The sequence below is a fragment of the Bombina bombina genome, chromosome 1, assembly GCF_027579735.1.
Source record: "Bombina bombina isolate aBomBom1 chromosome 1, aBomBom1.pri, whole genome shotgun sequence".
In the NCBI taxonomy this organism is placed as follows: Eukaryota; Metazoa; Chordata; class Amphibia; order Anura; family Bombinatoridae; genus Bombina; species Bombina bombina.
This window is the reverse complement of record NC_069499.1, coordinates 327,742,049-328,020,125: the sequence shown is the minus strand read 5'-3', so window position 1 is coordinate 328,020,125 and position 278,077 is coordinate 327,742,049. Positions and strand designations below refer to the sequence as shown.

Here is a 278,077-nt window from a genome sequence, read left to right as displayed (position 1 = left end):
GTTGGGGCTTATTACTTAATCATTGATCAGGGACCCCCCCTTGATATGTGCAATTTTTGACCAAGTGACTAAAACGTATATGCACTTTATACTTTAGTGTAATTAAACTTGGAAATGTTGTAAAGGTAGTAACACACAAACACACAGACACACTCATACACTGAAACACACACTCACACATAAGGATTCACATATAGACACTCTAGCAGACACGCAAAGAAACACACAAACACACACAGACACTCACACACACAGACACTCAGCACTTGTTTACATTGACCTGACAAGTAAAGAGGTAGACTACAGTTTTGTAAAAAAAGGAGATTTACAAGACAAAATATAGAGTTCTGATTATCTTTTTGTCAAGGAAGATGTCAACTATATGATGACAACAGCATGCAGAGGCTGAAAGAAAGGGCCCTGAACTGCCTAAGCAATAATTTAAAGGTTAAGTGGTGGATTGGTGGCTTCAGGAAAGGTCTCATTAGTCTCAAAATCTGTAGAAAGAAAATGGACATGCAAAAACACAAACTTGCACATACACCCAAGGAAACACCCACAGAGACAGCCTCAGAAAAGACACAAAGACATACACACTCACAGACACCCACAGAAAACACACAAAGACATACACACACAGAGAAACACCCACAGAAAACACACAACATACATACACACACACACACCCTCACTGAGACATCCACGGACAACACACAGACATACACACACACACACACACTCACAGAGACACCCACAGAAAACCCACAGACATATGCACACACATATACTCACCCTCACAGAGACACCCACAGAAAATGCACAAAGACATACACACACACATCCTCACAGAGACACCCACAGAAAACCCACAGACATATGCACACACACTCACAGAGATACCCACATAAAATACACATATGCACATACCTTTACAGAGACACCCACAGAAAATGCACAAAGACATATGCACATACCCTCACAGAGACATCCACAGAAAACACAGACATACATACACACACACCCTCACAGAGACATCCACAGAAAACACACAAGACATACACACCCACCCTTACAAAGGCATCCACAGAAAATACACAAAGACATACATACACACCCTCACAGAAACACCCACAGAAAATGCACAAAGAAATACGCACAAACCCTCACAGAGAAGACATACACACACACCCTCACAGAGACCCCCACAGGAAATGCACAAAGACATAAGCACACATCCTCACAGAGACATCCACAGAAAACACACAAAGGCATATGCACACACACACACAGAGACACCCACAGAAAATGTGCAAAGATGTACGCACACACCCTCACAGAGACATTCACATAAAACACATATATACATACACACACACACACCCCCTCACAGAGACATCCACAGAAAACACACAAAGACATACACACACACACACCCTCACAGAGACAACCACAGAAAATACACAAAGGCATACATACACACACACCCTCACAGAGACACCCACAAAAAATGCACAAAGACATACACACCCACCCTCACAAAGACACCCCCACACACCCTCACAGAGAGACTCACAGAAAAAATACATACACACTAGATACAACAACAAAAACACAAAGACATAAACACAGACACACACAGAAACACTCACAGGAGGTAAAATGTCTGCGCATTGCCATACATTGCAATCAACAATGTGTGACATGCATAATAAAAAAAATAACAGAAATTAAGAGATCACTTTTTAAAGAATCATATTTGTAAATGTGCAAAAAAAATACTTATGTGAATTCAAAATTGCACATTAATGATATATCAGAATGGGTAGAAGAAGAAAAGCACTTTAGAAAGGTTGACATATGTTTGGGGTTTTACCCCCCCCCCCATTTTCAACAACCAAGAACACCACTTCAAATCTGGTGTACAAATGTTCCCATCTGTCAGCTGTACTTATGGATGAAATGCCTCATGGAATCTGGAAAGTCCTTGCATAAAGGGGCAGTAAACTGGAATGTAATATATATATACATATATATATATATATATATATGTACACATATACATATATACATATATACATATATATATGTGGGAAAAAAATCATATCTGCCAAAAGGGCACCTACCATTTGTGTATTGAGGAGGAAACATTTCTGCATGGTTTTAAATATAGAATTTCTACAGCATTGTCAATTAATCATAAATACATTGCTGCATTTTGCTAAAAAAAAATTTGTTGTTATGGACCCCTGGCCCCACCATACAACTACCACACTGATCAGAAATTGCAGAAAGAAAAAAACATTTACTAAGTAAGCCCTACCTCCTCTGCAAATAAAAGTGATCTGCCGTCTGACTCAGGCACACACTGTACAAACTGAAGTGCCAAGTCTGTCTCACACTGTGCATAGTGGTTTAGTGCACACTCAGAAATCCTTTTAAATGCTAATGCTTTACTCCTTGTAATTACATTTCTGACTCAATAGCACTCTGCTGTAGTGCTCCCTGGTGGCTGCCAAAATAAAAAAAAAAGATGCATAATAGTTGTGCTTGCCTCATGGGGCCCCCTGGCCCAGTGGGCCCCTGACAGGAGTCACCCCTTTCAACCCTTGATGGCAGCCCTGCAGGTATATAATAGATACTAAATGGTGTTCTAGGCAGTCTTGCATTGAGGAAACTACATGTACTCTGAGGGTGGCAGAAATCCATCTTGGGACAATTTCTGCAATTTATTTTCAAGGAGGATGTGTTTTTGAAATGTCTCAGAAATGGTGGATACCAAAAAAAATTATCTGATGGCAACAAGGGAAATTGCCAAGTTCTGCATCAAAAGCAACTTTCATTTCTTTATTGCAATGGTAATTATTTCAGATCACAGTAGTTTGTTATCCAGTAACTATTTTGCTTCTGCTTGTATGACAATAGATCAGGCACGACAAATAGAAGTCTCATGGTGTCTGCCTGACTCATAAGAAACCTGGGGCGCGATCCGATATAGATCGCAGTTTGCGGCGCAAGCGAGGGAACCGGCGTCGCCCGCAGTTTCAGCTCGCAACTCGAGCTATCCCATATGCGGCGCCGTCAGATGCTAACGTGCCGTAAGTCTGACAAACCAGCGATGTCCAGAAATCTGCGTAAGTACAAATTTCTGGCGTTGCCAGTGACTTGCGGCACGTTAGAAACTGCCGGCGCCTATAAAACCTGACTAAAGTCTAAAACACCCGCACTGTCTAACACGCCTCCCTAACATAGCCCGACAAGTCTAACACGCCTCCCTAACATAGCCCGCACTGTCTAACCCTCTATCCGCTATCCCCCCTCACTATCCTAACAATAAAAAAGCTATTAACCCCTAAACCGCCGCTCCCGTACCCCGCCGCAAACTAATAAAGTTATTAACCCCTAAACCGCCGCTCTCGGACCCCGCCGCCAGCTATATTATATCTATAACCCCCTAAAGTGAGCCCCTAACACCGCCGCCATCTATATTAAAATTATTAACCCCCAATGTAAGCCCCTTACACCGCTGCCATCTCTATTAAAATGATTAACCCCTAATTTAATCTACCTACCCCGCCGCCAGCTATATTATCTATGTTAACCCTAAGTATATTATAGTTAATATAGGTATTACATTATATATATTAACTATATTAACCCTAATTATATTAGGGTTAATATAGTTAATATAGTTACTATAGTATTTATATTAACTATATTAACTCTATCTAACCCTAACACCCCTAACTAAATTTATATTAAATTAATCTAATTAATTTATAAACTAAAATATTCCTATTTAAATCTAAATACTTACCTATAAAATAAACCCTAAGATAGCTACAATATAATTAATAATTACATTGTAGCTATGTTAGGGTTAATATTTATTTTACAGGTAAATTGTTAATTATTTTAACTAGGTATAATAGCTATTAAATAGTTATTAACTATTTAATATCTACCTAGTTAAAATAATTACCCAATTACCTGTAAAATAAATCCTAACCTAAGTTACAAATACACCTACACTATCAATAAATTAAATAAACTACAAACATCTATCTAAAAATACAATTAAATTAACTAAACTAAATTACAAAAAAAAACAAACACTAAATTACAAAAAATAAAAAAATATTACAAGATTTTTAAGCTAATTACACCTATTCTAAGCCCCCTAATAAAATAATAAACCCCCAAAATAAAAAGAAATTCCCTGCCCTATTCTAAATTAAACAAATTTCAAAGCTCTTTACCTTACCAGCCCTTAAAAGGGCCTTTTGTGGGGCATGCCCCAAAGAATTCAGCTCTTTTGCATACAAATACAATACCCCCCCCCCCCATTACAACCCACCACCCACATACCCCTATTCTAAAACCACCCAAACCCCCCTTAAAAAAGCCTAACACTACCCCCCTGAAGATCTCCCTACCTTGTCTTCACCACACCGGGCCGAACTCCTGATCCGATCCGGGCGATGTCTTCCTCCAAGCGGCAAAGAAGAATTCTTCCTCCGGCGATGTCTTCCTCCAAGCGGCAAAGAAGAATTCTTCCTCCGGTGACGTCTTCCTCCAAGCTGCAGCAAAGTCTTCATTCTTCCGGCGGCATCTTCAATCTTCTTTCTTCGCTCCGCCGCTGCGGAGCATCCATCCCGGCCGACTACTGAACTTGGAATGAGGTACCTTTAAATGACGTCATCCAAGATGGCGTCCGCCGAATTCCGATTGGCTGATAGGATTCTATCAGCCAATCGGAATTAAGTTAAAAAAATCTGATTGGCTGATTGAATCAGCCAATCAGATTCAAGTTCAATCCGATTGGCTGATCCAATCAGCCAATCAGATTGAGCTCGCATTCTATTGGCTGATCGGAACAGCCAATAGAATGCGAGCTCAATCTGATTGGCTGATTGGATCAGCCAATCGGATTGAACTTGAATCTGATTGGCTGATTCAATCAGCCAATCAGATTTTTTTAACTTAATTCCGATTGGCTGATAGAATCCTATCAGCCAATCGGAATTCGGCGGACGCCATCTTGGATGACGTCATTTAAAGGTACCTCATTCCAAGTTCAGTAGTCGGCCGGGATGGATGCTCCGCAGCGGCGGAGCGAAGAAAGAAGATTGAAGATGCCGCCGGAAGAATGAAGACTTTGCTGCCGCTTGGAGGAAGACGTCGCCGGAGGAAGAATTCTTCTTTGCCGCTTGGAGGAAGACATCGCCGGAGGAAGAATTCTTCTTTGCCGCTTGGAGGAAGACATCGCCCGGATCGGATCAGGAGTTCGGCCCGGTGTGGTGAAGACAAGGTAGGGAGATCTTCAGGGGGGTAGTGTTAGGCTTTTTTAAGGGGGGTTTGGGTGGTTTTAGAATAGGGGTATGTGGGTGGTGGGTTGTAATGGGGGGGGGGTATTGTATTTGTATGCAAAAGAGCTGAATTCTTTGGGGCATGCCCCACAAAAGGCCCTTTTAAGGGCTGGTAAGGTAAAGAGCTTTGAAATTTGTTTAATTTAGAATAGGGCAGGGAATTTTTTTTATTTTGGGGGTTTATTATTTTATTAGGGGACTTAGAATAGGTGTAATTAGCTTAAAAATCTTGTAATCTTTTTTTATTTTTTGTAATTTAGTGTTTTTTTTTTTGTAATTTAGTTTAGTTAATTTAATTGTATTTTTAGATAGATGTTTGTAGTTTATTTAATTTATTGATAGTGTAGGTGTATTTGTAACTTAGGTTAGGATTTATTTTACAGGTAATTGGGTAATTATTTTAACTAGGTAGATATTAAATAGTTAATAACTATTTAATAGCTATTATACCTAGTTAAAATAATTAACAATTTACCTGTAAAATAAATATTAACCCTAACATAGCTACAATGTAATTATTAATTATATTGTAGCTATCTTAGGGTTTATTTTATAGGTAAGTATTTAGATTTAAATAGGAATATTTTAGTTTATAAATTAATTAGATTAATTTAATATAAATTTAGTTAGGGGTGTTAGGGTTAGATAGAGTTAATATAGTTAATATAAATACTATAGTAACTATATTAACTATATTAACCCTAATATAATTAGGGTTAATATAGTTAATATATATATAATGTAATACCTATATTAACTATAATATACTTAGGTTTAACATAAATAATATAGCTGGCGGCGGGGTAGGTAGATTAAATTAGGGGTTAATAATTTTAATAGAGATGGCGGCGGTGTAAGGGGCTTACATTAGGGGTTAATAATATTAATATAGCTGGCAGCGGTATAGGGGGATTAGATTAGGGGTTAATAATTTTTATATAGGTGGCGGCGGTGTAAGGGGTCAGATTAGGGGATAGATAAGGTAGATGACAGCGGTGTAAGGGGTTCTAATTAGGGGATAGATAAGGTAGATGGCGGCGGTTTTAGGGGCTCACAGTAGGGGGTTAGTTTATGTAGATGGCGGCGGGGTCCGGGAGCGGCGGTTTAGGGGTTAATAACTTTATTAGGGATTTCGGGGGGGGGGGATCGCGGTTGACAGGTAGATAGACATTGCGCATGCGTTAGGTGTTAGGTTTATTTTAGCAGATCGCGGTTGACAGGGAGATAGACATTGCGCATGCGTTAGGTGTTAGGTTTATTTTAGAAGATCGCGGTTGACAGGGAGATAGACATTGCACATGTGTTAGGTGTTAGGTTTATTTTAGCTGCCAGTTTAGGGAGTTACGGGGCTCCAATAGTCAGCGTAAGGCTTCTTACGGCTGCTTTTTGTGGCGAGGTGAAAATGGAGTAAGTTTTCTCCATTTTCGCCACGTAAGTCCTTACGCTGCATATTGGATACCAAACTGCGCGGGTTTGGTATACCTGCCTATAGCCCAAAAAACTACGGGCGACGGCAGAAATATACGCGCGTAACTTCTAGGTTACGCCGTATATAGGATACCAAACCCGCGCAAATATTGGCGTCGCCGGCTTTTGCGGGCGACGATTTTTATCGGATCGACCCCCTGGTTCTCATATCCTGTTCTACTGGAAGGAATTATTGGCTTCTTCCTCAGATTCTCAATTTTCTGGCTAAGGGGCCTTTACCAATGTCTAGAAGTTTATGTTCAACTGAATCATTATTTCTTAAAGGGACAGTCTACACCAGATTTTTTGTTGTTTAAAAATATAGATAATACCTTTATTATCCATTCCCCAGTTTTGCATAACCAACACAGTTATTTTAATATATGTTTTACCTCTTTGATTACCTTATATCTACGCCTCTGCAGACTGCCCCCTTATCTCAGTGCTTTTGACAGGCATGCAGTTTAGCCAATCAGTACAGACTCCTAAATAACTCCACGGGAGTAAGCACAATGTTATCTATATGATACACATGAACTAGTACTGTCTAACTGTGAAAAACTTTCAAAATGCTCTGAACTAAGAGGCGGTTTTCAATGGTTTAGAATGTAGTTTGAGCCTACATAAGTTTAGCTTTTTAAAAAATACCACCAAGGGAACAAAGCAAATTTGATGATTAAAGTAAATTGGAAAGTTGTTTAAAATTGCATGATCTATCTGAATTGTGAAAGTTTAATTTTGACTTGACTGTCCCTTTAAGGGTAAACATTTCTCAGATAAAGGACCTTTTCTTTTGTAAACAGTAATACACCGGTAACATCTAAAGCTTATAAGAATGTTTTTTTTTAATATTTGATACTATACAAAATAGTGATGTTTTTTTTTTGTTTCTTATGGGGGGGCAGGGGGTGTTCCCATGAAAGTTAGGTTTTCATCACTTTTAGTTCATCCTGGCATTGTGACATTCTTTTAAGACCTGTTAAAAAGTATCTTCTTCAAAATGTTTGGTATTTAGTTTTATTCTATGGGTTTACCTTATGGAACAATTGCATAAAAGGGTGACTTTTTCAATAGGTTGTCATATTATGGTCTTTTTTGGGTTCCCTTCAATTTTCTTTCAGTCTAAACATATTACTCTTCACAGCCGAAGAACACTGAGCTAGCTTCATAAAGAAAAAGTGGAACAGTTATACGAGGGAGCCACGTGATGTTATTTGCATACTTTCACTTTATTCTACCATTTCAACGTTGTATAATAATTTGGGACTATAGAATGACCGAATTGTTTGAGTTTGAATGTTCACAGAGTAAGTTTTTAACAGCATCAATATGTTGCAGCAATGAGGCATAAGATTTTACATATTTTTTTATTTTTATATTTATTTTTAGTTTATGTTTAAATATTCTTTATTGAGTTTTACATAAAAATGTAACATTGTACACAATGCAGATTAAAACATAGGGCTCCCTAGGGCAAAAACCCTGTACAAAATACAGGGAGGAATATTTAAATATTGTACTTCCAATCTTAAACTCTTCTGGAATTTCAAACCATATACATCATCAGCTAGTGTTTCCCTCTATAGGAGATCCCCAACCCCTCAAAACCAAGAGGCTGTCTTTTTGGAACTGCAAAGTGTTCACTGTTGCATAGAAATATTAAACATCAACATATATCAAACAATATCATCAAACCGTAATGGGGAGAGAACGGGTGGGGGAGAACGGGATAGGGGTCAGTGACACCAACTTTGAAATCAAATATGTTGCTGTGGATACCTATAGCACGATGCCTCCTTTTACTTAAGAGCAAAGTCGTATTTACGGTTTCTTCCTCTCACTGTTCAACCAGTAGTACCATATATTGTTGACTAAGTCCCTGTTTTTCAATATTCCTGTTGCTGTTTCATATATGTTATATATGTATTGTAAATTATTATATATTTCTAAACAGGAAGGAGCACCAATCTTCCAATACTTTGCTATGCAAGTTCTAGTAGTTGTACACGCTATTCTAATGAAGGCGTTTATGTGTCTGTGGAATTCTTCTAAGGGTTTGTGCAGCAGGCCCTGTTGTATAGTGAGTATAACCTCTTCACCAATAAGGTGGCTAATAAAAGATGATAGCCGTCTCCAGATCTCTTGTATTTCTCCGCATTCCCACCACATGTGTTTGTAGGTACCCATCATCCCACACCCCCTATAACATTGATTAGTACCTTGAGGACTCATGGTTTTCATAGTATTCTCTTTCAAGTCAGTGCTAAGTAGCCCTTTGTCTGCTTCCTGAAATAATGACTCCCAGTCCTGCACCTCCTTGATTATTTCTAAGTCTCTTTCCCACGCTAGCATTATATGTGTCTTAGTTTTGTTGTGAGGGGATTGAAAGGCTACGTATAGTCTGGAAATGGAATATTTGGCCCTGTGGGGTCCAGTGCCACACATCTCCAAGACAGTGGATACCCTGTTTGGTGCGTTTTTTAAAAAGGTTTGAAGGGAAGATCGTAATTGGAGGTAGACATACCAATGAAGCCTAATAGGGTCGATTCTTGCCTGCAGTTGGGTAAAATACATAATTTTCCTATTTTCTAGGATATCCGCCACCCTGTACAACCCTTTGTTTTCCCATTTCCCCATCTGCGTCTGCGCATCTCCCTGTAATAAGTATCTAAGTGGTGTCAACAAGGAATGGTCTGGTAATAGGTCTCCCCTCTTCCTCATTTTCGTCCATAAGTCTAGTGTCAGTTCTACAGTATTAGGTTTAGGTAGAGTGGCCTCTATCAGTGTAGTGCGTGAGTCCCGAAGAACCGAGTCCGGATATACTCGGCCCCCAATCGCTGCCTCAAGAGAGAGCCAAACTGCTTCTCCTGTCTATTTAAGCAGCATAGAATCCTGCGCTGCTCTGGCTGCTCTATAGTAATCCATTAGATTTGGTGCACCAACCACTCCCAATGATTTGTGTCTATTAACTAATGTTTTAGTGATACTAGCAGTCTTAGATCCTCTAATAAAGGACAACAGTTCCGATTGCATCTTTTCTAAATCTGCTTTAACGATTTTGATAGGTAAAGCTCTGAACAGGTACAATATACGTGGTAGGACATTCATTTTAATTACTGCCAATATTCCCAGCCAGGAAAAGTTATAGTTTCTCCATTTCACCAGGTCCTTTTTGACTTGACGGAATAATGGAGTGTAGTTATGCTTATATAAGAGTTGAGGCTGAGTGGGCAAATTAATCCCTAAGTATCTAAGGGTATGTTTCACCCACCTGAAGTCAAAGTTTATTTCCAATAATTTCTGAGTTTGATGTGGGATAGCTATGGGGAGGGCTTCGAATTTATCTCCATTTATCTTATACCTTGAGACTCTAGAGAACTTGTCCAGAATCCCATAAAGACTAGGGAGAGATATAAGTGGCTTTGTTATTGTTATTAAAATGTCGTCCACCAAGAAGACTAATTTATATTCCTTGTTTGCTATTCTAACTCCTGCAATGTCCGGGTGCACCCTAATTGTTGCTGCTAATGGCTTGATACATAGAGTGAATAATAATGGTGACAAGGGGCATCCCTGCCTGGTACCATTAAGGATGGGAAAGACGCCAGATTTGTATCCCCCGCGGACACCTGAGCCTGGGGTTCAGAGTAAATTGCCTGTATTGCTGTCATGAAAGAGCCATCGAAACCCATCTTTTGCAAATCTTTTGCAAAACTAAGACCATGTATCCCCAATCTATTCTATCGAACGCCTTCTCCGCATCCAGCGCCAACAGCAGAGAAGGCGTTCGGGATTCCCCTAAGTAGTGGATGAGATCAATAGTCCTTCGGATATTATCTGGGACCTCCCTGTCCCTGATAAACCCCACTTGATCAGGATGCACCAAGTCCGGCAAGATCACCTTTAGGCGATTGGCCAGAATCTTGGTAAAAATTTTCAAATCCTGGTTAATCAATGAGATTGGTCGGTAATTCTGACACTTTTTATGATCCTTATCACGTTTTAGAATAACCACTATCTTTGCCAACAATAATTCCCTTGGGATGGGGTTTCCTTCTAGAATGTTATTACAAAATTGGGTCAAATGGGGGAGCAACACCCCACGAAACAATTTGTAGTATTCCCCTGTGAACCCATCCGGACCAGCTGACTTGCCCAGTTTGAGGTCTTTGACAGCTCTAAGTATCTCCATATTGGATATCGGTGCATTAAGGCTTTCCCTTTGGTCGGTAGATATGGATTTTAGTGGGCAATCTCTAAGAAAGACTTTAGTGAGAGTATCTGTTTCTGTGTCGTGATTAACTTTCTTCCCGTCGTATAGTGTACTATAAAAGGTCGCAAAGGTATCCACAATTGCCTGAGGGTGGGAGGTTATAGAACCCCGTACAGTTTCCATTTATGGGATAGCAGAGGCTCTACATCGCTCCCTGATCCTATGGGCCATATATCTATCAGGCTTGTTAGCATAGATAAAGTATTGTGCTTTAAGTTTGTGTACTGCCCTAGCAGCTTGTGAGTTAAGGATTGAAGCTAAAGTGGTCCTCTTGGCCTGAGGGTTGTCCGTGTCAGTTTGTGCTGTCTTTCTAATACCTCCGCCTCCTCATGTAGTTGCCTCATCTGATTTTTGCATCTCTTATTTAGCCTAGCTTTCTCTTGGATGAGAAGTCCTCTTACTACCACCCTGTGTGCTGCCCAAGTATGAATCAGGTTTACTGTAGTGTCAATATTAATTCCCCAATATTCTACCAGTGCGCAAAGGATGTTGTTGTGTATCTGAGGGTCTTTCAGAAGTAGTGGGTCAAATGTCCATGTCCTACTGCGTTCAGTGTTTTGCAACCCTCCAATAGTTAGAAATATTATAGAGTGGTCTGACCATACACAAGCATGTATGTTAGAACTTTGCAACATTGGTTGTAAAATCTGACTAGTATAGATATAATCTAACCTTATATATGACCCATGAGCTGCAGAATAGAATGTGGTGTCACTAGTTTTGCCATATAGCGTATACCAGGTATCAATCAAGGAATGTGGGGCTAATGAGTCTCGGATTGCTTTGACAAGGCGATTGTGCCGGAGGTTTTTATTAGTTAAAGGGGCATTATTGATGGATCGTATCGGGGCAATATTAATATTAAAGTCCCCTGCTAGCATAATTTTAGTCCGAGACCATAGAGTTAAGAGCTGGGTGATATGTTTAAAAAAATTGTGCTGATTCTTGTTGGGGCATATAAATTACATAGGGTTATCTCTGTATTTAGCATCTGTCCCCTAACTATTAAATACCACCCCTCTGGGTCCGCTATAGTGCTTTCATGGGTGAAACCCATGGCATTGTGTATCAATATCGATACCCCTCTTTTCTTAATAGTGGCAGTTGCGTGGTAATAGGTAGAGAAATGTTTTGCGAAAAAATCTGGGAAAAAATCTGAGGAAATGTGTTTCCTGTAAGAATAAAATGTTTGCATTGAGGGATGTGTATTGTGTCATTGCTACTCTGCGTTTGGTACCTGTATTCAACCCTCTGACATTATGAGATATTGCTACTACGCTAGAAGACATCATAACTATTGAACTCCTGTAATAGTGCTATGTGTATATGGAGAATATAGTGCTTTACCTGTAAGTAGACATTTTCGTCTCTGGTCTTATATTTCCGCCTATAAATCTGGTTTAAGCAAGGAGGCATCGTGAGGGTGTCACTGAGAGGGAAATAGAAAGTTGTGGTAACATAAGTTAAACATAAATAAACATGAACCTCGTCCCAAACAATGGGACAACTATTTTGTGTTAAAGAACATTTCAAGTGTTGAATATTCGTTCTTCACCCTCTCACTAGAGGGGGGGGGACACAGGGGGGGGCGGGGGGGGGGGTATCCGCCTCAACATGCAAATTACAGATTAGACATTTTTAGATAAATTACAGTAGAGACGTAATAAGGCATAGTCGCTGATCTCAAAGACAGTCGCTAATCTCAGAAACACTGAGGTTTATGCGACCCAACAGTCCCATGATTTATTTTTAGTTTAAACAAATAAATGGTAGATTCCAATCTTCTAATCCCATCCAAAAGCTAATTTTCCTACTCATCAGAAACTTTAAAATACTTAAAATACTTAAAGGGACAGTCAAGTCAAAATTAAATGTTCATGATTCAGATAGAGCATTCAATTTTAAACAACTTTCCAATTTACTTTTATCATCAAATTTGCTTTGTTCTCTAAGTATTATTTGTTGGAAGCTAAACCTAGGTAGGCTCATATGCAAATTTCTAAGCTGCTGAAGGCCACCATCCATGACAGTAAAATATTGTAACTGGAACAAATTGTTTTCCACTTGGGCAAGTATTAAAGGTGATATGAAACACAAAGGGCCAGATTACAAGTGGAGCACAAATTAACACTCCCACTTAAGCATAAATTGTGCTAGAAGTAAGCTTTTTGAGCTTGTTGGGTTCGTATTATAGTTGAAAGTAAACTGTTTTTGCTCTAGAGGTAACCCGACAGGCACAAACATCCTAAGTTAGAATATCACGTGTGCTTTCTATCATTCCCCCATAAAAGTCAAAGAATAGAAAAAAGAGGAAAAAACCTAACACCACACTCTCGCGTGATCACGTTCTCATTTGCGCTAACCTAACATGAAAATATGAATATTTCACATTCCAATGTTCTGCACATAACAGAACATGTTCTAATTATTCATTAATAAATATTTCTACATATAGCTGATGTTTTTTTGGTACAATATATATCTATACATATATATATATATATATATATATATATATATATATATATATATATATATATATATATATTCATTAAAATTATGGTGGAGATAAAAAATCTGAGATTAAAATCCTCCATGTCTCAAAAGTAAATCAATACAAGATTTTGCATAGGAAATTATCACATCTAGGCAAGTTTCCCTCTTGCGTTTCCCCAGTAAAACTTCACATACATTGTTACCAATGCACAAGAGGATTCTGGGTAAGAAATGCAAATTAGATATTGCTTCAAATACTGTTTTAACACAGCGATCCCTTAACAGGATTATTGCAGCAATGCAGAAACCACTAGACAGCCTGTTTCGTTCTTTTTAGAACTCTTTCCTGTTTAAACTGACGAGTTCTAAAAAGATTGAAACAGGCTGTCTAGTGAGTGGTTTCTATATTGCTGCAATAATACTGTTAAGGGATCGCTGTGTTAAAACAGTATTTGAAGCAAAAAACTGAGATTCTGCATATCTAATTTGCATATCTTACCCAGAATCCTCTTGTGCATTGGTAACAATGAATGTGGAGTTTTACTGGGGAAACGCAAGCGGGGAACTTGCCTAGATGTGATAATTTCCTATGCAAAAATTTGTGTATATATATATATATATACAGTATATGAATATCTAATTACAAATACATAGAGAATATTGCCCAATGTACAGAACATTTGATTGTGAAATATTTACAGTAAATACATAGATAAAATTTTATTAAATTTGAATATTGCATAAATATGCTTTAACTTGTTTTCTACTTAATGGCAAAGGGCACCAATGCACTTAAATTTATAAACAAAAATAGGGAGAAACCAATGACACTACTTTATATTTTAATTAACCCTTTATGAACCCTTTGTATATAGTTTACAATAAAAGATCTATAATAGGGATGAAGGTGTTATGCAGTGATTACAATTTGCAAACATATAAAGAAAGGTGGAGAGACCCACTCTTTAAGACAGACTACATATATAGCACTCATTAACCCCTTGAGTGCTATATATGTAGTCTGTCTTAAAGAGTGGGTCTCTCCACCTCTCTTTATATTTTTGCACTTATATTTATGTCTATATATGTATCCATATGTATTTATGTGTTTATATGTGTATGTACACTCACCAACCACTTTATTAGGTACACCTTGCTAGTACAGGGTTGGTCCCCCTTTTGCCTTCAGACATGCCTTAATTCTTCGTGGCATATATTCAAAAAGGTGTTGGAAACATTACTCAGAAATTTTTGTCCATTTTGATATTATAGCATCACGCAGTTGCTGCAGATCTGTCGGCTGCACATCCATTATGCGAATCTCCCGTTCCACCACATCCCGTCTGGCACCAACAACCATGCCACTTTTTAAAGTCACTTAAATCCCCTTTCTTCCCCATTGTGATGCTCGGTTTGAAGTTCAGCATGTCGTCTTCACCACATCTAGATGCCTAAATGCGTTGAATTGCTGCCATGTGATTGGCTGATTAGCAATTTGTGTTACCAAGCAATTGAACAGGTGTACCTAATAAAGTGGCCAGTGAGTGTATGTCTGTAAATACATATATACACATATAAATACATAAATACATATGTACACATATATACACAAATATATATAAATACATATACATATTTAGACATGTATATGTATGTATGTCTATGTTAAAGCTCTTTGCCTGCCTTTTGTTTTCTAACACCTGAGATCTCATATCTTTGAGACCTTATAACTTTTGTGTGTAATTTTGAAAAAATATTTTTTTATTAGATGGTGTTTTTTTGAGTGTAACTGTACTTTGTAATGTATTTTGTATTTAATTTGTGCAACTTTTGTTGTGCTCACACTATCGCGTTTACTTTCAACTCATAATACGAGCGGCAAGCCCTATTGTTAGGATCCTTTCAGATATAGTCTTGTTATCCCGGCGTCAAGTGGAGTGATAACGAAAAATCTATTAGGATAGTAGCGATAGGACCCAGGAGGAAGATGACTATTGTATAGGAGAATAATAAGGAGCTGAATACCAGGAGTCGACAAATCCAAGGTCAGAACCAATCGGGCAACAAACAAGGTGAAATCAGCAGGCAGAAGAATAGTCAAAGGAGCTCCAGGTCACAAGCCAAAGTTCGATATCCAAATATATAGCACAAAACACACACAGAGATAAACTTAATACAAGGGCAATGAAATAGAGAAACTGAATGGCATTTAAAGGAAAAAGTGCGCCAAATGTGACGCGATGCGTCACAGGCGACATGATGCGTCACCGGCGAATCAGTGGGTCTCAGGTGACACAAGACGGATCAACCTGGCATCAAAATAGTGTCATGGCAACCTGGAGTCATAACACCTATGAGCGCAAACCTTTGTGATAGACCCCTTATTGCTCGGGCGCAAACATTTGAGCTCCACTCATAACCTAGCCCAAAATATTTCATTTGTGATACAGAAAGCATACACATTTTAAAAAGTTTCCAATTCAATTAGAATTTGCTTCATTCCCATGGTATCCTTTGTTGAAGATATACCTAGGTAGATGTCTGGAGTAATACATGGCAGGAAATAGTGCTGCAATCTAGTGCTCTTGCAAATGGATAACATTCTTAAAAAAACAGCTGTCATATAGTACTCCAGACACGTGCATTACTGTGCTTTTCAAATTGGTTATCAAGAGTTTAAAAAGGTCTTGATAAAAAGGAGACATGGGAAATAAGTTAATAAGGCAGGTTAATGTTAAAGGGACATTACACATTAAATTATACATGCTAGACATAATGATTTATTCAATGCAAAGAATATCCCAAGAATATGTTTTGATTTTTTTTTTATTAGTTGTTTACATATTAAAGAAATAGGTTTTAGGCAGCTTATATACAAGACAATCCGGACACTTTTCGGAATATATGGTTTTATTGGATCAGGTATGAGACGCAACATTAACACATTCTCATAGGTATTTCTGAAGATAGGAGGAGAGTAACCAAGGGCTACTTCCACTTTTAGTCCCTTTATTGGAGGAACCCTTTGTCCGACGGGAGAACTTCAAAAGAGGCAAGCATCTTCTCTTTCTTTCCCGCTACTCTCTTCTATTCTACTAGTTCATCGTTTTCTTACTATCTTCTTGGAGTCAACTCCATGTCAACAGTATTGGATTAAGTAGCTCATTATATATTTTAAACTATGGGTTATATCACATTGTTAGATCATCCTATACACGATGTATGTTCTAACAGTTTTTCTTTTTAATTTACAGGATTATATTGTATACAATCCAGAATACTGATACTGAGCTACTATATATTTATCAAATATTTTTTCTTGTAACTATGTATCTTCAATAATCACATATACCTATGGTTTGTCACCTGTTGTATTTAACCTAAATATTAATACAAATGATTTCAACATAAAGAAGTAAGTTTTAGCCTCCATAAAATAACAGTCACTGACATGTTGTGACCTTGCCTGTTATCTCATCTGTTGAGACCAATTAGGGAAACATTTTAAATATGTTTCTTGAGTGCTTTGTTCTCTTGGTATAATTTGTTGAGAAGTATGCCTAGATAGGCTGAGGTGTAGCAGTGCACTACTGGGAGCTAGCTGGTGATTGGTGGCTGCACATATATGCCTCTTGTGATTAGCTCACCCAATGTTTTCTGCTAGTTCCCAGTAGCGCACTGCTGCTCCTAGGTTTACTCTTCAACAAAGAATACCAAGGCCTCTAGTTATGAAGGTCTGTCGGACCTGATCCGACAGTGCGGATCAGGTCCGACAGACCTCGTTGAATACGGCGAGCAATACGCTCGCCGTATTCAACATTGCACCAGCAGCTCACAAGAGCTGCTGGTGCAACGCCACCCCCTGCAGACTCGCGGCCAATAGGCCGCCAGCAGGGGGGTGTCAATCAACCCGATCGTACTCGATCGGGTTGATTTCCGGCGATGTCTGTCCGCCTGCTCAGAGCAGGTGGACAGGTTATGGAGCAGCAGTCTTTGTGACCGCTGCTTCATAACTGCTGTTTCTGGCGAGCCTGCAGGCTCGCCAGAAACACGGGGCATCAAGCTCCATTCAGAGCTTGATACATATGCCCCCAAGAGTGGAAAGTAATTTTGACAATATAAGTAAATTGGAAAGTTGTTTAAATTTGCATGCCCTGTCTGAATCATGAAAGTTTAATTTTGACTTTACCGTCAAAATTAAATTTATTATGTGATATGTTAATTATCTGTAAAGTCATCCATTAAATACTAAACAAAAAGCTTACATATAAATTGTGATGTCTATAAACAGGTCTGTAGTACTGGGTTAAATTAATCAGAGAGATGAAAATAAACCCCATTCATAAATGTCTTCATATATAGAAAAATGATGTTTGTGGTTGTAGTAGACTACATCATGCAAAAATAAATTCTTTATTCTTGTATTGAGTATCTAGACTGAAGCCAGGTAATATCTTAGCAGTTCAATTGCAATTTTTATTTGTTGCAGACTGCACACCTAGCTTGTGATTACTGTAACTTAATCGTTCTGACAGTAAGCAACAATGACCTACTTTAGTTTCCTAGAGATTTAACCCTCAGGAGCAGATGTTGCATTCAGCACTACCAACATGATGAATATCACATTCTGGGAACCATGCAACTTAATCTATTCCTAAAATGTAATATTATTCCCTGTTAATAAAGCATAAAAATATAAACAAAAATATGTTTAATTCTTCATTGTGTTGACATGTATGTAAAGAATGTATTTCATCCTTATGTGACCGTAGAGAGGTTATAAATATGTCTGCTTCATTTTTCCCACAAGCATATCATTTAAAACATTTTAAAAGATTTAGGATAGTAAATCCTGCAGGCTATAACAAGCTCTCTACGTTTTTGTTTGTTAGTTTTTTTATGGTAGGGTTTTTTTTTTTTTTTTGTTTTTTTTTAAGTGTGCCATTCTGCACCAATGAGATGAAAACATCAGTATTTTGTTTTTTTGTTCAAAAAAGCAGTTCCACAATTCTCATTAGGTAATTAAAGTGACAGTAAAATTGCAATACCGGTAGTTTTTGCAGTCTTACAATAAATTAACAAATGCTCCTCCAAACCATAGAATGAATGATATCAGCCATGCTGTAATAGGAAGTTAAAACTATACACAGCATGATAAAATTGATCAGGGGGATATGTAGTCACCCTCAAATGATCAAACAGGAAAGCAACTTGTTTCCCAGCTACATAGGACATTTCATCAGGTGTATACTGCTTGTTAATATCCACCTGTTGATATAGATCTTCAGTAGCCAGTCATCAAAGAGGTAACTTTCACACCTTTGTTTTAACCTATCACAACCTGAATACTGGCTACTTACTTTATTATATTTGCCAGACTGTTCCATTTGATGTGTACATAACATATTCCTGCTCCGAATGAGTTACATACAAAAAAAAAATATTCTCCTATTTGTGTGAAAATCCAACAAACAATAGCTTGAAAAAAAATCTAGGTATTAAACTAAACTTCTTAGGGCAATGTAAACACACACTGGACAATCCGGGTCACATGACTCCCTGACATTACTTAGGGAAATTTTCAAAAGTTAATTACATCTATGAATCCCTTGAATGGACACTTAGAGGATGATTTATCAAGCCCTGTATGGCCCCTAATGCCAGTGGCGTCACTACGGTTGGTGTCAAGCCGGTGCGGTATGTTATGGTGTCACCCCTCCTCCCCCCAGAAAGCAGACACACACAAACACAAAAACACAGGCACACACACATACAAACACTCAGATACACTCAGACACACTTAAAAACACACTCCGATGCACACACAAACACTCGGAAACACACTCAGACACACACACAAAAACACACACACAAAAACACTCAGGCACACACACAAACACTTAGACACACACACACACAAACACTCAGACACACACACACACAAAAACACTCAGACACACACACAGAAACACTCAGGCACACACACAGAAACACTCAGGCCCACACACACAAAAACACTCAGACACACACACACAAAAACACTCAGGCACACACACACACAAAAACACTAAGGCACACACACACAAAAACACTAAGGCACACACACACCAAAACACTCAGAGACACACACACAAAAACACTCAGACAAACACACCCAAAAACACTCAGACACACACACACCAAAACACTCACACACACACACACACACACACACAAAAACTCAGACACACACACATACAAAATATGTAAACTGCACTGCATTAATTATAAAGCTCATGCATAGTGTTACTCCCTGGCTCAGCAGAGCATCAAATGTAAGATAAACAGAGCACTCTAAAAATAAATCACTAAAGAAAAGGTTTAGGCGCGCAAACTATGAAAATTCTGCTCTCTGACCCTGTTCCAAGTCTGTCAGTGCACAGCCCCGGGCCGTGTGCCTACCGCTTCTTATGGCTAATCACCTCTGCACTCTGACCACCCCCAGACCTCCGCCCACCCTCCCCTTCTACCTCTTCAGTGTGCACTTAGTGTACCGTAACCGTACTGGTCTGGTGGGCATCATACGTGGCTCCTTTACTTTAGAGACAGCGTCAGACAGTCATGCGGTCAGGTGTCAGGCATCCCCCTCACGATTTCCCGGTTCCCGTTTAGAGAGACAGCACAGCAGTGAGTGACTCCACTGCTCCACATGTCACTGAGCAGTGAGCACAGATAGGCAGGCATTAAGTGTCTACAACTTCCTCAGTCCCCCTAATGTTCACAAATGCTGCCCCCTCTAATAAAAAAATCTATGCATATCTACATTGCATTTCTTTGAATTTCAATAAAATTTAAAAAAAAAAAACATTGCTGGTGGTGTCATTCCCTGGAGGGTGTCACCCGGGTGCGGCCCGCACTGCCCTAGTGACGCCACACTGCCTAATGCATCTGTTTCCTCGCAAGCCTTCAGGATCACTGGAAACAGGAGTTAAGAAGCAACGGTCTTAAGACTGCTGCTCCTTAACTCGTCTGCCACCTCTGAGGCGGCAAATAGCAATCCGCTATAGGATCGGGTTGATTGACACCCCCTGCTAGTAGAATTGGCCGTGAATGTGCAGGGGTCGGTATTGCACAAGCATTTCACGAGAAATGCTTGTGCAATGATAAATGCCAACAGCGTATGCTGTCGGTATTTAACGATGTGCGGCGGACATGATCCGCTACAGCCGATCATGTCCGTCCGCACAATAATAAATCGGCTCCTTAGGGTCAAATGATCTCCTAAACGTAGTCAGGTGAATTTCCAAAAAGACTAATGCTCGCCCAACAAAGTGAACAATGTAGCTGAACTATTATAAATCATTGCATAGTCTTTACAGTCGAGAAACACGTTGCGGCCTGCTTGATCATTTGTACTTGCTACATTTTTTTGATTGCAATAAATTAACCTACTATGTGAGTGTGAATACATTTTAAATGCATTAAATGGATAGTCTGGTCAAAATTAAACTTTCATTATACAGATAGTGCATGTAATTTTAAACAACTTTCCAATTTACTTTTATCATCAAATTTGCTTTGCTCTCTTGGTATTCTTTGTTAAAAGCTAACATGCAATGTAATGCTACTAGTTTAAAATATTTATTAAAGGGACATTAATCCCAAATGTTTTCTTTCATGATTTAGAAAGAGAATGCAATTTTAAACAATTTTGTAATTTACTTCTATTATCTGTTGCTTCATTCTCTTGAAATCCTTTGCTAAAAAGCATATCTGGATAGGCTTATTAGTTGCAGATTGGTGGCTGCACATAGATGCCCCTTGTTATTGGCTCACCCATGTGCATTGTTATTTCTTCAACAAAGGATATCTAAAGAATGAAGCAAATTAGATAATAGAAGTAAATTGGAATGTTGTTTAAAATTGTATTCTCTAGCTGAATCATGAAAGATTTTTTGGGGGTTTAGTGTCCCTTTAAGTACAATTAAAACAGTAGTATTAGTTAAAGGAGCCCACAACATGCGTCTCCCCTTAGATATGCAATGCGATTCTCGGCTTACATAAATCCTCAGGCATATATGACTGTTACAACTCGGTCTTTAAAAATACAGCAATGTCCAATCAGAAAGTGTACACTGGCTACATAGGTATGCTCCTCAACAAAGAATACCATCAGAATAAGGCAAATTCTATAATAGAAGTTAAGTGGATTTTATTTTAAATTGTATGCTCTGTCTGAATCACAAAAGAAAAAAAAAATTAGGTTTAACATCCCTTTAATGCTGAAGAAAAAACATTTAAGCATCCAAGAAATGCAGCTTGAAACAGGCCAACACAGGTTTTTAATAGGTTCTTGAACTAGATAAATTAAAAAAAAAAAATCACATGAAAAGCTGCTCAAAAATATTTTCAGATGGATTGGAATACTGCTGTCACATTCTGTTAGTGCCAAGTATTAATGTATTTAAGTCAGTGTGAAACAACCAAATACATGCAATAACTATGGTTTGTAATGGACTAAAATGCATCATTCTTAAATACGCTGCAAAAAGCCTCACATGACTCTTGGTACAACCCCACTGTAAGGTGAACATTATTTTTGCTCTAACCAAGCCATGAATAGATTTGCATGCTATATGTAGAGACCCAGACTCAGTTCCCACAAACAAATAATAATGATGGATTTTAAACAGCTGCTGAGGTCTTTTGCTCACATAGATCACAAGTCACCAAACCAAAATTTAAAACCTGCTTGCTTATGCTATAGTTTCAAACTTGTTTTCAGAATAGTTCCTTGAAATGTTAAATTTGAATAAGACATTATTCCCAGGGTCTCAAGTATTCTGTCTGTTTTATACATCCCATGTAATTTCAGATATTCATATCAGATTGTAAGTTCCTTCCTGAATAGGGCCCTCAGTTCCTCGAGTATTTGCTAAATTTTGTCTTGTGTCTTAAATATATTGTTTAAATATATTGTATCATCATGTACTTTTATCTTTCGAACCCATGGACAGGGCTGCGGAATTAGTTTGCGCTTTATAAATAAAGAATAATAAAAACTCCATTGCTGACCATATTTCTTACCATCTTCTGTAATAAGAAATCTAACAAATTGAAATATCAGATCCAGTACAATTTTTATAAAAAATATGTTCTTAATCACATTAAAGCAGGGCTCCCCAAACTATGGCTCAATGGCAATACATTAGAGAGGTATACACAGTTTCCTAAGTAATTTTAATTAAAGAATGTTACCAAAGTATTGTCTTTGGCATAAGTATAATATAATGTGTAACGTACATTTAATTTTTATACTCTGCAGCTGGTATATATATATATATATATATATATATATATATATATATATATATATATATATATATATATATATATAAATCACTCTGAGTTAGAGCACTGTATTCAGGCAACAAAGATTTGTGTTAACTGAGACTCAAGCTGTGACCAGACTTGCCAACCTCCTAACCACTTCTCACAAAATGTGCAGTTAAAAATGGGAGCTAAAAAATCTTACAAAGATTGGAGGTGGCGTCTAAGGCCGTCTGGCAATTAATAGATAATTGTTAATATAATCTAAAAATATATAAACTCAAATTATAAAATCGATAAAAAATGACACTAATGCAAATTGCTATGGGTGTAACAAATAATAAAAAGTTTATTAAAACCAAAAAATGTGTTAATAAACTTTTAATTATTTGTTACAACCATAGCAATTTGCATTAGTGTCATTTTTTATCAATTTTATAATTTGAGTTTATATATTTTTAGATTATATTAACAATTATCTATTAATTGCCAGACGGCCTTAGACGCCACCTCCAATCTTTGTAAGTTTTTAGAGCACTGTATTACTACTTGTATATCTCTGATACCTTTAGCTTTCTTAGCGCCCTTACTCTCTCCTCACTTGTACACTGCTGTCAAGTTATCTCTGTTACTGCCAGTCAGGTTACTATGACATTGGACAGTGTTCATTAGTTTAAAGAAGATGAACTGAACATCAAAACAACAGTTGTTTCCCAGTGCATAACCACATTAGATTTAAATTAGATGGCATTTCTTGTAGTGTGGCTCAGAATTTAAAAGTCCAGATTTTAAAATAAAGAAAAAAAGCTGATTCAATTTAATGTGACACTTAGAGGAAATGCAACTGATAACTAGGTATATAATCCTGCAGAAAAAAGCAAACAAAAGGGGCACCTTTGGTGTGTATCAGTAGTTCCAAAAGGTACTCCTACCACAGTATATGCGTACAGGGTACTAACATTTGGTAGCAGCACTCAACTTTGCTTAAAGGGGCAGGCTGAAGGATTACAGGGCTTCAGCTCACTATTCGTCAACAAACTCGAATTCCTGTGTGTGATACAATGAAGGTAGCCAAACAGGAACCAAACGGTTTGTATAAAAGCACATGGAGATTTAATCAACAAAAGATAAAAAGGTCATATAGACCCAAAAAGTGCAGGGTTATAACAAATTGGTTATCCTCTAATGCAACACGTTTCTCTGCTTACACGCCGTTTCTTCACGTTTCTCTGCTTACACGCCGTTTGCTGGCGAATAGTGAGCTGAAGCCCTGTAATCCTTCAGCCTGTCCCCGTTAAGCACAATAGAGTGCTGCTACCAAATGTGAGTACCCTGTATGCATATACTGTGATAGGAGTACCTTTTGGAACTACTGATACACACATGAGGCACACTTTTGTTTGCTTTTTTATGCAGGATCGTATGAACATTGCGTTACCTTCTACACCCCCGCCAGACAACTTTGATCGTCTGACCAAGCCCTCGCAGTCATCCCCCGCATCAGGAAAACCACAGTGGGAGGCAGATCCTTCTCTTACCTGGCAGCCAAGACTTGGAACACCCTCCCGCTGCACTTCAGACAAGCTACCGCCCTAACTAAGTTCAGAAAGGACCTCTAGACCTGGCTCTTCGACTGCAACCCTCAGCGCCTTGAGACCCTTACGGGTGAATAGCCGCGCTTTACAAGAACCCAATAGAACATCAACTTATGGGGTTAAGAAGAGGGGCAGCCATACCTTGTGTCACGTTTAATTGAGACTGTTTTTTTTTTCTTTTGATTTTTCTTTTTGCCCAATGCTGGACTTTTTTCTTTGGTTTTTTTTTTGGACTGTTTTGTATTTACTTTATTTTATGCATGTTTTTTTTTGTCTTATATTTGGATTTTTAATCCTTTGTACATACAGGTTTTTGTTTTAAATGTGCACTCTCATAGGGCCACCTTGTGCTCCAAGAGAGCATATTTTGTGAGTTGATAACTAGGTATATATTGTTCATTGGAAAACAGAGACAGCTTCCACAGACAATGTTGGTTTATACAGCACAGAAATATATCCCCCCCCCCCCAAAAAAAAAAAACAAAAAAAAAAAAACAACAAAGCATTGTACATACTGAAATCTCTTTTAGATAGAACAATTTTTTTTTTTAGTAAGTCACTTTAAATGGGAGTAAGATTTTCCTAGAGACAACTTTTAGGAATACTGCAATAGTTGCATTTACACAGGGAAAGAGGGAAGCATTATTAATCATGTGCAATTGCCACAGGGATAAGTGCACATATTGATACAGGCTTTATTCCACAGAACTAGCAGAGGAATCCAGCATCTGCATACAGTAGCAACTGATAGCTTTCACTGTCTTGGAGAACTTCTTTATTTGTATAATTGTTGTACACTATAGGGCCTATGAGCGGACATGATCCGATATAGCGGATCATGTCCGCTGCACATTGATAAATGCCGACAGCAGACGCTCTCTGCATTTATCATTGCACAAGCATTTCTTGTGTCAATCAGCCCGATCAGATAGGATCAGGTGGATTGATGTCCGCAGCCTCAGAGCAGGCGGACAAGTTATGGAGCAGCGGTCTTTAGACACCTATTTATTCAATTCATTTAAAAATACAGAGTTCCATAACCTGACTGCTATGGACCAGAACTAGGTCTTCCAAATTTGGATCTAAGATGATTTAAAAATAAAAAATAAGACTTCATAAACCTTAAAATGCCATTTTATTTATGACTAAAGCATTCAATCTTACAGAGTAAACATTTTCTTAACAGCGTGCATTTATATTCCTCATAAAGTATATATTGTGTTCATATTGCATATACCCATTAAAAAGTGCATTTCTTTTATTTTTTTTTTCATTCCTAGGCTGGAACCCAAAACTAAGGGCCAGATTCTCTAAAGTTCTCCATTCAAGCTAGATGATCAAACATATTCACTCCCGAGATTCTTGAAAGGCAAATTTTGGATTCCCTGCATTTCTGAATGTGAAGGAAAGACACAGTACACTACGACAATACATGAGATGAGAGTTTTGTTGCAATTACACTTTGTGCTTTGTACCTTAATATACTTGACACATCAGATTGAAGTTACTAGGTTTCACTAAATTTAAACTATGTGCTTTCTATTTTGTGTTTAAATGCATTTAAATTTTGTATTCAGCAATACATTATTTGTGCTAATTCTGATTGTATATTAATGTTTATCTCTTAGAAATTACATTACATTTTGTATTGGTTCTATGTGAAATAAATCAGAGAGTGAGCTGAACAGGGGAGTTCATTGAGCTAAGCAGATAAGCAGAGGGATTCCCTGAGTGCAATCTCTCCTTCATTGTGAGGTTGATCACAATATATTGGTGATTTGCTCCCGAAATGGCTTTTGATTTTCCAACTAAGGACTAGTTTCTATTGAGATGGTAAAGTGTGGAAACTGGTGATACAATTGTTTACCTCTATTAGAATCTATATAGAGTTTTTATGTTACCACCAGTTTCCAAACATTACCACCTCAATAGAAAATACGCCTGTGTGATCACAATACAATATTGTTTTGTTTGTTAAAAGCCTGCAGCTGCAAATTATATTTTCGTGTGTTAAATACCTTTTCTCAAAATAGAAACTGTGAGATTACCTTAAACTGACTGATACAATAATCTATTCACACCTCTTAAGGTTACAGTAAAGGTCTGTTCATGTAACCCCTATATTTGCTGTGCAAGGAAAATGCTAATTTACATGTGTGACATTATTCTATTGCAAGCTGACTCTATCCTCAACATTCATTGAATGCAATCTTGGCATAATGGGCATACTTATATAGTCTCTTCAAGACTCCAACACCTACAAATGGCATGTTTTCATTTTAATAAATGATTGTAAGTCACACTCACACTGTTGTGATTGTCACTAACAGAACTGGTGTCTTTAAAATTGGGTTTTAAAAGAGGATCGCACAATCACTACTTTCATAGGAAACTATTGTAATCCGTTTCCACTGCTAAACCATCTGAATGCAAATTTTGTCATGACAGGCATACTGTATACCATTATTATATTGCTATATGGTCTCTTCGAAACTTTGACAAGCATTGTTTTTGACAATACATTTTTTTCTATTATTTGTTAAAAAAAAAAAAAAAACTTTTCCATTTTGGCATGATCTAAAAACAAGATGGGACCTTATTCTACTTAAATTACTATGTCTTTTATAGTTGATTTTAACATGACTTAAAACTGTAAACCTTGAATCTGTAGCCTTACAACATTGTATCTACCAAGAAGACCCTTAAATGAGATTGCACTTTTGTGACCAGATTTTTACAGAGAACTCGCATCCATGCACTCTACAAACACATTGTGAACTCGTGTTCACAAGACCCTAGTGTGGGTGAAACGCATTGATGGGCTCTAGCCAATTTAATTATTCATGATTAGGAGGCCATTGTGAGTCATTTTGCAGATCCAAAGGGGAGGAGGAACATACGGACCAGAGACCAAATAAGCAACAGGTAAATTAAAAACAGCCAAAAGATCCACCAAGAAGGAGCGAGGCTCTACTTTTCACGCTGCTCCTCCGCTCTGCTGTGGCCTTTGCCACGGACACAGGCAGTCCTCCTGTTGCTAGGGATGCAGCAGTGTAACTGCAGCACGGTGATGACATCATCACTGCCCGCCCTGTCTTCCCTATGTAAGTGCCTCAGTTTCTCTCACCTGTGCCCAAGTATAGGTGTTAATTTGTGTTCTCCTGGGTGCTGTATTTCTGTTTACTGGATTTGCTATATTGATACTCTGTTGATGAGCTCTGCCTGTTTGACTACTCTGCTTGCCTTAACCCCTGAACTACTGGATTGCTATACTGATACTGAACTCTGCCTGTTTGACTACTCTACTTGCCTTAACCCCTGAACTACTGGATTGTTATACTGATACTGAACTCTGCTTGTTTGACTACTCTACTTGCCTTAACCCCTGAACTACTGGATTGCTATACTGATACTGAACTCTGTTTGACTACTTTGCTTGCTTAATCCCTGAACTACTGGATTGCTACTTTGCTGCTGAACTCTGCATTCTAACTATCTTACATAATGCCAGCTGGCCCATACGGTTATTGGCTAAAATCACCTCAGTGATAAAAAGCGTTCTGATGTGGGCAGCCTGAGGCGCTCAGCACGGCGAACACTACAGACAAATAAAGGAACTTTCAGCATGAAGTATTTTATACTTCATGACTGAAAGTCCCCTTTATTTGTTGCACTGGTAAATCCTAGCATTTTAGAAACGCTAGGATTTACTATCACTTTAAAGCCCCTTTAAGTATTCTTTGAAAATCAGTATCTCCATTACATTACATGCACATAAATTACAGAAACAGGAAATATTAGAAGAACATGAACGCTTTATGGGATCAATTTTGCGTTTTTAAAGCACATTTAGTTTTAATTAAAAAAAAAAAAAAAAAAAAGGCTTTTTTTATTAATAGTACATTTTTAATACGTGTGTACGGCAAAAATGCCTCTATCCAAAATCAAAATGTATTTACATTTTTAATTTTTATGTCCTTTTAAATGATCTCTCAGATAGAGAAAAGCAGTTTGTGAACAGGTTGTCAGCCTTGATAAAAATGTACGAGCCTATAAGCTGTAAAAGTTAGTATCCACATTTGTTCTGGGGTAGGGAGATAACCTGTTTTGTCAAGAATTTAAAAATTAAGGGATATACTTGTAAAAAGTAAAGTGTTCTAGCAACATAGACAAGTTTATTTCTTTGAATAAAAAGAGAGAAGTGCTCAACCTGGGAACGAACAATAGCATAATAGCTTGTTCTATGGCTAATTACCACTCAAGAAGCAGCCTCTTTTTGCTCAACATGTGCCTTTCACAGAGAAACAGCAAAATCCGTTGCTCAGTGTGCCTAGAGGGATATGGCTGCACCTCACAGATGAGGCCCACACTAGGCCGAAACGTACGTCTGGGGTTTTACTGTTCTCTCGTTCAGAGAGGGATTTCCTGGTATTTCGGGGCTGGACTGTACTGTACTGTTAAGTCAGGATCAGACTGATATGCTTCAGGAAAGCTCTTCGCTGTGAAAGGCACATGTTGAGCAAAAAGAGGCTGCTTTTTTGGGTGGTAACTATCCATAGAACAAACTATTATGCTATTGTTCATTCCCAGGTTGAGCGCTTCTCTCTTTTTATTGCAAAATATGACACTTAGGGAAGTCTCCCTAAGTGTGATGCGGGAATCCAGACGTGGACTCGTTGCTCTGTGTGCCTAGAGGGATATGGCTGCACCTCACTGACTAGGCCCACACTACGCCAAAACGTACATATGGGGTTATGCTGTTTCTCTCGTTCAGCCTGGTATTTCGGGGGTTTGAACTGCATTGTTAAGTCAGGATCCAACTGATATGCTTCAGGAAAGTTCTTCTCTGTGAAAGGCACATGTTGAGCAAAAAGAGTCTGTTTCTTGGGTGGTAACTAGCCATAGAACAAGCTATTATGCTATTGTCTGTTCCCAGGTTGAGAGCTTCTCTCTTTTTATTTATGCAATGTCATAACTGTATGAATCTGTTAAAATCACTGTGTTGGAGCTAAATCTGGCCAGTTCTTCTATAATATAACTAATGTGGGCAAGTCTTCAGTCCTGTATTAGAAACAAGTTCTTAGAGATAATATGCACTGCATTCAAAGACCACTTCCCTTGAAACTACAAGAATGTCTAGTGCCATCATTAAATATTAATTAGCAGCATGTTTGAACATCATTCAGTTAGGTCTTGTCTGATGCTTTCTGTTATTTAAGCTGCTGTAAATCAAAATTATGGCCACTTTAGTGCACTGTAATGATAGTATACTCTAATGGTTTCTTCTGCTCTTGCCATGTGTCTAGAGTGGACAAAGAATTATAAAACCTAAGCAAAGGGTGAGAAAGCATATTGTGTATTATCTATGGGGTAGCACAGGTATACAACCTTATCCCACCAACCCTAAGAAGTTATCGGTTGCCAAGAGGGTGTAATGGTAACAAGAGGTTTGTGAGAGATATAGACCAGGAATTATGATTTAAGGCCTTAAAACTGCATCCAATATTAAAAGTATTAGTTTGTCACATTAGGGGAACCAGAACAATGAATTAAGGTTACCCCAATGCTTTATTATTTGCCAGGGAAGAGATGTCAAATAAGAAGTTTGAATATAACTAACCCCTCTGATAGGCAATTGGTGTAAGGCCAAGATACAGGTAATAATAGGAACTACAAATGAACAGTTAAGCAACAGTCATATGAGGAGCCTTGTTAAATAGACAAAGTACAAGGGCTTATAATAGCAGACAACAGTTCCACATTAATATGCAAAGAGACCTGACCTGTTCTGTGGTTGTTGTTGGTCCGGTGCGGTCTGTGAGCTGGGACGCTGTAACCGCTACAGGCAGGGAGAGGTGCACAGGGCTGCAGCTGATGACGTGGTCACAGCGCAGACAGCAGGGAAACAGCTGATTCAGTGAGGAAGTGTCGGAGAGACCCAGCTGATCTGCCGACAGAGGATTGCAGGGGTTTCCGTGAAGCGGAGGCACTTACTAAGAAGAGAGTTGCAGCCAAAGTAAGTTTGGAGACTGACACCAATCTGTCAGTGTAGTTAGGACCGGAATGTTGAGAGGGACTTCAGTAAGAATATTCTCAATTAACCAGCAATGAGTGTCGGTAGGAGGTGCCTTAAATAGGCAGGAAATTAAAGAGACAGTAACAATGTCAAAATGTATGGCAATCCTTACATAGTCCCCCCCATAAGGAACCACAGCGAGGTTCACGGCCTTGGACGGTCCGGGTTACGTCTATGAAAGAAGGAAACCAGCCGAGGAGCTCATACATTAGAAGCTGGTTCCCACGAATCATCCTCATGACCAAAACCCTTCCAATGTATGAGATAGAAGAGGACATGTAGTTTCCGAAAATCCAGGATACTATGAACTTCCTACTGAAGATCAGGTGTAAAGGCAAGGGTAGGATCATCCGTCACGGAACTAGCCGTAGGTGAATCACAGGGCTTGATCAGAGAGACATGGAATGTCTGATGGATCTTGAGGGTGGACGGGAGTTGCAAGGTGACGGCAGAAGGATTAATGATCTGAAGTATGGGGTAGGGACCTATGTACAGCTTGCCTAATTTCCTGCAAGGATAGGAAATCCTGAGCTTTTTCATAGATAGCCAAACGTATTGACCCACTTTGTAAGAAGGACTAGGCCGATGGCGTAGATTGTAGTATTTACGCTGAGAAGCCTGAGCTTGCAGTATATTCTCACGAACGGAGGCGAATGATACAGAAATATCATTGACAAAGTCATTAACTTGAGGGCAAGGGGTATCAATCCTTGGGAGTAAGGTAAAACGTGGATGTAATCCATAATTGATGAAGAAAGGAGATGTACCAGTAGTGGAGCTTTTATTGTTATTGTATGCAAATTCTGCAAGAGGTAGGTTGCCCAGGAATCCTGCTGATGGGAACAGAAACAGCGTAAATACTGCTCAAGTCACTGATTGACCCTCTCAGTCTGCCCATTCGTCTGGGGATGGTAAGCAGTGGAGAGCTTCTGTTCAATATGTAGAGCTTTGCATAGAAATCGCCAAAACTTAGACGTGAATTGAGTCCCACGGTCACTGAGAACGGTTTTGGGTATGCCATGCAACCGTATGACGTGTTGGAGGAAGCGATCACAGGTAATTTTAGAAGTGGGCAAAGAAGCAACAGGAACGAAGTGAGCCATCTTTGAGAACAGATCTGTAACAACCAATATGGTGGTGTAGTTATTGGAAATGGGGAGATCTAGGATGAAATCCATAGAAACTGCTTCCCATGGACAATGAAGCACTGGAAGAGGTTGTAGAAGTCCCATAGGAAGCTGTCTTGAAGGTTTGGAGGTGGCACATACCGTACATTTAGAGAGGAAGTTCTTGAGATCTTGATGTAAGGAGGGCCACCAATATGAACGTCTAAGTATTTCAGTAGTTTTATCTCTACCCATGTGTCCTGCGAGAGGTGAGTTGTGGACTGCTCTTAGAACTGAGGGTCTCAGTGAAAGAGGTATGTATAGTTTCCCATCTTTATGAAACAGACCTTCTGAGTTTTAAACAACATCTTGAAGTGGAACTGATAAATCGGCGGCTGTTGCTTGTTTAAGCATAGGTACTAGATTGGTGAGAACACCAACTATACAGTCTTTAGGGATAATAGTGGAAGGTTCGCTGACGTTATCGGGTTTATGCCATTGTCTAGAGAGAGCATCGGCCTTACCATTCCTGGTACCAGGCCAGTAAGTGATGATGTAATGAAAAACGGGAGAAGTAAAGACTCAATCTTAATTGTCTAGATGATAAGGTCCGATTAGATTGCAAATATTGAAGATTTTTGTGGTCAGTATAAATAACCGTGGGTTGTGAAGCTCCTTCCAACAAATGCCTCCAGTGGTCAAAAGAACACTTTATAGCGAGCAATTCTTTTTCTCCCACCGGGTAATTCAATTCTGCTGGTTGCATAAGCCTAGAAAAGAAGGCTACAGGATGTAGTGGTTCCTTAAAGGATTTCCTCTGCGAAAGGCTTGCCCCAATGGCGAAATCCGAAGCATCAACTTCCAATATGAATTGTTTATCCATATCCGGATACTGAAGTATAGGTGCTGAAGTAAATCGTGATTTTAGAGTGTCAAAAACTGACTGGGTCTGACTCGTCCACTTGAAGCTATGGTTTAGTTTCAGGAGCTCTGTTAAGGGTTTTGTGATGGCAGCAAAACCTGGTACGAATTTTCTATAAAAGTTAGAAAAACCCAGAAAACGTTGTACATCTTTTCTTGATTGAGGAACTGGCCAATCTAGAATTGCTTGGACTTTATCATTTTGCATCTTAATTCCTAAAGGAGAGATGTCATACCCCAGGAAGGATATCTCACTAGACTCAAATATGCATTTCTCAAGTTTTGCGTACAAGTTATTCTTTCTTAATCTAGTAAGCACCTCTCTTACATGAACTTTATGCTGATCAAGATTTTGAGAAAAGATTAAAATATTATCTAAATAGACAACTATATATATATATATCCAAAATATCCCTAAAAAGGTCATTAATTAGACATTGAAATGTTGCTGGAGCATTACATAATCCGAATGGCATCACTGTATATTCGAAGAGACCATACCTCGTTCGAAAAGCAGTGAGCCATTCGTCACCAGCTCTCATTCGTATAAGATTATAGGCACCCAGAGATCCAATTTTGTGAAAACTGAGGCACCCCTTAATCTTTCTATCAACTCTGGTATAAGCGGGAGGGGGTACCTGTTCTTTTTTGTACGTTTGTTAAGCTCCCTATAGTTGATAATAGGTCTTAAAGTACCATCTTTATTTGTTAGAAAAAATATCCCAGCTCCAGCAGGGGAGGTACTGGGTCTGATAAAACCCCTTCCTGAGATTTTCATCAATATAATTCTTTAAGTGTTCTAATTCTGGTTTAGAGAGGGGGTATATGTGACCATAATGGATTTAGACCCCAGGAAGTAGATTAATTGGGCAATCGTAAGCCCTATGGGGCGGTAAACTTTCTGTGTCCTTTTTGTTAAAGACATCTGAGAAGTCTGCGTAGTGTGTGGGTATGTTACAGTCGTTCTTTTGTAAGAGAACGGAGGTCATAGTATGATGACTAGTGTTAATGGATGGAGGGAAAGTAAGGCTAAGATCTTTCCAATTGATGTTAGGTTTATGTGTACATAACCAGTTGATACCGAGTATAACATCAAACATGGGGGAAGATATTACATCAAAAGAGAGTGTTTCAGTTAGATTACATATAGTTATCTGGAGGGATGTGGTCTGATGTGTAACTGGACCAGAAGAGAGCAATGAGCCATCAATGACTTTCACAGAGACAGGAGATTGTTTACATACTACAGGAATTTTATTTCTTCTCACAAAATTATGATCAACAAAATTCCTACATGAACCAGTGTCCACAATTGCCTCAGTAGTTATCTTGAGGTGTTCCCACTATAAGAGAATAGGAATGGTTATGTATGAGGTTTTAATTGTTTTCATCAAAAAGGTTTCAGTTGAACACAGTGACCTACCCTTCTTAGTTTTGGAGAGGACTGGACATTCCTTAACTTCATGAGTGGGGCAGGCACAATACATGCACAGACTGTGCCACTTCCTCCTACATTTTTCTTGAGGGGTGAGAGGGCCCTTCGTAAACCCAATATCCATAGGTTGAAGGGTTTCTTTCGTTTGATAAGTAGGTGTAAATAAATAATTCCTAGAACCACTAGCCTTTTCTGAGCTACGTTCTCTGAGGCGTCTGTCGATGTTTATGGTGAGCGTGAAAAAGTCTTCTAAGGAGTCAGGGATCCCTGTGCGAGAGAGTTCGTCCTTTATCTCTTCTGACAACCCTAGGCGGAATTGTGTTTTAAGAGATACCTCATTCCACTCACAAGCAGAGATTTTAAATTGTGTGATGTAATTCTCCACAGGATTCTTTCTCTGTTTTAATGACCTCAGGGTATTTTCAGCAGAGACCTGCTTAAAGGGGTCGTCATATAAAGCCGACATTTGATTTGAATCCTGACTTTCATAAAATGAGTCTGCCCAGGCCCTAGGCTCCCCCCTAAGATATGTAAGTAAGCACTCTAATCCTCTCAGAGGGGTAGGTGCGTGGCTTCATTTAAAAAAGGAGCATAAAGGAATTCCTGAATTCCCTAAAACGTGACCGGTCTCCAGAGAACTTCTCTGGGGGGGGGGGAGACCAAGGGTTCTGGGTGGATTCTGCTGTAGTAGGCTTGGGGGCTAGTACATCCCGTAAACAGGCTTTTAGGGCCTGATTTTCCACTTGTAACTCGTGGAAAGAACTGGATAGAGCATCCAATCTGTCTGAAAGTACTTGTACTCTTTCACTCAGGGGCTCTTGTTCCATTTTGATTTGTTATGGAAAATAAGTACAGGAAATAACTGTGTTAATTAAACACTATTCCTTATGAAGGCTGGTTAATTATGTAATGGTAACAAGAGGTTTGTGAGAGATATAGACCAGGAATTATGATTTCAGACCTTAAAACTGCATCCAATATTAAAAGTATTAGTTTGTCACATTAGGGGAACCAGAACAGTGAATTAAGGTTACCCCAATGCTTTATTATTTGCCAGGGAAGAGATGTCGGATAAGTTTGAATATAACTAACCCCTCTGATAGGCAATTGGTGTAACGCCAAGATACAGGTAGTAATAGGAACTACAAATGAACAGTTAAGCAACATTCATATGAGGAGCCTTGTTAAATAGACAAAGTACAAGGGCTTATAATAGCAGACAACAGTTCCACATTAATATGCAAAGAGACCTGACCTGTTCCGTAGTTGTTGTTGGTCCGGTGCGGTCTGTGAGCTGGAACGCTGTAACCGCTACAGGCAGGGAGAGGTGCACAGGGCTGCAGCTGAGGACGTGGTCACAGCGCAGACAGCAGGGAAACAGCTGATTCAGTGAGGAAGTGTCGGAGAGACCCAGCTGATCTGCCGACAGAGGATTGCAGGGATTTCCGTGAAGCGGAGGCACTTACTAAAAAGAAGAGAGTTGCAGCCAAAGTAAGTTTGGAGACTGACACCAATCTGTCAGTGTAGTTAGGACTGGAATGTTGAGAGGGACTAAAGTAAGAATATTCTCAATTAACCAGCAATGAGTGTCGGTAGGAGGTGCCTTAAATAGGCAGGAAATTAAAGAGACAGTAACAAGGTCAAAATGTATGGCAATCCTTACAGAGGGCTTATCTCTACAGAGAGGGACTAGCAACAAGTAAACTTGCCCTTTATGCCAGTAACAGGCAAGAACACATATCCCTTTATCAAGCTGTGCTGGGAGTTTATGTGGGTCTTTTGGAGGGAGTCAATGCAAGGTCAAATGCATCTCATATTAGTATTGCAAATATATTCAGACAGCAACCCCCTCCTATGCCAGAAACGGATCCATGTTCCCGGATAGCATATGGACATAAAAAAAATGTCAGTTTAGATTTTCTTCCCTTTTGTTTGATACCTGTAACTATGTTCCCTGTAATTTTGCTATTCCTATTAACCTTAATGTAATAACTGCCCATAATTGATTGCAGGCTCATGTGGTTGACAAGACTATATAGTATTTATCTTATAAGCACATAGCCCTAGTTTTCATTGAGGCGATAAATTGTGGAAACTTGTGCTAAAAACATTTATTTTCATTAAAGTCTATGGAACTGTTTTTATGTTACTACCAGTTTCCAAACTTTACCACCTCAATGGAAACTAGGCATAAATTAGGTTTGATTTTTAATCTGTAAAATTGGGTTAATCTAGGGTGGTAACTACCAGGTGAGTTTCAGTGTTCGGGTGCTTGAACCCATTAATTTCTGTGCCTCCCTGAGTATTATTGAGAGATATATATTTATTAATATTAGACAGAACGTTCCATCACAAGATTAAAATCCTTTCATAGTGAATGTGATGAAGAGGAAGATACTACATAAAATTGACAAATGAATCCAGCTAACTATCTTAGCTTCTTCCTAGCACAATTTCTCTTTTCCCCCCTCCAACAAAACTCTATTTCACTCCATGCACCAGCAAGGAAGTCCCAAAAAAACCCAAAAGTTTCTATATGTCTAAGACGTTTTATGAAATCCATTTGTAGTTATAGCACACATTTTTCATTATTAGGATAAGTGCTGCACTTATTCTTAAACCGTGCAGCACAATATTTGCAGACCTTCAGCTAAATGAATTGTGACTTTAAAAGCATAAAATAAATAATACATTCTGTTGTGTATTTTTTCCAATACTATTCTCTAGGAGATATAAAAATTTGATGAAAACACAGAAAGGCAAAATGTAATATACCAAGGAACAAACAACAGCGTAGATTTTAGATTCTGGAAAATAAAAGATACTAAAGATAAAAGACAATCACACACATTAAAAATGGTTTGCAATGGTTGACTGTTATTTTTGCTCTTTGTAATCCCTGTATTAAGAAAACTCAAACTAAGGCTCCATTACAACGTGTTTGAATTCATACAGAAAAAAAAAAAAAATGTATAGCAGCTCAGGTGCTTACTTTTTTTTATTATTTCAAAGCTATTCTAATCAATTAATGAAACTGCGAAATCAATCTGAAGAAATACCAGACTTGGGTACATGATCGTCCTGGGTTTGCAAGCAATTTTCATGACTTTGGAGATGCACAAAAATAAACAAATGCAAGGCTATTAGACAAAGGCACATTGTTGGCTTCTTAAAGGGACAGTAATATTATTGGAGCTACACAACTACAGAATTTCATAATTCTGGCCTTTTTTTTTTAGTAAGCAGCATATAATTTATAAGTCAGTTTAAGGATTTTCAGAGACTTCCATTGAAGTAAAAGTTTCACAACCAAACCAAAAGTAAATCATGACAGATAATTAATTAAATATAGATAATGACTGTTCACTTTACCAATAATATCAATTCCTGACGTGTAAGCAATTAAAAATAAATCATATAATTGAGTAATTTTATAATTAAAGTTTTAATCCTCTAAATAATTTGTTGTACCCATACATGAGCATTTAGATGATAACGTTTCATTTGTGCACATAAACAAAAGGATTAAATATTTACATATTTGCATATTTATTGGCACATTGCTGTAACATTGTCTGCATGCCAGGTGTAGACCATTTGATAAACATTAAATAAATGTGTTATTGTAATATATTTATTTTGCCCCTTTGTATGTAATTAAGCTCTAAAAATTGAGGATTTTCTAATTCTTAGAACTGCACCCTGTTGATTTATCAAGAATAACCCTGCTACATATATCCTTAATTGGTTTTAAATGGTAGCAACTGTTAAACAATTCACTTTATACTAACATTATGACCATAGCTAGCATTGTGGCTTGTCCAAATAAGGCAAATGGTGGGTAGAAATGCTAATTTGTTGTAACAATATTTAGCTCTGGCAGAAATGTCTTGTAATTACAAGCTGTTTATAGTCACTTTAATGTCACAGTTCTCCTTTAAAACCAATAAATAAAGTTTCTGTGCATTTTTATATACACAGATTGTTGACAGTGTTAAAGTTTGGGCCAATGAAAATAGTGAAAGTCTCTTTATTAGAGAATAAGACAAGCACTTCTCTTCACTAAACCTCCCCTGATGTATTTATTCTACAGGTAGGGCAAAACTCAAAGGGACATGAAATGGGATAATAAACTCCTCAAACCATATGTCACAACAAAGTACTCACCTGAAATGGTGTGTACTTGTTTAAATGTTTTTTTTGTTTGTTTGTTTAACATATCCTGCTTGTTGGAGCTCTATGTATTTAAAAAAGTAACACAAAACCCAAATGTTTTCTTTCATGATTCAGATAGAACATATTTTTTATTTTTTTCTGAGCATACATTTTTAAGCAACTTCCAACAAGAAGGACCTCTTTAAAAAAACAAACAAACAAAAAAAAAACAATTAAAGAAGTACACACCATGGTCTAGTTTCTATTGAGGTGGTAAAGTTTGAAAACTGGTGGTAACAAACATTCTCCATAGACTTTAATAGAGATAAATGTTTTTACCACCAGTTTCCAAACTTTACCACCTCTAGGGAAACTAGGCCTATGTTGTGACATATGGTTTGATGAGTTTATTAATAAAGTACTTTTACATTAAATTGCCATTAAACATGTTGAGATTTGTGCATATACTAAAAAAGCTAATTAAGTAAAAAAATAGTATGCATAAAAAAATTGTTAAAAAATTGCTGGCAAGTATTTTAAAATAATTTTCAAAATTAAGCAAAAATACTTAAATAGCTATGCTGTCTGGAGCAGTCTGCTCCACCCCCCTTATCAGTGTTTAGACAGAAGCATTGTATTTCAACTGACTTCACAGCTTCTAGGCATGCTCCAGCAGATAATCACTGTGCACGTTTGGATTCTACCAAAGCAACAATAGATGTTTGGATTCTACCAAAGCAACAATAGATATAGGGGCCTATTTATTAATGGCCTGTCGGACATGATCCGACATTGCAGTTCATGTCCTACAGACCTCGTTGAATTCATTCAGCATTGCACCACCAGCTCTTGTGAACTTCTGGTGCAACCCCGCCCCGTGCAGATTTGCGGCCAATTGGCTGCTAGCAGGGGGTGCCAATCAACCCAATCGTATTCAATCGGGTTGAATTGCGGCAATGTCTTTCCGCCTCCTCAAAGCAGGCAGACAGGTTATGGCGCAGCAGTCTTTAGACCACTGCTTCATAACTGCACAGACAAATGTTACAGTAGTACAGTTGCAGAGAGTTTGTGAGCTTGTCACACCTCAGACATTTTGGTCTATATATAGTCAAATTGTATATATCAATCCACTAAACAGGGCAATATTTGTAACAGGGCAATCCGGCCTGATATTAATTGATTTCCTACCATATTTTGTGTTATTTTTCTATAAACCCTACAAATACCCGGACAATATAAACCTTTTTATCAAAAATGTGAATTTCTTTTAATTAACATTTTTTTTTTTTTATTAAGGAGGGTACTGTATACAGCATAAGGGGACACATTATTAAAGTTCCAAATTTTCAATAAGATGCTAATTCACTGAATTAAATATATTGTTTTAATTATGCTGCCATTTTAATGTAAAGTGCAGTAGGTCCAGCATCCACAATAAGCAAATAAATATGTGCATAATACTATCAAAGACCTCACGTCTGCAAAATTCACTGGGATAAGCACAAGGCTATCCTATAAATGAATTATAGGGACAGTAAACACCAGAATTTTTGTTGTTCTAAAAGTTAGATAATCCCTTAATTCCCATTCCCCAGTTTTGCATAACCAACACAGTTATAATAATACACGTTTTACCTCTGTAATTATAAGCCTCTGCAGACTGCCCCCTTATTTCAGTTCTTTTGACAGACTTGCATTTTAGCCAATCAGTGCTCACTCAGTAAATTCACATGCATGAGCTAAATGTTATCTATATGAAACACATGAACTAAAGCCCTCTAGTAAGGAAAAACTGTCAAAATGCATTTAGATAGAGGCGGTCTTCAAGGTCTAAGAAATTAGCATATTAACCTCCTAGGTTTAGCTTTTAACTAAGAATACCAAGAGAACAAAGCGAAATTGGTGATAAAAGTAAATTGGAAAGTTGTTTAATATTACATGCCCTATTTGAATCATGAAAGTGTTTATTTTGGACTTGACTGTCCCTTTAAGCATACAATTTATAGGAAGTATGTGTAGGCTTGATGGGCCTATTGTTTTTATCAAAAAATCTAAATGTCTTTGTCTGATTCCCTCAAACATCCATACTAAGCCTATAGCTCAAGGCAAATTTTTACAATGTGGGGCAGAATCCTAAAGCAATTATAGCAGGAGGCAGAAGTCCAAAAATCAGGACTGTCCCTGACTCTGATTGCAATTACATATTTAGCAGTCTTAATAACAGGAGTTCCTCTGATCGTATGTGTCTCTCTGAGCACTCAAACTCTATATCAGGCTTTGATATACAAAAAAATTATTGTAAGATGGACACAGCACATTGCCCTTGAAGGAGGCTTACATAAATAGTAAACTGCAGATCCATTGTTTTGTGTATTTAACATTAAACTTTATTTTTATCATAACCTATTTAAAAAATAAAATAGTCAATAGGAGTAATGAAGACTATGGTCTTAAGAAAGGTTCTTTATTCAGCATCTCATCTTTTAGAGATATGAAACCCGATTTTTTTTTATTTTTATCTTTTACAATTCAGATAGAGCATACAATTTTAGGCAACTTTCTTATTTCCTCCTATTATCAATTTTTCTTCGTTCTCTTGGTATCTTTATTCCAAAAGGCAGGAAGGTAAGCTTAGGAGCCACCAATCAGCAAGCGCTACCCAGGTGCTGAACCAAAAATGGGATGGCTCCTAAGTTTACATTCCTGCTGTTTCGAATAAAGGTACCAAGAGAACGAAGAAAAATTGATAATAGCAGTCAACTAGAAAGTTGCTTAAAATTGCATGCTCTATCTGAATCATGAACGAAAAAAAAATTGGGCTTCATATCCCTTTAACAACCAGTCTGCAAGTAAAACTAAAAGAATCAATTATGGTTTAATCGGGAAATGCTTCAGTGGATGAAATATATGGCAGTAACTCTATTAGGTTTGTTTTGTACCTCACCCGAACTGAATAAAAAGATAAGATCTTTCTTATGATAAACGTTGTTTTTAGTTAAATTGCAGAGGCAGCTGCAGAGTAACAACTACATGTATTTTCATTCTTAAAATAAAGTTCACAGATTTCTTTTGTAATTGCATGAACGACTTATGACCAGCACCTCAAACCCATCACTACAAGGCTTTCTTTGCTATATCATTACATTTTCACAAAATAATAAAGCTTTATAGTTTTTTGTTGTTGTTGTTAGGTATTTGTTAAAGAAAACCAGTTTTCTCTCTATAAATTTCTTCTCAGTAGTATAACTCACACTTGTAAACCATTAAACTATTTTTTAAGACATTGTGAAACATGGAAGGTATCTAGTGTCCTTATATACTCATCATGCAACTAGGGATCCGATACAGAGATCAGATGATTATCATAGGAAACCAACTCTTATTCACTCACAACTTAGTAATTACATAACAATGGGGCCCTTTATACAAGTAATGATAAAATCACAGTTGAATAATGACAGTCTTATTTATAATCCTGCAAACCATTAGGATATTCCTGAACCCTGTGATAACCAAACACAAATTCATTATAGCAAGTAATGATTACTAGTTTTCCAGGCATATACCATTATGGCACAAGGCAGAAGAGCTCAGTAGTAACAATAAAAAAATGATACACCAACTGTCCAATACTTCTCCTTAATTCACCTGACCATGTGATATAAATTAAAAATAATTTCTCATACTGCTGAAGTTTCCACTGCCTGTGTAGATCCTTTTGCAGACAGGCTGCCAGAAACAGTATCTGAATCCAGAAGCTCAACAATACTGTATGGAGAACAGTCCTCCATACCCAATTTGCTACAGAGCCAGCCACAGAAACCTTTCTCCATGTCCCTCACAGCACGCCACCACTCCCCAAATGACCAGGATATTTGGGTGATGGCTGTATAAAGACCCAGGGACAGAGACAGCGCAACAATGATAATAGGATAGAAAATAATTAGGAAAGGACAAAATGTGATTTTGTGCCAGAAAGTTCTTTCTTCATTATAGACTAAGAAAATATTGTACCAGGTAATGGTCCCATGATAAAAAGAGAGCACAAAAGACAGAACAAACACTATAGGTAAGCAGAGAATAGTCCAAATAAGAATATGTGGACCTCGGTCCAGACTGACTGAACAAGTCTTCTTTCCTTCCGTTGTTTCTTCTTGTAAAGGTTCCCTGGATCTAGCCAGCTCCTGAAGCTCCTTCTCGGTTAAGGTCACATGGATATCCACCATCTGGCCTTTCTTTTTCCCACGAGTGATGGTACCAGTTAATGTAACATAGCGACTGTCATGGGCCATATTCCACCCTCCTGTAAAACAGACATATCATCAGTTATTTCCGTTATCTGGTAGATATGTGCAAGAGAAAAAGTAGGAATGTATTATATTAACAAAATCCATAGCATGTAACCTGCTCACATATCACAAAGCCCTCTGTCTCTGTTGCTAGTGCCTAAGCTATTACAAAAAATGCTGTCTTTGTGAAGAAGTAAATTATGGAAACAAACATGAAAAATAGCTTAAAAGGACACGAAAATCAATAATTTTAAGACTTTCTTTTTTAACTCACATGCACTTTTCAATTTCCATTAACAAAATGCGAAAAAAATTTTAATATGCCCACTTTAAGACAACAGCTCCTACTGAGCATGTGCAAGAGTGCACAGTATATACTTTACATGTTTTGTGATTGGCGGATGGCTGTCATTGATACAGGGGGAGGAAAAATGGAGGAAGCCTTGAACTATAAGAAAAATGTTACTGAATTGTGTATTTATTATGCATTTGTTTCTTATATAATTCTACTATATTTAATTGTCCTTAAAGGGATACTAAACCACAATTTTATCTAAACCTACTAACTATACACCTGCACAATGCTTTCCATGTATTTTCTGCTATCTCTGTCTGCCCTTTCCCTAAAAATCACTGCACTTCCCTGTAGCAACAATAACCCACACACTATCCTTATCTCACCCTCCCTTCTCTCATCCCCTATGCTGTCCTCTCATGAACTACTTTGTCTCCTTAGAAATACTTCCCCATCTAACTCTCCTGTGTCTAATCATACTCGCTCCTACAAGTCCCCCTCTCACCTTCTGTCATTCACACTCCTCCTACTGCTGGTGACATCTCTCCTAACCCTGGCCCTGCAGCAATAACCACACTTTTACACTCTCACTCAGTCCCCCACTGCAAAAACTCTAGGTCACGCAATCCTAACAATCTCATCTCTATTAACACACAGCGCTTATCCCCTCTCTTTTCTTGTGCTCTTTGGAATGCACGCTCTGTCTGTAACAAACTCACAACTGTTCATGGCCTTTTTATTTCTATTGCTTTCAATCTTCTAGCAATTACTGAAACCTAGTTATCATCTCCTGACACTGCTTCCATTGCTGCTCTCACGCACGGTGGTCTCCACTTTAGCCACACACCTAGGCCAGGTTATAGACATGGTGGCGGTGTTGGAATCTTACTCTCCCCCTCCTGCTCCTTTCAGCACCTGCAGCCTCATCCATCTCTCTCCTTTTCCTCCTTTGAAGTTCACTGCATCAGACTATTCTCCCCCCTCTCCCTCAGGGTGGCAGTTATCTATCGCCCCCCTGGACCAACCTCCCAATTCCTTGATAACTTCGCTGCCTGGCTTTCTCACTTTCTCTCTACAAATACTCCTGCTTTAATCCTGGGGGACTTCAACATCCCCATTGATAACCCATCTGCCCCTGCTGCCTCTAAACTTCTCTCACTCACAAACTCCTTTGGTCTCTCACAATCCACCATATTCCCTACTCACCGCGATGGACACTCTATTGATCTAGTATTCTCCTACCTCTGCTCTCCCTCTGACACCACCTGTCTCCCATTTCCCATCTCAGACCACCATCTGCTCACCTTTAAGCTTAATATACAGGCTAAACCTACTTCTCCCCCTCACCCCCGCACCTGTAGAAATCTGCACACTGTGGATCCTCTACAACTCTCCAACCTTATTCAAAAACACCTCCCCCACACTTCCACAATATCCTGCCCTGACCTTGCTACAACCCACTATAACAATACTCTCTCCTCGGCACTGGACATTTTCGCTCCTCCCCAAATACGCAAAACCCCACGTCGTCAGCTCCAACCCTGGCACTCTAACTAAACACGCTACCTGCAAAAATGCTCCCGTGCTGCTAAACGTGCCTGGAGGAAATCCCGCTCTGAATCAGATTTCCTTCACTATAAGTTTATTCTTTATTCTTACTCCTCTGCCCTTCACTTAGCCAAGCAAACCTACTTCTCTTCTCTTATATCTACTCACTCCACAAACCCTAAACGTCTCTTCTCCATTTTCAACTCTCTCCTTTACCCACCTTCACCACCCCCTTCATCTGCCTTTAGTGCTCAAAACAATTACCATCCGAAGTAATATCCCAACACAAGTCTGCAACCTTCCATCTCCGCCCCCGGCAACCCCCTCCACCACTCTCAGCACCTTCCCCCCTACCTCTGAGAATGAAGTGAGTTCCCTATCGTCTTCCTCACACCTCACTACCTGCCCACTTGACCCTATCCCTTCACATCTAATACCATCTCTGTCTTCTACCCTCACTCCAGCTCTTACTCACATATTTAACCTATCCCTTACTACCGGTTCATTCCCATCTTCCTTCAAACATGCAAAGGTCACCCCCATCCTCAAAAAACCCTCCCTCGACCCCAATTCTCCTGCAAACTACCGCCCCATATCACTGCTTCCGCTAGCCTCAAAAGTCCTGGAAAAACTAGTCTTCGATCGCTTAACCCACTTCTTGTCCTCCAACTCACTGCTTGACCCCTTACAATCTGGCTTCGTTCCCAACACTCAACTGAGACTGCCCTCACCAAAGTTACTAATGATCTTCTTTCTGCTAAAAAAAAAAATGGCCACTACTCAATACTTAGCTTACTTGATCTGTCTGCTGCCTTTGACACAGTTGACCATCCCCTTCTCCTACGGACTCTCAGCTCCTTTGGGCTCTCTGACACTGCCCTTTCCTGGATCCACTCTTATCTCTCTAATAGGTCCTTTTCTGTCTCCTTTGCTGGTGGCGACTCCTCTCCATTGCCTCTGTCTGTTGGAGTACCTCAAGGCTCTGTTCTGGGTCCCCTACTCTTCTCTATGTATACATCCTCACTGGGAAAACTTATCAGTAGCTATGGCTTCAACTACCACCTCTATGCTGATGATACCCAGATCTACCTATCCGCCCCTTCACTCTCTCCTTCTGTCCTTGCTCACATCAGTGTCTACTTATCTGGCATTTCTTCTTGGATGGCCTCTCACCACCTAAAAATCAATATGTCCAAGACTGAGCTCCTTCTAATCCCCCCCTCTAATTCTACCCCGGTTCCTAACTTTTCAATCACTGTTGGTGATACCACTATTTCCCCATCACCCCAAGTCCGTGTCCTAGGAGTTACACTTGACTACATTCTGTCCTTCATTCCCCACATCCAATTGCTCTCTTCCTCCTGTCGCAACCATCTACGTAATATCTCCAAAATCCGTCCATTTCTGAGTGCTGAAACTACTAAACAGCTAATCCACTCCCTGGTAATCTCCCGACTTGACTACTGTAATAACCTACTAACTGGCCTCTCTCTCTCCCGCCTCTACCCTCTTCAATCCATCCTAAATGCCTCTGCTAGGCTAATCCACCTCTCCCGACGCTCTGTATCTGCTGCACCTCTCTACGAGTCCATTCACTGGCTACCCATCCACAGCAGAATTAAATTCAAAATTCTCATCCTGACCTACAAAGCCCTTACCAACGTAGCCCCCCCTACCTGTCCTCACTCATCAAGAAATATACTCCAGCCCACCCCCTAAGATCCAACAATGACCTGCTCCTTGCATCTTCTACCATCACCTCCTCCCATGCCAGGCTACAGGACTTCTCTCGTGCAGCACCAACCATCTGGAATGCACTTTCCAGAGCTGTTAGACTTTCCCCTAACCTTTCCTCCTTTAAATGCTCCCTAAAGACCTTTCTGTTCATGGAAGCCTATCTCTAAATCAGTAAAAAATTAATTCTACCTGCCTAACTGCTGCCCCATCTAACTCCACACTAACATCATTCTCACCTTTGCAGTCCCCACCTCCTGTTTCTCACCCTCCTACCATCTAGATTGTAAGTTCCCACGGGAACAGGGCCCTCAATTCCCCCTGTATTTGTTTTGTTAAACTTTGGTGCCTTCTATATTGTATTGTACTGTACTTTTATCTTTGTACCCATGGACAGCACTGCGGAATCTGTTGGCGCTTTATAAATAAAGAATAATAATAATAATAATAATAATAATAATAATAATAATAGTTCAGATAGAGCATGCAATTTTAAGCAACTTTCTAATTAACTCCTTATTTATTCAAAAAGCAGGAATGTAAAGCTTAGGAGCTGGCCCATTTTAGGTTCAGCACCCTGGATAGTGCTTGCTTATTGGTTGCGAAATTTAGCTACCAATAAGCAAGCATAACCCAGGTTCTGAACCAAAAATGGTCAGGCTCCAAAGATTTACATTCGTGCTTTTTAAATGAAGATAGCAAGATAACGAATAAAAACTGATAATAGGAGTAAATTAGAAAGTTGATTAAAATTGCATTCTCTTTCTGAATCATTAAAGAAAACATTTGAGTTTAAGATCCAAATATTTTCTAATCAATAAAATCATCAGTATTCTATATAATCAGCCATGATCTATTACAAATGAGAGGCACTGAGTTTACTATCCTCATCAAGATTTGGGTGCATAATATTCATTGATGTGTAAATGCACCCTGTTTGCTCTTTATAGTTTTAAGAGTGGTTCTAGTTAGATGTTCTGGTATGCCCTGTGCTTCCTAAGACAGAGGAGTATCTATTTAAGGCATCAAGTGATATCCATAGGAATTCTGTTCATTTACTAGCATCTGTTATAACCTGTTCTATGTTTAGCCCTGAACATGACATTAAACCTGTTAATTATAATAATAATGGCTAAAGTAATATGTCTGACCTTTCAAAATTGAAATTGAAAAGTTGTTTAAAACTGCATGCCCTATCTAAATCATGAAAGTATAATTTTGGCTAGACAGTCCCTTTACATTTTTAAACTGTTTATTGATATAATTATAAAAGGTAAAAAAAAGTAACAAAGGTGCATTGCTCAGAAGATCATTCAGGAACCATAGTTTTGCAGACCAGTAAAAACTATGGGACGGGGTTAAAAAATTTCTGAGAGTCAGTCACGGTAATAGACTGTATTATTTTCAAACTGTGCTTTGCTCTGGCTGTACTGTGTTAAAGAAAACATACACAGTGCAGCCAGAGCACAGCGCTGTAAAATAAACAGCCTAATGTGGAGAAAGCAAAAACACTAACAGTTCCTGCGTGCGTTCTGTTCTTTCTGCAGACATGCTGCATTTTCTGCAAGGACATCTCAAATCACTCAATGTTCTGTCTTGCAGTTAGTATGTAAAAAAAAAAAGTTAGGACATTTTAATGGTTTAATACAGTTACATTAGCTTTTGTGGTAAGCCTTACTATTAGGTTTAATAACGATGCATTGTTTCAGTTGAAATAACAATAAAAAGATAAACTATAACTAAAGAAGCATAAAAATGCTTATGTGTTGTAAAACCACTTGGCAAATACTTTTTTTTATTTTACCCTGTTTTCCAATTCTGAGAACTAAAGAACATGATAATCTTCATGTCCCCTTTCCTGTCATTTTGTCAACTCTGAAAACTGTGGATTTTAACAATTCTGATAACTGAAAATGCTAGCTGCAACTTCACACAGCTAACCCTGCTACATATCTCACTAATAAGCCTCAGCAGAGATGATAAGATTAAAACAATAAAAGTAGAAGGTGTCTCATTAAAAGTAGAAGGTGCCTCATAGGGTAGACCAGCAAATAAGGGGTGGTGAACGGACAAGGTGAATCAGTCCTACTCACATGAAAGAAGGCACTAGTCAGTGCAAAACAGGCAAGCCAGATCCTCAAAGTCTTCCAGCAGACTCACTTCCGACAGCAAGAAAGGATACGCCTAGAAGGGCAGCAGAGCTTCCGAAAAAACTTCCCAAAGTGTGGGCATTCAGACCGCTGTGGGGGAAGTGAAACTAGTGCAACCAGGCACCAAATACTCATAATGACTGTAAGCAGCAGATGTTTAAAACTATTTATTAAAAAGTTAAAAACATATAAAGCATATAGCTACGTGTTTCTCTGCGACACAGCACCATTTTCATCAGGATAGCTTATCCTCATTATACCATTTGAGTATTTGGTGTCTGGTTGCACTCGTTCCACTTCCCCCACATCCAGGGGCGTATTATGGTCTAGGCCAACAAGGAAGGTGCCTAGGACAGCAGATTTGGGAGGGGCAGCACATCTGCCCTATCCTCTCTCTAAAAGCAAGCACACAGTACAGTGAGCGATAAAGTGCAGGCTTTTACAGAGAAGACTAGGTACATGCGCTGATTAAGGTCGCTCTTCACAGGCAGTGCTCCTTTAAACCGTTTCTTCATTTAGAGCCACCGGAATTTTTGCAGTGGAAGCGTTCTTGGTGAGAAACTTGCCCAGGGATATGCTTACAAGGTGAGGCTGGAGGAGAAGACCTTGTGCCGATATGATGCCTCCCCTTGTAAGCTGTGGTAGGTCTGCGAGTGCAGTGCTTAATGCGGGTCTTAGTAACTAACAGACTGGATGCGTCTGTGCACTGCTTAGATCAGCTTGTGATATCTAATCATAAACTCTCAGTGCTAATGTATGTTAGCTACTAACAGCTAGCTTTCTCTGCATTCATGAATCCACGGAGTAAATGGACACTTAAAAAGTTTATTTACTTAAATTATGGTAATTACTGTATATTGTTGCATGTAAAGGGCAGTGATTGTTTCAAAGTGTATTCTTCTTTCCCTCCCTTCCTCTCTCCCTTTCTCCTTCAACTCACTCCCTGCCTCAACTCCCTTCTTTCTATCCCTCCCTTCTTTCACTCCTTTCTTTCCCTCCGTTCTTTACCTCCCCCCTTTTCTCCTCTCCCTTCTTTCCTTTCTCTCCCCTCACCTTATTTTCTCTCCCTTCTCTCAGGGAGAAAATGGTATGAGATGCATCCAATTCAACCCACCTGTATGCAAGTGTTTTGCTAGCCCATTTTCTTTTGAATTGTTATGAAAAAAACAAAACATTTTTTACACACTGACCCAAAAAAATATTAAGTGGGAAAAAAGGCCTAAAACCTTTGGGTTGTGTGTGTGTGTGTGTGTGGGGGGAGCAGAATTTTGAGTGCCTAGGGCAGCACAAAACCGAAATACTGCCCACAGCGGTTTGAATACCCCAACTTTGGAAGATTATCAGGAAGTTCTGCTGCCCTCCTAGGCGTATCCTGTCTTGCTGTCGGAAGTGAGTCTCTCGGACGACGTTGAGGATCTGGCTTGCTTGCTTTGCACTGACTAGTGCCTTATTTCATGTGAGTAGGACTGATTCACCTTGTCCGTTCACCACCCCTTATTTGATGGTCTACCCTATGAGGCGCCTTCTACTTTTATCGCTTTAGTGTACCCAAGTGTCTGGCTGGACATCATAGAAGAGCTGCCCTGACTCCCCCTGAGCGTATATGGGACAGTTGCGTATATTGGACAGTTCTGGTTTTATACACCACTATAATATTGCTACATTATTTCTGTTGTTTTCACTTTTATCCTTGTGTTTTATCTTCACTTATTATTGTTGAATTTTACACTATATTATTATAGATCTCTTGCATTTTCTGTGGCGCCTCTTATAGACACCTGATTCAGAAACGGATCAACATACTGATTGCTGTGTGAATAGGTACCTATATTTTAGAGATAAGATACTACAAACCAATGCATGTTTTGCTAACAAAATCACAGTGGTTAGCCTTGACTACTCCAGTGACAACTCCGAATTGGCTCTTTCATATAAGAGAAGTGGTGTGGATAGTTTGGCCACTGAAAATCAACTGCAGCAAACAAGGTGTTAATCTGCTTTAAAAAGTGTTTACATAATGCGGACATAACTTTTCTGTAGTCTTCAACTAAATTATGTGATTACACAATGATTAATACCCCTTTAATATAGTAGCCCAAGATATAAAGAATGTTCTTTTAGAGTGAGTAAAATTACTGTGCTTCATATTTTTCTCTTGGCTGAGAAACAATATATAGTTTAGAATATGGTTCTTCAAGCCACAGGCTTGACCTATTACTGGTGGGTCACAACATCATGTTTACTGGGTAGCAACTTGTGTTTGTTATGTAGGAGAGTTTGTGTGTTGTGTGTGTGTTGTATGAGAGGGTGTGTGTGTGTGTGTGTGTTGTATGAGAGGGTGTGTGTGTGTTGTATGAGAGGGTGTGTGTGTGTGTTGTATGAGAGGGTGTGTGTGTGTGTTGTATGAGAGGGTGTGTGTGTGTGTGTTGTATGAGAGGGTGTGTGTGTATTGTATGAGAGGGTGTGTGTGTGTTGTATGAGAGGGTGTGTGTGTGTTGTATGAGAGGGTGTGTGTGTGTTGTATGAGAGGGTGTGTGTGTGTTGTATGAGAGGGTGTGTGTGTGTTGTATGAGAGGGTGTGTGTGTGTTGTATGAGAGGGTGTGTGTTTGTGTTATTACCTTTTACAAGACTTCAAGTTTGACTACAATCAGGAATAAAGTGTGCGCACATTTTAGACACTTTACCAAAAATTTCAGATTTCTTGTTGTATATTACTTCAGAAGTTTTCAGACCAAGCATAAAAATAGGGTTGCAAAGGTATGTGGTATTATGTCACTGGGTCTTTGAAAAAAATAACTGAAGAACCCTGGTTTAGAAAGCAAAGCTGAAATAATATGAGGGATAATCATGTACATAGAACCACTATTTAGTCATCAATCAACATTTAGTGTGGTAATATTTCTAGAAGATAAATAAAAATAGGTTGCACTGAAGTGGTAATGCATTGCACTGGGATACGCGATTTTGACTATGTGTGTAGTCTCTTAGCAGTGATTACATGTATAGTGAGAAAAAGGGAACTTGCTTAAGATTAAAATGATCTATAAATGGTTTTATTTTGCACAAAATGTTATTATGTCACTAACTACTGTTCCATACTATTAGCTGTCACACATACCATCAGACACTGGAGTTCCAAGAAATCTGGAGCCTTCTTCTGCACTTTTCTCTCCACTTTCTGGATCTGCTTGTTCATCCTCTAATACCTTGTCATTATCTGACCGATACACAATAATGGATTCTGGACGAGGCTCTTTCTTCTTTCTTTTCTTCCTCTCTATGGTGGCTTCCCCAGTTTTGCCTTCAAAAGACACTGCAGCTGCAGCTCTACGGAGTGTATCCCTGAGGGGACTCTGTGGGGCACTTCTGTTTCCCTTAGGGATGATTTCCTCATTACCAGCATCATTGCGAAGTGCCTCACCCTGCATTTCTTCTTTCATAAGGAAATCAGTAATTCATGGTTATAAATCTACCAGTTTTATAGTATCATAGACAAAGTCAACATTCCATTTTGACCTATAGGAAATACACAAACATTAAAAATTAAAACAAGAAATACATATATATTGGCAGTTTTTCTAGAAGCAGTTCTTCTTAAAGGGATACTGAACCCAAATTTGTTCTTTCATGATTCAGATAGAGCATGCAATTTTAAGCAGCTTTATAATAAACTTCTATTATCAATTTTTCTTCATTCTCTTGCTATCTTTATTTGAAAAAGAAGGCATCTAAGCTAAGGAGCCAACAAATGTTTCGTTCAGAACCATGGACAGCACTTGTTTATCCATGGACAGCACTTGTTTATTGGTGCTGTCCAATCCGCAAGGACAACCCAGGTTGTTCACCAAAAATGGGCAGGCATCTAAACTTACATTCTTGTTTTTCAAATAAACATACAAAGAGAATGAAGAGAATTTGATAATAGGAGTAAATTAGAAAGTTGCTTAAAATAGCATGCTGTATCTGAATCACGAAAGAAAAACATTGGGTTCAGTGTCCCTTTAACTTCCATTTTTTGATGGCTATAAGCACAAAACGAGAGGTTCCAAGGATTAAAGGATTAAAGAGACAGTAAATTTACAAGACATTTCTGTTGTCTTGCTAAAGAACATATCAGCCAAGTCTAATATTTAAGTTTATATGAAAAGGAGGCAAAATAAATAACATTTATTTATGTGTAGTAAAATAACTTTGCAATATACTATTTTATATTAAAATCTTAAGGTGTGTACTGTCTCCAATAGACTTGCATCAAGGCCTAAATCAATTTAGACAATTAAAGTTCTGAGATCTCACAAAGAAATCCCTAGTGAATCAACTGAAAGGGTGCCAAAACTTTTTCACATGCCTCATTTAAAGGGACACTTAAAACAAAATTCAACTTTCATTATTCAGATAGAGAATGCAATTTTAAACAACTTTCCAATTTACTTCCATTAAAAAAAAAAGCACAGTCTTTTTATATGTAAACTTTGAGCCACCAGCTCCTACTGAGCATGTGCTAGAATTCACAGAATAAGTCTGTATACATTTGTGATTGGCTGATAGCTGTCACACGGTACGTGTATGCATTTGTGATTGGCTGATGGCTGTCACATGGTACAGGGGGAGTGGAAAAAGACCAATTTTTTTTTTTTGAGGTTTACAGGATATAGCAGGCAAATTATACAGTAACACATGTAAAGAATAGTTAACCAGATGCTTAGAAACTTGTACAATTAGAAATAACAGAAAAAATATATATACATGCTTTAGATATCGTTTAACCTGTCTTAAAGGGACATAATACTCATATGCTAAATCACTTGAAACTGATGCAGTATAACTGTAAAAAGCTGACAGAAAAATATCACCTGAGCATCTCTATGTAAAAAAGGAAGATATTTTACCTTACAATTTCCTCAGCTCAGCAGAGTAAGTTCTGTGTAAAATGTTATACTCAGCTGCTCCCAGCTGCAGGTAAAAAAATTAAAAAAAATGAAGAAATGAACAGCAGCCAATCAGCATCAGCAGTGCTGAGGTCATGAACTCTTACTGTGATCTCATGAGATTTGACTTAACTCTCATGAGATTTCATAGTAAGCTTCCTTTACCTGATTGGTGAAATAATATGAGAGTGCACGATGCTAGTCCCTTCAGATGTCCCAGGACAAACACACTAAAATGCTGCTTAGAAATCCTTTACAATGGGAGGTGGCTACTGAGGAACTTTTGAGGTAAAATATCTTTCTTTTTTACATAGAGATGTTCAAGTGATATTTTCTAATCAGCTTTTTACAGCTATGCTGCATCACTTTCAAGTGTTTAAACATTTGGGTATTATGGCCCTTTAAGGCCTTCCATATTATATAGGGTTGTCACTCTTGTACCCCAATGTACCTATAACAGAAAATGAGAAGCAAGGAAGACGTGAAAATCAGGGACCACTTTTGGATCCCAATTCAAGTAAACCTCTGTTTTTTATTAAACATAATATGGTATAAACAACTATAAAATGAACATATTAACAGAAGATTAATATAATTTGAGAATTTCAATAAGTACTTATAACAAAGTGTATTTACAACAGAGAATACAATTGTTTAGAATGTCAGGCTATCTGTAAATGTGTTATTAAATAATTTATATATATATATATTGAAATAGATATCATATATGAAGCTATTTGTATCAGTTATCACTGTAACATTACAATTCTGTCTATCAAATGGTCTGAGTTTGTAAGCCAAGCCCCCTTTCTTGTTGTCAACAGGGTCGTTTTTAATATTCACTGGACCCTGGGCAAACATTTTCTTGCCCCCCCCCATGCAATTTCACTCTCCACCCCAACATCCCAAAAAAACAACTACATTTACGTATTTATTATTTTTTATCCACTGCTGGGCTAATCATTTAAAAAAAAAGAAAAAAAAAAAGAAATTGCAATATGTGAAACTGGACCTAAGCAGTACTAATAAGTAAATAATATATATATATATATATATTCCTCCACTGTGGATTAATTTAATATGCTTTTGAATGTGATTCTGGTGTGTGGCTAGCTGATTAAAGAGATTTAGGGCAGTCAACAGGAGAAAAGCAAGGTAAAGACAGACTTTTTCAGGGGGTCCAAATATTTATTAATATCTGTACAAGATTAAAAACAAAGTCCTTGGTTTTATAAAACCAAATGTGGCAATCAGATTGATTGAGTATCGCATCAGTACAGGCATAAAGGATCAGATGGTGGAACAAGTGGGCATCCTCTGACGAAGTAGGGAGAACCCCTACGAAACGCGTAAGGCCACGCCCACCATCCAAACGCTACCGCAAACAGCTGATGCAAGCTGCCAGCTTTTTTGCTTGCACACAGCTGTTCTCTTTAGTGGCGTGTTTTCTAACTCGATCAATTCCAAGTGTTTGTGCCTCACGAATTTGAAGGTTGTATGGTTATCCTGATAACAGTAAACACATGTGAACTGTGTGTGTGATATTTGGACGCATAATCACAAGACATTGTCTGCGGCTGGATCTAACATCTGAGGGATATCGTTTGAGAGACCTGGATGTTTCTCAAGTGCCCATATCATACCTCATTTACGTTGAGGTTTTCTTTGTGAGTTTTTAATCGTGAGATTGTTAATAAATGTTGTATTTTAACTGACATATTGCACTTAGAGGTGTTGCGTCTGTTTTTTTTGTTTCTTTTTATGTAGAGAGAAAAAAAAAAACTATAAAAATGAACCTTACCTTAATGTGTGAAGTATCAGCATGACATTATACATTAGCCACAGCAGCATGTATGTATGTATTTGGTACTTGTAAAGCGTGGCTAATCACCTGTAAGTGTGCCAAGGCGCAGCTTATTTTATCGACCTTAGAAGGATGAAAGGCTGAGTGGACCTCGCCGGGGATCAAACCGGCAAACCTCGTGTTGCTACAGAGCTCAGTTACAGTGAATTAGCAGCACATGTCACTTATTTGCTAGGAACAAGTTCCCTCTCACCCTGCACTAGACAATGCTGCATGGGGAAGGGGCGTGTGTGCACTCACTTATTCTTCCCACTGACCCCTTTCTACAAATCACTGTTCCCCAAACAAACTTCAGTTAGTTGATCTTAGGGCCACAGCAGAAAGAGCAGGGCTAAGGGGACCAGCAGACTGGATGATGTCTGCCCAAGGCTACATGAATACAGTGTGAGACGAGTCACACAGCCTCAAGACTGAAGAGAGCAGTGTGTGCAGCTGCACAGATGCTCAAATCCTCACGTGCCTGCCACTCCAGCTTTCTGGTGCATGCACCCATAGTCAGCCCTACCCAGAAACAATCCCCACCACCAGAGAAGTTACCTGGTAAAAGTGGTAATCCCAGCAGGACCTTTTCTGATGCAGTGGGATTGGCTGGATACCGAGTTAGGGCTTAGCATTTAGTGCTGCACAGTGCACATCTAAAAAAGCACATGGCACTAGCTTGGCATGTCACATGACACCGGCACAGTGCACAGTTTCTCACTAATAAATATAAGCAGAGAACTTTTGACTGTGACCGTATTAGGACTGAATTTTTATTTTTTTTAGGACTTTTGGGCCCCTCAACAGACCCTGGGCAGCTGCCCCTTTTGCCCTGTGTTAAAGACGGTCCTGGTTGTCAAGGACACATTACAAACCTTTGTCCCAATTCATCAAAGGATTTACTTTAAAAGTAATCAGCATATAACACACTCAAGTTTGAATGCCCTTAAATGGAGCTTCCTGCCCAAGATGGGTAATAAAATTACAGACTCCCTGTAGACAACAGTCGCTTAGTCCGCAAGGATAATGAAATATACAAACATCCTCAGAGGAAAGGTAACCACTTTGCATGCAAACGTTAATTACCCCACGTTGAGTTGAATACACGTAAGCCTCGTCTGAGTTTAAGGATCTAAGAAAACCTTTTAAAACATGTGTTCTCTGAAAGCATATCAGAACTTAAATCTAGATTTAAAAGGGGAAAATTAGAACTTCATATAAAATGAATTGTGTAATTTTCAAATATTTCCTTGTTGACTGTATAAATGATATATATTATAGATAGATATAGATATATATATATAAAAAAATTTTTTAAAAAAAAGGATTGTCCAAAGAGAGCACTCGCCGTGTTTTAACAAAGTGATTTAATCAGAGTTAACGTTTTAGGGGTACAACCCCCGTCCTCAGACTCCTGTGAAGAAAAACAAACAGTGTACATTTACACTTACCACGCAGTGGCTAAATAGCCCAATAGTTCCAACGCCACCGGCCCCCACACTGATGCACAGGATGCAAACCGGAAGTGCTGCCGAGGCGTCACTGCGTCATCACGTTGGCGCCAGTACTGCCCCTGTGAAGTTAAGCATGTGAACAATGTAAAACAACGTGAAACAGTGCATAGGAGATATTTTACATATCAATATGGATTACACTTAATAGTGTACTGTTCATAGTATCCAATGTGCATATACTATAATAAAGTAATAAATGTGGGATAAATGTTTATACTATTAGTGTAAAAAACTAAAAGATTAAAAATGTTTAGGGAAAAGGCTACTACTTAGGCAATATACTGAAACAGGGAGAAATACATTATGGGCTGAATTAGATGGGGTGAACTATGGGACAGAAATTGATCTATTGATAAGATTTTTTTGAATTATCCAAATGTAGGTTATGAGGAGGACCCAACGGTCCCCAGGGAAATGAGGGTAAAATTACTTAATTGATCTTTAGTAGGAGAACTGAATATTAAGACCATGGGTTAGATGATCAAAAGTATTAGGAGTCAATTAGGAAAAGGGGCAAATGAATTACTAAGTTTAATGCTACTGGATAACATCTGTTGCTCTCATGATACAACAGTAACTCCCTTAATTCATAAATAGCAGCGCCAGTCAAGTTGGGTATTTAGTCCCTGTGGGGTCAAAGTCCCCAATTCGTAAGTCCAACTTGCCTCCAACTGAAGGAGTATTTGTCCCTATCTCCCCCGCTGGTGATGGGTGGGACATGATCAATTAAGGTGTACTTGAAGTCCTTGACTGTGTGGCCTGCTTGGACAAAGTGGCAGGCAACTGGCTGTTCAGAGGTTCCCTTATCCAAGGCTGTTCGTATTGATGATCTATGGTTCGCCATCCTTGTGAGGAGGTCATTGGTGGTTTTCCCCACACAGAACAGATACAGGCTCTTACTTTACACATCCATACAAGAAGAATATACCCACAGACATCGGATGACGTGTACGACTACACATGTAGTATACCTTCTACATTGTATCTGCGGATTGCTCTATGTGGGGAAAACCACTGATGACCTCCGCACAAGGATGGCAAAGCATAGATCATCAATCCGTACAGCCTTGGATAAGGGAATCTCTAAACAGTCAGTTGCCCGCCACTTTCTCCAAGCAGGACAGATAGTCAAGGACTTAAAATACACCTTAATTGATTATGTCCCACCCATCACCAAAGGGGGAGATAGGGGACAAAGACTCATTCAGTTGGAGGCAAGGTGGACTTCCGAATTGAGGACTTTGGCCCCACAGGGACTAAATACTAACATTGACTGGCACTGCTATTTATGAATAAAGGGAGTTACCGTTGTATCATGAGAGCTACAAATGTTATCCAGTAGCATTACACTTTGTAATTAATTTGCCCCTTTTCCTAATTGACTCCCAATACTTTGATCATGTAACGCATGGTCTTAATATTCAGTTCTCCTACTAAAGATCAATTAAGTAATGTTACCCTCATTTCCCTGGGGACCGTTGGGTCCTCCTCGTAACCTACATTTGGATAATTCCAAATAGTCTTATCAATAGATCAATTTCTGTCCCATAGTTCACCTCATCGAATTCAGCCCATAATGTATTTCTCCCTGTTTCAGTATATTGCCTAAGTAGTAGCCTTTTCCCTAAGCATTTTTAATCTTTAGATTTTTACACTAATAGGGGCCTATTTATCAAGCCGTCAACCACAAATATGCTGGAATTCTGCAGCGTAATTGTGGAGAGCTTGATTCACCTTATTTATCAAAGATGTTCCGAATGCAAATTCGGCACTATCTGACTACTTTTGCTACTTAACAAATAACTAGCAGGTATGCTCGCCACTATTCCAGCCCAGCGTACCTGGTTTTCAATCCGCTGCCCTGGAGGTCGCGTATGCCATAGGAATCAATGGGAGTCTGAAAGGGGCAAAAGCTTATGTTCGCTGCTGCCCGATATCCCATTGATTCCTATGGGAGAATAAAAATTACGTTTACACCTAACACCCTAACATGTTCCCCGAGTCTAAACACCCCTAATCTGACGCCCCCTACACCGCCGCCACCTACATTATACTTATTAACCTCTAATCTGACGCCCCTACACCGCCGCCACCTAAATAAAAGTATTAACCCCTATCCCGCCGCTCCCAGACCCCACCGCAACTAAATAAATGTATTAACCCCTAAACCGCCAGCCCCCCACATCGCCATAAACTAAATTAACCTATTAACCCCTAAACCTAACAACCCGCTAACGTTATATTAACTAATTCCTATCTTATAATAAATGTAAACTTACTTTTAGATTTAAATTAAACTATATTAAACTACTAATTAACCTATTCTAACTATTATACTACAATTACATTAAACTATATTAAATTAATAATTAATCTAACCTAACTTTTAAACTAAAATTACATTAAACTACAAATTAAATTAACTATATTATATATTTAAACACCTAACCCTACTCAAATAATTAAAATCTACATGAAAAAATTACAAAAGTTACAAAAAACTAACAACTACGTTACAAAAAATAACAAACACTAACTTACACAAAATAAGTAAGAAATTATCAAAGCTTTAAACTAATTATACCTAATCTAAGGGCCCTATGAAAATAAAAAGCCCCCCAAAATAAAAAAAACCCTATCCTACAATAAACTACAAATAGCCCTTAAAAGGGCCTTTTGTGGGGCATTGCCCCAAAGTAATCAGCTCTTTTACCTGTAAAAAAAAATACAAATACCCCCCCCACAGTAAAACTCACCACCCACACAAACAACCACCTAAATAAAAAGCTAACTAAAAAAACATAAGCTCCCCATTGCCCTGAAAATGGCATTTGGATGGGCATTGCCCTTAAAAGGGCATTTAGCTCTATTGCAGGCCCAAGTCCTAATCTAAAACTAAAACCCACCCAATAAACCCTTACAAAAATCCTAACACTAACCACAGAAGATTTACTTACAGTTTTGAAGATCCGACATCCATCCTCCAAGAAGCCGGGAGAAGTCCTCAACGAAGCGGCCGAAGTCTTCATCCAAGCCCGCAGAAGTCTTCACCCAGACGGCATCTTCTATCTTCATCCATCCGGCGTTGGTCCATCTTCAAGACATCCGACGCGGAGCATCCTCTTCCTTCCGACGAATGAAGGTTCCTTTAAATGACATCATCCAAGATGGCGTCCCTTAGATTCAGATCGGCTGATAGAATTCTATCAGCCAATCAGAATTAAGGTTGAAAAAATCTTATTGGCTGTTGCAATCAGCCAATAGGATTGAGCTTTCATCCTATTGGCTGATCCAACCAGCCAATAGGATTGAGCTTGCATCTATTGGCTGATTGGATCAGCCAATAGGATGAAAGCTCAATCCTATTGGCTGATTGCAACAGCCAATAGGATTTTTTCAACCTTAATTCCAATTGGCTGATAGATTCCGATTGGCTGATAGAATTCTAAGGGACGCCATCTTGGATGACGTCATTTAAAAGGAACCTTCATTCGTCGGTAGTCGTCGGAAGGAAGAGGATGCTCCGCGTCGGATGTCTTGATGATGGACCCGCTCCGCGCCGGATGGATGAAGATAGAAGATGCCGTCTGGATGAAGACTTCTGCGGGCTTGGATGAAGACTTCGGCCGCTTCGTCGAGGACTTCTCCCGACTTGGAGGATGGATGTTGGATCTTCAAAACTGTAAGTAAATCTTCTGGGGTTAGTGTTAGGATTTTTTAAGGGTTTATTGGGTGGGTTTTAGTTTTAGATTAGGACTTGGGCCTGCAATAGAGCTAAATGCCCTTTTAAGGGCAATGCCCATCCAAATGCCCTTTTCAGGGCAATGGGTAGCTTAGGGTTTTTTAGATAGTATTTTATTTGGGGGGTTGTTTGTGTGGGTGGTGGGTTTTACTGTTGGGGGTATTTGTATTTTTTTTTTTTTTTTACAGGTAAAAGAGCTGATTACTTTGGGGCAATGCCCCGCAAAAGGCCCTTTTAAAGGCTATTTGTAGTTTATTGTAGGCTAGGTTTTTTTATTTTATTTTGGGGGGGCTTTTTTATTTTCATAGGACCCTTAGATTAGGTGTAATTAGTTTAAAGCTTTGATAATTTCTTTTTTGTAACTTAGTGTTTATTTTTTGGTGTAACTTAGTGTTTGTTATTTTTTGTAACTTAGTTGTTAGTTTTTTGTAACTTTGTAATTTTTTAGTGTGGATTTAAATTATTTGAGTAGGTTTAGGTGTTTAAATACATAATATAGTTAATTTAATTTGTAGTTTAATGTAATTTTTGTATAAAAGTTAGGTTAGATTAATTATTTTAATATAGTTTTAATATAGTTTAATGTAATTTTAGTATAAAAGTTAGGGTAGATTATTAATTTAATATAGTTTAATGTAATTTTATTATAATAGTTAGAATAGGTTAATTATTAGTTTAATTTAAATCTAAAGGTAAGTTTAAATGTATTATAAGATGGGGATGAGTTAATATTTAATGTACAGTTAGCGGGTTGTTAGGTTAAGGGATTAATAGGTTAATTTAGTTTATGGTGATGTTGGGGGCTGGCGCTTTAGGGGTTAACACATTTATTTAGTTGCGGTGGGCTCCGGGAGCGGCAGGATAGGGGTTAATAACTTTATGTAGGTGGCGGCGGTATAGGAGGTGGCAGATTAGGGGTTAATAAGTATAATGTAGGTGGCGGCGGAGTAGGGAAGGCAGATTAGGGGTTAATAAGTATAATGTAGCTGGCGGTGGGCTCAGGGAGCGGCGGTTTAGGAGTTAATAACTTTATTTAGTTGCGGCGGGGTCCGGGAGTGGCGGGATAGGGGTTAAACAGTTTAGTATAGTGTGGGTGTTTAGTGACAGTATACAAATAAAGCTGGGAAAAAGCCGAATAGCAGCGAGATCAATGACTGTTAGTTATCAACAGTCTGCTGCTCATCGCGCGTACTTGGTGCCCGGCTTTTTGACAGCTTTTTTGTTAAATATGGAGAACGTATTCAGGTCTGCGGCATTGATGTTAGGCGAGCGTATTGGTGCCGGCGAATGCAGCACAGTTGATGGCTTGATAAATAGGCCCCATAGTATACACATTTATTACTTTATTATAGTATATGCACATTGGATACTATGAACAGTACTCTATTAATTGCAATCCATATTGATATGTAAAATATCTCCTATGCACGGTTTCACGTTGTTTCACATTGTTTACATTGTTCACATGGTTACTACACAGGGGCAGTACTAGCGCTACTGGTGCCAATGTGATGACTTGGCAGCACTTCTGGGTTCCATCTGGTGCGACAGTGTGGGGGCCGGTGGCATTGGAACAGCTCGCTGGCTATTTAGCCACTGCGTGGTAAGTGTAAATGTACACTGTTTGTTTTTCTTTAAATCACTTTGTTAAAACACGGCGAGTGCTCTCTTTGGACAATCTTTTTTACATATTACTGGGAGTGCTGGTATTTCACCATTTTATATATATATATATATATATATATATATATATATATATATATATATATATATATATATATATATATATATATATATATACACACAACTGTATAGTCTTATTTTAAAGACGTATGAAACAAATAACATCTTCTTGAATTCTTTCCAGGAATATAGTGAACCACTCAGAGGAGATAGATACTGACCAGATAAGTTTATTGAACTGGAACATATAAATATATCAAATATAGACAGAAGAATATCAATGCAGGAAGACCTTGCCCCATAAATTGTACCTAAATTGTTTTCATGCATTCAGAGACACACTGTAAAGAGATGCAATATTTATATTAATATGGGATAATAATCCAATATAGGTATTAGGGCTGGGCGGAAAAATATAAAATCGCGATTTTGGACCAAAAAAAACGTGATCACGATTTTTTTTAATAACTGTTAAACATACATTTATCACTAAAAAATGCATTAAATGTTAATTAATTGTGTAGGAGATGCTTTAAATACCTGTGTTAGGGTATGTTTGTCAGAAATAATTTAGAACAAAACAAACTGACATTTTCAAATTCCCAAGATTCCACTTTAACTGAAGAAAGGCAAATGACATAGCCTATCCCCAGGATACTCTGACAGGAGTGTACATAAGTGTGAGATATTCCTTATTAATACCGAGGTAAAACCGATTATAAATGCATGCAGAGTGCAGACTCAGCAAATCCTCCTGCTTTGTATGCAAGTGGGAACAGGGGAGAGCACTAAAGGAAGCAAATGCTGTGCAAGGATGGGGTTAAATCTGATTCATAATTACTGAGATTATAGAGTGCTCCACAAGGTTCTAGTTCTGATGTCAGGGTTACGCTTTCCCTCGTTAGCTCAGCCTGCACATGCACCCAGTGATCATGCAGAACGTTGTCCAGGAGTCCAGACTTACAAGCTCTAGTCCAGACAGGCATAGTGAGAGGGGAGAGAAGGTTCTTGCACAGACCCAGTTTACTTGGCAGTGGAGAGCTAGCGGCAGCCTATACGAGCCCCCTCCTGTACGGCATAGGGGGCTGGGCTAAAAATTGCATACTCTTGCAGTTTTAAAACCGCGGCGATTAATTGCGGTTTAAAACCGCATCCGCGATTAATTGTGCAGCCCTAATAGGTATATGAAATTACATCTGACTTCTATTCACAAAGTATGTATATGATATTAAGATGATGACTGAGAAAGTAATTGGGTCCATGCTGAAGGTATTATAATCCTTTTAAATCCTTTCATAGAAAATGTGACTTTAAAACACATCTTTTAAAATATAAATAGTATATCATGTTTGGTATGAAAATGCTCAGGGTAAATAGTATAAAGTGATCCCATATATATTGGACACATGGTTTGCTGATACTGGAAATTAAAGTGCATTTAATAACACTTTAAAAGTTCGATATTAAACTGTTAGCAGTATTGAAGGTTAGACTGCATTTCTGGTTGTCCGCTGCCATCTAATAGTTTATGCGAAAACTGTAACCAAAGGAGAAGGTAGTGTCGGATAACCACATACATTTCCAGTAGCCAATCAGAGACAAGCTTCTGTAAGGGCATATCCTAATATTCACCAATTATTACAAAACAGAGGAGGGCTTATCACTTGATAAAAGCTCATGCATAGGAGAAAAAAAGGGTCTTTGCTGCTGAATTTTGGACTGAGCTAACCTTGCTGCCTTTGGAACATAGTCACTATAAGCGAAACTGGGCTAACCTTTCTTTTTCCATAAATGCAAATACCTCTCTTATTTAGGAGGTGAACTGGATTTATCTGAAAAAGCTGAAACTTTTAAATTGGTTTAACTAGTGATGTATACGGTTGATCTATATATTTTATATTTAATCAATGTTAACAAAGGTAATCTAAAAGCTATAGTTAGATTGCAGCTGGTAATTTAAAAAGCATATTTGGTATTTTAAGTTTATATCCATAGTCCTGCGTAAATTAGAACCAGTCATAGTAATTTATTTGCTAGACAGGATTTTGCACTCCAGATTTATAGGTCAGTTATTACTGTGAACTCTTTCAGAACTGTACATAAATTGGTTATTGTGGTTAAATCTCTGGTAGTTATTAATTAAAGGGACAGCCTAGTCCAAAATAAACTTACATGATTCAGATAGGGCATGTAATTTTAAACAATTTTCCAATTTACTTTTATCACCAATTTTGCTTTGTTCTCTTGGTATTCTTAGTTGAAAGCTTAACCTAGGAGGTTCATATGCTAATTTCTTAGACCTTGAAGGCCGCCTCTTAAGAATGCATTTTAACAGGTTTTTAACCACTAGAAGGTGTTAGTTCATGAATTTTATATAGATAACACTGTGCTTGTGCACGTGAAGTTACCTGGGAGCTATCACTGATTGGCTAAACTGCAAGTCTGTCAAAAGAACTGAAAAAAGGGGCAGTTTGCAGAGGCTCAGATACAAGATAATCACAGAGGTAAAAAATATAAATATAACTGTTGGTTATGCAAAACTGGGGAATGGGTAATAAAGGGATTATCTATCTTTTAAAACAATAACAATTCTGCTGTAGACTGTCCCTTTAAGCATTGTTAAGCTAATAGTCCAATTTCTAATATTGGAGTGAACTAAGCTGGATAGTTATAGATTGTGCTGGGATTCTCAATTGTGGTATGTATTGTGAGTAAGGTTATTAATTTTTAAAGATATATATTTTATTATGATATGTTGTATAGAATATTGTAACAGAATAAGCGTGTATAATTGATTTATAATCTAGTTTCTACATAAATATAATTCAATGTGTCTATAAAGCTAACTAATCAATGAACTAAGGAATAAATATTAATTTTAATAAATATATTGTTACGTATATACATTTTATTGGTTGGCAACTGTGAAGATATTAATAAATGATATTGTAAACCAAGTATATACCAACAAGAAGGTTGCACTAATTCCAATATTGGTTTGTAGAGATGTACCAGAATCAAGAGCTAAGTAACTGTTTTTTGTTCTAAACCTGCTAATATTTTTATTCAATAGAAGAAGCTACTGTAGGGCTCAAAACAATCAACCCTAAAATTGGGATCTGTATCATACAATATATGTTAAACAAATGGGCTGTGTAGGAGGCATTTCACACTACTATAGACTGGTATGCTTGCTTATGGGGGCAGAAAATAAAATGTTCTAGATTGGGCTATAAATATGTACCAAAGACATAGATATCAAAGGTAACATCCAAGAATAAAATGTCTTGCGTTAAAGTTAATAATAATAAGCTGTATCTCCTAACTATTAAGATTTATATTAGAGTACATCCATGCATCATATATATGCTTGTCTAGTTTGCCATTGCAATCAGTCTAACTAGATGGCAAATCATGATTTTGGAGAAGTTGGAAAGGGTGGATATTAAGACCTGGATCATTGTTCACCACTGGTGCTAAAGAGTTCTCAAATTGTTGTTATATTTTGAAATAAATAATCAGGCTAAATCTCAGGAAATTTTAACAAGGAGGGGTTAGTCTGATGAGTTTGCTTTACTTCCAGCTAGAAAGATAAGTGGTTAGCGAACATTTGTCATATATAGCACATCACAGTGGTATTCTGATGTAACTATAGCCTTCCCGCTATCTCGGCCGCAAATAGCAGGCCAGGCACTGTACTACAGCAAATATAAATTAAAATGAGACCTATGTAAATATAAGGTGGTAAGCTCTCAATATGGAAGGCCAAAGATAAGCTACACCCAAGTACTTTTACTGTAGTGTATTGCATTCAAAGGAGAATGTCTGTCAGTTATTGTATAAATATGGAGAATCAAACAGCAGTATGAAATGACAAGATAACTCACATTATAGAAAAGTAACTCTTATGATGATATCACCCTTTGTGAGTGTAACAAACTACGTCAATATAGTGGATTACATGTTGTAAACCCAAAATTAAAAAGCATTCAGGAACAGCGACAAACAGCATAATATCTATACATGAAGTCCCGCCTGAACAATGTGTCGTCAGAAACCAGTTCAATGGTTTTAAGTTTGAAGTAGAATGAAGCCATATATAGGACACCAGGATCTTGTCTGCGCTGTACCAGATCTGTGTGAAATAGAACGGTAGGTTGTGGGGAGCTTAATATAAAAGGTGTGATAGTTACAGTCGTGAATTTTGGCAATCTAGAACAGAGTCTCCAACTGGGTCTCCTGTAATTATGGACCTCAGAAACTCTTGGAACATCATAGAGGTTGGTTGGCTCGCAGGGACAGTGCCGCATAACTTTTTTCAAAGCTTTCCAGTTGTTCGACTTTAGCCTGCATTGCAAAGTCTGCAGTTGTAGATTACTCATCAATCTGAGATTGACCAGGACAGGTAAGTGGACGCTGGGGCCCCAGAGCGCCACTGCTCCCACTCATCTATTGCAGGCTCAGGTTGGATGGATTGCTGAGAAGGGTATCCTCCATTAGTATGCAGTGTCCTAGAAAGAGATTTCTCAAATGCAATGTGGTAATCCGCAAGCATGTAGCGCAGCTCCTCCAGAAGATATTTAGCAGCTTCCATGGTATAGTCCTATAGCAGGTATTAGATTGGTAGTTGTAAAAGTGAAAAATTCAGCAGTCCGTTTGTGACTGCTAGGAGGGGGGGTCTGAGACTGCATATTTGGCTGCCACCAAAGGCCTCAGTAATCCAGATCAGGTTTCTGCACACCGGGATTTGGAGCTATAGTATCCTTGAAATATATGGTGATCATATTCACAGCTCTTGCTACAAAATGATCTGATGTATCAGTATTAATTGGAGGATTAGCTGAATCTGTTCAGGAGCTCCTGATATTGCGACAGATCATGGCTGCTGCCCGGATACGCCCCTAGACATTATTTTTAAAATTGTCAGAAAATAAATCTACTATTCATTTAAAGTTCAGACTAAGTGCTATTGCATTGTCTTGTTATCTTGCATTTGTTGATTATGCAAATCTACTGTGTTGACTGGTCATTAAAGTTTTTTTGTTTTTCTTATTTTAAATTAGTTAAAAGCTATAATTAATATATTAAGTCCCCTAGGAGGGGGTTAGTAATGGCATTGTCAAGCCTTGGAGTATGAAGGGACCATTTCTAAAGCCCCTAGCCCACAAGGGTTTACTATGCTTTTTTCCCCCTCACAATTTCACATTGAAACCAGGTGGGGTTCCTCCTATAAAGGCAGGGTTTTGATAATACATTAGACAATTAGGGACTTTTCTGTCTCGCAAGATTGGATAAAAGATGATAACTATGAAACTCCTTTAAAAGTAATGCAAGCTCCCTTTTCACCTCAACAGGATACAGAGATGTCCTGGCTAGTTTGAGTGGCAGCTGTTAAAATGATGATTCTTCTGAAATGGCTTATCTATCAATTTCCCTACCTCCATTATTGATAAATTACCAATAAATAAAATAGTAAACTCCCTAAGGTAGTGGCGCTTCTCTAGCAAAACCCGTTGGATGTGAGAAGTAATGGTTTATACAATATTAAATTATACCATGATGCAGTGAGGCACTCACATCTTCAAATCTTAAACCAGGTGGGGAAAATTGGAACAAGCCTCGCTTCCAGCCAACACAGAGTTAGAGGACTTATTGTGGTTGCCTTCACATCATTCTTCATCCTTATCTGTTCCAAATATTCTAATTAAAGGATGTCAGAAATAATGGCTCAAAACTTAGACACCTCCCTTTGTTGGCTCCTCAACCCTCTCTGGCCTATAAGGAATGACTTTGTACAGGGCAGACATGTATATTTTTCCAGGTTTGATCATTTTTACAGCATCATTGAATCTGTCTTGTCATTTTATAGATTTTTTGTGCTTGGTTCTTAAATGCACTACCTTTTTTGCCAATGCCTTAAAACCTGCAGTCACGCCGCATCCCTCTGGCTGTTGTCAGGGACGCTCCGTTGCCAGGGATGCGGCGGTTCTTCTAAGCTCCTCCTTTCTGATGCCGGATCTGGAGCTGTGGCGCGAATCCAGTGCCTATGCAAGTCTCTCTTTTTCTAACTACCTCTGCCCAAGTATAGGTGTTACTTAGTGGGCTCCTGGTGTTATTGTTACTGTATGCTGGCTTGATATACTGTTACTAAACTCAGCTTGTCTGGCCACTCTGCCTGCTTAACCCCTAAAATGCTGGATTGATATACTGTTGCTGAACTCCTGCCTGTTCCTGGTCCATCTGTTGGTTTTCCCCTGAACTGCTATACTGACGGATTTCCTTCCTGTTTCTTTTTCTGTTTCTACCGGATTTCCTTCCTATTGCCACTAAGGACTGCCCTGCCTACTGTGAGTACCGCTTACCTCATTATACAAACTTTCTCTGCTCTGGAATATTTCCTATCACGCCACTTGACGCCGGGATAAGAAGACAACTGGCCAAGTTTGGTTTGATAGAGGAATATCCCACCAGCACTACACCTGCATGGCAGATAATAGCTCTAAGTACATACTTTTGGAAATCACTTTGGATGGAAATAGGTTAATTTTTTTTTGGCATTTAACTAGAATCTATTATAAAAAAAAAAATGTGTTAAAATGTCCTTTCATATGATAAAACAATAAAACTATCACTATAAGTGAAAGCTCAAGACTTTCACAAAGGTGCAGCAAGACAAAACAATCCTCATGTTGAAGCACTTCTTGTTCACTCTCTCCCTCTAACAGTTACTTATAACTCCCTATGTAACAACAATGTATCCCCTAGCAATCTGCAAACACTTGCCTACACCTTCTAGTTCCGATTCCGACATATACAACCTGTTCTAAATTCTCAAAGGGACATAAAACCCAAATATTTTCTTTCATGATACAGATAGAGCATGTGATCTTAAATAACTTTCTAATTTACTTCTATTATCCAATTAGATTTGTTCTCTTGGTATCCTTTGTTAAAAAGGATACTCTAGGGAGACTCAGGAGCTGCTGATTGGTGGCAAAATAAATATGCCTCATTTTATTGGCTCACCCAGTGCGTTAACTAGCTCCAAAAGTGCATTGCTGCTTCTTCAACAATGGATACCAAGAAAATAAATCAAATTAGATTATAGAAGTAAATCAGAAAGTTTTTTAAAATTGCATTATCTATCTGAATCACGAAAAACAAAATGTTGGGTTTCATGTCCCTTTAACCACAAAATATCTCTTACAGCATTTGTCATGTTGCAACTCTCAAGTGGAATGCTTTTTATAAGTCAGGATATCCTCCAATTTTAATGTTTTCAACATATACTTCTTCATTGAAGCCTACCACTTCAAGTGCCCTCACATGCACACATTCATGAAGTCTGAGTCAACACACTTAAAGGGACACTAAACCCAAATTTTTTCTTTCATGATTCAGATAGAGAATACAATTTTAAACAACATTCCAATTTACTTCTATTATCTCATTTGCTTCATTATTTAGATATCCTTTGTTGAAGAAATAGCAATGCACATGGGTGAGCCAATCACACGAGGCATCTATGTACAGCCACCAATCAGCAGCTACTAAGCCTATCTAGATATGCTTTTCCGCAAAGAATATCAAGAGAATTAAGCAAATTGGATAATATAAGTAAATCTGAAAGTTGTTTAAAATGACAATCTTTCTAAATCATGAAAGAAAAAATGTGGGTTTCATGTCCTTTTAAATACCTCTGCCTGAAAACCCATTCACCATTCGAGCAGCTATCTCACACTTTCTTTACCATCAATTAGAATTTAAATAGTAGGTTCACTTGGAGGGGCCCTCATTTCCCTTTATTTCAGCTTGTATAGATCTGTGTCTTAAAGGGATAGGAAAGTCAACTTGCCTGTTTCAGAGAAAAGATGCCATTTTAAGACACTTTTAAATTAACGTCTAATTTTTAAATGTGCTTTTTTTCCTCTTAATATCCCTTGTTGAAAAAGAATATGCACATATCCTACAGTAGTGGGAGCTAGCTGCTGATTGGTGTCTGCACACATTTGTCTCTTGTGATTGGCTAATTATGCGTGTTCAGCTAGCTGCCAGTAGTGTAAATGATGTTCATTCAGCAAAGGATAACAAGAGAATGAAGCAAATTTGATAATAGGAGTAAACTGAAAAGTTGATTAAGAATGTATGTTCTATCCAAATGATGAAAGAAAATGTTGGGGTTTCCTGACCCTTTAATTTGTTGAAGATTGACTGGATGGTTATATTATTACTATTATCTTTATTATTAAAGGAAGGTCTTTTGTGCAGTTCTTTGGAATATGCAAAATCTCAGGTTGTTTTCTCTTTTCTATGGCTTTTATGCCAACTTCAGTATCCAAAGGAGGAACAAACTGTGGTTCAAAAATTCCCTGGTTTAAATAGTGATCGTTCAATTTATGACAAGGAACTTAAAGGGACACTGTACTAAAAAAATGTATTTCGTGATTCACATAGAGCATGCCTTTTTAAGCAACTTTCTAATTTACTTCTATTATCAAATTTTCTTCATTCTCTTGGTATGTTTATTTGAAAAGCAAGAATGTAAGTTTAGATGCCGGCCCATTTTTGGTGAACAACCTGGGTTGTCCTTGCTGATTGGTCAGCACCAATAAACAAGTGATGTCCATGGTACTTAAGCAAACATTTGCTGGCTCCTTAGCCGAGATGCCTTCTTTTTCAAATAAAGATAGCAAGAGAACGTATTAAAATTGATAATAGAAGTAAATTAGAAAGTTGCTTAAAATTGCATGCTCTATCTGAATCATGAAAGAAAAAAATTGGATTCAGTGTCCCTTTAAGGATGCATAACTTCAAATCCATCCAGATCAAGTTCATTAGGTTTGCTGTGGAACGTTATTAACTTCCACTTTGCCTCATTTCCCTTTGGTCTGGCTACAACTCAATAGGTCTTCATAAAGGTCCCTGCTGCAAGCGTCTGCTGATAAAGAAACCTCACATATTTTGGTGACCCAGTTTCTACATGTACTGGGCATTGGGCTACACCCTGTTTCATAAATCCAATATACTGTAAATTACAAATACATTCTTGAAGGCACACTACAAATAATAGCACAGGCAATGCATAATTTAACCACCTACATTCTGAAAATGCTTCCTTGCACATAAAGCAATTCCTAAGCCTGAATGGATATATATATATATATATATAGATATATATATATATATATATATATATATATATATATATATATATATATATATATATATATATATATATATATATATATATATATATATATATTTAATATTGCACTCATGCATAGAGCTATTAACAAACCACACACTGACAGAGTCTATTGTTTGTAAGTACATCTATTGCTGCCTAGCCTTACTGGCTATGTTTTATCAATACATGCTAACCTACAAGCAGAAACTTCTTCTTTAGCCTCTTCAGAGGTGGAGAGATAAATCAGCTTGACACTCGCTTGTTCAGGATGACTAGCATGCCCTGCTCTTGCACAATTGGTTAAGAGAGAGAGCAGGGGGCAGCATTGCACAAGAGAGCTCTTGTGCAATGGCAAATTTTGCCATGCAATACTGCATTGCGAGTGGTGAATGTAGGCGGACAGATTCTCTACTTGAGGACTTGTCCCTCTGCAATCTTGCCATGTTATTAATAAGAGTATAAAAAAAACAAGATTTTCAAGACTTGATATAAATTAAACAAAGTTGAAAATAGTAAAGTATAATATAGAAGATCCAGTTTTAAGATTAATTACTTCAAGCAAAATCGAGTTTTGTCTATGTGTAGTAAATAAGCCCTATAGATAAATGATGAGGATGCAATATAAACAGGTTATTCTTCTATACATTTACCTGCTGCTAATTTTCACAATTGTTTAATTTCAATGCTGAACACGGCATTAAAGTTATGTATCTAACTGAATTGCAAATTTTGTCACTGTGTTAGTGTGGTTAAAATACACTATGCTTACATTTGACCTTGTACATTAAAGCAGTTATTTCCTTTTTATAGAATCTCTTGTATATTTCCTCTGCTGGGATAAAGTTCTTTAAAGGGACAGTCTACTCTACACACGTTTGCAAGCACCTTGTTTGGAATCGTTGTGCTGCGGGCACCCCACTCCATTCTGTGCCACCTCATGCAGGGCAAAAGTGATTACAGTATTCTTGGGAAAATGTCTTTATTCAGCAGCCCTAATATGGCCGCCAAACTCCTCCTACCTACTTCTTGTGTGTTTGTTTGAAATTGTACCCAGCAGTGTGTGTGAATGGACTGAATAATATTAAGACACAAGGGAAGACACATTGCGCATGTGCAAAACTACAGCGTGCGTCATTAATTTTACAAATGAGAGCCTGCTTATTGAATGCTGCTTCACAATAGATTCTCTGGGAGGAGTTTGCTGCCATCGTATAACGGTCAAATTTGGAAAGTATTTTTTAAAATACTTTGTTTCTTTTGTCCTGCATGAGGTGGCACATGACGGAGTGGGGTCCCCCCAGCACAACAATCCCAAACATGGTGCTTGTAAACGTGTGTAGACTGTCCCTTTAACATAGAGCCAGCGTACATATCTCACACCTAAAACCCTTCACCCATCAACACTGGACCAACAAAATGCACCACAGGAATCATTTCACCTTCACTCCTACTCCTTGAAGCTTTATCATGACATAAGTAGGTCTGACTTCTGAAAGTTGACTTTAAGGTTTATTGAAATAGAGGTGTTTGTGTCATGGTTGGGTCGCATTCTGAAAGTCTGATTGACCATCTTTCACCAGCACCTCAATGAACAATAACTCTTTGGCTCATTGTTTTAATAGGAACTTTTATATAGTCAGAAGACTTGGGAAGTTTTTTCAAGGTCATTTCTTACTAAGCAAAGTTGAGATATTTGTAAAACAGATGATCACTGTGCAAACAACAGAATCAGTTGTACATGCATGTAACAAAACCCCCCAAAAACAGTGGTTAGTCAATATGCATTGCTTCCCAATGCATTAAAAAATGCTTAAAACTATGTACCTACTAATATTACCTCACAAAACCTCAAAAATCCCACTGCAATGCATCTGATCTGTTTCTCTCTGAGCCATTAGGGCCCCATTTCTCTTTCTTAGCCGTATCACTCCCACTATTACTAGGATCATTTCACCTTCTCTGTCTCAACTTTTTAAACCAGATAACAGAGCAGCTTGCAAAAAAACATGAATACCCAAATGACAGGAATGTAAAGTTTAAAGGGACACTGAACACAAATTTTTTCTTTCGTGATTCAGATAGAAAGTTGCTTAAAAATGCATGCTCTAATTTACTCCTATTATCAAATTTTCTTCATTCTCTTGGCATCTTTATTTGAAAAGCAAGAATGTAAGTTTAGATGCCGGCCCATTTTTGGCGAACAACCTGGGTTGTTCTTGCTGATTGGTGGATAAATTCACCCACCAATAAACAAGTGCTGTCCAGGTTCTGAACCAAAAATTGGCTGGCTCCTTAGCTTAGATGCCTTATTTTTCAAATAAAGATAGCAAGAGAGAACTTAGAAAAATTGATAATATGAGTAAATTAGAAATTTGCATGCTCTATCTGAATCACGAAAGAAAAAATTTGGGTTCAGTGTCCCTTTAAGAGCGGGCCCATTTTTGGTTCAGAACCTGGGTTATGCTTGTTTATTGGTTTGCTACCAATAAGCAAGCGCTATCCAGGGTGCTGAACCTGAAATGGGTTGGCTCCTAAGCTTTGAATTCCTGCTTTTTAAATAAAGATAGCAAGAGAACAAATAAAAAAAATTACAGTATGAGTAAATTAGAAAGGTGCTTAAAATTGCATGCTTAATCATTAAATAAATAAATTGGGTTTTCTATCCCTTTAAATGTCCATGTGAGCAATGTCCCTTTGCATAACTTCCTGTATTTTAGATGTGCTTGTTTGTTCAATATTTGACAGAATTCCACATCTATATTTTATACCCTATTATTTTAGTATACAGGTGGCCCTCGGTTTACAATGGTTCAATTTACACCGTTTCAGAATAACAAGCTTTTTTTCCAGTCATGTGACTGCTTTTGAAAAGCATTGAGAAGCAGTGCATTTATTAAAATAGCCAGTAGGTGGAGCTGTCCGCTTGTGTTGCAGCAAAGCCAAGCAAGCGGAAATGAATCAGTTTAACCAGACCTGAGCTATCGAGCAGATTTCAAAGGAACAAGATCTTCCTGTCTATAAATCAGTCCAGATTGGAATGCATAGAAAGAACTGTTTGCAGAAAAATGCAAGTGAAGTCTGTGTTGTGTGCTTGTTTTATTAGGTTTATAATGCTGTTTAGCAAATGTTTTTGTTCATTTAACTTAGTTTAATTATATATTCTGTGTTGTGTGATTAATTTTATTAGGTTTATTAATGCTGTTTAGCATTTAAAGTCTTCATTTCAAAGCTTTAAAAATAATGTATTAGGTGTTACTTATGACAATTTTGAGAGGGGCCTGGAACCCAACTCCCTCACTTCCCTCACTTCCCATTGACTTACATTATAAACTGGGATTCAATTTACAACGGTTTCGATTTACAACCATTCCTTCTGGAACCTAACCCCGGCGTAAACTGAGGGCTACCTGTATATTGGTTCTCTACTAAATAGATAACATACTTACTATTCACCTAAATGACTCCACTGCAAATTTCAGATGTATTGCTGTCCTTTGTCCTATAAGAGAAACAGTTAAAAATAAGTCAGAATTATAAGTAGCATCCACAGACAGACTCCCCTTCCAATATAATATATGCATTTTAGTAATCCGGCTTTTAAAAATTGTACAGCATATACATTCTAATTTTGAACAATTTTAAAATGGATACAAAGTATAACTCCATAGTACAGGTGAAAATGTATATGAAAGTAAAAAGTAAGCAGGAATATTGATGAGCCAAACAAACAAATTTAATAGCTAGAAAAATATATATATATATAATAATATATAAACATATATAAAAGGCTTGAAAAAATATCTATTTACCACTCAGGGATAAAAAGTTATTAAGAAAAGAAAAAAGGATACAGGCTTATTTTATCCATGCCCACTGCAATTTCTTGCTAGACTGGGGCAAGTACACTAGAGGAAATTCCCAGCCATAAATAAATGTAGTATGATCATCCACAAGGTGAACAGTCAGTCATACAAGTTTAGAAGGTTTTCTGATCTGTAAAGCACTGCTCTAAATGCATTTGCACTACAAAAGACTGATAATCAGCCAAGCTGACACCCACTACTAGACATGCTGACTTCTTTCAGGAAATACACTTTCAGCTTTCATTCAAACAACAGCAGGCTTCTCACTGAATTTGGGGACAATTATGTAAGAGACTCTCAACATCTTGTAAAAACAATATGGGTAGATTTATATCACATCTGCCTCTAGAATACTAGAAGCTGAATAGACATTTTGAAAACAGATGGACTAAAACAATTCTTTGATGTGGAAATTTGGAAGACACTTAAAAAGACAACCAGAATCACTTAAAAAAAAAAAAAAAAAAGTAGTTGTGATTAACATATATTCTGTAGCAGGCATTAAAAATAACTGGAAGACTGGTTATTATGGCTTCTAAATTTTGAATCTATACTTTTTATCTATATGAATTCACAAATAACAGTTTTATAAAATCATTCTAGCTTATTGGTTATTGTTACACCTGCTCTACAATTAGCTACATTTATATCTCTAATGTCAATATATGCTTTGTCCTTTGAAACGTTTTTTAAGCAAATTGAAGTCCTGTGCAGGAGTTAATGACAGTGACACTTTCATTTAGGCCAAAGACTTTACAAATATCTATGAGTGACACTCCCTGTGCTCATAAAATATATTGTGCTTATTTTATCCTTAATCAATAAATGTCTTATTTACAAAATGTGAAAAACTGTGCATTTGAACACCACATTGATTAGGTTAATGATAAAAAAAAAGTTTTTATATTAGCTGCACTACATACTGCAGTATCTTTCAGGGCATCGCTACTCTGGAATACAATTTGAGAAACATATATCCGGTATTTTATCAATTGTGTTGTATTTCTCATTTTAAAAGTGACTAATAGACAAGTAACATTTTGCTTATTAAATATAGTTTATGGTCGTTTAACTGAAAAGCATTTTCAAACAAGTAAGCATCATAAGAAACGAATATAATTTTGCTTATTAAATATAGTTTATGGTATTTTAACTCCGAAGCATTTCTCAAACAAGAATGCATATTTTCATACAGATTATTTGCTTTAATTAAATCCATTAGCAGTAAGGTTCAGTGGACTAGCTTTCCAGAATATGATGATGTAGTCAGGAAGAATTCACAAGTTTCAAAAGGGAAAAAATAATTCTAAGAATAGATTGGGGGAGGGTGGGAGCTACCGTATAGGGATAGTAATGTAGGAAATTTCTCTGTGTTACAGAATGTACAGAAAGACCAGGGCTTTAGAATGAATAGAAACCTCATTATTGCAATACGCATATTGTAAAAAAACACCTAAGTTATCAATAAAATTAGTAGCAGCTGTTCTTAAGTCTTTTGATGTAAGGTAGCATGGTCATAAAAACTGGAAATGGTATACAATATAACCCTAGAGCAACAATGTGTTATTTATTTAATAAACTCAACTGTAAAATGTTTAATGCACTGTAATAAGTGTGGATGTAAAAGGAAAATAAATACTTCGGTTATAATCCAAACCACTTAGCAATGCACTGATTTAATTGAAATATTGTTTGGCGCTCGTGAATTAATGTACTAAATAATTCATACGAAATAAATAAAATGTTTTAGTTTATTTATATATATATATATATATATATATATATATATATATATATATATATATATGCCAAAACATAAATTTCGAAATACAAGTTAGATAATGATATAGGTTTCGCCTTACCAGCAACATGATCCCGAATTTAGGAAATGAAGGTGCTTTCAGTGATAAACCCATAGCAGATGGGATCAAAACCTGCCAATATCCATCCCAGGACTGCAGGTCCTTGCACAAAGGAGAACCAAGAGCCTCTCCAAGCAGAGCTACGCCCAGATGGCACATCCCTGGGAGGGGATAGACTCTTCAATCTGACGTCATCCATACACAGCTTAGGGCTGCCATTAGTAAAAACAGCGCTTGTAGAATTACCTGTATTACGGTTATACGCTATGATTCCCTGGTACATTTAAAGAGTGTTGAAGTTCTACACTGGATCCTAATCCAGAAAAATATAGTAATGCTGCATTTGATGTTAGAAAGTTCCATTTAGTATTTTGACTGATATTAAAGGTACAATAAACAAATTTATGTTGATTATTAAAACAGTTTTTAAATATACATTATTTAGTCTGCCCTCTTCATGTAATTTGTAGATTTTCTAATCCTCAAAGATGAAAATGTATATTGTATTTAACAGATAACTACTGCAGTGCAGAACAATGTAGTTAGTTTATGCTAACATAGCACTTTATATTATCATAATGACCGTGGATAGCCTTGTTGTCTGCAGGCTCAAATTCAGATTGGCTTCTTTAAATAAAGCACGTGGTGGGTGGAGTTTGGCTTTTGAAAAACAACTTCAGTAAAATGTTATTCTATTGCAGGACAACAGCAATGTCTTGTAATTATAAGGTGTTTACAGTCCCTTTAAATACTGCTTTCTAGGACCAATTCATTAATAAAATTTCTCATCTCCTCACAAATTGGAACTCGGCTAGAATATTTCTAGCAGGGGATTTCAACGTCTACCTTTATACACAACCTCCAGAACACAACCCCAACTCACACAGTCACAAATTAGAAACAATAGACCAATCTAATCTATCTCCAACACTCTAGAAGGACATAATGTACTAGACTCCTGGAAAGCACTCTACGGCGTCACCTCAGACCACACTTTCTTTTCGACAGCGCACCGTAAATACTTTAAAGGGACATGAAACCAAAACGTTTTCTTTCATGATTCAGATAGAGAATACAATTTTAAACAACACTTCAACTTACTTTTATTATCTAATTTGTTTAATTCTGTAGATAATCTTTGTTGAAAAAATAGCAATGGACACGGGTGAGCCAATCACGGGAGGTATCTGTGTGCAGTTACCAATCAGCAGCTACTGAGCCTATCTAGATATGCTTTTAAACAAAAGATATCAAGAGAATAAAGGAAATTAGATAATAGAAGTAAATTGGAAAGTTGTTTAAAATAGCATGCTCTTTCTAAATCATGAAAGAAAAAAATTGGGTTTCATGTCCCTTTAAGATAGATTACATATTTCTGAGCCAAATTTTAATCTCCAAACTGGAATCTTCTTCCATTTTTCCCTGTGTATGGTCAGATCATTCCATAATAGTGGCTAAATTATCAGGGCTTATTCTTCCAAACAATGCAAGAAGTTGGACTTATGATCCCACACTTATGAAACACCCTCTACACTAAATGATCAGTCTCTTAGAGCTGGGCTTAGATTACAATACAAGTACTTCATTTATGCGAACAAACCAGACCACTACTTAGCTAATAAAATTAGAGATAGGATCAAAGATATCTCCATTTCCTTCTTACGCACGAATACAGGAGAAACAACATCCCACCCGAAAATCATTGTAGACACATTTGCCAAATATTATAGCTCTTTATACGATGGCAAAAAAGTGTCCAAATCAGAACAAACCTTATGTCTCCTAAACAAATTTCTAGAAAAAGCCACCCTGCCCCAAATTGACCAACAAGATTTAGAATCACTCAACTCTGTTGTCACAGGTGCAAAAAGTTATCCAAGATTTGAAACCAGGTAAAGCAGCGGGCCCAGATGGCTTTCTGGGTGATTACTATAAACTATTTAAATCCTTCCTTATACCACATTTAGTTAAACTTAGAAACCATATACTTTAAGGCCACACTATCCCCTCAGAATTACTAGATGCCAAAATTATAGTACTCCCTAAGCCAGGTAAAGATAAGTCTCTATTTCAAAATTATAGACCAATTTCCCTCATCAACCAAGATTTAAAATTTTTTACAAAAATTCTGGCCAATCGATTAAAACATCTCCTCCCCAAACTAATTCATCCAGACCAGGTAGGCTTCATCAAAAATAGGGAAGCCCCAGATAACATTAGACAAATTATATCACTAATAGATTACTTGAATATTTCAAAAATTCCTTCTCTGTTGTTATCACTTGACGCAGAGAAGGTGTTTGACAGGGTTGACTGGGAATATATGCAAGCGGTACTTTACAAAATGGGTTTTAAGAGATCATTTATCACAGCAATTCAGAATATATATTCATACCCCTCTGCCTGTGTTAGGTCAATGGGACACCAATCAGACAGATTTGTGGTTTTAAACAGAACAAGACAGGGTTGCCCTCTGTCCCCACTACTCTTTGCTATATGTATAGAACCCTTTGCACAACACATTAGGAACTCCCCAGACATTACAGGAATTAAAGTAGGACAATCAGATTACAAACTCACACTTTTTGCAGACGACATTTTACTCTCTCTAACTAAACGTTTAATCTCACTACCAAACCTTTACAACACTCTTAGGAACTTCTCCACTATATCTGGATATAAAGTGAATCTCGAAAAATGTGAAGCCATACCTCTAGCTTTACCAGACCACACAAAAAAATTGATAGAACTAAATTGTGAGTTTAATTGGGTAAAACACCATCTCAAATATCTAGGGATCAATCACACTAAACACTCATTGGAATTATACCAAGCTAATTACCCGCCAATATACAAAGTAATTAAACAAGACCTTATTAAATGGAGCAAACTAAGATTTTCTTGGTTTGGTCGTCTATCTGCGATCAAAATTACAGTGTTACCAAAGATGTTATATTTATTTCAGACCCTATCGATAGGCATCCCGAATTGCGACATAGACAATCTCCAAACTAGCATAAACAACTTCATAAGAGGTACAAAAAAGGCTAGAATCCCTAAATATATATATTCACAAGACATAGGAAATTGGAAGGCATGGGCAACCAAATCTAAGACATTATTTTCAAGCAGCTAGGCTAGCCTAAACCACCCTTCTTAACAGAATGGAGGATGAGATCAGATGGACCACATTTGAGTCTGATATAAACTCACACACCCAAGAGCTGGCTCTGTGGGATCCACAACGAGCTCAAGCTCAAAGATCTTGGAAATTCCCCAAAACAGACTACATGCTCAAAACCTGGTCTACACTCACCTCATCCCTCAAACTGCTCCCTAGCAGATCACTCAAGACTCCCCTGAAATTAATAGTACCAACAGATCAGACCCCAACTATTAAGAAATGGGAAAACAGAGGATTATACAGGATAGCAGACTTAGTAGACAAAGGTAAAATATTGATATACACACAGTTACAGGACAAAATATCCCCTATCAAATTGCAATGGTTTTTATATCTTCAACTATCCTCTATCATACATAACTACCTACTTTAACTGAAAGGCCATCCCTTCACCACCCTGTAGAGCATTTGTAGCTCCCTGACCAGACCTAGAAAAACCATCACACAACTATACCAACTAATTCAATCTTTTACACAAACCACTAAAACAAACCTACACCTTAAATGGGAAGCTGACTTAACTTATTATACAATGCAAGTAAAAGCCTATTAAGTGCTGACATGCTTGAAAATTGCCTTAAAACAAACTTCAGATGGTATCTCACTCCTATCATTACTTCCCATACTACTAGACGGGGTCCAAACTCTTTTACAGAGGTTGTGAAGTTGAGGGAACGTACAAACATCTGTGGTGGGACTGTTCTCACGCCAAGACAATATGGAATAAATTATCACTCTTTTTAAGTAGGATACTAGATAGTCCCATTCAACTAACCATGATCCAAGCATTATTGCATGAACGCCTAAGGCAATTTAACAAAGATATCAACCAATTTATCAGGATTTTATGCACAGCCACACGTATATGTATAGTCCAATATTGGAGAGAAGGGGCTCCATCCTGGGACAAAATTTTACATAAAAATTAGGCATTTCTACAACATGTCAGCACAAGCAGCAATAATACAAGACACTCAGGAGGCTTTCCATAGAGTCTGGTACTATTGGATAACATATGACTCAATTTAATTCAGTTCAAAACAGACACTGGACTTAATACTACAGAGTTTTTACATATAGCTATACGTCAGTTGGCTACTCAGTGAATTATCATTGTTACTGGAAACTTCATTGGGTGTGTCCTGGTCAGAAGACTCTTCTTCCTTATATTTCTTTTTCATCCCTTCTCATTTTCTTTTACTCCTGTTTCTTCAATTCTTCTTTTTTACCTCTTCTTAAAACAAGATTTTCATAATTTACTTGTAGGCGTTGGGATGAGGATTTGTCTCAACCCTCCTTAAATTCTCAAAGCATGATAGCATTTGGAGAGTCCTTAAACAATTTTTATCTGTTATAAAGCTTTACTAAGGCTAATGTTTCAGGATCTTTCTGGAATACATGGCAAATGTTTATTGCTAGCTCTTTTGTTGAAATATCGGTTGTTGTGCATCTATGTCTCCAAAGAATGTCTTGCCTATTTGTATGTACCGATAATACTTCAATAAAAACGTATTTCATTTAAATACTGCTTTCTAAAATAAGCATGTAGTGGATTACTGTTTAGGTATACATTTCATCTAGTATACTGCATATGCACAAAGCAAAAAAGAGACCTGGTGAATTCATGTAACTTTTCCACATGACACAATATAAGAGTTCAGTACAACTCATTAATATGGTTCCAGTAATAAGCTACATGACAAAGATATAGACCATTCATTCATAGGGCTATACTATTTCAGGTATCAGTTTAACAAACCTTTTCATTGACATCAATTGTTATATTTGATGTTCCTACCAGTTGCTAAACACATTTCCTTAATTGTGTAACAGCACTATTTAAAAAGATCCACCACTTGAGTGCACTAGAATTTTGCTGCAATATGCATACATACAAGTCAACACATAAGAGTATTTTACTCCTTTTATCATTATAGGCCATACTTTTATTTTCTGTCACCCCTGAAAAAATATTCTGCCAATTGGGTGTTGTATGCTTTCGGAATATTTTAGTGCATCTTAAACTAGTGGTCAGGACCCCTGGGTGGTAACTACAAGATTTGATCATGTATTGTGCACAGGGAGACAGGAGAGCAGGAGGGGTCCCTGGTACAATGGTAGTCTAAGTTGCAATTACTAACCAATAACAGTAGTGAAGGAATAAGCAGAACATAATAGGTTTGTTGTTGTCCTCCAATGGTTCTTCAAATGTTTCTTTGGCTAAATGTCAACTTTTCATATAGCCCTTTTCATACAGAAAAATTAAAATGAATGCAGATACAATGTTTCTATTAATGTTATGGGACACCTAGGTTGTGTGTGTGTAATTCAGGAAAGGTACCGGCAATGTGTGAGTCCTCCCTGTGTTGGGTACAGCAGCAAACAGCATTTCCTCTTTTGACCTGCTTGCTTATCCATACGGAAATGCTCCTGGGGTTCCGTGGGTGTGTGTGAGGAGTCCTATTTAATGGGGGTCCACTCACACGTTCCTTCACTTATTCTCAAATCAAATTTTCATGACCACAAACCGCTTCAGTGTATGTTTGGCGGTTTCATAGTATTGCTTTGGCTATTTTATCTGTATTGACAATCATTTTTATTAGCTAATCAATTTTTTATATTTTTTTAATGTATGGTGATTTGATTTGAGAACATGTTAAGGAACGCGCGAGCGAACCCCCATTAAATAAAGCTCGTCTCACACACCTCTTGGTATTGTCTGTTAAAAAGCAGGGACATAAGCCCAGTAGTGCTCCATACACCTACCTAGGTATCTCTTCAACATAGGATATCATGTAAACAAAGCAAATTGTAAACTTTTTAAAAATTGTATTCTCTGTCTGAATCACAAAAGAAAATGTTTGGGTTTCCGTTTAAAGTGAATGTAAATTTGAATTAATAAGTGCCCGGTTTTTAAAAATACTTTTAAAAACAGGGCCACTTTCATTCATTAAAATGAGTGTTTTTTTTAAATACTTACCTTTTTCTTTAGGAAAACCAGACTGGTGATCCTCCACCCGCTTCTCCTGCTGTACCTAGCATATCAATGACGAAAACGGCTTCCTCCAATCGCAAGCTGGACGCCTTTGGGTGCACGCATCGTTTGGAGGAAGCTGGTTTCGTCATTGCGGTGCTAAGTACAGAGGAGCTGCGGGGGAGGATCGCCGGTCTGGTTTTCCTAAAGAAAAAGGTAAGTATTAAAAAGAAAAACGCTTCAATGTAAATTTTAATGAATGAAAGTGCCCCTGTTTTTAATAGTATTTTTAAAAACCGAGCACTTATTCATTCAAATTTACATTCACTTTAATAAGTTCGCTTCTACTTTAAAAGAGGTTTCCATTGTGAGTGTATTTTTTGTATTTTTGTTACCTGATATACTGTACTCAGATCCTTTGTGTGTGGCACTTGTGTGTACTTAATTCAGAGATTCATTTACTGTTTATAATTTATGATTGCAGACATCCCAACTCTCCCTGAAGTTCAGGGAGTCTCCCTCATTGTAATAGTGGCTTCCTGACGCCCGCAAATGAAACACAATCTCCCTGAAACTACAAGTACCATGATCCAAAGTGGCCCAAATCCGGAAACAGTGTTTCTTTAAGGCATGCCTCTAGTTACGGTGACATCATCGAGCAGGAAGGCGTTGTCACAGCAAGTCTGTCTTTACTTTTAGCATATTTCGTGTCTGCCACCCTCCCTCCTGCTGTTTGGAGGTGGCGATAAGGATCTTGGGGGAGAAGGAGAATCAGCAGCAGGCAACATAGGCTGCAGCATAGGTTGAGTAACTGAGAAAGAGGGCAAAGAGAGTGCACCCCTGTGAGGGAGGATATAGACACCCCTGTTGTCAGGTCCTTATCAAACTGACTCTACTGTGAGTACAAAACATAATAACAAATAGCCTTTCAAACTCAAAATTACACACACTCCCAAACACAAAATCTGAAAGTCGTACAGGCCAGGACCACTATACTGAGTACTTCACAAGCTGGGACGCTATGGAAACCTAATTAACCTATTAACCCCTAAACCGCTAAACCCCCACATCGCAATAAACCTAATTACCCTATTAACCCCTTAAACTGCCAAAAACCACCAAGATGCAGCAAAGGCAAACGGAACATTACACAAAAAAAAAACACCGCCCGCACAAAGTATAAAAAAAACCCCCCTAACCTCCCACACAAAGTATTAACACCTAACACGCAAACACACACATCACAAAATAATAAAGTAATTAACCCCTAATACGCAAATAACCTAACATAATAATCCCTTAACCGTCAACCACCCACATCGCAAAAAACATATTTACCCTATTAACCCCTAAACCACAAAAACCCCACATCGCAATAAACCTAATTACCCTATGAACCCCTAAACCCAAAATCCCCACATAGCAATAAACCTAATTACCCTATTAACCCCTAAACCGCAAAACCCCCACATCGCAATAAACCTAATTACCCTATTAACCCCTAAACCGCAAAACCCCCAAATCACAATAAACCTAATTACTCTATTAACCCCTTAAACCGCCAAAACCCACAACGTAAATAACTACTTAATTTAAGTCCACTAAAACCTAACACCCCCTAACCAAACACCCCCAAATAAACCCAATAACCTAAATTAAAAATACAAAATTACAATTAAAATAAAAAACCTAACATTACTTTAAAAAAAAAAAAAAATAAGTTTAAATTGAGCTAAAATTACAAAAAATAAAAAAGTCTAACATTACAGAAAATAATAAATAAATTATCAAAAATAAAAAAATTAAACCTAATCCTTCTGAAAATAAAAAAGCCCCCCCAAATAAAAATACCCCCTAATCTAATGCTAAACTACCAATAGCTCTCAAAAGGGCTTTTTGCAGGACATTGCCCTAAGTTAAACGGGTATTTTACAGTTACAATAAATTCTAAGTGCCCCCTAACAGTAAAACCCACCACCCACCAAACCCCCCAAAATAAATAAACCTAACACTAAAAAATCTAAACTACCCATTGCCCTGAAAAGGGCATTTGTATGGGCATTGCCCTTAAAAGGGCATTTAGCTCTTTTGCTGCCCTTAGAAGGGCATTTAGCTCTTTCAAGAATTGCCCATCCCTAATCTAAATAAAACAAACCCCCCAAAAATTAAAAAAAACCCTGTCTAACCCCCAGGTTGGTACTTACGGTTCCTGAAGTCTGGCGGAGAAGGTCCTGTTCCAGGTGGTTGTCAGGGTTTTTTCCCTGCTTTGTTTGCCATGTGCTGCTGGCAGCCATTTTACTCACCACTCTTGCTGACTCTGGTGCATACTGTGTGATGCTGCTCAGTTCCTGCACTTCCTTTTATGACCAGACTGGTTTACATCATCAGTGTGAGACAGGATGCAGTCTCAGAATTATGATGTCATCACTTATTATTTAAAGGGCCTTTGTTCAGTATGCTTTGCCCTTGTGTTGTCTCAGACCTGTTTGTGAGAGCTCCTGTGTATTACCTGGCTGTCTGACGTCCCTCCTGGTTCCTGATCCCTGGCTTGTTCCTGACGCTGCTGTTCTCCTTGCTCCTGATTCCGGCTCGTCTGACTACTCGCTTTGGCTCCTGACTCGACTAGTCTGACTATTCGCTTTGGCTCCTGACTCGGCTCGTCTGACTACCAGCTCTGGTTTTGATTCCTGGCTTGTTATTTATCTTGTGGACTTTTTATTATTTTTTGCTATTAATAAAGGTGTGATTATTTTTGCACTTCTCGTCTCAGTCTGATTCCTGGCACCCTGACATTATGCAAGGGCCATGAATCCTGATGGTGCTAATAATCCACCTTTACCTGCCATAATTTCCAGGATGGATGAACAGGATCACTGCTTGGATCAATTTGCACTAGCCCTGCAAACCCTGCTGACTCACACTGCACATTTGAACCAAAGTGTTCCGCAAGTTATGGCTGCTGCTGTTTCCGCTGCTGCACCTAGTCCTACCAGAAGCATGTCCGGTTCTGCACCTCTACCTCAGCGATATGGAAGCGATCGTAATCAGTGTAGAGGGTTTTTGAACCAGGTGGGCATTTACTTTGAGATGTTACCTCAGGCGTTTCCCTCTGACAGAGCTAAGGTGGGATTTCTCATCTCGTTACTCTCTGACACAGCTCTTGCCTGGGCTAATCCCTTGTGGGAGACTAATAAACCCGTGATTTCAAATTACCCTGAATTTGTGGTCTGCTTTCGAAGGGTATTTGATGTTCCGGCTCGCTCCTCCTCTGCTGCTAAATGACTCATGTCCATTCGGCAAGGTACAAAATCTGTTGCTCAGTATGCCATTGAGTTCTGTACGCTTGCCGCAGAGGTAGGTTGGAACAATGAAGCCCTTGTTGCCGCCTTCTTTCATGGGCTCACTGATGCGATTAAAGACAAAGTTGCTGCCAGAGATTTACCAGAAGATCTCGAGGCATTGGTGTCTTTTTTGATCCTAATTAACATCAGACTACATGAGAGGCCCTCTTTCAAGGAGCACTTGCCGAAGCCTCCTGTTTTGTTGTCTCCTACGTTGTTTCCCACCCATACTTCCCTCTCCTCCCATTGCTGCTGGTACCGAGTCACCAGGTACTGCTGAGCCGATGCAGTTGGGATTCACGTGTCTGTCTGTGGTGGAGAGGGTCTTTAGGAGGAGGGAGGGGCTCTGCTTCTATTGTGGGTTACAGGGCCACCTTTTGAAGTCTTGTCCTACACGGCCGGGGAACGCTCACACCTAAGGTCCTGTCGGGGGCAGACCTTGGGTGGTTTATCCTCGTCCCCGGTACCACTAAGGGAAAAACCTTTGGTCACGGTTGTCCTTTCCTGGGTGGACTCTTCCATAGTCACCCAGGCTCTTGTTGACTCCGGTGCTTCGGGCTTTTTCATTGACAGTGCTTTTGTATCAAAGCACTCAATTCCTGTTTTGCCTCGGTCCATTCCGCTTGCTATTGAGGCCATTGATGGCAGGCCCCTTCAGCCCGCACTCGTTACTCACGAAACTGCTCCGTTATCCATGGCTGTTGGGGCTCTCCATTTTGAAACCCTCCAGTTCCAGGTGATAAACTCTCCACATTTTCCGGTTGGTCTGGGTTATCCCTGGCTCCAAAAGCACAGTCCCAGTCTCGTCTGGCGCAGGTCTGAAATTTTGTTGTGGTCTCCGCAATGTATTTCCACTTGTCTTCAGAAACCAGTTAAAGTCTTGTACACTTCTTCGGTATCTCAATTTCCAGAGGAGTACCGAGAGTTCCTAGACATTTTTGACAAGGTGCATGCCGGTACGTTGCCTCCTCACCGGTCTTACGATTATGCCATAGACCTGCAACCCAGAGCCATTCTTCCTCGGGCCGGGTTTACCCTCTGTCTGTAGCTGAGAATTGTGCTATAGAGGAGTATGTTGCCGATGCTCTGTCGCGGGGGATCATCCGCAAATCCTGCTCTCCTGCAGGGGCTTAGCTTCTTCTTTGTGAAGAAAAAGGGTGGCAAGTTAAGACCATGTATCGATTATAGGGGTCTTAATCGTCTTACCATTAAGAATGCTTACCTTATTCCGCTCATTACAGAACTCTTTGACCGCCTCAAGGGAGCTACGGTCTTTACTAAACATGATTTGAGAGGAGCGTACAATCTTGTTAAGATCAAGGAGGGCCACGAATGGAAAACAGCATTTAACAGCAGGAGCGAGCATTATGAGTATCTTGTAATGCGCTTTGGCCTATGTAATGCTCCTGCTGTTTTCCAGGAATTTATTAATGATGTCCTTACAAGATATGTTGCAACAGTATGTTGTGGTGTACTTAGACGACATCCTCATACACTCACCCACACTTGAGGCTCATCGTTCTGATGTTACACGGGTTCTTCAGAGACTACGTGAGAACGGCCTGTTTTGTAAACTCGAGAAATGTGATTTCCATCAGACTCAAGTAACCTTCCTAGGTTATGTTATCTCTGTTGCAGGGTTCTCCATTTAGCCTGACAAGTTATCTGCAGTTCTGCAGTGGCCTCGCCCAATTGGTCTTCGGTCTATTCAACGTTTTTTGGGGTTCGCCAATTACTATAGAAAGTTTATTAAAAACTTTTCTTCCTTGGTGAAACTTATCACTGACATGACCCGTAAAGAGAATGATCCACTCCATTGGTCACCTACTGCCATTAAGGCCTTTGATAGTCTTAAAACTGCCTTTGCTGCCGCTCCAGTTCGGGCTCATCCTAACCCTGTCCTGCCTTTCATTCTTGAGGTCGATGCGTCTGAGACTGGAGTAGGTGCCCTCTTGTCTCAAAGTCCTACTTCTCTAAGAAATTGTCTCCAGCGGAGTGCAATTATGAAATTGGCAACAAGGAATTACTGACCATAATTTTGGCACTCAGGGAATGGAGGCATCTTCTTGAGGTTACTAGCGTGCCAGTGCTCATTCTTACTGACCACCAGAATTTAACTTATCGATCTGAAGCAAAACGTTTGTCGCCCTGACAGGCCAGATGGGACAGGCCATATGGGCGCTATTTTTGTCTCGGTTTAATTATGTGGTCTCCTACCTGCCTGGTAGTAAGAATGTTAGGGCTGATGCCCTCTCTCGACAATTTTCGCCTCTGTCCAAGGAGGAGTCTGTATCTACTCCAGTTATACCTCATGACCATATTTTGGCTATCATACGTACTAATTTGACTTCTCCCTTGGGGGAGGAGATCCTGGCTGCACAAACCAATGCACCTCCTGAGAAACCTAGTGGTAAGTGTTTTGTTCCTGAGAATCTTCAAACTAAACTTTTGCACACTTGGTGGCAAGGTCTTTGTTCTGATGTTGCTGCGTATGTTGCCTCCTCAGTTTTTGCACAGATTAAGACTCCTCAACGTCTTCCTGTGGGTCTTCTTCAGCCTATTGCTAATGGTGAGCGCCCTTGGACACATCTTTCCATGGACTTCATTGTCGAGCTCCCTGTTTCCGATGGCAATACTGTTATCCTTATGGTGGTTGACCGTTTTTCTAAAATGTCACATTGCATTCCCTTGATGAAGCTGCCTACCGCTCAGGAGCTTGCTTCAATTTTTGCCCGGGAGGTCTTCCGTTTACATGGGTTACTTAAGGAGATAGTGTCGGACCGTGGTAGCCAGTTTGTCTCCAGATTTTGGCGTTCCTTTTGTGCTCAAATAGGCATCCAGCTTTCCTTCTCCTCGGCATATCACCCTCAATCCAATGGGGCTGCGGAACGGTCTAATCAAGCTCTGGAACAGTTCCTCCATTGCTATGTCTCAGATCACCACAATAATTTGTCTGAACTGTTACCTTGGGCAGAGTTTGCTCGTAAAAGTGCTATTAATGTTTCCTCCAAGTTATCCCCGTTTATGGCGAATTATGGGTTTCAACCATCCTTGTTGACCGATTCATTCATGTCTCAGGGTATTCCGGCTTTGGAGGAGCATCTCCGGCAACTCCGTTCCACGTGGGTGCAGATTCAGGATTGCCTTCATAGTTCTATGCAGCGCCAAAAGTTCCAGGCTGATCGTAGGTGTCTACCCGAGCCTTCCTACCAGGTTGGTGAGAGAGTTTGGCTGTCCTCCTGAAACTTGAACCTTCATGTGCCTTCCAATAAACTGACTCCCCGTTATGTTGGTCCTTTTCGAATACTCCGAAGGTTCAATCCTGTGGCCTACACTCTTGACCTTCCTCCTGCAATGCGCATCTCCAATGTTTTTCATGTCTCCCTCTTGAAATCATTGGTTTGTAATCGGTTTACCACTGTGTTGCCTCGTCCCCGTCCTATCTTTGTTGACAACCATGAGGAGTATGAGGTCAGCAGCATTATTGACTCTCGTATGTCCAGGGGCCGCATACAGTATTTGGTTCATTGGAGGGGCTATGGTCTGGAGGAGCGTTCATGGGTTCCCTCCTCTGATGTTCATGCTCCCACCCTCCTTCGTGACTTCCATGCCCGTTTCCCCAATAAGCCTTTTGTCCTCCCGCGGGGAGGGGTCGTTGTTTGCCATGTGCTGCTGGCAGCCATTTTACTCACCTCTCTTGCTGACTCTGGTGCATACTGTGTGATGCTGCTCATTTCCTGCACTTCCTTTTATGACCAGACTGGTGTACATCATCAGTGCGAGACAGGATGCAGTCTCAGAATTGTGATGTCATCACTTATTATTTAAAGGAACTCTGTTCAGTATGCTTTGCCCTTGCGTTGTCTCAGACCTGTTTGTGAGAGCTCCTGTGTATTACCTGGCTGTCTGACGTCCCTGCTGGTTCCTGATCCCTGGCTTGTTCCTGACTCTGCTGTTCTCCTTGTTCCTTTTTCCAGCTCGTCTGACTACTCGCTTTGGCTCCTGATTCGGCTCGTCTGACTATTCGCTTTGGCTCCTGACTCGGCTCGTCTGACTACCAGCTCTGGTTTTGATTCCTGGCTTGTTATTTATCTTGTGGACTTTTTATTATTTTTTGCTATTAATAAAGGTGTGATTATTTTTGCACTTCTCGTCTCAGTCTGATTCCTGGCACCTGACAGTGGTGAAGTCTTCAAAGCTGCGTCTTCTTCTTTCTTCTTCCAGGAACAAGCCGGCGGTGGGCGGAGCTGAAGACCGATGACCAAGGAGCTAAAGACCGGCGACCCTGGAACTGAAGACCGGCAACTCTGGAACTGAAGACCAGCGACCGCGGAGCCATGGAGCATCCTCTTTGTACGATCTCCGCCGTGCACTGAATAGTGAATTCAAGATACGCGATTAAAGATAGCGTCCATTGAATTCCTATTGGCTGATTTGATTCTTCAAATTTAATCAGCCAATAGGATGAGAGCTACTGAAATCCTATTGGCTGATTTGAGCAGCCAATAGGATTTCAGTAGCTCTCATCCTATTGGCTGATTTGAATTTGAAGAATCAAATCAGCCAATAGGAAATCAAAGGGATATCATCTTTAATCGCGTACCTTGAATTCGGCGATTGGAAGAAGAGGATCCTCCATGCTCCATGGCTCCGCGGTCGCCGGTCTTCAGTTCCTCTCTCCTGGATGAAGAAAGAAGAGGACCTTCTCCGCCGGATTTCAGCAACCGTGAGTACCAACCTGGGGAGTTAGACTTAGGTTTTTTTTATTTTATTTTTTTAGATTAGGGATGGGCAGCAAAAGAGCTGAATGCCCTTATAAGGGCAAGGTCCATACAAATGCCCTTTTCAGGGCAATGGATAGTTTACGATTTTTATTTTGGGGGTTTGGTGGGTGTTGGGTTTTATTGTTAGGAGGGACTGTTTATTTTTAATGTAAAAGAGCTGATTTCTTTAGGGCAATGCCCTACAAAAATTCATTTTAAGGGCTATTGGTAGGTTATTCTTAGATTAGGGGGTATTTTTATTTTGTGGGGGCTTTTTTATTTGCATAGGGATTAGGTTTACTTTTTTAAAGTTTGATAAAAAAAATTTTTTTCTGTAATATTAGATTTTTTTTTTTTTTTTTTTAATTTTTGGGGGTTAGACTTTAAAATGTTTTTTATTTTTTTTTAGATTAGGGTTATGGGCACTTCTTAAAAGAGCTGAATGCCCTTTTAAGGGCAGCAATGTCCATACAAATGCCCTTTTCAGGGCAATGGGTAGTTTAGTTTTTTTTAGTGTTAGGTGTATTTATTTTGGAGGGTTTGGTGGGTGGTGGGTTTTACTATTAGGGGGGACTTAGAATTTTTTGTAACTGCAAAAGAGCTATTTAACTTAGGGCAATGCCCTACAAAAAGCCCTTTAAAGGGCTATTGGTAGTTTTGCATTAGATTAGGGGGTGTTTTTATTTTGGGGGGCTTTTTTATTTTCATAGGGATTAGGTTTATTTTTTAAATTTTTGGGGGATATACAGTTTTTTTTAAGTTTTTTTAGACTAGGGTTATTGGCACTTCTTAAAAGAGCAGAATGCCCTTTTAAGGGCAGCAAAAGAGCAGAATGCCCTTTTAAGGACAATGCCCATACAAATGACCTTTTCAGGGCAAAGGATAGTTAAGGTTTTTTAGTGTTATGTTTATTTATTTTGTGGGGTTTGGTGGGTGGTGGGTTTTACTGTTAGGGGGGACTTTTGTAACTGCTAAAGAGCTGTTTAACTTAGGGCAATGCCCTAAAAAAAAAGCCCTTTTAAGGGCTATTGGTTGTTTAGCATTAGATTAGGGGGTGTTTTTTATTTTCATAGGGATCAGGTTGATTTGTTTTATTTTGGATAATGTGTTTATTTTTTTCTGTAGTTCTATTTTTTATTTTTTGTATTTACAACATAGACTGCCCACTGGGCAGGCTTACCAACTAGTTAATATATATTTCTAAATATATCGGATTGTGTTTAGGTACAATATATATCTATACCTATATGTATGTCCAAACAGACAAGCACTCCAGAACACAGAAAGCAATATGCCTGGGGTGCAACAGAAAAAATGCACAGTAACAAGAAAGAGTGGACTCACCAGGACTTGTATCACAATTCATTCCTCAAGTGTGAATGTTTTCGGGAAGTTTAACCCCTTCCTCAGACATACAGAAAAAAACAATCAACTCACCCCAACACTATACACCCTTTTTATGTGTGACCGCCATCAAACACGATCTCCTGAGTAGGGTGCCACCCCCTGGTGATGACACCATCCCAGGCAATGCAGGATTTCGGTCTAAAAAAACAATATTGACAAATATACATCTAATAAACTACTATAAGAAAGCATACATCAAAATAAACCATATTACATCATTTAGGTGAGCAGAGCATCAACTAAAAACATTACAAACATTAGGTAAGCCTCAATGCCGAAATGGAACCGGCATCCGAATCAGCAGCCAATCAGACACGTATGTCGGTTCCGTTTTCGGCATACCTAATGTTTATAATGTTTTATTTGTCACTATTGTTTTTTTACACCGAAATCCTGTGTTGCCTGGGATGGTGTCGTCACCAGGGGGTGGCGCCCAACTCAGGAGAGCGATATTTTTTAAAAATTATTTTTATTAGATAGTGTTATTATGATTGTACTTTGTAATGTAGTTTTGATGTTTTGTGACACTTTTTTGTTTCACAATGCAGTTAACCAGAGCTTTAAGATGAATGTTAAATTCTGATTATCCTATTTTATGACGGAATAATCTAGATTTTATTAAAGAGACAGAGACGAGTATTTTGCATTAACCTTTCACTTTACTACTCAGGCATTATTTAAAAGTAAAACATTTGAATATTAACAGAAAAAATATGATAACAGAGAGGATATGTAAGAGACCAATGAGAACAGTCCTTTGGTGGTCAGAGATAGTAAGGACCAATCATATGCATCATAGTAACCATATAGTGACCAGAAAGTAGCAAAACCTCCTCTTTTCTCACTGAATCGAAGGAAACATAAACCATTAGATAAGTATAGAAACAGGATCAGTCCACAAATAACCATCCATAGAGGAAACAGAAGTTTTGATGGACCAAAGAGTTGATTGTAGAAACTTGTCAACTTCTTCTGGAAAGAAGTAACGAAAAACTTGCTAGAAGATACATTCAAACTTGATTGAAGAGAATAATTCGATGAACTCAAATTTGTAAACGAATTCTTAAAATCCTGTAGAGGAAGGATTTGGAACTGAAAGACAAATAAAAAGTCATTAGAATAACATAAGTGACTTGATTAAATATATCAAGGGAGGGAAACATATAAAACAGTGGTGGGAAAATACTCGTCTCTGTCTTTTTAATAAAATCTAGATTATTCCATCATAAAATAGGATAATCTGAATTTTATTACAAGAACAGAGACTCCTATTTTGCAAGTTTAAAGCAAAATAATAAAATAATCAAAATACTAATATAACAAATAATTACAATACTAAATGTTGAGGGATAGAATTAATAGGTTTAAAATAAAATTGTCTGAAAGTTTTATCATCAGACCAATCCGCGGCATTCAATATATCTTGTAGAGAAACAGATTTAGAAAAAGCTTTAGAAGCTGACGCTCCACGGATGGAATGTGAAGAAAAAACATTGTCCACACCAGCTTCTAACATAATAGTTTTGACCCATCTACTAATAGTGGGTGAAGAAACTGGTAAGTGAGGAGAAACAAAAGAAATTAAAAGTTCGTATTCTTTGAGACAAAGAACTATACATAGTTTTGGTTGTTCAAAGAAATACGGATAAAAGATAGTAGAAGAAAGAGTTTTAGTTCTACGAGTCAGGGTAAAAATTACACCTAACTAATTTAAATATACTATAGGATAATAAAAAACAAAGAGTTTTTTCAAGAAATTCAATACTATGACTGTTATTAAAAATCTGTAAATAATTTGATGTTGTGTGAATGCAAAACGATTGCAAGCAAAACAGATAAAAAGTCTGAGTTAAACAAACTAAATAAGTATATACTAAAATGACAATGTAAAAGCAATAATAAATGTAATTTTCTAAATGTAAGTATAACAATGTTGCAAATTTTCTATTGAGCGGTCAAAGCGATACTTGTCTGACAGGCACAGCAGACTAAGTACCGAGTGAGGGCGGGAAGAAATTATGACTGCGTAGTGAGTCATAAAATGGAGGCGTGGCCGGAACGGATCCTCATAGACAAGATGGAGGACGGCACAGCACGGAGCTCAGACGCTCCATAGAGACCAAACGAAGGACACAACAGTAAGTAAGGAAAAAAACAAAGAACTGGGTAGGATTGCAAGATGTATAACAGAGAAAACGGGTTTGAGTAAAAACGCAAATTATAGACAAGTTAATAAATTAAAAAAACGGATGTGCAAATCATTATGCAATACAAATAAACAAAAAGATTTAAAATAAAAGATTTAAAATAAACAATTAGGAAAATAAATAAATAATTAGGAAAATAAATAAAAGAAGCGCTCTGCTGATGTAAGTCCCAGCGCTTCCAGTGTGCTGGAAAAGCTGGGAGTTTTCAGAGCAAGCTCAGACGCTTGGCAACATGGTAGCCTCCACACACGTGTTGCTGTGGAGACTGCCATGTTTTTATAAGCAGCAGAGGAGGGACAGGTGAGGCTTATAAGCCTGACAGCAGCATTTAGTACAGGGCAAAGTGGAGATAGGTTACTTAACCTATCTCCACTTTGCCCTGTACTAAATGCTGCTATCAGGCTTATCCGGTGTTATGCCGAGGATGGTTTCCCCAGTGTTTCTGGTTTCCCCTGCATCTCGGCAAACTTTGGAGTTCTGACCCACCTCCATTCAGCCCCTGTAGCTTAACCTGCCCCAAGTGAGTGATGGGAGCTGCAGCCCTTATATCTTTATTTATTATTAGCTGAATGGGGCAGGATAAGCTACAGGGGCTGAGCTGAGAGCAGCTGAATGGAGGTGGGTCGGAGTTCCGATGTTTGCCAAGAGGCAGGGGAAACCAGAAACACTGGGGAAAAGATTCTCGGCGTATCAACGGTGTTGTGTAACAATGCTACAAGGGAGCTTAGAAAAAACATTCGCATGCGTAGGCTTACCATACGTCCCGTTTTTACCGGGATTGTCCCTGTTTTGAGCCCCTGTCCCAGTGTCCCACCCGTTTTTCATTTTTGTCCCGGCCGCCGGTGTTCTATCAATCATTCCAGCAAATTCATCAGACTAGCGTAGTCTGATGAATTAGCTGGAATGATAGAACACCGGCAAATCTGTGAATTTAGCTTTGTTGCACATGCAGCATGCACTGCCTTTTACAGCTGTCTGCTGCCCGTCGGAATGTGCGACCGTGACGTCACCACATTCCTGCAACAGACGGGTCACAGAATCCGACTGATAACGCGTGCTCCACCTCTGCTTTACACTCAGTGTTTTAGGCGCCTTCAACTTAGGAGAACGCATCATGGGGCTGCACACTGTGGCTTCCTGTTGCTGAAGCAAATACCAACAACAACAAATTTCTTGACTCTTGCAGATCTTCTTGCTGATAATGATAAGTACGTGTGAGTTACTTACTACAATACAATATTACTTGATCTTTTCCTTTTTTCATATGCAACCACATATCTTAGGCTGCTATCTCTATCTGCTATGTGGTGTTATTATTTATTTATATTATTAGATATCTCCATTAATAATTGTGCTTCTGGGGTCACTCATCAATCATCATTAATTATGGATGGTAAACTAATAATTGTGCTGCTGGTCATTAATTATGTCAATATAATTGTGCTGCTGGAGTCAACTCATCATCATTAAATTAATGATGATGATTGATGACCCCAACAGCACAATTATATTAACATAATTAGTGATGCCCAGCAGGACAATTATATTAACATAATTAATGATGATGACCCCCAGCAGCACAATTAAATTAACATAATTAATGATGATGACCCCAGCAGCACAATTAAATTAACATAATTAATGATGATGACCCCCAGCAGCACAATTAAATTAACATAATTAATGATGATGACCCCCAGCAGCACAATTAAATTAACATAATTAATGATGATGACCCCAGCAGCACAATTAAATTAACATAATTAATGATGATGACCCTAGCAGCACACTTATATTACCTTCATTAATGTAATTAATTATGTTAATATAATTGTGCTGCTGGGGGTCATTATCATTAATTATGTTAATATAATTGTGCTGCTAGGGTTATCACATCATTAAGTATGTTAATATAATTGTGCTGCTAGGGTCATCATGTCATTAAGTATGTTAATATAATTGTGCTGCTGGGGTCATCATTAAATTAATTGATGTCACTAATTATGTTAATATAATTGTGCTGCTGGGGTCATCCTCATTAAATAAATTATTGTCACTAATTATGTCAATATAATTGTGCTGCTGGGGTCAACTCATCATTAAATTAATGATGATGATGATGGATGACCCCAGCAGCACAATTATATTAACATAATTAATGATGATGACCTCAGCAGCACAATTAAATTAACATAATTAATAACATTAATTAATTTAATGATGATGTTGACCCCCAGCAGCACAATTAAATTAACATAATTAATTATGATGACCCCAGCAGCACAATTATAATTAATGATGATGAGTAACCCCAGCAGCACAATTATATTACTATAATTAATGATGATGACGCCAGCAGCACAATTATATTACCATAATTAATGATGATGACCCCAGCAACACAATATATTACCATAATTAACGATCATGAGCACAGCAGCACAATTATATTACCATCCATAATTAATGTAATTGTGCTGCTGGGGTCATCATCATCATCATTATGTTAATTTAATTGTGCTGCTGGGGTCATCATCATTAATTATGTCAATATAATTGTGCTGCTGGGGTCAACTCATCATTAAATTAATGATGATGATGATGGATGACCCCAGCAGCACAATTATCTTAACATAATTAATGATGATGACCCCAGCAGCACAATTATCTTAACATAATTAATGATGCTCACCCCAGCAGCACAATTATATTAACATAATTAATGATGATGACCCCAGCAGCACAATTAAATTAACATGATGATGATGACCCCAGCAGCACAATTACATTAATTATGGATGGTAATATAATTGTGCTGCTGTGCTCATGATCGTTAATTATGGTAATATATTGTGTTGCCGGGGTCATCATCATTAATTATGGTAATATAATTGTGCTGCTGGCGTCATCATCATTAATTATAGTAATATAATTGTGCTGCTGGGGTCATCATCATTATTATGGTAATATAATTGTGCTGCTGGGGTCATCATTATTAATTATGGTAATTGTGCTGCTGAGGTCATCATCATTAATTATGGTAATATAATTGTGCTGCTGGGGTCATCATCATTAATTATGGTAATATAATTGTGCTGCTGGGGTCATCATCATTAATTATGGTAATATAATTGTGCTGCTGGGGTCATAATCATTAATTATGGATGGTAATATAATTGTGCTGCTGGGGTCATCATCATTAATTATGGATGGTAATACAATTGTGCTGCAAAAAAATGTAGTAATATAATTGTGCATGGAAAATTAGTTCTGGTTGACAAATGCCCCGCCCCTTGGCCACACCCCTGACCACACCCCCACTGGCACCGTGCCAAGTGGTCCCAGTTTCATCTCTAAAAATTATGGTAAGCCTACGCATGCGCAAAGTCCATTATTGTGCAGCAGATCCGTTTGCGCATGCGAACATTTTTTCTAAGCTCCCTTGCTTGTGACGTCAACTAGCGCCACGTCATCGCTGGAAGTGAAGCGCCTCCGCTAGCTCCTGAGCGCTGCCTAAACGCGGCCTATATTGGTTTTCTTAGTCCATGAGTTGAATAAAGTCGTGTGAATGTTTTTTTAGTAGTTTGGCTCATTTGATGCAGTGGTGTCAGTTTATTTAGTACCAGCTAAATAATAAATTGCTGATGAGACTACATGACTAGCTGCATTTGGGAATATACGAGTAGAATAACCACAGACAGAAGCAGTGAGCAGTCATTATTTAATTACTATCAATATAAAGCGCCCCTATACATACAATTTATATCTAAGCTACAAATGGACCGCTAAATGAAACCTGCAGTGCACTGGTTTAAAGTGTACTCTGCATTCTGAAGTAAACCACTCATTTTATATTGGATATCCTATACATTTTAAATTTGATGTGCGATATGTTCATCTGGCATCATTAGGTTACTGTCAGCTAAGGACAGGAATGGGCGTACACTAGGTACTGTCGAAAACTCCAATCGGTAGTCGTTTCTAGTTTCCATGGCAACAGGGTCTAGGCGGGTTTACGAAGCAAGCTAGCTAGTCTCTGGACTCTGTCACCTTCCTCCGGAAGTAGAAGGTCATGTCAGATTGTCAGTGGTATCATTATGGCGACTTGTAGTGTTTTTAAACCTGGACTCTTCCAACACAAAGTGGCGATTGTGACTGGGGGAGGCACTGGAATCGGAAAAGCAATAGCGGCTGAGTTGTTGACATTAGGTTGGGCTTATTTGCTATTTACATTTTCTCAGAGTTGCTAGCAGTATATGTAATGAGGGACAGAATAGTTATTTATTTTGAGCTATGCGAACGTTATTAATACCTACTTAGTGATTTAATATATTTTATGTGAATAAATAATTAGGGCAAGTTGCTGTGTGCCATTTCAAATGTAAAGCGAATAAGGTTTAGCGTAACAACTGTTGGAGTGTAAATGCAAAGAGATAAATGAAGAGAAATTAGTGTGCGAAATATCTGCACCAATACACATATAGATAATAAACGCAACTTAACACTGCAATAGTGCAAGATATATTGTATTCCCACATGTATATATCAATAACATGCATATTGCATTCACACTGAAAGGACCAGTCAACACAGTAGATTTGCATAATCAACAAATGCAAGATAACAAGACAATGCCATAGCACTTAGTCTGAACTTAAAATGAGTAAATTTTTTTCTGACCATTTTAAAAGTTCTCTCTTTTTCCACTCCCCCTGTACCATGTGACAGCCATCAGCCATTCACAAATGCATACACGTACCATGTGACAGCCATCAGCCATTCACAAATGCATACACACTTATTCTTGCACATGCTCAGTAGGAGCTGGTGACTCAAAAAGTGTAAATATAAAAAGACTGTGCACATTTTGTTAATGGAAGTAAATTGGAAAGTTGTTTAAAATGGCATGCTTTATCTGAATAATGAAAGTTTAATTTTGATTGAGTGTCCCTTGAAGTTCAGGCAACACTGTTAAAATGCAGTAACATCAATGTATTGGCTATGAGTATAGCAGTCTAACCAAAGTCTATAGTACCGCCAAAGTCCATGGTGCAGATGCCCTGAATAGATTACTACAGTACCTAAGAACATAACCGTGAATATTATGTCCTTTTTTTGCAAAGTTGAAGTGTATGCTGTTAGTAATGCTATATCCCACAATGTGATCTTGATATTGAAGCCATAACAACAAAATTAAATCCCAATAACTTCGTTTGGTATCCTTTGTTGAAAAACATACCTAGGTAGGCTCAGAAGCAGCAATGCACTACTGATACTGGCTGGTGACTGCACATAGATCCCTCTTCTTATAAGTTAGCCAGATGTGTTCTGATAGCTCCCAGCAATTCATTGCTGCTCTTACAACAAAGGATACCAAGAGAATGAAGCACATTTGCTTATAAAAGTAAATTTGAAAGTTGTTTAAAATGGTATTCTCAATCTGAATTATGAAAGAAAAATATTGGGGTTTAATGCCCCTTTAAGTTAAACATAGCAAAATGACTTTGCAATATAGTTTCAGTATTTATTTTCCCTCCTTTCCATTAACTTAGCTCTGACAATTGTGGCTTTTCTAATTCTCACAACCGACAAAGCACCCTCCAGACTTGTCAAGGTAATCTTTTGATAAATCGGATAAAAAACAAAAATCAACATTTTGTTCCCCTTTATTTAAAATAAAATCCACATACTGAGTTTTACAAATATACAACTTCTGACTAAAACTTTACATTAACACAACTGTTTGTCCAATTTTCAAGCAGCAGAGCACATTTTTAGAATTAAAGGGACAGGAAACCCCAAAAATGTATTTCATGATTCAGATAGAGAATCCAATTTGAAACAACTTCCTAATTTACTTCTATTATCTAATTTGTTTAATTCTCTTGGTATCACTTGTTGAAGGAGCAGCAATGCTCTACTCGTTTCTAAGTAAACACATGGGTGAGCCAATGACAATCAGTATAAATATGCAGCCACCGATATGCAGTTAGAACCTAGGTTCTTTGCTGCTCCTGAACTTAACCAGATAAACCTTTCAGCAAAGGATAACAGGAGAAGGAAGCACATTAAATAATAGAAGTAAATAGCAAAGTTGTTTAAAATTGTGTTCTCTACATAAATTAATGAAATAAAAAAATGTGGGTTTCATGTCCCTTTAACCCCTTAACGACCAACGACGTATGGGGTACGTCCTGCAAAAAAATGCAGTTAATGACCAAGGACGTACCCCATACGTCGTTGGTCTTTGAAAGCAGTGGAAGCGATCCTGATAGCTTCCAGCTGCTTTCATGTTATTGCAGTGATGCCTCAATATTGAGGCACCCTGCAATAACTGTTTTTAGCCATCCGATGCAGAGAGAGACACTCTGTGGCCCTCTCTGCATCGGCTATCGATAGCCATTACCGTTGGTGGGTGGGAGCTCATCCAGGGAGGCGGGTGGGCAGTTATTGGTGGAGGAGGGGGGAGGGATCTTGCGCGCGCGCACGTGAGATCAATGCAAACAGCATCAATATGCTGTAGATCTGGAGGGTGGGATTTTCAAATCAAGGCATCTGGGAGAGGGTGGGGGGTTGGATGTTGAGGGGGGGGCAGCTACACTACAAAAATATTTAATAAAATAAAATTTTTTAAATACATTATTATTTTTCAAACTGGGTACTGGCAGACAGCTGCCAGTACCCAATATGGTGCACAATAAAGGCAGGGGGGGGTTAAAGAGCTGTTTGGGGGGGATCAGGGAGGTTGGGGGCTAAGGGGGGTCCTACACAGCAGAATAATTTTTTATTTTTTTTTAAAAAAACCTAAAACCCCCCAAAAAACTTATTTTAGTACTGGCAGACTTTCTGCCAGTACTTAAGATGGCGGGGACATTTGTGGGGTGGGGGAGGGAAGGGAGCTGTTTGGGAGGGATCAGGGGGTCTGATGTGTCAGGTGGGAGGCTGATCTCTACACTAAAGCTAAAATTAACCCTGCAAGCTCCCTACAAGCTACCTAATTAACTCCTTCACTGCTAGACATAATATACGTGTAATGCGCAGCGGCATTTAGCGACCTTCTAACTACCGAAAAGCAACGCCAAAGCCATATATGTCTGCTATTTCTGAACAAAGGGGATCCCAGAGAAGCATTTACAACAATTTGTGCCATAATTGCACAAGCTGTTTGTAAATAATTTCAGTGAGAAACCTAAAATTGTGAAATATTTAAAGTTTTTTTTAATTTGATCGCATTTGGCGGTGAAATGGTGGCATGAAATATACCAAAATGGGCCTAGATCAATACTTGGGGTTGTTTACTACACTAAAGCTAAAATTAACCCTACAAGCTCCCTACATGCTCCCTAATTAACCCCTTCACTGCTGCGCATAATACACGTGTGGTGCGCAGTGGCATTTAGCGGCCTTCTAATTACCAAAAAGTAACGTAGAAGCCATATATGCCTGCTATTTCTGAACAAAGGGGATCCCAGAGAAGCATTTAAAACCATGTGTGCAATAATTGCACAAGCTGTTTGTAAATAATTTCAGTGAGAAACCTAAAGTTTGTGAAAAAAATTGTGAAAAAGTGAACATTTTTTTTATTTGATCGCATTTGGTAGTGAAATGGTGGCATGAAATATACCAAAATGGGCCTAGATCAATACTTTGGGATGTCTTCTAAATATATATATATATATATATATATATATACATGTTAAAGGATATTCAGGGATTCCTAACAGATATCAGTGTCCCAATGTAACTAGCGCTAATTTTGAAAAAAAGTGGTTTGGAAATAGCAAAGTGCTACTTTTATTTAGTGCCCTATAACTTGCAAAAAAAGCAAGGAACATGTAAACATTGGGTATTTCTAAACTCAGGACAAAATTTAGAAACTATTTAGCATGGGTGTTTTTGGGTGGTTGTAGATGTGCAACAGATTTTGGGGGTCAAAGTTTGAAAAAATTGTTTTTTTTCCATTTGTTCCTCATATTTTATAATTTTTTTAATAGTAAATTATAAGATATGATGAAAATAATGGTATCTTTAGAAAGTCCATTTAATGGCGAGAAAAACGGTATATAATATGTGTGGGTACAGTAAATGAGTAAGAGGAAAATTACAGCTAAACACAAACACCGCAGAAATGTAAAAATAGCCTTGGTCCCAAACGGTCAACAAATTGCGTACCACTCGCGTAAGCTGAGAGGAGACAACACCTCTTTTTTGATGTCCCGGATGGTAACTTGTGGACAGCAACAAGGAGTTTTTGTCAGTGGGCTTTGAGTATAATGAGGTTGAAAATTTACAACCCTCATCATCCTTGTAAATTGTAATATTTAAATCCAAAAATGGTATACTTCTACAATCACAGGAGTACTTAAAACGAATGGTAGAGTCAATGTTATTCAGAGTATCAACCCATTTCTTCAGTGATTCCTCTGACCCTCGCCACACTATAAATACATCATCAATGTATCTTACATATAGCTTGATGCAGTCTATCTCAAGAATTGTCATTATATTGGTCTCATTCCAAGCCATATATAGATTGGCATATGTTTTCCTTTAATGGGAAGTCTAGGATTGTTTGATCCAGGTCATTTCTATTATAAGGGACTGTATTACCCATTTGTATAGAGTGGATGGAATAAGGACATTTGTAAAGCAAAGAAGCTCCATGATATAGTGTACTGTTGCGGATCAAAAAGTTTTTTCTACCTTATTCCATTAGGAATGAATGTTATTATGATAAGTTTTCCACCAACTAAGTAACTCCACTTCCAATACCATTTTTTATAATCAACTATAGAACAGTCGTTATGTTAGTACAAACAAGCTTGAGATGAAATTAATGGATATATAGTTGACAAAATAAATTGGTTATGAGGTTCACTGTGTAAATAGGAAATATTAAGGGTCTTATCTTGTGCTTTCATAGCACTTTTTTAAATAGACGGGATAGATAAGTTTTTATAATACACGTCAGTCAGATGCTATCGGAGTTGCTGGCCCCTGACATGCGCATATTTGGGTGTACTACGTGTTGATATATGTCAACACGCAGGTGGAGCTATGTTAATTAGCCACGCGGCAGAGAAGGAGCAGTGACACGCGCAAGGGGGAGCGGCCTCCATGGCACCGGAAGTGACGTGAGCACATACGGGGGTTTATAGGTAAGCGGTTAGGAATAGTTTGTTAGGAGCCTTTTGGGACAAAATAATTTTGGCAAATACCCATTGAAAAAGACACCAATAGGTGTCGAAACGTCTGGGAATGCTGTAATACAACTCTTGAGAATAATAAATAAATATTGACGAAAAGACCGGAGAGTGAAGCGTTTTCTTCCTTGGGGTTGAACGTAAATCTACATTTTTCCATATATATATAAATAAATTGTGTGTGTATGTGGCTTATACTGCTTCATTTGTTAATCATACCACTGTCCACAGAATGACTGTCCAAGAAAACATGACAATGTTGTGTGTCATAAGACCTAATAACTGACTAGTGGCTAATATTTAATCACATCACAGGCAGCAAATTTTATTTTAACTATTTTGTGGTTTGTATTTTTATGCTCCAAGAGTGTATTGGACATTGAGAAACATGTACATTAAGATTCTGTAGTGTTAAATAAACTTTAGAATGCAAAATGAAGGTGTTATAGTCATTTATAAGAAAATCGTGATTAAATCGCAATCGCGTTTTTTTTTTTTTCTTTTCTTCAAAACACACACACAGTTGTTCTCATAAGTTTACATACCCTGGCAGAATTTATGATTTTTTGGCCCTTTTTCAGAGAATATGAATGATAACACAAAAACTTTTCTTTCACTCATGGTTAGTGTTTGGCTGAAGTAATTTATTATCAATCAACTGTGTTTACTCTTTTTAAATCATAACGACAACATATATATAACAGGACAAAGCCTTACACGTGTCTATACAGTACATATAATCAGCAATAGCAAGCAATCCGCTAATGTGCAAACATCAATTCAAAGAACAACTCCCATTAATCTAGGGCTAGGTGTAAATAACAAGTTCGGCAAAGCATAGTCCCAAACCACCTGATTTAATATAAACAATCCAAATGATGACTCATACTATTTCTGGGTTGCACATAAGCCAGGAGTAGTTGTAAACTTAAAAAGAAACTTATACTGTCCTGAAAAAGTGAAAAGTAAATGTCCTTTAGGCTAAGGACATAACCATAAAACACAATACCATGGGCCGGAGTTCATCGGAGTAAAGCATCTGGTGCTGTGTGCAAACCAACTAATATTTTTATTATATTGATTAGTTATTGCAGCTCTGCTTTGACATTTAACTGCATAACAATTTATGTATACTATTACTATTACTGTGGCTTTCCTTGTAAACTGGAGATTCAAGATCAGATTATCTTCTCAACATGAAGCAAGTGGTGGGAGGAGTTTGGCTACTGAAAAACAATTACTACAAACAAGAGGTTAATTTTTTATTTATTTAACTGTTTAACCCTTTCCTGACGAGGATAAAGTGTCTACATCGGAAAACAACTGTTCCGATGTAGACAAATTGAAATCACGCGATTGTGCACACGATCGCAAGATTTCAATTATTGGATTGGGTCTGGGGGGCTTCCCTATAACGCTAGCAACACCCTCCAGACCGCGATTAAAGCTCAGAAGGCTTCAGGACAGTCGTTAGCTATGACGTTGTATTCCGTCATAACGGCGTTAAAGCCCAGCGCCGTTTGGACGAAATACATCATAACGGCGGCAAAAGGTTAAACTTGACTTATGTTATTTATTTTGTAGCAATAAATAAATATATACAGTATTCTTAAATCAAGATTTTTTTTTTTTCATTAATATAAATCTTTTTTATTTTTTTAAATAACAAAATTAAAAATGGCTATTTGCCCTCCAATTAGTCACATTCTTCTCTGCCTGTGTCTGTTTTTTGAACTCTAAAATGCAAATTCTAGTCTATTTAAAACAAGTATTACTTTTCTGTTTACTGTACTATCTTACTGATGGTACCATGTGTACAAAAGGGTTAACATTTAAAGAAAACTAGCATTAGGTTGCATGTATAAGTTGTATTAGTAAATTACATAAGATATTGCTGTTTACACTTGTTCCCATCTCCTCTCCAAGGTGTCCCATTTTACAGATATAAATACAGTATATAAATATTCAGAAATCCAAGCAATTACGAAATACCAAGCAGTTTGGATAAAGGGTATTGTACCTGTACTTTGTAACCTTGATATTTTACTTCATGACAAGTGGCAAAGAACACATCCTTAGATTTAAATGTATATGTGTATATATGTGTATATATATATATATATATATATATATATATATATATATATATATATATATATATATATATATATATATATATATATTATAATAATTTTTTAATTGTTTTTAAAAGAAAAAAAATGTTTTGTGTTTTTCATATCTACTTGCAGGTTGCAGTGTGGTTATTGCATCACGTAAACTTGATCGTTTAAAAGACACTGCTAAAGAACTGATTACTAAATTGTCACCTTCTAGTCCCACTCTGCTGACACCACTTCAATGTAATATACGTAAAGAGGAAGAGGTAAGGAGATCATGAAATCATTTGCTAATCTAACATGTCTGGAACTGTAGTGCTAGCAATTTATAAACCACAAGTTTTATATATATATATATATATACTACTTCTTAATCCCTTCCATACCAGGGCTTTCAGAGAACTTGCCCAAAATACCGGATATTTTTTAGCATTTTTGCCAGCACTCCATTTAAATAAAATAGAGCCTTCGTTTTTTATTTACCTGTCAAAACTCTCTATCTATCTATCTATCTATCTATAATGTGTAAAGTAAGGGTTTGGGGAGTGTAGTAGTTACTGGAAGTAAAAACTAGACTGGAGGCACTGGGTAGTCGCTCAGAGGATTAAGGGAGGAGCTGCTGGAGTAAACCTAAAAGGTGTGTAGGAATTACCCTCTAATATCTACACACAGAATAATGAAATATCTCGAAGAGTGAGTGAACTGCACAGCGCTGCACCCTAATTTGCGTCAGTAATCAGGTGGATAAAAATAATGGTAATAATGATGATCTGGCAATCCCACAGAGAATTATTGGGCACAATGTATACACTTATAGTTCTATGCAAAGCGATTCTCACCATACATAATCCTTATGTTATATGATAAAAAAACGAATATAAACTGTAGCAAGCATTTAAATGCAAGTGGAAGTATACTCCGTGTATCACTGTTATTGGTTAATGTTAAATACAAAGTAATTGCCGTTACGTGCTGAAATTATGTGAAGAGGCACTCAAGCTGCACTTATGATAATATGTACAATAGTGACATAAAAGAAGTAAGAGGCGATAGTCAGCAGTATTTAGCACACAGTTGCATATAGCGTAAAGAGCAAGAGAAGGTATATTGAACTAAACGCTGAGTCTAATCTATGGATTCAATATACTGGCACTCAAGGTTTAGAGTGAATAGTCCATATGTAGGCTAAACAGTATTACAATGTATCACACGATAGTCAAAAAAACATATAAGTTGAAATACTAGATCATTGAAATATATGTCCGTATTAAAAATAGCCAGTTCAAGAAAATTCCCGTATATATAAAGTATGCAGCAAGGAGACTCAATGATTCATATCCTAATTCTGTCTCACAGTCTACTTACTTCCAAACCCTCAATCATGAGGTAAGGTGTGAGTGATGTGAAGCAGTTCCGGCTGGGAGCGTCTCCCTCAGGCAGGTACAAGCCCTCTTGTTTGTTGAAAGCAGAAGCTTCGTTTCCTCTGCCCGTCTGAGTCCAGCTGTAGTTCTTTCTCTCCTCCTCTCTCCCGTGTGTTAATGTAATGGGGACAAGAAAGAACCGCACATAGTGCAACTCCGTAAAAAAAGAACCAAATTTATTTACAGTAAAATAGAGGTACTCACAAGTGTATCCTCAGTCAATATGAGGTATCGTAGCAGCAAAATATACGAGTTAAAACAATGTGCCACAAGGAACCAGTATTGATACAGTCCGTTTTAAAATTGCCAGGAACAGCGGAATTCAACACCCAAGGAGCCTGACGCTTTTCAAAGTGTAAAATGACTTCTTCATCAGAGGCGGTCTCTGATGAAGTCATTTTAGACTTTGAAACGGCAATTTTAAACGGCAATTTTAAAACGGACTGTATCAATACTGGTTCCTTGTGGCACATTGTTTTAACTCGTATATTTTGCTGCTACGATACCTCATATTGACTGAGGATACACTTGTGAGTACCTCTATTTTACTGTAAATAAATTTGGTTCTTTTTTTACGGAGTTGCACTATGTGCGGTTCTTTCTTGTCCCCATTACATTAACACACGGGAGAGAGGAGGAGAGAAAGAACTACAGCTGGACTCAGACGGGCAGAGGAAACGAAGCTTCTGCTTTCAACAAACAAGAGGGCTTGTACCTGCCTGAGGGAGACGCTCCCAGCCGGAACTGCTTCACATCACTCACACCTTACCTCATATGATTGAGGGTTTGGAAGTAAGTAGACTGTGAGACAGAATTAGGATATGAATCATTGAGTCTCCTTGCTGCATACTTTATATATACTGGATTTTTCTTGAACTGGCTATTTTTAATACGGACATATATTTCAATGATCTAGTATTTCAACTTATATGTTTTTTTGACTATCGTGTGATACATTGTAATACTCTTTAGCCTACATATGGACTATTCACTCTAAACCTTGAGTGCCAGTATATTGAATCCATAGATTAGACTCGGCGTTTAGTTCAATATACCTTCTCTTGCTCTTTACGCTATATGCAACTGTGTGCTAAATACTGCTGACTATCGCCTCTTACTTCTTTTATGTCACTATTGTACATATTATCATAAGTGCAGCTTGAGTGCCTCTTCACATAATTTCAGCACGTAACGGCAATTACTTTGTATTTAACATTAACCAATAACAGTGATACACGGAGTATACTTCCACTTGCATTTAAATGCTTGCTACAGTTTATATTCGTTTTTTTATCATATAACATAAGGATTATGTATGGTGAGAATCGCTTTGCATAGAACTATAAGTGTATACATTGTGCACAATAATTTTCTGTGGGGGTGCCAGATCATCATTATTACCATTAATTTTTTTTTTTTTTTTTTTTTTTTATCATTTGCACAGGTATATTTAATGCCTCCTGTGTTCTCTGACAGTGCTCACATACATTAAATATTATTACACATACTTCACATCACAACTCACATTTTTAAACACTTTATAAACAAAATACAGTGAATGGAATGGTATAAAACAGTTACACCATATGTTCTTGTAAACTATATGAGCTGTGATAACCAATGGAATCGATGCTTATCACCATATGAATTGGAAATAAAATTATCTTTAACCGGTTTATAAATAGACTCTTCTCTGTGGACATTTCAAATTTTTATTAATTAAAAGCAACAATATTTATATTACATTATTAAAAAAGGACAACTATCAGGTAAGTCATCTCAATAAAGGATATGAGAAACAAGCACAAGGGGTTTAAGTTTGTCGCTGTACTTCAAACTCATTTCTGTTCAGACAACAGTGCAACTTTCTTTTACTTAAATTCAAGCAAATTGCAGTCAATCTTGTAGTATACATATAGGTAGTACTCTTGCTGGCTGAGGTTTAATCCAGGAATATCCATTGGAGCATCAATAATAGAGGCAGCACTACTGTCCAGATGCTTGTATAAATCGTACAATACTTCCCTCACTTTTTTCATTGTCTTCTTACTGGGTTGAAGCAGCATGGCTTGGAAGTTTACTGGTAAGCCGTACCTTAAAACAGACTCAACAAAAACTCTCAGAGCTTTCACATGAATCCAAGCAATAAAAGCTTCACTGAAGATTACTTTGAGCCATCGTACAAGAGGACCAAACAGTTTTTTCTTATCGGTAGATAGCCTGGTCATTTCTTCTTTGTCGGCTTTCATTTCCTCCTCATTATACTGGAAATCACGAACAACAAATTTATTTTCTCTGGCTTTGTGACGGAAGTCATCAACCGCTTTCCTGAATAAAGTGACGTTACAAAGATAACTGTCCTGGTCTTCTGAAAGAACATTGCTGGATCGAGGGACAACCATCTCAGAGAGAGTTTCATATTGCTTTACCCATTCATTGTAGTTATTCTTAGGGACGACTACCAAAAGCGTGACCAGGTACTCTGAATCAAGAACAAAGTCATCTTTTTTTACAATTTCAGCCAGACTTCTGGTTATCAAACTTCCGGCATTTTTTCTTTCCAAGTTCTGAAGATTTCCTTTCAGATTATTATAAGCAGAGGCCCTTGCTTTAAGATCATTATCAATCTGGGTTACACCCTTAGCAATGATTTCAGCAATGTTTTTTAATGACTGCTTAATTGGATACTTTGCCATATCCCACTGGAACCTGGTTATGTAGGTGACCAAATCCACTCCACTGGCGAGAAGATTTTCCTGAAATTTATCTCTGCTGTCCTCCAAAACATCAGCCATGTACTGCGCTACCTTCTTAACGGTTCCTTCCACAAACAAGTCCAGTTTAGCCAGTTCATCAGACAGCCCGACCAGCACATCCAGAGTGCCAACCTTTAAGTCAGGGATATTAAACTTGGAGTTGGTAGACAGATTGTTATTCTTTGTGGTAGCTGCTTGAAGTTTTTCCCAGGTTTGCTGGCACGTCTTGTCCCCAGGAGCCGAGATCAGCTAGAACTCAGTCATGGTTACAGATTATTCAGCGTTTTTCACAGTAAGTACTTGCTTCCTGGGATGATTTTGTGATGACGGTGATGATGTGGTTCGGTATTTACGGACAGGCAAGTATATAGCTTAGTAGACCACGGCCATCCTAGCACACAAACCGTCACGTGATCCAGTCAGCTGACGGCACCTATTACCATTATTTTTATCCACCTGATTACTTACGCAAATTAGGGTGCAGCGCTGTGCAGTTCACTCACTTTTCCAGATATATTATATATACAGTGTGTGTATATATATATATATATATATATATATATATATATATATATATATATATATATATATAACAACCAAAGGTATTGATCTAGGCCCATTTTGGTATATTTCATGCCACCATTCACCGCCAAATGCAATCATATAATGAAAATCGTTAACTTTTTCACAAACTTTGTGTTTCTCACTGAAATTATTTACATACCGCTTGTGCAGTCATGACACAAATGGTTGTAAAAGCTTCTCTGGGATCATCTTTGTTCAGATATAGTAGACATATATGGCTTTACAATTGCTTTTTGGTTATTGGAATGCTGCTAATTGCAGCTGTGCACCACACTTCTATTATTCCATGCAGTGAAGGGGTTAATCAGGTAGTTTCTAAAGTTAAAGGTTAATTTTAGCTTCATGTAGAGATTACACTCCCACCTAAGACCTTCCACCCCCTGATCCATACCTGATCCCTCCCAAACAGCTCTCTTCCCTCCCTCACCCCCACTGGTCACCACTGGGTAGCTCTTGCTGATTGGGGGCTTCATTTAGCCACTAATCAGCAAGTGCTACCCAGGTGAGGAACCAAAAATAGGCCAGCTTCTAAGTTTAGATTTCTGCTTTTTCAAATAGATACCAAGAGAACGAAGAAAATTTTATAATAGAGAGCAAATTAGAAAGTTGCTTAAAATGACATGCTCTATCTGAATCATAACAGAAAAAAAATGAGTTTAGTATCCCTTTAAGTGCACACTATTGTGGGACTTAACACTATTGGCCAGTTGGAATAAGGTGATCCTAATTTATAAGTGTTTATTAGTTTAAAAGTGCACAAGAAGGGGATAAAGTGAAATAGTGGCCAAATAAATTATTTCCTAATTGTTTAACCTTTTTACAAATTGGTTTAATAAGAAAACAATCCCACCATACGTGAAACATGGTACCTATCTCCCCACAGTTCTTACAGCCGGGCCCCAAACATTTTCTAAGTGTGCGGGGGTCAAGTACCAGCAAGTCAAGATTTTGTAGTAAAATTCAAGGATTTGCTGTGAGGTAGAACTTGTGTTCTAACAAATTTCTTGTTTAAAGTTTTAACGTCAAATGTGGACTCTAACTCTGAATGCCATTGGGTAGTATAGCTTGAAAGCGGGTCACCACTGAGCCTAACAGGCATATAGATAAAGATAAGGTTCCTTTCATTGGCGTGCCCAAAAGACACCATTTCTCAAACTCATTTGTGGCCCATAGCAGGTCTGCTGTATGTGTAGAAGTCTGAATTAGATGGTAAACTTGTGCATATTTGAGCAAAGAAGAGATGTTCCCTCCTGCTATTTGGCCCATTTCAGCTTACTATTTTTCAGAAGCTGGATAATGGGAACTGACTTCCCAATCCCTTCTTGTTCAAGGCTTATTGTCAGGACCGCCTAAAAATTCTACATTGGAGGATATAGGAGTAAGTAGTGATCTTGATGAAGAAAGTATATGCACTTTTTTAACTGTATGTCCCAGGAGGAGAAAATAGCATGGCATTTGCTGCTGTATTAGAGGTCAAAGTTCACAAAGGACACAACATAGTGCCCCATCTAAGAAATTTAAAGTAACTGAATCGATTAATGTCCCGTCCTTAACTGTGTGGCTATTATAGTATTCTCTGGAGAATGAATTAAAGCTTAGTAATATAAGGCAATATTTGTGACCCCCAGACCTCTTAAATTTAAAGATCTGTACAAAGTGAAATGTTTCACTCTTGGTTTCATTTTACCCCAAAGGAAAAAATTAGGCTTACCCAAACAGGCAGGGTAAAGGGAGATTGGTAGAACTTGCATAGTATACAACATTCTGGATAAAGTTGTCCTCTTAATAGCTTGAATTCGTCCCCATCAAGTGAGGGGTCTCTCAGCACAATCGGATAAATCTATGTGTAGCCGCTGATAATTAAGCTTAAACAATTTTATTATGAAACAACAGAAGTTCTATACCCCAGTATTTAAGGGATCAATATCTCCCATTTTAAGTACAGATGGCTTGTTTTTGGGCATACTGCACTTTAGTAGTTAGATTTATGTTAAGTGTCCCGGACTTCTGAGCATTCATTTTAAAGTGCTAATAAGTGGAGAAGAGAAGATAATGGGAAAGATACAATATTCAAAACATTGTTTGCATACATAGTCAATTGGTAGTGATTAAGTCCTACAGCAATGCCAATAATCTGCTTATTCTGTGTAATATAAGAAGCCGTTACCTCCATAGTGAGAACAATCAAAATAGGGGATAACGGACATCCCTGACTAACCATTTGTAATGTTGAAGGGTTCAGACAAAAGCACGTTTACTTTACACTTCACCCATTGCAAAAGTGAAAGATTAGCAATTTGGGAAATCATCTTGCGTCCAAATTTAAAGGCTTCTAAGGCCTCAAAGATACATTTCATGGGCATCTGTCGAGAATCAAGATTAAGACAGACTTGATGTTTTGCAGCTGGGCATGTGCTTGAAGAAGAAGGACTCTAATGTTATTATCCCTAGCTTCTTGATGAGAGACGAAACCTGCTTGGTCCATGTGCATTATGTGGGGAAGTACTTTATACGATTAGCTAGAATTTTAAAGAAAATCTTTAACTAAGTATTTAGAAGAGAAATAGGTTTTTCTCTTGTTAAGTGTATCCAGTCCACGGATCATCCATTACTTGTGGGATATTCTCCTTCCCAACAGGAAGTTGCAAGAGGATCACCCACAGCAGAGCTGCTATATAGCTCCTCCCCTCACTGCCATATCCAGTCATTCTCTTGCAACTCTCAACTAAAATGGAGGTCGTAAGAGGACTGTGGTGTTTTATACTTAGTTTATTTCTTCAATCAAAAGTTTGTTATTTTTAAATGGTACCGGAGTGTACTGTTTATCTCAGGCAGTATTTAGAAGAAGAATCTGCCTGTGTTTTCTATGATCTTAGCAGAAGTAACTAAGATCCTTTGCTGTTCTCACATATTCTGAGGAGCGAGGTAACTTCAGAGGGGGAATAGCGTGCAGGTTTTCCTGTAATAAGGTATGTGCAGTTAAAATATTTTTCTAGGGATGGAATTTGCTAGAAAATGCTGCTGATACCGAAGTAATGTAAGTAAAGCCTTAAATGCAGTGATAGCGACTGGTATCAGGCTTATTAATAGAGATACATACTCTTATAAAAGTGTATTTTAAAACGTTTGCTGGCATGTTTAATCGTTTTTTACATATGTTTGGTGATAAAACTTATTGGGGCCTAGTTTTTTCCACATGGCTGGCTTGAATTTTGCCTAGAAACAGTTCCCTGGGGCTTCCCACTGTTGTAATATGAGTGGGAGGGGCCTATTTTGGCGTTTTTTTGCACAGAAAAAATTACAGACACAGACATCCAGCTTCTTCCTGCATAATCCAGGACTTCTCTGAAGGGCTCAAAAGGCTTCAAAAGTCGTATTGAGGGAGGTAAAAAGCCACAGTAGAGCTGTGGCAGTTGTTGTGACTGTTTAAAAAAACGTTTTTGTCATTTGTTATTCCGTTTTTGGTATTAAGGGGTTAATCATCCATTTGCAAGTGGGTGCAATGCTCTGCTAACTTATTACATACACTGTAAAAATTTTGTTAGTTTAACTGCATTTTTTCACTGTTATTTCAAAATTTGGGAAAATTTGTGTTTCTTAAAGGCGCAGTAACGTTTTTTATATTGCTTGTAAACTTGTTTTAAAGTGTTTTCCAAGCTTGCTAGTCTCATTGCTAGTCTGTTTAAACATGTCTGATACAGAGGAACCTACTTGTTCATTATGTTTGAAAGCCATGGTGGAGCCCCATAGGAGAATGTGTACTAAATGTATTGATTTCACCTTAAACAGTAAAGATCAGTCTTTATCTATAAAAGAATTATCACCAGAGGGTTCTGTCGAGGGGGAAGTTATGCCGACTAACTCTCCCCACGTGTCAGACCCTTCGCCTCCCGCTCAGGGGACGCACGCTAATATGGCGCCAATTACATCAGGGACGCCCATAGCGATTACCTTGCAGGACATGGCTGCAATCATGAATAAAACCCTGTCAGAGGTATTATCTAGATTGCCTGAATTAAGAGGCAAGCGCGATAGCTCTGGGGTTAGGAGAGATACAGAGCGCGCAAATGCTGTTAGAGCCATGTCTGATACTGCGTCACAGTATGCAGAACATGAGGACGGAGAGCTTCAGTCTGTGGGTGACATCTCTGACTCGGGGAAACCTGATTCAGAGATTTCTAATTTTAAATTTAAGCTTGAGAACCTCCGTGTATTGCTTGGGGAGGTATTAGCTGCTCTGAATGACTGTAACACAGTTGCAATTCCAGAGAAATTGTGCAGGCTGGATAGATACTATGCGGTGCCGGTGTGTACTGACGTTTTTCCTATACCTAAAAGGCTTACAGAAATTATTAGCAAGGAGTGGGATAGACCCGGTGTGCCCTTTTCCCCACCTCCTATATTTAGAAAAATGTTTCCAATAGACGCCACTACACGGGACTTATGGCAGACGGTCCCTAAGGTGGAGGGAGCAGTTTCTACTTTAGCAAAGCGTACCACTATCCCGGTTGAGGACAGTTGTGCTTTTTCAGATCCAATGGATAAAAAATTGGAGGGTTACCTTAAGAAAATGTTTATTCAACAAGGTTTTATTTTACAGCCCCTTGCATGCATTGCGCCTGTCACTGCTGCGGCGGCATTCTGGTTTGAGGCCCTGGAAGAGGCCATCCAGACAGCTCCATTGAATGAAATTATTGACAAGCTTAGAACGCTTAAGCTAGCTAACTCATTTGTTTCTGATGCCATTGTTCATTTGACTAAACTAACGGCTAAGAATTCTGGATTCGCCATCCAGGCGCGTAGGGCGCTATGGCTTAAATCCTGGTCAGCTGACATGACTTCAAAGTCTAAATTACTCAACATTCCTTTCAAGGGGCAGACCTTATTCGGGCCTGGCTTGAAGGAAATTATTGCTGACATTACTGGAGGCAAGGGTCATACCCTTCCTCAGGACAGGGCCAAATCAAAGGCCAAACAGTCTAATTTTCGTGCCTTTCGAAATTTCAAGGCAGGAGCAGCATCAACTTCCTCCGCTTCAAAACAAGAGGGAACTGTTGCTCATTCCAGACAGGCCTGGAAACCTAACCAGTCCTGGAACAAGGGCAAGCAGGCCAGGAAGCCTGCTGCTGCCCCCAAGACAGCATGAAGGAACGGCCCCCTATCCGGAAACGGATCTAGTGGGGGGCAGACTTTCTCTCTTCGCCCAGGCGTAAGCAAGAGATGTTCAGGATCCCTGGGCGTTGGAGATCATATCTCAGGGATATCTTCTGGACTTCAAAGCTTCTCCTCCACAAGGGAGATTTCATCTTTCAAGGTTATCAGCAAACCAGATAAAGAAAGAGGCATTCCTAAGCTGTGTGCAAGACCTCCTAGTAATGGGAGTGATCCATCCAGTTCCGCGGACGGAACAAGGACAGGGATTTTATTCAAATCTGTTTGTGGTTCCCAAGAAAGAGGGAACCTTCAGACCAATCTTGGATCTAAAGATCTTAAACAAATTCCTCAGAGTTCCATCATTCAAAATGGAAACTATTCGGACCATCCTACCCATGATCCAAGAGGGTCAGTACATGACCACAGTGGACTTAAAGGATGCCTACCTTCACATACCGATTCACATAGATCATCATCGGTTCCTAAGGTTTGCCTTTCTAGACAGGCATTACCAATTTGTAGCTCTTCCTTTCGGGTTGGCCACTGCCCCGAGAATTTTTACAAAGGTTCTGGGCTCACTTCTGGCGGTCCTAAGACTGCGAGGCATAGCGGTGGCTCCGTATCTAGACGACATCCTGATACAGGCGTCAAGCTTTCAAATTGCCAAGTCTCATACAGAGATAGTTCTGGCATTTCTGAAGTCGCATGGGTGGAAAGTGAACGTGGAAAAGAGTTCTCTATCACCACTCACAAGAGTCTCCTTCCTAGGGACTCTTATAGATTCTGTAGAGATGAAAATTTACCTGACGCAGTCCAGGTTATCAAAACTTCTAAATGCTTGCCATGTCCTTCATTCCATTCCACGCCCGTCAGTGGCTCAGTGCATGGAAGTAATCGGCTTAATGGTAGCGGCAATGAACATAGTGCCATTTGCGCGCCTGCATCTCAGACCGCTGCAATTATGCGTGCTAAGTCAGTGGAATGGGGATTACTCAGATTTGTCCCCTCTACTAAATCTGGATCAAGAGACCAGAGATTCTCTTCTCTGGTGGCTTTCTCGGGTCCATCTGTCCAAGGGTATGACCTTTCGCAGGCCAGATTGGATGATTGTAACAACAGATGCCAGCCTTCTAGGTTGGGGCGCAGTCTGGAACTCCCTGAAGGCTCAGGGATCGTGGACTCAGGAGGAGAAACTCCTCCCAATAAATATTCTGGAGTTAAGAGCAATATTCAAGGATCTTCTAGCTTGGCCTCAGTTAGCAACACTGAGGTTCATCAGATTTCAGTTGGACAACATCACGACTGTGGCTTACATCAACCATCAAGGGGGAACCAGGAGTTCCCTAGCGATGTTAGAAGTCTCAAAGATAATTCGCTGGGCAGAGTCTCACTCTTGCCACCTGTCAGCAATCCACATCCCAGGCGTAGAGAACTGGGAGGCGGATTTTCTAGGTCGTCAGACTTTTCATCCGGGGGAGTGGGAACTCCATCTGGAGGTGTTTGCTCAACTGGTCCATCGTTGGGGCAAACCAGAACTGGATCTCATGGCGTCTCATGGCGTCTCGCCAGAACGCCAAGCTTCCTTGTTACGGATCCAGGTTCCTCTGCTCAAACAAGAGAGAGCATCAGTGATTCTGATAGCGCCTGCGTGGCCACGCAGGACCTGGTATGCAGACCTAGTGGACATGTCATCTCTTCCACCATTGACTCTGCCTCTGAGGTAGGACCTTCTAATACAAGGTCCTTTCAATCATCCAAATCTAATTTCTATGAGACTGACTGCATGGAGATTGAACGCTTGATTCTATCAAGGCGTGGCTTCTCCGAGTCAGTCATTGATACCTTAATACAGGCTCGGAAGCCTGTCACCAGGAAAATCTACCATAAGATATGGCGTAAATATCTTTATTGGTGTGAATCCAAGAGTTACTCATGGAGTAAGGTTAGGATTCCTAGGATATTGTCCTTTCTCCAAGAAGGTTTGGACAAAGGCTTATCAGCTAGTTCTTTAAAAGGACAGATCTCTGCTCTGTCTATTCTTTTGCACAAGCGTCTGGCAGAAGTTCCAGACGTCCAGGCATTTTGTCAGGCTTTGGTTAGGATTAAGCCTGTGTTTAAAACTGTTGCTCCCCCGTGGAGCTTAAACTTGGTTCTTACAGTTCTTCAGGGAGTTCCGTTTGAACCCCTTCATTCCATTGATATTAAACTTTTATCTTGGAAAGTTCTGTTTTTGATGGCTATTTCTTCGGCTCGAAGAGTCTCTGAGTTATCTGCCTTACATTGTGATTCTCCTTATCTGATTTTTCATTCAGACAAGGTAGTTCTGCGTACCAAACCTGGGTTTTTACCTAAGGTGGTTTCTAACAGGAATATCAATCAAGAGATTGTTGTTCCATCATTGTGTCCTAATCCTTCTTCAAAGAAGGAACGTCTTTTGCATAATCTGGACGTAGTCCGTGCCTTGAAGTTTTACTTACAGGCTACTAAAGGTTTTCATCAAACATCTGCCCTGTTTGTCGTTTAATCTGGACAGAGGAGAGGTCAAAAAGCTTCGGCAACCTCTCTCTCCTTTTGGCTTCGGAGCATAATACGCTTAGCCTATGAGACTGCTGGACAGCAGCCCCCTGAAAGGATTACAGCTCATTCTACTAGAGCTGTGGCTTCCACCTGGGCCTTTAAAAATGAGGCCTCTGTTGAACAGATTTGCAAGGCTGCGACTTGGTCTTCGCTTCACACCTTTTCAAAATTTTACAAATTTGACACTTTTGCTTCTTCGGAGGCTGTTTTTGGGAGAAAGGTTCTACAGGCAGTGGTTCCTTCCGTTTAAGTTCCTGCCTTGTCCCTCCCATCATCCGTGTACTTTAGCTTTGGTATTGGTATCCCACAAGTAATGGATGATCCGTGGACTGGATACACTTAACAAGAGAAAACATAATTTATGCTTACCTGATAAATTTATTTCTCTTGTAGTGTATCCAGTCCACGGCCCGCCCTGTCCTTTTAAGGCAGGTCTAAATGTTAATTAAACTACAGTCACCACTGCACCCTATGGTTTCTCCTTTCTCGTCTTGTTTCGGTCGAATGACTGGATATGGCAGTGAGGGGAGGAGCTATATAGCAGCTCTGCTGTGGGTGATCCTCTTGCAACTTCCTGTTGGGAAGGAGAATATCCCACAAGTAATGGATGATCCGTGGACTGGATACACTACAAGAGAAATAAATTTATCAGGTAAGCATAAATTATGTTATAGTTCCCGGGGAGTGTAAGGTCTTTGTGGTTTAAGTATTAGTTCATGGGAAAAATATGTCCTGCATCATATAAGTTTGTGAGATGTGGGTCTAACATGCTTAAAGGTTTAATAATAGGTAGTAGTGTAACTGTCTAGGCCTAGACAATTACAGACAGGATTCTGGAGTGGTAATCGGCTCATCCAAGAGGTCTGTCTGCTCTGGAGTCAAGTTTTGTAGGTCTGCGCGAGAAATATAATCTGAAATTCTGGGTCAGGCGAATGAGGGACATTTATGTAAATATTCAAAGTATTTTTGATGGCGATAGTTTTAATATAATTATTATATCTTCATTATATCTTCAATATAAACACAAGATACATCTTACGACTAGAAAAATTGCAAAAAATTATTTTGATATCATAAACCCCTCATTATAGCAATCCTTTTTCTAAACAAAAGAGAAAAAGCTTTGAAATATATGTAGAATATTAACACAGGACAAAAAAAAAAAACAATTTAAGAAAACAATAATCTATGCCAACTTTGGACCTCGAAAGTGTAATAGCTAGGTTGTGTATTACAAACATAATAGTTTATCGAATATCTAATCTCCCGCAAATACAAATTATGATATAACCCCACAATTATAATGTCATTTGTCTAAGAGAAATTTTAGGGAAGTCTGGACAAAAGATGTAAAGAATATCCCACGCAAACTTTGAATGTATGCAAAATTAAAGGGATACTAAACCCAAATTCTCTTCAAATAAAGATAGCAAGAGAATGAAGAAAAAAATAATAATGGGAGTAAATTAGAAAGTTGCTTTAAAATTACATCCTCTGTCTGAATCTTTAAAGAAAAAAAAAATAGGTTTAGTATCCCTTTAAGAGTTAATCAAATGACATAAAATGTCTGCTGATTGTGATTACATCATGAAATTACTTGTTATACACACATAAGCCCTGTGAAGCCTAGATACAACTCTTCCTGAACAATACGTTTGGTCTTATAATATCTTGTCATTGGCTCTCTGTAGTGCACTGCTGCTTCAGCAAGTATACCACGAGAAAGTTACCATTTTTTTAATAATGCATGTAACAAACAACTACTATCTGAACCATGAAAGTTTAATTATGATGGTATAGCATATTTCAAAGTTCACTGAGTTGATTTCAAATTTACCATGTTTAGGTGGAATCTCTTGTAAAATCTACTTTGGATCTCTATGGCCGGATTGATTTTCTGGTAAACAATGGAGGAGGCCAGTTCCCTAGTCCAAGTGAAGCAATTACTTCCAAAGGATGGAACGCAGTGGTAGATACCAACCTTACAGGAACATTTTACTGTTGCAAAGCAGGTCTGTTAAAATTACTAGTATATGTCAATATGTGAAACTGCAGAAATTAAATACACTGAAAGTTATTGTCTAGGTTCCATTTTAATAGATCTCAGATATATTAAAGAGACATTGTACTGTAATTTGTTTTTCTCCTCTCTGCGACATGAAACAACATTTTTCTTTTATTATTCAATTAGCGCATACAATTTTAAACAACTTTTCACTTCTTTTATCAAATTTGCTTTATTTTCTTTGTATCCTTTGTTGAAGAAGCAGCCATGCACTACTGGGAGCTAGCTGAGCACAGTGGGTTAGTCAATGATGAGTCATATACCACCAATCAGCAGCTAGCTCCCAATAATGCATTGTTGCGCCTAAGCCTACTTAGATATGCTTTTCAACAAATGATACTAAGAGAATTAAGTAAATTAGATAATAGAAATAAATCGGATAGTTGTTTTACCCTTTAACTGCGCATTGCAACACTGGTCGTCATCCACACAATTATTTCAGTGCACATGTTGACCACGTGTCATCATCCAGGGGTTCTGCTTTCAGGGCTAATCGCAGCCCTCTGGGCGCTTACGTTGAACTACGTGGTGGCCAAGTGTGGGGATGTCGTAAAGCATAGCTGTAGCTGCACAGGACTTAAGGGAGCTGGGTGTTTAAACCCCTCTATCTCAGCTCCTTTAAGTCTTAGAGATCCACTGTTTGAAAGGTAACTGCTCTTTTAAATGCTGTGTGTATTGGGGGTGTAAAGTTGAAGTAAAATCAATAAAATTGAAATAAACACACAATATATCCTATTTTAAATCACAGAAGTCCCTCTATAAAATAAAGTCCCTGTATGTTTTAATAGCCAGGTGATCACTATAGTTAGTAGTGATTACCTGGTGTGGATAAATGTGCATTTGAGAAGAGGCTCATTGGAGCCCCTCCTGCAAACAAGTTATTTAAAGATACCTAAAAGCTCTAATTTATATAAAAATAACTCCTTCTTTTCACTATAAAGGTTAGAAAAAACGCACACACTCCCCCCCCCCCCACCTTGTTTACTACATTTTTTTTAATGAGGCCCATCAAAAAGGGCCCCTTGTTTAAAAGCCCAGAAACCCATCTTAAAAATAAAGCCCCTATATGTTTTTGATTGCCAGGTGATCACCTGCCATGAATAAATGTCCATTTATTTGCAGAGAGGGAGCCACTATATGCAAATCAAAGTTACATAAAATATAGCAAAATTACCTTATTTATATGAAGATAACACCTTCCTTTTGGCTATAGAGTTTAGAAAATGACACATTATATGATATATTCATAAAATAACATTATAGTTTGAATCAGTTTGGCCTGCTGACCCCCCCCCCCCCCAAAAAAAAATAACGTGTGGGTTTTTCACTGAAAAATGGCCTACAGTGGGGATTAAATGTGACCTGCATGTAAAACTCCAAAACCGCTAAGCACATGGGTAGAAATGGCACAGCAGTTAAGGGCATGAGCGTCCACAGGGAGTGGGGCACGGGAGGGCATTTGCCCACTCTTGGTTTTCCTCTCCACTTGGAGAACAAACTGCAAACTGTTTTTTTTTTTCTTTCATGTAATTAGCAAGAGTCCATGAGCTAGTGACGTATGGGATATACATTCCTACCAGGAGGGGCAAAGTTTCCCAAACCTTAAAATGCCTATAAATACACCCCTCACCACACCCACAATTCAGTTTTACAAACTTTGCCTCCCGTGGAGGTGGTGAAGTAAGTTTGCGCTAGATTTCTAAGTTGATATGCGCTTTGCAGCAGGTTGAAGCCCGGTTTTCCTCTCAGTGCAGTGAATGTCAGAGGGATGTGAAGAGAGTATTGCCTATTTGAATTCAATGGTCTTCCTCTAGGGGATCTTTTTCATAGGTTCTCTGTTATCGGTCGTAGAGATTTCTTCTCCTACCTCCCTTTTCAGATCGACGATATACTCTTATATACCATTACCTCTACTGATTCTCGTTTCAGTACTGGTTTGGCTATCTACTATATGTAGATGAGTGTCCTGGCTCCTGGGGTAAGTAAATCTTATTTTTTTGTGACACTCTAAGCTATGGTTGGGCACTTTATATGTAAAGTTCTAAATATATGTCTATAAACTTATATTTGCCTTGATTCAGGATAATCAGTATTCCTTTAAAATTCAGACTGTCAGTTTCATTATTTGGGATAATGCATTTCAAATTATTTTTTCTTTACCTTGAAAATTTTCAATTGACCATTTTTTTCCTGCGTGCTGTTAGGCTCGCGGGGGCAGAAAATGTTTCTTTTTATCGCGTCATTTTTGGCGCAAACTTTTTTGGCGCAAATATTTGTCATTTCCGGCGCCGTAGTTGACGCCGGAAGTTGTATTCTGTTAACGTCATTTTTTGACGCATGCGTATTCAGATATTTTTGTGCGCCAAAAAATGTGGGCGTCTGTTTCGGCGTCAGAGGATGTGGCGTCATTTTGGCACCAAGTATATGGGCGTTGTATTTGGCGCCAATAATGTGGGCGTCGTATTTGGCGCCAAAAAATGTGGGTATCTTTTTTGTTCCACTTTTTTTTCTCACATTATTTAAACCTCACTTTTTTTTATTGCTTCTGGTTTCTAGAAGCTTATTATTTTGCATTCTTTCCCATTCCTGAAACTGTCATTTAAGGAATTTGATAATTTTGCTTTAAATTTTGTTTTTTTCTATTACATATTGCAAGAGTTCAGCCCTACCAAAGCTAAGTTCATTTATTTTCAATATTATGAATGTTTATCTTTAGCTATGGTTTGTTATAAGTTTCATGTCAAACTTTTATATGCAGAATCCATTAGTATTTATGCTTTATATATTGCTATTCTTTTTACATCTTATGTACAAGAAATACTTAGATTTATAAGAATTTTTTTCTGATTTTATTTTTAAGGCTTTGTCTGACTTCGTGCCTTCTAATAAAATTTTTAGGTCTTTTTCAAACTTCTTTTTTAATTATTGAAGTTTCAAATGACCAACAACATACTAATTTATCCTTCTCTGATGATGTTTTTTTCTCATTCAGAATTTTCTTCATCAGATATTGACACTAACAAATCTACTTTTTTATTTTTTTATTATTAAAGTACATTTGTTCTTTGTTGAAAAGGTGTTGATTATTTTGGATATTAAGGTAACTAGTTCTTTTTCAAGACTAGCTAACACTATTTCTGCTTATTTATTCTTCTGTGTTTTCAGAGGTTTTTTTTCCAGTTCCTCATACTAGGGAATGGAATAGGTTGAGAATGTTCTTTTATTCCTTCTTCAAGGGTTTTAAACTATATTCTTTGCCGGCAGTTAAATTCGATTTTGAGAGTTCTCCAATTTATTGGGGCTATCTCTACTCCTACTAATTATGCTATTGTTTCTATAGCAAAATAGTATTTATTCTCCTTTAGATAGTTGTATCTTATTTATGGAGAATTATCTAGTTTCAGGTACTTTTCTTGGACCTGTGATTTATTTGGATGATGTTGCAATTGCTTCATTTTTTCTGTTTACTTTAAGATCAAGTATCAGATTATGATTTATTTAGCATTGTTAAAGGGACAAAATTTACTAGACTAGGTGCTGTTGCATTTGTCTTGTTGTTTTGCATTTTTTGATTATGCAAGTCCAGTGTATTGACTGGTCCTTTAACTGGACTATCATGCTAATAATTTCATTTGTGTCTTCATTTTATTGAATATTTTCGCAAATGAGGTTTAATCTATGTCTTTAGCTGTTTTAGCTAGAAGAATTTTGTGATTTCTAAAAATCCATATTTCTTTTGTTCTAAGATAATCAATTATTTGTCTTATAATTGGATTCAATTCTTAACTGTTACTCTGGGCTTCAAGATTGAGTTCTAAGACTAAAACTTTAAGCTTATATTAGTTTGGTTGTTTCTTATTAAGGAACGAATTCCTGAATTCTTTCCCAAGTAACATGTTTTAATTGGAAATTTTTCAGTTCAATATCAGCTCCCGAAAATTGCGATGTACGTGCTGTATTCCAGCTCGGCTGGTAAGGGGCAGGTTAAGATTTTTTTTTTTTAATTTATTTGGTTCTATTCGGTCCAAATTTTTTTGATTTTGGGTACAGAATAAGTTCAGAATAAACCGTCTGTGAGAAGTCTTTTTTCTCTATTTTATTCCAGCTATTCCAGTAAGGCTAACACATTCTTTAAGTGTGTTTCGGTCCTATATATTTTGGGTACTGTTGAAGCATGGCTGATCACTCATGGGGTTCAAGCGCTGCTCAGACCAGGAATCTTCTGGGGTATTTCTTCCAGTTTCATTTTTAGGAACTGGGTTTTGGAATTTTATTCAAACTATTCTGCCTCTTGTTGGTCAGTGATAGCATTATTTGTTTTCATTAGATACAATAAATGCATATTTTCATTTTTTTGTTTTCATTCAGATTATTTTCTGAGGATGCGGAATTTCATATGATTCACTTTGTTCTTCCAGGACATAGTTAGAGGATCTTTTTTTCAAAAGCTCTTGATTCCTCACACAAGGGTCACCTTTTTTAGGTTTCCAGATAGTTTGTGTCACTGTCTTTGTCTCTATCAGACAAGGGACAATTTTATTGGGTTCCGTCTGTCGGTACCTTTAGTCTCTATTATTTCCTTCAGTTGCTATATATGCATAGAAGTTTTAGGTCTTATGGCCACAGCATTGGATTCAATTCCCTCTGCTCATTTTCAATAGAACCTTTTCAGTTTTTTTTTTTTTTATGCTGAATTATGGTGCAGGGATTCTAGGATTTCACATTTTAAATCTTCGAATCCTAATATTTATCTATCTTGATTTGGTGGTTAAGATCACCATCATTTAGTTCTACAGGTCTCTTCGTTTCTTTCAACCTGGACCATGATCTCTACAGATGTGAGTCTTTTTGGTTGGGAGGCTGTCTGAGGATCTCTGTCAGCACAAGGGGTTTGAAAATCTCAGGAGGCGAGATTACCATTTGATATTTTAGAACTCCGTGCATTCACAGAGTTTTTCAGTTAGTTTCTTTTTGAAGAAGAGACGTTTATTGTTTTTCAGACAATATCACAACTATGGTGTATGTCAATCATCAGGGTGGGACTATCAGTCCTTAGGCTGTGACAGAAGTGTCTCGGATATTAACTTGGGCTAAATCCAGCTCCTGTCTAAATTCTGTGTTTTTTTTCCCCCAGGTATAGATATTTGGGAAGCGGATTATCTATGTTAATCAAGCTTTACATCCGGGAGAATGGTCTCTCATACCCAGATATGTTTTTCAATTTTTTCAGATGTGAGCATTTCTAAAAATAGATCTGTTGGCATCTCATCTGAATAAAGAACTTCCCAGGGGCCTATTCAGGTCCGGGGATCCTCAGGCGGAAGTAGTGTATGCATTGACATTTCTTTGGAATTATCTTTTTGCCTATTCTTTCCGCCTCTAGTTCTTCTTCCAAAGTGATTTCCAAAATTCTTATGGAGTATTTGTTTGTTCTGCTGGTGGCACCAGCATGGCCTCTCAGGTTTTGGTATGCGGATCTCATTCGGATGGCCAGTTGCCAACCTTGGACACTTCCGTTTTAAACCAGACCTTCTTTCTCAAGGCCCATTTTTTCCATCAGGATATCAAATCATTAAATTTGAAGGGATGGCGATTGAACGCTTGTTTTTTAGTCATAGAGGTTTCTCTGACTCATTGATTAATACTTCAGGCTCGTAAATCTGTCTCTAGAAAGATTTATTATCGAGTCTGGAAGACCTACTTTTCTTGGCATTCTTTTAAAATTCATAGAATTTTATAATTTTTTCAGGTTGGTTTGGATAAGATTTTGTCTTCAGTTCTTTTATAGGACAAATCTCTACTCTTTCTGTTCTTTTTTCACAGAAAGATTGCTAAATCATCCTGATATTCATTGTTTTGTACAGGCTTTGGTCCGTATCAAGCCTGTCATTAATTCAATCTCTCCTCTTTGGAGTCTCAATTTGGTGCAGAGGGCTTTACAGGCTCCTCCGTTTGAAACTATGCATTCTCTGAACATTAAATTACTTTCTTGGAAAAGTATTGTTCCTTTTGGTTATTTCTTCTGCTAGAAGAGTTTTTGAGTTATCTGCTCTTTTTTGTGAATATCATTTTCTGATTTTTAATCAGGATAAGGCAGTGTTACTTCCTGATATTCATCATTTTTTTCAGGTTTTGATTCGTATCAAACCTGTCATTAAGCCAATTTCTCCTCCTTGGAGTCTTAATTTGGTTCTGAAGGCTTTACAGGCTCTTCTATTTGAGCATATGCTTGCTCTGGACATTATTTACTTTCATGGAAAGTATTGTTCTATTTGGACATCTCTTCAGCTAGAACAGTTTTTGAATTATCTGTTCTTTCTTGTGAATCTCTTTTTTCTGATTTTTTCATCAGGATAAGGTGGTTTTTCCTCATTTTTCCTTTTGTCCTCATTTCAATTCTTACCTAAAGTTGTAAATTCTAACAACATTAGGGAGGACTTATTGTTTTTCCTAAGACTTCTTTGGTGAGATTCTTACTTTCCTTGGATATGGTAAGAGTTTTTGAAATTCTATGTTGAAGCTATTCAGATTTCAGATAGACTTCTAGTCTATTTGTTATCTTTTCTGGTTTCAGGAAGGTCAAAAGGCTTCTGCCATTTATTTTGGCATCTTGCTTAAACTTTTGATTCATAATGCTTATTTGGAGTCGGGTGGATTCCCGCCTCGGAGGTTTACGGCTCATTCTACTAGGTAAGTTTCTACTTCCTGGGCTTTTTAAGAATGAAGCTTCTGTTGATCATACTTGCAAAGCAATGACTTGGTCTTCTTTGCATACTTTTACTATGTTCTACCATTTTGATGTTTTCTCTTCTTTAGAAGCAGTTTTGGTAGAATGGTACTTCAGGCAGCTGTTTCAGTTTGATTCTTCTGCTTATAATTTCAGTTTTTTTCATTATAAAAATTGAAACTTTTTTGATTTGGGTAGTGGATTAATTTTTCAGCGGAATTGGCTGTCTTTATTTTATCCCTCCCTCTCTAGTGACTCTTGCGTGGAAGTTCCACATCTTGGGTATTTATTATCCCATACGTCACTAGCTCATGGACTCTTGCTAATTACATGAAAGAAAACATAATTTATGTAAGAACTTACCTGATAAATTAATTTCTTTCATATTAGCAAGAGTCCATGAGGCCCACCCTTTTTTGTGGTGGTTATGATTTTTTTGTATAAAGCACAATTATTCCAATTCCTTATTTTTTGATGCTTTCGCTCCTTTCTTATCACCCCACTTCTTGGCTATTCGTTAAAATGAATTGTGGGTGTGGTGAGGGGTGTATTTATAGGCATTTTAAGGTTTGGGAAACTTTGCCCCTCCTGGTAGGAATGTATATCCCATACGTCACTAGCTCATGGACTCTTGCTAATATGAAAGAAATGAATTTATCAGGTAAGTTCTTACATAAATTAAGTTTTTTTGTTTTGTTTTTTGTTTTCTTCTTCTTTCAATCACCCTGAATGTAGCTCTGTTTTAGAGGAAGAAGCATAGTATTCTGGGAGTTTCATAGCATTCTGGAATTTTAGTTCACTATTTCCCTCTCAGTATTGTGCCACTGGCCTCCAATTCCCAGCATGCATTGTACAGTGGTGGAAAGGGAGCTATTTGGAAGGCAGAAAGTCACAAACCCTCCTCTATGCTGTGTGTATGTGCCCCAGTCAGGGATTATATTCTGCACAATGTAGGGGTGTGCACTGTGTGTATGAGGCTATGGAGCCCTTGCACACAGTGGGGTTGACAGTTGTGGTGTATTGCCTGACACTTTTCACAGCTAGTGTTAACACTTTTTTGTACAGTCCTACTCACATACTGAAATAGTTTGTTTTAAGTTTTGCCAATAGCACAACTAGAGACATGTTTATTTTGCATATCTTAGGTAATGTTCTGTTAGCAGTTTTAGGGTAAGATTTGAAGAGGCCACTAATTAGTCAGTATTTCTAGTAGGCCAAACAATTATTACATTGTACAGTAGGTATAACAAGTCATTTGGAACCCATTTAAGACGAAACACATTTTATAGTACAGTGTCTCTTTAAAATTAATCTCTGGCACCCTGATTTAGGGCCTTAAGACCCATGGATGCCTACAAATCCCACTGCCAGCCACCACCAGCTGCACCAAAAAATAAGCTAGGTGTGGCAGGATCATTTCTCTGCTTCACAGATGTGGAATACAATTGTCAGTTAGAAGTTCGTTAAAATACAGATGTATTTTTTTTTTCTCATCAAAGTTTAGAGACCCCGAAATCCCTTATGAATCCGTAACATAACAGTACTATCGTATCTGTAATTACACCAGACCAAACAAAATTGTGGTTAAAGTCTCATCTGAAATAAACTATACTAAGATACAAGAGCAATGCAAAATATTAGTAATAAATATTAATCAACTAATACTTTCTTTGTTTATTTTGCACTTGTTGATGGTATATGATTTTAGCCGGGAAGTGGCCAAATCTGATATCCTCTGAGGTAGCAGAGAGGTTAAAGGGACATAAAACCCAAACATTTCTTTCATGGTTCAAAGTGTAAAATGTAAAAAAAACAAAACAACAAAACTTTCCAATTTACTTCTATTGTCAAATATACTGTACTTTTGGTATCCTTTGTTGAAAAGCGGTTAGAAAGGTATAGGAGTGTACACGTGACTGGAGCAATATACTGTATGGCAACAGTTTTTTATAACTGTTATACATTTGCATGAGCAGTAGGTGGCAGCAGTGTTTCTTGTCATGTACTGCTACAAAAATGTGCACCTATCTAGATATCTCTTTAACAAAGAATACCATGAGAATGAAGTAGATTTGATAATAGAAGTAAAGTGAAAACTTATTTAAAATTGTATGCTCTGTCTGAATCCTAAAAATAATTTGGGATTTCATGTTCCCTGTTTTATGGCCGCTGCTTCTCGATTTGCGGTAAACAGGCTTTCCTGCACCACTAGGTCTCTAAAGCAGCATCTGCTGATTGATAAAATGGAGCACATTGTATAAACAGTGAGTTTTGTCAAGAGGCAGAAATGTAGCAAATTATTTTGGTAGTTAAAGGCACTTTGCTTGTTGCTAAACAGAGATACTATGCATAACCTCCAAAAATGAAGCTAGGTGTGGCAGGATCTTTTCTCCAACATAGGTGTGTCCGGTCCACGGCGTCATCCTTACTTGTGGGATATTCTCTTCCCCAACAGGAAATGGCAAAGAGCCCAGCAAAGCTGGTCACATGATCCCTCCTAGGCTCCGCCTACCCCAGTCATTCTCTTTGCCGTTGTACAGGCAACATCTCCACGGAGATGGCTTAGAGTTTTTTAGTGTTTAACTGTAGTTTTTATTATTCAATCAAGAGTTTGTTATTTTAAAATAGTGCTGGTATGTACTATTTACTCTGAAACAGAAAAGAGATGAAGATTTCTGTTTGTATGAGGAAAATGATTTTAGCAACCGTTACTAAAATCCATGGCTGTTCCACACAGGACTGTTGAGAGGAATTAACTTCAGTTGGGGGAACAGTGAGCAGTCTTTTGCTGCTTGAGGTATGACACATTCTAACAAGACGATGTAATGCTGGAAGCTGTCATTTTCCCTATGGGATCCGGTAAGCCATTTTTATTCAGACAGTAAATAAGGGCTTCACAAGGGCTTATTAAGACTGTAGACATTTTCTGGGCTAAATCGATTCATATATTACACATATTTAGCCTTGAGGAATCATTTAATCTGGGTATTTTTGTTAAATAATATCGGCAGGCACTGTTTTAGACACCTTATTCTCTAGGGGCTTTCCCTAATCATAGGCAGAGCCTCATTTTCGCGCCGGTATTGCGCACTTGTTTTTGAGCAGCATGACATGCAGTCGCATGTGTGAGGAGCTCTGATACATAGAAAAGACTTTCTGAAGGCGTCATTTGGTATCGTATTCCCCTTTGGGCTTGGTTGGGTCTCAGCAAAGCAGATACCAGGGACTGTAAAGGGGTTAAAGTTAAAAACGGCTCCGGTTCCGTTATTTTAAGGGTTAAAGCTTCCAAATTTGGTGTGCAATACTTTTAAGGCTTTAAGACACTGTGGTGAAATTTTGGTGAATTTTGAACAATTCCTTCATACTTTTTCGCAATTGCAGTAATAAAGTGTGTTCAGTTTAAAATTTAAAGTGACAGTAACGGTTTTATTTTAAAATGTTTTTTGTACTTTGTTATCAAGTTTATGCCTGTTTAACATGTCTGAACTACCAGATAGACTGTGTTCTGAATGTGGGGAAGCCAAGGTTCCTTCTCATTTAAATAAATGTGATTTATGTGACACTGAAAATGATGCCCAAGATGATTCCTCAAGTGAGGGGAGTAAGCATGGTACTGCATCATTCCCTCCTTCGTCTACACGAGTCTTGCCCACTCAGGAGGCCCCTAGTACATCTAGCGCGCCAATACTCCTTACTATGCAACAATTAACGGCTGTAATGGATAATTCTATCAAAAACATTTTAGCCAAAATGCCCACTTATCAGCGTAAGCGCGACTGCTCTGTTTTAGATACTGAAGAGCATGAGGACGCTGATGATAATGGTTCTGAAATGCCCCTACACCAGTCTGCGGGGGCCAGGGAGGTTTTGTCTGAGGGAGAAATTTCAGATTCAGGGAAAATTTCTCAACAAGCTGAACCCGATGTGATTACATTTAAATTTAAGTTGGAACATCTCCGCGCTCTGCTTAAGGAGGTATTATCCACTCTGGATGATTGTGAGAATTTGATCATCCCAGAGAAACTATGTAAAATGGACAAGTTCCTAGAGGTCCCGGGGCTCCCAGAAGCTTTTCCTATACCCAAGCGGGTGGCGGACATTGTAAATAAAGAATGGGAAAGGCCCGGTATACCTTTCGTCCCTCCCCCCATATTTAAAAAATTGTTTCCTATGGTCGACCCTAGAAAGGACTTATGGCAGACTGTCCCCAAGGTCGAGGGAGCGGTTTCTACTTTAAACAAACGCACCACTATACCCATAGAAGATAGTTGTGCTTTCAAAGATCCTATGGATAAAAAATTAGAAGGTTTGCTTAAAAAGATGTTTGTTCAGCAAGGTTACCTTCTACAACCAATTTCATGCATTGTCCCTGTCACTACAGCCGCGTGTTTCTGGTTCGATGAGCTAGTAAAGGCGATCGATAGTGATTCTCCTCCTTATGAGGAGATTATGGACAGAATCCGTACTCTCAAATTGGCTAATTCTTTCACCCTAGACGCCACTTTGCAATTGGCTAGGTTAGCGGCGAAGAATTCTGGGTTTGCTATTGTGGCGCGTAGAGCGCTTTGGTTGAAATCTTGGTCAGCGGATGCGTCTTCCAAGAACAAACTCCTTAACATTCCTTTCAAGGGGAAAACGCTGTTTGGCCCTGACTTGAAAGAGATTATCTCTGATATCACTGGGGGTAAGGGCCACGCCCTTCCTCAGGATAGGTCTTTCAAGGCCAAAAATAAACCTAATTTTCGTCCCTTTCGTAGAAACGGACCAGCCCCAAGTGCTACGTCCTCTAAGCAAGAGGGTAATACTTCTCAAGCCAAGCCAGCCTGGAGACCAATGCAAGGCTGGAGCAAGGGAAAGCAGACCAAGAAACCTGCCACTGCTACCAAGACAGCATGAAATGTTGGCCCCCGATCCGGGACCGGATCTGGTGGGGGGCAGACTCTCTCTCTTCGCTCAGGCTTGGGCAAGAGATGTTCTGGATCCTTGGGCACTAGAAATAGTCTCCCAAGGTTATGTTCTGGAATTCAAGGGGCTTCCCCCAAGGGGGAGGTTCCACAGGTCTCAATTGTCTTCAGACCACATAAAGAGACAGGCATTCTTACATTGTGTAGAAGACCTGTTAAAAATGGGAGTGATTCATCCTGTTCCATTAGGAGAACAAGGGATGGGGTTCTACTCCAATCTGTTCATAGTTCCCAAAAAAGAGGGAACGTTCAGACCAATCTTAGATCTCAAGATCTTATACAAGTTTCTCAAGGTTCCATCGTTCAAAATGGAAACCATTCGAACAATTCTTCCTTCCATCCAGGAAGGTCAATTCATGACCACGGTGGATTTAAAGGATGCGTATCTACATATTCCTATCCACAAGGAACATCATCGGTTCCTAAGGTTCGCATTCCTGGACAAGCATTACCAGTTCGTGGCGCTTCCTTTCGGATTAGCCACTGCTCCAAGGATTTTCACAAAGGTACTAGGGTCCCTTCTAGCGGTGCTAAGACCAAGGGGCATTGCAGTAGTACCTTACTTGGACGACATTCTGATTCAAGCGTCGTCCCTTCCTCAAGCAAAGGCTCACACTGACATAGTCCTGGCCTTTCTCAGATCTCACGGATGGAAAGTGAACGTGGAAAAGAGTTCTCTATCTCCGTCGACGAGGGTTCCCTTCTTGGGAACAATAATAGACTCCTTAGAAATGAGGATTTTTCTGACAGAGGCCAGAAAAACAAAACTTCTAAACTCTTGTCAAACACTTCATTCCGTTCCTCTTCCTTCCATAGCGCAGTGCATGGAAGTAATAGGTTTGATGGTAGCGGCAATGGACATAGTTCCTTTTGCGCGCATTCATCTAAGACCATTACAACTGTGCATGCTCAGTCAGTGGAATGGGGACTATACAGACTTGTCTCCAAAGATACAAGTAAATCAGAGGACCAGAGACTCACTCCGTTGGTGGCTGTCCCTGGACAACCTGTCACAAGGGATGACCTTCCGCAGACCAGAGTGGGTCATTGTCACGACCGACGCCAGTCTGATGGGCTGGGGCGCGGTCTGGGGATCCCTGAAAGCTCAGGGTCTTTGGTCTCGGGAAGAATCTCTTCTACCGATAAATATTCTGGAACTGAGAGCGATATTCAATGCTCTCAAGGCTTGGCCTCAGCTAGCAAAGGCCAAGTTCATACGGTTTCAATCAGACAACATGACGACTGTTGCGTACATCAACCATCAGGGGGGAACAAGGAGTTCCCTGGCGATGGAAGAAGTGACCAAAATCATTCAATGGGCGGAGACTCACTCCTGCCACCTGTCTGCAATCCACATCCCAGGAGTGGAAAATTGGGAAGCGGATTTTCTGAGTCGTCAGACATTACATCCGGGGGAGTGGGAACTCCATCCGGAAATCTTTGCCCAAATTACTCAACTGTGGGGCATTTCAGACATGGATCTGATGGCCTCTCGGCAGAACTTCAAGGTTCCTTGCTACGGGTCCAGATCCAGGGATCCCAAGGCGACTCTAGTAGATGCACTAGTAGCACCTTGGACCTTCAAACTAGCTTATGTATTCCCGCCGTTTCCTCTCATCCCCAGGCTGGTAGCCAGGATCAATCAGGAGAGGGCGTCGGTGATCTTGATAGCTCCTGCGTGGCCACGCAGGACTTGGTATGCAGATCTGGTGAATATGTCATCGGCTCCACCATGGAAGCTACCTTTGAGACGAGACCTTCTTGTTCAAGGTCCGTTCGAACATCCAAATCTGGTCTCACTCCAGCTGACTGCTTGGAGATTGAACGCTTGATCTTATCAAAACGAGGGTTCTCAGATTCTGTTATTGATACTCTTGTTCAGGCCAGAAAGCCTGTAACTAGAAAAATTTACCACAAAATATGGAAAAAATATATCTGTTGGTGTGAATCTAAAGGATTCCCTTGGGACAAGGTAAAGATTCCTAAGATTCTATCCTTTCTTCAAGAAGGATTGGAGAAAGGATTATCTGCAAGTTCCTTGAAGGGACAGATTTCTGCCTTGTCGGTGTTACTTCACAAAAAACTGGCAGCTGTGCCAGATGTTCAAGCCTTTGTTCAGGCTCTGGTTAGAATCAAGCCTGTTTACAAACCTTTGACTCCTCCTTGGAGTCTCAACTTAGTTCTTTCAGTTCTTCAGGGGGTTCCGTTTGAACCCTTACATTCCGTTGATATTAAGTTATTATCTTGGAAAGTTTTGTTTTTGGTTGCAATTTCTTCTGCTAGAAGAGTTTCAGAATTATCTGCTCTGCAGTGTTCTCCTCCTTATCTGGTGTTCCATGCAGATAAGGTGGTTTTACGTACTAAACCTGGTTTTCTTCCAAAAGTTGTTTCTAACAAAAACATTAACCAGGAGATAGTCGTGCCTTCTTTGTGTCCGAAACCAGTTTCGAAGAAGGAACGTTTGTTGCACAATTTGGATGTTGTTCGCGCTCTAAAATTCTATTTAGATGCTACAAAGGATTTTAGACAAACATCTTCCTTGTTTGTTGTTTATTCTGGTAAAAGGAGAGGTCAAAAAGCAACTTCTACCTCTCTCTCTTTTTGGATTAAAAGCATCATCAGATTGGCTTACGAGACTGCCGGACGGCGGCCTCCTGAAAGAATCACAGCTCATTCCACTAGGGCTGTGGCTTCCACATGGGCCTTCAAGAACGAGGCTTCTGTTGATCAGATATGTAGGGCAGCGACTTGGTCTTCACTGCACACTTTTACCAAATTTTACAAGTTTGATACTTTTGCTTCTTCTGAGGCTATTTTTGGGAGAAAGGTTTTGCAAGCCGTGGTGCCTTCCATTTAGGTGACCTGATTTGCTCCCTCCCTTCATCCGTGTCCTAAAGCTTTGGTATTGGTTCCCACAAGTAAGGATGACGCCGTGGACCGGACACACCTATGTTGGAGAAAACAGAATTTATGTTTACCTGATAAATTACTTTCTCCAACGGTGTGTCCGGTCCACGGCCCGCCCTGGTTTTTTAATCAGGTCTGATAATTTATTTTCTTTAACTACAGTCACCACGGTATCATATGGTTTCTCCTATGCAAATATTCCTCCTTAACGTCGGTCGAATGACTGGGGTAGGCGGAGCCTAGGAGGGATCATGTGACCAGCTTTGCTGGGCTCTTTGCCATTTCTCCAACATAGGTGTGTCCGGTCCACGGCGTCATCCTTACTTGTGGGATATTCTCCTCCCCAACAGGAAATGGCAAAGAGCCCAGCAAAGCTGGTCACATGATCCCTCCTAGGCTCCGCCTACCCCAGTCATTCTCTTTGCCGTTGTACAGGCAACATCTCCACGGAGATGGCTTAGAGTTTTTTAGTGTTTAACTGTAGTTTTTCATTATTCAATCAAGAGTTTGTTATTTTCAAATAGTGCTGGTACGTACTATTTACTCAGAAACAGAAAAGAGATGAAGAATTCTGTTTGTATGAGGAAAATGATTTTAGCAACCGTAACTAAAATCCATGGCTGTTCCACACAGGACTGTTGAGAGCATTAACTTCAGTTGGGGGAACAGTTTGCAGTCCTTTGCTGCTTGAGGTATGACACATTCTAACAAGACGATGTAATGCTGGAAGCTGTCATTTTCCCTATGGGATCCGGTAAGCCATGTTTATTTCGATTGTAAATAAGGGCTTCACAAGGGCTTATTTAGACTGTAGACATATTTTGGGCTAAATCGATTGATATTAACACTTATTTAGCCTTGAGGAATCATTTATTCTGGGTATTTTGATATATTTATATCGGCAGGCACTGTTTTAGACACCTTATTCTTTAGGGGCTTTCCCAAAGCATAGGCAGAGTCTCATTTTCGCGCCGGTGTTGCGCACTTGTTTTTTGAGAGGCATGGCATGCAGTCGCATGTGAGAGGAGCTCTGATACTGATAAAAGACTTCTGAAGGCATCATTTGGTATCGTATTCCCCTTGGGTTTGGTTGGGTCTCAGCAAAGCAGATACCAGGGACTGTAAAGGGGTTAAAGCTTAAAACGGCTCCGGTTCCGTTATTTTAAGGGTTAAAGCTTCCAAAATTGGTGTGCAATATTTTCAAGGCTTTAAGACACTGTGGTGAAAGTTTGGTGAATTTTGAACAATTCCTTCATGTTTTTTCGCAATTGCAGTAATAAAGTGTGTTCAGTTTAAAATTTAAAGTGACAGTAACGGTTTTATTTCAAAACGTTTTTTGTACTTTCTTATCAAGTTTATGCCTGTTTAACATGTCTGAACTACCAGATAGACTGTGTTCTGAATGTGGGGAAGCCAGAATTCCTATTCATTTAAATAAATGTGATTTATGTGATAATGACAATGATGCCCAAGATGATTCCTCAAGTGAGGGGAGTAAGCATGGTACTGCATCATTCCCTCCTTCGTCTACACGAGTCTTGCCCACTCAGGAGGCCCCTAGTACATCTAGCGCGCCAATACTCCTTACTATGCAACAATTAACGGCTGTAATGGATAATTCTGTCAAAAACATTTTAGCCAAAATGAACCCTTGTCAGCGTAAGCGTGGATGCTCTGTTTTAGTTACTGAAGAGCATGACGACGCTGATATTAATATCTCTGAAGGGCCCCTAACCCAATCTGAGGGAGCCAGGGAGGTTTTGTCTGAGGGAGAAATTACTGATTTAGGGAACATTTCTCAGCAGGCTGAATCTGATGTGATTACTTTTAAATTTAAATTGGAACATCTCCGCATTTTGCTTAAGGAGGTATTATCCACTCTGGATGATTGTGAAAATTTGGTCATCCCAGAGAAACTATGTAAAATGGACAAGTTCCTAGAGGTGCCGGGGCTCCCAGAAGCTTTTCCTATACCCAAGCGGGTGGCGGACATTGTTAATAAAGAATGGGAAAGGCCCGGTATTCCTTTCGTCCCTCCCCCCATATTTAAAAAATTGTTTCCTATGGTCGACCCCAGAAAGGACTTATGGCAGTCAGTCCCCAAGGTCGAGGGAGCGGTTTCTACTTTAAACAAACGCACCACTATTCCCATAGAGGATAGTTGTGCTTTCAAAGATCCTATGGATAAAAAATTAGAAGGTTTGCTTAAAAAGATGTTTGTTCAGCAAGGTTACCTTCTACAACCCATTTCATGCATTGTCCCTGTCACTACAGCCGCATATTTCTGGTTTGATGAACTGATGAAGGTGCTCGATAGTGACTCTCCTCCTTATGAGGAGATTATGGACAGAGTCAATGCTCTCAAATTGGCTAATTCTTTCACTCTAGACGCCTCTTTGCAATTGGCTAAGTTAGCGGCTAAGAATTCTGGGTTTGCTATTGTGGCGCGCAGAGCGCTTTGGTTGAAATCTTGGTCGGCTGATGCGTCTTCCAAGAACAAGCTACTAAACATTCCTTTCAAGGGGAAAACGCTGTTTGGTCCTGACTTGAAAGAGATTATCTCTGATATCACTGGGGGTAAGGGCCATGCCCTTCCTCAGGATCGGCCTTTCAAGGCAAAAAATAGACCTAATTTTCGTCCCTTTCGTAAAAACGGACCAGCCCAAGGTGCTACGTCCTCTAAGCAAGAGGGTAATACTTCTCAGGCCAAGCCAGCTTGGAGACCAATGCAAGGCTGGAACAAGGGAAAGCAGGCAAAGAAACCTGCCACTGCTACCAAGACAGCATGAAATATCGGCCCCCGATCCGGGACCGGATCTGGTGGGGGGCAGACTCTCTCTCTTCGCTCAGGCTTGGGCAAGAGATGTTCTGGATCCTTGGGCGCTAGAAATAGTCTCCCAGGGTTATCTTCTGGAATTCAAGGGACTTCCCCCAAGGGGAAGGTTCCACAGGTCTCAGTTGTCTTCAGACCACATAAAAAGACAGGCGTTCTTACATTGTGTAGAAGACCTGTTAAAAATGGGAGTGATTCATCCTGTTCCATTGAGAGAACAAGGGATGGGGTTCTACTCCAATCTGTTCATAGTTCCCAAGAAAGAGGGAACGTTCAGACCAATCCTAGATCTCAAGATCTTAAACAAATTTCTCAAGGTCCCATCTTTCAAGATGGAAACCATTCGAACTATCCTTCCTTCCATCCAGGAAGGTCAATTCATGACCACGGTGGATTTAAAGGATGCGTATCTACATATTCCTATCCACAAGGAACATCATCGGTTCCTAAGGTTTGCATTCCTGGACAAACATTACCAGTTCGTGGCGCTTCCTTTCGGATTAGCCACTGCTCCAAGGATTTTCACAAAGGTACTAGGGTCCCTTCTAGCTGTGCTAAGACCAAGGGGCATTGCAGTTGTACCTTACCTGGACGACATTCTGATTCAAGCGTCGTCCCTCCCTCGAGCAAAGGCTCACACGGACATCGTCCTGGCCTTTCTCAGATCGCACGGCTGGAAAGTGAACGTGGAAAAGAGTTCTCTATCCCCGTCAACAAGGGTTCCCTTCTTGGGAACAATTATAGACTCCTCAGAAATGAGGATTTTTCTAACAGAGGCCAGAAAGACAAAGCTTCTGGACTCTTGTCGAATACTTCATTCCGTTCCTCTTCCTTCCGTAGCTCAGTGCATGGAAGTGATCGGGTTGATGGTAGCGACAATGGACATAGTTCCTTTTGCGCGCATTCATCTAAGACCATTGCAACTGTGCATGCTCAGTCAGTGGAATGGGGACTATACAGACTTGTCTCCAAAGATACAAGTAAATCAGAGGACCAGAGACTCACTCCGTTGGTGGCTGTCCCTGGACAACCTGTCACGAGGGATGACATTCCACAGACCAGAGTGGGTCATTGTCACGACCGACGCCAGTCTGATGGGCTGGGGCGCGGTCTGGGGATCCCTGAAAGCTCAGGGTCTTTGGTCTCGGGAAGAATCTCTTCTACCGATAAATATTCTGGAACTGAGAGCGATATTCAATGCTCTCAAGGCTTGGCCTCAGCTAGCGAGGACCAAGTTCATACGGTTTCAATCAGACAACATGACGACTGTTGCGTACATCAACCATCAGGGGGGAACAAGGAGTTCCCTAGCGATGGAAGAAGTGACCAAGATTATTCTATGGGCGGAGTCTCACTCCTGCCACCTGTCTGCTATCCACATCCCGGGAGTGGAAAATTGGGAAGCGGATTTTCTGAGTCGTCAGACATTGCATCCGGGGGAGTGGGAACTCCATCCGGAAATCTTTGCCCAAGTCACTCAACTTTGGGGCATTCCAGACATGGATCTGATGGCCTCTCGTCAGAACTTCAAAGTTCCTTGCTACGGGTCCAGATCCAGGGATCCCAAGGCGGCTCTAGTGGATGCACTAGTAGCACCTTGGACCTTCAAACTAGCTTATGTGTTCCCGCCGTTTCCTCTCATCCCCAGGCTGGTAGCCAGGATCAATCAGGAGAGGGCGTCGGTGATCTTGATAGCTCCTGCGTGGCCACGCAGGACTTGGTATGCAGATCTGGTGAATATGTCATCGGCTCCACCTTGGAAGCTACCTTTGAGACGAGACCTTCTTGTTCAGGGTCCGTTCGAACATCCGAATCTGGTTTCACTCCAGCTGACTGCTTGGAGATTGAACGCTTGATTTTATCGAAGCGAGGTTTCTCAGATTCTGTTATCGATACTCTTGTTCAGGCCAGAAAGCCTGTAACTAGAAAGATTTACCACAAAATTTGGAAAAAATATATCTGTTGGTGTGAATCTAAAGGATTCCCTTGGGACAAGGTTAAGATTCCTAGGATTCTATCCTTCCTTCAAGAAGGATTGGAAAAAGGATTATCGGCAAGTTCCCTGAAGGGACAGATTTCTGCCTTGTCGGTGTTACTTCACAAAAAACTGGCAGCTGTGCCAGATGTTCAAGCCTTTGTTCAGGCTCTGGTTAGAATCAAGCCTGTTTACAAACCTTTGACTCCTCCTTGGAGTCTCAATCTAGTTCTTTCAGTTCTTCAGGGGGTTCCGTTTGAACCCTTACATTCCGTTGATATTAAGTTATTATCTTGGAAAGTTTTGTTTTTAGTTGCAATTTCTTCTGCTAGAAGAGTTTCAGAATTATCTGCTCTGCAGTGTTCTCCTCCTTATCTGGTGTTCCATGCAGATAAGGTGGTTTTACGTACTAAACCTGGTTTTCTTCCAAAAGTTGTTTCTAACAAAAACATTAACCAGGAGATTATCGTACCTTCTCTGTGTCCGAAACCAGTTTCAAAGAAGGAACGCTTGTTGCACAATTTGGATGTTGTTCGCGCTCTAAAATTCTATTTAGATGCTACAAAGGATTTTAGACAAACATCTTCCCTGTTTGTTGTTTATTCAGGTAAAAGGAGAGGTCAAAAAGCAACTTCTACCTCTCTCTCTTTTTGGATTAAAAGCATCATCAGATTGGCTTACGAGACTGCCGGACGGCAGCCTCCCGAAAGAATCACGGCTCATTCCACTAGGGCTGTGGCTTCCACATGGGCCTTCAAGAACGAGGCTTCTGTTGATCAGATATGTAGGGCAGCGACTTGGTCTTCACTGCACACTTTTACCAAATTTTACAAGTTTGATACTTTTGCTTCTTCTGAGGCTATTTTTGGGAGAAAGGTTTTGCAAGCCGTGGTGCCTTCCATTTAGGTGACCTGATTTGCTCCCTCCCTTCATCCGTGTCCTAAAGCTTTGGTATTGGTTCCCACAAGTAAGGATGACGCCGTGGACCGGACACACCTATGTTGGAGAAAACAGAATTTATGTTTACCTGATAAATTTCTTTCTCCAACGGTGTGTCCGGTCCACGGCCCGCCCTGGTTTTTTAATCAGGTCTGATAATTTATTTTCTTTAACTACAGTCACCACGGTACCATATGGTTTCTCCTATGCTATTATTCCTCCTTAACGTCGGTCGAATGACTGGGGTAGGCGGAGCCTAGGAGGGATCATGTGACCAGCTTTGCTGGGCTCTTTGCCATTTCCTGTTGGGGAGGAGAATATCCCACAAGTAAGGATGACGCCGTGGACCGGACACACCGTTGGAGAAAGAAATTTATCAGGTAAACATAAATTCTGTTTTCCTGTTGGGGAAGAGAATATCCCACAAGTAAGGATGACGCCGTGGACCGGACACACCGTTGGAGAAAGTAATTTATCAGGTAAACATAAATTCTGTTTTCTCTGCGTCACAGATGTGGAATACAATTGTCAGTTAGAAGTTCGTAAAAATGTAAAAAAGAGCTCCTCCCTTGACAATAGATAATGCAGTTCTTGAGCTATTAATTTGCTGTAGTGTCTGCGGCCAAACTTAGTGATGGTAAAGCCGAACTTTTAACCCTTTGATATGACAGGGTCAATTTGTCTACATCGTGCACCCGTTAGCGAGATTTAAGTTATGGGATCAGGTCAGGGGGCGTCCCTATGATGCTAGGCATGTCCTCCAGACCACAATCGTATCCAGGAAGCGCCGTTGGCTTCAGGACAGCCAAACGGCTAGGACTTTCTATTCCATCCTAACAAAACACTAGGATTTATCATCACTAAAAATAAACAGGACTTTCAGTTATCAGTTTGTAAAAAAGTTGTTTTTAGTGATGGTAAATCCTAGCGTTTTTTAAATGCTTGGATTTACTATCACTTTAAAATGAAAAAGGGCACAGTTTAGAGCTTCTCTGGTGGTCCGCGAGAAGATGTTGGTGGTCCGTGACACCATCAAGCAGGAATTAATCTCCTCTGATGGGGTCACCCCCGTTGCTCCGCATTCCCTACAGTGCCTGGCTGGACATCGGTGAAAACCGACGGAGGAGTTAAATTACAATGTGCCTACGCACATTGCATAGTACTGCACAACTTGCGTAGCTAGATTGTATTTTTAACTCCTTTCGCCCGGCGTGCTGCTCAGAGGAAGATGCTTCCATTCTAAAGCGAGCGGAGGTTGGTATAGTCTTGGCTTGAAATAGTGGAATTAAAGTATATAAAAAAAAGAAAATCGTAATAAAAAAAAATCTTATTTCCATTTATTTTCTTCCCTTTACCTGTCTCTTTGTAGTAGTTTTCCTGATTCCTTCAGATGGACATACATCACTGTTTGTCTTCCTCCCATCCATCTTCTTTTTATTAAATATTAATTATTTTTCATTCTAATAATTTTCCCATGCACAAAGCCATTCCACCTGACTTCCAGTAATTGCTATCCAGCAGATCAGCATATCCCACCAGTATTATAGTAATTTCCAGTAACATCAGTTGTGGTTAGCTCACATCCATATTGAGAGCTTTCTGATATAAACTTAAAGGGACAGTTTACTCAAAAATGTAACATATTTTAAACAAAAGTACTTGAATAATGAAATATAAATTGGTGCTGATAAATCAATATACAACCTTATTGTTCGTTGTAAATATTTTTTACAAAAGTCAGTTTTGGATCTGTCCTGCCTTTCCCCTTATTTTTTCTGGCCACTCCGTTCTAACTATGTACCAACACAGCGCATGCGCCCCCCCTAGCAGTGATGTCATCGCTACAGGGAACACGGAACAGCGCCGCATAAAACCGCATTTATTTCCATTGCTGTACAGCATTACAAATAGAAAGCTAGAGTATGTAGGAACTTGTTTCTAGTAACTGTGCCTGACATCATTCTGTCTAAGTATTCTGCACGTAAGTGATCGGATCGATCAACAGCAGTGCATGCACTATAAAAAACTCCGCTGTTGATCGATCTGATCACTTGCGTGCAGCAGACTTAGACAGAATTATGTCAGGCCACAGTTATTAGAAACAAGTGCCTACATAGCTTTCTATTTGTAATGTATTCTAGCATAATGTTCTGTTTTTTAGCCCAGCTGAAGACTATACTAAATATTCTGTGGGCTCTTTGCATAGACTTGCCCTAGACCGCTGCTGCACACATAGCTGGTCTCTGTTATATGGAGCATGGACACAATGGGAGGGGGGGGGGGGGGTTCTGCTAGAAGTAGAGATTTTTAAAATAACTGCATACATAATAAATATATATATATCATTGTATACAACATTCTACTCGAGTCATCTCAGATTTGCATATTAACAGTTTAATCAATATTTCCAAGAGATTCACTGTCCTACTGCCATCTTCTTCATTCCCGGAAGTCAATTTTAAATTTTTTTAAAATTTAGTGCCCGCGAAATATGTGTGATGTCACCGCGTTGTGCCTCCACCTACTGCGCATAAGCAATGAATGTTGAAGACTACCGGAAGAGCTGGGGAGTGCTTTTAGTATTGCACCATTTCTCCCATACTAGTGTTTAGTATTAATGTTCCGGATTGCGCTATGCAATGACGTCACAATCGTCAGAATGCGCATGTGCTAAATGACGGGAACGGAGGATCTGGTTTATTTGCGATTTCATGGAACACTCAAGGAAGTGGCTTGAAGTGAGGTATGGTTGATGTCATTGATAGGCGGAGTTTAGGGGCCTTTTTAATTGACTGAACGTCATGATTCTCTTAGAGATATTGTTTAAACCGTTGTGTGCAGTATGCTGACATACAGGTAAAATAAGTTTATATGGTAATTATATTTTATTTTATCTCCAACAGAATGTACAATTATACAAGTGTATTACCTTTTGCGCCACGCAGGGCCCCATAACATTTAATAAACTTAAATATAAACAATTCAATCTTTGTTTGCGTAAAGTAGTACATAATACATAAATGCTGGAATTTTTCCTTATAATAAACACAAAAACAGACAAACAAACAAAAAAAACAGGGGGAAAGAAAACTAAAAGGACACTTAAAAAAGTATAAATGTGAAATCAGAATCAGAGAGAACTCTCTCTCCCCTACACGCCCCCCCTGCCTCCAGTCAGCACTAGAGTGCCTACCCCATCTCAGTGTCAAGATTGCCTTATCCCCTATCCACATTATCCTCTATCCAAGTACTATTTATAAGTTGACAAGCTTTCGGAAGAGTTCCTTCCTTTATCAAGTCTGAAGCAATACTGACCAAATCAATAGAATTTACAGATTATATCTTAAAACACAGAATATCTAAGAAGACAGAAAGTGTAGGGAGAGGAGGAGGTGTCGTAAAAATCATGAGGGGGGCTTAGGTAACAGTCAGACAGTGTCCAGTGTAGGAGAACAGACAGGGGAAATATATAGCTATACATATAGCATATTCTGACATAAAGTTATATATCAACATTGAATCAATATCTATAAAGATGCTATGTACCAGTTTCTGCTTTAGGTTAGGTGGTTGTCTGTATGCCAGGATTGGGGGTTTTGGAAAGATTTTTTTGAGTGTGGTACATAGGAAGCTACCCCTTGAGAAAAAGAACACTCAGAATGGAACCAAGTGCTGCTATAAAGCTCTCTGCAAACTGTGCCAACACGTTTGTGAAAGCAGCACAGCAAATCACAATAATAAATCCTATAACATTAAAGGGGCATATTCATGTATATCTGCAAATGTGGTATACACAGTGGGATACTATATTGGAGAAACAAGCCAAAAACTGCACCTTCGGATGAACTTACACAGACACTCAATCAAAAACCACTGTGAAACAAAATACTGCACCCCTGTTGGTCACCATTTCACCCAACCTGACCACTCAATCCAAAACCTCAAAATTCTCAGAGGCAACTTCAAAAGCACCATGGAAAGAAAAACCTTTGAAATGAAAATAATGCACTTCAACCTGTTTAATTCTTGACTAAATGCGGACTAACACATCAAAATTTTCTGTAATGTACTTTCATTTAGTCAATTACATTGTACATTCCACATTCTTTATACATAGGTACACAGGTAAGCATATGTCCACACTTTTGTCTTTTTTTTTACTTTTGTATTCCCCCTGTATATACAATTTCACATCTTTATAGATATTGATTCAATGTTGATATATAACTTTGTCAGTATATGCTCCATGTAAAGCTATATATTTCCCCTGTCTGTTCTCCTACACTGGACACTGTCTGCCTGTTACCTAAGCCCCCCTCATGATTTTTACGACACCTCCTCCTCTCCCTGCACTTTCTGTCTTCTTAGCTATTCTGTGTTTTAAGATATAATCTGTAAATTCCATTGAATTGGTCAGTATTGCTTCAGATAAAGGAAGGAACTCTTCCAAAAGCTTGTCAACTTATAAATGTATAGTTAGTCCAATAAAAAAGTATCATTGCTCAATTGGTCTGTGATATTTGTGTAAACTGTCCCTTTAATTTATGACTCCAATGTCTGTCCATGATCATAAGTAGTTTTGAATAATTCCTAACTGGGGAAGTAACTTGGAAGTCTTGTGGTCCTTTTACATAATTCTTCCCCCCCCCCACTTTCTGCCTCTATGTTTACAGCTCAAAAGTTGGCACTCACCCTTCCACCTGTCATTTGGAAGTATTCTCTCAGTTCTGTCATTCAGTTAGTTAATTCCAAAAAATAATTCTTAAAAATGTATAAATATATACATAATGTAAACTTAGCTATGGTTACACGAGTTATGTACTTTTGTATGTGTGTGTATATATGTTTTTGTGTGTGTGTGTGTGTGTATAAAAACACACACACACTATATATTCGGTTCATATCAGGGATAGGCACAGACAAAGGCTGTGGCGGACATTTTCCAAAGTACAGACCTTAGTGAAGGATACCAAGGTACATTTGAAATTAAAAACATTATTTTATAGTGCTTGGTGTTATTATACTGATGCAGATACAACTGATCCTATAACCAGCCCTCCTCTGGCTATACCCATGAGCCAGTGTCATATAGTGCTTGGTTTTATTATACTGATGCAGATACCACTGATCCTATAACCAACCCTCCTCTGGCTATACCCATGTGCCAGTGTCACTACTGTGTCATTATATAGTGCTGGGTGTTATTATACTGATACAGATACCACTGATACTATAACCTGCCCTCCTCTGGCTATACCCATGAGCCAGTGTCACTACTGTGTCATTATATAATGTTGGGTGCTATTATACTGATGCAGATACCACTGATCCTATAACCAGCCCTCCTCTGGCTATACCCATGTGCCAGTGTCACTACTGTGTCATTATATAATGTTGGGTGCTATTATACTGATGCAGATACCACTGATCCTATAACCAGCCCTCCTCTGGCTATACCCATGTGCCAGTGTCACTACTGTGTCATTATATAATGTTGGGTGCTATTATACTGATGCAGATACCACTGATCCTATAACCAGTCCTCCTCTGGCTATACCCATGAGCCAGTGTCACTACTGTGTCATTATACAGCGCTGGGTGTTATTATACTGATGCAGATACCACTGACCCTGTAACCAAACCTTGTCTGGCTATACGCATGTGCCAGTGTCACTACTGTGTCTTTGTATAGAGCTGGGTGTTATTATACAGATGCAAATACACATCCAGTATTTCACTCAGGCTTTATTTATTCCATAACTTATCATTCAATATCGCTAGCAGTCTCTTGACAAGCCACTAACTTTATTCACACTACATTATTTTTTTATTCCTATTATTTAATCACAAAGAAAAGATATACTAAGGTTGTGGCGGACGCTACAAGGGCTAGTCACTGACACCTTGCCTATCCCTGGTTTGTACCTTTTTTAAAAAAAAATAATGTTAGTGGTCCCTAAGGTCCGAAAGGTTGGCGACCCCTGGTTTAGAGCATTCTGGGTGTGGCCAGAACAGGGTGAAAATGTGCATACTTTTAATTGCTTCCCTATACTTCAGCATAGGGGGATTCATGTAAAGCTTTAAAGTTGGTATTTAGTCTCACTTTAATAACTATTGAAACATATAATTTAAGTGGTGAATGTTCCAATTGCACACTGTATAAACATTACAATTGTAAAATAAAAAGATAATAGGTGGTTTAGCTTACTACCCAATGTCACAAAAAACAACTGAACTCTGGGTAATCTGTTTATTTATTATGTTCTTTATGTACAGTATACAATGCCTGGATGAAGGAGCATGGAGGAGCCATTGTGAATATTGTTGCTGATATGTGGAAAGGATTTCCTGGCATGTCGTAAGCATTTGCTTTTCACTTAGCATGAAGATAAAATGTCTGTGAAATAACCCTTTTGGGTTTATATAACAAATCCAAACTAATCCACTTAAAGGGGCATTAAACCCCAACTTTTTCTTTCATGATTCAGATAGAGAATACAATTATAAACAACATTCCAATTTACTTCTATTAAATTAGCACATTGGGAAGCCAATCACACGAGGCATCAATGTGCAGCCACCAATCAGCAGCTACTGAGCCTACCTATATATGATTTTCAGCAAAGGATATCAAGAGACTGAAGCAAATTAGATGATAGAAGTAAATTAGAAAGTTGTTTAAAATTGCATGCTCTTTCTAAATCATGAAATAAAAAAATTGGGTTTCATGTCCCTTTAAAATATTATTTTAAACATGACAACAATTTACTTTTTCGTAAAAGTTACATGATTTCAATCCCATTGTTGAGGATCATTTTCCAATCTTATGGTGGTGGACTTTGTAATGGTTACTTTTTTAAAGAAAATATATTGTATCTTACATTTAATTTATACCGTGGTTAAAGTGAAGGTAAACTCACCCTAATGTTGATCTAGTATAGCATTCTTTTTTAAAAAATAAATAGGGCTTTCATTCATCAATTGTTATATTTGTGTGTGTATATATTAAGATATCGTCGTTATAAAACTATGCATAAACGATCCACTAATTCAACCTGTATTTTTTTTTTTTCTGTGTCGATCACGTTTTTTTTTCCCAACCAATTAAAATTCTGGCCGTTAGGCAGCCGTCACTCGACATCATCCGCCCCTTGTTTCATTTGCACATGCGCAATTTATTTTTCTTCTGAATGAATTCCAAGAGCGCACCCATTTAGTGCATGCATATTCGCAAACGATAGGAATTCCCCTAATGCGTCATCTGCTGACAACTGTGTATACTTACCAAGTCAATACTTCTATTAGTTTTAGAAACGGGTCAGCTATAACGATAGATGCAGCTGCTATGTCTTATCATATAGTATTGAATGAATATACTAATTAATTCAATAGTATGTTACGAGATTTCGCACATGCGCAGTGGAAAATATTGACCGGCGATTATGCGCATTGAAAAGCGGCTTTGGCGATTTGCTAATTGCAATCTAAGATCGTGAACGCGCATTTGTGACATGTAGAGAGCAAGTGGGACCGCTGAAGGCGTCACACAACGAAGAAGAAGGAAGTAGGGATGGGGAGGAGTCGGGATCCAAACGGTAGGGAATTAGAAATGTTTTTTTTATTAAAACAATGGCAGAAATCTAAAAAAAAAGTTAGCGACTACATGACGGTGATTATGATAAATGGGAGGTTGTCTTCAAGAAAGGATAACTTTACCTTCACTTTAAATTTCAGTATTCTGACTAATTATGCCAGTGATTTAATTGTTGGGCTCCTTTTATATATTGATACATTTCAAAAAATGCAGTAACCATGACCAGATGCAGAGTCTGGCTTTTCCATGTAATACTTAAAGGAATAGGAAAGTCAAAATTAAACTTGCATGATTCAGACAGAGCGTGTCATTTTAAGACACTTTTAAATTCACTTCTATTTTCAAATGTGCTTCGTTCTCTTAGTATCCCTTGTTAAAAAATGAACACGTACATATCATACACTAGTGGGAGCTGCTGCTGATTGGTGCCTGCACACATTTGTCTCTTGTGATTGGCTAAATAGATATTTTCAGCTTCCTGTCAGTAGTGCATTGCTGTCCCTTCAGCAATGGATAACAAGAGAATTAAGAAAATTTGATAATAGAATTAAATTGGAAAGTTGTTTAAAATTGTATGTTCTATCTGGATCATAAAAGAAAAATGTGGGGTTTACTATCCCTTTAATGTATTGGAGTTCTGTGTAGCTGCTTTTTTGTTTTGTTTACACCAACAAGGCCTAAAGGAAATGTGAAAGTGAGATCTGAGTGTTTTACTTACACCTACTTAAAGGGACAGTAAAGTCAAAATTAAACTTTCATGATTCAGATAGATCATGACATTTTAAACAACTTTCCAATTTACTTCTATCAAATGTCTTTGTTCTTTTGGTATCTTTTATTGAAGTAAAACTAGGTAGGCTCATAAGAGCTCAGGAGTGTGCACGTGTCTTTAGTACTCTACGGCTGCAGTGTTTTGCAACATTATTTGTAGCTTTGTTATACAATGTTGCAAAACACTGCTGCCATAGAATGCTAAAGACACATGCACACTCCTGAGCTTTTATGAACCTAACTAGTTTGACTCTTCAATAAAAGATACCAAGAGAATGAAGCAAATTTGACAACAGAGGTAAATTGGAAAGTTGCTTAAAATTACTTGCTCTATCTGATTCATGAAAGTTTAATTTTGAATTTACAGTCCCTTTAACTAAAGTTTTGACAGAAATTCCTTTTAAACTGTGTCAGTTTAAGTTTTTTGTGTGCATCTGCTTCTTGGGTACTGAATTGAAGTTTTGTATGATGATTAAAAACAATGTGTTCAATATTATTTGAGCTATACTTTTACTAATTCATGTGGATGTATTAAAGGGATACTGAACCCAATTTTTTTTCTTTCATGATTCAGATAGAGCATGCAATTTAATCAACTTTCTAATTTACTCCTATTATCAATTCTCTTCGTTCTCTCAATCAGCAAGCGCCAGTGGCGGCTCTAGACTTTGCGAGGCCTTAGGCGAAACTTGACATGATGGCCCCTACTGACACCCAGGGCCGCTCATAGGGCTGGTGCTAGACTATTTTACATCCTAGGCAAGACCAGCTACTTGCGTCCCCCCCCCACCAAAAAATAAATAAATCATTACATACTTTTGCTACAGGTTACTATAATATACCCAAGTGTCATTACATGACCTGCTGGCCACCTTAATGCAGGTAAGTAACCGACGGTAACTAACAAAACACAGTCCATAATTCCTTGGCTTTTAGTGACATACAAAATATGGATTAAAGGGACGCTCTAGTGCATATTATTATCATTATTAATAATAATAAAAATGATTTTAAACTTAAAAAAATCCCTCTAGGTGAAATGGGGAGCTTCCTATCACTGCATTTACTGTTTGTATGAGAGGAGCAGATAGGGTGATCTGGGGGATGTGTGATGTGTGTTTGAGATGGAGAGGCCAGTAGGGTGAGCACGGGGCTGTGTGTGAGAGGGAGAGGCAGGTAGGGTGAACAGGGGTTAGTGTAGGTGTGTGAGAGACAGGCAGATAGTGTGACCTGGGGTCTGTGTGTGTGTGCGCGCATGTGTGTAGGGCAGGTTATGAAATTATATTGCAAAGTTGTTTTATTATGCATAATCATGCATTATATATAACAATCTTAAAGTGTTAACTGTCCCTTTAAGGCACTTTATAGCTTGTATGACAAAAAATGGAAGCTCTTAAAATTGCTTGGGGCTATAAATGCAAATTGACAATTTGAAATGAATGCAATGTTTTTCTTGAAGGAAGGGGTAAGATGGTTTCTGTGCAGTTGCATAGAATTGTGTTTATTTTTTACTATGCAGAGTAACACCGTCCATTATCCCCATATCATCAGATAAGAGGTTGGGTTTGAATTTTGCATATTTTCACAGCCTCTTTTGCATATATATATATTGAACATGTTTGCTTATCTTGCCTTCTTTCAAACTGGCATTATGTTTTTTTATGTATAAAAATAGCAAAACAACTTTGCTTAACTCCATCTTGCCTGAACAGTGCTAAAATAAATCTTCTATCCACTTCAGATTTTTAGTAATTGTGTCTTTTGCCACTATACATATGTTTTATGTTTATAAATATATGTAAATTAGCAATCCTCAAATTAACAAGAATTCATTTACAAACATGCTATCCCCCCCCCATTTTCTGTCATCTACATTGTTGCTAGTGCACATTAAAGGGACACTGAACCCAAATTTTTTCTTTTGTAATTCAGAAAGAGCATGCAATTTTAAGAAACTTTCTTATTTACTCCTATTATCAATTTTTCTTCGTGCTCTTGCTATCATTATTTGAAAAAGAAGGCATCTAAGCTTTTTTTTGGTTTCAGTACTCTGGACAGCACTTTTTTATTGGTGGATGAATTTATCCACCAATCAGCAAGGACAACCCAGGTTGTTCACCAAAAATGGGCCGGCATCTAAACTTACATTCTTGCATTTCAAATAAAGATACCAAGAGAATGAAGAAAATTTTGCTTAATTTGCTTAAAATGTCATGCTGAATCTGAATCACGAAATAAAATTTTTGGGTACAGTGTCCCTTTAACTGCTTCAAGAGAGGTACTATACGATCAAGGTAGAGAAAAATTTCCCCCTAGTTTAGGCAAACACAATACACCGTTTGGAGAAGTGAAGTGTCAATTAAATTTTCTGAAAGAACAGCGCTCTGGCCCTTGGACAGGCCTGATCTATACCAATAATTGATAAAGCAATGATAAAGCAAATACATTTAAAATGATCTTCACAATATTGTCTACAGCCAGCATGTTTGTTTGTTTTTATCCAACCTTTTTAGCTTTCATATTACAAAAGAGTAAATTACCAAAGCAAGATCATTCCCAATCTTTTTTATTGAATATATACTATATAATACTGGAAAGAGACTACTACAGATTTTTAAAAAAAATCAAAAAGTTGAGTATTAAACACAAATTACTGAAAGCAACTTTAAAAGGGATAAAAGAGAAAGGTAGTAAAATAAATATAAAGTACCTAACATATTAGAGAAAGCACCATAGGATACATGTCTTACTATGCTGGATCAGTCAGCCCTTTTCCTAGCATCAGGTTTAGCCTAATGCCGGGAAATAGTTTCTATGTGTGAGGAAGCCAGAATGACAGACCACCTTGGTCCCTTTAGTAATGCAAATGACAGCTCCCATGTCACACCTGCCCTGCAAGAGCTGGATCACCGCCGCCAGGTCTCCCCAATGCATGCAAACCCGGGTCAGAGCCGGCTGCGCCCTAGACTGCTGCCTAGCTTGCATAGCGGGAGCTCTGGCTGTCATACCCCCAGCTTTCCACTGCACACTTGCCCATGCACCTGCGAGGAGTTGACGAACTGGAGGGATGTGGGAAGGTGATAAAAACATTTATTTCTCCAACATAGGTGTGTCCGGTCCACGGCGTCATCCTTACTTGTGGGATATTCTCTTCCCCAACAGGAAATGGCAAAGAGCCCAGCAAAGCTGGTCACATGATCCCTCCTAGGCTCCGCCTTCCCCAGTCATTCTCTTTGCCGTTGTACAGGCAACATCTCCACGGAGATGGCTTAGAGTTTTTAGTGTTTAAATGTAGTTTTTATTCTTCAATCAAGAGTTTGTTATTTTAAAATAGTGCTGGTATGTACTATTTACTCTGAAACAGGAAAGAGATGAAGATTTCTGTTTGTAAGAGGAAAATGATTTTAGCAACCGTTACTAAAATCGATGGCTGTTTCCACACAGGACTGTTGAGAGGAATTAACTTCAGTTGGGGGAAACAGTGAGCAGACTTTTGCTGCTTGAGGTATGACACATTTCTAACAAGACTCGGTAATGCTGGAAGCTGTCATTTTCCCTATGGGAACCGGTAAGCCATTTTCTTTGTTTAAGTAAAAGAATAAAGGGCTTCATTAGGGCTTAAAAAACTGGTAGACATTTTTCTGGGCTAAAACGATTACTTTACTAAGTATATTTGGCAGATTATTACTTTTAATAGTTGTTAAATCTTGGGGATTGTTTTAATAAAAACGGCAGGCACTGTATTGGACACCTTTTTCACTGGGGGCCTTTTCTAGTCATAGACAGAGCCTCATTTTCGCGCCTCTAATGCGCAGTTGTTTTTGGAAAGCATGGCATGCAGATGCATGTGTGAGGAGCTAAGAACCACTGAAAAAGCTTATAGAAGGCATCATTTGGTATCGTATTCCCCTCTGGGCTTGGTTGGGTCTCAGCAAAGCAGATACCTGGGACTGTATAGGGGTTAAATGTAAAAACGGCTCCGGTTCCGTTATTTTAAGGGTTAAAGCTTTACTGTGGTGAAATTTTGGTGAAATTTGAACAATTCCTTCATACTTTTTCACATATTCAGTAATAAAGTGTGTTCAGTTTAAAATTTAAAGGGACAGTAACGGTTTTATTGTAAAACGTTTTTTGTGCTTTGTTAACAAGTTTAAGCCTGTTTAACATGTCTGAACCATCAGATAACGATGTTCTATATGTATGAAAGCCAATGTACTCCCCTTTTAAATATATGTGATATATTTGTGTCATAATGTCCAAACAAAGTAGGGATAATAATGCCATAGATATGATATTGCCCAAGATGATTCCTCTAATGAGGGGAGTAAGCATGGTACTGCATCATCCCCTTCTGTGTCTACACCAGTTTTGCCCACACAAGAGGCCCCTAGTACATCTAGTGCGCCAATACTTATTACCATACAACAATTAATGGCTGTAATGGATAATTCTATTGCATGCATTTTTTTCCAAAATGCCTACTTATCAGAGAAAGCGTGATTGCTCTGTTTTAAACACTGAGGAGCAAGAGGACGCTGATGATATCTTTTCTGACATACCCTCACACCTATCTGAAGGGGCCAGGAGGGAGGTTTTGTCTGAGGGAGAAATTTCAGATTCAGGGAAAATTTCTCAACAAGCAGAACCTGATATTGTAACTTTTAAATTTAAATTTCAACATCTCCACGCACTACTTAAGGAGGTATTATCTACTCTGGATGATTGTGACAATTTGGTCATTCCAGAGAAATTAGGTAAGATGGACAAGTTCCTAGAGGTTCCGGTGCCCCCCGATGTTTTTCCTATACCCAAGCCGGTGGCGGACATAGTAAATAAGGAGTGGGAAAGGCCCGGCATACCCTTTGTCCTCCCCCTATATTTAAGAAATTAGTTTCCTATAGTCGACCCCAGAAAGGACTTATAGCATACAGTCCCCAAGGTCGAGGGGGCGGTTTCTACTCTAAACAAACGCACTTCTATTCCTATAGAAGATAGTTGTGCTTTCAAGATCCTATGGATTAAAGGTTAGAGGGTTTGCTTAAAAAGATGTTTGTTCAGCAAGGTTACCTTCTACAACCAATTTCATGCATTGTTCCTGTCACTACAGCTGCGTGTTTCTGGTTCGAAGAACTAGAAAAGTCGCTTAATAAAGAATCTTCGTACGAGGAGGTTTTGGACAGAGTTCAAGCTCTTAAATTGGCTAACTCTTTTTTATTTTAGATGCCGCTTTGCAATTAGCTAGATTAGCGGCGAATAATTCAGGGTTTGCTATCGTGGCGCGCAGAGCGCTTTTGCTTAACATCCCTTTCAAGGGTAAAACACTGTTTGGCCCTGACTTGAAAGAGATTATTTCAGACATCACTGGGGGAAAGGGCCACGCCCTCCCACAGGATAGGTCTTTTAAGGCTAAAAATAAGCCAAATTTTCGTCCCTTTCGCAGAAACGGACCAGCCTCAAATTCTACACCCTCTAAGCAAGAGGGTAATACTTCTCAAACCAAGCCAGCCTGGAGGCCGATGCAAGGCTGGAACAAGGGTAAGCAGGCCAAGTCACCTGCCACTGCTACCAAAACAGCATGAAGTGTTGGCCCCCGATCTGGGAAGGATCTGGTGGGGGGCAGACTTTCTCTCTTTGCTCAGGTTGGGGCAAGAGATGTTCAGGATCCTTGGGCGCTAGAAATAGTTTCTCAAGGTTATCTCCTGGAATTCAGGGAACTACTCCCAAGGGGAAGGTTCCACGGGTCTCAATTATCTTCGAACAGGCATTCTTACACTGTGTAGAAGACCTGTTAAGCATGGGAGTGATTCATCCTGTTCCATTAGGAGAACAAGGGATGGGTTTTTACTCCAACCTGTTCATAATTCCCAAATAAGAGGGAACATTCAGACCTATTTTAGATCTCAAGATTCTAAACAAGTTTCTAAGGGTTTCATCATTCAAAATGGAAACCATTCGAACGATCCTTTCTACCATCCAGGAAGGTCAATTCATGACCACGGTGGACTTAAAGGATGCGTACCTACGTATTCCTATCCACAAGGAACATTTTCGGTTCCTAAGGTTCGCCTTTCTGGACAAGCATTACCTGTGGCACTTCCATTCGGATTAGCCACTGCTCCAAGGATTTTCACAAGGGTACTAGGGTCCCTTCTAGCGGTGCTAAGACCAAGGGGCATTGCAGTAGTACCTTACTTGGACGACATCCTGATTCAGGTGTCGTCTCTGTCAAAAGCAAGGGCTCATACGGACATTGTCCTAGCCTTTCTCAGATCTTACAGGTGGAAAGTGAACATAGAAAAAAGTTCTCTGTCCCCGTCAACAAGAGTTCCCTTCTTGGGAACAATAATAGTTTCCTTAGAAATGAAGGTTTTTCTGACAGAGGCCAGAAAATCAAAACTTCTAAGCTCTTGTCAGGTACTTCATTCTGTTCTTATTCCTTCCATAGCGCAGTCCATGGAAGTAATAGGGTTGATGGTTGCGGCAATGGACATAGTTCCTTTTGCACGAATTCATCTAAGACCATTGCACCTGGGCATGCTCAGACAGTGGAATGGGGATTATACAGTCTTGTCTCCGACGATACAAGTAGATCAAATAACCAGAGATTCACTCCGTTGGTGGCTGACCCTGGACAACCTGTCACAGGGAATGAGCTTCCGCAGACCAGAATAGGTCATTGTCACGACCGACGCCAGTCTGGTGGGCTGGGGCGCGGTCTGGGAACCCCTGAAAACTCAGGGTCTATGGTTTCGGGAAGACTCTCTTCTCCCGATAAACATAATGGAACTGAGAGCGATATTCAATGCTCTCAAGGCTTGGCCTAGACTAGCAAAGGCCAAATTCATAAGGTTTCAATCAGTCATCATGACGACTGTTACATATATCAACCATCAGGGGGTAACAAGGAGTTCCCTGGCGATGGAGGAGCATCCGGGGAGTGGGAACTCCATCTGGAAATCTTTGCCCAAATAACTCAATTATGGGGCATTCCAGACTTGGTTCTGATGGCCTCTCGTCAGAACTTCATGGTCCCTTGTTACGGGTCCAAATCCAGGGATCCCAAGGCGACTCTATTGGATACAATAGTAGCACCTTGGATCTTCAACCTAGCTTATGTATTCCCACCGTTTCCTCTCATTCCCAGGCTGGTAGCCAGGATCAATCTGGAGAGGGCTTCAGTGACCTTGATAGTTCCTGTGTGGCCACGCAGGACTTGGTATGCAGACCTGGTGAATGTGTCATCGGCTCCACCATGGAAGCTACCTTTGAGACAGGACCTTCTTATTCAGGGTCCATTTGAACATCCGAATCTGGTTTTCCTCCAACTGACTGCTTGGAGTTTGAACGCTTGATTTTATCAAAGCGTGGGTTTTCAGATTCTGTAGTAGATACTCTTATTCAGGCTAGAAAGCCTGTAACTAGAAAAATTTACCATAATATATGGAAAAAATATATCTGTTGGTGTGAATCTAAAGGATTCCCATGGAACAAGATAAAAATTCCTAAGATTCTTTCCTTTCTACAAGAAGGTTTGGAGAAAGGATTTTCTGCGAGTTCTCTGAAGGGACAGATCTCTGCTTTATCTGTTTTACTTCACAAAAGGCTGGCAGCTGTGCCAGACGTTTAAGCGTTTGTTCAGGCTCTGGTTAGAATCAAGCCTGTTTACAGACCTTTGACTCTTCCCTGGAGTCTTAATCTAGTTCTTTCAGTTCTTCAAGGGGTTCCGTTTGAACCCTTACATTCTATAGATATTAAGTTATTATCTTGGAAAGTTTTGTTTTAGGTTGCAATTTCTTCTGCTAGAAGAGTTTCTGAGTTATCTGCTCTGCAGTGTTCTCCGCCCTATCTGGTCCATGCAGATAAGGTGGTTTTTACGTACTGAGCCTGGTTTTCTTCCGAAGGTTGTTTCCAACAAAAATATTAACCAGGAGATAGTTGTACCTTCTTTGTGTCCGAATCCAGTTTCATAGAAGGAACGTTTGTTACACAATTTGGACGTTGTCCGTGCTCTAAAATGCTATTTAGATGCTACAAAGGATTTCAGACAAACATCTTCCTTGTTTGTTGTTTATTCTGGTAAAAGGAGAGGTCAAAAAGCAACTTCTACCTCTCTATCTTTTTGGCTTAAAAGCATCATCAGATTGGCTTATGAGACTGCCGGACGGCAGCCTCCTGAAAGAATCACAGCTCATTCCACTAGGGCCGTGGCTTCCACATGGGCCTTTAAGAACGAGGCTTCTGTTGATCAGATATGTAAGGCAGCGACTTGGTCTTCACTGCACACTTTTACCAAATTTTACAAATTTGATACTTTTGCTTCTTCTGAGGCTATTTTTGGGAGAAAGGTTTTGCAAACCGTGGTGCCTTCCATCTAGGTGACCTGATTTGCTCCCTCCCCTCATCCGTGTCCTAAAGCTTTGGTATTGGTTCCCACAAGTAAGGATGACGCCGTGGACCGGACACACCTATGTTGGAGAAAACAGAATTTATGTTTACCTGATAAATTACTTTCTCCAACGGTGTGTCCGGTCCACGGCCCGCCCTGGTTTTTTAATCAGGTCTGAAGATTTATTTTCTTTAACTACAGTCACCACGGTATCATATGATTTCTCCTATGCAAATATTCCTCCTTTACGTCGGTCGAATGACTGGGGAAGGCGGAGCCTAGGAGGGATCATGTGACCAGCTTTGCTGGGCTCTTTGCCATTTCCTGTTGGGGAAGAGAATATCCCACAAGTAAGGATGACGCCGTGGACCGGACACACCGTTGGAGAAAGTAATTTATCAGGTAAACATAAATTCTGTTTTTTTGTCTGCGCATTGTGCACATCAATAGAGGCAGCGTTAAGGTCACTGCACAGGCGCACATCAGACCGAGGATGGCAAATTTCTACTTAAATTAAATAAATTAGTCGGCCACGAGGCCCCAGTGAGCGCAACGCCTAAGGCGGCCGCCTAATTAGACAGCCACCTCCTGTCAAGAGCTACCCAGGTGCTGAACCAAAGATGGGCCAGCTCGTAAGCTTACATTCCTGCTTTTTTTAATAAAGATGCCAAGAAAACGAAGAAAAATGGATAATAGAAGTAAATTTTAAAGTTCTTAAAATTGCATGCTGTCTCTGAATCATGAAAGAAAAAATTTGGGTTCAGTATCCCTTTAACCTACCTGTAACCAAAACATGTTTGCCCAGGAGAATGCAGTTCATGTCATGTATTTTGTAACATTGCTTGGCTTTTTTTGAGCAATTTAATTTAAATATCTATTTTGACATCATCATCTTTCTGTTTATCATCTGCCTGTTGGTGATATATTCTGCTTATTTCATCTACTACTTGTATAATGTATTGTTTTATGTAGTATAAACAAATGTAGGTCGTTTATAAAATACTAAGTTGGGTTCTTCTGGCCCCTTTATAAATATTTACCTTCTAACATATTTTTTCTTCAGTCTGTAGTTAGAAGATCGATGAATGGTCTACTATAGATTAAGAAGATTTATTTATTCATTCATAAATTTTCCAAATATGATGATCGCAAGTAGCACATGATGTCCATTATAGCAGTAATGACTAGTGAGGGGTTAAAAGCTACTAGCCCAGAAGGAAACTGTTACTAGACCACTTAATGTTAAAGATAGGAAAAAGTAAAATTTCTTACTCATCCGCTGTATGTATGTATTAAAAAATATAAATATATATATATATATATATATATATATATTTTATTTTTATTGGATTATCAGAAAATGTGCAATATGCATCAAATCGAAATTTGACCGGTGCATAAATTTGGGCACCCCAACAGAAATATTGCATCAATATTTAGTAGAGCCTCCTTTAGCAGAAATAACAGCCTCTAGATGCTTCCTATAGCCTGTAATGAGTGTCTGGATTCTGGATGAAGGTATTTTGGACCATTCCTCCTTGCAAAACATCTCCAGTTCATTTAGGTTTGATGGTTGCCGAGCATGGACAGCCCGCTTCAAATCACCCCACAGATTTTCAATGATATTCAGGTCTGGGGACTGGGATGGCCATTCCAGAACATTGTACTTGTTCCTCTGCCAGATAGATTTTGAGCAGTGTTTTGGGTCTTTGTCTTGTTAAAATATCCAGCTCCGGCGTAACTTCAACTTTGTGACTGATTCCTCAACATTATTCTCAAGTATCTGCTGATATTGAGTGAAATCCATGTGACCCTCAACTTTAACAAGATTCCCAGTACTGGCACTGGCCCCACAGCATGATGGAACATCTACCAAATTTTACTGTGGGTAGCAAGTGTTTGTCTTGGAACGCTGTGTTCTTTTGCTGCCATGCATAACGCCCCTTGTTATGACTAAATAACTCAATCTTTGTTTCATCAGTCCACAGCACCTTCTTCCAAAATGAAGCTGGCTTGTCCAAATGTGCGTTTGCATACCTCAAGCGACTCGGTTTGTGGCATGTGTGCAGAAAAGGCTTCTTTTGCATCACTCTCCCATGCTCTGAATTGTTGAACGATGCACAGTGACACCATCTGCAGCAAGATGATGTTGTAGGTCATTGGAGGTGGTCTGTGGGTTGTTTTTGACCATTCTCACCATCCTTTGCCTCTCCGATATTTTACTTCTAGCCTTAACAAGAACTGTGTCTGCTGTATTCCATTTCCTCACTATGTTCCTTACAGTGGACACTGACAGCTTAAATCTCTGCGATAGCTTTTTGTAGCCTTCCCCTAAACCATAATGTTGAACAATCTTTCTTTTCAGGTCATTTAAGAGTTGTTTTGAGGCCCCCATATTGCCACTCGTCAGAGGAGAGTCAAAGAGAACAACAACTTGCAATTGGCCACCTTAAATACCTTTTCTCATGATTGGATGCACCTGTCTATGAAGTTCAAGGCTTAATGGGCTCACCAAACCAATTGTGTGTTCCAATTAATCAGTGCTAGATAGTTACAGGTATTCAAATCAACAAAATGACAAGGGCGCCCAAATTTATGCACCTGTTTAATTTCGTTTTGATGCATATTGCACATTTTCTGTTAATCCAATAAACCTCATTTAACTACTGAAATATTACTGTGTCCTTCAGTTATTTGATAGATCAAAATGAAATTGCTGATCCAAACACCCAATTATTTATAAATGAAAATCTTGGAAATTGTCAGGTTGTGCCTTAACTTTTGCATACTGTCTGTGTGTGTGTGTATGTATGTATGTGTGTACATGTATGCGTATATTTGTAATATATATATATATATATATATATATATATATATATATATATATATATATATATATATATATATATATATATATATATATATATATATACACATACATATATATATATATATATATATATATATATACACATACATATATATATATACATACATACATACATACATACATACATACATACATACATACATACATACATTCACAAACACACTTGGTGTATCTGTGTATTTTGGAGAGCTATAAAACATAATACAATATAAATAAATGAATGTTTGGGAGAGTCGTATACCAACCTGAAGAGGTCGGGTTTCATTTTTATTTTATTTTTTTAGTCTAGTCTCTACTTAAAAACTCCAATCTTGTGCTACATCAGCACATGAGACAATATATGGTAAAAAGTCATATAGTAGGGCCAAGTGACACACAATTTGGATTCTGCAAGACAGAAATCAAATCTCTCTTTTTCTCACCTCTCTCTCTCTCTCTCTCTCTCTCTCTCTCTCTCTCTCTCTCTCTCTTTTTTTCTCTTTCGCTCTCTCTCTCTTTTTCTCTTTCGCTCTCTCTTTCTCTCTCTCTCTCTCTTTCTCTCCTTTTTTTTTTTTTAACAATGTGTTTTAGATTGCTTAGTATTTCTTTAAAGTGAAAAACATAATTAAGCTGTCCATTCTTTGTTCACAAAAGGCACACAGGAGCAGCAAGAGCTGCTGTGGACAATCTGACAAAAAGCTTGGCAATTGAGTGGGCTCACAACGGTGTAAGGATCAACTCCATTGCGCCTGTAGGTAACGTTGAATTTATACATTTAAATGTTGCTTTATTTGTATAGCACAATCTTCAGCTTAGATAGTTCGTCTGTATAGTAAAGTGCTTTAAAAAGATAATACTGTTTAGTTTAGAGTTATCTAGTACAGGAGGCGGTGGGCCTCCCCTCTGGTGAAACTTAGAAGGCATTGAACCCCGCCCCCATAATAGATGTTACCTTATTTTTTGGCTTTAAATAAAATATGTAATATTTATTTTTAGCTTCAATTTGGGGAATTTACATCTGATCTAGGGTTCACACACAACTCTCAAGCTAGTTCTGCTCAGCCAAATGAGTGCTTCTCTTGTTTTAATTTGGACTGTTACTCCTTTGTTAAATGCAAGTTACTAATCAAGGCAACAAATGCAATGCCGTGTCTGGGTGATTATGACCTTAGTGCCTTTCTTTCACCTACCTACCTATACCTATGTTTCATCAGCTGAAATTAAAAATAACTTTACTCTTTTTCCCTGCAACCAGCTTACACTTAAAACATACATTGGATTGTTGCACACAGTACAATGTTTATTTGTTTCTTGTGTTCTAATTAATATTGTAAGTACAATTTGTTTGCCACTCGAATTCCTCTTCATCAGACTCTCCAAACCATGTTTTCATGGAATTAGTTTTGTGTATAGGGGCACAGCCATGCTTGAACAAGAAAGGGCCTTCAGAGAACTGTCTAAAATTGTCTAAAATGTCTTACTGTAGCATTGAAATGACCCGTTACTGGAACTAAGGGGTTTAGTGTAAACCCTGAAAAACAGCCCCAGACCATTTTTCCTCCTCCACCAAACTTTACAGTAGGCACTATGTTTTCTGGTAGTTAGGGTTCTCCTGGCATTAGCAGCACCCAGATTCTTCTATTAGACTGCCTAATAATGAAGTGTGTTTCATCACTCCAGAGAGCATTTTTCCACTGTTCAGTGGCAGCGTGTGTTCCGTCACTCCAGTGAGCGCTTGGCATTGCACATTTTTATGTAAGGCTTGTGAACAGCTACCCGGTCATGGAAAACCCATTTCATGAAGCTCCCGATGAACAGTTCTTGTGATAATGTTGCTTTTAGAGGCAGTTTGGAACTCTGCAGTGAGTGAGGACACAGTTTACTTTTATGCACTATGTGCTTCAGCAGTCAGCAGCCCTACTACACTGTGTGTTTGCTTAGTGTACCACTTAATGGGCTCTTGTTCTCATTAATCACACTTAAAGTTGACAAGGGGGCGGAGTTAATTCCTAATATTATCACTTATTTTCCCTATATCACTGATCCTGAGAGACTTTGGGTGAACCTGCATAATTTTCATTAGTCATGGCTCGAGCGTCATTTACTTGCAGCGTGGTGTAATGTTGATGAACATAAGCATCAGAGGAATACGATTGCTGTTGACCGTAGTAAATCTAAAGCAAAGGTAGCAGATTCTATGAGAAACGCTTGTACCTCTTTGTTGCAGGGGATATCAAACAAAACAGCCATACTGTTTGAGAAGTCACAGATTGAAGTGATTTGCTATGAGCAACCGAGAAACTTGGTGCAGCAATTTGTCTGCAAGGTATTAGCTGCTCTGGGCTGTGGATCTGATCCAAGAAAGGAACCTTTGGCTACTGAGCAGTTGGGCCAAGCCTACTTAAGGTTATGTGAAAGTTCTAGTGCCGATCCTTGTTAAACCTGTTGAGAGTCCAGGGAACATATCCTTTCACGCAAATTTCAAAAAGGAAAGTATTGAGGACTTAGATGGATCTCTACCTGTAGTTTATTCACCCCAGACACAGATACAATTGCACTGACTTTAGATATACGGGAAGGTGCTGCTACGTGGGACTTAAATTTACATGGACAGTCATTGAGCTCCCCCTATGCTTTTTCAGGGATCACCAAAGCAGGGAGTGGGGTAATACCTACATGATTTATTTGAACGATACACCTAATGCAGCAGTATAAGTTGTGAGACTGTTCACCTTGATATACCCACTAGGGTCCTGATTTCAAGTCAAAACATTCTTTTTGCCTCCTAAATGGTTTATTTCTTTCTAATGATATGGTGAGTCCACGGATCATCATCAATTACTGTTGTGAATATCACTCCTGGCTAGCAGGAGGAGGCAAAGAGCACCAAAGCAAAGCTGTTAAATATCACTCCTCTACCCACCATCCCCCAGTCATTCTCTTTGCCTGCAGTGCAAGGAGGAGATGAAGTTTAGGTGTCTGATGAGAAGTTTTCTTCCTTCAAGATTTTTTTTTTTTTTTAGCAGAGTAAGCTTACTCTGTTACTTTCTGGGGTCTAGCCTAGTCCACATCAGTCTCTTCAGTAGGGCAGTTACAATCCTCAATGTGTTTTCTCAAGAATCTGCTGCCCTAACTAGAAAACCTGAGTAGGTTTACTCAGTTTTTCTCTCTTCACAGGCCCATGTGAGGTGCTGCACCCTCTAAAACCAGGTGAGCTGTCCTGCTGCCAGACAAAACTTTCAGTAAGTGCCATTTTAATTTTCTTTTGCAAGGAGATTGCTGGCACTTGTTACAGCTAAAAGCTGTCTTATTTAATATGGGACTTTATTAAACCTTCATGTTTGGGGTTTCTTTTAGGCAGTTTTGGGCATTGAGACTGTGAGGTGATTTATGGTGGCTCAGTGTGTTATAGTAGTTTTTATTATTACTGTTGTAAGACATTTTTTTCCGGCAGTTAGGGCTCTGTAACCCCTCTGTATTTGAAAAGGGGATTGTTTCTTCTGTGAGAGAAGTCACTCTGTGAACTGCAGGGCAGGTAGACACCTCAGTAAAGCTACTGAGGTGTATAGGTAGCCTGAGGTCTATTTGGTTTGTTGCACTAACATACATTTCTATTTAGAGAGACAGTACACATTTATATTTTATTTTCAAATAAAGAATTTTTACACTTTATCCTTATTTATTACATAAGATGGATCAAGAGGCTTTTCAAACCATTATCCCAGGCGAAGCTGCTACTTGTCAGTTATGTTTTGTTGCTCAGGTGGAACACCAGTTCCTTTTTGTTCCTCATGCATTGAGAGAACTTTAAGTTATAGAGAGAAAATATTTGACCATGAGCCACCATTATCCCAGGCAAATGCTGTTCAGGTGTCTCCTGTTGCAGATATGCAGCAGCTTTCTCCTCAAGCATCCCAACATTTTCAGTCTCCACATATGATTTCTCTACAATCAATGCTTCCCAGGTATCCCTTGCGGTATCTGAGGCCTTCTCAGCTTTCCCCATGTTGCAGGGAAGGCGTAAAAGGAAATTTAAGGAGACAGTTAGTAAACTGTTAGTAAGGTTTCTGATCACGTTCTGGCTATCCAGAGTGTCCCTTCCCATAAGCCTGAGGAAGAAGACATGTCGGTAGCATCTGAGAGGAAATCTCAGACTCTGTGTAATTCCTTCTTCTGATACTGAAGTGGTATCCTTCAGATTTAAGCTAGAACACCTTCACTTATTACTAAAGGAGGTTTTGGCTATCGTAGTCAATCCTAAAAAGTCTAGTAAATTGAACAAATACTTTGATGTTCCCTCCGCGGTGTAGGTTTTTCCGGTTCCTGACCCTTTTCTCCGTCTCCTATTTTTAAGAAGATGTTTCCTATAGCGGATTCTATTAAGGAGTCGTGGCAGACCTTTCCTAAGGTAGAAGGAGCAATCTCCACTTTAGCCAAGGAGACTACTATTCCCATAGAGGATAGTTGTTCTTTTAAAGATCCAATGGATAAAAAATTGGAGGCTTTACTAAAAAAGATGTATGTCCACCATTGTCTACAATGGCAACCTGCGGTGTGTATCGCCACTGTTACCAGCGATGCGGCTTACTGGTTTGATGCGTTGTCTGAATCTCTTCAGACGGATACCCCTCTTGATGAGATCCAGGACAGGATTAAGGCTCTCAAGTTAGCCAATTCCTTCATTACAGATGCTTCCTTACATGTTATTAATCTAAGAGCCAAAATTTCTGGTTTTGCGGTCCTAGTCCGCAGGGCCTTGTGGTTGAAGTCCTGGTCTGTGGGTGTTTCATCTAAATCTAAGCTCATGGCTATTCCTTACAAGGATAAGACCTTGTTTGGACCTGGTTTTTGCGGAAATTATCCCAGATATTACTGGAGGGAAGGGTTCTTTTCTTCCTCAAGATAAAAAGAATAAGCAGAAGGGATGTCAGAGTAATTTTCGTTCCTTTCGTAACTTTAAAGGCAAGTCTTCCTCCCCTTCCTCCAAGCAAGATCAAGCCAAGCCTTCCTGGAAGCCCAACCAGTCCTGGAATAAGGGAAAGCAATCTAAAAAGCCTTCAGCTGATTCAAAGTCAGCATGAAGGGTTGGCTCCTGATCTGGGAGCGGATCTTGTAGGGAGCAGACTCTCTTTTTTTTCCCCAGGCTTGGATAAGAGATGTACCGGATCACTGGGCGGTGGTTTTTGTCAAAATAGACTTCATTGATTGATACAAAATAGACTTTAGATCTCCTAACCCAGGCCCTCTTTGCTGGCTCCCCAAGCCCAGACGCACTCCACCCTGCACCTTATCCCCACTATATAGACACATTTTCAATACATGGGACCAACTCACTAAAACGACGCCGGCCTTGTCTACACCTGTTTCCCTGCTTACTCCAATATTTCCCAACATAGAATTGATGGGGGGCTACGAATCCAGGAAAAAAGACGCAACAGTTTATGAACTCTTGGATTCCATTCCCATAGCACGCCTACTAACACAGGGTAAACTTAAAACTAGAGAGGAACTTGCACAAATTTTGCATGGCTCATTTGCCCCATGGTTAAAATATGCACAGCTGCAACACTTCATCCAAACAGCACAAAACAAGCAAGACCTTCTTAGAGCACCGACCCCATTTGAGCAGATTTGTCTATCTGGGGGGATCACTAGGGGTTCGCTCTCACTAGCTAAGACTAGCCTCCATAACGCACAGACTCCCTTACATACGCAGTCCAATGGCATAGGGAACTGGGTACTATACTGGAAACTAAACAATAGGCAAGAATATATCCGAATACACGCACCTCCTCGACTTCTCCTAAAATCATCATAGAGCTCAATTACAAAGTCCTCCTACGATGGTATCTGACACCAACTAGACTAAACAATATTTACCCTGCCTCCTCTTCATTTTGTTGGAGAGGGTGTAATGGACAGGGCACTATGATACATATGTGGTGGTCTTGTAAAAAATTAGGCCCCTTCTGCAGTGGGATAGAACAAACACTGAAAAAGTTATCTGAAACAGACTTCTCCCTAAACCCAAAATTTAGTCCTATTAAATGAAACCCCCCCACTTCAATGCATGATTAGAAGGACTCTGATAAGGATAGGATTAAATTGTGCGAAGGCCCTCATTGCCCTGCATTGGAAATCCCCTACAACGCCCACTCTAGAGGATTGGTTTAAAAGAAATGACGAGATGCTCTCTTGTGAAGAGTATGGTTACTTTAAAAGGAACAAGTCTGCATTCTATGCAGACCTCCGATTCTACTGGGATTCCATCACTAGACTACCATAATTGCACACTATATTGTAGGAAAGATTGGACATGGTAAGATATGAATAGCCTGCCGGATTTGTGGTATTTTAATGCGAGTAGTTACAGAATAAAGCATAGTACATCTTGATATCTTCAATCCAGAGGTGTCTCTTAATCAACCTTCCTATCCCCTTTCTCTTTCTTCTTTTTCTTCTTTCTATTTGTCTTTGTCCTTGGTTGCTGCATGTTTTGATTGGTTAATAGATGTTGAATTTAAAATATGAAGTAAATGCACATAGAGACTGTATACCATCTGCCACATTATGTGGATAGATACCAACCCCAAGCTATATAGGGGTAAGTCAGTGAAACTAATGATTCTCCAACGAGTAACAGCTGACCCCAAAAGTTGGGAAGCCCAAATCCACACGCATCAAGAAGCATCAACTATAATCGAATGGTCACAGATAGAGACCTAAGTGTCATAGTGCAGGATGTGTAAGACTGGCAGATACACGCTCAGTTCTATGTGAAAATGTTCTAATGATTGTATTTACATACTCATATATTCTTTTATTGTAATGTACATTATGGTCAAATAAATAAAAAAGTTATTCTAAAAAAAAAATCCTACTTTCTCTTGTTAAGTGTATCCAGTCCACGGATCATCCATTACTTGTGGGATATTCTCCTTCCCAACAGGAAGTTGCAAGAGGATCACCCACAGCAGAGCTGCTATATAGCTCCTCCCCTCACTGCCATATCCAGTCATTCTCTTGCAACTCTCAACAAAGATGGACGTAGTAAGAGGAGAGTGGTGTATTATAGTTAGTTTTTTTTAACTTCAATCAAAAGTTTATTTTTAAATGGTACCGGAGTGTACTGTTTCATCTCAGGCAGCATTAGAAGAAGAATCTGCCTGTGATTTCTATGATCTTAGCAGAAGTAACTAAGATCCACTGCCGTTCTCACATATTCTGAGGAGTGAGGTAACTTCAGAGGGGGAATGGCGTGCAGGTTTTCCTGCAATAAGGTATGTGCAGTTAATATATTTCTAGGGATAGAATTTGCTAGAAAAATGCTGCTGATACCGGATTAATGTAAGTTAAGCCTTAAATGCAGTGATAGCGACTGGTATCAGGCTTATTAACAGAGATACATACTCTTATAAAAGTGTAATATAAAACGTTTGCTGGCATGTTAATCATTTTTATATATGTTTGGTGACAAAACTTATTGGGGCCTAGTTTTTTTCCACATGGCTGGCTTGATTTTTGCCTAGAAACAGTTTCCTGAAGCTTTCCACTGTTGCAATATGAGTGGGAAGGGCCTATTTTAGTGCTTTTCTGTGCAGATAAAAATACTGACAGAGACATTCAGCTTCCCTCTGCATGATACAGGACATCTCTGAAGGGCTCAAAAGGCTTCAAAGTCGTGTTTGAGGAGGGTAACAATCACAGTAGACTGTGGCAGTTGTTGTGACTGTGTTTAAAAAACGTTTTTGTCATTTATTATTCTGTTTTTGTTATTAAGGGGTTAATCATCCATTTGCAAGTGGGTTGTTAGTGTAACTGCCTTTTTTCACTGTTATTTCAAATTTTGTCAAAATTTGTTTCTCTTAAAGGCACAGTAACTTTTTTTATATTGCTTGTTAACTTGCTTTAAAGTGTTTTCCAAGCTTGCTAGTCTCATTGCTAGTCTGTACAAACATGTCTGAAACAGAGGATACCTGTTCATTATGTTTAAAAGCCATGGTGGAGCCCCATAGGAGAATGTGTACTAAATGTATTGATTTCACCTTAAACAGTAAAGATCAGTCTTTATCTATAAAAGAATTGTCACCAGAGGGGTCTGTCGAGGGGGAAGTTATGCAACTAGCTCTCCCCACGTGTAGGACCCTTCGCCTCCTGCTCAAGGGACGCACGCTAATATGGCGCCAAGTACATCAGGGACGCCCATAGCGATTACTTTGCAGGACATGGCTGCAATCATGAATAATACCCTGTCAGAGGTATTATCCAGATTGCCTGAATTGAGAGGCAAGCGCGATAGCTCTGGGGTTAGACGAGATACAGAGCGCGTAGATGCTGTAAGAGCCATGTCTGATACTGCGTCACAATATGCAGAACCTGAGGACGGAGAGCTTCAGTCTGTGGGTGACGTCTCTGAATCGGGGAGACCTGATTCAGAGATTTTAAATTTAAGCTTGAGAACCTCCGTGTATTGCTTGAGGAGGTATTAGCTGCTCTGAATGACTGTGACACAATTGCAGTGCCAGAGAAATTGTGTAGGCTGGATAAATACTATGCAGTGCCGGTGAGTACTGATGTTTTTCCAATACCTAAAAGGCTTACAGAAATTATTAGTAAGGAGTGGGATAGGCCCGGTGTGCCCTTTTCCCCACCTCCTATATTTAGAAAAATGTTTCCAATAGATGCCACTACACGGGACTTATGGCAGACTGTCCCTAAGGTGGAGGGAGCAGTTTCTACTTTAGCAAAGCGTACCACTATCCCGGTTGAGGACAGTTGTGCTTTTTCAGATCCAATGGATAAAAAATTGGAGGGTTACCTTAAGAAAATGTTTATTCAACAAGGTTTTATTTTACAGCCCCTTGCATGCATTGCGCCTGTCACTGCTGCGGCGGCATTCTGGTTTGAGGCCCTGGAAGAGGCCATCCATACAGCTCCATTGACTGAAATTGTTGACAAGCTTAAAACTCTTAAGCTAGCTAACTCATTTGTTTCTGATGCCATTGTTCATTTGACTAAACTAACGGCTAAGAATTCCGGATTCGCCATCCAGGCGCGTAGGGCGCTATGGCTCAAATCCTGGTCAGCCGATGTGACTTCAAAGTCTAAATTACTCAACATTCCTTTCAAGGGGCAGACCTTATTCGGGCCTGGTTTGAAAGAAATTATTGCTGACATTACTGGAGGTAAGGGTCATACCCTTCCTCAGGACAGGGCCAAATCAAAGGCCAAACAGTCTAATTTTCGTGCCTTTCGAAATTTCAAGGCAGGAGCAGCATCAACTTCCTCTGCTTCAAAACAAGAGGGAACTTTTGCTCAATCCAAGCAGGCCTGGAAACCTAACCAGTCCTGGAACAAGGGCAAGCAGGCCAGAAAGCCTGCTGCTGCCTCTAAGACAGCATGAAGGAGCGGCCCCCTATCCGACAACGGATCTAGTAGGGGGCAGACTCTCTCTCTTCGCCCAGGCGTGGGCAAGAGATGTTCAGGATCCCTGGGCGTTGAAGATCATATCTCAGGGATATCTTCTGGACTTCAAAGCTTCTCCTCCACAAGGGAGATTTCACCTTTCAAGATTATCTGCAAACCAGATAAAGAAAGAGGCATTCCTAAGCTGCGTACAAGATCTCCTTGTAATGGGAGTGATCCATCCAGTTCCGCCGACGGAACAAGGACAGGGGTTTTATTCAAATCTGTGGTTCCCAAAAAAGAGGGAACCTTCAGACCAATTTTGGATTTAAAGATCCTAAACAAATTCCTCAGAGTTCCGTCATTCAAGATGGAAACTATTCAAACCATTTTACCCATGATCCAAGAGGGTCAGTACATGACCACAGTGGACTTAAAGGATGCCTACCTTCACATTCCGATTCACAAGAATCATCATCAGTTCCTGAGGTTTGCCTTTCTAGACAGGCATTACCAATTTGTTGCTCTTCCATTCGGGTTGGCTACAGCCCCAAGAATTTTTACAAAGGTTCTGGGCTCACTTCTGGCGGTCCTAAGACCGCGAGGCATAGCGGTGGCTCCTTACCTGGACGATATCCTGATACAGGCGTCAAGCTTTCAAATTGCCAAATCTCATACAGAGATAGTTCTGGCATTCCTGAGGTCGCATGGGTGGAAAGTGAACGAAGAAAAGAGTTCTCTATCTCCTCTCACGAGGGTTTCCTTCCTAGGGACTCTAATAGATTCTGTAGAAATGAAAATTTACCTGACGGAGTCCAGGTTATCAAAACTTCTAAATGCTTGCCGTGTTCTTCACTCCATTCCGCGCCCCACGGTGGCTCAGTGCATGGAAGTAATCGGCTTAATGGTAGCGGCGATGGACATAGTGTCATTCGCGCGCCTGCATCTCAGACCGCTGCAATTATGCATGCTCAGTCAGTGGAATGGGGATTACACAGATTTGTCCCCTCTACTAAATCTGGATCAGGAAACCAGAGATTCTCTTCTCTGGTGGTTATCTCGGGCCCATCTGTCCAAGGGTATGACCTTTCGCAGACCAGATTGGACAATTGTAACAGATGCCAGCCTTCTAGGTTGGGGTGCAGTCTGGAACTCCCTGAAGGCTCAGGGTTCATGGACTCAGGAGGAGAAACTCCTCCCAATAAATATTCTGGAGTTAAGAGCAATATTCAATGCTCTTCTGGCTTGGCCTCAGCTAGCAACACTGAGGTTCATCAGATTTCAGTCGGACAACATCACGACCGTGGCTTACATCAACCATCAAGGGGGAACCCGGAGTTCCCTAGCGATGTCAGAAGTCTCAAAGATAATTCGCTGGGCAGAGACTCACTTTTGCCACCTGTCAGCGATCCATATCCCAGGTGTAGAGAACTGGGAGGCGGATTTTCTAAGTCGTCAGACTTTTCATCCGGGGGAATGGGAACTCCATCCGGAGGTGTTTGCTCAATTGGTTCTCCGTTGGGGCAAACCAGAATTGGATCTCATGGCGTCTCGCCAGAACGCCAAGCTTCCTTGTTACCGATCCAGGTCCAGGGACCCAGAAGCGGCACTGATAGATGCTCTAGCAGCGCCTTGGTTCTTCAACCTGGCTTATGTGTTTCCACCGTTTCCTCTGCTCCCTCGTCTGATTGCCAAAATCAAACAGGAAAGAGCATCGGTGATATTGATAGCGCCTGCGTGGCCACGCAGGACCTGGTATGCAGACCTAGTGGACATGTCATCCTTTCCACCATGGACTCTGCCTCTGAGACAAGACCTTCTAATACAAGGTCTTTTCAATCATCCGAATCTACTTTCTCTGAGACTGACTGCATGGAGATTGAACGCTTGATCCTATTAAAAGCGTGGCTTCTCCGAGTCAGTAATTGATACCATAATACAGGCACAAAAGCCTGTCACCAGGAAAATTTACCACAAGATATGGCGTAAATATCTTCATTGGTGTGAATCCAAGAATTACTTATGGAGTAGGGTTAGGATTCCTAGGATATTGTCCTTCCTCCAAGAGGGTTTGGACAAAGGATTATCAGCTAGTTCTTTAAAGGGACAGATTTCTGCTCTGTCTATTCTTTTACACAAGCGTCTGGCAGAAGTTCCAGACGTTCAGGCATTTTGTCAGGCTTTAGTTGGAATTAAGCCTGTGTTTAAACCTGTTGCTCCTCCATGGAGCTTAAACTTGGTTCTTAAAGTTCTTCAAGGGTTTCCGTTTGAACCCCTTCATTCTATTGATATCAAACTTCTTTCATGGAAAGTTCTTTTTCTGATGGCTATTTCCTCGGCTCGAAGAGTCTCGGAGTTATCTGCCTTACATTGTGATTCTCCTTATCTGATCTTTCATTTACCTAAGGTGGTTTCTAACAAGAATATCAATCAAGAGATTGTTGTTCCATCATTATGTCCTAATCCTTCTTCAAAGAAGGAACGTCTTTTGCATAATCTAGACGTAGTCCGTGCCTTGAAGTTTTACTTACAGGCTACTAAAGATTTTCGCCAAACATCTAACCTGTTTGTTGTTTACTCTGGACAGAGGAGAGGTCAGAAGGCCTCGGCAACCTCTCTTTCTCCAACATAGGTGTGTCCGGTCCACGGCGTCATCCTTACTTGTGGGATATTCTCTTCCCCAACAGGAAATGGCAAAGAGCCCAGCAAAGCTGGTCACATGATCCCTCCTAGGCTCCGCCTACCCCAGTCATTCTCTTTGCCGTTGTACAGGCAACATCTCCACGGAGATGGCTTAGAGTTTTTTAGTGTTTAACTGTAGTTTTTCATTATTCAATCAAGAGTTTGTTATTTTCAAATAGTGCTGGTACGTACTATTTACTCAGAAACAGAAAAGAGATGAAGAATTCTGTTTGTATGAGGAAAATGATTTTAGCAACCGTAACTAAAATCCATGGCTGTTCCACACAGGACTGTTGAGAGCAATTAACTTCAGTTGGGGGAACAGTTTGCAGTCCCTTGCTGCTTGAGGTATGACACATTCTAACAAGACGATGTAATGCTGGAAGCTGTCATTTTCCCTATGGGATCCGGTAAGCCATGTTTATTACGATTGTAAATAAGGGCTTCACAAGGGCTTATTTAAACTGTAGACTTTTTCTGGGCTAAATCGATTGATTATTAACACATATTTAGCCTTGAGGAATCATTTTATCTGGGTATTTTGATATAATAATATCGGCAGGCACTGTTTTAGACACCTTATTCTTTAGGGGCTTTCCCAAAGCATAGGCAGAGTCTCATTTTCGCGCCGGTGTTGCGCACTTGTTTTTGAGAGGCATGGCATGCAGTCGCATGTGAGAGGAGCTCTGATACTTATAAAAGACTTCTGAAGGCGTCATTTGGTATCGTATTCCCCTTTGGGTTTGGTTGGGTCTCAGCAAAGCAGATACCAGGGACTGTAAAGGGGTTTAAAGCTTAAAACGGCTCCGGTTCCGTTATTTTAAGGGTTAAAGCTTCCAAAATTGGTGTGCAATATTTTCAAGGCTTTAAGACGCTGTGGTGAAAATTTGGTGAATTTTGAACAATTCCTTCATGTTTTTTCGCAATAGCAGTAATAAAGTGTGTTCAGTTTAAAATTTAAAGTGACAGTAACGGTTTTATTTTAAAACGTTTTTTGTACTTTCTGATCAAGTTTATGCCTGTTTAACATGTCTGAACTACCAGATAGACTGTGTTCTGAATGTGGGGAAGCCAGAATTCCTATTCATTTAAATAAATGTGATTTATGTGATAATGACAATGATGCCCAAGATGATTCCTCAAGTGAGGGGAGTAAGCATGGTACTGCATCATTCCCTCCTTCGTCTACACGAGTCTTGCCCACTCAGGAGGCCCCTAGTACATCTAGCGCGCCAATACTCCTTACTATGCAACAATTAACGGCTGTAATGGATAATTCTGTCAAAAACATTTTAGCCAAAATGAACCCTTGTCAGCGTAAGCGTGGCTGCTCTGTTTTAGTTACTGAAGAGCATGACGACGCTGATATTAATATCTCTGAAGGGCCCCTAACCCAATCTGAGGGGGCCAGGGAGGTTTTGTCTGAGGGAGAAATTACTGATTTAGGGAACATTTCTCAGCAGGCTGAATCTGATGTGATTACATTTAAATTTAAATTGGAACATCTCCGCATTTTGCTTAAGGAGGTATTATCCACTCTGGATGATTGTGAAAATTTAGTCATCCCAGAGAAACTATGTAAAATGGACAAGTTCCTAGAGGTGCCGGGGCTCCCAGAAGCTTTTCCTATACCCAAGCGGGTGGCGGACATTGTTAATAAAGAATGGGAAAGGCCCGGTATTCCTTTCGTCCCTCCCCCCATATTTAAAAAATTGTTTCCTATGGTCGACCCCAGAAAGGACTTATGGCAGTCAGTCCCCAAGGTCGAGGGAGCGGTTTCTACTTTAAACAAACGCACCACTATTCCCATAGAGGATAGTTGTGCTTTCAAAGATCCTATGGATAAAAAATTAGAAGGTTTGCTTAAAAAGATGTTTGTTCAGCAGGGTTACCTTCTACAACCCATTTCATGCATTGTCCCTGTCACTACTGCCGCATATTTCTGGTTTGATGAACTGCTTAAGGTGCTCGATAGTGACTCTCCTCCTTATGAGGAGATTATGGACAGAATCAATGCTCTCAAATTGGCTAATTCTTTCACTCTAGACGCCTCTTTGCAATTGGCTAAGTTAGCGGCTAAGAACTCTGGGTTTGCTATTGTGGCGCGCAGAGCGCTTTGGTTGAAATCTTGGTCGGCTGATGCGTCTTCCAAGAACAAGCTACTAAACATTCCTTTCAAGGGGAAAACGTTGTTTGGTCCTGACTTGAAGGAGATTATCTCTGATATCACTGGGGGTAAGGGCCACGCCCTTCCTCAGGATCGGCCTTTCAAGGCAAAAAATAGACCTAATTTTCGTCCCTTTCGTAAAAACGGACCAGCCCAAGGTGCTACGTCCTCTAAGCAAGAGGGTAATACTTCTCAGGCCAAGCCAGCTTGGAGACCAATGCAAGGCTGGAACAAGGGAAAGCAGGCCAAGAAACCTGCCACTGCTACCAAGACAGCATGAAATATTGGCCCCCGATCCGGGACCGGATCTGGTGGGGGGCAGACTCTCTCTCTTCGCTCAGGCTTGGGCAAGAGATGTTCTGGATCCTTGGGCGCTAGAAATAGTCTCCCAGGGTTATCTTCTGGAATTCAAGGGACTTCCCCCAAGGGGGAGGTTCCACAGGTCGCAGTTGTCTTCAGACCACATAAAAAGACAGGCGTTCTTACATTGTGTAGAAGACCTGTTAAAAATGGGAGTGATTCATCCTGTTCCATTAAGAGAACAAGGGATGGGGTTCTACTCCAATCTGTTCATAGTTCCCAAAAAAGAGGGAACGTTCAGACCAATCCTAGATCTCAAGATCTTAAACAAATTTCTCAAGGTCCCATCGTTCAAGATGGAAACCATTCGAACTATCCTCCCTTCCATCCAGGAAGGTCAATTCATGACCACGGTGGATTTAAAGGATGCGTATCTACATATTCCTATCCACAAGGAACATCATCGGTTCCTAAGGTTTGCATTCCTGGACAAACATTACCAGTTCGTGGCGCTTCCTTTCGGATTAGCCACTGCTCCAAGGATTTTCACAAAGGTACTAGGGTCCCTTCTAGCGGTGCTAAGACCAAGGGGCATTGCAGTAGTACCTTACCTGGACGACATTCTGATTCAAGCGTCGTCCCTTCCTCAAGCAAAGGCTCACACGGACATTGTCCTGGCCTTTCTCAGATCTCACGGCTGGAAAGTGAACGTGGAAAAGAGTTCTCTATCCCCGTCAACAAGGGTTCCCTTCTTGGGAACAATTATAGACTCCTTAGAAATGAGGATCTTTCTAACAGAGGCCAGAAAAACAAAGCTTCTGGACTCTTGTCGGATACTTCATTCCGTTCCTCTTCCTTCCATAGCTCAGTGCATGGAAGTGATCGGGTTGATGGTGGCGGCGATGGACATAGTTCCTTTTGCGCGCATTCATCTAAGACCATTACAACTGTGCATGCTCAGTCAGTGGAATGGGGACTATACAGACTTGTCTCCGAAGATACAAGTAAATCAGAGAACCAGAGACTCACTCCGTTGGTGGCTGTCCCTGGACAATCTGTCTCAAGGGATGATGTTCCACAGACCAGAGTGGGTCATTGTCACGACCGACGCCAGTCTGATAGGCTGGGGCGCGGTCTGGGGATCCCTGAAAGCTCAGGGTCTTTGGTCTCGGGAAGAATCTCTTCTACCGATAAATATTCTGGAACTGAGAGCGATATTCAATGCTCTCCAGGCCTGGCCCCAGCTTGCGAGGACCAGGTTCATACGGTTTCAATCAGACAACATGACGACTGTTGCGTACATCAACCATCAGGGGGGAACAAGGAGTTCCCTAGCGATGGAAGAAGTAACCAAAATTATTCTTTGGGCGGAGTCTCACTCCTGCCACCTGTCTGCTATCCACATCCCAGGAGTGGAAAATTGGGAAGCGGATTTTCTGAGTCGGCAGACATTGCATCCGGGGGAGTGGGAACTCCATCCGGAAATCTTTGCCCAAGTCACTCACCTGTGGGGCATTCCAGACATGGATCTGATGGCCTCTCGTCAGAACTTCAAAGTTCCTTGCTACGGGGCCAGATCCAGGGATCCCAAGGCGGCTCTAGTGGATGCACTAGTAGCACCTTGGACCTTCAAACTAGCTTATGTGTTCCCGCCATTTCCTCTCATCCCCAGGCTGATAGCCAGGATCAAGCAGGAGAGGGCGTCGGTGATCTTGATAGCTCCTGCGTGGCCACGCAGGACTTGGTATGCAGATCTGGTGAATATGTCATCGGCTCCACCTTGGAAGCTACCTTTGAGACGAGACCTTCTTGTTCAGGGTCCGTTCGAACATCCGAATCTGGTTTCACTCCAGCTGACTGCTTGGAGATTGAACGCTTGATTTTATCGAAGCGAGGATTCTCAGATTCTGTTATCGATACTCTTGTTCAGGCCAGAAAGCCTGTGACTAGAAAGATTTACCACAAAATTTGGAAAAAATATATCTGTTGGTGTGAATCTAAAGGATTCCCTTGGGACAAGGTTAAGATTCCTAGGATTCTATCCTTCCTTCAAGAAGGATTGGAAAAAGGATTATCTGCAAGTTCCCTGAAGGGACAGATTTCTGCCTTGTCGGTATTACTTCACAAAAAGCTGGCAGCTGTGCCAGATGTTCAAGCCTTTGTTCAGGCTCTGGTTAGAATCAAGCCTGTTTACAAACCTTTGACTCCTCCTTGGAGTCTCAATTTAGTTCTTTCAGTTCTTCAGGGGGTTCCGTTTGAACCCTTACATTCCGTTGATATTAAGTTATTATCTTGGAAAGTTTTGTTTTTAGTTGCGATTTCTTCTGCTAGAAGAGTCTCAGAATTATCTGCTCTGCAGTGTTCTCCTCCTTATCTGGTGTTCCATGCAGATAAGGTGGTTTTACGTACTAAACCTGGTTTTCTTCCAAAAGTTGTTTCTAACAAAAACATTAACCAGGAGATTATCGTACCTTCTCTGTGTCCAAAACCAGTTTCAAAGAAGGAACGTTTGTTGCACAGTTTGGATGTTGTTCGCGCTCTAAAATTCTATTTAGATGCTACAAAGGATTTTAGACAAACATCTTCCTTGTTTGTTGTTTATTCAGGTAAAAGGAGAGGTCAAAAAGCAACTTCTACCTCTCTCTCTTTTTGGATTAAAAGCATCATCAGATTGGCTTACGAGACTGCCGGACGGCAGCCTCCCGAAAGAATCACAGCTCATTCCACTAGGGCTGTGGCTTCCACATGGGCCTTCAAGAACGAGGCTTCTGTTGATCAGATATGTAGGGCAGCGACTTGGTCTTCACTGCACACTTTTACCAAATTTTACAAGTTTGATACTTTTGCTTCTTCTGAGGCTATTTTTGGGAGAAAGGTTTTGCAAGCCGTGGTGCCTTCCATTTAGGTGACCTGATTTGCTCCCTCCCTTCATCCGTGTCCTAAAGCTTTGGTATTGGTTCCCACAAGTAAGGATGACGCCGTGGACCGGACACACCTATGTTGGAGAAAACAGAATTTATGTTTACCTGATAAATTTCTTTCTCCAACGGTGTGTCCGGTCCACGGCCCGCCCTGGTTTTTTTTTTTTTTTAATCAGGTCTGATATTTTATTTTCTTTAACTACAGTCACCACGGTACCATATGGTTTCTCCTATGCAAATATTCCTCCTTAACGTCGGTCGAATGACTGGGGTAGGCGGAGCCTAGGAGGGATCTTGTGACCAGCTTTGCTGGGCTCTTTGCCATTTCCTGTTGGGGAAGAGAATATCCCACAAGTAAGGATGACGCCGTGGACCGGACACACCGTTGGAGAAAGAAATTTATCAGGTAAACATAAATTCTGTTTTCTTTTTGGCTTCGGAGTATAATCCGTTTAGCCTATGAGACTGCTGGACAGCAGCCTCCTGAAAGGATTACAGCTCATTCTACTAGAGCTGTGGCTTCCACCTGGGCCTTTAAAAATGAGGCCTCTGTTGAACAGATTTGCAAGGCTGCAACTTGGTCTTCCCTTCATACTTTTTCCAAATGTTACAAATTTGATACTTTTGCTTCTTCGGAGGCTGTTTTTGGGAGAGAGGTTCTACAGGCAGTGGTTCCTTCCGTTTAAGTTCCTGCCTTGTCCCTCCCATCATCCGTGTACTTTAGCTTTGGTATTGGTATCCCACAAGTAATGGATGATCTGTGGACTGGATACACTTAACAAGAGAAAACATAATTTATGCTTACCTGATAAATTTATTTCTCTTGTAGTGTATCCAGTCCACGGCCCGCCCTGTCCTTTTCAGGCAGGTCTAAATTTTAATTAAACTACAGTCACCACTGCACCCTATGGTTTCTCCTTTTCTCGGCTTGTTTCGGTCGAATGACTGGATATGGCAGTGAGGGGAGGAGCTATATAGCAGCTCTGCTGTGGGTGATCCTCTTGCAACTTCCTGTTGGGAAGGAGAATATCCCACAAGTAATGGATGATCCGTGGACTAGATACACTACAAGAGAAATAAATTTATCAGGTAAGCATAAATTATGTTATTTTTAGCTTTATAACATCAGTATATGATCCTTGAAAAACTTGCAACACAATTTGTTTTTCCCCCTACGAACAATGGATTAGATTGAGGTTTTGTGAGGTATAAATAATGAATATAGGCACACCACTATTTATTAAAAATACATTCTATCATGAGCCCCCATTCACGACTTCTTTAAAAACTGGGCAACTATATACATTACGTCTGAACCTCACTCAAGACAAGATTTGGAGGCGATTATCCCTTTTTACCCATTTTCAGAACTGGTAATTTTATTTGTAGTTTGAATCAATTTAACTCTTTCCAGTTCCTTTTTTAGATTTTCCCATTTGTATCTAGTTTCAAATTGTTCAGCAGATGTTGCTACAACAGTATTGTATCTTTGTACAAATTTGGCATTAATATGTCTCCATTTTTTACAAAGATAATACTTAATCATTTTTACAATTTTTTTCTAGTTAGATATGATTTTAGTACATTCTCTGTTATCTGGGAATGACTTTCCAACTGCAGACATTCTCTGTTTTATTCCCTTGTTAGTTTCATTGCACAACAACTCTGCTCTTTTTAGACATTCAATTATTTTGTTAAAAGTGTTACTTGAAGATACAGCCAAATCAATCAATTTTCTAATTTCTGGATTACTGCAGTTTATTATCTCATGCTTATATATTTTATTCTTATGATCTACTTCAGTATTTTCAGGCAAAGTTAGTTTATACATTTCAAATAGTCTATCAGCAAAAACTTGCACTGATTTATTCTTTTCCTGCATGCATGTCTCATATGACAAATGTACATCCATTTCATCAATACCCAATGTTTTTAGTAACTCATGCACTAATTGTTTAATTCTTGGGCTAAGAATTACATCTGAAGGCTTGCTTGTTTTTAAACTATCATCCATGTGTACTACAATTATGTCCAATAATTTACTTAACATAGCAATTTCCATGCTAGTCAAAAGCTTGTTAAATTTAGTATGAAATCAACACTCCTTCTTTATCAAATGCTTCTTCTAAAACCAAAATGCAATCTTTACAATTTCCACATTCATGTCAAATATATTTTCAACACACTGCTATTTTACATGTGGCGATTCATGCATTAACCTCTCCTGGTGTTATTTGCAATTCATTAATATCTTGACACAAAATTATACTCGGAGACACACATTGTCCTGACTTTAAAACTCTGATTGCACAACCAGCAGTCAGTTACTATTTGTAAAGACACATTCACCACATTTTTGTTTTCAACAAAACAACACTTGTTTCATTGACTTGACAAAAGCATCTGTTACACTTGCTAAACTCAAAAGAAATTCATCAGCTAATTGCCTATGTTCTCTAATTCTCCAATTACCTTAGTAATACATTTCTGTTATATGCACTAAACATTAATGCTTATTCCCTCAAATTTGGAAAATATCTTATTGTTTATAGATTTATTAACATAATCTTGTACACTAAACTTTGGAAATTTAAAATGTCAGTTTGTTTTTTACTGAAGCGATCTTTGCTAAACACAGCTCCATAACCTTTTAACCTTGTGGATGTTACAAACAACTACTCATCTAAAGATGCTAGCTAATTCTTTAGCATAAGTAATCTATCTCTCTGTAACAAAACCTATAAATAAAGCTATCTGTTGTGAACACGAATTCTAACATCTCTCCTACCTGGCTCGCCAAAATGTAAGAATTTATACTGTAACAAAAGGATCTTATGTTAAAAACCATTCACGTCTAAAAAATAATATATATATATATATATATATATATATATATTAATAATCGGCCCTGTGCAAATGAATTTTATATAAAATCGCCTGTTTATCTTTTAAACTCTCCAGACACAGACAACCATACTACCTTCAACTAAATAAACCATCACACATTTATTAAAGAACAGATAAATAACAAGATTACATGCTATTGTTTACAAGGTTAAACACAGAAAAACAATTTAACAGAGAAATAATACATAACATGAATATTACCCCGTTTGCTTCTTGTGGGAGGCCTGGTTATGGAGTTTTATCTTTGATGTTTCCCTTCCAGAGAGGCACTCTAAATACTGTCATCTCTCATGCCTCTTAAATACCTTTTTAGATCGCTGACAATAAATTTTTGGCCATGTTCCAAATAAGGTGATCTAAACTATAGTAAGCTTTTGCAACTCACAGCAATACTTTCTACCCATATATGATCTCAACCCTTAGTATAGTAACTGACTACCTCAGCATTACATCATGCCTGATGTTAAAATAGTCATAAGGGCACACTAACCTTCTCTGTAACAATAAGGACACCATTTGTATATTCATTAAAATCTTACACATACCTTTGCACTAAGGTTTGTTCTGAGATAAAGAATAGATGATGATTTCTGTTGATTGGCTATTGTCTTATTTTCAGGGAACAATCTTTTCACAAACTGCTGTTGAAAATTATAAAGACATTGGACCACAACTGTTTCACAGCTACATCCCAAAAATTCCAGCTAAGCGTCTTGGACTTCCCGAAGAGGTAAATAAAAATTATTTTCTTATTTTTATTAAATCATCTTATGTAAATTGTTACTTTAAGGAAATGGAAAACCAATGTATGAAATATTGTCTTATATATGAGGGCTAAAATAAATATAACCTTTGATTATAGATCAAATACATGCAGATACATAACCTCTGTTCTTTTTTTTCCTGTTCCTCTTGATAATTCCCATGTAAACGCAAACTTATACCTTAAACAATTTGTTTCCTAATTTGAGATTTTTTCCTCACTCTTGTACTTAATTCTTGCTATATACTTTTGCAGGAAGGGTGTTCCGTAGCAACAGATTTGGACTGATAACTCTATCCATATTATTGAAGGTTACCTATACCTATGGTTTGGTTTCTGATACCTTTTTACTATTTCTCAGTATAAGATTGCTTTTTATGCAAACAATGTTCCTGATAATATTTATCACCAAATTATATTTATACACTAAATTTTAGTATAAGATTATGAACTGGTTGTAGAGCTGGCAGGGCTTAGTCAGGAATTTACTTTTCCATCTAAAGGGGAGGAGAGTCCACAGCTTCATTCATTACTATTAGGAATTAAGGACCTGGCCACCAGGAGGAGGCAAAGACACCCCAGCCAAAGGCTTAAATACCTCCCCCACTTCCCTCATCCCCCAGTCATTCTTTGCCTTTCGTCACAGGAGGACGGCAGAGGAGTGCCAGAGTTTCGGAGTAGTCTCTTATGGAAGGTAGTACTCTTCGCAGTGGGACTGGAGTTTTAAGTAGTCCTGTCAGCCTCTCAGTGAGTGCCTGGGCGAAAGTTAGAGTCCGGAGATCCAGGGAGAGTTTCTGCAAAACCATCCCGACTCATATTAACAACTCCATAAGCAATAAGCGTTGACGAGTTTTGCTGCCTGCTTTCTTCACTCAAGTCTATGTCAGGAGCGAGGCTACTAACCTGTCACACTTGAAGGGCCGTGTTCCTGTTCCATGTCGTAGATTCTGGTAAGATAGTTTCATTATTTATTAATAATAATAACATAGAAGACAGGGTCACAGTGTGGCGCCTTTTTATCTTTACCGAATTAAGGGTTAATATTCCTGGAAGGGGGATTATTGAACAGGGGGGTTTATACATATTGTTTGTGTCATTGCTGCGCTATGTGCGAGATGAGGCTCTGGCAATGTGTAGAACTTTCAGGTTACTTGCAGAAACTTGTGCAGGGCTGGGCTGGTCCTGCCAGGCATTCCTTTCGACTGGGTGTGGCTATCTATCCTTCCTGTTGATCTGTGGCACAGGAGACGTAGTGGTTTCTGTAGTCCAGGTCCTAGGAGGTGGTGAGTGCCCCAGCCATTGGTGGTATAAAGTTAGTCTAACCAAGCGCGCAAGCAATGGAGGACTCTGACGCGTTGGAAGGCTCTCCTTCCTTAATAAAGTCTCATTCCTGTGTTTATTGTGAGGAGGTTCTGGTAGATCAGCCTGCTCATCTATGTTCCACGTGACTTGATAAAGTTACAGCATCTAAATGTAAACGGATGTTAAGTACAACTGAGCTGTCCACCTCTGAGGGTTCTTCGTCCCGGGGGTGCGTTCCCTACATTAATCTCAGATTGCACATGCAGCGCCCCGAGGTCCTACCGTTACTCCTTTGGGAGAGATTCGTTGGCCGTCAGACTTTGCGGACCAACTGGAATCAGCGGTTTTGAAAGTGATCCATGCCTTACCACGTTCTGCTAAGCGCAAGCATAGGGTTTATCATAGCGGCCCGGCCCAGGGTTTGTCCTTGCCGATGGAAGATCCAGAGGCTCTATACGAGGACGAGGCCCACTCCGACTCTTCGTAGAAGGCCCCTTCTGGGTCAGGGTCTGTGTCATCTAAACCTCCGGCGGCGGAGGAGCCTGGTTATAGGTTTAGGATGGAGAATTTGCACTTTCTGCTACGGCAGGTGCTTGCTACTCTGGAGGTTTCGGAACCTAAGATACCGGAGGAACTTGCAATTCCTAAACTTGACAAGGTATACGAGGACAGGGTAGTACCTCAGTCTTTCCCGGTTCCCGTTAAGATGGCTAATATTATTAAAAACGATTGGGAGCGATTAGGTTCTTCCTTTTCCCCTTCTTCCTTTAAAAAATTGTTCCCCGTTGCGGACTCTCAGCTTGAGCTGTGGGGCACCATCCCTAAGTTGAATGGGGCTATCTCTACGCTCGCGAAGCGGATGACAATTCCCCTTGAGGATTGTTCGTAGTTTAAAGAGCCCATGGATAAAAAGCTGGAAAACATGTTGAGAAAGATGTTTCAGCACACAGGGTTTGTTTTTCAGCCAGCAGTGGCCGTTGCAGCGTTTGCTGGAGCTGCGACATATTGATATGAATCCCTGTGTGAAATGGTCGAGGGGGAGACATCCATCAACGAAATACAGGAGAAGATTAAGGCGCTGAAGATCGCCAATTCTTTCATCTGCAATGCCAATATCCAAATTATACGCCTGTATGCTAAGGTGTCAGGTTTTTCTGTTTTAGCGCGCAGGACTTTGTGGCTAAAATCTTGGTCTGTGGACATGACCTCTAAGGCAAGGCTGTTGTCCTTGCCTTTTCAAGGAAAGATTCTGTTCGGTCCAGGATTGGATTCGATTATATCCACGGTTACAGGAGGCAAGGGAGCTTTCCTACCACAGGATAAGAAGGCTAAGCCTAAAGGATATACTTTTTGTCCCTTTTGTGCAGATAAGGTCCAGCGCCAGCAACCTGCCGCAAAAGCGGACCAGTCCAAGGGATCTTGGAAACCGACTCAATCTTGGAACAAGTCTAAGTAGAGTAAGAAGCCCGCCCAGACAAAATCAGCATAAAGGGGAGGCCCCGACCGGTCTCCGGATCACGTAGGGGGCAGATTATCTCTATTCTCAGATGCATGGTTGCAGGACATTAAGGACCCTTGGGTTCTAGAAGTGGTCTTCCAGGGTTACAGGATAGGGTTCAGATCCCACCCGCCCGAGGGCAAATTCCTCCTATCAAACCCGTCTTCAAGACCAGAGAAGAGAGAGGCCTTTCTAGAGTGTGTAAGAGATCTCGCCTCTCTCGGGGTTATTGTACCAGTACCCCTAGTAGAGAGGGGTCTTGGGTACTATTCCAACCTTATTGTGGTTCCAAAGAAGGAGGGCACGTTCTGCCCGTTTCTGGACCTAAAGTGTTTAAACAAGTTTCTGAATGTTCCATCGTTCAAAATGGAAACGATCAAATCTATTCTGCCCCTAGTTCAAGAGGGGCAGTTTTATAGACTTGAAGGATGCTTACCTTCATGTGCTAATTCACAGGGACGACATCCTAGTTCAGGTGCCCGTCATTCAGCCTCCCAGAGGATCATTTGAGGGCTCTTCTTCTTCTGCTCCAGTCTCACGGTTGAAGATCAACCCAGGAAAGAGTTCCCTGGTTCCCAGCAACAGGGTGGAGTTCCTGGGCACGATAATAGACTCTATGTCCATTAAAATATTTCTCACAGATCAGCGACGCAGGAAGCTTGCGTCCACCTGTCTAGCCCTTCAGTCCTCCTCAAGCCATCAGTCCTCCTCAAGCCCATCGGTGGCTCAATGTATGGAGGTGATAGGTCTCATGGTGTCAAGCATAGATTTCATTCCATTCACCAGATTCCACCTAAGACCTCTTCAATTGTCCATGTTGAAACAGTGGAACGGCGATCATTCAGATCTATCACAGCTGATATCCCTGGATGCTCGGACTCAGAACTCCCTCTCTTGGTGGATTGTCCCGAGCAACTGTCCATGGGGACATCCTTCTTGAGACCGTCCTGGGAGATTGTAACCACGGACGCCAGTCTGTCAGGTTGGGGAGCTGTTTGGGGTGCCAGGATGGCACAAGGAAAGTGGTCCAGGGAGGAGTCTCTCCTTCTGATCAACATCCTAGAACTACGAGCAATGTACAATGCTCTGAAGGCTTGGTCAGTCAGTTTTATCAGATTCCAGACGGACAACATTACCTCAGTGGCTTACAGCAACCATCAAGGGGGTTCGAGGAGCTCCCTCGCAATGAGGGAGGTGTCTCGGATCCTGGAGTGGGCGGTATCCCACAACTGCTCGCTCGATCTCAGCGATTCACATTCCGGGTGTGGACAACTGGGAAGCTGACTTTCTCAGCAGACAGTCCTTCCATTCGGGGGAATTGTCTCTCCACCCCAAGGTGTTGGCAGAGATTTTTCTGAGATGGGGATGGATCTCATTGCGTCCAGACTCAATTGCAAGCTGCCTCGATACGAGTTGAAGTCCAGGGATCCCCCAGCAGAGCTGATAGATGCCTTAGTTGTTCCTTGGGGAATACTACTTCTATCTCGTGTAGTGGCACACATCAAATGGGAGCGGGCCTCGGCCATTCTGATTGCTCCTTCGTGGCCGCGGAGGACTTGGTTTGCGGATCTAGTGGAGATGTCATCCTCTCCGCCGTGGAGGTTACCCTGTCATAGGGATCTGCTGTCACAGGGGCCCTTTCAACATCAAAATCTAGATTCTCTGAGGCTGACTGCGTGGAGATTGAACGCCTAGTCTTAGCCGAGAGAGGCTTTTCTGAAGGTGTGATTGATACTCTAATTCAGGCAAGGAAGCCAGTCACTCGTCGCTTCTACCATAAGGTGTGGAGGACTTACTTGTCCTGGTGTGAGAAGCATGGATATCCTTGGCATAAGGTGAAGATATCCAGGATTCTGTCCTTTCTCCTAGATGGTTTAGAGAAGGGTCTTGCCGCTAGTTCCTTAAAGGGACAGATTTCGGCATTTTCAGTTTTGTTGCATAGGAGACTCGCAGAGCTCCTGACATTCAATCTTTTGTTCAGGCTCTGTCTAGACTCAGGCCTGTCTTTAGACAGTCAGCTTTGCTTTGGAGCTTAAACTTAGTACTTACGGTTTTGCAGAGGGTTCAGTTTGAACCTATGCATTCCATAGACATTAAAATTCTGTTCTGGAAGGTTCTCATCCTGTTGGCTATTGCATCGGCACGTAGAGTATCTGAACTAGCTGCCTTGCAATGTGATCCTCCTTATCTGGTCTTTAATGCGGATAAGGCTGTTCTTCGCACTGGGTTGGGGTTTCTCGTCTTCGTTCCTTTCGACAAAATAAGGAACAGAAACCTAATCCTTCCCCCAAAGAATCTGGTTCCAATTGAAAACCGTCTTCAAGTTGGATTAAATCCAAACCATTTAGGAAACCAAAGCCAGCCCCCAAGTCTGCATGAAGGTGCGGCCCTCATTACTGCTCAGCTGGTAGGGGGCAGATTAAGATTCTTCCAAAACATTTGGGCAGATTCTGTCCAAAATCAATGGATTCAGAGTATTGTCTCTCAAGGGTACCACTATCAGTTTCTGAGATTCTCTTTTCTAGATGAGCATTACCAATTTGTTGCTCTTCCATTTGGCCTAGCGACAGCTCCAAGAATCTTTTCAAAGGTTCTCGGTGCCCTACTCTCTTTAATCAGAGAACGGGGTATTGCGGTGTTTGCTTATTTGGATGATATCTTGGTACTAGTTCAGTCTTTACATTCTGCAGAATCTCACACAAATCAACTAGTATTGTTTCTTTGGAAACATGGTTGGAGGATTAATTTACCAAAAAGTTCCTTGATTCCTCAGACAAGGGTCACCTTTTTAGGTTTCCAGATAGATTCAGTGTCCATGACTCTGTCTCTAACAGACAAGAGACAATTAAAATTGATTTCAGCTTGTCAGAACCTTCAGTATCAGTCATTCGCTGTAGCTATGAGTCATTGGCTCAGTAGCTATGTGCATGGAAGTTGTAGGTCTCATGACGCAATCCCCTTTGCTCGTTTTCATATGAGACCTCTCCAGCTTTGTATGCTGAATCAATGGTGCAGGGATTTAACAAATTACATTTAATATCCTTAAATCCCAATGTTCGACTCTCTCTGACTTGGTGGTTAGATCACCATCGTATAGTTCAAGGGACCTCTTTTGTTCGTCCAACCTGGACTGTGATCACAACAGATGCAATTCTTTCAGGTTGGGGAGCACTGTGGCATGTTTCAATCATCAGGGTGGGACTCACAATCCCCAAGCTATGAAAGCAGTATCTTGGATACTTGCTGGGGCGGAATCCAGCTCCTGTTTAATTTCTGCGGTTCATATCCCAGGTATAGACAATTGGGAAGCGGATTATCTCAGCCGTCAGACTTTACATCTGGGGGAGTGGTCGCTCAATCCAGATGTGTTTTCTCAGATAGTTCAGATGTGGGGTCTTCCAGAAATATATCTGATGGCTTCCCATCTAAACTTCCCAGGTACCTGTTCAGGTCCAGGGATCCTCAGGCGGAGGATGCGTTAGCAGTTTCTTGGTGTTACCAACCTGCTTATATTTTCCCACCTCTAGTTCTTCTTCCAAGAGTGATCTCCAAGATCATCATGGAACAATTGTTTGTGTTGCTGGTAGCTCCAGCATGACCTCACAGGTTTTGGTATGCGGATCTTGTTTGGATGTCCATTTGCCAACCTTGGCCACTTCCTTAAAGATCAGACCTTCTGTCTCAAGGTCCGTTTTTTCCATCAGGATCTCAAATCATTAAATTTGAAGGTATGGAAATTGAACGCCTAGTGCTTAGTCATAGAGGTTTCTCTGACTCAGTGATTAATAATGTTACAGGCTCGTAAATCTGTTTCTAGGAAGATTTATCATCGAGTTTGGAAGACTTATATTTCATGGTGTTCTCATAAATTCTCTTGGCATTCATTTAGAATTCCTAGAATTTTACAGTTTCTTCAGGATGGTTTGGATAAAGGTTTGTCTGCAAGTTCCTTGAAGGGATAAATCTCTGCTCTTTCTGTTTTATTTCACAGAAAGATTGCTAAGCTTCCTGATATTCACTGTTTTGTACAGGCTTTGGTCTGTATCAAGCCTGTCATTAAAATCAATTTCTCCTCCTTGTAGTCTTAATTTGGTTTTGAAGGCTTTACAGGCTCCTCCATTTGAGTCTATGCATTCTTTGGACATTAAACTACTTTCTTGGAAAGTGTTGTTCCTTTTGGCCATCTGTTCTGCTAAAAGAGTTTCCGAGTTATCTGCTCTTACTCTTATAAGATGTATCGAATCCACGGATTCATCCTTACTTGTGGGATATTCTCCTCCCCTACAGGAAGTGTCAGAGAGAGCACCCACAGCAGAGCTGCCTATATAGCTCCCCCCTTAGCTCCACCCCCCAGTCATTCTCTCTGCCTGCTTAACTGCTAGGAAGGGCAAAGAGGAGTGTGGTGACAAAAATGTTAGGTTTTTATTTTCTCAAGCAAAAGTTTGTTATTTTTAAATGGTACCGTTGTGTACTATTTACTTTCTGGCAGAAAAGGGATGAAGATTTCTGCAAGGAGGATGATGATCTTAGCATTTTGTAACTAAGATCCACTGCTGTTCTCACAAGGGCTGAAGAGTACAGGAAAACTTCATTTGGGGGAACAGTTTGCAGGCTAAACTGCATTAAGGTATGTTCAGTCTATTTTTTTCTAGACAGACTGTTATTTCTAGAAAAGGCTGGCAATATCCCTATGAGGGATAAGCTGTATTCAGACACTTGGATAGGAATTTCAGCTTGCATGAAGGGCTCATTAGTTACTGGTGACACTGTTTGGTAAAAATGTTTTTGTTTATTCAGTGAATGATGCAATTATAACGTTTTTTTGAAGGGACTAAAGGGGTCATTGTGGCTTGTTTTTGAGTTTTCTAACCCACATGGTTAATTTAGAGACACTCTAGTGTTTGTCTGTTAGGCCTCAAAACATTGAGTGAGGTGGGAGGGGCCTATTTTCGTGTCTCAGTTGTGCAGTTTCTTTTCCTCTGAGACTTCTAACTGCTTCTCCAGAGGTTCCTGCCGTGTTTGAGGGCTGTAAAATTAGTTTTTTCCCCGACAAATTGTTCTGAAGGGCAGGTAGGAGCCACAGCAGAACTGTGGCAAAGTGCTGAAAGTCTTTTTTACTGGTTTTGATGTTTTTTAATCTGGTTTTGCCATTAAGCGGTTAATTGTTTATTTGCATAGCTGTGCAAAGTTACTAAGGCTATATGATACTACTGTAAAAATTTTGAAGTCAGTTGTGCTTTCAAAGATCCTGTGGATAAAAAATTAGAGGGTCTCCTGAAGAAAATTTTTGTTCATCAAGTTTTTCTTCTTCAACCTATTGCGTGCATTGTTCCTGCAACTACTGCAGCTGCTTTCTGGTTTGAGGCTCTAGAAGAGGCTCTTCAGATGGAGACTCCATTGGAAGAAATTTTGGACAGAATTAAGGCCCTTAAATTGGCTAATTCTTTTATTACAGATGCCGCTTTCCAACTGGTTAAATTAGCGGCAAAGAATTCAGATTTTGCCATTTTAGCACGCAGGGCGTTATGGCTTAAATCCTGGTCTGCTGATCTGTCATCTAAAACTAAACTTTTGAACATCCCTTTCAAAGGAAAGACACTATTCGGGCCTGAACTGAAAGAGATTATTTCAGACATCACTGGAGGGAAAGGTCATGCCCTCCCTCAGGATAGATCTAATAAGATGAGGACCAAACAAAATAATTTTCGTTCCTTTTGGAATTTCAAGAGTGGTCCCGCTTCAGCTTCCTCTGCTGCAAAGCAAGAGGGGAATTTTGCCCAATCCAAGTCAGTCTGGAGACCTAACCAGGCTTGGAACAAGGGTAAACAGGCCAAGAAGCCTGCAGCTGCCTCTAATACAGCATGAAGGGGTAGCCCCCGATCCGGGACCGGATCTAGTAGGGGGCAGACTCTCTTCGCTCAGGCTTGGGCAAGAGATGTTCACGATCCCTGGGTTTTAGAAATTGTGTCCCAGGGATATTTTCTGGAATTCAAAGGCTCTCTTCCAAGGGGGACTTTTCACATTTCTCAATTGTCTGTAAACAGACAAAGAGAGAGGCGTTCTTATGCTGTGTAGAAGACCATGGGGGTGATCCGCCCAGTCCCAAAAGAGGAACAGGGGCTAGGTTTTTACTCAAACCTGTTTGTGGTTTCCAAAAAAGAGGGAACTTTCAAATCAATCTTGGATCTCAACATTCTAAACAAGTTCCTCAAAGTTCCATCATTCAAGATGGAGACTATTCGGTCTATTCTACCTCTGATCCAGAAGGCTCAATATATGACCACCGTGGACTTAAAGGATGCGTATCTACACATCCCTATCCACAGAATTTTCACAAGGGTGCTAGGGTCCCTTCTGGCGGTTCTACGACCACGGGGCATAGCAGTGGCGCCTTATCTAGACGACATCTTATTTCAGGCGTCAACTTTCCAGCTATCCAAGTCTCACACGGACATTGTGTTGGCTTTTCTGAGATCTCACGGGTGGACGGTGAACATAAAAAAAAGAGTTCTCTCTTCCCTCTTATAAGAGTTTCCTTCCTAGGGACTCTGATAGACTCGGTAGAAATGAAAATATTTCTGATGGCGGTCAGAAAATCAAAGCTCTTAACCACTTGCCGAGCTATTCATTCCATTCCTCGGCCATCAGTGGCTCAGTATATGGAGGTAATCGGACTCATGGTAGCGGCAATGGACATAGTTCCTTTTGCCCGCCTACACCTCAGACCACTACATCTATGCATGCTCAAACAGTGGAATGGGGTTTATGCAGATTTGTCTCCTCAACTGCATCTGGACCAGGAGACCAGAGATTCTCTTCTCTGGTGGTTGTCTCAGGACCACCTGTCTCAGGGAATGTGTTTCCGCAGGCCAGAGTGGCTCATTGTAACGACAGATACCAGCCTGCTAGGCTGGGATGCAGTCTGGAACTCCCTGAAAGCACAGGGCTTATGGTCTTGGGAGGAATCTCTTCTCCCGATAAATATTCTAGAACTGAGAGCGATATTCAATGCGCTTCAGGCGTGGCCTCAGCTTGCTGCGGCCAAATTCATCAGGTTTCAGTCGGACAACATCACGACTGTAGCTTATATCAATTATCAAGGAGGAACAAGGAGTTCTCTAGCGATGATGGAGGTAAGCAAAATAATCCGATGGGCAGAGGATCACTCTTGCCATCTCTCAGCAATCCACATCCCAGGAGTAGAGAACTGGGAGGCGGATTTCCTAAGTCACCAGACTTTTCATCCGGGGGAGTGGCAACTCCATCCGGAGGTATTTGCCCAGCTGATTCAGCTATGGGGCACACCAGAATTGGATCTGATGGCGTCCCGTCAGAATGCCAAACTTTCTCGTTACGGGTCCAGGTCCCGGGGTCCCAAGGCGGTACTGATAGATGCTCTAGCAGTACCTTGGTCCTTCAATCTGGCCTATGTATTTCCTCTCCTTCTACGTCTGGTTGCCAGAATAAAGTAGGAGAGAGCTTCGGTGATTCTGATAGCACCTGCATGGCCACGCAGGACTTGGTATGCAGACCTAGTGGACATGTCCTCGGTTCTATCATGGACTCTGCCAATGAGGCAGGACCTTCTAATCCAAGGTCTGTTCACGCATCCAAATCTAATTTCTCTGCGTCTGACTGCTTGGAGATTGAACGCCTGATTCTATCAAAGCGTGGTTTCTCTGAGTCGGTCATTGATACCCTGATTCAGGCTAGAAAGCCTGTCACCAGGAAGATCTATCATAAGATTTGGCACAAATATCTTTATTGGTGTGAATCCAAAGGTTACTCGTGGAGTAAGATTAGGATTCCTAGAATATTGTCTTTTCTCCAAGAAGGTTTGGAGAAGGGATTATCAGCTAGTTCCTTATAAGGACAAATATCTGCTTTGTCTATTCTTCTACACAAACGTCTGGCAGATGTCCCAGACGTTCGAGCATTTAGTCAGGCTTTGGTCAGAATCAAGCCTGTATTTAAACCTGTTGCTCCGCCATGGAGCCTAAATTTAGTTCTTAAAGTTCTTCAAGGGGTTCCGTTTGAACCTATGCATTCCATGGATATTAAGCTTCTATCTTGGAAAGTTTTGTTTTTAGTAGCTATCTCTTCGACTCGAAGAGTTTCTGAGCTATATGCTTTACAGTGTGATTCCCCTTATCTTATTTTCCATGCAGATAAGGTGGTTTTGCGTACCAAACCTGGGTTTCTTCCTAAGATTGTTTCTTATAAGAATATCAATCAAGAGATTGTTGTTCCTTCACTGTGTCCTAATCCTTCAAAGAAGGAACGTCTGTTACACAATCTTGATGTGGTTCGTGCTTTAAAGTTCTACTTACAAGCAACTAAAGATTTCCGTCAAACATCTTCATTGTTTGTTGTTTATTCTGGTAAGCAGAGAGGTCAGAAGGCTACGGCTACCTCTTTCCTTTTGGCTGAAAAGCATCATCCGTTTGGCTTATGAGACTGCTGGCCAACAGTCTCCTGAAAGAATTACTGCTCATTCTACTAGAGCTGTGGCTTCCACATGGCTTTTAAAAATGAGGCTTCTGTTGAACAGATTTGTAAGGCAGCGACTTGGTCTTCGTTTCATACTTTTTCCAAATTTGATACTTTTGCTTCTTCGGAGGCTATTTTTGGGAGAAAGGTTCTACAAGCAGTGGTGCCTTCCATTTAAGGTCCCTGTCTTGTCCCTCCCTTCATCCGTGTCCTAAAGCTTTGGTATTGGTATCCCACAAGTAAGGATGAATCCGTGGACTCGATACATCTTACAAGAGAAAACATAATTTATGCTTACCTGATAAATTTATTTCTCTTGTGATGTATCGAGTCCACGACCCGCCCTGTTTATTAAGACAGGCATATATATATATTTATTTTTAAAGTTTCAATCACCACTGCACCCTATAGTTTCTCCTTTTTCTTCCTAGCCTTTGGTCGAATGACTGGGGGGTGGAGCTAAGGGGGGAGCTATATAGGCAGCTCTACTGTGGGTGCTCTCTCTGCCACTTCCTGTAGGGGAGGAGAATATCCCACAAGTAAGGATGAATCCGTGGACTCGATACATCACAAGAGAAATAAATTTATCAGGTAAGCATAAATTATGTTTTCTTGTGAATCTCCTTTTCTGATTTTCCATCAGGATAAGGCAGTTTTGCGGACTTCATTTAAATTTCTTCTTAGGGTTGTGTATTCTAACAACATTAATAGAGAAATTGTTGTTCCTTTTTGTGTCCTAATCCTAAGAATTCTTTGGAGAGATCCTTACTTTCTTTGGATGTTGTAAGAGCTTTGAAATATGTTGAAGCTACTAAAGATTTCAGGAAGACTTCTAGTCTATTTGATATCTTTTCTGGTTCTAGGAAAGGTCAGAAGGCTTCTGCCATTTGGCATCTTGGTTAAAGCTTTTGATTCATCAGGCTTATTTGGAGTCGGGTCAGGCCCTGCCTCAGAGAATTACAGCTCATTCTACTAGATCAGTTTTCACTTTGTGGGCTTTTAAGAATTAAGCTTCAGTTGATCAGATTAGCAAAGCAGCAACTTGGTCTTCTTTGCATATATTTACTAAATTCTATCGTTTTGATGTATTTGCTTCTTCGGAAGCAGTTTTTGGTAGAAAAGTTTTTCAGGCAGCTGTTTCAGTTTGATTCCTCTACTTATGTTTAAGTTTTTTCTTTTCATTTATGAGAATAAACTTTATATTTTGGGTTGTGAATTAATTTTTTCTGCGTAAAATGGCTGTTATTATTTTTATCCCTCCCTCTCTAGTGACTCTTCTTGGGTATTACTATCCCATGCATCACTAGCTCATGGACTCTTGCCAATCACATGAAAGAAAACATAATTTATGTAAGAACTTACCTGATAAATTCTTTTCTTTCATATTGGCAAGAGTCCATGAGACCCATCCTTTTTATGGTGGTTATGATTTTTTGTATAAAGCACATTTTTTTCCAAAATCCTTTTTTGATGCTGTTTACTCCTTTCTTTATCACCCCACTACTTGGCTATTTGTTAAACTAAATTGTAGGTGTGGTGAGGGGGTGTATTTATAGGCATTTTAAGGTTTGGGAAACTTTGCCCCTCCTGGTAGGATTGTATATCCCATACGCCCGTTAGCTCATGGGCTCTTGCCAATATGAAAGAAATTAATTTATCATGTAAGTTCTTACATAAATTATGTTTTTCTGCCCCAAGATAAGAAATCTAAGGGTAAATTTAAAGCTCCCAATCGTTTTTTTTGTTACTTTCGGCAGAATATAGAACAGAAAACCACTCCTTCCCCTAAAGCCTCTGGTTCTAATTGAAAACCATCTCCGAATTAGAATAAATCCAAGCCTTATAAGAAACCAAATCCTGCCCCTAAACCTTTATGAAGGTGCGGCTCTCAAGCCGGTTCTTCTGGTAGGGGGCAGAATAAAGCTATTTCAAATTTTTGGACAGACTCTGTTTAAAATCAGTGGATTCAGAATACAATTTCTCAAGGGTATCGAATAGGATTCAGAATAAGACCTCCATTGGGGAAGATTCTTTCTTACCCATGTACAAAAAAACCCAGTAAAAGCTCAAGCCTTTCTGAAATATGTTTCAGATCTAGAACTTTCAGGGGTAATTGTCCCAGTTCTACAGCAGGAACAAAGAATTGTTTTTTTATTCAAATCTATTCATTGTAACAAAGAATGAAAATTCTTTCAGACCAATTTTGGATCTGAAAACATTAAATCGTTTTGTAAGAGTCTCAACTTTCAAGATGGTGACTATAAGGACTTTTCTGCATTTTGTTCAGCAAGGTCACTTCATGTCCACAATAGACTTACAGGACGCTTACCTTAACATTCCGATTCATCCAATCACTATCTATTTATGAGATTCTATTTTCTAAACAAGCATTACCAATTTGTCTCTTCCGTTTGGCCTTGCAACAGCACCAAGAATATTCTCAAAAGTTCTCGTGCCCTTCTATCTGTAATCGGAGAGCAGTGTTTCCTTATTTAGACAATATCTTGGTACTAGCTCAATCTTTTCATTTAGCAGAATCTCACACAAAACAACTTCTGTTGTTTCTTTAAAGACATGGTTCAAGGATCAATTTACCAAGAGTTTCTTGATTCCTCAGACAAAGGTCACCTTTTTAGGTTTTCCAGATAGATTCAGTGTCCATGACTCTATCCCTAACAGAAAAGAGACGTTTGAGATTGGTTTCAGCTTGTCTAAAGCTTCAGTGGCTATTTGCATGGAAATTTTAGGTCTCATGATTGCAGCATCGGACACGATCCCTTTTGCTTGTTTTCATATGAGGCTTCTATAGCTTTGCATGTTGCAACAGTGGTGCAGGGATTATACTCCGATATCACAACTGATGTACTTAAATCCCAACACTAAACTCTCTCTGACTTGGTGGTTAAACCATCACCTTATTGTTCAAGGGGCCTCCTTTGTTCGTCCCACCTGGACTGTGATCACAACAGATGCAAGTCTCACAGGTTGGGTAGCTGTTTGGTGGTCTATGACAGCACAAGGAGTTTGGAATGCTCAAGAGGTGAGGTTACTAATCAATATCTTAGAACTCTGTGGTATTTTTAGAGCTCTTCAGGCTTGGCCTCTTAAAGAGAGAACCGTATCTTCAGTTTCAAACAGAAAATATCACAACAGTGGCATATGTCAATCATCAAGGGGGGACTCGCAGTCTCCTAGCAATGAAAGAAGTATCTCTAATACTATCTTGGGTGGAATCTAACTCTTGTCTAATCACTGCGATTTATATACCAGGTCTAGACAATTGTGGAGCGTATTATCTCAGCCTTCAGACATCCGGGGGAGTGGTCTCTTCATCCAGATGTATTCTATCAGATTGTGCAGATGTGGGGTCTTCTAGACATAGATCTGATGGCCTCTCGTCTGAACAAGAAATTTCCCAGATACCTCTCCAGGTCCAGGGATCCTCAGGCGGAAATGATGGATGCTCTAGCAGTTCCTTGGTTTTAACAACCTGCTTACATTTTTCTACCTCTGGTTCGTCTTCCAAGAGTGATCTCAAAGATCATAATGGAACAATCTTATGTGTTTCTGATAGCACCAGCATGGCCTTACAGGTATGCGGATCTTGTCCAAATGTCCAGTTTCCAACCTTCTTCCAGACCTTGTGTCTCAAGGCCCTAAGATTCTAAAGTTTCTTCAGGATGGTTTAAATAAAGGTTTGTCTGCCAATACTTTGAAAATACAAATCTCTACTCTTTCTGTTTTATTTCACAGAAAGTTTGCTAATCTTCCTGATATTCACTGTTCGTACAGGTTTTGCCTCGTATCAAACCTCTTATTAAATCTATCTCTCCTCCTTGGAGTTTAAATTTGGTATTAAAGACTTTGCAGGCTCCTCCTTTTGAGCCTATACATTCTTTGGACATTTAACTACTTTCTTGGAAAGTGTTATTCCTCTTGGCTATCTCTTCCGCTAGAAGTGTTTCTGAATTGTCTGCTCTCTCTTGCAAGTCTCCTTATCCGATTTTCCATCAAGATAAAGCTGTTTTGCGTACTTCATTTAAATTTTTGCCTAAAGTTGTGAATTCTAACAACATTACTAGTTCCTTCCTTGTGTCCTAATCCTAAGAATACTCTTGAAAGATCTTTACATTCCTTGGATGTGGTAAGAGCTTTGAAAAATTATGTTGATGCTACTAAAGATTTCAGAAAGACTTCTAGTCTGTTATTTGTTCTGGTTCCAGAAAAGGTCAAAAAGCCTCTGCCATTTCTTTGGCATGTTGGTTAAAACTTATGATTCTCAAAGCTTTTTTGGAGGCGGGGCAGTCTCCCTCAGAGAATTACAGCTCATTCTTCAAGATCAGTTGCCACATCTTGGGCTTTCAAGAATGAAGCTTCAGTTGATCAAATCTGCAAAGCAGCCACTTGGTCTTTTTTGTGTAGAAAGGGGATTTTCTATTGTTCATCCTTGTGAATCAGTTTTCTTTATGTATGCAAGTCTTTCAGGATAAAGCAGTCTGGGGGTCTCAGAGTGCAAGTTTTGTTTTCCCTCAGGGCTGAGGTTTCTCTAATATTTTTGAACTCTGTGCAATTTTCTGAGTCCTTCAGAGTTGGCATCTGTTGGAAAGGGAATTTTATCTCCGATTTCAGTTTAACTATGTTACAGTAGTAGTATTATGTTATTCATCAAGGTGGGACTCTAAGTTCCCTGTTCCATGAGGGAAGTATTGTGAATTATTTTCTGGGCAGAATTTGAATGTTTAATTTCTGCTGTTCAAATTCCTGGAGTGAACAACTGGTAAACCGTTTTTTCTCAATTGTTTGTCTTGTCATCTAGGAGAGTGGTCTCTTCATCTGGATTTCTTCTATCATATAGTAGATCTTTGAGGTCTCCCAGAGATAGATCTGATGGTCTTTTGTTTCATTCTCAGACTTTTCAGGTACTGTGTGAGGTCCATGGATCCTCACTCAGTGTTTTTGGATGATTAGGTAGTTCCTTGGACTTTTTTTTTCCCCCACCTCCTGGTTCTTCTTCCAGTGTGGTTGCCTTTTCAGTGTAGATGGAGCGTCAGTGATTCTGTTTTGTCTCACATTTTTTGGTATGCTAATCTAGTTCAGCTGTTTAGTTGCCCTTTTGGTCTGTTCCTTTGCATTTCAAATTTTTTTGGTCTAAAGGTTTGGGGGGGGTTTTCATTCAGGTCTCAAAACTCTAAGCCTGATGATATAAGAGATTGAACGATTAGTTCTTAAGCAGAGAGGGTTCTTTGAATCTGTTATTTTGACTCTGATACAGGTTTGTGGGCCTGTATTCAGGAAGTTTTTGTTATAAGGTTTAGAGTACCCTTAATTTTTGATGTAAGAATCATGTTTCTTTCATGTAATTGGCAAGAGTCCATGAGCTAGTGACATATGGGATATACAATCCTACCAGGAGGGGCAGAGTTTCCCAAACCTCAAAATGCCTATAAATAAACCCCTCACCACACCCACAATTCAGTTTTACAAACTTTGCCTCCTATGGAGGTGGTGAAGTAAGTTTGTGCTAAGATTTCTACGTTGATATGCGCTTCTCAGCATTGTTGAAGCCTGATTCCTCTCAGAGTACAGTGAATGTCAGAGGGACGTGAAGGGAGTATCACTTATTTGAATACGATGATTTCCCTAACGGGGGTCTATTTCATAGGTTCTCTGTTATCGGTCGTAGAGATTTATCTCCTACCTCCCTTTTCAGATCGACGATATACTCTCAATTTACCATTACCTCTACTAATAACTGTTTTAGTACTGGTTTGGCTATCTGCTATATGTGGATGGGTGTCTTTTGGTAAGTATGTTTTCATTACTTAAGACACTCTCAGCTATGGTTTGGCACTTTTTGCATTTATATAAAGTTTTAAATATATGTATTATATTTGCCATGAGTCAGGTTCATGTATTTCCTTCTGAAGACTGTCAGTTTCATATTTGGGAATGTAAACATTTTTAAGAAATGTATTTCTTACCTGGGGTTTAGTCTTTTTTCAATTGACTACTTCTTGTAATTGCGGGTATTAGGCCCGCGGGTGCGTCAAATGCTAAACTTTATTGCGTCATTCTTGTTGCGAAAAAATTTTTGGCGCGAAAAAGTACGTTTATGAAGCAACTTCGTCATTTCCGGCGTCATACATGACGCCAAGACCTTTCACACGGCAGCGTCATTAGTGACGCAAGTGTGTCATTTCCGGTCATTTTTTGAGCCAAAAAAGACTTTACGTTACGTTATGCGTTATACTTGGCGCCAATTTTTTTTCATTATTTCAATACCCCTTGTTTGTTTGCCTCTTGCTTTTTGCTTTCAGAGGCCTATGCTATTGCATTTTTTCCCATTCCTGAAACTGTCATATAAGGAAATAGATAATTTTGCTTTATATGTTGTTTTTTCTCTTACATTGTGCAAGATGTCCAAATCTGATCCTGCCTCAGAAGTTTCTGCTGGAACATTGCTGCCTGACATCGGTTCTATCAAAGCTAAGTGCATTTGTTGTAAAGTTGTAGAAATTATTCCACCGAATGTCATTTGTAATAGTTGTCATGATAAACTTTTACATGCAGATAGTGTTTCCATCAGTAATAGTACATTGCCAGTTGCAGTTCCTTCAACTTCTAATGTGCATGATATACCTGTAAATTTTAAAGAATTTGTTTCTGATTCTATTATGAAGGCTTTGTCTGCATTTCCACCTTCTAATAAACGTAAAAGGTCTTTTAAAACTTCTCATTCAGTTGATGAAATTTCAAATGTCCAACAACATAATAATTTATCCTCTTCTGATGAGGATCTATCTGAAACAGAAGATCCTTCCTCAGACATTGACACTGACAAATCTACTTATTTATTTAAAATAGAGTATATGAGTTCTTTATTAAAAGAAGTGTTAATTACTTTGGATATTGAGGTAACAAGTCCTATTGACGTTCAGTCTAATAAACGTTTAAATGCTGTTTTTAAACCTCCTGTGGTTTCCCCAGGGGTTTTTCCCATTCCTGAGGCTATTTCTGATATGATTTCTAGGGAATGGAATAAGCCAGGTGGTACTTTTATTCCTTCTTCAAGGTTTAAAAAATTGTATAGAGTTTTGGGAAAAAATCCCCAAAGTTGATGGGGCTATTTCTACTCTTGCTAAACGTACCACTATTCCTATGGAAGATAGCACTTCCTTTAAAGGGCCACTGTAAGTAAATATTTTCTATGCCTGTTACTAACTAACTACCCCAAATACGCTTTTTATCAATAGCATTTCATTAACATATCTCTACCGTATATCAGAAATCTTGTCTGCAAATTTAATTGTTTTCCAAACCCACTCCGTGGTTATCCTTTGCTCTGTACCAATCCGTTTACAATACCTAGGTTTCAAAATGGCGCTTTAAACACAAAGTTATTGGTTTAAGTATTTTGAACATGCAGTGCTGAAAATAGTGGGCAGGATAACGTGACATCATCGGCGAATAAAAGATATAACTTTTAGAACGTTATGAAACTTCGTTTTGGAGAAAATATAGGTCAGTAGGTTTTTTTTTTTTTATTTATTTTTTTTTTTTATTGAGGTTCTTTACCAAACAAACAAGTATTGCTTTTCCATACATAGTAAAAAGGAAAATAGGTTATTACAGAGTAAGCTGCCAGAACAAGGTCACATAGGTACATGGTATAATTAAATGACAGATTACCCATTAGATATAAACAATAAGCTCTGTTCAAACAATAAACCTGCTGCAAGATATAAGCAGCCACATAGGGACCGCCAAGAAATTGTAGTCCAATATAGGGCAGGTAAGCAGCAATGTGATAGGGCCACTCATGGACCCCTAATGAAGAACCTCTATTTTATGTTTTTAAAGCTATATTTGTAAATAACCAAGTGAATATCAAATATAGATTGAATAATGGTCAAATAATATTAACCATCCGTGAAGCTAAAGCAAAGCTTGCGAGATATACTATGCAGTGTAGAATGTAATGAGTGCTATATAAGATAGTAGGATGAGGTGTAAACTCCCCTAGCTATTGTTGGGATCTATAATATAGCCCTCGGGCTGACAAGTAAAAGCCTGTTTAGGCTTTGCTCAATTCTCTATGCTTTATGTAGTCTTTAATGAGGTCCCTGGAAGAAAATGATTTGTGAGGGTTGAAATAAGGACTGAAGATCAGACCTGCTGATCTGAGTACAGAAGATAGATCCTAACATATATCGTAATGACAAAGAGAATAAGTGCTAGGGGAGCAGAAAGGGTTGCGGTATAGGCAAGAGAAACCGCACTGTTAGTTCTCCTGTTATCAGGAGACTCTTAATTTGGGGGGGGAGGTTGTAAAATAGTTGCGGCAATTAGTAGGAGCAATAACTGTGGGAGGAGGAGGTGGTGTGCTGAATGTAATGAATAAGGAGCTAATTATAGGTGCAGGTCCAGTCTGCGCTAGGAAGAGGGGCATCCTGAAAAGACTGAGGTTATATCATAGGATAGGCATTAGTTAGCAGTACGGCTACCGCTCACCTGCATATATATGCAGGGAGAGAGGAAATTATCCATCTGGTAATGATATTTTATAGGAGGGGTTTGTCACAGTAACATTTCCTAGGTCGCAGCCAGAAAACAGTATGGGGGGAAATACAAAATTTTGAGAATGAGTATATATAATTACAGGAAAAATGTTATGCTAAGGGAGAGCCATGGTAGAACACTTTGAGCACAAATACCACACTACAGTGACTTTATGTATATATGTATAAATGGGGGGGGGAATGACATTATTTATAAACAAGCCGGGTAGTGTAAGCAAGATATACATCAAATGGTGCGTGAGATGCGTAGGATTTCCATAACAGAGACATGTAAGCAAAACAATCTTCAGTAGTCTAAGCCTTGATTACATGAATATACAAATAGAAAATAAGTCTACTACAGGGCATGGGCCCTATGCCCTGCAGTATTAAACATAGAAATCTGACATATAGTTGAACACATACTTAATGACCTAAATTTTTCAAGGTAAGTATAGCATAGGAAGTGTGCCTGGGTTATACCTACGGATGCTAAAATATGCACTGTTTTGAATACTGGAGTACTAAAAATCCTACCAATATTTACATGTGTGTATTTATATCTACATACTGTAGGGGTATTCTAAAGGGTCTGGTAAATAACACTGTGGAATTATGCTGCTGTGCCAGACTCAATATGCTATAGCAAGAATAATTAACTATATGCAGTAATTACAAAGGCAGCAGTCCCATTAAAACGTGCACAAAAAACATAATTAAACCTCTACTCCCCTCCGGTGGCTTAAAGTGGTAATTACACATTCCATCACAAAATATACGTTTACATCGAAAATGCAACGGTCAGGAGTGTAAAATAGAGTAGCTGCTAGTGTAAAAAATAATTAAATACATAAAAAACAAAACAGAAAAAAAAAAAGCATGCATCCTTCTAATAACTCACTCAGCTACAGCCAGCTTTTAAACAGAGTCTGCCCCAAAACTAAACCAAATGTATCACCTACTTAGTATGAGCTAGTACTAGCTATTCTGTGGACCTCCAGAAGTAGCAATGAAATTATGAGATAGTGCTTGCTGATTAGCGATAGGTATGCTTGGTGTATAGATCTGCAGTATGGCTCAGATTTAGAGGTTATTTGGCGTATAAACAGTGTCAACTAACATGACAACTTGCAGTACAAGACAATTGTAAAACTTTTAGGGTAACTTTCTACATACAACATATGTGGAACTTTTAAGACAATTAAGGTTGGCACAAACAAACATAGTGCAGCTACAGTAATGTATTTTAACCAGAAACATAGTCATTAGCTTGTCTATGCTCCGTAAATGAGGCAGATGTTTGGGGCGATAAAATAGAAAAGCGTAAAGAGTAAATAATTGGGGAAGGACTTCAGCTTACTGTACTGCCATCTTTCAAAGGTTATAGCACATAAAGCAGTTCCAAAAGAAGTCAGAGAAGTCAGAGAACTCTGGGATCAAAGCGATGTGCCAAAGCTATGCTGAAGATTTTGCGTGACAAATCTGCTCTGGAGACACCGCTGTCAGTCCGTTCAGCCTACTCCCAATCTCACTCTTAGAGCTGAATAATCCACCAGCAACCTCATTTCAACAAAGGGATCGTTGAGCAAATTCTCAGTGGGGCAGATGAGCAGTAAGAGGTTAGAGGTGCGTAGCGGCAATTTTGTGGGTCCCACCTCAACATAATGACCCTGTAGCAGGGCCAGGTCATAGTGCAGAGTAAAGTGAGCCCCATTGTCTGATTCGTGAGTGCTCCATGTGGCTTCCTTTATGGATAGTGATGGCTGCTTTGGTTCTTCCGATACTGCCTCGTGGTTACACACAGGGCTCAGCCGATCAAACTCAGCAGACATCTCAGCTAGGAGGGAATCTGTGCCCGATAGGTCCCGGACAGGTGAGCAAAGTCCTTCCACTGATTCCCAGAGTCTCGCATGATGTGCAGTTAGTAGGTCCTGCAAGGCTGAAACAAATGCAGATGGCTCCATTTTCCAAAACTTATTTGTTAAGATGGCCGCTCCTCTAGTGTATCATGTGAGAGCTGCAAGAGTTATAGGATAACTCAGAGTCCCCTCTGCTCTTTTCTTCCTCCTCAAATCTCTCAATATGTGTCCTAAAGAGTTAGGCTATTATTTTACGAAATTTTAGGCGTTTCTGAGCGATCTAGTATGTAGGCAATTGAGTTATATGAGCAGAGCTCTATCTATGTGCGACCGCTCAGATGCCCGGTTGGCTCCGCCCCAGGTCAGTAGGTTTTAATTAATGTTTATTAACTTTAATATGTTAGTAGTTTAGCTTAAAAATGATAACAGAAAGTAATCCTTTAAGGATCCTTTAGATAGGAAGCTTGAATCTTATCTAAGGAAGGCCTATTTATATTCAGGTCATCTTCTCAGACCTGCTATTTCTTTGGCTGATGTTGCGGCTACATCAACTTTCTGGTTGGAAAATTTAGCGCAACACGAATTGGATTCTGACATATCTAGCGTTGTTCGCTTACTGCAACATGCTAATCATTTTATTTGTGATGCCATTTTTGATATTATCAAAATTGATCTTAGATCCATGTCTTTAGCTGTTTTAGCTAGAAGAGCTTTGTGGCTTAAATCTTGGAATGCTGATATGACATCTAAATCTAGATTACTGTCTCTTTCTTTCCAAGGTAATAATTTATTTGGTTCTCAGTTGGATTCTATTATTTCAACTATCACTGGGGGAAAAGGAGTTTTCTCCTGTTAAGTGTGGTCAGTCCACGGGTCATCATTACTTCTGGGATATTATCTCCTCCCCTACAGGAAGTGCAAGAGGATTCACCCAGCAGAGCTGCTATATAGCTCCTCCCCTCTACGTCACCTCCAGTCATTCTCTTGCACCCAACGAATAGATAGGATGTGTGAGAGGACTGTGGTGATTTAATTAGTTTATTACCTTCAATCAAAAGTTTGTTATTTTATAATAGCACCGGAGTGTGTTATTCATTCTCTGGTAGAATTTGGAGAAGAATCTACCTGAGTTTTTTCTATGATTTTAGCCGGAGTAGTTAAGATCATATTGCTGTTTCTCGGCCATCTGAGGAGAGGTAAACTTCAGATCAGGGGACAGCGGGCAGATGAATCTGCAAAGAGGTATGTAGCAGTTTGTTATTTTCTGACATGGAATTGATGAGAAAATCCTGCCATACCGTTATAATGTAAACTCAGCCTTAAATGCAGTAGATGTAACTGGTATCAGGCTGTCATGTATGTATATTTTACACTTCAGTATTCTGGGGAATGGTACTTCACTGGTTTTATACTGTATGCATAGATTTTACCTAATTTGCAGGGACTTGCAATAGGTTTTAAATAACAATTGATTTATTGAGGTTAAACGTTTTTTTGCTGGCATGTAAAAACGTTTATTTCTCTGAGGTACTGGGTGAAAAAATGTTGTGGGCACTATTTTTTCCACTTGGCAATAGTTTTGTTTAATTTAAAGCAGTTCACTGATCTCTCTCACTGTTATGTGTGAGGGGGAGGGGCCATTTTTGGCGCTTTTACTACGCATCAAAAAATTCAGTCAGAGGTTCATTTTCTTCCTGCATGATCCGGTTCATCTCTTCAGAACTCAGGGATCTTCAAATCCTTTTTTGAGGGAGGTAATCATCACAGCAGAGCTGTGAAGAGTGTAGCTGACTGTGATAAAAAACGTTTATTTGTGTATTTTTTCTGCTGACAGGGTTAGTTATCCTTTGCTAATGGGAACAATCCTTTGCTAAAATTGTATATTTCTTACAAAGATTTGATGCTATAACTTAATTATTTTCAACTGTCATAATTTTTTCTGTGCTTCTGAGAGACACAGTTCGTTTTCATATAATTGTAAATTAATTGAAAAAGCATTTCCAAGTTGCTAGTTAATTGCTAGTGTGTTAAACATGTCTGATTCAGAGGAAGATACATGTGTTATATGTACTAATGCCAAAGTGGAGCCCAATAGAAATGTATGTACTAACTGTATTGATGCTACTTTAAATAAAAGTCAATCTGTACAAATTGAACATATTTCACCAGACAACGAGGGGAGAGTTATGCCGACTAACTCGCCTCACGTGTCAGTACCTGCATCTCCCGCTCGGGAGGTGCGTGATATTGTAGCGCCGAGTACATCTGGGCGGCCATTTCAAATCACATTACAGGATATGGCTACTGTCATGACTGAAGTTTTGGCTAAATTACCAGAACTTAGAGGCAAGCGTGATCACTCTGGGGTGAGAACAGAGTGCGCTGACAATATTAGGGCCATGTCAGACACTGCGTCACAGGCGGCAGAACATGAGGACGGAGAACTTCATTCTGTGGGTGACGGTTCTGATCCAAACAGATTGGATTCAGATATTTCAAATTTTAAATTTAAGCTGGAAAACCTCCGTGTATTACTAGGGGAGGTGTTAGCGGCTCTGAATGATTGTAACACAGTTGCAATACCAGAGAAAATGTGTAGGTTGGATAAATATTTTGCGGTACCGGCGAGTACTGATGTTTTTCCTATACCTAAGAGACTTACTGAAATTGTTACTAAGGAGTGGGATAGGCCCGGTGTGCCGTTCTCACCTCCTCCGATATTTAGAAAAATGTTTCCAATAGACGCCACCACACGGGACTTATGGCAAACGGTCCCTAAGGTGGAGGGAGCAGTTTCTACTTTGGCTAAGCGTACCACTATCCCGGTGGAGGATAGCTGTGCCTTTTCAGATCCAATGGATAAAAAATTAGAGGGTTACCTTAAGAAAATGTTTGTTCAACAAGGTTTTATATTGCAACCTCTTGCATGTATTGCGCCTGTCACGGCTGCAGCAGCATTTTGGTTTGAGTCTCTGGAAGAGACACTTGAATCATCTACACTAGATGAGATTACACTCAAACTTAGAACCCTTAAGTTAGCTAACTCATTTATTTCAGATGCCGTAGTACATTTAACTAAACTTACGGCTAAGAATTCCGGATTTGCCATTCAGGCACGCAGAGCGCTGTGGCTAAAATCCTGGTCAGCTGATGTTACTTCTAAATCTAAATTGCTTAATATACCTTTCAAAGGGCAGACCTTATTCGGGCCCGGGTTGAAGGAGATTATCGCTGACATTACAGGAGGTAAAGGCCATGCCCTGCCTCAGGACAAAGCCAAACCTAGGGCTAGACAGTCTAATTTTCGTTCCTTTCGTAATTTTAAAACAGGAACAGCACCAACTTCCTCTGCACCAAAACAGGAAGGAGCTGTTGCTCGCTACAGACAAGGCTGGAAACCTAACCAGTCCTGGAACAAGGGCAAACAGGCCAGGAAACCTGCTGCTGCCCCTAAGACAGCATGAATCGAGGGCCCCCGATCCGGGACCGGATCTAGTAGGGGGCAGACTTTCTCTCTTCGCCCAGGCTTGGGCAAGAGATGTTCAGGATCCCTGGGCGTTAGAGATCATATCTCAGGGATACCTTCTGGACTTCAAATCCTCTCCCCCAAGAGGGAGATTTAATCTGTCAAGGTTGTCAACAAACCAAATAAAGAAAGAAGCGTTCCTACGCTGCGTACAAGATCTTTTATTAATGGGAGTGATCCATCCAGTTCCGCGGTCGGAACAAGGACAAGGGTTTTACTCAAATCTGTTTGTAGTTCCCAAAAAAGAGGGAACTTTCAGGCCAATCTTGGATTTAAAGATCCTAAACAAGTTCCTAAGAGTTCCATCGTTCAAGATGGAAACTATTCGAACAATTTTGCCCATGATCCAAGAGGGTCAGTACATGACCACAGTGGATTTAAAGGATGCTTACCTTCACATACCGATTCACAGAAATCATTACCGGTATCTAAGGTTTGCCTTTCTAGACAGGCATTACCAGTTTGTAGCTCTTCCATTCGGATTGGCTACGGCTCCAAGAATCTTCACAAAGGTTCTGGGTACTCTTCTGGCGGTACTAAGACCGCGAGGAATTTCGGTAGCTCCGTACCTAGACGACATTCTGATACAAGCTTCAAGCTTTCAAACTGCCAAGTCTCATACAGAGTTAGTACTGGCATTTCTAAGGTCGCATGGATGGAAGGTGAACGAAAAGAAGAGTTCTCTCTTTCCACTCACAAGAGTTCCCTTCTTGGGGACTCTGATAGATTCTGTAGAAATGAAGATTTACCTGACAGAAGACAGGTTATAACAAAGCTTCAAAATGCATGCCGTGTCCTTCATTCCATTCAACACCCGTCAGTAGCTCAATGCATGGAGGTGATCGGCTTAATGGTAGCGGCAATGGACATAGTACCTTTTGCACGCCTACATCTCAGACCGCTGCAATTGTGCATGCTAAGTCAGTGGAATGGGGATTACTCAGATTTGTCCCCCACTCTGAATCTGAATCAAGAGACCAGAAATTCTCTTCTATGGTGGCTTTATCGGCCACATCTGTCCAGGGGGATGCCATTCAGCAGGCCAGACTGGACAATTGTAACAACAGACGCCAGCCTACTAGGTTGGGGCGCTGTCTGGAATTCTCTGAAGGCTCAGGGACTATGGAATCAGGAGGAGAGTCTCCTTCCAATAAACATTCTGGAACTGAGAGCAGTTCTCAATGCCCTTCTGGCTTGGCCCCAGTTAACAACTCGGGGGTTCATCAGGTTTCAGTCGGACAACATCACGACTGTAGCTTACATCAACCATCAGGGAGGGACAAGAAGCTCCCTAGCAATGATGGAAGTATCAAAGATAATTCGCTGGGCAGAGTCTCACTCTTGCCACCTGTCTGCAATCCACATCCCGGGAGTGGAGAACTGGGAGGCGGATTTCTTAAGTCGTCAGACTTTTCATCCGGGGGAGTGGGAACTTCATCCGGAGGTCTTTGCCCAGATACTTCGACGTTGGGGCAAACCAGAGATAGATCTCATGGCGTCTCGTCAGAACGCCAAGCTTCCTCGCTACGGGTCCAGATCCACGGATCCGGGAGCGGTTCTGATAGATGCTTTGACAGCACCTTGGACCTTCGGGATGGCTTATGTGTTTCCACCCTTCCCGATGCTTCCTCGATTGATTGCCAGAATCAAACAGGAGAGAGCATCAGTGATTCTAATAGCACCTGCATGGCCACGCAGGACTTGGTATGCAGATCTAGTGGACATGTCATCCTGCCCGCCTTGGTCTCTACCTCTGAAACAGGACCTTCTGATCCAGGGTCCATTCAAACATCAAAATCTAACTTCTCTGAAGCTGACTGCTTGGAAATTGAACGCTTGATTTTATCAAAACGTGGTTTTTCTGAGCCAGTTATTGATACCTTAATACAGGCTAGGAAGCCTGTTACCAGAAGGATTTACCATAAAATATGGCGTAAATACTTATATTGGTGCGAATCCAAGAGTTACTCATGGAGTAAGGTTAGGATTCCAAGGATATTGGCTTTTCTACAAGAGGGTTTAGAAAAGGGGTTATCCGCTAGTTCTTTAAAGGGACAGATTTCAGCTCTGTCCATTCTTTTACACAAACGTCTGTCAGAAGTTCCGGACGTTCAAGCTTTTTGTCAGGCTTTAGCTAGGATCAAGCCTGTGTTTAAAACTGTTGCTCCGCCATGGAGTTTGAACTTAGTTCTTAATGTTTTACAGGGTGTTCCGTTTGAACCCCTTCATTCCATTGATATCAAGTTGTTATCTTGGAAAGTTCTGTTTTTAATGGCTATTTCCTCGGCTCGAAGAGTTTCTGAGTTATCTGCCCTACATTGTGATTCTCCTTATCTGATTTTTCATTCAGACAAGGTAGTTCTGCGTACTAAACCTGGGTTCCTACCTAAGGTGGTCACTAACAGGAATATCAATCAAGAGATTGTTGTTCCATCTTTGTGTCCTAATCCTTCCTCGAAGAAGGAACGTCTGCTACACAATCTAGATGTAGTCCGTGCCCTGAAATTTTATCTACAGGCAACTAAGGATTTTCGTCAAACGTCTTCCCTGTTTGTCGTTTATTCTGGTCAGAGGAGAGGTCAAAAAGCTTCGGCTACCTCTCTCTCTTTTTGGCTTCGTGGCATAATACGATTAGCCTATGAGACTGCTGGACAGCAGCCTCCTGAAAGAATTACAGCTCATTCTACTAGAGCTGTGGCTTCCACTTGGGCCTTTAAGAATGAGGCTTCTGTTGAACAGATTTGCAAGGCTGCAACTTGGTCTTCTCTTCATACTTTTTACAAATTTTACAAATTTGACACTTTTGCTTCTTCGGAGGCTGTTTTTGGGAGAAAGGTTCTTCAGGCATTGGTTCCCTCCGTATAAAGAGCCTGCCTGTCCCTCCCGTCATCCGTGTACTTTTGCTTTGGTATTGGTATCCCAGAAGTAATGATGACCCGTGGACTGACCACACTTAACAGGAGAAAACAAAATTTATGCTTACCTGATAAATTCATTTCTCCTGTAGTGTGGTCAGTCCACGGCCCGCCCTGTTTTTTATGGCAGGCTTAAAAATTTTTTGGATTATACTCCAGTCACCACTACACCCTTGGGCTTCTCCTTTCTCGTTGGTCCTTTGGTCGAATGACTGGAGGTGACGTAGAGGGGAGGAGCTATATAGCAGCTCTGCTGGGTGAATCCTCTTGCACTTCCTGTAGGGGAGGAGATAATATCCCAGAAGTAATGATGACCCGTGGACTGACCACACTACAGGAGAAATGAATTTATCAGGTAAGCATAAATTTTGTTTTTTGCCTCAGGATAAAAAACCTAAGGGTAAATCTAAGGCTTCTAACCGTTTTCGTTCCTTTCGTCAGAATAAAGAACAAAAACTCAATCCTTCCCCCAAGGAATCTGCTTCCAATTGGAAGCCTTCCTCAAATTGGAATAAATCCAAGCCATTTAGGAAACCAAAGTCAGCCCCTAAATCCGCATGAAGGTGCGGCCCTTGGATTCAGAGCATTGTCTCTCAAGGGTATCGAATAGGATTCAAAGTAAGACCTCCTGTGAGAAGATTTTTTCTCTCACGCATCCCTGTAAATCCAGTAAAAGCTCAGGCTTTTCTGAAGTGTGTTTCAGATCTGGAGTCTTCAGGGGTAATCATGCCAGTTCCTCCTCAGGAACAAGGTTTGGGATTTTATTCCAACCTATTCATTGTACTGAAGAAAGAACATTTATTCAGACCAGTTCTGGATCTAAAATTTTTGAATCGTTATGTAAGAGTACCAACTTTCAAGATGGTGACTATAAGGACTATTCTGCCTTTTGTTCAGCGAGGACATTTTATGCCCACAATAGACTTGCAGGATGCATACCTTCATATTCCGATTCATCCAGAACACTTTCAGTTTCTGAGATTCTCTTTTCTAGACAAGCATTACCAATTTGTTGCTCTTCCATTTGGCCTAGCAACAGCTCCAAGAATCTTTTCAAAGGTTCTGGGTGCCCTACTATCTGTAATCAGAGAACAGGGTATTGCAGTGTTTCCTTATTTGGACGATATCTTGGTACTAGCTCAGTCTTTACGTACTGCAGAATCTCACACGAATCAACTAGTGTTGTTTCTTCGGAAACATGGTTGGAGGATCAATTTACCAAAAAGTTTCTTGATTCCTCAGACAAGGGTCACCTTTTTAGGCTTCCAGATAGAGACAGAGTCATGGACACTGAATCTAACAGACATGAGACGTTTAAAATTGGTCGCAGTATGCCGGCTCCTTCATTCTCAGTCATTCCCTTCAGTGGCTATGTGCATGGAAGTTTTAGGTCTCATGACTGCAGCATCGGACGCGATCCCCTTTGCTCGTTTTCACATGAGACCTCTACAGCTTTGTATGCTGAATCAATGGTGCAGGGATTATACAAAGATATTACAATTAATATACTTGAATCCCAATGTACAACACACTCTGACATGGTGGATAGATCACCATCGTTTGGTTCAAGGGGCCTCTTTTGTTCGCCCAACCTGGACTGTGATCACAACAGATGCGAGTCTTTCAGGTTGGGGAGCTGTTTGGGGATCTCTGACAGCACAAGGGGTTTGGAAATCTCAAGAGGCGAGATTACCAATAAATATTTTAGAACTCCGTGCAATTCTCAGGGCTCTTCAGTTCTTGCCTCTGCTAAAGAGAGAACCGTTCATTTGTTTTCAGACAGACAATATCACAACTGTGGCTTATGTCAAGCATCAGGGTGAGACTCACAGTCCCCAAGCTATGAAAGAAGTATCTCGGATACTTGCCTGGGCGGAATCCAGCTCCTGTCTAATCTCTGCGGTGCATATCCCATGCCTAGACAATTGGGAGGCGGATTATCTCAGCCGCCAGACTTTACATCCAGGGGAGAGGTCTCTCCATCCAGATGTGTTTTCTCAGATTGTTCAGATGTGGGGGCTTCAAGAGATAGATCTGATGGCCTCTCATCTAAACAAGAAACTTCCCAGATACCTGTCCAGGGATGTTCAGGCGGAAGCAGTGGATGCGCTGACACTTCCTTGGTGTTATCAACCTGCTTACATCTTCCCGCCTCTAGTTCTCCTTCCAAGAGTGATCTCCAAAATCATCATGGAACAGTCTTTTGTGTTGCTGGTGGCTCCAGCATGGCCACACAGGTTTTGGTATGGGGATCTGGTTCGGATGTCCAGTTGCCCGCCTTGGCCACTTCCGTTACGGCCGGACCTACTATCTCAAGGTCCGTTTTTCCATCAGGATCTCAAATCATTAAATTTGAAGGTATGGAAATTGAACGCTTAGTTCTAAGTCATAGAGGTTTCTCTGACTCAGTGATTAATACTATGTTACAAGCTCGTAAATCTGTCTCTAGAAAGATTTATTATAGAGTTTGGAAGACTTACATTTCATGGTGTTCTTCTCATAAATTCTCCTGGCATTCTTTTAGAATTCCTAGAATTTTACAGTTCCTTCAAGATGGTTTGGATAAGGGTTTGTCTGCAAGTTCCTTGAAAGGACAAATCTCCGCTCTTTCTGTTTTATTTCACAGAAAGATTGCTATACTTTCTGATATTCACTGTTTTGTACAGGCTTTAGTTCGTATTAAGCCTGTCATTAAATACATTTCTCCTCCTTGGAGTCTTAATTTGGTTCTGAAGGCTTTACAGGCTCCTCCATTTGAGCCTATGCATTCTTTGGACATTTAACTACTTTCCTGGAAAGTGTTGTTCCTTTTGGCTATCTCTTCTGCTAGAAGAGTTTCTGAGCTCTCTGCTTTTTCTTGTGAGTCTCCTTTTCTGATTTTTCATCAGGATAAGGCAGTTTTGCAGACTTCTTTTCAATTTTTACCTAAGGTTGTGAATTCTAACAACATTAGTAGAGAAATTGTTGTCCCTTCCTTGTGTCCTAATCCTAAGAATTCTTTGGAGAGATTCTTACATTCTTTGGATGTGGTAAGAGCATTGAAATATTATGTGGAAGCTACTAAAGATTTCAGGTCTATTTGTTTTATTTTCTGGTCCTAGGAAAGGTCAGAAGGCTTCTGCTATTTCCTTGGCTTCTTGGTTGAAACTTTTGATTCATCAAGCTTATTTGGAGTCGGGTCAGGCCTGCCTCAGAGAATTACAGCTCATTCTACTAGATCAGTCTCCACTTCGTGGGCTTTTAAGAATGAAGCTTCAGTTGATCAGATTTGCAAAGCGGCGACTTGGTCCTCTTTGCATACATTTACTAAATTCTACCGTTTTGATGTATTTGCTTCTTCGGAAGCAGTTTTTGGTAGAAACGTTCTTCAGGCAGCTGTTTCAGTTTGATTCTTCTGCTTTTTGATTTAAGTTTTTTCTTTCAAAAATGAAAATAAACTTTTCTCTTTTTTTTTGGGTTGTGGATTAATTTTTTGGTTTTGAGGGTTTTGTAGGCATCTCTTTTGAGCCTATGTATTAGAAGATAAAGCACTAGAAAAGAAAACAATTCTAGTTGACAGAAATTTGCTGTTATGGCATCAAAGTACAGGGAGTGCAGAATTATTAGGCAAATGAGTATTTTGACCACATCATCCTCTTTATGCATGTTGTCTTACTCCAAGCTGTATAGGCTCGAAAGCCTACTACCAATTAAGCATATTAGGTGATGTGCATCTCTGTAATGAGAAGGGGTGTGGTCTAATGACATCAACACCCTATATCAGGTGTGCATAATTATTAGGCAACTTCCTTTCCTTTGGCAAAATGGGTCAAAAGAAGGACTTGACAGGCTCAGAAAAGTCAAAAATAGTGAGATATCTTGCAGAGGGATGCAGCACTCTTAAAATTGCAAAGCTTCTGAAGCGTAATCATCGAACAATCAAGCGTTTCATTCAAATTAGTCAACAGGGTCACAAGAAGCGTGTGGAAAAACCAAGGCGCAAAATAACTGCCCATGAACTGAGAAAAGTCAAGCGTGAAGCTGCCAAGATGCCACTTGCCACCAGTTTGGCCATATTTCAGAGCTGCAACATCACTGGAGTGCCCAAAATCACAAGGTGTGCAATACTCAGAGACATGGCCAAGGTAAGAAAGGCTGAAAGACGACCACCACTGAACAAGACACACAAGCTGAAACGTCAAGACTGGGCCAAGAAATATCTCAAGACTGATTTTTCTAAGGTTTTATGGACTGATGAAATGAGAGTGAGTCTTGATGGGCCAGATGGATGGGCCCGTGGCTGGATTGGTAAAGGGCAGAGAGCTCCAGTCCGACTCAGACGCCAGCAAGGTGGAGGTGGAGTACTGGTTTGGGCTGGTATCATCAAAGATGAGCTTGTGGGGCCTTTTCGGGTTGAGGATGGAGTCAAGCTCAACTCCCAGTCCTACTGCCAGTTTCTGGAAGACACCTTCTTCAAGCAGTGGTACAGGAAGAAGTCTGCATCCTTCAAGAAAAACATGATTTTCATGCAGGACAATGCTCCATCACACGCGTCCAAGTACTCAACAGCATGGCTGGCAAGAAAGGGTATAAAAAGAAAATCTAATGACATGGCCTCCTTGTTCACCTGATCTGAACCCCATTGAGAACCTGTGGTCCATCATCAAATGTGAGATTTACAAGGAGGGAAAACAGTACACCTCTCTGAACAGTGTCTGGGAGGCTGTGGTTGCTGCTGCACGCAATGTTGATGGTGAACAGATCAAAACACTGACAGAATCCATGGATGGCAGGCTTTTGAGTGTCCTTGCAAAGAAAGGTGGCTATATTGGTCACTGATTTGTTTTTGTTTTGTTTTTGAATGTCAGAAATGTATATTTGTGAATGTTGAGATGTTATATTGGTTTCACTGGTAAAAATAAATAATTGAAATGGGTATATATTTGTTTTTTGATAAGTTACCTAATAATTATGCACAGTAATAGTCACCTGCACACACAGATATCCCCCTAAAATAGCTATAACTAAAAACAAACTAAAAACTACTTCCAAAACTATTCAGCTTTGATATTAATGAGTTTTTTGGGTTAATTGAGAACATGGTTGTTGTTCAATAATAAAATTAATCCTCAAAAATACAACTTGCCTAATAATTCTGCACTCCCTGTATTATTAATTCTGCTATAGTTTTGTCAGGGTTTTTTCCCTGTTGTGTTTGCCATGTGCTGCTGGCAGCCATTTTACTTACCTCTCTTCCTGACTATGGTGCATTGTTGGGGATGCTGCTCATTTCCTGCACTTCCTTTTGTGGCCAGACTGGTGTGCATCATCCATATGAGACAGGATGCAGTCTCAGAATTGTGATGTCATCACTTATTATTTAAAGGGCCTCTGTTCAGTATGCTTTTCCTTTGCGTTGTCTCAGACCTGTTTGTGAGAGTTCCTGTGTATTACCTGGCTGCCTGACGTCCTTCCTGGTTCCTGATCTCTGGCTTGTTCCTGACTCTGCTGTTTTCCTTGTTCCTGATTCCGGCTCGTCTGACTATTCGCTTTGGCTCCTGACTCGGCTCATCTGACTACCAGCTCTGGTTTTGACTCCTGGCTTGTTATTTGACTTGTGGACTTTTTATTATTTTTTGCTATTAATAAAGATGTGATTATTTTTGCACTTCTCGTCTCAGCCTGATTCCTGGCACCCTGACATTACGCAAAGGCCATGAATCCTGATGGTGCTAATTATCCACCTTTACCTGCCATCATTTCCAGGATGGATGTATAGGATCACTGCTTGGATCAATTTGCACTAGCCTTGCAAACCCTGCTGACTCGCACTGCTCATTTGGACCAAATTGTCCCGCAAGTTATGGCTGCTCCTGTTTCCGCTACTGCACCTATGCCTAACAGGAGCATGTCTGGTTCTGCACCTCTACCTCAGCGATATGGAGGCGATCCTATTCAGTGCAGAGGGTTTTTGAACCAGGTGGGCATTTACTTTGAGATGTTACCTCAGGCATTTCCCTCTGACAGAGCTAAGGTGGGATTTCTCATCTTGTTACTCTCTGACACAGCTCTTGCCTGGGCTAATCTCTTGTGGGAGACTAATAAACCTGTGATTTCAAATTACCCTGAATTTGTGGCCTCCTTTCGAAGGGTATTTGATGTTCCGGCTCGCTCCTCCTCTGCTGCTAAACGACTCATGTCCATTCAGCAAGGTACAAGATCTGTTGCTCAGTATGCTATTGAGTTCTGTACGCTTGCCGCAGAGGTAGGTTGGAACAATGAAGCCCTTGTTGCCGCCTTATTTCATGGGCTCTCTGATGCGATTAAAGACGAAGTTGATGCCAGAGATTTACCAGAGGATCTCGAGGCATTGGTGTCTTTTTTGATCCTAATTGACATCAGACTCAGAGAGAGGTCCTCTTTCAAGGAGCGCTTGCGGAAGCCTCCTGTTCTGTTGTCTCCTATGTGTTCGTTTCCACCCATGCCTCCCTCTCCTCCCATGCCTCCTTGTCCCGAGTCACCAGGTACTGCTGAGCTGATGCAGCTGGGATTCACGTGTCTCCCCGCGGCAGAGAGGGCCTATAGGAGGAGGTAGGGGCTCTGCCTCTATTGTGGGTTACAGGGTCACCTTTTGAAGTCTAGTCCTACACGGCCGGGAAACGCTCACACCTAAGGTCCTGTCGGGGGCAGACCTTGGGTGGTTTATCCCTGTCCCCGGAACTGCTTAAGGAGAAACCTTTGGTCACGGTTGTCCTTTCCTGGGTGGACTCCTCCATAGTCACCCAGGCTCTTGTTGACTCCGGTGCTGCGGGCTATTTCATTGACAGTGCTTTTGTATCAAAGCACTCAATTCCTGTTTTGCCTCGGTCTGTTCCGCTTGCTATTGAGGCCATTGATGGCAGGCCCCTTCAGCCCGCACTCGTTACTCACAAAACTGCTCCGTTGTCCATGGCTGTTGGGGCTCTCCATTTTGAAACCCTCCAGTTCCAGGTGATAAACTCTTCGCATTTTCCGGTTGTTCTGGGTTATCCCTGGCTCCAAAAGCACAATCCCAGTCTCGACTGGTGCAGGTCTGAAATTTTGTTGTGGTCCCCGCAATGTTTTTCTACTTGTCTTCGGAAACCAGTTAAAGTCTTGTGCACTTCTTTGGTTTCTCAATTGCCAGAGGAGTACCGAGAGTTCTTAGACGTGTTTGACAAGGTGCGTTGCCTCCTCACCGGTCTTACGATTGTGCCATAGACCTGCAACCCGGAGCCATTCCTCCTCGGAGCTGGGTGTACCCTCTGTCTGTTGCAGAGAATTGTGCTATGGAGTAGTATGTTGCCGATGCTCTGTCGCGGGGGATCATCCGCAAATCCTGTTCTCCTGCAGGGGCTGGCTTCTTCTTTGTGAAGAAAAAGGGTGGCAAGTTAAGACCATGTATCGATTATAGGGGTCTTAATCGTCTTACCATTAAGAATGCTTACCCTATTCCGCTTATTATGGAACTCTTTGACCGCCTCAAGGGAGCTATGGTCTTTACTAAACTTGATTTGTGAGGAGCATACAATCTCGTTAGGATTAAGAAGGGCCACAAATGGAAAACGGCATTTAACACCAGGAGCGGGCATATCTTGCAATGCCCTTTGGCCTATGTAATGCTCCTGCTGTTTTTAGTAAATTATTAATGATGTCCTACGAGATATGTTGCAACAGTGTGTTGTGGTGTACTTAGACGACATCCTCATACCCTCACCCACACTTGAGGCTCATCGTTCTGATGTTACACGGGTTCTTCAGAGACTACGTGAGAATGGCCTGTTTTGTAAACTCGATAAATGTGAGTTCCATCAGACTCAAGTAACCTTCCTATGTTATCTCTGTTGCAGGGTTCTCCATGGATCCTGACAAGTTATCTGCAGTTCTGCAGTGGCCTCGCCTATTCAACGTTTTTTGGGGTTTGCCAATTACTATAGAAAGTTTATTAAAAACTTTTCTTCCTTGGTCAAACCCATCACAGACATGACCCGTAAAGAGAATGACCCACTCCATTAGTTACCTACTGCCATTAATGCCTTTGATAGTCTTAAGACTGCCTTTGCTGCCGCTCCAGTTTTGGCTCATCCTAACCCTGTCCTGCCTTTCGTTCTTGAGGTTGATGCGTCTGAGACTGGAGTAGGTGGCCTCTTGTCTCAACGTCCTACGCCTGACGGTTCCTTGCATCCGTGTGGTTTCTTCTCTAAGAAATTGTCTCCAGCGGAGTGCAATTATGAAATTGGCGACAGGGAATTACTGGCCATAATTTTGGCACTTAAGGAATGGAGGCATCTTCTCGAGGGTACTAGCGTGCCAGTGCTCATTCTTACTGACCACAAGAATTTAACTTATCTATCTGAAGCAAAACGTTTGTCGCCCCGACAGGCCAGATGGGCGCTATTTTTGTCTCGTTTTAATTATGCGGTCTCCTACCTGCCTGGTAGTAAGAATGTTAGGGCTAATGTCCTCTCTCGACAATTTTCGCCTCTGTCCAAGGAGGCGTCTGTACCTACTCCAGTTATACCTCCTGACCATATTTTGGCTACCATACGTACTAATTTGACTTCTCCCTTGGGGGAGGAGATCCTGGCTGCACAAACCAATGCACCTCCAGAGAAATCTAGTGGTAAGTGTTTTTTGTTCCTGAGAATCTTTGAACTAAACTTTTGCACACTTACCACTGTCCTAAAGCCGCAGGTCACCCAGGCAAGAGCCAAATGATTTGGTCTGTCACTCAACAATTCTGGTGGCCAGGTCTTCGTTCTGATGTTGCCGCGTATGTTGCCTCCTGCTCAGTTTGTGCACAGAATAAGACTCCTCGATGTCTTCCTGTGGGTCTTCTTCAAACTATTGCTAATGGTGAGCGTCCTTGGACACATCTTTCCATGGACTTCATTGTCGAACTCCCTGTTTCCAATGTCAATACTGTTATCCTTATGGTGGTTGACCGTTTTTCTAAAATGTCACATTGCATTCCCTTGATTAAGCTGCCTACCACTCAGGAGCTTGCTTCAATTTTTGCCCGTGAGGTCTTCCGTTTACATGGGTTACCCAAGGAGATAGTGTCGGACCGGGGTAGCCAGTTTGTCTCCAGATTTTGGCGTTCCTTTTGTCCTCAAATGGGCATCCAGCTTTACTTCTCCTCGGCATATCACCCTCAATCCAATGGGGCTGCGGAACGGTCGAATCAAGCTCTGGAACAGTTCCTCTGTTGCTATGTCTCAGATCACCACAATAATTTGTCTGAACTGTTACCTTGGGCAGAGTTTGCTCGTAATAGTGCTATTAATGCTTCCTCTAAGATATCCCCGTTCATGGCGAATTATGGGTTTCAACCATCTTTGTTGCCCGATTCATTCATGTCTCGGGGTATTCCGGCTTTGGAGGAGCATCTCCGGCAACTCCGTTCCACGTGGGTGCAGATTCAGGATTGCCTTCATCGTTCTATGCAGCGCCAAAAGTTCCAGGCTGATCGTAGGCGTTTGCCCGCACCTTCCTACCAGGTTGGTGAGAGAATTTGGCTGTCCTCCCGCAACTTGAACCTTCGTGTGCCTTCTAATAAATTGGCTCCCCGTTATGTTGGTCCTTTTCGAATACTCAGACGGGTTAATCCTGTGGCCTACGCTCTTGACCTTCCTCCTGCTATGCGCATCTCCAATGTTTTTCATGTCTTTTTTGGAATGCTGCTTCTGTTGTCCAAATTTCCAAGGCAGCTATGTTTTTTTAAATTCTACCATTTTTTGTTTTTGCTTCTCCTGAAGTAGCCTTTGGTAGGAAAGTCCTTCAGGTAGTTGTCTTAGGATGATTGTTTGCCTGTTGGTTATTTTTTCATTGTATGGTTTTTGCACTTTTTTAGGGTTCTTTTGGGGTTGTGGATTTAGTTTTTTTTAGTGAAAAACGATGTTTCTTAAATCCCACCCTTTATGTTAGTTTATTACTTGTGGACTCCACTGTGGACTCCACTGCTTGGTTATTATTTCCCAAGAGTAATGAATTGTGGACTCTCACCACCTGTATGAAAGAACACCATAATTTTTCCTTACTCTTAATTTTTTGCTTTTATTTCTTTTCCTAGCTATCTTGCTTGGCTATATGTTAGACTGAGGTCCAATTAAGGTGGGTGGGGTTTTATAGAGCTCTTGATATTTGGGAATTTTTGCTTGTAATTCCCAGGAGTAATGGATTGTGGACTCACCACCATGAAAGAAAGATAGGTATCATGTAGGCACACACTGTTTCTGAGGCTTATTGTTGAAACATTCTATTTTACCTTTCTGAATACAGACTATTGACTCTGTATTTTTGAACACAGAAGAAGGCATGGCATTTCTTCTTCAACAAACAAAAAAAATTAATAATTTTGGATTAATCACTTCTCTATCAAATCTGCAAGATTCATACTTCAAAGATATGGATGACTTTAATCCCTTAACGACCATCGCCGTACCCTGTACAACGCTGGTCGTTATGCCCTTAAGGACCAGCGATATAACCTGTATTTCGCTGCAGTCATGGGCTTCTCTCTTCTGCGATCTCATTCAAAATAGCAAGATTGCGCTATTTCTGCATACAAATTCTGAGTGGCAGATTGATAGTAGTGGTCCTCCAATAAAATCCTAGTGATGCTTTAAATCCTCCTATATGATTCTGATAGTCCTATAAAGATGAAATATAATAGTGTAGATTGTACAAATAAAGTGGATAATCTAGGAAATGGGCTTACCAGCTTGTGTAGACGCGTTTCGGCCTGTCTTAAAAAAGGCCTTATACAGGCCGAAACGCGTCAACACAAGCTGGTAAGCACATTTCCTTTTGTACAATCTACACTATTATATTTAATCTTTATAGGACTATCAGAATCGTATAGGAGGATTTAAAGCATCACTAAGATTATATTGGAGGACCACTACTATCAATCTGTCACTCAGCATTTGCCAATTCCCAAAACTTAACATTTTTGGCTTGTTATACACCTTTTTTCTAGATTTTTGTCATTTTTTCATTTTTCTCACTGTGCACATACACTGGAGCTTTTTTGTATTTTTTATTTTTTGATTCACACAAAATTGACTTTCTGATTGATCATTTGGACACTCACTTTTCACTTGGACATTATTATTGTTGGACTTTGCCACTATCATCATCATTTTTATTTACACCTATTAAGGTTATCCACTGCATCATTTTTTATTCACACCATTTTAGGTTATCCATTGCATCACCCATTGATTATTTTTTTCATAATTTTTTGTCTAACCTTTGAACACAGATATTATGGATCCATAATTGTAAATACTTGTGCTTGTTCCGTGTTTATCATCTGTTTTTATTGAATTTTATTGTATTTTCATTGTGTTCTTTTAATGGAATAAACATCAACTTTTAGCTTCATCACATTAGCTCCTTCCAAGATCACCTCATCTAACTCAGGGATCTTAGCAACCTCGGCCTTTATCTTTACATCCGGGGTGCTTAGTCTAATCTCATTCACCTTTTAGCTAGGAATGCTCAGTGAATATCCAAAGCTTATTAACTCTGAAACCTGCATGTTGCTGATGACCTCAGGGAACATTTTACTCCAGCTGTGTCAGTATCTTGGGTACTACAAAATAATATTTTTCAAGCTGTCCTTTGGAGGGCTTCTCACACTACACATTGCATTTTGATCAATCTGCCCTTCTAAGTTTGACTAGATGTTTGGTAAAAATAATTTATTGTATATTTATTGGGGTTTTTGTTTCAGTCCCTGCCATCTTTTTCAACTGCTTTGTATTTGTCTCACCTGGTAACTAAAAATTAAATTTATATACAGCAGAAACTTCTGTAGCTAATAAGTTCCATGAGTCCCATCCCTTCTCACCATCCTTTGATGGACATACTAGGAGATCTGTAACCCATATTGCCTTGTGGTCAGTTTTAGTCCATGCTACCTTTTTAGAGGGAGATCTCACCTGGTATTAGCTAGCATATATGTCAAGATATATACGTTTATATTCCAATTTAATTTCCATTTTTCTATTGTATTGTAAGATCAGAGAATAACATAGTTAATAAAGGTTTCTGCTACTTGAGAAACGGTTACCACATTAATGAATCTAGGCTGTAGTTTTACAATGCTTATCTGGGTCATTACAGCTTAGTATTTATATAAATGTGTACTCTGTATGGCTGCAGACAAATTACACAATGTGGTTTTTTTATAGATTTCGCCCATGGTCTGTTTTTTGCTCTCTCCTGTTGCTTCTTACATCACAGGAGAGACTGTAAAGGTTGATGCTGGCCAAAGCTTGTACCAGTCTCCTTGGGAAGTACCAGGTAAATAACTACTTTTAATACCTAAAGCTGGATAAGCTTGTTTTTTTTTTAATCAAACCTTTTATTCAAGTCTCTTGAGGTTAACCCTACGTTATAGAAGCCTCATATATTACTAAAATTACAGATAGAAAATGAAAGACATTTTGCTACCCTTTATGAAAATAGTTCCTAGCTTCAGCAAGTGAAATTGCTTTACATTTTATTCATAGCTGTTGATTACATCATAAACATAGTTTATAGACTAGTTATTTTTGGAGTTCATGCAGTATAATATGTAGTTTTAGAATATTGTTAAAGTAAATGTGGGAAGCCAATTTTCTTCAGAGACTGACTATCCTACGCCTTATATCTTGTCATTTTTTTTTTAGATCATAATCGATGGCCAGAGGCACCTGAAAGTGATAACGCCAAAGCTTTAAAGAAGATGTTTTCTATCATCCCTCCACCAAAGCTTTAATTTTTCATTGGAATTCCAGAGTCATACTGGAAACAAAAACTGTAGCTGATGAATAAATAATCTTTAAGTAATTTATCTCTTGCCATAAGCTACGATTGTAAAACACATGTACGTTTTTCAAAGTGTATATAATTTTTTGATTCCTAATAAAGTGTATTGGCTTTGTAAAAATCAATATTTGTAGATAATTAAATAAACTGTTCTACTGTGCTTTAATGGATAAATACAGCCTGCAATAAAGTTGCTGTTCTTCAAACCTCATGGGCTTCACAGATAATGGCTACTTGGTCACCAATTAACTAAAAATGTTGACTTTCTAAATTTCGCTGAAGGTATTACTCTGTGTCTTTTGCCTTTGATCTGAGTTAATCAAATTAGTTGCTTATCCCTTTCATCTACTGAAATAGGATGAAGGATCCTCCATTAATTGTAAAATTGTTAGTTTTTAAGCAGTGATCTCTGCTTTCTGCAAATGCTTTCTGCAAATCTGTGTGATAGTATATTTTATTATGGGAAAGGTGGTGCTTAAAGTGAATGTCAATTTTCATGTGAAAGTGCCAAGTTTTTTAAATAGTGTAGATTGTACAAATAAAGTGGATAATCTAGGAAATGTGCTTACCAGCTTGTGTTGACGCGTTTCGGCCTGTATAAGGCCTTTTTTAAGACAGGCCGAAACGCGTCTACACAAGCTGGTAAGCACATTTCCTAGATTATCCACTTTATTTGTACAATCTACACTATTATATTTCATCTTTATAGGACTATCAGAATCATATAGGAGGATTTAAAGCATCACTAGGAGAAAAATGCTCTCTTCTCAACCAGGGCAAGAAGCTTTATTTCACCCTTCTTCTACCTTCCACTTTCAATGTTCCCCAAATTTATGGAATTTAATTTTAGTCTTGTTGTAAAATTATCTAACATTTGGGTATTTAGATAATAAAATCCTCTGTAAAGGTCCACCCAGTCCCAACTCAAGGCACTAATGAAGGGACGTCAGACTAATTTTCGTTCCTTTCGTAACTTCAGAGGTAAGTCTTCCCCTGCCTCTACCAAACAGGAACAATCCATGCACTCTTGGAAGCCTGTTCAGTCTTGGAACAAGGTAAGCAATCCAAGAAGCCTGCAGCTGAATCCAAGTCAGCATGAAGGGTTTGCCCCCAATCCGGGATCGTATCAAGTGGGGGCAGACTCAGTTCGCAAACTTGGGAACGGAATGTCCCAGACCCGTGGGCAGTGTACATAGTTTCCCAGGGGTACAAGTTAGAGTTCAAAACTTTTCCTCCCAGGGGCAGGTTCCACCTCTCAAGATTTTCTGTAGACCAGATAAAAAGAGAGGCGTTCTTAAAATGTGTACAGGACCTTTCCCGCTTGGGAGTGATAGTTCCTGTTTCAAGTCAGGAACAGGGTCTCAGGTTTTACTCAAACCTGTTTGTGGTTCCCAAAAAAGATGGAACTTTTAGGCCCATTCTAGATCTAAAGTTACTAAACAGATTCCTCAGAGTGCCATCCTTTCGCTCCATTCTGCCCCTGATTCAAGAGGGTCAATTCATGACGACCATAGACCTGAAGGATGCGTACCTGCACGTTCCCATTCACAGGGATCATCACAAATATCTGAGGTTTGCCTATCTAGACTAACATTTTCAATTTGTAGTGCTTCCATTTGGCCTTGCCACAGCTTCCAGAATTTTCTCAAAGGTCCTGGGAGCTCTATTGGCAGTAATTCGGGCTCAGGGCATTTCAGTGGCGCCTTATCTGGACAACATACTGGTTCAGGCGCCATCCTTGCAACTAGCAAAATTTTATACAATGGTCTTGTTGGTGTTTCTTCGTTCCCACGGTTGGAAGATCAATCTGGAGAAAAGTTCTCTTGTTCCGACTACAAGAGTAACCTTCTTAGTAACCATTATAGATTCTCCATCTATGAAAATATTTCTGACGAAGGTCAGAAGAGCCAAGATACTGTCTGCTTGCCTGTCTCTACAGTCAGCGGCTCGACCGTCAGTGGCCCAATGTATGGAGGTAATCGGGTTGACGGTGGCTTCCATGGACATAAATCAGTTTGCTCGGTTCCACTTGAGACCTCTGCAGCTATGCATGCTCGCTCAGTGGAATGGGGATTATACAGATCTATCTCAGGGAATAGTTCTGGATCAATAAACAAGGGACTCCCTACCGTTGTGGCTGTCGCAAGAACATCTGTCCCAGGGGACGTGTTTTCCTAGAACATCTTGGGTAATTGTAACCACGAATGCCAGCCTGTTGGATTGGGGAGCAGTCTGGGACTCATTGAAGGCACAGGGACTTTGGTCTCAGAAGGAATCTGCTCTCCCCATAAACATTCTGGAGTTGAGAGCAATCTTTAATGCTTTGATGGCTTGGCCTCAGCTGGCCCTAGCCCGGGCTATCAGGTTCCAGACGGACAACATAACCTCAGTGGCCTACATCAACTGCCAAGGGGGAACTCAGAGTTCCTTAGCCATGAAGGAGGTGGCACGGATCATACAGTGGATGGAGGCTCACAATTGCTGTCTATCTGCCATCCACATTCCAGGAGTGGATAATTGGGAGGCGGATTTTCTGAGCAGACAAACTATTCATCCTGAGGAGTGGGAACTCCATCCGGAAGTGTTTTGCTGGTTAACAACCAAATGGGGGTTACCAGAATTGGATCTGATGGCGTCTCGTCAGAACACCAAGCTCACAAAGTACGGTTCGTGATCAAGAGATCCTCAAGCCTTTCTGATAGATGCTCTGGCAGTTCCTTGGAACTTCAGGTTGGCATATCTCTTTCCTCCGTTTGCGCTCCTTCCGCGAGTCATCGCTCGCATCAAGCAGGAGAGAGAGCATCAGTGATTCTAATAGCTCCTGTGTGGCCTTGCAGGATCTGGTATGCAGATCTAGTAGAGATGTTGTCTCTACCTTTGTGAAGACTACCGCTTGGAGATTGAACGCTTGATTTTAGCTAAGCGGGATTTCTCCAACATAGGTGTGTCCGGTCCACGGCGTCATCCTTACTTGTGGGATATTCTCTTCCCCAACAGGAAATGGCAAAGAGCCCAGCAAAGCTGGTCACATGATCCCTCCTAGGCTCCGCCTACCCCAGTCATTCTCTTTGCCGTTGTACAGGCAACATCTCCACGGAGATGGCTTAGAGTTTTTTAGTGTTTAACTGTAGTTTTTATTATTCAATCAAGAGTTTGTTATTTTGAAATAGTGCTGGTATGTACTATTTACTCAGAAACAGAAAAGAGATGAAGATTTCTGTTTGTATGAGGAAAATGATTTTAGCAACCGTCACTAAAATCCATGGCTGTTCCACACAGGACTGTTGAGAGCAATTAACTTCAGTTGGGGGAACAGTGAGCAGTCTCTTGCTGCTTGAGGTATGACACATTCTAACAAGACGATGTAATGCTGGAAGCTGTCATTTTCCCTATGGGATCCGGTAAGCCATGTTTATTACGATTGTAAATAAGGGCTTCAAAAAGGGCTTATTAAGACTGTAGACTTTTTTTGGGCTAAATCGATTGATTATTAACACATATTTAGCCTTGAGGAATCATTTTATCTGGGTATTTTGATATAATAATATCGGCAGGCACTGTTTTAGACACCTTATTCTTTAGGGGCTTTCCCAAAGCATAGGCAGAGCCTCATTTTCGCGCCGGTGTTGCGCACTTGTTTTTGAGAGGCATGGCATGCAGTCGCATGTGAGAGGAGCTCGGATACTTAGAAAAGACTTTCTGAAGGCGTCATTTGGTATCGTATTCCCCTTGGGGCTTGGTTGGGTCTCAGCAAAGCAGATACCAGGGACTGTAAAGGGGTTAAAGTTCAAAACGGCTCCGGTTCCGTTATTTTAAGGGTTAAAGCTTCCAAATTTGGTGTGCAATACTTTTAAGGCTTTAAGACACTGTGGTGAAAATTTGGTGAATTTTGAACAATTCCTTCATGTTTTTTCGCATTTGCAGTAAAAAAGTGTGTTCAGTTTAAAATTTAAAGTGACAGTAACGGTTTTATTTTAAAACGTTTTTTGTACTTTGTTATCAAGTTTATGCCTGTTTAACATGTCTGAACTACCAGATAGACTGTGTTCTGAATGTGGGGAAGCCAGAATTCCTATTCATTTAAATAAATGTGATTTATGTGACAATGACAATGATGCCCAAGATGATTCCTCAAGTGAGGGGAGTAAGCATGGTACTGCATCATTCCCTCCTTCGTCTACACGAGTCTTGCCCACTCAGGAGGCCCCTAGTACATCTAGCGCGCCAATACTCCTTACTATGCAACAATTAACGGCTGTAATGGATAATTCTGTCAAAAACATTTTAGCCAAAATGAACACTTATCAGCGTAAGCGCGACTGCTCTGTTTTAGATACTGAAGAGCATGACGACGCTGATATTAATATTTCTGAAGGGCCTCTAACTCAGTCTGATGGGGCCAGGGAGGTTTTGTCTGAGGGAGAAATTACTGATTCAGGGCACATTTCTCAACAAGCTGAACCTGATGTGATTGCTTTTAAATTTAAGTTGGAACATCTCCGCATTCTGCTTAAGGAGGTATTATCCACTCTGGATGATTGTGACAAGTTGGTCATCCCAGAGAAACTATGTAAAATGGACAAGTTCCTAGAGGTGCCGGGGCTCCCAGAAGCTTTTCCTATACCCAAGCGGGTGGCGGACATTGTTAATAAAGAATGGGAAAGGCCCGGTATTCCTTTCGTCCCTCCCCCCATATTTAAAAAATTGTTTCCTATGGTCGACCCCAGAAAGGACTTATGGCAGACAGTCCCCAAGGTCGAGGGAGCGGTTTCCACTTTAAACAAACGCACCACTATACCCATAGAGGATAGTTGTGCTTTCAAAGATCCTATGGATAAAAAATTAGAAGGTTTGCTTAAAAAGATGTTTGTTCAGCAGGGTTACCTTCTACAACCAATTTCATGCATTGTCCCTGTCGCTACAGCCGCATGTTTCTGGTTCGATGAGCTGATAAAGGCGGTCGACAGTGATTCTCCTCCTTATGAGGAGATTATGGACAGAATCAATGCTCTCAAATTGGCTAATTCTTTCACCCTAGACGCCACTTTGCAATTGGCTAGGTTAGCGGCTAAGAATTCTGGGTTTGCTATTGTGGCGCGCAGAGCGCTTTGGTTGAAATCTTGGTCGGCTGATGCGTCTTCCAAGAACAAGCTACTTAACATTCCTTTCAAGGGGAAAACGCTGTTTGGCCCTGACTTGAAAGAGATTATCTCGGATATCACTGGGGGTAAGGGCCACGCCCTTCCTCAGGATCGGCCTTTCAAGGCAAAAAATAAACCTAATTTTCGTCCCTTTCGTAGAAACGGACCAGCCCAAGGTGCTACGTCCTCTAAGCAAGAGGGTAATACTTCTCAAGCCAAGCCAGCTTGGAGACCAATGCAAGGCTGGAACAAGGGAAAGCAGGCCAAGAAACCTGCCACTGCTACCAAGACAGCATGAAATGTTGGCCCCCGATCCGGGACCGGATCTGGTGGGGGGCAGACTCTCTCTCTTCGCTCAGGCTTGGGCAAGAGATGTTCTGGATCCTTGGGCGCTAGAAATAGTCTCCCAAGGTTATCTTCTGGAATTCAAGGGACTTCCCCCAAGGGGGAGGTTCCACAGGTCTCAGTTGTCTTCAGACCACATAAAAAGACAGGCATTCTTACATTGTGTAGAAGACCTGTTAAAAATGGGAGTGATTCATCCCGTTCCATTAAGAGAACAAGGGATGGGGTTCTACTCCAATCTGTTTATAGTTCCCAAAAAAGAGGGAACGTTCAGACCAATCTTAGATCTCAAGATCTTAAACAAGTTTCTCAAGGTTCCATCGTTCAAGATGGAAACCATTCGAACTATTCTTCCTTCCATCCAGGAAGGTCAATTCTTGACCACGGTGGATTTAAAGGATGCGTATCTACATATTCCTATCCACAAGGAACATCATCGGTTCCTGAGGTTCGCATTCCTGGACAAACATTACCAGTTCGTGGCGCTTCCTTTCGGATTAGCCACTGCTCCAAGGATTTTCACAAAGGTACTAGGGTCCCTTCTAGCTGTGCTAAGACCAAGGGGCATTGCTGTAGTACCTTACTTGGACGACATTCTGATTCAAGCGTCGTCCCTTCCTCAAGCAAAGGCTCACACGGACATTGTCCTGGCCTTTCTCAGATCTCACGGATGGAAAGTGAACGTGGAAAAGAGTTCTCTATCTCCGTCAACAAGGGTTCCCTTCTTGGGAACAATAATAGACTCCTTAGAAATGAGGATTTTTCTGACAGAGGCCAGAAAAACAAAACTTCTAGACTCTTGTCGGATACTTCATTCCGTTCCTCTTCCTTCCATAGCTCAGTGCATGGAAGTGATCGGGTTGATGGTAGCGGCAATGGACATAGTTCCTTTTGCACGCATTCATCTAAGACCATTACAACTGTGCATGCTCAGTCAGTGGAATGGGGACTATACAGACTTGTCTCCGAAGATACAAGTAAATCAGAAGACCAGAGACTCACTCCGTTGGTGGCTGTCCCTGGACAACCTGTCACGAGGGATGACATTCCGCAGACCAGAGTGGGTCATTGTCACGACCGACGCCAGTCTGATGGGCTGGGGCGCGGTCTGGGGATCCCTGAAAGCTCAGGGTCTTTGGTCTCGGGAAGAATCTCTTCTACCGATAAATATTCTGGAACTGAGAGCGATATTCAATGCTCTCAAGGCTTGGCCTCAGCTAGCGAGGGCCAAGTTCATACGGTTTCAATCAGACAACATGACAACTGTTGCGTACATCAACCATCAGGGGGGAACAAGGAGTTCCCTGGCGATGGAAGAAGTGACCAAAATCATTCTATGGGCGGAGTCTCACTCCTGCCACCTGTCTGCTATCCACATCCCAGGAGTGGAAAATTGGGAAGCGGATTTTCTGAGTCGTCAGACATTGCATCCGGGGGAGTGGGAACTCCATCCGGAAATCTTTGCCCAAGTCACTCAGCTGTGGGGCATTCCAGACATGGATCTGATGGCCTCTCGTCAGAACTTCAAAGTTCCTTGCTACGGGTCCAGATCCAGGGATCCCAAGGCGGCTCTAGTGGATGCACTAGTAGCACCTTGGACCTTCAAACTAGCTTATGTGTTCCCGCCGTTTCCTCTCATCCCCAGGCTGGTAGCCAGGATCAATCAGGAGAGGGCGTCGGTGATCTTGATAGCTCCTGCGTGGCCACGCAGGACTTGGTATGCAGATCTGGTGAATATGTCATCGGCTCCTCCTTGGAAGCTACCTTTGAGACGAGACCTTCTTGTTCAGGGTCCGTTCGAACATCCGAATCTGGTTTCACTCCAGCTGACTGCTTGGAGATTGAACGCTTGATCTTATCGAAGCGAGGGTTCTCAGATTCTGTTATCGATACTCTTGTTCAGGCCAGAAAGCCTGTAACTAGAAAGATTTACCACAAAATTTGGAAAAAATATATCTGTTGGTGTGAATCTAAAGGATTCCCTTGGGACAAGGTTAAGATTCCTAGGATTCTATCCTTCCTTCAAGAAGGATTGGAAAAAGGATTATCTGCAAGTTCCCTGAAGGGACAGATTTCTGCCTTGTCTGTGTTACTTCACAAAAAGCTGGCCGCTGTGCCAGATGTTCAAGCCTTTGTTCAGGCTCTGGTTAGAATTAAGCCTGTTTACAAACCTTTGACTCCTCCTTGGAGTCTCAATTTAGTTCTTTCAGTTCTTCAGGGGGTTCCGTTTGAACCCTTGCATTCCGTTGATATTAAGTTATTATCTTGGAAAGTTTTGTTTTTAGTTGCAATTTCTTCTGCTAGAAGAGTTTCAGAATTATCTGCTCTGCAGTGTTCTCCTCCTTATCTGGTGTTCCATGCAGATAAGGTGGTTTTACGTACTAAACCTGGTTTTCTTCCAAAAGTTGTTTCTAACAAAAACATTAACCAGGAGATTATCGTACCTTCTCTATGTCCGAAACCAGTTTCAAAGAAGGAACGTTTGTTGCACAATTTGGATGTTGTTCGCGCTCTAAAATTCTATTTAGATGCTACAAAGGATTTTAGACAAACATCTTCCTTGTTTGTTGTTTATTCCGGTAAACGGAGAGGTCAAAAAGCAACTTCTACCTCTCTCTCTTTTTGGATTAAAAGCATCATCAGATTGGCTTACGAGACTGCCGGACGGCAGCCTCCCGAAAGAATCACAGCTCATTCCACTAGGGCTGTGGCTTCCACATGGGCCTTCAAGAACGAGGCTTCTGTTGATCAGATATGTAGGGCAGCGACTTGGTCTTCACTGCACACTTTTACCAAATTTTACAAGTTTGATACTTTTGCTTCTTCTGAGGCTATTTTTGGGAGAAAGGTTTTGCAAGCCGTGGTGCCTTCCATTTAGGTGACCTGATTTGCTCCCTCCCTTCATCCGTGTCCTAAAGCTTTGGTATTGGTTCCCACAAGTAAGGATGACGCCGTGGACCGGACACACCTATGTTGGAGAAAACAGAATTTATGTTTACCTGATAAATTACTTTCTCCAACGGTGTGTCCGGTCCACGGCCCGCCCTGGTTTTTTTAATCAGGTCTGATAATTTATTTTCTTTAACTACAGTCACCACGGTACCATATGGTTTCTCCTATGCAAATATTCCTCCTTAACGTCGGTCGAATGACTGGGGTAGGCGGAGCCTAGGAGGGATCATGTGACCAGCTTTGCTGGGCTCTTTGCCATTTCCTGTTGGGGAAGAGAATATCCCACAAGTAAGGATGACGCCGTGGACCGGACACACCGTTGGAGAAAGTAATTTATCAGGTAAACATAAATTCTGTTTTTTCGAATCGGTCATTGAGACCATGGTTCAGGCTCATAAGCCTGTCACTAGAAAGATTTACCATAAGATATGGCGTAAATATCTTTATCGGTGTGAGTCTAAAGGATATTTGTGGAGTAAGGTCAGGATCCCAAGGATCTTATCTTTTCTCCAGGAAGGCCTTGAGAAGGGGTTATCTGTCAGTAACCTTAAGGGTCAGATTTCTGCTCTATCCATACTGTTGCACAAGCGTCTGGTGGACATGTCGGATGTACAATCTTTTTTTTGTCAGGCCCTGGTCAGAATCAGGCCTGTGTTTAAATCCTCCTTGGATCCTTAACCTTGTTCTTAAAGTTTTACAACAGGCCCCGTTTGAGCCTATGCATTCCATAGATATTAAGTTATTATCTTGGAAGGTTTTGTTTCTTACTGCTATTTCTTCTGCTCTGAGGGTTTCTGAACTCTCAGCTTTGCAGTGTGATTCTCCTTACCTCATATTTCATGCAGATAAGGCAGTTCTCCGTATCAAGTTTGTTATTCTTCCTAAGGTTGTTTCGGACAGAAATATTAATCAAGAAATTGTTGTTTCTTCTCTCTGTCCTAAACCTTCTCATAATGAACGTTTGTTGCACAACTTAGACATTGTGCGGGCTCTTAAATTCTATTTGCATGCTACAAAGGACTTTCGTCAGTCTTCTGCATTGTTTGTTTGCTTTTCTGGAAAACGTAAGGGTCAGAAAGCTACTGCCACTTCTCTTTCTCTCTGATCGAGAAGTGTTATTCATTTGGCATATGAGACTGCTGGTCAGCAGCCTCCTGAGAGAATTACAGCTCATTCCACTAGGGCGGTGTCTTCTTCCTGGGCCTTCAAGAATGAGGCCTCTGTAGAACAGATCTGTAAGGCTGCAACTTGGTCTTTTTGGCACACACTTTGGACTCACTGTGTCTTAAGAAAAAAACAAAATTAATGCTTACCTGATAAATTTATTTTCTTTCTAATGACACAGTGAGTTCACGGATCATCTCTAATTACTATTGGGAAAGAGCACCACAGCAAAGCTGTTAAATATCACCTCCCTTCCCTCCAACCGCAGTAATTCTCTTTGCCTACGTTAAGAGCAAGGAGGTGGTAAAGTTTAGGTGTCTGGAAGATTCTTCAATCAAGATTTTATTATTTTTCAGCAGTGCTAGTTTGTTCTGCTTTATCCTGGGGTGTAGCCGTAGCCCATGTCAGTCTCTTCAGTAGAGCAGTGGTGGGGTATAATCCTCACTGTGCCTTCGAAGTAGTTATTGCTGCCCTAACTTGAAAGCCTGAGTAAGATTACTGAGTCTTTTTTGTCTTTTTTCCACAGGTCCATGTAATGGAGAATGTCTCTCAAACCTAGGCCCCTATTTATCATAGGTCTTGCGGACCTGATCCGACAGTGCGGATCAGGTCCGCAAGACCTCGCTAAATGCAGAGAGCAATACGCTCTCCGCATTTATCATTGCACCAGCAGCTCACAAGAGCTGCTGGTGCAACGCCGCCCCCTGCTGACTCGCGGACGCCAGCAGGGAGGTGTCAATCAACCCGATCGTATTCGATTTCCGGCGATTCCTGTCCGCCTGCTCAGAGCAAGCGGACAGGGTTATGGAGCAGCGATCTTTATACCGCTGCTTGAAACCTTGTGTTTCTGGCGAGTCTGAAGACTCGCCAGAAACACGGCCCTTCAAGCTCCGTATGGAGCTTGATAAATATGGGCCCTAGTGAGCTGCCCTACTGCCTGGCAGATTACATGGAGGTAAATGCTGATTTTATTTTTATGAGCAGTGTGGGAAAAATATGGCACTTTAACACTTCACTTGTATGGGACACCAAAGACATTTCTTTTATTGAGTTAAGTGGATAATGTAAGGCAGTGTTTGCAGGCACTGGGGACGAGGATATAGGCTTAGTTATGTGTGGTGTGTTTTCACTTGCACCCGGCGGTTTTACTTAAGAATACAATTATGCCGGCTTTGAGGTTAGTTTTGATACACCCACGATGGGCGGGGCTAGCTGAGGCGGCAAGGTTTCTGTTGCACGCCTTTTCTTCTTCACTTCCTGTGTTCCGGAGGGGAGAAATTGTTGTTGCGACTTTGCAGCTTTGTAAGTGGTTCTACGGTTGCTGGACATCGGTTACAGTGCTCTGAATTAAGTCCGGATTTCTTCTAGCAAAATATTGTCTCCTGTATCAGCAGGGCAGGTAGGCACCTCAGCAAAGCAGTTACGTTTTAAAATTTAAAGGGACAGTAACTTTTTTTGTGTTAATTTCAGATTAAAATAAAAGTTTATTTATTTCTAATTTGTTCAATTCTGAGTAAAGATGGACCAAGAGGCCCTACAAAATGTTACTTGTTCTTTATGTTTTGATGCTAAAGTGTAACCACCATACCCTTTCCGTTACTCATGTATTGAGAGAACATTAAATTGCAGGGATAGATTTTTTTCTGAGCCAACATAGTCTAAGGCGGATGCTGTTCAGGGGTCTTCTGACAATGTTCAAGATATGCCGCAACTTTCTCCTTAAGTGTCCCAGATTTTATCGTTCACACATGCAGTGCCCTGCGTTTCCTCTCAAGCTCCGCCTGGAGTTACGTTGCAAGACATCACTACCCTTATGTCTTCTACGGTATCTGATGCACTGTCTGCCTTTCCCATTTTGCAGGGAAAGGGCAACTGGAAATCCATGGATTCATTGAGTAAGGTTTCTGACACAGTTGTAGCTATCCCGAATGTTCCTTCCCAGAAATCTGAGGAAGAGGATACTTCGGTAGCATCTGAGGGGGAAATTTCAGACTCAGTGTAATTCCTTCTTCTGATGCTGAAATGGTATCATTTAGATTTAAGCTGGAACACTTCAGTTTGTTAATTAAGGAGGTTTTGGCTACCTTGGACAACTCCAACACTACTGTTGTAGTCAACCCTAAGAAGTCTAGTAAATTAACAAGTATTTTAATGTACCTTCCATGGTGGAGGTATTCCCTGTACCAGATCGGGCTACAGAGATTATTGCTAGGGAATGGGAGAGGCCTGGTATCCCTTTTTCTCCATCCCATATTTTTTTTTTCTTAGCCAACCAGATGTGTCAAAATAGACATTACATAGATATATTTCATGCAGGGCAGAGATATTAACATACAGCATGAAAATTGAATCAGACCGAACAAAGTATATTATACTGTACCATATCTGACAACTTAAAATAAGACAATTAGAATAGATTTTCAACTTTAAAACGTATATACTCAGTGTTGGCATTTTTTTACTATGTACAAGGTAACACAACAAAATAACAACACAACAAAACAATAAAAAAAAGGGGGGGGAAATATTACTCTCCTGCTCTCCTCCACCTCATATCATATCAGGTGAGTTGCCAGTCTCCCCTTAGATTAGCCTCCATAATAAAGAGGGAATTTTTAAAAGGTAGAATAGCTCATTTCTGTGTCTCAGGTTCTAATGACTTAATAAATGTTCCCCATTTTGTAAAAAAAAAAGCTTTATGTTATTTTCCAAATCCGCCTGTGTTGAAACTTGTTCCAGGAACATTTTTAAATTCCAGCCCATTCTTAAATTCCGAGAATTTCGGTTCTTTATTGGACTGCCAATTCCTTAGAATTAATTTCCTACCAATCAATACTGCAGTATTAAGTAGTAGACAATTAGTGCCTACTTCATCGTGTCTTAGTAGGAAGAAAACATTGTGATCATTTAGATGGGTATATTGATTCAGAATTTTAGTGGCCCAAAATTAGATTTTCCCCCAAAAATTTTGAATTAATGGACAATTCCAAAAGAGATGGACTATATCTTCTGCACTAAATTGACATTTATTACATAGTGCTTTATTGCTGGTTTTATCCCACCGTGATATAGACTGAGGTGTAAAGTAATATTGAAAAAGAATCTTCACCTGTTGCTCCCTAAAGTATTCCCCTCGCATAGCCTTAGCCACCCTGACCCCTGAGCTCTTCATAAGTTCTAATTCCACTTGATTTTTACAGAGCTGGCTCCATTTTAGTTCAAGATATCTAGAATTACTTTGTTCTTGTGCCAACAATAAAGCATGATATGAATATGAGATAGAGAATTTCCCTGCCTGAAATAAAGTGCTTATCTGTCTAAGTATATCATTATCCTGCTCTATAGACTTAATTTTCCTGCATTGTTCAGCATAGTGCCGCAGCTGTAAATAGGACAAAAAAAGAAGATTCGAAATGCCAAACTCTACTTTACACTCATCAAACGTCTTAATTGTGTTCTCTTCTTTTTTAATAAGTTGCACAAGATAATTAATCCCTACATCTGACCATGCCTTGAACCTGGCAGGATCATAGCCTTCTTCAAATTCGGGGTTACCTCTAATTGTCAAAAAAGAAGAGACTCTATAGTTAACCCTAATTTAAAACAAAATTTACGCCAAGCCCGTATAGGTTGATCTATAATTAGAAGGCTTTTAGTCACTCCTGGAATTAGTTTCGGGGGCATATGTACAAGAGCTTTTAGCGCAAAGGGAGCAACCAGGGCCGTTTCGATACTATAAATAGAGAAATGATCCTTCTCAGAGAACCAGTACCAAACAAATTTCAAATTAGCTGCTATGTTATATGATTCAATATCCGGTACAGCCATACATATAGCCTCTTTTTTAGCAAACATACGCTTAAGAGCTATCCTAGGCTTTTTGTTTCCCAAAATACATTGTGTCATTAATTTGTTAATAGTCAGGCGGTCTTTTTTGGATAATAATAATGGTAGTGCCTGGAACACATATATAAATCTTGGCAAAGATACCATTTTAATTAGAGGTATTTGGCCTGATAAAGATAGTGGCAGTTTCCTCCACCTCTCTAAATCCTCTTTAAAAGATGAAATGGCTGGTAAAAAATTTAGGCTGTACCATCTCTTTGAGTCAGCTGACAATTTTAGCCCTAGGTATACAATATGTTCTTTCGCCTCCTTAAATGGTGTTAGAGGTGAATTCTGTTTGATGAGCCACAAAATTTCAGATTTATCTTTATTTATTGCAAAGCCTGTGAAAGCTTGAAAGGATTCTAAAGCATTAATAATTAGGGGCAAATTAAACTGGAGATTTTGAGTAAAAATAAGCAAATCATCTGCATATATAGCCTGTTTAATTTTATATCCTCCAATGTAAATACCCTCCAGCTTTTGCCTGAAAAATATAGCTAGGGGCTCCAACGCCAAGTTAAAAAGAAGAGGGGATAGAGGGCATCCCTGTCTTGTCCCTCGTTGCAAGGTAAACTTATCTGATATTAAAGAGTTGATACCTATAACAGCTAATGGATTAGAATATAATAATACAATAATCTGATAGAAATGACCTTGTATACCAAAGTTGCCAATAGTAGTGAACATATGATCCCATAATAAAGAATCAAACGCCTTTTGCGTATCTATAGATATAACTGCTGCGTCTTCTGTTGAGACTAATCCTGCCTTCTTTCTTGTTTCACAGTAATTAATCGCAAGTGTCCTACCTTTAATAAACCCTGTTTGGTCTGGGTGAATCAGTGCACCTATGATTATTTGTAGTCTATTGGCTAATATGTGTGTTAGAATTTTATAATCGATGTTTAGCAAGGAGATGGGCCTATATGAGTCCATTAGTTCCATATTTTTTCCTTGCTTAGGGATTAAAATTATTCTAGATTCAGTAAAAAATAATTAAATACTTTACTTAATATAGGGGTGATTTCATCCTAGAGGATTTTATATAATTCTCCTGGGAGATCATCAGGACCTGGAGTTTAATTAAGCTTCAGTTTAGTTATGTTTTTTTTTTATCTCAACTTCCAAGATCGGGGAGTTTAATAAATCAAGATCATCCTTTGCTATTGGGGGAAGTTTAATCCCATTCCAAAAGTGATCTTTCTTTTGCTGGTCCACTACCTTATCTTGATATAACAATTTAAAGTATTGGTAGAATTCCTCTAAAATATCTTGGGGATGTATACATCTTTTATTTTTTGTTTTAATAGATGTTATAGTCCTATTTGCTCTGGATGTATTCACCAGTTTAGCCAAAAAATTTCCATTGCATAAAGTTACTATTCCTCTTCAATTCATTCTGTGTTTCTTTCAAAATATACCAATTATCTCTTTGTTTTTTAACTTCTAAATATTCTAGCCAGTTATTTTTACTATTATTCATAACATATTTTTTATATTTATTTATAATTTGTTTAGTAAGTTGGATCCAGTAAGAATCATTTTTCTTCTTTAATCTGATAATATATGCAAGGATCTCTCCCCTTATTACTGATTTAAACACTTGCCACATGATTTCTATATTCGACACTGAGCCATTATTTCTATCATAATTGTCAGACCATTTATCCACCAGAAATCTTCAAAATTTTAAGTTGTTATATAAATATGTTGGAAAATAAAACCTGTTATTAGGTGATTTAGATGCCATAATTGACAAAGATAATAAAATTGGAGCGTGGTCAGAAATGGTAATTGGCAACATTTCTGATTTTTTAGTTAGAGAAAAAAGTTTATCACTAACCAAAAACATGTCAATACGTGAGAGAGATTTGTGGGCTTTGGACAAGCATATGAACTCTCTGCTATCCAGATGGACATTCCTCCAAATGTCCATTAGGCCTAAGTTGAAACAGAACTTTTTGAATATTTTTAGATCTTTAGACCCTGGCAGAGCCTTCCTCCCATTCTGTTTCCTATCTAAGAAATCCGATGCTATAAGGTTCATATCACCCCCAAGGATTATATTTTGATCAAACTCCATTAATTTTGATTGAAAAAACTCCCAAAACAAATTTTTCTTGCTATTAGGACCATATACATTACATAATACTATTCTTTTCTGCCCTATTTCTAATTCGAGTATAACAAACCACCTTGTTGATCAATTTCTCATTTTAAAATGTTATATTGTAGGGTTTTCCTGAAGACTATAGCTACCCCTTTCTTACGATGTGTACCTGCAGCATAAACCACTTCCCCTACCCAGCCCCATTTCGATTTCTGACTTTCTAGGTCATTCAGATGAGTTTCTTGTAATAGATCTATATCAATTTTTAATTTGTTTAGATATTGTAGTACTGCCTTCCTCTTAACTGGGGAGGAAAACCCTCCAACGTTCCATGATCCAAATCTACATATTCCCGTCATTTTACACCACTAATTCACCTATCCAATAAGAAAAAAGAAGTATAGGGGAGGAGAGAAGGAGAGGAAAAAAAAAAAAAAAGAGGGGGATAGGGGACGGGACACACCCCACATTGACCTCAGCCCATGTCTTCCATAACATTTAGTGCTATCTTTATTATTATTTCTTAGCAAATTACACCACATTGCTATTGTACTATATGAAATATTAGACCAGTATCGCTGGCCTATGTTCCTCACCTATGTTCATCCCTCAAACAAAAATTAAATTCCTGGGGGTTCTCAAAAGTTCTAAACCCTTCCTTAGTCCGAATGCTTATTTTAGCTGGGTATAAGAGCCTCACTACTCTCCCCTCTTGAATCAGTCGTGAACAAATTGGAGCACATAGCTTTCTTTTGTTCGAGGTCTCGTATGCAAAATCCTGAAAGATTAAAAATGTCTTATTTTGAAAAAACACTTCTTTCTGCAGTCTATATGCCTGTAAAATTTTAGCTTTATCTTGATAGTTTAGATATTTTATAATTATTGGTCTTGGTCTACTCTTACCATCTTCCTGATTCCTCAGAATACCTATTCTGTGTGCTCTCTCTACTGTGAAAGTTAGGTTCGTTTCTGCTATTTTAAATAGGGAAGGTAGCTGTACTGCCGCAAAGTGTGTTGAAAGGAAAGTGATGGAGCAAAAAGAACATTCAACTTTACCTTAAAGCTGCTCCTTCACTCAACCCCCCCCCCCCCGAGGGAGTGTTCTAGCACGCTTGCGAGTGGGCTGCAAGGGAGACTTTCCGACCGTCGGCTGTGGAACCCGACCGGAGCTTAGGCCTCCTTTGCAATCCCTCCCATTCCGGACTGTCCCTATGCGAGCTCGCCTGATTGCTGGCGTCTCGCTCAGTCCTTCCTCGGTGCGGATCACTCACGCCTACGTCAAGCGTGTGCGTTAGGCATGGGACCTCCATCCCATATTTTTAATAAGATGTTTCCTATTGCCGACTCTATCAAGGAGTCTTGGCAGACGGTTCCCAAGGTGAAAGGGGCAATTTCCACTTTGGCTAAGAGAACAACTATTCCCATAGAGGTTAGTTGTTCCTTTAAAGATCCTATGGATAAGAAGTTGGAGGGGTTGCTCAAAAAGATGTATGTACACCAGAGTTTACGATGGCAACCAGCGGTATGTATTGCTACCGCCACTAGTGCGCAGCATTTTGGTTTGATGTGTTGTCTGAATCTATTCAGACAGACACTCCCCTTGAAGAGATCCAGGACAGGATCAAGGCCCTTAAGTTGGCCAATTCCTTTATTATGGATGCTTCCCTTCTGGTTATCAAGCTGGGAGCAAAGATTTCTGGTTTTGCCGTTCTGGCCCGCAGAGCTTTATGGTTGAAATCCTGGTCTGCGGATGTTTCGTCTAAGTCTAAGCTTTTGGCGATTCCCTACAAGGGTAAGACCTTGTTTGGGCTGGGCTTGGCAGAAATTATTTCTGACATTAAGGGGGAAAAGGGTCATTTCCTTCCTCAGGATAAGAGGAATAAACAAAAGGGAGTAATTTTCGTTCCTTTCGAAACTTCAAAGGTAAGCCTTCCTCTCCCTCTACCAAGCAAGATCAGTCCAAACCTTCCTGGAGGACCAACCAGTCTTGGAGCAAGGGGAAACAATCTAAGAAGCTTGTTAATGACTCAAAGTCAGGATGAAGGGTCTGCCCCCCGAAACGGGACCGGATATGACGGGGGGCAGACTTTCCTTTCTCGCTCAGGCCTGGGTTCGGGATGTTCCGGATCCCTGGGCGGTGGACATCGTGTCCCAAGGATACAAACTGGAGTTCAAGACTTTTCCTCCCAGGGGCAGGTTTCTGCTCTCAAGATTATCTGTAGACCAGATAAAGAGAGAGGTGTTCTTGCACTCTGTCCGAGACCTTTCCGCTCTGGGATTGATAGTTCCTGTCCCAATTCTGGAACAGGGTCTGGGGTTATACTCCAATCTGTTCATTGTTCCCAAAAAATATGCGACTTTCAGACCAATTTTAGATCTCAAGAGTCTAAACAAGTTCCTCAGAGTACCATCCTTCAAGATGGAAACTATTCATTCCATTCTTGATTCAAGAGGGTCAATTCATGACAACTGTAGATTTAAAGGATGGGTACCTGCATGTTCCTATACACAGGGATCATCACAAGTTTCTGAGGTTCGTTTTTCTAGACAAACACTTCCAGTTCGTGGGTTTTCCATTTGGCCTTGCCACAGCTCTTAGAATTTTTTCAAAGGTTCTGGGATCCCTGTTGGTGGTGCTCCGGTTGTGGGGCTTTGCAGTGGCGCCTTATCTGGACTACATTCTGGTTCAGGTGTCATCTTTTCAACAAGTGAACTCCCACACAGAGATGATATTCTTTCTGCGTTCTCACTGGTGGAAGGTGAATTTGGGAAAGAGTTCCTTAATTCCAGCTACAAGGGTAGTATTCATGGGAACCATAATAGATTCCCTATCAATGGAAATATTTCTGACAGAGGTCAGAAAATCAAAGATCTTCGACTCTTGTCTGGCCCTTCAGTCCTCTCCTCGGCCGTTAGTGGTTTAATGTATGGAGGTGATCAGTCTGATGGTAGCTGCCATGGACATCATTCCATTTGCCCGTGTCCACCTCAGACCTCTGCAGTTATGCATCCTCAGGCAATGGAACGGGGATTATGCAAATCTGTCTCCTTGATTACTTCTGGATCAGGTGACAAGAGATTCTCCTTCTTTGGTGGTTGTCTCAGGAACATCTCTCCCAGGGAAACTGCTTCCGCAGACCCATCTGGGTGATTGTGACAACGGATGCCAGCCTGCTGGGATGGGGAGCAGTCTGGGGCTCACTAAAGGCTCAGGGGACATGGACTCAGGAGGATACTGTTCACCCCATAAACATTCTAGAGTTGAGGGCAATCATCAATGCTCTTCTGACCTGGCCTCAGTTAGCTTCAGCCGGGTTTATCAGGTTCCAGTCGGACAACATAAATTCAGTGGCTTACATCAACCCTCAGGGAGGAACTCAGAGTTCCTTAGCCATGACAGAGGTAGCCAAGATTATTCAGTGGGCGGAGACCAACAACTGCTGTCTATCTGCGATCCACATTCCAGGAGTGGACAATTGGGAGGCAGATTTTCTGAGCAGACCAACTTTTCACCCGGGGGAGTGGGAACTTCATCCAGAGGTGTTTGCCAACTTGATGCTCAAATGGGGACAGCCGGAGCTGGATCTCATTGCATCTCATCCAAATGTTGTTTCTCTGAAGCTGACTGCATGGAGATTGAACACTTAATTTTATCTAAGCGTGGGTTTTCTGAGTCGGTCATTGAGACCATAATTCAGGCTCGTAAGCCTATTGCCAGAAATATTTACTATAAGATATGGTGTAAATATCTATTTTGGTGTGAATCCAGAGGCTACTCTTGGAGTAGAGTTCAGATTCCTAGAATTCTGTCCTTTCTCCAGGAGGGTTTGGAGAAGGGTTTATCGGCAAGTACCTTACAGGGTCAAATATCTGCCTTGTCTATTTTGTTACATAAACGTCTGGTGGATGTACCAGATGTGCAATCGTTCTGTCAGGCCTTGGTCAGCATCAGGACTGTGTTCAAACCTGTTACTCCTCCCTGGAGTCTTAACCTTGTTCTTAAAGTTCTTCAGCAGGCTCTGTTTGAGCCTATGCATTCCTTAGATATTAAGTTGTTATCTTGGAAAATTTAGTTTCTTGTTGCAATTTCTTCTGCTCGTAGAGTCTCAGAGCTCTCGACGTTGCAGTTTGAATCTCCTTACCTTATTTTTCATTTGGATAAGGTAGTTCTGCATACTAAGTTAGGGTTTCTTCCTAAAGTGGTTTCGGATAGGAACATTAATCAAGAAATCATAGTTCCTTCTTTGTATGCTAGCGTGCGTTGAAATACTATCTACAGGCGACTAAGGATTTTCGCCAGTCTTCTGCTCTGTTTGTTGTTTTCTCTGGGAAACGTATGGGTCAAAAAGCTATGGCTACTTCTTTCTTTGTGGCTGAAGAGTATAATTCGCTTGGCCTATGAAACTGCTGAGAGAGTCACAGCTCGTTCTACGAGGGCTGTTTCCTCTTCCTGGGCATTCAAAAATGAAGCTTCTGTGGAACAAATTTGCAAGGCTGCAACTTTGTCCTCTCTACATACTTTTTCAAAATTCTATAAATTTGATACTTTTTGCCTCGGCTGGGGCTTCTTTTGGGAGAAAGGTTCTTCAAGCAGTGGTGCTTTCCGTTTAGGTTCTTTGTCTTGTCCCTCCCTTATCATCTGTGTCCTCTAGCTTGGGTATTGATTCCCAATAGTAATTAGAGATGATCTGTGGACTCACTGTGTCATTAGAAAGAAAACGAAATTTATGCTTACCTGATAAATGTATTTCTTTCTTGACATGGTGAGTCCACGGCCCGTCCTGTTTATTTAGACAGTTTTTTGTGTTATAAACCTCAGGCACCTCTGCACCTTGTTACTTCCTTTCTCTCCTTTTACTTCGGTCGAATGACTGGGGGTTGTGGGAATGGAAGTGATACTTACCAGCTTTGCTGTGGTGCTCTTTGCCTTCTCCTGCTGGCCAGGAGTGATATTCCCAACAGTAATTGATGATCTGTGGACTCATTGTGTCAAGAAAGAAATATATTTATCAGGTAAGCATACATTTTGTGGGGGGTTTTCTCAGAAAAGTCCAAATTATCCTTTAATTTGAGTAGAAAATACGTTTCAAAATCCTTTTTTGCTTTAGGTTTTTTTTTTTTTTTTTCCTCATTGAAAGAAAGCATTTTTCTGAAATATTTTTTACTTCTTTACTATGGAAGTTTAAAGTGCAATTATAATAGTGGTACATAGTTGATCAAACAAAACATAATTTTGGCCCTGATCCCAATATCCGTTACTAAATACTAATATCTAAGGTCAAGCAAACACTTTTTGGGAAATAGAAAAAAAATTGATGTTGCACAGTCCATAAGTCTTGAAGTTCCAGGTTTACCAAGGCAAAGAAACATATTGCCCCCTGAAGATTTCTCAACATATGTATATATCTACATTGGATAATGTTGACAAAGAATACTAATCGGTGTAAAACATGAGCAAAGAATTATTTGTTAAACCATCTGAGGCAATAGACAAGTCAATAACAACTTTATCACGCCACAATTGTAACAGAGATTCATAAGGTAATGGTAATGCTTCATTAATATTTTTTATCACAGTAAAAAAAAAAACACAAAAAGAAATCCTACTGAGAGCTTATATCCCCATTCTGCTTTAATTTCTGATTATTATAGTTTAACCTGCTCCATTATTGGGATATTATTTTAAAGACCTATCATATAATCATTTTATTGTCTCCTACAAGTGCTTCTCTAAGTTACTAACATGATGGAACTTCTTCCTCAGACATCAGTCTGCCAGGATGGAGGTTGGTTTGAGCAACCATCAAGATATTTGCCTCTCTGTGAAGCTACTCTTCTGCACTAGATTATAAACTCAAAGTTATTATTGCACCATTTAGAGACTTTATGGGCTGTGATATCTGTATAAGAATTGGACCATAGCCTCTTTCAGTTAAAGGGCCATAATACACAAATGTTTAAACACTTGAACGTGATGCAGTATAGCTGTAAAAAGCTGACTAGAAAATATCACCTGAACATCCTTATGTAAAAAAGAAAGATATTTTACCTCAAAAGTTCCTCAGTAGCCATATCCCACTGTAAAGGATTTCTAAGCATCATATCAGTATGTCTGTCCCAGGACAGCCGAAGGGATGAGCCTCGTGCACTCTCATGTTATTTCCCTATTCAAGGAAGGAAGTTTACAATGAGATCTCATGAGAGTTAAGTCAAATCATGACTCATGAGATCACAGTAAAAAAGTTCATGACCTCAGCACTGCTGATGCTGATTGGCTGCTGTTCATTTCTTCATTTTTTTAGTATAACTTTTTACACAGAACTTACTCTGCTGAGCTGAGGAAATTGTGAGGTAAAATATTGTCTATTTTTACATGAGATGCTCAGGTTTTTACAGTTATACTGCATCAGTTTCAAGTGATTTAGAATATGAGTATTATGTCCCTTTAAATAACGTGCAAATACAATATTATATATTTGCCAATAAACCTGACAAATTCTTAGCTCACAAGATACGTGAGAGATGTAGGGCATCTGCTATCCCAGTTATAATTAATGCGGAGGGGATTCCGATCTCCCATCCTCAGGAGATTGTGGATACCTTTGCTGACTTTTATGGGAAATTATATGATGGTAAGAAATTTACATACTCCCCCAAATGGAATCTATCTCAACAGAATTCCTTAGTGCGGACAATTTAAATAAACTATCTGAGGAAAATAGAGGTTAATTATACGCGCAGATATCAGCTATGGAGGTCTCTATGGCAATAAAAGATCTTAAAAAAGGTAAAGCCCCAGGCCCAGACGGATTCCCTGGGGAGTGCTACAAACTATTCAAATTGATATTGATACCCTATCTAACAAATTTCTGTAATCACATTTTGGAGGGACGCTCTATACCCTCGGAGTTACTAGAGGCTAAGATTGTAGTTATACCTAAGCCTGGTAGAGATCCCAAATTTTGCTCAAATTATCGCCCCATTTCTCTTATCAATCAAGATCTCAAAATATTTACTTAAATTCTTGCTAACAGACTAAAATTTATCCTACCTACCTTAGTTCATCCTGATCAGCTTGGCTTTATAAAAGATAGGGAAGCCCCAGATAATATTAGACGCATAATTGATTCGGTTCACTATTTACATGAAACCAAAACGCCTTCTCTGCTCCTATCTTTGGATACGGAGAAGGCGTTTGATAGGATTGATTGGAAGTTCCTGCTGATGGTGCTTCGACACATGGGATTTGAGGGTCCTTTCATTGCAGCCATTGAGGCAATCTACTCCAACCCCACGGCACAAGTTACAGCAATAGGTCATAAATCTAAGATATTCCCCATATTAAACAGGACTAGGCAGGGATGTCCCCTCTCGCCTCTTTTATTTGCCCTGTGTATTGAGCCTTTGGCGGCTCGGATAAGAGGTTCCCCAGACATATCAGGTTTCAGAATTCGTTCCACGGAATATAAACTAACTTTATTTGCGGATGACATCTTGCTGACTATTACCAAACCGCTTATATCACTCCCTAATTTATATCAACTCTTAGACAATTTCTCCATTATATCAGGCTACAAGATTAATTTAGAAAAAAGTGAGATCCTGCCAATTGTATTGCCACACCAAACACGGAAGCTTATAGAACTTAATTTTTCTATGAAATGGGCAAAACATACGATAAAATACCTAGGAATAAGCGTTCAGAATCAAATTGGACAATTATATAAATATAACTACATTCCCTTATTCAGAAACATTCGCCGAGACCTGCAAAAATGGTCACAATATTCGTTCTCTTGGTATGGCCGCATTGCAGCAGTTAAAATGAATATTTTACCACGTATATTGTATTTATTTAGAGCACTCCAAATTAGAATCCCTATACCAGAAATTATTAGGGTCCAATCGGACCTTTTAAAATATATTAGAGGGAAAAAGTCACCCAGAATAGCATCGGCCATACTTACAAGACATAAAATATTAGGGGAAGTGGGAGTTCCAAACTTGGTGGATTACTACCATGCGACTAGACTAGCCCAAACGACGCTTCTAGATAAGCCAGGACTAGACACCATTTGGCCCATTCTTGAGACTGAAATGGGAGGCTGGGATACCCCAGCAGACATACTATGGGATTCACGCCTACATAATTTAACTGGACACCATCCCTTGAATCAACTCTGAACTCTTAGACTAAATTAGCTATTTCCACCAAATTGAGACCACAATACTCCTGGGGGATGCCAATTAGATATCTTTTAACTCGAGAGCATCGTTCTCTCGTTGATAAATGGAATAATAAAGGAATTTATAGGGTAGCAGATCTAGCAAACAACAGGAAAATTGTTTCATACACTCAGCTACAGGATAGACTTGCCCCAATATCACTCAATTGGTTCTTGTATCTACAGATACAATCCTCTTTCAGAAAGTTCCAAAATCTCATCTCATCCCAGCCCACTACTATTCTAGAAAATTTATGCAAATCTCCTTACAGAACAAAACACACCATCTCAAAGTTATATATTGCCATTCAGCAGTCATACATTTGCTCCAAAACTCCACTGATGTTAAAATGGGAAAGGGACTGAAGATCAAAAATGGACTGACATATTAGGCCTTACGGATAAGGGACTTTTAAGTGCGGACCTAAGGGAAAATGCGATTAAGACTGCCTTGGATGGTATCTAACTCCAACTCAAACAGCTCTTATGACTCCTGCGGGAAATAAATTTTGCTATAGAGGATGTCAGAAACTAGGCACATACAGCCATATGTGGTGGGAATGTGACAGGGTTAGACCTATATGGGAGGCTCTGTCTCTCTTGCTCAGTAACATTCTGGAGGAAAATATCCAGTTAACTCAATCTAAAGCCCTCCTTCATGAACACTTTCCCCATTTTAATAAACCAATAAATATATTCATTAAAATATTATATACGATTACAAGGATGGGTATAGCTAAGTATTGGAAAACAGGCACTCTCTCTTGGCAGGAGATACTTAACAAAATTGACAATACATACTCTATGTATGAGTCAGCTGCTTGGATTCTAGATAATAGAGAGATGGTTGATCAAATTTGGTTCCATTGGGTGTTGAGAAGTTCAACTGTTAAAAATTCCAGACCTTAGCTTAGTACATATATAGATTAAGAGATTTTTACAAACTGAAACCCTCGCTTATAAGGGGTTGAGTTACTCATTCTTCTCTAAACAGATTGGATGGAAAAAAGAAAACCATAGCATAGATTCAGAAACGTCGACATCAGATTACCCTATTTCACTTTAACTTTAATTTTGATATTCAACAAAAAATTTTTATTTTTTCTTCTTCTCTCTTTCTTCTTCTCTCTATCCCCGGTTCAATAAAAAGTTATTTTGAATGTTAGTTACTGGTTGGTTCAAGACAAAGGTTATGGATTGCAAATGTCTTACATAACATAATCCTTGGTAGAATGTGTATAGACGAGACTTAAAGGATATTCGATTTGTAATAGTCAAGCTTCCTTTGTCATTTTGGCGATTGTTTAATGCAATTGATATGTGATTATGAAGTATTGACCTGTCTCCTTAATATTTGTTGTAAGTTACAACTTGTTTGAAAAACCTGCTAATAAAAAGATTTAAACATAAATAACGTGCAAATGTAGAGCACAGTTTATGTAGTCAAACAATGTAGTATTCATGTTTCATTATTGATAATTCAGAATGTGACAGGGTTAGACCTATCTGGGAGGCTCTGTCTCTATTGCTCAGTAACATTCTGGAGGAAAATATCCAGTTAACTCAATCTAAAGCCCTCCTTCATGAACACTTTCCCCATTTTAATAAACCAATAAATATATTCATTAAAATATTATATACGATTACAAGGATGGGTATAGCTAAGTATTGAAAAACAGGCACTCTCTCTTGGCAGGAAATACTTAACAAAATTGACAATACATACTCTATGTATGAGTCAGCTGCTTGGATTCTAGATAATAGAGAGATGGTTGATCAAAGTTGGTTCCATTGGGTGTTGAGAAGTTCAACTGTTAAAAATTCCAGACCTTAGCTTAGTACATATATAGATTAAGAGATTTTTACAAACTGAAACCCTCGCTTATAAGGGGTTGAGTTACTCATTCTTCTCTAAACAGATTGGATGGAAAAAAGAAAACCATAGCATAGATTCAGAAACGTCAACATCAGATGACCCTATTTAATTTTAACTTTAACTTTAATTTTGATATTCAACAAAAAAATTATTTATTTTTTTTCTTCTTCTTCTCTCTTTCTTCTTCTCTCTATCCCCGGTTCAATAAAAAGTTATTTTGAATATTAGTTAATGGTTGGTTCAAGGCACAGGTTATGGATTGCAAATGTCTTACATAACATAATCCTTGGTAGAATGTGTATAGACGAGACTTAAAGGATATTCGATTTGTAATAGTCAAGCTTCCTTTGTCATTTTGGAGATTGTTTAATGCAATTGATATGTGATTATGAAGTATTGACCTGTCTCCTTAATATTTGTTGTAAGTTACAACTTGTTTGAAAAACATGCTAATAAAAAGATTTAAACATAAATAACGTGCAAATGTAGAGCACAGTTTATGTAGTCAAACAATGTAGTATTCATGTTTCATTATTGATAATTCAGCTTTCATTGTCCACATAGAAATAAGTGAGTGATAAACACTGATAACATTACAAAAATGGTGACACACCCCATGATCTTAACAACAAGGGTAGATAAGCCTAAACATTGTGGCATTGTCTCTCTACATAGCATCTCAGGAAAGTTCAGATCTGGGCTTCACTTGCTGTACAAATGCTGCCTCTGCGTTGAAACCATCTGCCAGTTTACAAGTTTAATTGGTATCTGTAGAGCTTCACTATGCATGCAAGCTCCTCCACTAACAATTTAATCCGAGCATACCATTACACTTGGGACTTAAAGGGATAGTAAACCCAATTTTTATTTTGTGGTTCGGATTTTTAGCAACTTTCTAATTTACTTTTAATTTTTTTCATTCTCTTGGTATCTTTATTTGAAAAAGGAATATAAGCAAAGGAGCCGGCCCATTTTTGGTTTCAGCACCCTGGCTAGTGCTTGTGATTGGTGGCTACATTTAGTAAACCAAGAAGCAAGTGCAACCCAGGTTCTCAACCAAATATAGGCCGGCTCTTAAGCTTACATTCCTGCTTTTCAAATAAAGATAGCAAGAGAACGAAGAAAAATTGATAATAGAAGTAAATTAGAAAGTTGCTTAAAATTGCATGCTCTATCTGAACCATGAAAGAAAAAAATTGGGTTTACTATCCCTTTAAGGAAAGAGCACAATTTGATTTGATTTCAAGCCAGGGGGATATTGCTATTTCTTTCTAATGACACGGTGAGTCCACAGATCAATAATTACTTTTGGGAATATCACTCCTGGCCAGCAGGAGGAGGCAAAGAGCACCACAGCAGAGCTGTTAAGTATCACTTCCCTTCCCACAAACCCCAGTCATTCTCTTTGCCTCAGTGCAGGAGGAGGTAACATTTTGGTATCTGACTTCAATCAAGATTTTATTATTTTGAAAATCAGAGCAGGCACTTAATGTGACTTTGGCGAGATACTTTTCCCCTTTATTAGAGATGAAAGGGTTAATTGATTGTAGATGACAATCTGAGGGGCCAGTTTTTCAGTCATACTTTTTTGTTAAAGGGACACTGAACCCAAATTTTTTATTTTGTGATCCAGATAGAGCATGCAATTTTAAACAACTTTCTAATTTACTCCTATTATCAATTTTTCTTCGTTCTCTTGCTTTCTTTATTTGAAAAAGAAGGCATCTAAGCTATTTTTTTGGTTCAGTTCCATGGAAAGCACTTGTTTATTGGTAGGTGAATTTACCCACCAATCAGCAAGAACAACACAGTGTGTTCACCAAAAATGGGCTGGCATCTAAACTTACATTTTTGCATTTCAAATAAAGATACCAAGAGAATGAAAAGAATTTGATAATTGGAGTAAATTACAAAGTTGCTTAAAATTGCATGCTCTATCTGAATCATGATAGAAAAAAATTGGGTTCAGTGTCCCTTTAAGATATTCTGCTGTGTCTACCCCAGCAGAGAACAGAGCTATGTCAGGTCTATCTCAGGTTTGAAGCTGTCCTAAGAGGTCTATACAGAGGAGGCTGATGCCTGGTATGTTTGGGGTCGCTATGTTATTCTCTATACTCTGTCCTGCTTAAAGTTATTGCGAGAGACAGCTATTCGGTTATTACCGATCTCGCTTTAGACTTTGGGCAGGAAATCTGTTTTTTTGTGTATGTATGCATTTTAGAAACGGGAGAGCAGAACTTTGCGCACCTTTAAACAGTGGCGCACTATTCGGGAGGTCAAACTAGTTGGTTTTTACCGACCTCGCTTTAGGTCAGGCAGGCAATCTGGCTCTTAGCTAGGTTCGTATTCAGAGAGCGGGAGTATGAGTGCCATTAGTCTGTGGTGCACTGATTCCTCTCGCTAACTATTTTACCCTGCCTCCTCCTTGTTCCGTATCGGAGGTGCGCCATTTTTGGCTGCTCCCGTAGTGAACATGTGACCCGGGTCCTCCGATGTGAGAAGAGAGCAGAGGCCTTGTTTAAGAGTCTCAGTGTACTTGAGACTATTCTGCTCCGTGGTTAGCAGTTGTTCATAGCTGCAGTTGAAATTGTTACAGTCAATGTTATAAATGGACACATAATCAGCTATTTTTCAAACCTGAGTACTTATGTATATTAAGCCTGCTGCTACATAAATATATGACTACTTTTTCTACATGTAACGCAGTGATCATGTGAATTCAGGCAGGATGCATGTATCTGTTTTTAATTCATCAAGAGGAATATTTGTTACTATATATATATATATATATATATATATATATATATATATATATATATAAATGATCCAAGCAAATGCACTCTCAGGTCTTTTCAATAGGTTCTTTTAATGGAACGTTTTCGGGGTTCACAACCCCTTCATCAGCATAAACAAATAACCAAATATCACACAATTTATAGTATATCAAAACAGTGTCTCACCAAACAAATTTGCTTTCAAAAGTGCGCCAAAATACTGAGTGTGGAACGCATCTTGCGTTCCACCGTGATCATGTCAACCGGAAGTGATGTCACTTCCGGTTTCGCGACATGATAGAAACATATGAACATTACTTTGTGTTGCAATTAATAACACGTTATAGTGTACTCAAAATTATCTAATAGACAATTTAAGAATAATGCCAACAAACAGAAATAATTACCTGTGATCTGTACATTCAATATTATAGTGTGAATCAATCGTCATAGTAACCGTAACTATGGTTACGAGACATCACTAAATGATTGTGTTTATATGGTAGAAAATTCACTCGTGCAACAAATATGTACAATGACATGAATTGCTAATACTGTTTTAGCAATATTCTGTATCATGTCCATTAACAGCTATGCATGATAATATATACATAGATACGTTAAAAAAAGGGAACTAAATATAAAGATAAAAGTAAAACAATAAACTTAAAAAGTGGCTGTTCTTGCTCAGACTCATTATCAAAACATATAGCAATGTACATTGCCAACTGCATAGTATATATACTTTATACAAGCAGTGTATCAATAAAATGTTTTGCAACATTGTTCTGTTGTATATTGCCCTAAATGTAAACATACATAAACGATGTACTGTGGCTATTTTATGTACGGCTTGTTATGTTAGCATTCAACCTTAGCCAATTAGAAAGTACATCTGTATCTCTCAGATATATGGCCCACTGTAACAAATTCACTAAATGATATAGTTAAATCTCAAAGGCTTTCAAATTTAGCATACTAGGACAAAGAGCAGTATATTGAGTCATGACCATCATTATTGTGCCTCTATTTCTATGTATAGAATCATGTGACCCATAACTTATTCATATACATTATATGGTGTATATAAATATATCTAGACAATGTCTAGAGTTTAATATCTTGTGACACCACAATGATTCAAATAACGATGTCCAACATGTAGATGACCAAGTGTGGACACATAAGGACAGTTCATCTTATAGCTTCTTGGTGTTATGTAGCTAGATTGGTATTATTCCCAATTAAAGGTATAGGGTGCGAAATTGGGTAATTTCACCTCAGAGACCAGGCTTCCACAACCAAGATGGGGGATAAATTCCTCCACCCTGGTGTGTCGTAAGTCCCCAGTTCACATCGCTCGGAAGAGCCATGGGGCTGGGAGCTACACGTAACCACAATGACCCTAGGTTATACCCCAAGCATGTAGCACTATCTTATACCCTTAGGTAAGATTTTTTAAATCTGGGGTGGTGTTTAATCCGCCTGGATGGATAGTCCCCAATTTAAAGATCCATTGGGCTTCCCGTTTGAGTAGTATCTTGCTCCTATCCCCTCCCCGATCAAGTGGGGGTATATGGTCGATGAGGATATAGCGGATTGAAGATGCAGCATGGCCTTGCTTGACACAATGGCCTGCAACTGGTTGGTCAGAATCCCCCTGTTTAAGTGCCGATCTGATTGCGTACCTATGGTTTGCCATTCGTTCCCATAACGTGCCTGTGGTTTTACCCACGTAAAAACAAGAACATGGGCAAAAAAGAAGGTACACGACGTGTGTGGTAGTACACGTGATAGAATGCTTGATCACATACCTCCGATTAGTGTGTGGATGATGAAAGGTTTTAGTACTGACCAAACCATTGCACGTTGTGCAGCCTAAACATTTATATGATCCTTTGATGTTTATTTTAGCCCCTGTGGTGTAGCTAGCTCTTTGATCTGTACGCATCAAGAGGTCTTTAAGGTTAATACCCCTCTTGAAGCCCACCATTGGTTGTACCTGTCTGGTAAATGTTAACTTCGGGTCTGATGTCATAATAGGCCAATGTTGATGTAAGATGCGTCCTGTATTCTTGGTAGTTGGAGTAAATGTAGTGGTCATAATAAGCTTGTTACTCGTGTCCTTCTTTGGTGTGGGCTTGATAAGTTCTTCTTGAGTGAGTGAGGATGCTGCACTCATGTTTTCTTGGATAATGGAAGGTTTGTATCCCCGCTCACGGAATCTTTCTCCCACTCCTGCCAATTGGGAGACCCCAGTTTGTATCTCTGAATTATTTCTCATGGTTCTCACAAATTGAGATCTGACTATGCCCTTCAAGAGGGCAGGAGGGTGATAACTGTCAGCGCTCAAAATGGAGTTCCGATCGGTTTGTTTGTGAAAAAGGGTCGTGCATCAATTGGGAGTAACAAGCTTATTATGACCGCTACATTTACTCCAACTACCAAGAATACAGGACGCATCTTACATCAACATTGGCCTATTATGACATCAGACCCGAAGGTAACATTTACCAGACAGGTACAACCAATGGTGGGCTTCAAGAGGGGTATTAATCTTAAAGACCTCTTGATGCGTACAGATCAAAGCGCTAGCTACACCACAGGGGCTAAAATATACATCAAAGGATCATATAAATGTTTAGGCTGCACAACGTGCAATGGTTTGGTCAGTACTAAAACCTTTCATCATCCACACACTAATCGGAGGTATGTGATCAAGCATTCTATCACGTGTACTACCACACACGTGGTGTACCTTCTTTTTTGCCCATGTTCTTGTTTTTACGTGGGTAAAACCACAGGCACGGGGGGGCGGAGTTAACCGCTAGCAGAGACGGACGTGTTGCAGAGGAGCTCCTGCATCTATAGCTCCTTAAAGTGCTTTTACACCTATATATTTCCTTTTTATGGTCAAAAAATAAACGGCCCTATCACAGAACCAGTGTGTGACTTCAGCGACTTTAAACCCAGGCTGGCTACCTTATTGTACTGAGGGACTATCAGAGTCAGAGAGACCAAGAGGGACCCCAACCTCTCAGTGAACCACCTTGAATCTATCCCGGAGGACCGGGGTCTAGTGCCGGAGCCCTGGTCGGCGACCAAGTACCCATCCAGCCGGTGAAGAACCCTCCCTAGGCCGATATTGGGCCATCTTGTGAAGCCACGCGGCGGTGCCGCATCTCCCCATCCCAATAACCTCCTCACCTCATCGTGAACTTCTACTGAGGTTACATTGCCATACCTTCCGGTGGATCCCCGGACCTCCGATCATTGCCGCGGTCGGATTCAGCAGGTGAATTGCACGGACCGGGAGCCCGGATACTTCCTCTCCTCCTTGCGGGGGGTTTTGGCGCGAACTTACGCCATTTTGCTTACCCACTACACGCAAGTGAGGCCTGAGGCCGCCCAAACAGGTTACCGCTACACCCCGCTGAGGGGGGAATCGACCGATTAGACAGACCCGGCTGCTGAATGTGCATCAGAGAAAGCGGAGATCTTAAGAAACCTGCCGCTTGCCGCCGGAGACAACTCCACACCAGAAGGCCACGCTACACCCCTAAAGGTAAGGGGGATTCGGCTGGAAATTGAGCTTCAAGGGACTCAGCTAGCATAAACAGTTTGACCGCTGGGATTGGCCACACATTACAGTTATCTTCCCTGCCTTGGGGGAAGCTCGGCTTGCCAAACGAACAAGGCGTTCTGAGGCCTTGACCACTGGGAATACTAGGAGCCTTATACTGAGCAGCTGTGGCCTATTTGGCCATTGGTGATAAGAGGCCTCTTACTTCTACCCCGGACCTGAGACGGCATTCAGTTGGAGTGCAGTCCATCTAGATCTTCAGCTCCCAGAACCGGGTAAGAACCTGTCAGGCTAACTGACTTTTTATTCAGCTATCACAGTCCCAGGGAAACAAACAGCACACCGTTAACTTTTGAGTCCTGCATAGACTGACATTCAGGCCCTTACAGATAAAACCTCCTCATTCCCCTACTTAACTGGATATTAAGAGGAGACCTTAATTATACCTCTGCAGCACAGTTAGTAGGAATAAGCCACAGTAGGAGACCAACATCTCAGAACTACCTAAATAACTTGGACCACACATATAGGATATACCCCACCTGGAGAAGCAGCCCCAACTCACTGGGACTGATCACTGACCCCATCCTACCTGGGACCTACAACAAACCCTGCAGAGGCTATATATAGTAGATTAAGTGTCTTCAGCACTAGAAAGGACTACTTAACTTGCTTTACCTCCCTAACTGGGGCCCAAGTGGTTGAGACATACTCATACCTTAGAGCCTGAGAACTGGGCACTACAGCCACATTTTGCAGCGAAGTGTACGCAGCGTACCCTTTGTTATTTCACGCAACCTTACTATTTTCTTGTGTAGTGAGATTTTTCACAGCCCCTGCTTTTGAGACATTTTTATATTAATCTCTTTTTTATTTATGCCAGCTGCTGCGACAGCTTCATTGTCCTCAGGTTCACAGCCTGAGGTGGAGTGTGATTTTATATTGCTGCCTTAATCATACACCTTTTTCCCACAGGTTCCTAAGTGTATTACAATAAGTGCTGGTGCAACTTTTCATTTATATGATGCGCTAATAGTTTGGCTAAAAAGTACTGTTCTCTTACTAAAGGTTCTTGTGACCTAACCTAACATATATATTTACCTAAAGCTACTAAGCAGTGAAACCAACACTTACCCCCCGGGGTGCATACACATAGACACATATATTGACACACTTCCCTAGCCATACACACACTGACACGTTGCAGCAAACACAATCACTACACATAGTCTGGTCTTCCCACATTGCACTTCCACTACTGAAACACACCTTCTGAAATCTTGTACCCTGAAGAACACCACCTACACCTACACTCCTGAATTAACAACTTAAGGATTTAATAGCAGGGTACCTTATCCACCCCCACTCAGTATTCCGCTGAGTTGCACTGTTTGTTAACTTTCTCTGGCACCTCTCCCTTTCCGGTCCAGCCAGTCTGGGCTGGTCACTTCCCTTCTCCTTTTTCCCTTCTACAAAGTCGTATCCCACCACTCCCTGGGGTGCCAGTGATTCACTTACTTGAACTTGTATGTTGGGACCGAGAGGTTCAATTTCTACCTATTATGTGATGTTGTAACAAAATGCCATAAATATAGAAGGTGTTGTTGACCCCTGCTCCGCAGTCTAGCAATACATATCAGATCTAGTAAACTTTACTATACGGTGCTTTATACTTTTCAGATTGTTCTAAGAGTGCTCTATAATAGAAGGTTGGTGCTAATTTTTAACTTATAGATATACCTAACAGTCTTAGCACAATGCCCCATGGGCCCAGACGACAGGGGAAACCCTCCACCAACACTCAGAAGACTGTTTATGATCATTTTACTCAATCAGGAAAGGAATCTAACCCTGTCACCAACGAGGAGATGAGTGACCCTGAGTCGATAGATGCTGAATCTCATTCCAGTGTGCGCTCAGAAGCGCCATCACATCACTACATTACTAAGGCTACCCTACAACATATGTTGGCCAGTCAAACACGCTCTATCACCCAGGAAATTCAATGGTCCTCTGCGGAATTGAAAAAGGAAATTTCAGAGATTGGAGAAAGGGTTGAAGCACTTGAGCGGAAACAGGATGATCTAGCAGTAGATCAATCAAACCTGCTCACTTACTCTGAAACCCTAGCAGATCAGATGACTCAACTTGAATTTAAAATGGCAGACATTGAAGACAGATCTCGCAGAAATAATATCCGGTTTCGGGGCATCCCAGAAACTGTAGAGAATACTCATCTCCAACCCTACCTAAAGGAGCTGTTTACAGTATTCGTGGGCACCCCAGATGGACACACTGATACAATGGAAAGAGCCCATAGAGCTTTAAGATCACGACTTGCTCCCGCCGACAAACCAAGAGATGTAATTGTCTGCTTTCACAGCTACATATATAAAGACAAACTTATGCAAGCAGCCTTCAAAAGACCGCCTATGCCAGAAAAATTCAAAGATGTTCAGCTTCTGCCTGACCTCTCAACCCATACACTACAGTACCGCAAAACCTTTCAACAAATTACTCTGACACTCAGGAAGGCTAATATTAAGTACAGGTGGGGTCATCCTACAAACCTAGTGGTCACCAGAAATAACCAGAGCCACACAATCAACTCCATACCTCAAGGTATGGCTCTCTTGGCCACATGGGGCCTACACCAGGAACAACCTCCACCATTACAGCCAACCTACCCAAAGCTGAGAGCTTCGGCTCCCGAATGGTCTATTAGAGAGCAAAGAGCTAAGAAACCTAAAACTAACCCACCGTAAAAGCACGTCTGGTAGCCTTTAACGGAACTTACCTAGACTTCATTTAACCTGGAAGTTTGACCTGTCTCCAACAGATCATAACTGAGATTGAGTTAAAGTTTAAAAAGTTTACTATTAGATAGTACAATTAAGTTATGTGTTTGATTGTTATTTTAATGTTGTTGTATTAATTTAAGAATTGCGCATATGTAATCGTAAGTTAAGTTACAGTGATTACTGCGGAGCAGGGTTCATCCCAAAGACCCCTGTTTCTGTTTGCTTCTCTCCCCCCCACAGGCAGCCCACGCTAGGGCTCCACCATAGCGAACTATTTTCGCTAACTTTCCCTCACTCTACCTGTTGTCTATTCCCCTCCCCCTACCCTCCCCACCTACACTAACTCTTATTATTAAAAGACCTGATCTACTCCCCATACCTCCCTATGCCCCCCCTCAAAATACTAACCCATAATGTAAGAGGCCTAAACTCCCCACATAAGCGTAGCCTTTTAGCTAGATCACTTAAATTCCATAACCCTGACGTAGCATTCCTTCAGGAGACACATTGGTCATTAGACAACCCTCCTTACACAATATCTAAAGATTACACTGTCCTCGAACACACCTCTTTCTCAAAAAAAGCCAGAGGCACAGCAATTTTAATTCACAAAAGAATAGCCTATGAACCAATCCAAGTTCTAAAAGACCCGCAATCTAGATTTCTTATTCTAACATGTAAGCTAGACCATACTGACCACACCTTAGTCTCTATCTATCTACCTAACTCACATCAACCTAGATACCTCAAACGGACCCTACACACAGTTGACCGGATAAAAATAGGCAGAGTCTTACTGGCGGGGGACTTCAACATGACTTGGGACCCAGTACTAGACAGAAAAAGAACTACCCAGACAAAACATGCCACCCCTCCTGCTCAACTTTCCCAAAAGTTCAGACAAATTATTACCCACTTCTGCTACTTCGATGTATGGCATTCACTTCATGCTAGAGACAGAGACTACACTCACTTCTCATTCCCTCATAAAACATACTCCAGACTCGACTATGTTTTTTGCTCAGCAGAAACCCTTGACCAAGTCAAACATTCTAACATCTCCCTATGCCCATGGTCTGACCATGACCTAGTTTCAGTAACTCTCCGCTCAACGGAACGACATAATGTGAGGCCTTCATGGCGCCTTCCACATGACATCCTACAGGATGCTGCATTCAAGGAAACCCTGAGAAAAGACATAACCTTCTACTGCCAAACTAATGATAATAACCAGGTCAGAGACGACACACTATGGGGTGCGGCAAAGGCCACCTTTAGAGGTCTCATAATTAAAAGACAAGCTCATCTTAAAAAGCTATCTGGCCTACCCCTCTCTAAATCTCATATTGAATTGTGTCGACTAGAACTCCTAAATAGAAGCACACCCTCAGATGAAACCACAGCTCAAATTATACAGATTAAAAATCATATCAACCAGCTAGAGCTAAAACGCACCCAAGCTAATTTATTTAAACTGAAACAGATTACCTACCACAAGAGTAACAAAGCAGATACACTACTAGCCAATAAACTTAAAAACAGGGCGAGTACCTCAAGAATTCACCAGATCCAATTTGAGAACCAGACATACCGCAAACCCTTAGACATTGGTACTTGTTTTGAGAAATTCTACTCAAACCTATACAATTTAGAAAAAAATGCAAGTGATAAACTAACTCCTGTCGATAAGATTTGCTCCTTCCTTCGCAGCTTAAATCTCCCCTCATTGTCGCCTGACGACCAAGAAACACTCTCATCCCCCTTCACCTCTAAGGAAATTAAACACGTAATAACGCATCTAAAACCTTTCAAAACTCCGGGCCCAGATGGCTACTCAGCAGCCTTCTACAAAACATACACAAACGAGCTAACCCCACTACTCTTAAGATTTTTTAACCACGCTAGAGAACAGGGCAGGTTTAGTCAGGAATTCTTGGAAGCAACGGTGATTACTATTCCTAAGCCCCAAAAAGACCCATCTTTATGCTCCAATTACAGGCCAATCTCCCTGATTAATTTAGATATTAAAATTTATGCTAAATTATTTGCTACACGCATCTCTAAACTACTCCCGAAACTCATAAACTTAGACCAAGTAGGATTTATCCCTCATCGCGAGGGACCAGACAATACTAGACGTCTCTTAAACATCTGCACTGAATCCACCAGACTAAATAGGCCATTCTCTGTAATCTCATTAGATGCAGAGAAGGCTTTTGACCGCGTTAGGTGGTCCTACTTATGGGAAGCCCTTAAAATTTTTGGTTTCCCAGATCAAATTATCAAAGCGATACAGGCTCTTTACTCCACTCCCACAGCAGTAGTTAGAGGCCTAGGCTTCGCCTCACCCTCCTTTCCAATATCTAATGGCACCAGACAAGGGTGTCCACTCTCACCTCTTCTTTTTGCCCTGGCAATCGAGCCATTAGCAGAACAAATCAGACAAGATAAAAAAATTGACGGCATCCGCCTACATGGCACTATTCACAAAATTGCACTCTTTGCTGACGACATCACAATATTCTCATCAGACCCCCTATCCTCATTCCCGAGACTGATAGAAATCTTAGACTCCTTTGGAGACATGTCACTCTACAAATTAAACCTAGATAAAACAGAAATCTTTACCTGGGGAATTCCACAGAACACAGTTGACACCCTAAGGGCTCAATATAGAGTACACTGCGTTAACAACTTCATCTCCCATTTAGGTGTTAAGATATCGAACAATATCCCTCAGATGATCAAAGACAACTATCTGCCCCTTTTAGCCGAACTGCGCACCCTGAAAGACAAATGGGACTACACTTACATCTCATGGATAGGTAGGTTAACGGCCCTTAAGATGTCTTTTCTACCCAAAATTACTTATTTATTTAGATGTCTACCTCTTCGTATCCCGGGATATCTCCTCCACCAATTTCAGAGTGAATTTACAAAATATATATGGCAACACAAACCCCCCAGAGTGGCGCATAAAATCCTTCAAAGCCCCCTTAGTAGAGGAGGTATAGCCTCCCCATCGATAACTAGGTATTACGAGGGAGCCATGCTCACTCACATCTCGCAATGGGGTGCGAAAGACTCCCCTAGTAAATGGAAAACCATAGAACAAGCCTCCCTCCCAAACCACATATTTTTACCCGACTTAATTTGGATTCCTGCCCACCTAAGACGGACCACAGACATTAGCAACAACATAATACGAGAATGCCTCGCCATGTGGGATAAGCTAAGACACTATCCACACATCGCCCCACATCCCTCACCTATTACTCCCTTGACGGGTCTCCTACGAGGCTTACCTGACTCTCATCCTTATGGCTGGACAAGAATTGGAATACAAACAGTAGCTGACATTTGGGTTACTTATGGCTGGACAAGAATTGGAATACAAACAGTAGCTGACATTTGGGTTACTTCACCGCTTCATGGCACTCTCAGAAACAAAGGCTGGCTCCAACTTACCCAGGTACATGACATATGAATATATAAGACTAAAGAGCTTTCTTATTAGTTGGGGATTTCGACCCGAGTTGCACCGACCCCGTACACTCTGGGAAACGACTTGGCAACAAGGTAACAAACTACACAGACCACTATCAATGCATTACACCTTAATAGGAAACTCAGACCCTGAGAATAAGCTTCCTCACTTACTCACATGGGAATCAGTTCTGAACTTGACCCTGCCCCCTCAAGTATGGCAACATGTAATCTCCCTCACCAAAAAAGCATTACACTGTGTTACACTTTTCGAAACCTATTACAAACTCTTAACGAACTGGTACCTTACAAAATGTTTGTCTCTGCCTCTCCCCTATGCTGGCGTAATTGCGGCAAAAAAGGAGATTCTCTACACATATGGTGGGAATGCCCTAAGTTAAAACCCTTATGGAGTACTTGCTTCCGTACGCTAGGGAGATTAGGCATAACACTTCCTATAACGCCTTCTAATGCCCTTTTACACATAGGCATTACTAAATTACCTAAACACCAAGCATACCTAGCAATCTATTTGCTAACAGCTACTAAAGCGACAATAGCCAAGGCATGGAAAACCGAGACGCCCCCAAAATGGTCATGCATCCTAAACTATATGGCATACATCTACAACATGGAGAAACCTATCTTTTACTCTCTAAATAATTCAGACCTATTTGAACTAGTGTGGGCAGACTGGCAATCTAACCACACCATTACTTGGGCCCCGAACACTAGAGTAAACACACACTAGGCAACCCTCTCCATGTACCCTCTGCATACGAACTAAATCTCTACCTTTAACACCAATACTACCTTCCCTTTCTCCCCAGTCCCTTCCCCCACCCCAGCTAACCCACCTCATCTGATTTGAGCTATATTTCGCTCATTTTTCATTTTATGAACACATTCTGATCTGAAATATTGTTATTGTTCCAATTTTTCTGTTTATACTTTCTGTAGGAGCCTGTGTGCTCCAAAACCATTTACTATGTCATTATTGTAATTGAGAATTCTTTACCAATAAAAATTTGAAATTAAAAAAAAAAAAAAAAAAAAAAAAAAAAAAACACAGGCACGTTACGGGAACGAATGGCAAACCATAGGTACGCAATCAGATCGGCACTTAAACAGGGGGATTCTGACCAACCAGTTGCACGCCATTGTGTCAAGCAAGGCCATGCCGTATCTTCAATCCGCTATATCCTCATCGACCATATACCCCCACTTGATCGGGGAGGGGATAGGAGCAAGATACTACTCAAACAGGAAGCCCAATGGATCTTTAAATTGGGGACTATCCATCCAGGCGGATTAAACACCACCCCAGATTTCAAAAATCTTACCTAAGGGTATAAGATAGTGCTACATGCTTGGGGTATAACCTAGGGTCATTGTGGTTACGTGTAGCTCCCAGCCCCATGGCTCTTCCGAGCGATGTGAACTGGGGACTTACGACACACCAGGGTGGAGGAATTTATCCCCCATCTTGGTTGTGGAAGCCTGGTCTCTGAGGTGAAATTACCCAATTTCGCACCCTATACCTTTAATTGGGAATAATACCAATCTAGCTACATAACACCAAGAAGCTATAAGATGAACTGTCCTTATGTGTCCACACTTGGTCATCTACATGTTGGACATCGTTATTTGAATCATTGTGGTGTCACAAGATATTAAACTCTAGACATTGTCTAGTTGTCTAGATATATTTATATACACCATATAATGTATATGAATAAGTTATGGGTCACATGATTCTATACATAGAAATAGAGACACAATAATGATGGTCATGACTCAATATACTGCTCTTTGTCCTAGTATGCTAAATTTGAAAGCCTTTGAGATTTAACTATATCATTTAGTGAATTTGTTACAGTGGGCCATATATCTGAGAGATACAGATGTACTTTCTAATTGGCTAAGGTTGAATGCTAACATAACAAGCCGTACGTAAAATAGCCACAGTACATTGTTTATGTATGTTTACATTTAGGGCAATATACAACAGAACAATGTTGCAAAACGTTTTATTGATACACTGCTTGTATAAAGTATATATACTATGCAGTTGGCAATGTACATTGCTATATATTTTGATAATGAGTCTGAGCAAGAACAGCCACTTTTTAAGTTTATTGTTTTACTTTTATCTTTATATTTAGTTCCCTTTTTTTAACGTATCTATGTATATATTATCATGCATAGCTGTTAATGGACATGATACAGAATATTGCTAAAACAGTATTAGCAATTCATGTCATTGTACATATTTGTTGCACGAGTGAATTTTCTACCATATAAACACAATCACTTAGTGATGTCTCGTAACCATAGTTACGGTTACTATGACAATTGATTCACACTATAATATTAAATGTACAGATCACAGGTAATTATTTCTGTTTGTTGGCATTATTCTTAAATTGTCTATTAGATAATTTTGAGTACACTATAACGTGTTATTAATTGCAACACAAAGTAATGTTCATATGTTTCTATCATGTCGCGAACCCGGAAGTGACATCACTTCCGGTTGACATGATCACGGTGGAACGCAAGATGCGTTCCACACTCGGTATTTTGGCGCACTTTTGAAAGCAAATTTGTTTGGTGAGACACTGTTTTGATATACTATAAATTGTGTGATATTTGGTTATTTGTTTATGCTGATGAAGGGGTTGTGAACCCCGAAAACGTTCCATTAAAAGAACCTATTGAAAAGACCTGAGAGTGCATTTGCTTGGATCATTTATATTACTTATTTCTGCACCCAGGCGGTTGATACTTGGAGGGTAGAGCTGGAAATTGTTTGCATATATATATATATATATATATATATATTTATATATATATATATATATATATATATATATATATATATATATTAAATTGCCCTGTGTTTAGGCTAATTTATAATCTTTTAAAGTGATAGCACTTTTATTTGTCTTTTTGTTTGAAATGGACATTAAAGATGATAGTATTTTGTGATAGCCTCATGTCTCTCAGAATGATGCTATTCAGGCATTGCCACAGCTTTCTCCTCAAGGTCCCAAGCCTGTTATGATGTCACATGCAGTGCCCTGCGGTTCCTCTCAATCTCCTGGAGGAGTTGTTGCCTGCAGAATTTGATATCTAGGTCTGTGTCCTCCATTTGCTCTCCTTCCTTGAGGCATCGTTTGGATCAAGCAGGAGAGAGTATCAGTGATTTTATTGCTCCTGTATGGCCTCGCAAGATCTGGTATGCAGATCTAGTGGAAATGTCATCCCTACCTCATGGAGTCTATCTCTCAGGGAGGACCTTCTGTTTCAGGGGCCCTTTCTTCATCCAAATATTGTTTCTCTGAAGCTGTCTGCTTGGAGATTGAACGCTTCACAAGCGTGGATTTCCAAATCGGTTATTGAGACCATGGTTCAGGCTTGTTAGCCTGTTTCTAGAGGGATTTACCATAAGATATGGTATAAATGGCTTATTGTGAGTCTAAAGGATGTTCCTGGAGTAGGTGAGGATCCAAGGATTATATCCTTTCTCCAGGATGGCCTTGAGAAGGGTTTATCTGTCAGTACCCTGATGGGTCATATTTCTGCAGGAGGTACAATCTTTTGTCAGGCCCTGGTCAGAATCAGGCCTGTGTTTAATTCAGTTGCTCCACCTTGGAGTCTTAACCTTGTTTTTAAAGTTTTACAACAGGTTCCGTTTGAGCCTATGCATTCCGTAGATATGAAGATATTATCTTGGAAGGTGGTTTTTTTCTTACTGCTATTCTTCTGCTATTGTTCTGCTCAGAGAGTTCTGATTCTCCTTATCTCATTTTTTATTTAGATAAGGCAGTTCCCTGTACCCAGTTTGGGCTAGCGCTGCTGTAGCTTGGTGGTTAGCTTCCCTACTTTTTGTCAGGTTGGATTTCATGTTAAGTTTCGGACTGGAATATAAATTAGGAGATAGGTTTTCCTTCTCTCTATCGTAATCCTTTTTCTCATAAGGAACATTTATTACACAACTTAGTCGTTACTCATAATTTTAAGTTCTATTTCCAGGCTTCAAGGACTTTCGTCCAGATCTGTAAAACTTCGACTTGGTCTTCCTTGCTCTCTTTTTGTAAATTCTATAAATTCGATACTTTTGCCTCGACTGAGGTTTCTTTTGGGAGAAAAGTTCTTCAGAAAGTGATACCTTCTGTTTAGGTTACCTGTCTTGCCCTCCAATATCATCTGTGTCTCCTAGCTTGGGTATTGATTCCCAACAGTAATTGATGATGATCTGTGGACTCACCGTGTCATTAGAAAGAAATCAAAATTTATGCTTACCTGATAAATGTATTTATTTCTCGACACGGTGAGTCCAAGACCCTCCCTTTTTTTCAGACAGGGGTTTGTTATATAAACCTCAGGCACCTCTGAACCTTGTGTTATTTCCTTTCTCTCTTTTCCTTCAGTCGAATGACTGGGGTTTATGGGAAGGGAAGTGATACTTAACAGCTCTGCTGTGGTGCGCTTTGTCTCTTCCTGCTGGCCAGGAGTGATATTCCCAACAGTAATTGATGATGATCCGTGGAAAGAAATACATTTATCAGGTAAGCATACATTTTGTTTTTTAATTATTAGACAAGTCCAAAGTATCTTACAAAATATGGACAAACCTCACTGGAAAGTGAGTGTGTTCAAAAAAGAATGCTTCTATGCACTGTTTCAAAATTTTGAATTAGAGGGAAGATAAAAAGTAACTTTTATTCTTAACAAATTGAGGAAGCGTATGAGAAACACCGCGTCAGGGGTTTTCTTGTTTTAATGTGCTCTCCTGTTGATTAGAAATATTTATTCAATAGTAAGCAGTAGATATCATTGATAGTACTCCTTTGGGTATTTAACTTAAATTATGCCAGAACCACTATTTGTGGCATGCAGCACCTTACTTTAAAAAACAAATAGAGCTATATACAATCTTAGTTAAATAACGCTAAGGCAACTTAGTATTGTAATTATGATATCAGTATGTCACTTGATGCTTAATGTGAAAATATATACTAATTATATATAAGCTTAGTATAAAGCTACTATGGCAAGACATATTTCTATATAAAATATAACGCATTCAAGGTACAAACGTATGGTGATAAAGCAAATAGTACTATGCGCACTCCAATTAGTATTAGAGTTCACACCGCTATATGGATACTTAGCATTGCAATTTAGTTATAAAGAATATATAATTATGCTCTCAAATTCAAGCTGAGTTACGATATATAAGTTCAAGGTAGGGCTACTAATGTAAAGTTACACTTCTATATAACATAAAACGCATTCAGAGTAACAAACACATATTGACAGAGCAAATACTATTATTGGCACTGTAATCATAACGGAGTTTACATTGTTGCATTGATATTTAGCATTGCACCCCTGGAAATAATTCAGTTATATAGAATATATGATCATGCTTTCAAACTCAAGCTAAATTAAGATAATAGGTTCTGACATTAAGTATCCTATTCTACAAAACAAACTAAGCTATATACAACAACTTAACTTTAACTGACCAAGACATCACTCTATTTATAAGGTACTAAAATAGTGGCTATAACGCAGAAAGCAGTCTAGAGATATACTGTCACTATATCCAGGCATCCTAGTATTAGTTTAAGGAGTCAATAGTCAGATTATAAGTGGTAACATACCTCAGAGTGAATATATCTCTGAACAAGCCTACTACAGGCCAAGTTAACAAAAAATCACTATGGCCTATATTTTTTTTCAAGGTCTGTCGGACCTGATCCGACAGTGCGGATCAGGTCCGACAGACCTCGCTGAATACGGCGAGCAATACGCTCGCCGTATTCAGCTTTGCACCAGCAGCTCACAAGAGCTGCTGGTGCAACACCACCCCCTGCAGACTCATGGCCGATCGGCCGCCAGCAGGGGGGTGTCAATCAACCCGATCGTACTCGATCGGGTTGAATAACGGCGATGTCTGTCCGCCTGCTCAGAGCAGGCGGACAGGTTATGGAGCAGCGGTCTTTGTGACAGCTGCTTCATAACTGCTGTTTCTGGTGAGCCTGCAGGCTCGCCAGAAACACGGGGCATCAAGCTCCATTCAGAGCTTGATAAATATGCCCCTATATATCTATTGACATTATAACCCACACAGTAGGGTAAAAATTGATACTCTTGAACTAATCATCTTTCTGGTATCTCTGCACTAAAAGATTCTAATCTGTACACAAACATATACACAGGAGAAGTGTTTTTAATTAGTGTGTGAGCAGCAGGACACCGACACTACTTGCTGTCTTTTAATTTGTTAAGAATAAAAGTTACTTTTTATCTACCCTCTAATTCAAAATATTGAAACAGTGCATAGAAGCATTCTTATTTGAACACACTTTCCAGTGAGGTTTGTCCATATTTTATAAATTATGGCTTATGCTTAAAGGGACATGAAACCCAAATTTTTTCTTTCATGATTTAGAGAGAGCATACAATTATAAACAGCTTTCTAATTTACTTCTATTATCTAATTTGCTTCATTCTCTTGATATTCTTTGCTGAAAAGCATATCTAGATATGCTTAGTAGCTGCTGATTGGTAGCTGCACATAGATGCCTCCTGTGATTGGTACACCGTGTGCATTGCTATTTCTTCATTAAAGTATATCTAAAGAATGAAGCAAATTAGGTAATAGAAGTAAATTGGAATGGTGTTTAAAATTGTATTCTCTACCTTAATTATGAAAGAAAATGTTTGGGTATAGTGTCCCTTTAAGCACTGCTCCTTAAAGTGACCTATATATATTCTGTTGACAAGGCACATAGGGAGTTTAATAACCTTAAAATTCTACTATTGTTCCTTTTTGCTCTGAAAAAGTCGAAAGTATCATTTAATTTGGGTAGATATTAAGTTTCAAATCATTCCTTTTTTTTCATTATATATTTTTTTTCTTCCAAATTGCTTCAGATATGCTGTTTGTCAGAGTTTTTGATGACCGTGAAAGAAACAGGGTTCTATTGAAATTTTTTATTTTTCAAAATCTAAGCAAATTTTAAGTGCAATTATAATACTGATAAATAGATTAACAAGCAAAACCTATTTTTTCCCCCAGATCCAAATAACAATTTCTATATACTAGTGTCTCAGGTCAAGCAAATCGATCGGAAAAGCCAATAGAATGCGAGGTCAATCCGATTGGCTGATTGGATCAGCCAATCGGATTGAACTTCAATCTGATTGGCTGATTGAATCAGCCAATCAGATTTTTCCTACCTTAATTCCGATTGGCTGATAGAATCCTATCAACCAATCGGAATTCGAGGGACGCCATCTTGGATGACGTCATTTAAAGGAACCGTCATTCATCTGGAAGTCGTCAGCCAGGATGGATGTTCCGCGTCGGAGGTCTTCAGGATGCTGCCACTCCGGATGGATGAAGATAGAAGATTCCGCTTGGATGAAGACTTCAATCGGATGGAAGACCTCTTCTGCCCCGCTTGGATGAAGACTTCAACCGGATGGAGGACCTCTTCTGCCCCGTTTGGATGAAGAATTCGGCTCGGCTGGGGGAAGACGACTCAAGGTAGGGAGATCTTCAGGGGGTAGTGTTAGTTTTTTTTAGGGGGGGTTTGGGTGGGTTTTAGAGTAGGGGTATGTGGGTGGTGGGTTGTAATGTTGGGGGGGTATTGTATTTTTATTTACAGGTAAAAGAGCTGATTACTTTGGGGCAATGCCCCGCAAAAAGCCCTTTTAAGGGCTGGTAAAAGAGCTGATTACTTTGTAATTTAGGATAGGGTAGGGCATTTTATTATTTTGGGGGCTTTTTTATTTTATTAGGGGGCTTAGATTAGGTGTAATTAGTTTAAACTTCTTGTAAAAAATTTTTATTTCCTGTAATCTTAGTGTTTGTTTGTTTTTGTATTATAGTTTACTTTATTTAATTGTATTTTAGTTTAGATAATTGTAGGTAATTTATTTAATTAATTTATTGATAGTGTAGTGTTAACTAGGTAGCTATTAAATAGTTATTAACTATTTAATAGCTATTGTACCTAGTTAAAATAAATACAAAGTTGCCTGTAAAATAAATATAAATCCTAAAATAGCTACAATGTAACTATTAGTTATATTGTAGCTATATTAGGGTTTATTTTATAGGTAAGTATTTAGTTTTAAGTAGGAATAATTTATTTAATGATAGTAAATTTAGTTAGTTTTATTTAAATTATATTTAACTATTAGGGTTAGACTTAGGTTTAGGGGTTAATAACTTTATTATAGTAGCGGCGACGTTGGGGGCGGGAGTTTAGAGGTTAATAATTGTAGGTAGGTGGCGGCGATGTTAGGGAGGGCAGATTAGGGGTTAATAAAATGTATTATAGTGTTTGCGAGGCGGGAGTGCAGCGGTTTAGGGGTTAATACATTTATTATAGTGGCGGCGATGTCCGGTCGGCAGATTAGGGGTTAATAAGTGTAGGTAGGTGGTGGTGACGTTGGGGGAGGCAGATTAGGGGTTAATAAATATAATATAGGTGTCGGCGATGTTAGGGACAGCAGAGTAGGGGTTCATAGCTATAATGTAGGTTGCGGCGCTGTCCGGAGCGGCATATTAGGGGTTAATAATATAATGTAGGTGTCAGCGATAGCGGGGGTGGCAGATTAGGGGTTAATACGTGTAAGGTAAGGGGTGTTTAGACTCGGGGTTCATGTTAGGGTGTTAGGTGTAGACTTAGAGAGTGTTTCCCCACCGGAAACAATGGGGCTGCGTTAGGAGCTGAATGCTGCTTTTTTGCAGGTGTTAGGTTTTTTTTCAGCCAGCTCAGCCCCATTGTTTCCTATGGGGATATCGTGCACGAGCACGTTTTTCCAGCTTACCGCTACCGTAAGCAATGCTGGTATTGAGGGTTGAAGTGGAGCTATATTTGGCTCAACGCTCACTTTTCTGAGGCTAACGCAGCCATTCAGACAACTCGTAATACCAGCGTTGTCTTAAGGGTGCGCTGGAAAAAAAAGGCTTGTTAGCAACGCAAGTCTTTTCCGACAAAACTCTTAATCTAGGCGTATGACTAGTTAAAATCTCAACTGCTGCTTAAAGGGATACCGAACCCAAAATTTTTCTTTCATGGTTCAGATAGAGCATGTAATTATAAACAACTTTCTAATTTACTTCTATTATCAATTTTTCTTCGTTCTCTTGCTATCTTTATTTTAAAAAGAAGCCATCTAAGCTAAGGAGTCAGTAAATTTTTGATTCAGAACCATGGACAGCACTTTTTTAATGGTGCTGTCCAATCAGCAAAGACAACCCAGGTTGTTTACCAAAATGGGCCGGCATCTAAACTTACATTCTTGCTTTTCAAATAAACATACCAAGAGAATAAAGAAAATTTGATAATAGGAGTTAATTAGAAAGTTGCTTAAAATTGCATGCTTTATCTGAATCACGAAATAAAAAATTTGGGTACAGTGTCCCTTTAATACAAATGTTATAAAAACTAAATTTATGCTTACCTGATAAATTTATTTATCTTGTGGTGTATCCAGTCCACGGGTTCATCCATTACTTGTGGGATATTCTCCTTCCCAACAGGAAGCTGCAAGAGGACACCCACAGCAGAGCTATCCATATAGCTCCTCCCCTAACTTCCACCCCCAGTCATTCGACTGAAGACAAGCAAGAAAAAAGGGAGAAACTATAGGGTGCAGTGGTGACTGTAGTTAAAAATAAAAACACCTGCCTAAAAATGACAGGGCAGGCCGTAGACTGGATACACCACAAGAGAAATAAATTTATCAGGTAAGCATAAAAAAAAATTTCTCTTGTAAAGGTGTATCCAGTCCACGGGTTCATCCATTTACTTGTGGGATACCAATACCAAAGCTTTAGGACATGGATGAAGGGAGGGACAAGGCAGGCCATTAAACGGAAGGCACCACTGCCTGTAAGACCTTTCTCCCAAAAATAGCCTCCGAAGAAGCAAAAGTATCGAATTTGTAGAATTTAGAAAAGGTATGAAGCGAAGACCAAGTCGCCGCCTTACAAATCTGTTCAACAGAGGCCTCATTTTTAAAAGCCCATGTGGAAGCTACTGCTCTAGTGGAATGAGCTGTAATTCTTTCAGGAGGCTGCTGGCCAGCAGTCTCATAAGCTAAGCGTATTATACTTCTTAGCCAAAAAGATAGAGAAGTTGCCGAAGCCTTTTGGCCTCTCCTCTGTCCAGAGTAGACAACAAACAAAGCAGATGTTTGACGAAAATCCTTCGTAGCTTGTAAATAAAACTTTAAAGCACGAACCACATCAAGATTGTGTAAAAGACGTTCCTTCTTTGAGGAAGGATTAGGACATAATGAAGGAACAACAATCTCCTGATTGATGTTCTTATTAGATACTACCTTAGGAAGAAACCCAGGTTTGGTACGCAAAACTACCTTATCTGCATGGAAAATCAGATAAGGGGAATCACACTGTAAAGCAGATAACTCCGAAACTGTTCGAGCCGAGGAGATAGCTACTAGAAACAGAACTTTCCAAGATAAAAGTTTAATATCTATGGAATGCAGAGGTTCAAACGGAACCCCTTGAAGAACCTTAAGAACTAAATTTAAACTCCATGGCGGAGCAACAGGTTTAAACACAGGCTTAATTCTAACTAAAGCCTGACAAAACACCCGAACGTCTGGAACCTCAGCCAGACGTTTGTGCAAAAGAATAGACAGAGCAGATATCTGTCCCTTTAAGGAAGTAGCAGATAATCCTTTCTCCAATCCCTCTTGGAGAAAAGATAAGATTCTAGGAATCCTGACTTTACTCCATGAGTAACCCTTGGATTCACACCAGTGAAGATATTTACACCATATCTTATGATAGATTTTCCTGGTGACAGGCTTTCGAGCCTGAATTAAGGTATCAATGACCGATTCGGAAAAACCATGCTTCGATAGAATCAAGCGTTCAATCTCCAAGCAGTCAGACGCAGAGAAATTAGATCTGGATGTTTGAAAGGACCTTGAAGTAGAAGGTCCTGCCTTAGCGACAGAGTCCATGGTGGAAAGGATGACATGTCCATCAGATCTGCATACCAAGTCCTGCGTGGCCATGCAGGAGCTATCAAAATCACCGAAGCTCTCTCCTGCTTGATCTTGTCAATCAGACGAGGGAGCAGAGGAAACGGTGGAAACACATAAGCCAGGCTGAAGGACCAGGGCGCTGCTAGAGCATCTATCAGCGCTGCCTTGGGATCCCTGGACCTGGACCCATAACAAGGAAGCTTGGCATTCTGACGAGACGCCATGAGATCCAGTTCTGGTTTGCCCCATAGATGAATCAACTTAGCAAATACCTCCGGATGGAGTTCCCACTCCCCCGGATGAAAAGTCTGCCGACTTAAAAAAATCTGCCTCCCAGTTCTCTACTCCTGGGATATGGATAGCTGAGAGATGGCAAGAGTGAACCTCTGCCCATAGAATTATCTTTGAAACCTCCAACATCACCAGGGGGCTCTTTGTACCCCCCTGATGGTTGATATAGGCTACAGTCGTGATGTTGTCCGACTGAAATCTGATGAACCTGACCGCAGCTTGCTGAGGCCAAGCCTAAAGAGCATTGAATATCGCCCTTAGTTCCAGAATATTTATCAGAAGGAGGGCTTCCTCCTGAGTCCACGAACCCTGAGCCTTCAGGGAGTTCCAGACTGCGCCCCAGCCCAGAAGGCTGGCATCTGTCGTCACTATAGTCCATTCTGGCCTGCGGAAGCTCATTCCCCTGGACAGATGGACACGAGATAGCCACCAGAGAAGAGAATCTCTGGTCTCTTGATCCAGATTTAGCAGAGGGGACAAATCTGTGTAATCCCCATTCCACTGATTGAGCATGCAAAGTTGCAGTGATCTGAGATGTAGGCGGGCAAACAGAACTATGTCCATTGCCGCTACCATTAAGCCAATTACTTCCATACACTGAGCCACTGACGGCTGAGAAGTGGAATAAAGAGCACGGCAGGAAGTTAGAAGCTTTGACAACCTGACCTCTGTCAGAAAAATCTTCATTTCTACTGAATCTATCAGAGTTCCTAGGAAGGAAACTCTTGTGAGAGGGGAGAGAGAACTCTTTTCTTCGTTCACCTTCCACCCGTGAGACCTCAGAAAGGCCAGAACAATGTCCGTATGGGACTTGGCGATTTGAAAAGTCGACGCCTGTATCAGAATGTCGTCTAGGTAAGGGGCCACCGCTATGCCCCGTGGCCTTAGAACTGCCAGTAGTGACCCTAGAACCTTCGTAAAGATTCTTGGTGCCGTGGCTAACCCGAAGGGAAGAGCCACAAACTGGTAATGCCTGTCTAGGAAGGCAAACCTGAGAAACCGATGATGATCTCTGTGTATCGGAATGTGGAGATAAGCATCCTTTAAGTCCACGGTAGTCATATATTGACCCTCCTGGATCAAAGGTAGGATGGTTCGAATAGTCTCCATCTTGAAGGATGGGACCCTGAGAAATTTGTTTGATTGGTCTGAAAGTTCCCTCTTTGGGAACTATAAACAGATTTGAATAGAATCCTTGCCGCTGTTCCTCCCTTGGAACTGGGTGGATCACTCCCATGACCAGAAGGTCTTGAACACAACGTAAGAATGCCTCTCTCTTTATCTGGTTTGCAGATAATTGTGAGAGATGAAATCTCCCTTTTAGAGATGAGGCTTTGAAATCCAGAAGATATCCCTGGGAAACAATCTCCAGAGCCCAGGGATCCTGGACATCTCTTGCCCAAGCCTGGGCGAAGAGAGAAAGTCTGCCCCAACTAGATCCGGTCCCGGATCGGGGGCTACTCCTTCATGCTGTCTTAGAGGCAGCAGTAGGTTTTTTGGCCTGCTTTCCCTTGCTCCAAGCCTGGTTAGGTCTCCAGACTGGCTTGGACTGGGCAGAATTTCCTTCTTGTTTTGTAGTAGAGGAAGTTGAAGCTGCACCACTCTTGAAGTTCTGAAAGGAACGTAAATTAATCTGTTTGGTCCTTAATTTGTTGGACCTATCCTGGGGAAGGGCATGGCCTTTCCCTCCAGTAATATAAGAAATGATCTCCTTCAGTCCAGGCCCGAATAGGATCTGCCCCTTTAAGGGAATGTTGAGAAGCTTAGACTTTGAAGTAACGTCAGCTGACCAGGATTTAAGCCATAGCGCCCTACGCGCCTGAATGGCAAAACCTGAATTCTTAGCCGTTAGCTTAGTTAAATGAAAAACGGCATCAGAAATAAATGAATTGGCTAACTTAAGAGCTTTAAGCCTGTCTAGGATATCATCCAACGGGGTCTCCACCTGAAGAGCCTCTTCAAGAGACTCGAACCAGAAAGCTGCTGCAGCAGTGACTGGGGCAATGCATGCAAGAGGCTGGAGAATAAAACCTTGTTGTATAAAGATTTTCTTAAGGAAACCCTCTAATTTTTTATCCATTGGATCTAGGAAAGCACAACTGTCCTCGATGGGGATAGTTGTACGCTTAGCTAGGGTAGATACTGCTCCCTCCACCTTAGGGACCGTCTGCCACGAATCCCGTGTAGCGGCATCTATGGGAAACATCCTTTTAAACGCAGGAGGGGGAGAGAACGGTACACCTGGTTCCACAATGGCTTCTAAACATAATGAACAAGGAGTTTCCTCTATGTCAGACTAGTAATGAGACCAGCAAGCTTGGAAAACACTTTAATAAATGTGAAAAAGCAATTAAATAAAAACGGTACTGTGCCTTTAAGAGAAAAAAAACTACCTCATAAACTGCAAAACAGTGATAAAAAGTAGTAAACTCTACGAAATTTTTACAGTGTGTATAAGAGACTAAAGCAGCATTGCACCCACTTGCAAATGGATGATTAACCCCTTAGGCCCCAAAACGGATTAGAAAAACGGAAAAAAAACGTTAAAAAACAGTCAAACACACTGCCACAGCTCTGCTGTGGCCCTACCTGCCCTTAAACACGATTTTTTTTGCAGGAAAACACCCTCTATAGTGGTCCTAGATGCCAGAGGACTCCTTTAGGGAAGCTGTATGTCTCAGTCTGAAGATTAACTGCGCATAAAGAGCGCGAAAATAGGCCCCTCCCACCATGCACTGAAAGTCAGGGGGCCTTTTTAGGAGTGATCTAACAAGCCATGTGGAAAACTAGGCCCCAAAATAAAGATTTATCACCCTCAGAGAAAAAACGTTTTTACTCTAAAACATGCAAACGTTTTTACACTAAGTAATATGAGTATTAACATGAATATTACCCTTTTTTGCAAGCATGATCCCAGTTGCTGTTAAATCACTGTATCAGGCTTACCTCAAATATACCAGGCACTGTCAGCATTTTCTAGACCTTATCATCTCTCTAGAAAAAAATATACTGAACATACCTCAAAGCAGGCAATCTGCAGACCGTCCCCCCAACTGAAGTTTTCTTTCCATACTCTTCAGTTATGTGTGAGAACAGCAATGGACTTTAGTTACAAACTGCTAAGATCATCAAACCTCCAGGCAGAATTCTTCTTCCAATTTCTGCCTGAGAGTAAAAACAGTACAAGGCGTGTACCGTTTAAAAATAACAAACTTTTGATTGAAGGTAAAAAACTACACTAATTCACCACATCTCTCTTGATACTTCCTTTCTTGTCGAGAACTGCAAGAGAATGACTGGGGGTGGCAGTTAGGGGAGGAGCTATATAGACAGCTCTGCTGTGGGTGTCCTCTTGCAGCTTCCTGTTGGGAAGGAGAATATCCCACAAGTAATGGATGAACCCGTGGACTGGATACACCTTTACAAGAGAAATAAAGTTTTATATAAAAAATTGTTTTTTGTTGTTTTTTAATACATAGACAAATAGGATCAGCAATCCCCAGAAGGTGCGCTGGTGCTTTATATTACACTTCAGTTCTGAAACGCCGGGTTTGTGGCAGCACTCCCAAGAGTAATCCGGATGGATTCCTGGCTGTAGAGAAGGGAGAAAAAGATAGGTGCCAACCATAAAACAGTATCGTGGATCCAACCAAAATTGACACGCAGACCTCCCCCCGTAGTTCAAGATACTTACAAGTGGGGCGGCACAAATTCCGTGCCTCTACTAGCAGATCGGGACTGTTCTGAGTCGCCCGACAGACACACCGGGGCCAGTTCACGTCACACGGTGACCTCCAATCAGCAGCAGGTAGCTCCGTTAGGCTTCAACTGGCGGAGATCAGCTGTAAATTCTGATGGCAAGTGTCGGAGTGAGGAACTGGAATTCCCACTTAGATGGATATTGATTATATGTGATCAAATCACAAGACAGGTAAGGTATATATAAAATCAGTAGTTTATTAAAAGAAAAACAACAGCAATGCGTTTCTCGGCTGGAAGGCCGTTTCATCAGGTTGTACAATACAAAGCTTTTGCTCTCATTATATACCTTACAAACACATGTCTATGGGCGGTCTTACAGGGAGTACCTGTCTATCTGTTCATAGGTTAACTTTTTCATTACCAACATTTGATTAATTAAAAACGCTAGACTGGAAAAATTCATATATGTACCTTAATAGTGATTAATCATACACACGCTATTAATTGCTAATATCAGATAAAATACATATAATAAAAAATAAATAAAATAACTGCTCAATTATACAAAGTTAATCCCATTCATATATTAGTGGACAAAATATCAGTATGCATAAAATCGAAAGCCTCAAGTATCAAAACATATGTGTGCTCATATTGGATAGCTACGATGTATATCATTTCTAAAAACATTATATTGATAATGATAACAAAACATAAATATAAATACAATTTATAAAAATACAAATACACATAGATATGGCCGAATGTTAAGGATCTATTGGGCCACTGTCATGTTTAAAAATCACAGAGTATGGTGATCAAATTAATGATAATAATATGTCAGTTATTAGTATAAAGTATAACTGTAAGATATAAAGCATCAGATTGATAATTATAAGATGCAGAAATAAATGGATACAATTAGGAAAAATACGAGTTTCCATAAATATAACAGAATATTCGAAATCTAATAAACTGCTATCATATTTCAAAGATACCAGTGTATTTATAATAAAAATAATAATAATAATAATGTATCAGTTATTGATCTGAGGTTTCCCCATGAGATATACTTAATGCCCTAGCACTGGAAAATGCACTATGATAGAATATATGAGCGATTTTCTAAGAACCATATACAAAATGTAGTCATACTCAGATGACAAGATATCCTTGTCCTAAATAATCTAAAAATCACAGTTTATAAATAATAATCATGATGGAAAAATATATCGTTATTATTTATTATATATCAACATAAACAAAAGACACTAAGATAGACTAGATATATATGTATATATTAAAAAGGGAATATGGGTATATGGTTACATAATAAATCTAGCCTGATAGTGGATAATAATGTGAAGGGAGACCCACTGGACACCACAATAGTCTCAAAAGGCTGCCAAATCTATATTAAGATTTAGACCATTGGGATGAAGACTCTTAAGTGTGTGTATCCAGTAGGTCTCCCTTTGTCTAAGTCTGGACAGTCTATTGTATAGGTGTGATGTTGGAATGTGTTCGATGGGGCAGATACTAAAGCAATCGGTTTGGCCATTGTGTAGATGGTTGCAATGTCTGGGGACACTATGGTTCCTATAGTTATTTTTCATGTTCCTTAGATGTTCCGACCATCTGATGCTCAATCTTCTACAAGTCCTACCAACGTACTGTACCCCACAAACACAGGACAACAGATATATTACATATTTGGAGGCACAAGAAATATGGCCAATTATGGAAAAATATTTCCTCGTTATATTTGATTTGAATGTCGTTTGTTTGTGTGTTATATTGGCACAAAGTTTGCATCTTCTAGCCTTACATCTATACGATCCTATTGGTGATATTCCTACTCGGTGGCGATTATTCAAGATCTTATGTTTCACAACCTTACTCTGAGCCAACATAGATTTTAAACTGGGCACTTTTCTGTACACTATTCTCGGTTTATCACCTAAAATATTCCCCAAAATGAGGTCTTTTTGGAGGATACCCCAATATTTATTAATAATTTG

General features: G+C 39.8%; 3 protein-coding genes across 5 annotated transcripts; 1 reads left to right on the top strand and 2 right to left on the bottom strand.

The window, feature by feature from the left end:
• Positions 1-36,901: 36,901 nt before the first annotated feature.
• Positions 36,902-76,951, bottom strand: TMEM169 (transmembrane protein 169). 3 transcript variants are annotated; one of them, XM_053698105.1, is made up of 4 exons: positions 76,839-76,951; positions 74,560-74,612; positions 51,335-51,732; positions 36,902-42,502 (listed from the first exon to the last, which is right to left on the bottom strand). In XM_053698105.1, exons 3-4 carry the CDS (start codon positions 51,654-51,656, stop codon positions 41,880-41,882), a joined length of 945 nt encoding a protein of 314 aa, XP_053554080.1. In that variant the 5' UTR covers positions 51,657-51,732; positions 74,560-74,612; positions 76,839-76,951; the 3' UTR covers positions 36,902-41,879. The 3 variants fall into 3 exon arrangements, with proteins under 3 accessions (XP_053554080.1, XP_053554083.1, XP_053554081.1); XM_053698108.1 differs by having other exon boundaries at positions 51,335-51,649; XM_053698106.1 differs by having other exon boundaries at positions 74,567-74,612.
• Positions 76,952-98,757: 21,806 nt separating this feature from the next.
• PECR (peroxisomal trans-2-enoyl-CoA reductase) lies at positions 98,758-222,877 on the top strand. Its single transcript, XM_053698103.1, has 8 exons — positions 98,758-98,923; positions 106,167-106,300; positions 120,374-120,539; positions 147,214-147,295; positions 161,212-161,308; positions 181,559-181,669; positions 222,048-222,159; positions 222,528-222,877. Exons 1-8 carry the CDS (start codon positions 98,812-98,814, stop codon positions 222,614-222,616), a joined length of 903 nt encoding a protein of 300 aa, XP_053554078.1. The 5' UTR covers positions 98,758-98,811; the 3' UTR covers positions 222,617-222,877.
• Positions 109,273-110,475, bottom strand: LOC128645256 (V-type proton ATPase subunit C 1-like). The gene is given in 1 exon segment (XM_053698102.1): positions 109,273-110,475. A coding segment is annotated over 1 exon segment (1,149 nt). The 3' UTR covers positions 109,273-109,326.
• Positions 222,878-278,077: the final 55,200 nt, after the last annotated feature.

Bases quoted from the DNA above. Each gene is read 5' to 3' on its own strand.
- TMEM169 (XM_053698105.1), bottom strand. From the start codon at position 51,656: ATGAAAGAAGAAATGCAGGGTGAGGCACTTCGCAATGATGCTGGTAAT. The intron at 42,503-51,334 runs GTATGTGTGACA...TCTGTTTTACAG, and splicing joins TGGAACTCCAGTGTCTGATG to GAGGGTGGAATATGGCCCAT.
- PECR (XM_053698103.1), top strand. From the start codon at position 98,812: ATGGCGACTTGTAGTGTTTTTAAACCTGGACTCTTCCAACACAAAGTG. The intron at 120,540-147,213 runs GTCTGTTAAAAT...CTTTATGTACAG, and splicing joins ATTTTACTGTTGCAAAGCAG to TATACAATGCCTGGATGAAG. The intron at 222,160-222,527 runs GTAAATAACTAC...TTTTTTTTTTAG, and splicing joins GTCTCCTTGGGAAGTACCAG to ATCATAATCGATGGCCAGAG.